General features: G+C 45.8%; 2 protein-coding genes across 9 annotated transcripts; one reads left to right on the forward strand and one right to left on the reverse strand.

The window, feature by feature from the left end:
• Positions 1 to 14,485: 14,485 nt before the first annotated feature.
• On the forward strand, positions 14,486 to 41,620 carry LOC147103366 (putative transmembrane protein 244). Of its 4 annotated transcripts, none has more exons than XM_085962891.1 (7): positions 14,486 to 14,643; positions 27,066 to 27,151; positions 28,802 to 28,875; positions 31,688 to 31,813; positions 36,759 to 36,821; positions 38,742 to 38,875; positions 40,785 to 40,868. In XM_085962891.1, the coding sequence occupies exons 1-6, from the start codon at positions 14,611 to 14,613 to the stop codon at positions 38,855 to 38,857; spliced, it is 498 nt and encodes a 165-aa protein (XP_085819017.1). In that variant the 5' UTR covers positions 14,486 to 14,610; the 3' UTR covers positions 38,858 to 38,875; positions 40,785 to 40,868. The 4 variants fall into 4 exon arrangements, with proteins under 4 accessions (XP_085819017.1, XP_085819018.1, XP_085819019.1 ...); XM_085962892.1 differs by having other exon boundaries at positions 14,487 to 14,643; positions 36,777 to 36,821; XM_085962893.1 differs by lacking the exon at positions 38,742 to 38,875 and having other exon boundaries at positions 14,488 to 14,643; positions 40,785 to 41,620.
• Positions 41,621 to 100,720: 59,100 nt separating this feature from the next.
• Positions 100,721 to 208,640, reverse strand: mecr (mitochondrial trans-2-enoyl-CoA reductase). Of its 5 annotated transcripts, none has more exons than XM_085962896.1 (10): positions 208,418 to 208,638; positions 204,886 to 204,983; positions 197,710 to 197,841; positions 187,101 to 187,244; positions 158,893 to 158,995; positions 139,969 to 140,071; positions 124,224 to 124,297; positions 122,503 to 122,563; positions 104,210 to 104,282; positions 100,721 to 101,119 (listed from the first exon to the last, which is right to left on the reverse strand). In XM_085962896.1, exons 1-10 carry the CDS (start codon positions 208,594 to 208,596, stop codon positions 100,962 to 100,964), a joined length of 1,125 nt encoding a protein of 374 aa, XP_085819022.1. In that variant the 5' UTR covers positions 208,597 to 208,638; the 3' UTR covers positions 100,721 to 100,961. The 5 variants fall into 5 exon arrangements, with proteins under 5 accessions (XP_085819022.1, XP_085819021.1, XP_085819025.1 ...); XM_085962895.1 differs by having other exon boundaries at positions 124,224 to 124,300; XM_085962897.1 differs by lacking the exon at positions 100,721 to 101,119 and adding an exon at positions 103,856 to 104,124 and having other exon boundaries at positions 124,224 to 124,300; positions 208,418 to 208,640.
• Positions 208,641 to 288,358: the final 79,718 nt, after the last annotated feature.

A 288,358-nucleotide genomic window follows, 5' to 3' on the forward strand; every position in this document is an offset into this window, starting at 1 on the left:
CGTTCCCTGACTTTTTTTATCATGAATACCAAACACAATCTGGTCACGAATCATGGATGCTTTGAGCTCAGAGAAATTACATGTCTGTGCTTTCAGTTTCAGATCAGTTATAAAGCTATCAAAAGTCTCATTTTGCTGCTGTGTCCGAGAACAGAACATGTATCTTTCATAGGTCTCATTCTTTTTGGGAGAGCAATGTGCATCAAATTTTTTTAGCACATCTTCTAATTTTTCTCTGTTCTCCTCTGGATTAAATACAAATGTGTTAAATACTTCTATCACCTGTGGGCCTGCAACCGTAAGCAGCAATGCTATCTTCCTTGCGTCTGGCTTCGTACCGAATCCGATGGCTGCAATGTAGAGTTCGAATTGTTGTTTAAGAGTCTGCCAATTGTAGTCGATGTTTCCTGTGAATTTCAAACGCTCTGGTGGCTTCAAATTCTCCATTTCGCTTTTCACAATTTTCAGCAGATCTTCACCATCCTGGTACCATCTTATGTTCATTAATAAATAGACATTCTTATTATGAACACAGCTAGCTTTTGCTAGTTACATTATTGAGCACATGTGGACTAGGTACAGTATCTGTAGAGGCTTCCATCTTGACTGCTGCCTTGTGGGTAGCCTAGTGCCTCATGGGTAATGTAGTCTTAATATATATACAGCTGGGTAGTGTAGTCTTATACATACAGCTATATACAGCTCTACGGCTCCACCTAGTGTCCACTATAGAATGACATGTTATTGATCATTACAGAAGGGACGAGAGAAGATGTTACATTGAACCTAATGTTTTGTAATATGCTTGAGATAATGAAGAACGTGATGGCTGGGTTGCATTGGAAGTTCAATGCAAGGGCTCTATCAGGGTTCTGTGCTGCCCATTTTGTTTGTTATTGACTCAATGAAAATATTGTAAACAAAATGTCTAAGTTTGTAGAGGATACTACTGAGCCAGAAATGTTTTTACAAGGGGATCCACAAGGATTTACAGCAACGGAACAGGCTCGAGGGGATGGATGGATGGCTTACTCCTGTTGCTATGTTCCTACGGACAAATAAATGTAACATGACCTTTTTTACTGGGACACGTAAGGTTGCAGATGCAACAAATATAGATGCACAATGATGGGTAGATCATTCAATAAGATGGAGCAACGAGGAAGTACCTGGTTATGATAATTCACCGAATGTTGAACCATCAAATTTCAGTGATTGCCAGGTTAAATGGAATATAGAGGCAGAATCACATAGTATCTGTCCAAGATGGTGATGAGAGAGAGACAGAGAGAGAGAGGGAAGGAGAGAGAGACAGAGAGAGAGAGGGAAGGAGAGAGAGAGAGAGAGAGGGAAGGAGAGAGAGACAGACAGAGACAGAGAGGGAAGGAGAGAGAGAGAGACTGGGGGGAGAGAGAGAGAGACGGGGAGAGAGAAAGAGTAGAGAGACGGGGGGAGAGAGAGAGAGAGACGGGGAGATAGAGAGAGAGAGAGAGACTGGGGAGATAGAGAGAGAGACTGAGGGGGGAGAGAGAGAGCAACTGAGGGGGAGAGAGAGAGACTGGGGTAGAGAGAGAGAGAGAGAGTAGAGATACTGGGGGAGAGAGAGGAGAGAGAGAGGAGAGAGACTGGGGAGAGAGAGACTGGGGGAGAGAGAGAGAGAGACTGGGGGAGAGAGAGAGAGACTGAGGGGGAGAGAGAGCGACTGAGGGGGAGAGAGAGAGACTGGGGGAGAGAGAGAGAGTTGGGGAGAGAGAGAGAGAGAGTATACCACACACAAAGGGATTAAGACGAAGAACAACCTCATATTCTACACCGACTCCATTCCCTCATGGAAGGAGACTTTACAAAAATACTACGCATACGTCTCCAGCGAAGGTATTGGCAGTGGAGGCAGACTGAAAATATGTAAAGATGGAAATCTAGATAAAGATGACCCCCTGCTAACCATAAGCTACTACAACAAAAAAGGAAAGATCATGATACAGGGGAATGTAGAAAGTCTGGACTCCTTCGAAAAGGAATTCCCCCAGCTGAAAACTAAGGCAGACACAAATAGGACCAATGGACAGGAGGCAAAAGAGAATCGAACAGAGGATGATGAGAGCCAAGCGGAGGAAGAAGAAGAGAGTCCAGCAGAGACACACACCTCCCTGACCATCTCCACCCCCCCCACACCTCTCAACGCAAACAAACTGCTGAAAGAGAGTCTGTCCAAACTAGAACTCGAATTCAACGAATACAGAGAAACACAGACCAAGAACTGGACGGAGGAACTCAAACAGCTGAAAATGGAAAACGAGTCCACCATCCACAATCTGAGAAAGACCGTAGAGGAACAAATAAATAAGATCCAAGAACTCCATACCCAACTAAACAAAATGACGGAGGCCGTAGAAAGGCTCAGCAGGCAACACAAACCTCTTAAGGTCCAAAAAACAACACACACAAGGACACAGAACCCGTCGGATGCCACCCCACACGAGGACACACCGAAAGCCACAAACCCCGCTCCTGCCACACAGCTCACCACAGAAACCCAGCCAACAACCAGCCCTCAGTCGAGTCCTGCCCAGACTACCGCTACCCAGTCCTCACACACAGGGACGCAGAACCCGTCAGATGCCCCCCCACACGAGGACACACCGAAAGCCTCAAACCCCGCTCCTGCCACACAACATATCCCAGAAACCCAGCCAACAACCAGCCATCAGTCGAGTCCTGCCCAGACTACTGCTACCCAGTCTGAAAAACCAGCCCCTCAGGCGGTCCTGCTGACCGACTCCAACGGAAAGTTTCTGGACCCCCAGAGGCTGTTCCCAGGTCATCAAGTCCTGAAAAAATGGTGCAGCAACACAGAACATGCAATGAAGATCCTGAACAAAGAATCCCTTGGAAGCCCCAAATGGCTTGTGATCCACACAGGCACAAACGACCTACGCACCCTACGGGAAGGCACTGCTAGGGCGGTGAGCAGGATGGCGGAAAAGGCCAGCAAGGAATTCCCCGAGGCGCGGATCGTGATCTCCACACTACTGCCCAGAAAGGACACCCCAGCCTATATAATCCACAACACCAACAGGGAGATCGACACGAGATGTTCTGTCTTCCCCAACGTCTACCTGGCCCATCATCCAAACATCAACACAAGGGACCTCTATGACGAAATACATCTACTCAAACAGCGGATGTGGGTCTTTGCAAAAAACCTCATAAACACTGCCAAAAGACGCAGCCCTCCCACCCCCTCTACCATTGGGAGCCGTAACCCAAACAGGACCACCAATGTCCCCCACCCCCCTTTACAAAACCAACAACAGAACCCAAGACCCCCCTCTAGACCACAGACTGTAGACCAAGAACTGAGAAAGATCATGACGATGCTGAACAGCCTGATAGAAAGCCGGAGAAATTATTAATATTGTTATTTATCATTATCATTATTGTTATCTTATCAGTATTATTACTACTATTAGATAGATATATGTGCATGCCTCATGAAATTTATACTAAATCATCATTTAGCATTATAGAAAATAGTGTTTCCACACTCATCCCACAAAATAGGTCCATTTTATTTCGTTTTATTGAACTATATAAATGCGTTCTTTCCACATAAGCTGCTGGAATATCCAGGGCCTCCGCTCCTCAACTTTTGGGATGAAGAGTACAGACCCTGAATTCCTAAAAGCTATAAAAGACATTGATATAATTGTGTTAACAGAAACATGGTGCCAAAAGGACATGCCGACCCACTGTCCCCCAATGTACCATGAAATTATTGTGCCTTCAGTAAAGAACATTAAGACACGCAAGGGCAGAACCTCCGGGGGAATCCTGGTGTGGTATAAAGGAGAACTGAACAAACACATCTCACCGATAAAACAGGGAAAATCACACGTATGGCTAAAATTAGATAAAAATATAGGAATAGTAAAAAACGATGTTTACTTATGTGCGATCTACATACCTCCAATAGAATCGCCATATTTTGAAGAGGAGATATTTGACACTCTCCACATGGAAATCAGCCATTTCCAGGCCCAAGGAAAGGTGCTACTATGTGGGGACCTAAATGCAAGGACAGGATGTGAACCTGACTTCATAGACCCACAGGGCAACAACCATGTGTTTGGCCAGACCCCTCTATATGTCACACCAGCCATCGCAAACCGAAACAACCTCGATTGTGAAATAAATAAAAGCGGTAGGGAGGTAGTGCAACTCTGCCGAGCCTTAGGCCTATACATAGTTAACGGTAGGTTCAGAGGGGACTCCTTAGGGAGACTCACATATTCCTCAACTCTTGGGTCTAGTGTGGTGGATTATACAATCACTGACCTGGACCCCTGCGATATCAACGCATTCACTGTCAGGCAGCAATCCCCCCTCTCAGACCATAACCAAATAAATGTGTACCTTAAACTTTCTGCCCAAACTACAGACACAAAAAAGGAACCCAGTAAGCTACATAAAATAAACCAGACATACAGATGGGCCCCAGACAGTGGAGATAAATTCATCACAGCACTAAATTCACCTGATCTCACAAGTAAAATTTCAAAATTTAAAGAAAATCTATATGAGATCACCAGAGATGGGGTAAACATGGCCATAGAGGATATAAATATGATCTTTCATGAGGCAGCTGTAAAAGCCGACCTCGTGAAACAGAAGAGGAAGAGTCACAAAAGACAAAATAAAAATAAGAAATGGTTTGACCACGAATGCAAAAATGCCAGAAAAGACCTGAGAAAAATATCAAACCAAAAGCATCGCCAACCAAACAATCCGGACCTACGTACTAGATACAATGAAACCCTCAAAAGATATAAACACACCATTAGGAACAAAACACAAAACTATACCCACAAAATACTAGAAGAAATTGAAAACTCCACCAACCCAAAACAATTCTGGGAAATGTGGAATAACCTGAGTACAACACAATTGCAAGCATTACCAATCCAAGATGGCGACATCTGGAGAACACATTTTGAAAACCTCTACAAAGACATCCCAATAAACGAAACAAACCCAAGTCAACATCAGGTCACAGAAAAACTCCACACATTAGAAGCAACAATCAAAGACAACCAAAACCCTCTAGACTCCCCAATCACATGGAAAGAAATGGCCACAAAAACAAAATCTCTCCACCTAAAGAAAGCCTGTGGCCCAGACAACATCAAAAATGAAATGCTCAAGTTCAGCAATATGGAGATGCAGGGTGCGGTACTCAAATTATTCAACATCATATTACGTTCAGGCTGTTTTCCCGATATCTGGTGCCAAGGACTAATCTCCCCCATATATAAAAGCGGAAACAAATCAGACCCAAATAACTACCGCGGCATCTGTGTCAACAGTTGTCTAGGGAAGTTATTCTGCAGTATTCTAAATAGTAGATTACTTGATTTTCTTAACAAACATAATATCCTCAGAAAAAACCAAATAGGCTTTCTTCCAAAACACCGCACCGCCGACCATATCTATACCCTTCACACCCTCATTGAAAAACATATACACCAAACAAAAAAATGGGAAAATATTCGCCTGTTTCATCGACTTCAAGAAAGCCTTTGACTCTATATGGCACGAAGGGCTCTATTATAAACTTCTTCAATGTGGAATAGGGGGCAAAGTCTATGACCTTATTAAATCAATGTATCTGAAAAACAAATGCGGGGTCAAAATTGGAGACAAACGCACCGATTTCTTCACCCAGAGAAGAGGCATCCGGCAGGGCTGCAATTTGAGCCCGACCCTGTTCAACATATACATAAATGAATTAGCAGACATGCTGGAGCAAAGCGAGTCACCAGGTCTCCGTCTCCTAGATGGAGAAGTGAAATCCCTGTTCTATGCGGACGACCTGGTTCTGCTGTCTCCCACAGAACAGGGATTACAGCAACAACTAGACCTACTCGACAAATACTGCCAAAATTGGGCTCTAACAGTAAATCTAAAGAAAACCAACATCATGATTTTTCAAAAAAGGCCCAGATGTCAGGAAAACAAATACCAGTTTACCCTCAGTGATATCACTATAGGACACACTATGAGCTACACCTACCTTGGTCTAACTATTACAGCATCAGGGAGCTTCAGCATAGCAGTGAATGCACTAAAAGAAAAAGCCCGAAGAGCCCTATATGCAATAAAAAGAAAATTCTACAACATCCAAATCCCAATCAAAATCTGGCTCAAAATATTTGACAGCATAATCCTGCCCATTGCACTGTACGGTAGTGAAGTATGGGGCCCGCTAAATCACCAAAGCTACACTAAATGGGAAAAACATACAATAGAAGCCCTACATGCAGAATTCTGCCGAAGCATCCTTCGCACCCAAAGGAAAACGCCAACAAATGCATGCAGAGCCGAACTAGGCAGATACCCACTGATAATAAACATCCAAAAACGAGCACTAAACTTCCTAAATCACCTCAAATCTAGCTCCCCAGACACCCTTCATTTCAAAGCCTTTCAGACCCAAGAGCTAAACCCAGAAAAGAGTCCCCTGAGTCAGCTGCTACGGAAACTAAGTACTCAGCCGGACCCTGACCAGCCCCAGACCAACACAGCCGCCCAAACACCAATCCGAGTGAACCAAATCATTAAAAAATGCAAAGAAACCTACCTGGAACATTGGAACAAAATAACCGAAAGCCAAAGCAGATTAGAATGTTACCGGGCCCTAAAAAGAGAATATAAACTGGCAGACTACCTCACGACCATCAGAGACACAAAACAGAGACAGACCCTCACCAGGTACAGACTAAGCGACCACCAACTGGAAATTGAAAAAGGCAGATACAAGAAATCCTGGCAGCCTAGAGAGAATAGAATATGCGATCAATGTCTGGCTGGCGAGGTTGAAACAGAAATGCATTTCCTCCTAAAATGCGAAAAATTCAACACATCAAGAAACATATTATTCAACAAGCTAAGCCAAACAACCCCAGATTTCAAGGAATTGGATGATCTGTCAAAATTGAGATTAGTCCTAGGAGAAGGAGACAGACCATACCTTGGGGCCAAATATGTAACAACATGTCACAACCTGAGGACTGTTTAAAATTAAGACTGTTTAAAATTAATATTGAACGTACCAAATGAAGTACAAAGACTGTTTAAAATTAATATTGTTTAAAAGTAATATTGTATGTACCCAACAAATGTCAAATCGATTGACACCTACAGAATGTTGGAAAACTGTACCTTTTTGCTATGTAAGCTTTGGCAATATGGTTCTCTGTAAACTTTCATGCCAATAAAGCATTTTAATTGGAATTGGAATTGGAGTAGAGAGACTGGGGGGGGGAGAGAGGAGAGAGAATGGGGAGATAGAGAGAGAGAGAGAGACTGAGGGGGAGAGAGAGAGAGACTGGGGGAGAGAGACGGGGAGAGAGAGACTGGGGGAGAGAGAGAGAGAGAGAGATGGGGGAAGGGAGAGAGAGACTGGGGAGAGATAGACAAGAGAGGAAGAGGCCCGGCCCGAGTCACCCCAGCTGAGTAGGCTGGGCACAGTGAAAGCATTGATTTCTTTATGACAGCACAAAAACTGCTCTGACATCATAGCAGCTCTTCGACATCATAGTCACTCAATGCTAATGAGCGGATAATGAGCGGAATTTTGAACGTTTTTTGGATACCATCAGCACAATTTTTGTCTCACCGAAAAGTAAATACGCTTATGACCGTTCCAGAATCGTAAGCTTTCTTTTGATGTAACACACCAAGAACATAAGAAGTAGGCGCAGGAGTCGGCCATACGGCCTCTCGTGCCTGCTCCGTCATTCAGTAAGATCATGGCTGATTTTTTACATCAACTCTACTTTCCCGCCCGATCCCCATATCCCTTGATTCCCTTAGTGCCCAAAAATCTATCGATCTCAGTCTTGAATATACTCAACGACTCAGCATCTACAGCCCTCCGGGGTAGAGAATTTGAAACCCTTTGTGTGAAGAAATTTCTCCTCAGCTCAGTCATAAATGGCCGACCCCTTATCTTGAGACTCTGGCCCCTAGTCCTAGACTCTCCAGCCAGGGGAAACAACCTCTCAGCATCTACCCTGTCAAGCCCTCTTGACAGGGTAGATGCTGAGAGGTTGTTTCCCCTGGCTGTAACTTTTTAGTGTATAGAGGACAGACAGACAGACAGACAGAAGAGCAATTATATATATATAGATAAGTCATTAAATGAATAATGCGAGCTGAGGTGGGAAAGGAATTTGTGTCTAACAGGACGAGATAATTGGGGGTTATGACTGTTACGTCCGTGAATAATTGAGACACGGACAGCAGGAGTGAACAAAATAGGTCTTTACTGGTGGAAGTCCCATAGTGAAACTAAAAACACAGAGGCTCACTAGCGCCTTTTATACAGGGGTGGTCACTGCCGGTACTGCAGTCTGAGACCAGTTATTCTCTTAAAGGTACATACACAACAATTCCTCCCCTTTTAGATAAACAGTACATAACATTCATTTAACAACTAAATGATAACTAATTACAATCACAATTACTGTTGCTAGATACATTGGTTAAGTTTAAGCAATTATAAGTTCAGTCTTTGAGGAGGCTTCCTGATTCTGTCTGGATAACGCCTCTTTGGGGTATCAGGTTCTTCTGGCAATGTTGAGTCGGGATCAATGTCGTTGTTTGGTTCATCTGCTTCCAATATTACCGGTTCTGCGGTAGCTGCAATTGGAACGTCGATTTCATTACCAGGTGTATCAGATCGTGGTGTGGAGTTGACGTTTTCCGGTGACTCTAGAATCTGGTCAGCATGGCGTCTTACAATGCTCTCCCCAACGTCCACGGTATACATGAGAGGTCCTTGTCGTGTACAAATCGTTCCTGGCTGCCATTTCTCAGTGCGGTAGTCCCGGGCCAAAACTGGTTGACCTATCTTAAAACTCCTGGTCGGCCTTTCATTCATATTCTGAAACTGCCTGTTCTCCACATCTCTTCGGACATTTGGCTTAACCAAATCCAAGCGGCATCGTAGTCTTCGATTGAAGAACATCATGGCTGGAGTTTGGTTGGTAACCGCATGTGTCGCATTCCGGTAGGCAAACAAGAAGTTGTCCACCTTGTGTTGTAGGGGTATATCTTCATTACACATTGCCTTGATAGCCTTCTTGAATGTTTGGACAAACCTCTCGGCCAATCCATTAGTGGCTGGATGATATGGGGCAGATGTGTAATGCTTAACACCATTGTTCTTTAAGAACCTCCGGAACTCTTCAGACACAAACTGTGGTCCATTGTCAGAGCAAATCTGTTCAGGCAGCCCATTCCTGGCGAATATGGTTCGTAAAACTGTGATAGTTTTTTCCGTGGTGGTTGAGGACATTTTTATTACCTCTGGCCACTTTGAATGTGCATCCACCGCAATTAAAAACATCGAGTCCATGAAGGGACCAGCAAAATCAATGTGCACCCTTTGCCATGGAGATGAGGGCCACTCCCATGGATGCAGAGGAGCTTGTGGTGGGGCGTTTTGGACCTTCTGGCATCCTGCACAGCTCTTGGTCATCTCTTCGATTTCTCTATCGATTCCCGGCCACCACACAAACGCTCTGGCTAAGTTCTTCATTTTTACCCCACCCAGATGACCCTCATGAAGCTCATTGAGCACTCTATCCATCAACTTAGGTGGAATTACTACTCTGGATCCACACATCAAGGTTCCTCTGCACACTGACAGCTGTTCTCTTCTCGGCGAGAATGCTGGCAGCAGTGGTTCGCCATGTGCTGGCCATCCCTTCACCGTTAAATCATAGACCCGTGATAGTGTCGGGTCATTCTGTGTTTCCTTTTCTATGTTTGCATTCGTCACAGGGAGACATTCGACTATGGTCGAGTGGAATAACTCCATTGGATCCACTGCAAGGTCTTCTTCTTCCACCGTCGGCAACGGTAGATGTGACAATCCATCAGCATTTCCATGCTGTTTAGTTCCTTTGTACTCGATGTCATATTGGTGTGCCCCTAGGAAAAGGGACCATCTCTGCAGCCGTTGTGCTGTCATTATCGGTACGCCCTTCTGAGGGTTGAAAATGGAGACAAGAGGTTGATGATTGGTTAGTAGAGTAAATTTTTGACCGTGCAGGTAGTGATTGAACTTCTTCACCCCCCACACTAGGCTGAGGGCCTCTCTGTCAATCTGGGCGTAGTTACGCTCGGCAGAAGTTAACGAGCGTGACGCAAAAGCTATCGGCCTCTCTAAACCATCAAGGAATTTATGTGACAGTACCGCCCCAATGCCGTAGGGAGACGCATCACACGCCAGCCTGATTGGCAGTGCTGGGTTGTAGTGAGCCAAAACTTCCCTTGAAGTGATTAAGTCCTTACTCTTCTGAAAAGCACGCTTACAATCATCGCTCCATTTCCATGCTACCTCCGTTCGTAGCAGGGCGTTCAGTGGGTGCAGAATTGTCGACAAATTCGGCAAAAACTTATGATAGTAATTCACCAATCCGAGGAATGACCTCAGTTGCGACACATTTTCAGGCGCTGGGGCCTTAACAACCGCTTCAATTTTGTCAGGGGACTTATGTAACCCCTCTTCATCAATCACGTGGCCACAATACGATATCTGTTTCTTAAAAAATTCGCACTTGGGGCGGTTGGCTTGCAGCCCATGTTCCCGTAGTCTAGTGAGCACCTGTTCTAGGTTGTTAAGGTGTTCACTGTCATCTTCACCTGTTACAAGGATGTCGTCCAAGTAACACTGAGTCCCCGGAATCCCTTGCAGGACTTGTTCCATCGCTCTTTGCCATATCGCCGGAGCCGATGCTACTCCGAATACCAATCGATGATACTGGTAAAGACCTTTGTGAGTGTTTATCGTGAGATACTTCCTAGAGGACTCTTCAACCTCCATCTGCAAATATGCTTGTGCTAGGTCAATTTTTGTAAAACGCTTCCCTCCAGACAGTGAGGCGAAGATGTCTTCTATCCTTGGAAGAGGATATTGTACTGTGTGAAGGACTGGGTTCACCGTCACCTTGAAATCCCCACAGATGCGAATCTTCCTTGGCTCCCCGGACTTATTGCTTAACGTTTTCTTCATGACAGGAATGATGGGTGTCGCCCACTCGCTCCAGTCGACCTTAGACAACACGCCCGCCTCCTCCAGATTCTCCAGCTCTGCCTCGACGGCTGGGCGAATTGCATATGGTACCGGTCTTGCTTTGAAAAACTTGGGAACTGCATTCTTTTCTATTTTTATCGAGGCAGTTACGCCTTTAAGCGTGCCCAGTTCTTGTTGAAATACCTCTTTGGCGTTAGCTAAGATTGTTGACAATCGTCCAGGAGTGACGTCTTCATCTTTTTTACCGTCCACCGTCATTGCATGAATGGAATGCCAATCTAAGTTTATCTTCCTGATCCATTCCCGTCCCAATAACGGTGGTCCACCATTTGGCAGTATGTAGAGATACAATTTCCGTATTTTCTTGCCATTGTATTCGACAGGCACCCTTATTTTTCCTCTGGGGTATACTTTTTGCCCCGTATACGTCGTCAAGACGATGGATGTCTCTCTCAAGGGTATGTGTGAAAATAGCCGCTCGTAGTCTCGTCGATTCATGACGGTTAGCGCTGATCCTGTATCCAATTCCATTTTAACTTGGGACCCTGCTATCGTGAGGGTGACCCAAATGGTTCGGTGATCCTCTTTTGCGATTACATTGTGAAGTTTGAGACAGCTTAGTCTCCTGTTCCCGGATTCACTATCGCTCATCTGGTCTTCGGAACTACTGTCCGTCATCTTTTGTACTTTCTTGTACGGCTCCTTAGTAGCCTTTTTGTTGTCGCTGGTCTTCTTCCCAGACCTGCAAACTCGTGCAATGTGTCCCATCTTCCCGCATTGCCTGCATATTTTGTCTTTGGACCAGCAGTCCTTCTGGTCATGGTTAGTTCTGCCGCAGCGATAACATTTTGCAAATCCCCGTGTCATTTCGTGGGTGCCGTATTCCTGTGGTTTTTGTTGAATTTCTGCAGCTCCCCTGGCTGCTGCTTCATACGATACTGCCACGCTGAAAGCCTTATCTAGTGTCAGCTCTTTCTCTGAGAGTAACTTCTTCTGTGTTCCTTCACTCAGGAGTCCACAGACAAATTTGTACCGTAGGGTATCTGCCAGTCCTGCTCCGAACTGGCAGTGCTTTGATAGCTTGCGTAGTTCCGTAAGATACTCAGCATTGCTCTCATCTTTGTGCTGAGTTCTCCTGTGGAATTTAAATCTTTCTGCTATCAACAGCAGTGCAGGGTTTAAGTGTTCCTGTAGGACAGCAACAATTTCATTAAAACTCTTCGACTTCGGTTTGGCTGGAGTAATCAGGTCCCGCAATAGGCCATACGTTCTAGCGCCCATTAAGTTTAGCAATATCAATGCCTTTTTCCCCTCCGCTATTTCGTTTGCCTCGAAATATACCTCGACTCTTTCCACATACGTGGTCCAGTCCTCCATTGTATTATCAAAAGCAGTGATACAGCCAGTCTTCGGCATCTTGCAAATCTAAAATGGCGCCTCCCGTGCTTTGCCTTCTTCCCCAATTTAACAAAATGGCGCCTCCCGCGCTTTGCCTTCTTCCCCGCTGTTGTTAGCGCTGCTTTCCACGGTTTCTTGCGCGTTAAATATTTTTTTTTTTTTCTTTTATTATTTTCCCGTCGTGGAGCGGACCCTCTGGGACACTTCCCTCCCTCTTCTTAGGTCCGAACGCTGCCCGGCTTCGAAGCAACGGCCGCGCCCTGTGTGCGCCACCCTCTCTCTCTCTCTTCGCTTCCCGACTCGCTGCCCAGCCCCGTTGAAAAGCCACCTGATCGAGCTCTAGCCCGCCGCAGCCCAGGAAGGATCAGTGCACTACCTGCCACCAGCCCGATTAGCTGGGAAACCACAGACCGAGGAACCAAGCCTGGCTCTGGACAGTCTCTCCTGCAAGTTTTTAATCCGACGATTTGGAGGGCGGTTGCCCACGGTCAACGCCCGTTTCTCGAGTTTCTTTGGATTTTATTTTTTTTCTTTCTTCTGGCTTCGACCTTCAATAACGTCGTCTGAGGTGCTGCTGAGTTGCAGGTAAGTTCGTTTCTTATTCGTCACCAGTGTTACGTCCGTGAATAATTGAGACACGGACAGCAGGAGTGAACAAAATAAGTCTTTACTGGTGGAAGTCCATAGTGAAACTAAAAACACAGAGGCTCACTAGCGCCTTTTATACAGGGGTGGTCACTGCCGGTACTGCAGTCTGAGACCAGTTATTCTCTTAAAGGTACATACACAACAATGACCATATTTGATTTGTTTCTTCTTCACAGAAGAATATTTAAGGGTTGTTGATTTATGCATTTGACTGACATCAAGTAATGGGATACCTGTCCTATGAGCTGTGTGTAGCTCTTCTGTGGCTAATGTTTGGCTCTTTGCTTAGCCGCAGCTGCCCAGACAGTTATTCGAGCAAACTGGAAGTGATGCTGTTCCTGCTATTGTCACAAGCATACACCTTCAGCACAGTGTAGTGTGTGAATCTACAGCAGACATTGATTGAGTAAAATGGGCCTGTATTCTATGGAGTTTAGAAGAATGCGAGGTGATCTCATTGAAATGTATAATATTCCTAGAGGGCTTGACAGGGTAGATGCTGAGAGGTTGTTTCCCCTGGCTGGAGAGTCTAGAACTAGGGGGCAGAGTCTCAGGATAAGGGGTCGGCCATTTATGACTGAGCTGAGGAGAAATGTCTTCACACAAAGGGTTTCAAATCTTTGAAATTCTCTACCCCGGAGGGCTGTAGATGCTCAGTCGTTGAATATATTCAAGACTGAGATCGATAGATTTTTGGGCACTAAGGGAATCAAGGGATATGGGGATCGGGTCCGAAGGTCATGGGTTCAAGTTCCCACTCCATAGCCTTGAGCACACAAACTAGGTTGACACTCCATGCAGTGTTGCACTGTCGGAGGTGCTGTCTTTCAGAAGAACCCGTCTGCCCTCTCAGGTGGACATAAAACATCCCATGGCATTATTTCAAAAAAGAGCAGGAGAGTTTTCCTCTGTGACCTGGCTAATATTTATCCCTCACCAACATCACTAAAACAGATTATCTGGTGATTATTATCACATTGTTATTTGTGGGAGCTTGCTGTGCGCAAATTGGCAGCTCCGTTCCTACATTACAACAGTGACTGCACTTCAAAGGTACTTCATTGGCTGCAACATGCTTTGTGACATCCCGAGGTCGTGAATGGCGCTATAGAAATGCAAGTCTTTTTCTATTTGCTCAAGTCGCCTCCCACAACCTTATAACTGGGAGGTCAGAATGCTACTGTCTGAGTCAAACTAACTGAATTAACATCCCGGGATCTGTGATGTTATATCAAAACCTCAATTAAAAACGAAGTTAAAATATGATTTGCAACAAATAAAATTTGCGATAGGGAAAACAGTTTTATAGGAATATTAGGTCCCTGTTATCTATTTGATCAGTGGTCGGCGCTGTCGAGCACATCGGAGAGAGACACACGCATCTGGAAGCAAAATGGGAAAGAACAAATGTGGGAAGGAATGACACGATTCAGACTCTCCTAAATCTATGTGACATTTACATGGCCTTTAAGGGCAGAATCGCTGGGACTAAGGTACGGCACTGGGAGACGGTCGGATTATTTGCTTTTCATTTTCAAGAGATCAGGATGAATGGTGGAGCACAGCCTGTGATGCTGTCTTGGTAGCGGAAGTAAATGTTTCACATTTCCCCTGGTTTGAACAGCAGGAGAGCTGAACAAATTAATATCGCTGCTTCTCCCCAGTGTGTGCAAGAGACTCAGTAACGGGTCAGACATACCTTTAAACAGCCCTGCCATCAAATGAAAATACAAACAAGATTATTTAGCAAGTGTATATAGGGGGGGGGGGGGGGGGAACAACATGGTTTCCAAAATCGGTTGCAACAGATTGCATTATACGTTCGCATGGCAGGAGTTTCAGACCAGTGTTTGCCACTCGGTCAGTTATGAGAATGCTGAGAGGAATTCACATTTCTCGTCAGTTACGCAGCACACACGCGTAGTTATTTAGAAACACAAAAGTAGAAGTTTGCAAAATCTATTTTTTAAATGTCTCGGAGATAGCTGTGGGTTTGTATCATTCTGAGTAAGAATGGGAAATTGCAATGTCTCAATTCTGTTGTGTTATTAATGTCAATATATATGTCATTTTTTTGGTAAAAGCAGGAATAAATTGTCAGAAAACATATTTGAAAGTTCTTTATCTGAATGCACGCAGCATTCGTAACAAAATTGACGAGTTGACGGTGCAAATAACTACACATAGGTATGATCTGGTGGCCATTACGGAAACATGGCTGCAAGATAATCATGACTGGGAACTAAACATACAAGGGTATTTGACAATTAGGAAGGACAGACAGGAAGGAAAGGGAGGTGGGGTTGCTATGTTAATCAAGGATGGAATCACTGCAATAGTCAGAAATGATATTGGGTCAAAGGATCAGGATAGTGAAACAGTTTGGGTGGAGATAAGGAATAATAAGGGGAAAAAGTCACTAGTGGGCGTAGTCTATCGGCCTCCTAACAGCTGCAACTCTGTTGGTCAGAGTATAAATCAGGAAATAGTTGGGGCTTGTAATAAGGGAACAGCTATAATCATGGGGGATTTTAACTTTCATATTGACTGGACTAATCAAATTGGGCATGGCAGCATTGAGGAAGAGTTCATAGAGTGTATTAGGGATGGGTTCCTTGAGCAGTATGTAACTGAACCAACCAGGGGGCAGGCAATCTTAGATCTGGTCGTGTGTAATGAGACAGGATTAATAAAAAATGTCCTAGTAAAGGATCCCCTTGGAATGAGTGACCATAATATGGTTGAATTCCAAATTCAGTTTGAGGGTGAGAGAGTTGGATCTCAAACCAGCGTACCAAGCTTAAATAAAGGAGACTATGAAGGTATGAGAGTAGAATTGACTAAAGTGGACTGGGAAAACAGATTAAAGAGTAAGATGGTACAAGAGCAGTGGTCTACATTCAAGGAGATATTTCACATCTTTCAAGATAAATATATTCCACTGAGGAAAAAGGGGAGTAAAAGAAAAGACAGCCATCCGTGGCTTAGTAAAGTAATAAAGGATAGTATTTGACTGAAAACAAGGGCATATAAATTAGCCAAATCTAGTGGGAGGATAGAAGATTGGGAAGCATTTAAAAGCCAGCAAACAATAACTAAAAGATTAATTAAGAAAGGGAAGATAGATTATGAAAGTAAACTAGCAAAAAATATAAAAACAGATAGCAAGAGTTTCTACAGCTATATAAAAAGAAAAAGGGTGGCTAAAGTGAACATTGGTCCCTTAGAGGATGGGACCGGGAAACTAGTGGTGGGGAACATGGAGATGGCAAAGATGCTAAACAAATATTTTGTATCAGTCTTTACAGTAGAGGACACTAAAAATATCCCAACACTGGACAAACAGGGGGCAATGGGGGGGGGAGGAGCTAAACACGATTAAAATCACTAAGGAGATGGTACTCAGTAAAATAATGGGACTTAAGGCGGATAAATCCCCCGGACCTGATGGCCTACATCCTAGGGTCTTGAGAGAAGTGATGGTAGGGATTGTGGATGCATTGGTGATCATTTTCCAGAACTCCCTGGACTCAGGAAAGGTCCCGGCAGATTGGAAAACTGCTAATGTAACACCCTTATTTAAGAAGGGAAGTAGACAAAAAGCTGGAAACTATAGACCAGTTAGCCTAACATCTGTGGTTGGCAAAATGTTGGAGTCCATTATTAAGGAAACAGTAACAGAGCATTTGGATAAACATAATTTAATAGGACAGAGTCAGCATGGTTTTACAAAGGGGAAGTCATGTTTGACAAATTTGCTTGAATTCTTTGAGGATGTAACATACAGGGTGGATAAAGGGGAACCAGTGGATGTAGTGTATTTAGACTTCCAAAAAGCATTTGACAAGGTTCCACACAAAAGATTACTGATCAAGATAAAAAATCACGGGATTGGGGTAATATACTGGCATGGGTGGAAGATTGGCTATCTAACAGAAAACAAAGAGTTGGGATAAATGGTTCATTCTCGGGCTGGCAATTAGTAACTAGTGGTGTTCCGCAGGGGTCAGTGCTGGGACCCCAACTCTTTACAATCTATATTAACGATTTGGAGGAAGGGACCGAGTGCAACATATCCAAGTTTGCCGACGATACAAAGATGGGAGGGAAAGCAGTGAGTGAGGACATAAAAAACCTGCAAAAGGACATAGACAGGCTAAGTGAGTGGGCAGAGATTTGGCAGATGCAATATAATGTTGGAAAGTGTGAGGTTATGCACTTTGGCAGAAAAAATCAAAGAGCAAGTTATTATCTAAATGGAGAGAAACTGCAAAGTGCTACAGTACAAAGGGATCTGGGGGTCCTGGTGCATGAAACACAAAAAGTTAGTATGCAGGTGCAGCAGGTGATCAGGAAGGCCAATGGAATCTTGGCTTTTATTGCAAGGGGGATGGAGTATAAAAACAGGGAAGTCTTGCTGCAGGTGAGGCCACACCTGGAATACTGCGTGCAGTTTTGGTTTCCATATTAAATAAAAGATATACTTGCTCTCGAGGCGGTTCAGAGAAGGTTCACTCGGTTGATTCCAGAGATGAGGGGGTTGACGTATGAGGAAAGGTTGAGTAGGTTGGGACTCTACTCATTGGAGTTCAGAAGAATGAGAGGCGATCTTATCGAAACATATAAGATTGTGAGGGGGCTTGATCGGGTGGATGCGGTGAGGATGTTTTCACTGATGGGTGAGACTAGAACTAGGGGGCATAATCTTAGAATAAGGGCTGCCCTTTCAAAACTGAGATGAGGAGAAACTTCTTCACTCAGAGGGTAGTAAATCTATGGAATTTGCTACCCCAGAGAGCTGTGGAAGCTGCAACATTAAATAAATTTAAAATGGAGATAGACATTTTCCTAGCAGATAAGGGAATTAGGGGTTACGGGGAGAGGGCAGGGAAGTGGACGTGAGTCTAGATTCAGATCAGCCATGATCCTATTGAATGGCGGAGCAGGCCCGAGGGGCCGTATGGCCTCTCCTGCTCCTATTTCTTATGTTCTTATGAGGGTACTCCCACAGTGCTGTTAGGGAGGGAGTTCCAGGATTTTGACCCAGCAACAATGAAGGATCAGCGATATACTTCTAAGTCAGGATGGTGTGTGACTTGGAGGGGAACTTGGAGGTGATGGTGTTCCCATGCGCCTGCTGCCCTTGTCCTTCTAGGTGGAAGAGGTTGCGGGTTTGGGAGGTGCTGCCAAAGAAGCCTTGGCAAGTTGCTGCAGTGCATCTTGTAGATGGTACACACTGCAGCCACGGTACGCCGGTGGTGGGGGGAGTGAATGTTTAAGGTGGTGGATGGGGTGCCAATCAAGCGGGCTGCTTTGTCCTGGATGGAGTCGAGCTTCTTGAGTGTTGTTGGACCTACACTCATCCAGGCACGTGGAGAGTATTCCATCACACTCCTGATTTGTGCCTTGTAGATGGTAGAAAGACGTTTGGGGAGTCAGGAGGAGAGATGCTCACCGCAGAATACCTAGCCTCTGACCTGCTCTTGTTGCCACAGTATTTATGTGGCTGGTCCAGTTAAGTTTCTGGTCTATGGTGACCCCCAGGATGTTGTTAGTGGGGGATTCGGCGATGGTAATGCCATTTAATGTCAAGGGGCAGTGGTGAGACTCTCGCTTGTTGGAGATAGTCATTGCCTGGCACTTCTGTGGCGCGAATGTTACTTGCCACATATCAGCCGAGCCTGAACGTCATCCAGGTCTTGTTGCATGTGGGCATGGACTGCTTCATTATCTGAGGAGTTGTGAATGGCACTGAACACTGTGCAGTCATCAGTGAACATCCCCACTTCTGACCTTATGTTGGAAGGAAGCAGCTGAAGCATTGATGAAGCAGCTGAAGATGGTCGGGGGTCTAGGACACTGCCCTGAGGTACTCCTGCAGTGATGTCCTGGGGTTGTGATGATCATAATCATAATCAACTTTATTGTCATTGTTAGTGCACAAGTGCAGTACAATGAAATGTAGGCTTGCGGCTCCCGAGAGTGTACATTTAGATTTAGAACCACCACAACCAGCTTCCTCCCTGATTATTGGAATGCATTCGTGGTCAGTTGTGCCAGCCGTGGCTCACTGGGTAGCACTCTCGCCTCTGAGTCGGAAGGTTATAGGTTCAAGCCTCGCTCCAGAAACTTGAGCACATAATCTATTACCGAGGGAGTGCTGCACTATTGGAGGTGCTGTTTTTGGATTAGATGTTTAAGCGAGGCCCCGTTTACCCAGTCAGGTGGTCATAAAAGATGCCATGGCACTATTTCGAAGAGCAGGGGAGTTCACCCTGATGTCCAAAATGAGTTCCTCAACCAACACTTAAAACAGATGATCTTGTCCTTTATTTTGCTGCAGTTTGTGGGACCTTGCTGTGTGCAAATTGGCTGCTGTGCTTCCTATATTACAACAGTGACTTCAAAATTGGATGTGGAATCCCGGGGTAGTGAAAGGTGCGAAATAAATGCAAGTTCTTGCTTTATCCTTGCCAGGAGGTGCAAAGGAATGGTATGATAGAGACTCCATTCCTAATTTTTGTTCCTTTTGTGCAGGGGTGATGCCCTCCACCCTCCCCCCGCCACCTAAAGGAGCACAGCTGAGATGGGAACTCACAAGTGGGTGTCAAACCCACATTCCCTGAGCCCAGAACACTTTGTGTTGATGTTCTAACATTCAGCACCACCTCACTATAGCTAGTTTAAACATTTATCTGCCTCTACCACTCAAATTCAGATAACACACTGTACAGCTGCAAAGGGCAGTTTTGTTACTTTAGGTTACAAAAGAAAATGAAACACCTCAATGAGATAAAGCTACTCCAACATTGGTTACTAATATGTCTATTTATCTATGGAATTGTGGTGTAACATTTTCTGAGAGTGTTTCCTCATAAAATTGACCTAGGAATTCCAAACCGTTTTTCCTGGCATTCAGTGATTCTTTGTTTTCATTTTAACATCACAGAAGGTAATCATAGAAATTACATAAGGAGACCATTCGGCCCCATTGCCAGTGCTAGCTCTTTAATTGGAGCTATCTGTGAGCTCATTTTTCTGCTCTTTCCCCATATGCTTTTATATTTTTATTTTTGGAGTACAAATAATAAAAGGAGGAATATTTGCCCTGCCTTCATCACTGCAATACAACATCCCCCCCTCCCCCCAATATTCTCCCTTACTGTCCTGAAGGTGCTAACTATTGCTGGGGTCACGTTCCACAGGGACTGACAATTCTCTGGTACCTGACACATGCGGGCATTCTTCATGTATGTCAGTAGGCTATTTCACCACAGAGTTTATCACAGATGGGCCCAATCCTCTCCTCGGCCAATTAACACATATGCACATTTTGCAGCAGGAGGTCACTGGACAGAGATCATGAGTGACAGACCCCTGGCTGGTTCCCCTTCATTAGCCAGGAACATTGATGCCAATTATAGCACTCCTGTTGAGACCCCAGGTGAGATCTGTTAACTCATCACAGACCAGGGTTGGAATCTGGGAGCATCTAGTCAGTATAGCTCAATATCACAGTACATGCATATTTACCCACTGAAACATCATAGAATATACAGCACAGAAACAGGCCATTCGGCTCAACCAGTCCATGCCGGCGTTAATGCTCCACTCGAGCCTCCTCCCATCCTTCCTCTAATTATATCAGCATAACTCTCTATTCCCTTCTCCCTCATATGCTTATCTAGCTTCCCCTTAAATGCCTCTATACTATTTGTCTCAACCACTCCCTGTGGTAGCGAGTTCCACATTCTCACCACTCTCTGGGTAAAGAAGTTCCTTCTGAATTCCCTATTTGATTTCTTGGTGACTATCTTATATTGATGGCCTTTAGTTATGCTCTTCCCCACAAGTGGAAACACTCTTTCTGTATCTACTCTATCAAAACCTTTCATAATTTTAAAGACCTCTATTAGGTCACCCCTCAGCCTTCTCTTTTCAAGAGAAAAGAGACCCAGCCTGTTCATCCTTTCCTGATAGGTATAGCCTCATAGTTCTGGTATCATCCTTGTAAATCTTTTTTGCACTTTCTCTGGTGCGTCTATATCCTTAGAGCTATTGCTGTCTTTTTTGATGTAATTGTCAGATGAATGTGGTGGTCTTTATGGCTTTGAAGCAAATTTTGAACATTTTGAATCAGTTAAAAGGAGCTTAATTTTTAATTTTAATTGAATACACACCCAACGAGGTTACTTTTTTTTAAATGTAGAATGAATCCTATTTTATTTCAGTTCTCCTGGTCCACTCAGACCATGATCACTACTGACGGAGATGTTGAGTGCTGCATGCTCCCAGATCTCTGCCAATACCACTCTGAGATGGTTACTCAAAAGGTCATAACAGTGATCTTAGGACGACCTTCCCTGTGATTTCCCCCTTCTCCACAAAGAGGCACCTTGCCACAGTGGCTGTCCAACACGGTAGATTACCATGGCCGGAATTTTGCTGGTGCTCAGCGGATGGGATCAGTGGCAGGTCGGCAGTGAAATTTGATTTGATTGACAGTGGCCCCGGAACCTGCTGTCAAATCACGCACACTTGCCTTTCCCAATGTCGGATCTGCCAGCACTGAGTAGACCCGACCAGCAGCAGTGGGGGACCTAATTTAAACAATTATTGGCTTAAGCCCATAAGAGTGAAATTAAGCTTACCTTTTGACTTTAACAGCTCACCCATGGCTTCCACGTTGCTCCTGGACCCCGTCTGTTAATCTGAGGTGGAAGTTGAGTGGCCATTGAAACATCTAATGGGTGACAGCTTGAAATGTAGTATAAAAGCTCCGACTTCACACCTGTTCACTTTCCAAGTGCAGAGGCTGTTGCTTTCTCCTTTTAGAACACACATTGAGCTTTGGAGCAAACTCTCCAGCCAGTGTCACCTCATTGCAGCAACCTCTCTCACCATTGACAGATTGCTTCTGTCATCTCAACTTCAACGGCTATCTACTCCCTCAGCATGGGTACCATTTACACTCTCCCACCTTGGTCCTCAGAATCCCACCATGATCAGCCCCAACACCAGCAGCACCAATAACAACACCAACCTTCTCCGCAATCATTTGATGCTGCACAGGACAGAGAGCATCAGCACCCGATCACATTGCTGCCTGGGAGGCCAGGGATGGCCTCACCATGGCCAGATTTACTTCACTTGGTGCTGTACATCCTGGCTGCCACATGATGCACCAGGTTGGCACCACCCCACACCAACACCATAAAGCATCCCTACAATGCCCAAGCCATTCCTTTCACACTCATCACCATTGCGGCGGGGGGGGGGGGGTTACCGTTATGTCTCACCATTCACTGCAACTCACTAATCCACTTCCCAAGGTCCACACAGATCTGTCCAAGAACGCAAAGTGTTGAAAATAAAGGTTTCAGTGTTTGACACCACATTAACAGAAACCTTACATGAACATTGGATAAAACACCCAAGTGCCTACCCTTGTGTGTTGTTGGTTGGTATGATTGGACTAGGATGAGGGTGAGTGAGGGGTGGCTAGTGAGATGGGGATGTGATAATATAGATAGAGGGGGATGGGTGGAGGTGCAAGGTAAGTTGGTGTGTGTAAGGATGTGCAGGAGTAGGGTAGGGAAGGCAAAGTGATGGGATGTGATGAGAGGCACAGCAGGATGAAGTTGAGTGTGGCTTTGTACTAACATTTCGTGATCTACTGAGATTGTTGAAATGTTTGCGGCACTGCACCCAGGTCCTCCTGACCACGTCCCTGCTTGTGCCCTCCTCTACAATGTGCAACCAGGCTGTGTTGATCTCCTGGGGATGTCTTTTCCGCCCATGGGAGGGGAAGAGGACCTCCCTGCGTGCTGTGACTTCCTCCATAAGCATAAAAATAAAGAGGAAAGTAGGTGCAAAAGTGACTGCCGAAATCAATAGCATTGAGCATAAACTCCCTTGTAAACCCCACATAGGTGGGATAGATATGGGACATTTTATTGGAGATAACCTTTATTAGGGACGAGTGAAGAACCCATAAAATTTTCAAAGCAAATCAATTAATTCAGTAATGCACCATCATCTGTGTAATTCACGTCTTCTGTGGAGCTTGTTAATAAGATTAAAATAAACTTTGAAAACAGTCAAAGATATGTAAGGTTATTAGAATGAATTATCATTTTTAATTCCACTGCAGAGAAGATATTGCAGCTGGCTTACTTTATGATTCTGAAAGACAAATATTTCATGTGCGAGTGAAATAGAATACAGTTTTGGTGCAATAGAAAATGTCCATTTTTTTAAAAAAGAGACAAGACCAAAATAAAATGATGGTTTTAAAATGTTGAAGTTTGAATTTTTACTCTGTGGAAATAATTTTGGCTGGTCCTTTCAGTACACTGGTTGGTTGCTGAAGTATTGTGCACAAGTAATCGTTAGCTGGTATATTCACATATGTGACATACCATGTTTTTATTTATCCAGTTTTCGTCCCTGCTTTCCTGAAGGCTGTAGCTCATGCTGGGGTATAGCTCCATAGACAGCAGGAGCTGGCTTCTAACTCACCCAAGCGCCTGTTCTTCATGAGTCAGCCCACACAGTGAATATCAGCAGAGAATTCGATTGTGGTTGGCATCAGAGTTGAACCTGATATCCATATTGGGCACTTTCCAGCAGGGGTCACTGGACAGTGATCTTGAGCAGGAGTCATAGAATCATAGAATTATACAGCACAGAAGGAGGCCATTCGGCCCATCAAGTCTGTGCCAGCTTTCGAAGAGCAATCTAATTAATCCCACTCCCCCGCTCTTTCCCCATATCCCTGCAATTTTTCTCCTTCAAGTATTTATCCAATTCCCCTTTGAAGGCTACTATTGAATCTGTATCCACCACCCTATCAGGCAGTGCCTGAATCTGTCTTTGACCCCTCAAGGACATTCTCTCTCGCACTGTAATATTTTCCTTAATCAAAACTGTTAGCCCTCCTCTTTTACCTTCCCTATCTTTCCTGAATACCTTGTACCCAGGAATATTAAGCATCCAATCCTCCCCATTCAGTCTCAGTTATTGCCACATCATCATATTCCCATGTGGCTATTTGCGCCTGCAGCTCACCAACCTTATTAACCACACTTTGTGCATTTACACACATGCACTCCAAAACTAACTTAGACCTATTTGTATTTTCTATGATTCCACTTAATTCTGTATTATTTCTAACTTTAACTATCTCTCCCAGTCCTTTGTGCACCTTGTTTCTACTTTTTAATGTTACATCTTGGTGCCCAACCCCCTGTCGAATTAGTTTAAACACTCCCGCACAACATGAGTTAAACTGCCCGCGAGGATATTGGTCCCAGGTACAACCCGTTCATTTTGAACAGGCACAGAACTGGTCCCAATTTCCCAGGAATCTGAAGCCCTCCCTCCTGCACCATGTCTCCAGCCACACATTAACCTGCCATATCCCATATCCTCCTATTTCTACTCTCACTAGCACGTGGCACTGGGAGTAATTCAGAGATTACTACCTTTGAGATCTTGCTTTTTAACTTCCTCCCTAGATCCTTAAACTCTGACTGCAGGACCTCAATCCTCTTTGCCCTGTGTGGTTGGTTCTGACATTGACCACGACTTCTGGCTGTCCCCCTTCTCCCCGCAGAATGTTCTGCACCCTCTCCGTGATGTCCCTTACCCTGGCACCAGGGAGGCAACATACCATATGGGATACATGTGAGCAGTAACCCTGACTATCAATTACTACTGCATTCCTACACTTTGCTGTACCCTCCTGGCTGATTTTTCACCTTGGTAGCCCAGTCTTGAGTAACTTGTAGTGACTTGAGCACAAAATCTAGGGTGGCACTTCAGTGTAGTGCTGAGGGAGTGCTGCACTGTCGGAGGTGCCGTCTTTCGGATGGGACATTAACCCGTAAAAGATCCCATGGCACTATTCAAAGAAGAGGGGAGTTCTCCTCTGTGTCCTGACCAATATTTATCCCTCAACCAACATCATTAAAAACAGGTAGATTGATTCTTTCTCTCTCTCTCTCTTTCTTTCCCAATATAACAGAGCATCTGATCTCTTTTTGAGGTGGAGAAACTACCAATTAAACTAGCAGAATAAATATATTAAATTATAACTTATTGTTCTCCCATATCAATGTATCATAACATATAAAACATATACATCCACTGTTCTCTGACAATTGCAAATCACAGAACTTAATGACAGAATAAAAGGAAAGGAGCTAAGACTGCAATAAACCAATTTTAGCTAAATAAATAAAAATACATTCCTGGGAAACAGAGGATTGCAGAATAATGCATTTTTATTAAGTATTTCCTATCTTTCCTCTCCCCCACATCTCTATATATTTGTCAGAAGTATATATATTTAAAGAGTAATGTAGGAGTACTACCAAAGATAACTTTTTGCAATCTTGTGTTCTGTTTATAATAGGAAAGTTCAGGTGTGTTATATACACTGCATTTACTCAAATGCATTGAAAATGAAGAGCTAGTACTTGTAATGGTATGGGCAGAATGTAAAACTATAAAATGAAATTTGATTCCGTTACTTTAACAGAACAGACACCCCTAAAAATGAAGAGTTTTTAAAAGCATGTATATATCGCAGGTGTAGACTGTATGGACTATACTGTTCTCTCATTGACATTCAGTATCTCCCACTGTGGCGGTTTTAGTGAACTGACACAGCACATTTGTTCCATTAAAGGGGAACGCTTTAGAAAGAGCAAAGACTTGCACTTCGCTAGACCTATGTCTTAAAGCGCTCCACACAAATTAATTTCTAAAAATAATAGTTATCTAAGCAAATGCAGCAGTGACTGCACATAGGAAGATCTCACAAAAAGCGGCAGAGTGAATGATCAGTTAGCCTGTTTATCTGGTGATGTGCCCAGGATAGAATCCCCTGCTAATCTTTAAAAAATAATTGTGGAATATTTAACATCAGGTGGACGGAGCCTCAGTTTAATATCTTATTCAAAGGTCAATAACTCAATGCAGCAGAGTCTCAAAAGCTGCAGTGAAATATCAGCCTAGGATTATGAGCTCAGGTTTTGGAGAAAGGCTTGAACCGACCACCTTCCAACTCAAAGGTGCGAGTGCTACCTGTTCCCCACCCCCTGCCGATTCTTTGCTAGATTTAAAATTTGGAATCCAACAGAAAACAATTATTTCCAGGCTCCAGTGCTCGTTACTTATCACCTTGTTGGATTTCTTTTGTTGTCATGGAAACATGAGTTTCTTTTTTGTTGGAAGTTGAGACTTTTTATGCTTTAAGACATGTCCTCCCTTTCCTGGGTCTCTCTCCCTCTCTATCACACGAACAAAAATCTGCAGCTGCCCTCACTGTGCACCTCTGTGGGAGGGAGGCGGGGCGGAGAATAGCTCGTGAGGGTAGCAGCAGATACCCCAACAGTCCTCGCAAAGCAGTTGAAACTGCCCAGATCCCTTTCTCATCCAATGTGCAGATGACTGATTTGCTCCCCAAGATCCATCAATGCCACATGGAAATGTTAGAGCGCGATTCATGGAGACCCTCCTGATATTTCTTTCCAGGCAGAAACTCCTAACCTTCTCTTGGTACCTCCCTTGATGGCACTGCTGAAATTGGAAATCCAGCAGATGGGAGAAATCGCAGGTGCAGCTAGTTCATCTCCTCCACGGTTGTGGTGCACTTCCTAGGGACTGTAATGTGCAGTGATATTGGGGATAAACCCACAGGATCGCCGGGTCTACACTCTGCCCAATATTACTTTGCGATGATTTCAATGGAGAGCAAAATCGGGCGGGGTGTAACACCATCGTTGCACTCAATCCCGTCAGTTCCCCGACGGATGGGTTAGGTTAACATTGGCCCCGATGTGTCACACAGCTGAACGTCAGACAATTCAAATAAAACCTAATCCTCCTGTATTTGCATTTTTTTCAGACTGTCCTCTTAAATTTGCTGCAATGTTTGCTGGTATTCTACACCCTCTACTACATGATCGGAAGCATCTGCTTTGGTGCATTCAGGTAAGACGTGCAGGGAATTTCCTCCGGTCACTCATCCTATTGGAAAAGGGTCCGAAAAGAATGTTTTGGAGCGCAACAGAACAAATGGATTTCCATTATAAATCAATCAATGGAAACTCTCCCGCCATGTTTTAACAATGTTGCTGATACAGGGGAACTCTCACCCCACTATGAACCCACTTACATTATGGGACTAATGTTTCAACTTTGCGTTTTGTGCGGGGAGACATACAATGCTCAGAAAACCGAGTACTGGAATTGCAGATATGTGCTCTAGATGGGCATGGCTCCTCTTTGGAAATGCAAAGTCACAAAATCACTCTTTAGATATACACAAAAGTTTAGGAGAAAATATTAATCACACAACCTATTCATACATTAAATTAATTTAACGGTCAGCACGGGAGTTCCTTTATATACCTGACAGAGAAGGAGGGGAGAGCAAGATACAAATGTCAGGGGTACAGATATATGATTTACTGTCAGAATAAAGCAGCCAATGCAATGTTAGCAACTCTCTTGATTTCATTCCTGATTCATTAATTTTGCACAATTATTTGAATGTGCATGATTCACAGGGATAGAAAGGACAGAAGGAGAAAAACGTTCTCCTGCTACCTTCTAAACCGATAGGGTTACCAACTCACCAGGATCGCCCTGGAGGTTCCAGGAATGAAAGATTAATCTCCAAGACGCTGCTGTGAGCAACACAGGAGAAAAATCATAAGGCATTAAAAATTGTGTCTTTTTAGAATTTTCTTTTTACACTTTTGTTTATCAGCGAGAGAAATATTGGAGATAGGAGGACAAAAGGCTGTTTGACTGACAGTCACAAATCACCCAATTGGGTAACGAAGTGCCCATTTGCTTTCTGCCAGGCGAAGGCGGGCACCGTGAGAATAGACGTCTCGGCCGACCAATATGGCGCGGAGCGGTGAGAGGGGGTGCATTTGGAGGCAGGCGATCATGTGATTGCACCTCCAGGGAGATGTCCAACCAGAGTTGGCAACCCTACAACCCGATGAATCTTGTGCATTAAAATAACAGCGGCTATTGAAAAAACTTATCCCATTACCATCTCCTTTTGCCTTGCACCATCTCTTAATCTCTCCTGCCTTCCATCCTATCACAGACTTTCCCTTTTGTTCTTTCCTCCCCTCCCCCCTTTCTCTGCCCCTGCACTTGCTTAAAAACCTGTTCGATCTCCAGCTTTTTCCAGTTCTGACGAAGGGTCATCGACCTGAAACATTAACTCTGTTTCTCGCTCCACAGATGCTGCCTGACCTGCTGAATATTTCCAGCATTTTCTGTTTTTATTTTTATTTATTATTGAAAATATGAGTTTTGGCAACACTGCTAATGGGTGTACTAGCACATAAATGGATTTTAAATTCCAGGAGAGAGGTGGAAACGGCACTTAGGAGATTACATGGCTATTGATAGGTGGTGGGGGTGGGGTTCATCTACTCAGTGCAATAAGACTGTGGGACAGGCTCAATGGACCAACTAGTCTTCACTTGTCCGTCATTTTCGTACGTTTGTATGTAACTTTAAGCAGAACTTGTTCTTTGTAGCAGCAGGCTTTGGGAAGGGCTGTAACTTTTCTGTTTGGTAAGTTCCTGAAACTGTTTCCGTCATTTGTTTTTGCAGACTTGATTCATTTGACGGGTTGATTCCATTCGACTTTAAAACACAAGCATCAAAGTCTAGCTCTAAGTACCTTGGTAAGAAAAAGACTTATTTTGAAGGTTAAGTGGTTTCATAGATTATAGTACTTTAGATACACTGCTGACTTTAATAAGTACAGTAAGCACTGAGGAATGGAAAAGGTTTCTATTTTGGGTGTCCAAAGAGGGCAACTAAGTACTTTCCAGGAGCTAATGCTGCTGCCTTTGTCCATTCAGCCCCGTCCCAATAACATGTCAATTTTAACTTTAGAAAAATACTCCCTGCTGCATCAGGATTAACTTTGCACTCTAACTGTAATTGCTTTTCTGAGTGTCAATTTAGGTCTGTGGCCTCATGCTGATTAGCAATTGGGTCTTTCACTTAGCGCTTAACTGTCTGCAGGTGGAGTGGTGGTGCCATAATTATTAAGAGTAAACTTTTAACATCACAAAACTGTAACATTTTAAACTTGATTCAACAAACCTTTCTTTATTTCTAATAAAAAGTAACTGGAACTAATCAAATAAAATCAGAAAGTGCTGAAAATACACAGTGGATCCGATCATCAGCATCTGTTGAGAAAAGACAGGTTAACACCAGATGTGGACCCTTCGTCAGAACTGGACACGATGCTCCAACTGGCAGCTGGAAAACGCTCAAAACACGAACCGATCTTTTCCATTTACAGATGCTGATGTTGTTGTCTATTTCCAGTATTTTTGGGGTTTTTCTGTTTTTATTTGTAATTTTCTATTTAAATATCTCGCAACGACATGGTTTTACACTGGGATTAACAACTCTTGGGTATAGCTGTTCACTTAGCAAAAAGATGGTTAAACACCTAGGGCTGGATTTTCCAAGCCCCGTGGAGGCAGGTTTGGAGGCGGGAGTGGGGGGAAAATTGCAGAATCGGGGGGGGCACGAACCCTTCCCGCCCCCAACCCGCCTCCATGCCCGTTTCCCAGGAGGCGGGTACCCGACCTGTGCTGGGAGCCGCCTCCCTGAGGCGGGAAGGGGATTAGTGCCAATTAACGGCCTGTTAACAGGTAGTTAACGGGCAGTTTTTGGCCTAATCCCTATTTTTAGCCCTGAAGTGTGGGATTCCCGACAGCTCCAAACCACGCCAAGTTAGTGAGGCGGACCGTCGGGCTGAAGGGCTTGGAGGGTTCGAGATGTCCGGTGTTCAGGTGAGTGATGGGTGCATGAGTGCAGAGGTAAGTGTGTTTGGTGTGTGTAAAGTGTTTAAATAAGTTTTACTTACTAATGCAGGCTTCCTTCCTTCAGGTCTCGGGAGTCCCTCAACTCACTGGCACAGAAAGCAGATGGGCCACGAGCTGTCAAAAGCTGCAGCCTCTGCTTTCTGTTCTGGAGAGATTTCTAACTGAGTCTGTGGAGAAGGACTCAAGTTAGAAGACAGATTGTCAGTGTTTGACAGCGTCACAGAGCTGTCAAACGCTGACATTTCTTCTTTCAAGAAGTCTTGACAGATAGCATGTCAGACGTTGATGTGCTCTGTCAGTGACTTCCCCCTAATTGGCCTGCTGACTCCACAGGGCGGGCTTAACAAGGTCAATCAGGGGAAAGTCCCGCTGGTTGGCCAGAAGATGATGGAGGCGGGACATAGACCCGACAAGCAGCAGTCCCGCGTCCAACTCGTCTCCATTGAGAAAATCCAGTCCTATAAATTTTTTTAAAAAGGAAATAAATAGTGGCGGCGGAGACCCACTCTTTAATGGGTCTTTTGAAGGTGCCACAGGACTTGCCGGATCTGGCACAGCCAGGCATCTGACAGAGAACGGCACAAGTTGGACTGTAAGAAGAGAGTAAGAGCATCTTTCCCCAACATTTAACTGCTATACCTGATCTGCAGGCACCCAATTCGGACACTGTGTATTTGTAGTGGGAAGATGTTCAATTCCACAGCATTAAATTGACATAACAGCAACAACTTGTATTTATATACAGTAGCGTCTTTAACGTAGCAAAATGTCCCAAGTCGCCTCACAGGAGCATTATCAAACAAAATTTGACACCGAGCCACATAAGGAGATATTAGGATAGGTGACCAAAAGTTTAGTCAAAGAGGTAGGTCTTAAGGAGTGTCTTAAAGAAGAAGAAGACGACTTGCATTTATATAGCGCCTTTCACGACCGCCGGACGTCTCAAAGTGCTTTACAGCCAATGAAGTACTTTTGAAGTGTAGTTACCATTGTAATGTGGGAAGAGGAGGAAAGAAGTGGAAAGAGAGATGGAGAGGCGGAGAGGTTTAGGGAAGTAATTCCAAAGCTTCGGGCCTAGGCAGCTGAAGGCATGTCCGCCAATGGTGGAGTGATTAAAATCGGTGATGCGCAAGAGGCCAGAACTGGAGGAGCGCAGAGATCTCAGAGGATTGCAGGGTGGGTGGAGGTTACAGAGATAGGGAGGGGTGAGGCCATGGAAGAATTTGAAAACATGGATGAGAATTTTAAAATTGAGGCGTTGCCAATGTAGGTCAGCGAGCACAGGGGTGTTGGGTGAATGGAACTTGGTGCGAGTTAGGATACGGGCAGCAGAGTTTTGGATGAGCTCAAGTTTACGGAGTGTGGAAGATGGGTGGCCGGCCAGCAGAGTGTTGGAATAGTTAAGTCTAGAGGTAACAAAGACATGGATGAGGTTTTCAGCAGCAGATGAGCTGAGCCTTTATTATCTCGATGAGGACAAAAAAAACCAAAGTATTAAAAAAAAAGTAAGTTCAAATGTATAAATATGTAATGCATTGAGTTTTCCTATTAGGAATATGGAGTTACGGAAGAGTCTGTTTTATTTATTTTGCTATATTTTAACAGAGCTACTGTTTTGAGGTCAATTTGTCTGTTCTGATTCTCCTAGTGAACCTGCTGTCCATGGAACTTACATATTTTACCAGTGGCCTGCTGTTTGCAGCAATAGTTAAGAAGTGGGTGTGGGACTACTCAATCACAGTTACACTCGTCCACGTCATACTGAGCTCAGCAGGTGAGTGCTAAATAGGCCAGACTTTGTGATAAAACCTGCAGCTAATTGGAGTGCGTCAGTCATTTATTTTAGCTTTAAATCCCCTTATTTTTTTTCTGAGTGTATGTTACTCTTTAATTTTTCTCCACATCCTCGGTCAGTATCCCTGGGCCACCTTAAGGGTGACCAACCAACTTGCAGGTCTCCACGCATACCCATCAAGCATGGCTGCCAGGAGGCATACAAGACCGGGTAGACATAGAAATGTGTACGGTTAGTGTAATGGTTAAGTTACTGGACTAGTAATGCCTGGTCTAATGATCCAGTGAACGCGAGTTCAAATCCCACTGTGGCACTTTGAGAATCTGTAGACACTTAAAAAATTTCAGTGAATACGTACTTGAGACTGTTTAATTGTTGTAAAAGCCTAACTGGTTCCCTGATGTCTTTTAGGAGAGGAAATCTGCTGTCCTTACCCGATATGGGGTCTGGCCTAAGTGACTCGAGTTGACTCTTTACTGCCCTCTGAAGACACTCAGTTGTCTCAAATTTTCTCAGAGCTAGGGATGCGCAACAAATGCTGGCCTCGCTAGCGATGCCCACATCCCAGGAATTTAAAAATAAGTAAAAGACCGGTAGAACGGCTGAGATCAGTCACTTGAAGAGATGCAGCAACAACTTGCATTTATATAGCACTTTTAACGTAGTAAAACATCCCAAAGTGCTTCACAGGAGCGTAATCAGACAAAATTTGACACCGAGCCACATTACGAGATATTAGGACAGGTGCCCAAAACCTTGGTCAAAGAGGTAGGTTTTAAAGACAGTTCTAAAGGAGGAGTGTGAAGTACAGAGGCTGAGAGGTTTAGGGAGGTAATTCCAGAGCGTAGCGCCTAGGCAGCTGAAGGCAAGGTCACCAATGGTGGAATGATGAAAATCGGGGATGGGCAAGAGGCCAGAACTGGAGGAGAGGAGAGATCAGAGGGTTGTAGGAGGTTATTGAAATAAGGAGGGGCAAGGCCATGGAGGGATAGAAACATAGAAACATAGAAGATAGGAGCAGGAGTAGGCCATTCGTCCCCTTGAGCCTGCTCCGCCATTTAATGAGATCATGGCTGATCATTAATATATATTGAGAACAGCTGGGGTCCTAGCACCGATCCCTGCGATACACCACTAGTCACTGCCTGCCACTCGGAAAAAGACCCGCTTATTCCAACTCTTTGCTTCCTGTCTGCCAACCAGTTCTCTATCCAAGTCAGTACCTTACCCCCAATCCCATGTGCTTTAACTTTACACGCTAATCTCTTATGCAGCTCCTTATCGAAGGCCTTCTTAAAGTCCAAATACACTACATCCACTGGTTCTCCCTTATCTATTCTACCAGTTACATCCTCAAAAAATTCCAGTAGATTAGTCAAGCACGATTTACCTTTTGTAAATCCATGTTGACTTTGTCCGATCCTGTCACTGTTTTCCAAGTGCTCTGCTATTATACATCTTTTATAATGGACTCTAGCATTTTCCCCACTACCGATGTCAGGCTTACCGGTCTATAATTCCCTGTTTTCTCTCTACCACATTTTTTGAATAGTGGGGTTATATTAGCTACCCTCCAATCCATGGGAACTGTGCCAGAGTCTATAGAATTTTGGAAGATGACCAGCAATGCATCTACTATTTCTAGGACCACTTCCTTAAATATCCTAGGATGTAGATTATCAGGCCCTGGGGATTTATTGGCCTTCAATCCCGTCAATTTCCCTAACACCATTTCCCTACAAATACTGATTTCATTCAGTTCCTCCCTCTCATTAGACCCTATGATCCCCGACATCTCTGGGAGGTTATTTGTGTCCTCCTTTGTGAAGACAGAACCAAAGTAATTTAATTGGTTTAATTGGTCTGCCATTTCTTTGTTCCTCATTATAAATTCCCCTGATTCTGACTGCAAGGGACCTACGCTTGACTTCACCAATCTTTTTCTCTTCACATATCTATAGAAGCTTTTACAGTCAGTTTTTATGTTCCCTGCAAGCTTACTCTCGTACTCTATTTTTCCCCTCTTGATTAATCCCTTTGTCCTCCTTTGCTGAATCCTAAACTGTTCCCAATCCTCAGGTTTGCTGCTTTTTCTGGCTAATTTATATGTTCTCTCCTTGGATCTTATGCTATCCCTAATTTCCCTTGTTAGCCACGGTTGAGTCACCTTCTTTGTTTTATTTTTATGCCAAACAGGGATGAACAAATTCTGTCGTTCATCCATGCGATCTTTAAATGTTTGCCATTGCCTATCCACCGTCAACCCTTTAAGTAACATTCCCCAATCCATCCTAGCCAACTCGCGCCTCATACCATCGTAGTTTCCTTTATTTAAATTCAGGACCCTAGTCTCTGAGTCAAATACTTCACTCTCCATCTTAATGAAGAATTCGATCATATTGCTAATTAATCTTTTCTCGTTACATAATACCCAGTCTAAGATGGCCTGATCTCTAGTTGGTTCCTCGACATATTGGTCCAGGAAACCATCCCGTATACACTCCAGGAATTCCTCCTCCACAGTATTGTTACTAATTTGGTTAGCCCAATCTATATGTAGATTAAAGTCACCCATGATAACTGCTGTGCCCTTATTGCACGCATCTCTAATTTCCCGTTTAATGCCATCCCCAAACTCAGCATTACTGTTTGGGGGTCTCTATACAACTCCCACTAACGTTTTCTCCCCTTGGTATTTCTCAGCTCTACCCATACAGATTCCACATCATTAGAATTAATATCCTTCCTTACTATTGTGTTAATCTCCTCTCTAACCAGCAATGCTACCTCACCTCCTTTTCCTTTTTGGCTGTCTTTCCTGAATATTGAATACCCCTGGATGTTGAATTCCCAGCCTTGGTCACCCTGGAGCCATGTCTCCGTAATCCCAATTATATCATATCTGTTTACATCTATTTGCGCAGCTAATTCATCCACCTTATTACGAATGCTTCTTGCATTAAGACACAAAGCCTTCAGGCTTGTTTTTTTAACATTCTTAGACCTTTTAGAATTATTATTTACTGTGGCCATGTTTGAATTAAACCCTTGATTTCTCTGACTGCCACTTTTGCTTTTCTCCTTCCTATCTTTTGCTTTTATCCTTGTTTCCCTTTTCTCTGTCTCCCTGCACAGGTTCCCAACCCCCTGTCATTTTAGTTTAAACCCTCCCCAACAGCACTAGCAAACACTCCCCCATGGACATCGGTCCCAGTCCTGCCCAGGTGCAAACCGTCCAGTTTGTACTGGTCCCACCTCCTCCAGGTTCCAATGTCCCAGGAATTTGAATCCCTCCCCCTTGCACCATTCCTCTAGCCACTTATTCATCTGAAATATCCTTCTATTTCTACTCTAACTAGCACGTGGCACTGGTAGCAATCCTGAGATTACTACCTTTGAGGTCCTAGTTTTTAATTTAGCTCCTAACTCCCTATATTCAACTTTTAGGACCTCATCCCATTTTTTTACCCATATCGTTGGTACCTATATGCACCACGACAACTGGCTGTTCACCCTCCCCCTCCAGAATGCTCTGCAGCCGCTCCGAGACATCCTTGACCCTTGCACCAGGGAGGCAACATACCATCCTGGAGTCTCGTTTGCGGCCGCAGAAACGCCTATTTATTCCCCTTACAATAGAATCCCCTATCACTGTAGCTCTCCCGCTCTTTTTCCTCCTATCCTGTGCAGCAGAACCACCCATGGTGCCAGGATGTTGGCTGCTGCTGCCTTCCCCCGATAAGCCATCTCCCTCAACAATATCCTAATTGGGATATCTGTTTTAGACGGGAATGGCCACAGGGAACCCCTGCACTACCTACCTGCACCTACTATTCTGCCTGGTGGTAACCCATTCCCTTCCTGCCTGTGCAGCCTTTACCTGTGGTGTGAACAACTCCCTAAACGTGCTATCCACGATGTCCTCAGCATCGCGAATGCTCCAGTATGTATCCATTCGCAGCTCCAGCGCCACAATGCGGTCTGTCAGTAGCTGCAGCTGGATACACTTCCCGCACACATGGTCATCAGGGACACAGGAAGTGTCCCTGATTTCCCACATAGCGCAGGAGGAGCATGCCATGGGGCTGAGCTGTCCTGCCATGACTTACCCTTTAATTAATTGAAATTAATTTAAATCAAATCAATACCACTAATTATACTACAATTAAATGATATACTCACGGGCCCTCCCCGATACACAACAGTGACCTTAGAAACTGTAACCACAAAAATTAAGACCTTCTAAACTTTATAAACTAGTAATCTTAACTGTCAAACTATAGGGTAGTATAAATACTCACCTGGCCGTACTCACCCAATCAGCTGCTTCCTCTTGCCCGCGTCACTTTTTGAGTCGTGATGTGGCTCCGGAATGCCGCCACCGGTCTGTGAGATTGGTAAGCCTTGTACCGCCGCTCTCTCCGCTCCCGACACTGGCCTCAATCAGCTCCCTCCCCTTGTGCCGACGTCACTTTTGACTTCTGACGTCACTCTTTGAAAATTCTGCCGGTGCTGAGTTGGTATTGCCGCTGCCGTCTCGCCGCTCCTTCCAGGTCCGCACCGCCGCAGCCGCTGATTTGAAAACAAGGATGAGAATTTTAAAATTGAGGTTTGATTGTCCGCTACAGTACTCTGTGGTGCTACACATTGCTGTTCCACCACAGACTCTTCATTCAGAATTACCATGGGGCTTAATGGAGATTCCCGATTTTGTTTCTTCCTACTGATTTATACTCACTGCTCACCCTGCTTACAATAAAAGCTCAGCATTGTTGGAACTAGTACTTAAGCTTCAATGGAACTTAGTAATTCTAGACAAGCCTGCATTGGTAATTTCACTGATTTTAAATATTATGTCACGATCTGATGTCTTCTTGAACTTGTCATACACATCGGAAAATCCCATCTTTTCAATAAATTGCAGATTTGATTTCATTTACAGTGATGGCTGAGTTTCCTTTAGTGTGGCAGTGGTGGCTGGCTTTGGGTAAGTTTGAGCACCTTTCTTAAAAATGTTATAAATGTGTGGTGGATTCTTTAGCCAGACTTCCAACATCTGAACAGTTAAATCAGCCTCTTCTGGCCCAATAAGCATTGAATTTCCGTTACAGTGCTAAAGAGATAAAGTGAATATTTACCAAACTGATCTGATGTTTTTTAGTTAGCCCGAATAATTTTTTAAAAAGTACAGAATATGAAAGGAGCAACAACAACTTGCATTTATATAGCACCTTTAACGTAGGAAAACATCCCCAAGGCGCTGCACAGGAGTGTTATCAAACAAAATTTGACACCGAGCCACGTAAGGAGCAGAGCATTTAAGCCTAAAAGAGTCAGGCATTCTGCTTATATTCTGTGGCTTGTGAATGATTCTGGTTTTGCCTGGATATCAAAACCATTGGATTGTTTTCTGTCAGTCTCCACCAAGTAATAACTGAAATGTAAAAGCAATGGCAATCCGAAAGGCGAAGGGGGAAAGGGGCTGGCTCATCAAGCTGCTCGAAGATGGAGTGACAAAGCACCGCTTTCTATGACATATCCCCAAATCTCAGTTAAATCATTAGGGAAGGCCCAGTGTGAATTATTTTTAAAGAGAACCAGCTCGGGCTGTTTCATCAGCCCTGCTACTACCCTGTTACAGATTGGCAGAGGCAGAGGTCAGGGATCACGACAACTATCCATCATTGTCATCCACGAATGGTAGTGGTATATTGTTTAAGGGTTTAAAAAAAGATTGCAGAGCTCAAGATGATTTTGTTAGAAGCTTTTCTGAGTAGCCACGATCCAGTATCTGCCTCCTTTACTGGCATGGGCATGAAACTGTAAATTCTATAAAATAATTCTAATCTACTGCACAACAGCCTTATCTCTCCCTTTAACTAGGAATCCGCTCGCACTGATTATCAATAATATGCCCTTCTGAGCTTTAGCAACAATGATGAACATCATTACAAGGGGCACTTAAAAAAAGCTATCTTTGAATGACAATAGTGATAACAGAAATATTAATGGGAGAAAATTGTAGGCTGCCGAGCACACAAGCAAAAAAACCTTGAGCTATAAGTTTATTTTAATATACATAGCTTGCAGTAGAACAAAACTTGTTCCCCTCAATAAATGGTACACTTAGTCATAGTCATAGATTCATAACGGCACAGAAGGAGGCCATTCAGCCCATAGAGTCTGTGCCGGCTCTCTGTAGAGCAATCCAGTCAGTCCCATGCAAGTCTATTTCCCTCAAGTGTCTATCCAGTCTCCCCTTGAAAACATTGAGTGTCTCCGCTTCCACCACTTCCGTCGGCAGCGAGTTCCAGGTCCTCACAACTCGCTGCGTAAAAAGTTTTTCCTCACATCCCCCCGTATCTCTTGCCCAAAACCTTAAATCTGTGTCCCCAAGTCCTTGTGCCATCAACTAGTCTACTGTAATTATTATTTGCATAACCCAATAATAATAACATGGCTTTTAATTTATATAGATCAGTTCAAAGAATCCTAAGCTAAGCCCTGAACTGGATTGGGCCAATGCAAAATGTAGTACAGTATTGAGAACCATGAGAAAATAGGTTACCTCTTTTGTTTTTAAACTATATTTTCAAAAATTTTCTTACCCCATGTACCCCATCCAGGGTTAAGGTCACCTTATCCAATACTTGAGCATACTTTAAGATTAATGGATACCTGTCAATGAACAAGGCAATAGTCTCATTGCCATTATAGACCAGTGTTGTTCAATATGTTAGCCACTAGCCGCATGTGGCTAATTGGGAATCCAGATGTGGCTAATTCCATTTCTGATTAGAAAAAGGAAATGAGTAATGGGCACCATTGTTGGGCATGTGACCTCAATACTCACAGCGTGTGCATGTGTACTCTAACCTTTTTGTGTGTTTGTTGGTAAAACGGTAAGAAGAAAAGCAGAGTTGTAGTTGTTGGAGGTCAATCAGCTCAGCGCCAGAACATCGCTGCAGGAGTTCCTCAGGGCAGTGTCCTGGGCCCAACCATCTTCAGCTGCTTCATCAATGACCTTCCTTCCATCATAAGGTCAGAAGTGGGGATGTTCGCTGATGATTGTACAGTGTTCAGTTCCATTCGCAACTCCTCAGATAATGAAGCAGCCCTTGCCCAAATGCAGCAAGACCTGAATGACATTCAGGCTTGGCCTGGTAAGTGGCAAGTAACATTTGCACCATACAAGTGCCAGGCAATGACTATCTCCAACAAGAGAGAGTCTAACCACTGCCCCTCGACATTACCATCGCCGAATCCCCTACCAGCAACATCCTGGGGGTCACCATTGACCAGAAACTTAACTGGACCAGCCACATAAATACTGTGGTTACAAGAGCAGGTCAGAAGCTGGGTATTCTGCAGCGAATGTCTTACCTCCTGACTCCCCAAAGCCTTTCCACAATCTACAAGGCACAAGTCAGGAGTGTGATGGAATACTCTCCACTTGCCTGGATGAGTACAGCTCCAACAACACTTAAGAAGCTCGACACCATCCAGAACAAAGCAGCCCGCTTGATTGGCACCCCATCCACCATCTTAAACATTCACTCCCTCCACCACTGGCGTACCGTGGCTGCAGTGTGTACCATCTACAAGATGCACTGCAGCAACTTGCCAAGGCTTCTTCGGCAGCACCTCCCAAACCCATGACCTCTTCCACCTAGAAGGACAAGGTCAGCAGGTGCATGGGAACACCACCACCTCCAAGTTCCCCTCCAACTCACACACCATCCTGACTTGGAATATATCGCCGTTCCTTCATCGTTGCTGGGTCAAAATCCTGGAACTCCCTCCCTAACAGCACTGTGGGAGTACCTTCACCAGAAGGACTGCAGCGGTTCAAGAAGGTGGCTCACCACCACATTCTCAGGGGCAATTAAGGATGGGCAATAAATGCTGGCGTTGCCAGTGACGCCCACATCCCAAGAACACATCCCAGGAACGAATAAAAAAAGTGTGCGAGTGTTTTTGGATTGTTATGAGTGCTTTACTTCCTTGGTGACTGAATGCTGGTTTCGATGATGTTTGCTAAGTACATATACATGAGAAGTACATTTAACAGTATTGTTTGACTGTGTGTAAGGTGTCTTCTACTAAAATTAGTGCATGTGGCTAAATGGGTGTCACCTGTGGCTGTGGCTAATCAGAAATTTCTATCAGGCAACACTGTTAAAAACCATAAGAGAAAAGCAAAAGTAATTCATACTTCTACCCACTCCTCTGCCTCTGCTGTTGTCTCTTGCTAGGGTACAATTCCATGGGTGCAACAATCCTCTGGTACCTTGCCCAAGCAGCCAAGTTTCCCATGCGAGTCTAGACAGTATGTATTCGGAGGCTATTCAATCACAGAGGGCATCACAGCTGAGCTTGCTTCTGTCTTCTCCTCATCCGACATCCACACAGGTCCACTTCCCAGCAGTAACCCCTGGACAGTGATCAAGAACAGGCAACCTGGGTGATTTTTCTCTTAATTTGCCATAGGGTACTGATACCAATTGTAATTCGCCAACTGTTGCCTAGACTCAGCATAGACTGGGAAACAAACCTAGGGCCTTCTGGCTTAGTACGACACCCCAGCACCTTCACCCACTGGACATCAGGGGAGCTACATGTTCATCTTCTGCAACCCTTGTCTGGATTACCCCCTTGTAATCACTGACAAGTATTTGCTGTTCTTTATAATATAAAAGGGCTGTAAATTTTCCTTACAACATTTTCTTTTTCCTGCAGCAGTTCTCTTTTTTTTCCATTTCAATGCAATGTAGAACTTAAAGGATTATTAGTTTTATGAGGTGTGAGCATGAAGAATATTGAATTCGTAATACAGCACATATAGTATTACCAAACTATTCGTGAATTAAAAAGATCGTACTTTTTAAATCTTGGAGCAGTGACAAGATTATGTGCTTTAATGACCGTTTATTTTTCGCTTTTCCTGTAGGTGTTGGCTTGTTTGTGATGATCTGTAATGGCCAGTTGGTTGCACACTTCATTTGCCAGAATGATCACAGTTACTCTTCAAACAACTTCTGAGAGAAAACAGATCAAACACAGCAGCAGAAATCAGAGTTAAGGGCAACTCTCCTGGCTGAGCGACCTGATAACACATTTGCATTAATTTTAGTGGGGAAAGAAATTGCACCCTTCCTCAGAAATAGTCACTGTTAAATGTTTGAAATGCAGATCCTGCATTTTGAGTGATGGTTTACCAGATAAGGTCTATTTTTAGTACAAAAATTAAGAGAATCATAGGCAGCTTAAAAGAGAGGCTAATATAATTTAAAAACTTGATTCTTCTCCCTTTCCCCAAAATCCTCTTGAATTTTGATTGTTGTTGCTTTCCAAAGGCAATTCCATTGAAAAGTGACAAGCATGGAGGTAATTTTGATTTCACCCAATTCTGTGTGCAATGGGTCAGGTTGGAGAATGTGGCTTCTAACCTCCTCTGCACATGATCAGAATTGCTACAGCAGCACTAAATCAGGGACAAATTGGGACCGTGTAAAAATGTGCTCCGATCAAGTCTGCATATGTGTGGTGTAACTGTACAGTATTGTAGTAAAAGACAAAAGATAATGTAACCTCTGTAACCTATCAAATTTAAAGAACCATTTGAATATTGAAGGATTTGTTTTAAGATAATTCATAAGTAAAATTTTCTTTCTGCCAAAATGGAAAGTATGTGGATTGCCAATATTAAATGGGTGTAAAGTGGAATTCAAGATGCCCCCAAAAAATGTTAATTCATAGTATTCATATAAAATACTAAAACTGCAATCTGATTATATTTTCTATTTTGGTGCAGAAATACGCTGAGTCTTCAAAAGGGTTAACTTTTTACCTAAGAAGTTCAACATTTACCTTGGAAAAAATGACCATGCATTTCAGCAATTTAATTTTTTTAAATTATATATGTAATATAATTTAATGCCCCATCGTCTCCTCCGTTTTAAAAAATCCGTTAGTGTTGAATAAGTTGTTGCTCATATGCTGGAGTTCAACTGAATTCATCTTTAATGTATAAAAATCCCACTCAAGTTAAAGATTTTATTGAAATGGTCCTGGTTTAATAGGGTTGATACTGTGACTGCCAGAGATCTGCAAATCTACCCTGTTTACTGAGATTTTCTACCTCATCAACATTGTATGTGGGCTGATAATTTCATCTATATCTAATCTGAAGGGAATTTTTTGTTGACTTACCAATCAAATATCAGAACCACAGGGGGCTGAGTCTGATGTGCTTCAATAATTCCGAGACTTGAAGGTAGCAGAACAAAACAAGGCTTTTATTAACTTAGAACGAAACACGTAAGCGAGAGAGATGTCGTCCTTCTGGAGATTGGGGCTAGACTGAAGCTAGCTTACAAACGGGGCCAGGTATGGGCGGAGCCCTACACACAGCACATTCCAGCACATTCCAGTATACAATACAGCACATTCCAGTACACAATACAATGAGGTCTGGGGGAAGGGAAATGACACTGAAACCGATCTCAGTCACAGGCAGTGATGAATGGAAATATTTCATCACATTCACCCCTTCTATAGATTTAGTCTGTTCGGGGGTTTGATAGTCCTCTGCGACCGACGTGGCTGTTGCGGTGCCGCTGGTGTCGGCTGGGTGTCCCCAGTAGCCTCCTGGGTCTCTGCCGGGGGTGCCGCCAGGGTTGTTGAAGGGGTAGTTGGTGGGGGTGCCGTTGGTCGGTGTTCTTCCGGGGGTGATGAAAGAGTAGTGGGTGGGTAAGAGTTGCTGTGATCGTCGTTGCCGCTATTGCCGTGGTTGTTGTCGATGCCGGCTGGGGCGACGTCTTTTATGGACACGGTGTCCTCCCTTCCGTCGGCGTGCCAGACATATGCGTATTGGGGGTTGGCGTGGAGTAGGTGTACTGGCTCCACGAGAGGGTCCGTCTTGTGGCCCCTCACATGCCTTCGCACGAGTACCGGACCTGGGGTGGAGAGCCATGACGGCATGGATACGCCTGAGGTGGATTTCCGGGGAAAGACAAACATTCGTTCATGAGGCGTGGTATTAGTGGCCGTACACAATAGCGACCGTATCGAATGGAGCACATCCGAGAGGACTTCCTGCCAGCGGGAGATAGGGAGGCCCTTGGTCCTTAGAGCTAGAGTGACTGCTTTCCATACTGTCCCGTTCTCTCGCTCCACTTGGCCGTTACCCCGGGGGTTGTAGCTGGTGGTACGGCTCGTGGTGATCCCCCTGGACAGCATGTACTGGCGTAGCTCTTCACTCATGAAGGACGCCCCCCTATCCGTATGGATGTAGCTCGGCATACCGAACAGGCAGAACAGGCTGTTGAGGCATTTAATGACCGTGGCGCTGGTCATGTCTGGGCAGGGGAAGGCGAATGGGAACCGGGAGTATTCATCCACAATGTTCAGGAAGTAAACATTGCGGTCGACGGAAGGGAGGGGGCCCTTGAAATCTAAGCTGAGCCGCTCAAAGGGCCGTGTAGCTTTGATTAAGTGGGTTCTATCTGGGCGGTAGAACCGAGGCTTGCACTCAGCGCAAGTGCGGCAGTTCCTGGTCAGGGACCGAACTTCCTCAATCGAGTAGGGTAAGTTACGGGACTTTATGAAGTGGAACAGCCGCGTGACCCCTGGGTGGCAGAGGTCGTTGTGGAGGGTCTGTAGCCGATCCCCGGTGGCGCTGGCACACATCCCTCGTGAGAGGGCGTCAGGGGATTCGTTAAGGGCCCCTGGCCGGTAAATGATGTCGTACTCTAAGGTGGAGAGCTCGATCCGCCACCTAAGAATCTTATCATTTTTAATCTTCCCCCTCTGTTTATTATTGAACATAAACGCTACCGACCGCTGGTCGGTAAGTAGGGTGAAGCGTTTGCCGGCTAGGTAGTGGCGCCAGTGGCGCACTGCCTCCACGATGGCTTGGGCCTCCTTTTCCACGGAGGAGTGTCTGATCTCGGGCCCTTGGAGGGTCCTCGAGAAGAAAGCTACGGGCCGCCCCGCCTGGTTGAGGGTGGCCGCCAAGGCGAAGTCAGACGCATCACTTTCCACTTGAAATGGAGTGTTCTCGTCCACTGCCTGTAGCGTGGCCCGCTCAATATCCTGCTTAATGCTTTTGAAGGCGGCGTGGGCCTCAGCAGAGAGCGGGAAAGAGGATGCTTTCAAGAGGGGGCGGGCTTTGTCGGAGTAGTTGGGGACCCATTGGGAATAATAAGAAAATAACCCCAGGCATCTTTTCAGGGCTTTGGGAGTGTTGGGCAGGGGCAGCTCCCGTAGGGGGCGCAATCGGTCGGGGTCTGGTCCGATTTCCCCATTCTCCACCATGCTGCCTAGTATGCAGAGGCGCGTGGTGTTGTAAACGCACTTGTCCTCGTTGTAGGTGAGGTTGAGTTTTTGTGCGGTTTTCAGGAACCTCTCGAGGTTCGAGTCGTGATCCTGCTGGTTGTGACCGCAGATGGTGACGTTGTCGAGGTAGGGGAAGGTTGCCTGCAAGTGGTGGTCATCGACCATGCGGTCCATCTCCCTCTGGAAGACCGAGACCCCATTCGTCACCCCAAAGGGGACTCTGAGGAATTGGTAGAGGCGTCCGTTCGCCTCGAAGGCGGTGTACGGGCGGTCCTCTGGTCTGATAGGGAGCTGGTGGTACGCTGACTTGAGGTCGATGGTGGAGAACACCCGGTATTGGGCGATTTGGTTCACCATTTCTGATATGCGGGGTAGCGGGTAGGCGTCTAGTAGGGTGTACCTGTTGATCGTTTGACTATAGTCGATCACCATCCGTTTCTTCTCGCTACCCCTTACCACTACCACTTGGGCGCGCCACGGGCTGTTGCTGCGTTCAATAATGCGCTCTTTCAGGAGCCTGTCTACCTCGGTCGCGATAAACCGCCTGTCCTCCCAGCTGTACCTCCTGCTTTTGGTCGCTATTGGCCGGCAGTTAGGGGTAAGGTTCGCGAATAGCGAAGGCAGCTTTACCTTCAGGGTAGCCAGACCGCACACTGTGAGGGGCGGCTGGGACCCACCGTACTTGAACGTGATGCTTTGGTGGTTGCACTGGAAATCCAGGCCCAAGATCACGCTCGCACATAGGTTCTTCATGATTAATACTTTAAAATTATCATATACAGTTCCGTTAACGCACAATTGTACCGTGCAGTAACCCAGAATGGTCGATGTCTGGGTTTTGTCAGCCATAGAGATGGTACCCTGAGTAGGGACCACCTTTAGGGAGAGTTGTTGTGCCAGTTCTGGGTGGATAAAGCTCTCCGTGCTTCCACTGTCAATTAAGCATTTAACCCGGCACCCGTTTACCTCGATGTCCACCATTGATCTGGATAGCGGGTGCGGCCTGGTCTGGTCCACTGTGACCGATGCCACTGTAGGGCCCTGATCGATACAAGATGGCGTCCACGCTGTCTGCTCACAAGATGGCGGACCCCACGAGGTCGGGCACGATGGCGTCCAAGATGGCCGCTCCCACGGCGCACACGCGGCGGTGGCGGGTTTTCCGGCGGGGTTCCCTCTGCACACCTTCCCGAAGTGCCCCTTCTTACCGCACTTAAAGCAGGTGGTGCCTTTCGCCGGGCACAGGTTTCTGGTGTGCTTTGGCTGCCCGCAGAAGTAGCAGTTGGGTCCCTGACGCGTCGCGGCTGTCGTAGGGCTTCTGGGGGGAGAGCGGGGCCCAGCCGGTGTCGGGCTGTCGGGCGGGGAAGATGCCTTCCAAGATGGCGGCGCCCTCGGTGCACACGTGGCGGCGTGGACGGCGCGGGCTGAAGAGTAGGCGTCCGAGTTTCTCTGGGCCACATCCAGGGATCGCGCGGTGTCCGCAGCCTGTTTCAGGTCCAACCCCGTTTTTTCCAGCAGTCTTTGCCGGATGTAAGTGGAGCTGAGGCCTGTGATGAAGGCATCGTGAACAAGCTCGTCAGTGTACACCGCGGCTTTTACATCTCGGCACTTGCAGTCTTTGCCAAGCATTTTCAGGGTGCTTAGGAACTCCTCCACCGATTCCCCAGGTCGCTGTGCGCGGGTGGCGAGCAGGTGCCTAGCATACACCTCATTCGTAGGCTGCTGGTAATGCGCCTTTAAGATGTCGCAGGCGGCCAGGTACGTCTCGGCGTCTTGGATGAGGGGGTAAACCCGGTGGCTTACCCAATTCCGCAGAATTCCGAGTCTCATCCTTGCAGCGTCCGTAGCGTCTTTGACGGCTGCGGAATTGTCCAGGAAGAATTCCATACACTCAAACCAGTGTCCGAAGCGTGCTGATGCGTCCGGAGCATGTTGATCCAAATCCAAACGTTTGGGTTTCAGGAGTTGATCCATAGTGTTGAAAAAATAAGTTAATAAAATTGATGTGCCTCAATAATTCCGAGACTCGAAGGTAGCAGAACAAAACAAGGCTTTTATTAACTTAGAACGAAACACGTAAGCGAGAGAGAGATGTCATCCTTCTGGAGATTGGGGCTAGACTGAAGCTAGCTTACAAACGGGGCCAGGTATGGGCGGAGCCCTACACACAGCACATTCCAGTATACAATACAGCACATTCCAGTACACAATACAATGAGGTCTGGGGGAAGGGAAATGACACTGAAACCGATCTCAGTCACAGGCAGTGATGAATGGAAATATTTCATCACAGAGTCATCACTTATTAATTAAACAACCCTGTGCTTTACTGTTAACATCAAATTTATAGAATTCCTGATGCAGACATCCAGCAGCCAAGACTGGAAGAACAGTGGGTTCATTCACTGCTGAATTTGAAAGTAATGTCTTAACTACATCTATATGTATTAATGTTAATTAAAGGGGATTTTGAATTTCCATTGCTCTTTTATTATTTTTTAAAAAACTTAGATCTGGAAGATTACAGCTTAAATCAATCAAAGAAATAAAAACAGAAAATGTTGAAAATGCACAGCAGATCAATCCACATGTGAAAGTTTGCTATTTCAGGTGTGAATACGACTGTTACTTTATTCACGTCTGCTCTCCCCCATGGTATCTTGATAAGTTATACCAGTGAATGCTAGAAACTAATGGCAGAAGATAGAAAAAGAGTAATGGTGTTCTATTAAATTGATTAGTCCTGTTTCACATGATGTTCAGAATATTCTAGGGTATTTCAAGCTGTTAATGTTGATTAAACATTAATTCTATTCAGGTTGAAATTGCAGGTATTTCAGTCTTTCATGCCTCATTTGTGTTTGGATTGTGAGATAATCACTTGTTAATACCCTGTATTTTTATGCAAGCTGTTTGGAAACTGTTGGTTTGAGTCGCAAGCCTTTGTTGTAGATCGGCAGTTCTCGAGTTGTCACTCTGACAGGGTGCACCTTAGAATTCACCAAGTTTTTATGGTCATCATCATGATTTGAGTATATTCCAGCGACCTTTACTGTGACCAACGCAAAAATCCGCTTCCATAGCTAAGCCCACACTTCCTGAGAACCGAAACCTTGTACTCAAAGTAATCGGGGATAGCAGGTCAAAGGTGAACAATGAACTCTTGTGAGCTAAAAAATGCAAATAATATTGATTTCACCATACATTGCTGGTCTCTCCAACTGACAGACAAATGAAATGCCAAGAGACTATATATGTACCCAATTCACGTACGAATCGGGGTCAAGCAAGGCTGTGTCATCGCACCAACGCTCTTCTCAATCTTCCTTGCTGCAATGCTCCATCTCACCCTCAGTAAGCTCCCCACTGGAGTGGAGCTAATCTACAGAACAAACGGGAATCTGTTCAACCTCCGTCGCCTCCAGTCCAGATCCAAGGTCGTCCCATCCTCTGTCGTCGAATTACAGTATGCAGACGATGCTTGCGCCTGCGCTCACTTGGAGGTCAAACTCCAAACCATCGTAAACACCTTCACCGAAGCATATGAGAGCATAGGCCTTACACTAAACATCCGTAAGACAAAGGTCCTCTACCAACTTGCCCCCGCCACACAGTGCTGCCCCCCGATTATCAAAATCCACGACAAGGCCTTGGACAACGTGGACCACTTTCAATACCTCGGGAGCCTACTGTCAACAAGGGCAGACGTTGACGATGAAGTCCAACACCGCCTTCAGTGTGCCAGTGCAGCCTTCGGTCGCCTAAGGAAGAGAGTGTTTGAAGACCAGGACCTCAAACCCGGCACTAAGCTCATGGTCTACAGGGCAGCAGTGATACCTGCCCTGCTGTATGCCTCTGAGACATGGACCATGTACAGCAGGCACCTCAAAACACTGGAGAGGTACCACCAACGCTGCCTCCGCAAGATCCTGCAAATCCATTGGCAGGATAGGCGCACCAACGTCAATGTTCTTGCTCAGGCCAACATCCCCAGCATCGAAGCTCTGACCACGCTCAATCAGCTCCGATGGACGGGTCACATTGTCCGCATGCCCGACACGAGACTCCCAAAACAAACGCTCTACTCGGAGCTCCGACATGGCAAGAGAGCCCCAGGTGGGCAGAGGAAATGCTTCAAGGACACCCTCAAAGCCTCCTTGAAAAAGTATAACATCCCCACCGACACCTGGGAATCCCTGGCCCAAGACCGCACAAAGTGGAGGAGAAGCATCCGGGAAGGCGCTGAACACCTCGAGTCTCTTCGCCGGGAGCAAGCGGAAGCCAAGCGCAGGCAGCGCAAGGAGCGCACGTCAACCCAAGCACCCCGCCCACCCGCCCCTTCAACCACCGTCTGCCCCACCTGTGACAGAGACCGTAGGTCTCGCATTGGACTAATCAGTCACATGCGAGCTCATTTTTAATGTGGAAGCAAGTCATCCTCGGTTCCGATGGACTGCCTAAGAAGAAGAAGAGTATTTCAGCCTATAACTATGAATCACGTTTACCAAGAAGCAAAATTAAACAAAAACTAAAACAAAAGTCAAATAATACCATGTAGATAAATCACAGTGGTTCATTTAACTTATAAAATCTGTTACAAAACTGTAAAATGTTTCAAAGATCCTGGAAAACACTCTTAGTTTGAACCAATGTCCGTGAGACGAAGTCTAAATGTAAAATCGGATATTCAGAGTTTACCAGTCGCGCCAGCTCCTGGCTGGCTAGGGAATTTGAAATCCATTAAAGAACCTAGAACGCTAACTAACCTTGGTTATGTACTTCTTGATCCTTTGAAGCCCAAGCTGTAACAAACGAAAATTGAGAGACACAATTACTCAAAGCTGAACCAATGTAAAGCATGTCTTGCAGTGATAGACCTGTCAATCAAATTAGGTTCCACAGGTACCAGGAAGATTGCTCAGGTGCCAGCTTTAGACCACTCACTCATCTGCAGGACAGAGTAAAGTGGAGTGTCTCGTAAACAGAAGTCGCCTGCTAGGATGGATAATCAGTAAATGGCGCTTGCTCTTTCTCACAGTAGCCAAGCTCACACATGTCTGATGTGTCTGGCCAACCGATCTAGGTATGTGTATGAGCAAAGCATGCAAGATGAGGCGAAGATTTCTCCCTTTGAAGAGACAGCTATGTGCGAGGCACCCACATTTATTACACATACATACAGTCAGGCGACAACAAATCTCTTTCAGCAACAGCAAAAGAAGCTATTCCTGAATTTGCCCATCTTAACTCACTGGAAAATAATTGATAAAATAATAGAATCTTACACCACAGGAGGCGGCAATTCGGCCCATCGTGCTTGTGCCGGCTCTTTGAAAGAGCTATCCAATTAGTCCCACTCCCCTTCTCCCTTTCGCCCTGAATTTTCCCCTTCAAGTTATTATGTCCATGTATAATTGAGACACGGACTGCAGGAGTTGATTATAACAAGTCTTTACTGAATGGAGACAACCTGGAAACTGAAACTACAGAAGCCTGCTAGGGCCTTTTATACAGGGGTGGTCACTGCCGGTACTGCAGTCTGAGACCAGTTATTCCCTTAAAGGTACATACACAACAATTCCTCCCCTTTTAGATAAACAGTACATAACATTCATTTAACAACTAAATAATAACTAATTACAATTACAATTGCTAGATACATTGGTTGAAGTTAAGCAATTATAAGTTCAGTCTTTGAGGAGGCTTCCTGATTCTGTCTGGATAATGCCACTTTGGGATATCAGGTTCTTCTGGCAAAGTTGAGTCGGGATCAATGTCGTCGTTTGGTTCATCTGCTTCCAATATCACCGATTCTGCGGTAGATGCAATTGGTACTTCGGTTTCATTGCCAGGTGTATCAGATCGTGGTGTGGAGTTGACGTTTTCCAGTGACTCTAGAATCTGGTCAGCATGGCGTCTTACAATGCTCTCTCCAACGTCCACGGTATACATTAGAGGTCCTTGCCGTGTACAGATCGTTCCTGGCTGCCATTTCTCTGTGCGGTAGTCCCGGGCCAAAACTGGTTGACCTATCTTAAAACTCCTGGTCGGCCTTTCATTCATATTCTGAAACTGCCTGTTCTCCACATCTCTTCTGACGTTTGGCTTAACCAAATCCAAGTGGCATCGTAGTCTTCGATTGAAGAACATCATGGCTGGAGTTTGGTTGGTAACTGCATGTGTCGCATTCCGGTAGGCAAACAAGAAGTTATCCACCTTGTGTTGTAGGGGTATACCTTCATTACACATTGCCTTGATAGCCTTCTTGAATGTTTGAACAAACCTCTCGGCCAATCCATTAGTGGCTGGATGATATGGGGCAGATGTGTAATGCTTAACACCATTGTTCTTTAAGAACCTCCGGAACTCTTCAGACACAAACTGTGGTCCATTGTCAGAGCAAATCTGTTCAGGCAGCCCATTCCTGGTGAATATGGTTCGTAAGACTGTGATAGTTTTTTCTGTGGTGGTTGAGGACATTTTTATTACCTCTGGCCACTTTGAATGTGCATCCACCGCAATTAAAAACATCGAGTCTATAAAGGGACCAGCAAAATCAATGTGCACCCTTTGCCATGGAGATGAGGGCCACTCCCATGGATGTAGAGGGGCATGTGGTGGGGCGTTTTGGACCTTCTGGCATCCTGTACAGCTCTTGGTCATCTCTTCGATTTCTCTATCGATTCCCGGCCACCACACAAACGCTCTGGCTAAGTTCTTCATTTTTACCCCTCCCAGATGACCCTCATGAAGCTCATTGAGCACTCTATCCTTCAATTTGGGTGGAATTACTACTCTGGATCCACACATCAAGGTTCCTCTGCACACTGACAGCTGTTCTCTTCTCGGCAAGAATGCTGGCAGCAGTAGTTCGCCATGTGCTGGCCATCCCTTCACCGTTAAATCATAGACCCAGGAGAGTGTCGGGTCATTTCGTGTTTCCTTTTCTATGTTTGCATTCGTCACAGGGAGACATTCGACAATAGTCGAGTGGAATAACTCCACTGGATCCACTGCCAGTTCTTCTTCCACTGTCGGCAACGGTAGGCGCGACAATCCATCAGCATTCCCATGCTGTTTAGTTCCTTTGTACTCTATGTCATATTGGTGTGCCCCTAGGAAAAGGGACCACCTCTGTAGCCGTTGTGCTGTCATTATCGGTACACCCTTCTGAGGGTTGAAAATGGAGACGAGAGGTTGATGATCAGTTAGTAGAGTAAATTTCTGACCGTGCAGGTAGTGATTGAACTTCTTCACCCCCCACACCAGGCTGAGGGCCTCTCTGTCAATCTGGGCGTAGTTATGCTCGGCTGAAGTTAACGAGCGTGACGCAAAAGCTATCGGCCTCTCAGAACCATCAAGGAATTTATGTGACAGTACCGCCCCAATGCCGTAGGGAGACGCATCACACGCCAGTCTTATCGGTAGTGATGGGTTGTAGTGAGCCAATACTTCTCTTGAAGTGATTAGGCCCTTACTCTTCTGAAAGGCCCGCTTACATTCATCGCTCCATTTCCATGCTATTCCAGTTTGTAGTAGGGCGTTCAGTGGATGCAGAATTGTGGACAAATTCGGCAAAAACTTATGGTAGTAATTCACCAATCCAAGGAATGACCTCAGTTGCGACACATTTTCAGGCGCTGGAGCCTTAACTACCGCTTCAATTTTGTCAGGGGACTTATGTAACCCCTCTTCATCAATCACGTGGCCACAATACAATATCTGTTTCTTAAAAAACTCGCACTTGGGGGCGATTGGCTCGTAGCCCATGTTCACGTAGTCTAGTGAGCACCTGCTCTAGGTTGCCAAGGTGTTCACTGTCATCTTCACCTGTCACTAGGATGTCGTCCAAGTAACACTGAGTCCCCGGAATCCCTTGCAGGACTTGTTCCATCGCTCTTTGCCATATCGCCGGAGCTGATGCTACTCCGAATACCAGTCGATTATACTGGTAAAGACCTTTGTGAGTGTTTATCGTGAGATACTTCCTAGAGGATTCTTCAACCTCCATCTGCAAATATGCTTGTGCTAGGTCAATTTTTGTAAAACGCTTCCCTCCAGATAGTGAGGCGAAGATATCTTCTATCCTTGGAAGAGGATATTGTACTGTGTGAAGGACTGGGTTCACTGTCACCTTGAAGTCCCCACAGATGCGAACCTTCCTTGGCTCCTCAGACTTATTGTTTAACGTTTTCTTCATGACAGGAACGATGGGTGTCGCCCACTCGCTCCAGTCTACCTTAGATAACACGCCTGCATTCTCCAGATTCTCCAGCTCTGCCTCAACGGCTGGGCGAATTGCATATGGTACCGGTCTTGCTTTGAAAAACTTGGGAATTGCATTCTCCTCTACTTTTATCAAGGCAGTTACGCCTTTAAGAGTTCCCAGTTCTTGTTGAAATACCTCTTTGGCGTCAGCTAAGATTGTTGACAATCGTCCAGGAGTGACGTCGTCATCCTTTTTACCAGCCACCGTCAGTGCCTGAATGGAGTGCCAGTCTAAACTTATCTTTCTGATCCATTCACGTCCCAATAACGGTGGTCCACCATCTTGCAGAATGTAGAGATACAATTTCCGTATTTTCTTGCCGTTGTATTCGACAGGCACCCTTATTTTTCCTCTGGGGTATACTGTTTGCCCCGTATACGTCCTCAAGACAATGGATGTCTCTCTCAAGGGTATGTGTGAGAATGGCCGCTCGTAGTCTCGTCGATTCATGATGGTTAGAGCTGATCCTGTATCCAATTCCATTTTGACTTGGGACCCTGCTATCGTGAGGGTGACCCAAATGGTTCGGTGATCCTCTTTTGTGATTACGTTGTGAAGTTTGAGACAGCTTAGTCTCTTGTTCCCGGATTCACTATCGCTCACCTGGTCTTCGGAACTACTGTCCGTCATCTTTTGTACTTTCCTGTACGGATCCTTAGTAGCCTTTTTATTGTTGTTGGTCTTCTTCTCAGACCTGCAAACTCGTGCAATGTGTCCCATCTTTCCACATTGCCTGCATATTTTGTCCTTGGACCAGCAGTCCTTCTGGTCATGGTTTGTTCTGCCGCAGCGATAACATTTTGCAAATCCCCGTGTCATTTCGTGGGTGCTGTATTCCTGTGGCTTTTGTTGTATTTCCGCAGCTCCCCTTGCTGCTGCTTCGTACGATACTGCCACGCTGAAAGCCTTATCTAGCGTCAGCTCTTTCTCTGAGAGTAACCTCTTCTGGGTTCCTTCACTCAGGAGTCCACAGACAAATTTGTCCCGTAAGGTATCTGCCAGTCCTGCTCCGAACTGGCAGTGCTTTGATAGCTTGCGTAGTTCTGTAAGGTAATCAGCATTGCTCTCATTTTTATGCTGATTTCTCCTGTGGAATTTAAATCTTTCTGCTATCAGCAGCGGTGTAGGATTTAGGTGTTCCTGTAGGATAGCAACAATTTCGTTAAAACTCTTCACCTTCGGTTTGGCTGGAGTAATCAGGTCCCGCAATAGGCCGTACGTTCTTGCGGCCATTAAATTTAGCAATACCGATGCCTTTTTCTCATCGGCTGTTTCATTTGCCTCGCAATATACCTCGACTCTTTCCACATACATGGTCCAGTCTTCTATTGCATTATCGAAGGCAGTGATATCGCCAGCCTTTGGCATCTTGAAAATCTAAGATGGCACCTCCCGCGTTTTTCCTTCGTCCCCGATGGATCAAAATGGCGCCTCCCGCGCTTTTCCTTCTTCCCCGCCGAGTTAAGATGGCGCCTCCCGCGCTTTCCCGCCACTGCCGCTGCTGCCAACGCTGTTGCTGGCGATTATATTTATTTTACTATCCTGTAATGGCGATGCCCTATGGTCTTTGCGCCTCCCCGATCGCTGCTGCCAACGCCGCTCTCCGCGGTATTTTTATTTTTCTATCGCGCTTCAATATTTGCTCCGTTAATTGAAGAACCGTTCCCGTCGTGGAGAGGACCCTCTGGGACACTTCCCTCCCTCTTCTTAGGTCCGAACGCTGCCCGGCTTCGAAGCACCGGCCGCGCCCTGTGTGCTCCACCCTCTCTCTCTCTCTTTGCTTCCCGACTCGCTGCCCAGCCCCGTTGCAGAGCCACCCGATCGAGCTCTAGCCCGCCGCAGCCCAGGAAGGATCAGTGCACTACCTGCCACCAATCCGATTAGCTGGGAAACCACAGACTGGAGAACCAAGCCTGGCTCTCGACAGTCTCTCCTGCAACTTTTCAATTCGATGATTTGGAGGGCGGTTGCCCACGGTCGATGCCCGTTTCTCGAGTTCCTTTGGATTATTTTTTTTTTCTTTCTTCTGGCTTCGACCTTCAATAACGTCGTCTGAGGTGCTGCCGAGTTGCAGGTAAGTTTGTTTCTTACTCGTCGCCAGTACTATGTCCGTGTATAATTGAGACACGGACTGCAGGAGTTGATTATAACAAGTCTTTACTGAATGGAGACAACCTGGAAACTGAAACTACAGAAGCCTGCTAGGGCCTTTTATACAGGGGTGGTCACTGCCGGTACTGCAGTCTGAGACCAGTTATTCCCTTAAAGGTACATACACAACACAAGTATTTATCCAATTCCCTTTTTAGAGTTACTACTGAATCTCATACAAGAAAAAAACCCTGATTTGTCGCAGCTGTTCACCAGCTTCATTTGGGTTCAAGAAACTGTTATCCCAGTAATGGAGCATTGTTTCTTCTATGTAGATGCTTTAAAGAGCTCCAAGTAATGATATTGCTCTCAGTACAATTGGGATATTTTGACAGTTATTCATTTCTCATGGTGAAAGGACTCAGGGTAAACTGATGACCAAGCAGCAGAGAGTCAAATGGATGAGTTAGTGCATCTTACACTGCTAAAATCTTACAGACAAGAAATCCAAAGAATGGATTAAGCACCATTCCACCTGTTCCACAGCTTCTTCATGGGAATCTCTCAATCAATCTTTCAATTGATAGCATCTGTAAGGTTGCCACATGGAGTGATCCTCACACACTTACTAAATATTACTAACGCAAAGTACTGCGAATGCTGGAAATCTGAAATAAAAGCAGAACATGTTGGAAAACACTTAGCAGGCCAGGCAGCATTTTCCACAGATGCTGAGAGTTTTCCAGCATTTTCTGTTTTTATACTAAATATATTTAACTGTGGAACATGATGCCTTTGACAGACCAGTTCTGATTATCTGCGGTTATGCTCCTCCACCGCACAGCACTCCCACTCTGAATTTCGTACTACTTTTACATGCTTCTAAAGTGCATGGATGAATTGGAATGGGCTACCTACTTATAGAGGGTCTTTATTCTTTGAATAATATGCATCCTTCCCACGCCACAATCCCACACATCCATTCTTGCAGTTTCTGCAGGGGCATAGCTTTATGTGGGGTCTGGGATTTTACTGGTGAAGGGTTAGTTTCAGGTTAAAATGAACGGGTGCAATGGACTCCATCCTTGGGGCCTTATATATGAGACAGGAGTAGGATACCACATGTAGTACTACATATCTCAACATTGATATTTTCACATACATGCTCCACACATAATTTTCATGGTACCTGTCAAGCTATGTCATACTCCTATAGTGTGTGAAGAATCCTTCACTCCAAGAATGAAAGACCCATTAGGTAAGTAATCTATCCACTGGACTCTTAGCATGAAGACAAGTTCTATTGATGGGCACCCAATAAGTTGGAAGATCAATTAGGGATTTTTTTTCACAGAATGATTCTCTCGGGTTTGAGTGGAGCACAGGGAGGCAGGAGACTTGTGCCCTTTAAACAAAAGCTCAATTTCAGACACATAACACACTTTGTTCCTGAATCCAAGCTTTCTTTTTACAAAAACCTCCAACAAATAAGGAGACAATCGCTGCAAGCCATTATTGAAAGAAATGTACTTTGTGGGGTTTCACAGTGAAATGAGCAGTAGAATGAACTTGAAATCTCTGCCATTCATTTTAAAATTAGTCAGAATTTATGGATTGCATTGTGTTGCTAATGAAATCTAACTTGAGGCATACTGAAGAACAATTAGTTTGTTCCAAGGTGCATAACTTTATCCTTAAAAGTACCAGCTGGCCTGTTTCACAAAGCATACATGTTCTCAAGAGTATGGTGGTTCAAAGAGCACATCTAATTGCAGGTGATCAGTTCAGCTCACTTGGTAAGTCTTGAATTAGAAGGTTGTGGATTCAAGCCCTACTCCCAAGACTTAAATCTAGGCTGACATTCCTATGCATTACTTAGGGATTGTTTTATTCTCAGAGGTGTCATCCTTTGGACCAGATGCTAACGCGTCAGGTGGACTATAAGGCCTAAAAATTCAGTTGCTTTGCACCTCCTGTAAGCGTCCTAAGAGGGCGCTAACGGGGCGCAAAGCGACTAGTGCCCGAGTGCGGCGCCGGCGCCTCCCGTGAAATTCAGCGGGAGGTTAACAGTGGTGGTAACTGTTAGCGCCCCATGGCCGTGCGCAGCGCTCCGGCCGTGATCTTCAGTAGCGCCCCTGACTTACCGCCCGACGCTATGGCCAAGGGGGCCTACCTGCGGCCAGGGCGGCGCAAATTAATGGCGAGGTATCGGGTGGCCATTTTTGTTGTTAGCCGCCTGCCAGCACCTACCCCCGTTGCCGTCCCCGGCCTCCTGAGCAGCCCCTCGCTGAGTGCCGGCAGCGCTCCATGAGCCCGGCACTTCTCTTGAGTGCCAGTCTCTTTAGCCGGCACTCTGATCCCTGGTGGCCCAGCTGGGCCCTGGGTTGCACTGCACAAGGCCCCTCACCTTTAAGAAGGGGAGGAAGGCCTGCAGTACCGCAGCGCGACGTGCCACAGTGTGTGGCGCTGCGGCACGTAGCAGCGCGATATTCACTCGCAGCTCCCCAAGAGGGAGGTGGGGCACTTCCAGTAGCACCCCGCTTCCCTCTTGGGGCGCTACCAGTGAATTTCGGTCATGGGGGCACTAATTTTTTTGCCTGCGGAGTTAGCGCCCCAAAGAGGGTGCAACTCAATTTTTCCCCCTAAAGATCTCATGGCAACTAATTTTCCAGGTGGAGTAGGTAGCTCACAAGTGTGTTTGGGCCAAAATGATCTAATTGCTGTTTGTGGGATCTTGCTGTGTGCAAAATGGCTATGGTGTTTGCAAACATATTGTGTGTGATGCGATGTAAAGTCTATCGATTTGAAGAGAGACACTCAAAATATTTTCACAAAGGTTACAAAGCTTTCACACGTTGCACCAAGTGTTATTTTTCATTCAAAACCACTGCCTTTCAATTTAGAAAGATAATGAAAGAATGTTACTGTCAAACATCTTACTGTCAAGACAAAAATTACATCATCAAACCAGCTGCCCACATTGTGCGTTGTAAACAACAGCTATCTCCCAAACTAATGTTCGTCACTGGCTGCTAGGCCACTGAATAAATCCTGCACCATGCTAAGGTAGTTACACAAATAGTAACTGTCAACCTTGTGTATGTACAGGCCAAAAAAGCACATTTGTTGATTAGTACAAGTTATGGCCTAGTGCTCAGGCAGACACTGAATGATGGTGCAATTTACTTCTTGGTCATGGGGCATGAGACTTCTTGCACTTGCAACAGAACGTTCCTACCCAAAGTTATATTACTACATATGGTGTAGAAGCCAATATATGACAGACCTTCATCAGTCGAGGGTGACGGGGTGGGTCTGAAAGTAATCTAGAACAGTAGGTGACCTTTCAATTCAGTGATAGTGTTGAGTTCCCCATTAAAAAAAAATCAATGACATACAAGAAATGACAGGAGCACACGGCTGCAGAACTCATTCCAATAGTCAGGGTCTGTTTTTCTTATTTTCACTGGCAGATTGAGAATGGTATCCTCATATTAAAAAAAAGTTAGGAATTATGGCTCGGGTCCATTAACAACAATGACTTTTGAGCAGCCCAGTTGTTCGAACATCGGGCGTAGGGAAGATATGGCTTTCAATGAAAAGCAGCCTTCACAATCCTTCAGGGACCCACTTCTCCCATCTAAGTTAGGAGATGTAGGAGGGAAGGGAATCTAGCTCGGTGAAGCAGTCGGTCTTGTCAATATTATTTAAGTAATTTCTGACAGGCTTTCCAAGGAGTAACATTATCTGTGATCATGGAGGTCTCTTGACTCAGCCATTCTGTCTTCCTAATTAAGGTTCAGCTGGACGTGTGGACATAACCTGCACTGTGGTGCGGTACCTTTGGTGTTGACTGTATGCATGTTCCCATTCCCCATTCCCTGCATGCAGTGGGGTCACAAGTTTAGTTATGCGAATGATTAAGGACGGGTTTGGAAAGGCCTGTGGCAATCTTTCACACCTCCTAGGAGTAGGGTTGCCAACTCTGGTTGGACATATTTCTGGAGGTTTCATCACATGACCTCCTGCCTTCGACCGCCCCACTGCCCCACTTCTGCCATTGCTCATCCAGCATGTCCATCCTCAGTGCACAGCCCTCCCACATCAAGTGGAAAGCGAATACTCTTCATTACCCGATTGGATGATTCTTGATCGTCATTCAATGTTTTTTTTTTACCGATACCCAATATTTTTTATAACAAGTAAACAAAAATGTTCAAAGAAAATGTAAAAATAAATAATTTTTTATTGCCTCTATGATCTTTCTCCTGGGTTACTCGTAGCAATGACCTGGAGATTAGTCTTTAATTCCTGGAGACTCCAGGGCAATCCTGGAGGGTTGACAACCCTACCTAGGAGCCAAATATGACAATGATACCATCCAAAGCTTGACTATGCTCTCAGCAGGGGAAAACTTTGCAGTGAAGGAAGACCAAAAGACATGAGAGCAACTTAAACAGGGGCATATACAGAAAAAGCAATATATATGTAAATAAAATGATTTGGTTTTCCAGCAGAATAATTTAACAGCAGTTTCTAGGCTCCTACACCTACAAAGCAAATTTTGGCATGACCTCTCTGGAATCTATACATTTCAGTCTGTGAAGATTGGATCTGTAAACACAAGGTTATAACAGAAGATATAACCCGTCTGCTGCTGAATAAGCCAGAACTCCACAGTTAGCATAACAAACATATCATCACTTGAAGAATAAACAGAAAGATATAATTTTTTTTAAGTACATTTTAGTCACACATATAAGTCAGAGGGAAATATCAAAAGTAATTCTCATAGGAATAACCTTTTACTTCTATGGCACTAATATGCAGATGTATGTAATATATTGAGTGTTGTGGTACCAATTTTTGTAATATAAATATACATGCAAGTGATATAATACTGAAGGGGAAATCGGAAAATATAGTGGATGTACAAACTGATTTTTTTCAGCATTTTTGGGCACATGCAGGCTGTCTGAGGTTTGAATGCCATCCTGCAAGGACAATTGGTCTCTCACCAACACCAGTCCGAGAGAATTTATAATTACATTGCAAGAAAACATACTTCTAGTTTGCATAAAAAGAAAACTAAGCCTCGTGCAGTATGCAATCATCAAATGTTAACAGGAAGATATCAGTTAAATTTGTACGTTTGCTGAGGTCATTGCTATAGAAATGCAAGTCTTTCTTTGACATGCACCAAAATATACTCAAAATGGCTTAAGAGGCACAGAAAGGTGATGAGACATAAAACCACCTAGTTTTGATCTGAAATGCATTGGGTGTGTGTGAAATCTGGACCGAGCAGTTTAAAAAAAAAAATCTTGCTCTTGAAGCTCACACTAATAAAATCTGGATGTGTGGGAAAATGTTAAATACTAATACCACCACACTCTTTTCACATGGTCAATTTAACATTTACTGTTACGCTGCTCACAGATAGCTGAGTGTACTATGGTGTCATTATTGTTTAAAACAGTCTTCTGCTGTTCACTTGAATAGTAACGAATTCAGTCTTCTGGTTGTGATCATTTTATTCTTTAACTTCAGCATAAAAAGCAATTTACAAGCAGAGTATAGTCACAGATAGACACACGAACCTAAGCATGGGTCCCTTCTTGTTCCGCTTGAACAAAGAAAACAGCTACCAGCGGAAAGGGTTAACTCCTTTGTAGGTTTATAAGGTGGCGGACCAAAACATTGTCAGATGCCATTGCGTCACTTCACGTAAATTTAAGAAAATTTTCCCAAACAACTAAACGGCATCTTTTTCATATTTTTCCCCTCAGTCTTTGTACCTTTTAAAACTTGCACAAAATTTCTTGATGCAATTAAATTCATAAATAAATTTCAGCTTTTCCTTTAGTTCCAATTTTCAAAACGTGAGCCACAAAGACACAAAAATGTAAATTTTTTTATCTATCCATATGAATTAAAAATCAGTTAAAACCAGCAAAAATCATTATCAAACATCACTATTAACTTAAAACATTCTGTGAACCAATTCTATTCCAACTATAGGATGTCTTCCCCTTTTTTTCAATGTGAAAGCCTCATGTCCAGAACTAGAGACCCTCACACTATTTAAAATAACCAGAATTTCACTGTGGTCACAATGAAAGTTGAGTTTTCACCATTTAATAATTCAGACTAATATTTTATTGACTAAACACAATACAGAACAGATAAAAGAAAACAAAATAGCATGTGCTTACAGTAAATTACATTTTTTCCTTTTCTTCAGGTGTCTTTCCAAATGACTAAAAATATTGGCCTAGAAATTCGGTTGGTAGCGCCAGCGATTAGTGCCTAAAGAGCCCGAGAATTGGGGCGTTACCCAATGTTCAGGCGGGCGCAATAAAGATAGCGACACCTCCCATATTGACTATACATTTAACGCCTGCGCTAAGTGTTAGCGCGCGCCCGCGTGCGCAGGCAGATCATGACGTCATTTCAGTGTGCAACGCCTTTTAGGTGCCCCTGACCGGATATTCGGTGGCGCCCGGAACCTTTGCGCCTAGCGCTATTAGTGACAGTTCGATGGAACGTTACCAGGCCCTTCTCGGAGTCGGGGGGCGCTATTTAAAGGGGACAGCTCTAGTATAAAAGCTGCAGCCACTTGGCCTGTTCATTGTGATCGTTGCTGGAGAGAGTTGGTGAGCTACTGTGGAGCAGATTTTTTTGAATTTAGCCTTAGAATACTTGGGACCTTCAAACCTGTCCGGAGCAGTTGGAGCGCTACACCTAACAGCGTTTTGACCGACTGGCATCGGAATGGGAGCTGCTTTGGAGGGCCACGTCCTCATGGCCGGACACTGTGAAGGGGCAGAGAGACGGCGGGAGAGAGGGCCGGGATTGGCCAGAAGGAGGAGGGGCAATGGAGGTCAGCCAATCTGAGGGTATGCTGCGAGGGTATTCAGGCAGCAGGTGTCATACCTTGACATGTCGGAGGAGCAGTGTGTTCGAAGGCTCCGATTCGGTAAGGAGGTTGTATCTGAGCTGTGCCACCTGTTTGCTGAGGATCTGCAGCCGCGTCTACGGTGCAGGACCTCTCTGTCGGTGGCCGTTAAAGTGACTGTTGCCCTCAATTTCTATGCCAGCGGATCCTTTCAGTCAGCCACTGGGGACATTGCAAATATCTCTCAGTTTGCAGTCCATTGTTGCATCCAGCAAGTGACAGCTGCCCTTTATAGAAGGCGTCAATTCATCACCTTCCCTCTGACCCTGGAGAAGCAGGCGGAGCGCGCGCAGTGCTTCTCTGCCATTGCAGACTTCCCCATGGTGCAGGGGGCGATTGATTGCACACACGTGGCTTTGCGGGCGCCATTACTGAATGCTGAGGACTTCCGCAACCGCAAGGGGTTCCACTCCCTCAATGTGCAGCTGGTCTGTGACCACTGCCAAATGATCATGGCAGTCAATGCCCAATTCTCAGGGAGCAGCCACGATGCCTTCATCCTGCGGCAGACCTCAGTTTGTGACCTTTTTGAGGGGCCGGCTCACCCACGAGGCTGGCTTCTTGGGGACAAGGGCTATCCTCTCTGCCCATGGCTCATGACACCACTCCGTTTGGCTGCCACCCCAGCAGAAGAGCTGTACAACAGCAGCCATCAGGCGACCAGGAACATTGTTGAACACACTATTGGTGTGCTCAAACAGCGCTTCCGCTGTCTAGACCATTCGGGGGGAGCCCTGCAGTACTCGTCGGAGCAAGTGGGTCACATCGTCGTCGTCTGCTGCATGCTCCACAACTTGGCGATTTGACGCACCCAGCTAATGCCAGCTGTCCCTCAAGGTCCAGCAGAGCAGGCGGACGAGGAGGAGGAGGACGAGCAGGCAGACGAGGAGGAGGAGGAGGAGCATGCGGACGAGGAGGAGGAGGAGGAGGAGGAAGATGGGAGGGCTCCTGAAAGTGGAAGGGCCATCCGTCAGAGGCTCATCAGGACTCGGTTCGAGGCCCCTCTGGCGGAACGATGGGCGTCATTCGTCCTGCGCACTTCGGATCTTTCAAAGCCTCTGAAGGCCAGCATGACTGTAAATAGTAACGTGTAACATTGCAAATTAAAACTTTTCTTTATTGTCAAACAAGTCCTTCCTTCCAGCATAACAACGTCATGTCAACAGAAACCATAACTAACAAAATAACAGTTAACTCTTCGGCAAAGCCGCAAAACTAAACAAACCATTTCCAACAATCACAACAGGTGAGGGAGTCCTTGAATTTGTCCAAAGAAACGTCTCAGCACCTCCCTCTACTGCTGGCCCCTTGATGGAGAACGACTTCTCTTTCGCGGTCGGCCCCTTCCCTCCCTGCTGCTCCTATGTAATTGAGCCCCAGTGGCGGGGTCAAGGCTGGGGGACGCCTGCTGACTGTGTGGAAGCGCAGAAGCCCCTGAGGGACGGCCTGGACGACCTCTGGTCTTGGAGGGTGCGGACGCAGGCTGCTTGATCTGAGCATGGCTGGAAGCAGTGTGCCCTGCAGGTGGTGGCAGCTGCACTGCAGACGTACCAGCGGTGGCATGAGCAATGGTCACCTGCCGAGAGAGGACACCTGCATCATGGTCGGACGACACACTGGCTCTCTGAGGGGACCGGTTCGGCTCATCCGCCACAATCGACTGCTCCACTGATTCCTGGTCTTGTATGGTACTGGAAGGGCCTGGGGTGATCCTAGCTGATGCAGATGGGTGGCTGCAGTGAGAGTTCGCGTTGCCTCAATCTGGGTGTGGACGAGGCCAGCAAGTGACTGCGTGGCAGCAGTGAGGACCTGTGTGGCAGGTGCCAGTGCTTCGGAGAAGCCCTGGACAGTTCTTTCCATTGCTTCGGACAAGGCCGGAGCAGTCCGTTCCACTGCCTCGGACAAGCCCTGGACAGACCTTTCCAGGGATTGTCCGAAGCTCTGAACAGTCCTCTCCATAGCAGCCTCGAAGCCCTGGACAGTCCTCTCCATTGCTGCCCCGAAGCCCTGGACAGTCCTCTCCATTGCTGCTCCAAAGTCCAACACACTCTTTGCCAGTGTTTCTATCGACTGAGGCATCCTACCCACTGCAGCCATCAGCTCAGTGTGCCTGAGCCGGGCCCGGGTGCTCATTTCAGCCAGGCTACGTACCTCCTCTGCACTCTGTGCAGCAGTCATCACTCCCTGCCTTGCCCTCCGGGGAGCCGGTGGCCGAACTGGCCTACCCCCCTCGCGTTGCTGCAGGCCGCTTGTTCCGGCAACTGGCTCATCATCAGAGCACCCCCCCTCCCCTCCAGGGAACTACTATCCCCAGTCTGCAGATGTGTAGGCTCCCCTGAGGTTGGAACAGATGCTCCGGCTTCCTCCTGATCCTCGCCTCCGGAGGCACTGGCACTGGCAGCTTCAGGGCGCAGATCCCGAGTTGGTGATGCAGCATCTGAAAGCAGGGAGGTGGAAGAGTGGCTTTAGCAAAAGGACAGGTTGGCGGCAAGGCATGCCAGATTGCGGCAAGGCTCTGACATGGCTGCACACTGAGAAAGCATGCTGGCGGGGGGACCAAGTGGAAGGAGACAGCTGAAAAAGGTGAGAGCCTTACCCTCGCTGTCGACAATGGGGTCGGCAGCTGCAGTGGTAACAGGACCACTCAGACGTCCTCCAAGAATCTGGTGCACTCTCTCCTCGAGATCCGTGAGAGTGACCACTTGTGGAGGTCCGCCACCGGTTCGACGCTGGTCCTTGCGGATCGTCGCCAGCTTGGACTGCAGGGGAAAGAAGGGGAAGTTCTGTTACATGATGCCTTGAGAGATCATCTCATGCCCCCCATGGTGCAAGAGCCCTTACATGATGCCTTGAGTCAAATGTCCATGTGTGTGCCAAGAAAGGGCCATGGGTGCTTGCTGCCAGATGGCCACTGGGGCATCATGGCAACAGGGTGCGCGAAGTCAGGTGCAGATGGAGGGAATCAGAAGTTTGCATAAACAACACTCACCCTAACGACCCGAGTGAGGTCGTTGAATTTCTTCCTGCACTGAACAGGGCTCCTGGTCGCCATGCTGCTGGAGTTGACCCTCTGAGAAACATCCCTCCAAGCTCGGCGGTACTCCTTTTGATTCGGCCTCCTGCCATTGTCAGGATACAGAACATCTCGACGGCGCTCCACTGCGGACACCAACTGGTCCAGAGCCTCAGTGCTGAAGCGCTCTGCTCTCTGTCTCGCCTTCTCCATCCTGAGCAAGTTTTTTGCACCAGAGAAGGGCGAGCGCCGATTCTGAGGCCTACAGGGCGTTGAGTGTGGAAGCTGAGGCTGACATAAAAGTGGACTGTAAAAGCTTCTACAAGTATGTAAAAAGAAAAAGATTAGTGAAGACAAATGGAGGTCCCCAACAGTCAGAAATGGGAGAATTTATAATGGGGAACAAGGAAATGGCTGAGCAATTAAACAAATACTTTGGTTCTGTCTTCACAGAAGAGGACACAAATAACTTCCCAGAAATGCTAGGGAACCAATGGTCTAGTGAGAAGGAGGAATTAAAGGAAATTAGTATTAGCAAAAAAATAGTGCTGGAGAAATTAATGGGACTGAAAGCCGATAAATCCTCAGGGCCTGATAATCTGCATCCCAGAGAACTAAGAGGTAGCCATGGAAATAGTGGACGCATTGGTTGCCATCTTTCAAAATTCTATAGATTATGAAACAGTTCCTGCAGATTGGAGGGTGGCAAATGTACCCCACTATTTAAAGAGGGAGAGAGAAAACAGGGAACTACAGACCGGTTAGCCTAACATCAATAGCAGGGAAAATGCTAGAGTCTATTATAAAGGATGTGATAACAGGACACTTAGGGGGAAAATTTTGGTTGCTTTGCACCTCACGCTAGCGCCTGGTCGTGGCAATGTTTGCCCCGCTCGCGAAATTGACTAGAGTTTTTGCGGCGGTGCAAAAGTCTACCGCCCCGATCTCCTGCGCCCGCAGATCATGACATCAGTCGAGCGTGCAACGCCCCGCTGGCGCCCCGAACCGGATATTGAGTGGCGCCCCCTCCTTTCCGCCAGCCAAAGCAACGACAGGGAGACTGGAACGTTTTCCAGTCGGTGAGGGGCTTGGGGGGGTGGCGGGGCGCTTTTCAAATGCGCTCTCTTTCTGCCTTCTTTTGTGGTAGACATTTTTGCACCACTCATTCTGACAGAGAGAGATTTTGAGAGAGAGAGACTTCTGCATAGAGTCAACGCTGTGTGAAGTAGTTTTGGCTACTTAGCATCACTTTGCAGGTTCTTTTGGATTTGACTTTCATTACTTCGATTGTCAAGAGACTGTGGGGGCTGCACTGATTCGGGGCGTCATCCTGCGCCTGCAGAATCGGAGGCAACAGAGACGCAGAGAGAGAGTGGCAATCATGGCCAGATGGAGGAGGGCCAACAGGTCTCTGCACAGGAGACCTTACCCACCCAGCGTATTCCGGGAACAATTCTCCGACATTCATTTGTCTGAGGAGCAGTGTTTGCACAGGCTGCACTTCAGCAAGGAGGTGGTCACTGAGCTGTGCCACCTGCTGCAGCCAGATCTGCAACCTCAACTGAGGACCAGGACGTCTCTGTCGGTGGCAGTGACGGTCACAGTGGCTCAGAATTTTTATGCCACCGGCTCCTTTCAAGCAGCTATTGGGGAGATCGCCTATATCTCCCAGTTCGCGGTCCATTGCTGTATCCGGCAGGTCACAAATGCTCTCTATAAAAGGAGATGCCAGGACATCTCTTTCCCGATGACCCCGGCCAAACAGCATGAACGTGCATTGGGCTTTGCGAGGATAGCGGGCTTCCCCATGGTGCAGGGCGCCATTGACTGCACACATGTGGCATTGCAGTCACCACAAGAGAATGCAGAGGTTTTTTGAAACAGCAAGGGGTTCCACTCCTTAAATGCCCAGTTGGTCTGTGACCACAGACAGCTGATACTCGCTGTCAATGCCCACTATCTTATCAGCAGCCACGATGCTTTCATCCTGCGCCAGACTGGTGTGCCAGACCTTTTCCAGGCACCGCATCAGCCAAGTGGTTGGCTCCTCGGGGACAAGGGTTATCCACTCTGCACCTGGCTGATGACACCGCTCCGTAACCCCAACACCCCTGCTGAGCTGCAGTACAATGAGAGCCAGCTCGTCACCAGGAACATCATTGAGCAGACGATCGGCGTGCTCAAGCAATGATTCCGCTGTCTGGACCACTCAGGAGGAGCCCTGCAGTACTCGCCTGAGCGAGTCTCCCTCTTCATAGTTGTGTGCTGCATTCTTCATAACCTGGCAATCCTCAGGACCCAGCCAATACCACCGGAGGAGGAGGAAGAGGAGGAGGATGACCAGCAGCAGCATCAAGTTGGGAGGGAGGCCCACAATGTTGAAACTGCAAGGGCCGTCCGTCAATGACTGATAACAAGCTGCTTCTAGGCCTTTACTCAGGAAATGGCTTCTGGCATGGAGAACAACATGATGGAAAGCAACCCGCAACCCCAAAGCTGGCCAAGGCAGCAATGATTCCAAAGGCCAAACATGTACATTTTGAATACAAAGACTTTTTTATTTAAAAAACTCTGTGTGTGTCATTTCTTCATGACAAACTAATAGAAACAAACACAAAAAATCATTAATTAACATAACTGGCTCTCACAACCTGGAGATAATGGCCAAAAACACTAAACAAAAGTTTTAACATGGACCTCGGCCTTTAATAAAAACATTTCCACCATTTATTTAGACCTCCTACTTTTTGCCCTTTGAGGGTAACCTCCATCCCCTGCGCACTTCCCCCCTTCCCGCTCCTCCGTAATGGGGCCCCAGTGGCTGCAGCAAGGCTGGTGGAAGACTGCTGAATGTCAGAACCTGAGACTACAGATGCCCTTGAAGGATGGCCTCGACCAGCTCTGGGCCTGGAGGGCCCGGCTGCAGACTGCACCAACTCTGCATGGGCGGCAGCAGTCTGGGCTACAGGCGGTGGCAAGTGCAATGGGGAAGTGACAGTGGTGGCAGCAGGAATGCTGTCATCTTGAGAGAGGACAGCACCTCCCTGCTCGACTGACACAATGGCACTCCCATGGGGCAGCACCTCAGCATCCGGAGCAATCTGCTGGAGCACAGATTGCTGGCCTGCTGCGGCATGGCGAGAGCCCCGGGGAAATGTGTCCGAACCAGCGACGAGGCAGCAGTCAGTGCTTGCGTGGCCTCAATCTGAGACTGCATGAGACCAGTCTGAGATTGGATCACGGCAGCCAGTGACTGAATTGCAGCACTAAGCAGTTGCGTGGCATCTGCCTATGCTACAGCGTAGTGCTCCACACTCCTTGCCAGTGCATCAATGCTTTCGGGCACCCTTCCCACTGCACCCATGAGCTGAGTGTGCATGTCCACCGCCTGGGTGTTCATTTCAGCGATGAGCTGCTCCTCCTCTGCGCCCAGTGCAGCAGGACTTGCTAGCCTACTCTCCCTCCGGGGAGAAGGCCCCCGAGCTTCCCTAGCCACATCGCGTTGCTGCAGCCCTCTGGGTCCCGGAGCTTCACCCTCATCAGACCCTTCCCCCCGATCCCCTCCAGGGAAGACGTGGTCCCAGTGTGGGCATGGGCTTCCTCGGGAGAGGGTGGCGCTGATGCTCCGGCTTCCTCGTCCTCCTCGCCTGCGGCTTCGCTCCCACTGGCAGTTTGAGGGCCCGTCTGCTCAGCTGGTGAATCACCATCTAAAAGCAAGGAGGTACAAGAGTGACTTTAGCGTGAGGTCAGGGGGGCATTAAGGGAGGAAGGAGTGGCGTGATTTAGTAAGTTGGATTGAAAGTGTCAAAGGCTGGTGTTGTGAGGGACAAGTGGAATGAGAGAGGGGAGAAAGCTGAAGACCTTACCATTGCTATCCCGAACGGGGTCGACCTTTCCGGGGCGACGGGGCTGATCACCTGGCTTGCCACAATCCTGCGGACGCGCCTTAAGATCGCTGAGGGGTTGCAGCTGAGACCGCCCTCCACCCGTCCGTTGCTGCTGTCTCCTGTTATGAGATAGCTTGGCCTGCAAGAAAAAGGACAGCATCTGAGTAAATGTACAGCTATGGTCTTGCCTGATGTGCCTCCCATAGTTGAATAGCCCTTACAATATACAGCCATGGACTTGCCTGATGTGCCTCCCACAGTTGAATAGCCCTTACTGTATGCAAGGTGGGGAATGTGCGTGTATGTTTTATGAGAGGGCCATAGGTGTTGGATGAGTGTTGGGCATTGGAGTTTTAAGACCCTCTGGCCATAGAGTGAGGTTGAGATGGAGGGATAGAGAAGTTTTGAAAAAAAGCCACTCACCCGGACGACCTCAGTGAGGTCGTTGAACTTTTTGCGACATTGATTATGGGTCCTGGGCACCAAGATCCTGGAGGAGACGTGCTGAGCCACCTCCCTCCACACTCTTCTGTAGTCGCGTGGCAAAGGCCTCCTGCCAATTTTAGGTAGAGTATAGATCTTCTGCGCACCACCACGCCAACCAGAGCCTCCAAGGCCCCATCGCTGAAGGGCTGAGCTCGTTATCTCATCCTCTCCATAGTCCTTGGCTGGAAAATTTAGGCACAGGTCACTCCAGGCCGAGATTCAAGGCTCCAATGAGCAGGGTGTGGCTGGAGAGTAAGATAGACCCTCCCCTTTAAGAACTGGCTGGCGCTAGTGTATCTGTGTTTCATCGCTAACTGACATCACCTGCGCTGCGCCCGCGCTCTGAGTTAGTGCCTCGCTCCTCGGCCTTTGCGCCTTAAGACAGGTGCGCAGTGCCTGATTTAGCGCTCCAATCACCTCCAGGGGCGATAAAAGCCAAGTTTGCAGTCGGAGGCAATAATTAGCGCCAGACGCTAAACTTTGCGCCCGGCCGATAATTGCGCCCCAAACGGGGCGGTCCCGAATTTCTTCCCCTTAGAAAATATCAACGGGATTAGACAAAGTCAACATGGATTTATGAAAGGGAAATCATGTTTTACAAACATACTGGAGTTTTTTCAGGATGTACAGTAACTGGTAGAATAGATAAGGGAGAACCAGTGGATGTGGTGTATGTATTTGGATTTTCAGAAGGCCTTTGATAAAGTCCCACATAAGAAGTTAGTGTGCAAAATGAAAGCAAATGGGATTGGGGGTAATATACTGGCATGGATTGAAAATTGGTTAACAGACAGGAAACAGAGAGTAGGAATAAATGGGTCTTTTTTGGGGTGGCAGGCGGTGATTAGTGGGGTACCGCAGGGATCAGTGCTTGGGCCCTAGCTGTTCACAATATATATCAATGATTTGGATGAGGGAACCACCTGTAATATTTCCAAGTTTGCTGACGACACAAAACTAGGTGGGATTGTGAGTTGTGAGGAGGATGCAAAGAGGCTTCAAGGCGATTTAGACAAGTTGAGTGAGTGGGCAAATACCTGGCAGATGCAGGAAAACGTGGATAAATGTGAAGTTATCCACTTCGGTAGGAAAACAGAAAGGCAGAGTATTATTTAAATGGTGATAGATTGGGAAATGTTGATGTACAGAGGGACCTGGGTGTCCTTCTACACCAGTCACTGAAAGCAAACATGCAGGTGCTGCAAGCAGTTAGGAAGGCAAATGGTATATTAGCCTTCATTGCAAGAGGATTTGAGTACAGGAGCAAGGATGTCTTACTACAGTTATACAGGGTCTTGGTGAGACCACACCTGGAGTACTGTGTGCAGTTTTGGTCTCCTTACCTAAGAAAGGATACACTTGCCATAGAGGGAGTGCAGCGAAGGTTCACCACACTGATTCCTGGGATGGCAGGACTGTGGTATGAGGAGAGATTGGGTCGGCTAGGCCTGTTTTCACTAGAGTTTAGAAGAATGAGAGGGGATCTCATTGAAACGTATAAAATTCTGACAGGGCTAGACAGACTGGATGCAGGGGGGATGTTTCCCCTGACTGTGGGTTCTAGAACAAGGGGTCGCGGGCTCAGGATACGCGGTAGGACATTTAGGACTGAGATAAGGAGAAATTTCTTCACTCAGAGGGTGGTGAACCTGTGGAATTCTCTACCACAGAAGGCTGTGGAGTGAAGTCACTGAATATATTTAAGAAGGAGATAGATAGATTTCTAGACACAAAAGGCATCAAGGGGTATGGGGAGAGAGCGGGAATATGGTATTGAGATAGAGGATCAGCCATGATCATATTGAATGCCGGAGCAGGCTCGAAGGGCCGAATGGCCTACTCCTGCTCCTATTTTTCTATGAATCTATGCTTCAGTGCCTCGGCAGGGATTCCATCTGCTCCTGAGGCCTTGTTGTTCTTCAGTTGCCGGATGGCCTTTTCAACCTCCTGCCAATGATGGTCATGATTACAGCATCTCTGAGATCCCCTGGCATGCTCTCCTCCTTCCAAATAAGAGAAATGAGTTCATGTATTTGCACCAATAGTGCTTCTCCACCATGTTTTAGCGCCTCGGCGGGGATTCCATCTGCTCCTGAGGCCTTGTTGTTCTTCAGTTGCCGGATGGCCTTTTCAACCTCCTGCCGGCCTGGGGTTGTGCTGAGGTGGTGGCAGGTAACATGTTGCAGGATGGAGTTGAGGATACTTGCGTTGAAGACAGAGTCTCGATTAAGGAGATATTCGAAGTGCTCCTTCCAGCGGGCACTGACTGCCTCTCTGTTCTTGATGAGTACCTCTCTGTGCTTGGCCCGCAGTGGGGTAGGACTTTGGGTGCTTGGGCCACAGGTGGTCTTGACTGCGCTAAAGAATCCACGCACGTCGTGGTTGTCAGCTAGCTGCTGGATCTCCTGCACTTTCTCCACCCACCATCTGTTCTTTAGGTCGCGAGTTTTTTGTTGGACCTCGGCCTTCAGGCGTCTGCAGAGCTGTTTTATTGCTCTCGAGTTGTGTTGCTGTTTCCAGATATGGAATGCCTTGCGCTTGCGGCTTATTAGCTCCTGAATCTCCGGGTCATTCTCGTTGAACCAGTCTTGGTGTTTCCTGGTCGAGTGACCGAGCGTCTCTTCACAGGTGCGGATTATGGAGGCCTTCAAAGCAGACCAGGCGCTGTGGCACTCTGTGGGCAGGATTTTCATTGGGCCGTGGAGGCAGGATTGGATGCGTGCGGGTGGTTAAAATTGCAAAAACTGGTGGGTGGGCCCTGTGATGAAATATATTCCATTCATCACTGCCTGTTTTCTGTGTCTTGTAACTGCCTGCTTTCTGTGTCTTTTCCCTTCCCCCAGTCCTCATGTATTATGTATTGGAATGTGCTGGAATTGGTTGTGTGCAGGGCTCCGCCCATACCTGGCTCCTTTGTAATCTAAGTTCAGTCGGGCATCAGCCTCCTGAAGGAAGACATCTCTCTAGTTTACGTGTTATGTTCTAAGTTAATAAAAGCCTTACTTTTGTTCTGCTAACTTCGAGTCTCGGAATAATTGAGGCACATCAATTTTATTAACTTAATTTTCAACACTATGGATCAACTCCTGAAACCCGAACGTTTGGATTTGGATCAACATGCTCCGGACGCATCAGCACGCTTCGGACACTGGTTTGACTGTATGGAATTCTTCCTGGACAATTCCGCAACCGTCAAAGACGCTACGGACACTGCGAAGATGAGACTCGGAATGCTACGGAATTGGGTAAGCCACCGGGTTTACCCCCTCATCCAAGACGCCGATACGTACCTGGCCGCCTGCAACATCTTAAAGGCGCATCACCAGCAGCCTACGAATGAGGTGTATGCTAGGCATCTACTCGCTACTCACGCACAGCGACCTGGGGAATCGGTGGAGGAGTTCCTAAGCATCCTGAAAAAGCTTGGCAAGGACTGTAAGTGCCGAGATGTAAAAGCCGCAGTGTACACCGACGAGCTTGTTCGCGACGCCTTTATCACAGGCCTCAGCTCCACTCACATCCGGCAAAGACTGCTGGAAAAAACGGAGTTGGACCTGAAACAGGCTGCGGACACCGCGCGGTCCCTGGAGATGGCCCAGAGAAACTCGGACGCCTACTCTTCAGCCCGCGCCGCCCACGCCGCCATGTGTGCGCCGCCATCTTGGAAGGCATCTTCCCCGCCCGGCAGCCCGACACCGGCGGGGCCCAGCTCTCCCCCCAGAAGCCCTACGACAGCCGCGACGCGTCAAGGACCCAACTGCTACTTCTGCGGGCAGCCAAAGCACACCAGAAACCTGTGCCCGGCGAAAGGCACCACCTGCTTTAAGTGCGGTAAGAAGGGGCACTTCGGGAAGGTGTGCAGAGGGAACCTCGCCGGAAAACCAACCGCCGGAAAACCCGCCACCGCCGCGTGTGCGCCGTGGGAGCGGCCATCTTGGACGCCATCTTGCCCGACCTCGTGGGGTCCGCCATCTTATGAGCAGACAGCGTGGACGCCATCTTGTCTCGATCAGGGCCCTACAGTGGCATCGGTCACAGTGGACCAGACCAGGCCGCATCCGCTATCCAAATCAATGGTGGACATCGAGGTAAACGGGTGCCGGGTTAAATGCTTAATTGACAGTGGAAGCACGGAGAGTTTTATCCACCCTGAACTGGCACAACAACTCTCCCTAAAGGTGGTCCCTGCTCAGGGTACCATCTCTATGGCCGATAAAACCCAGACATCGACCATTCTGGGTTACTGCACGGTACAATTGTGCGTTAACGGAACTGTGTATGATAATTTTAAAGTATTAATCATGAAGAATCTATGTGTGAGCGTGATCTTGGGTTTGGATTTCCAGTGCAACCACCAAAGCATCACACTCAAGTACGGTGGGTCCCAGCCGCCCCTCACAGTGTGCGGTCTGGCTACCCTGAAGGTAAAGCTGCCTTCGCTATTCGCGAACCTTACCCCTAACTGCCGGCCAATAGCGACCAAAAGCAGGAGGTACAGCTGGGAGGACAGGCGGTTTATCGCGACCGAGGTAGACAGGCTCCTGAAAGAGCGCATTATTGAACACAGCAACAGCCCGTGGCGTGCCCAAGTGGTAGTGGTAAGGGGTAGCGAGAAGAAACGGATGGTGATCGACTATAGTCAAACGATCAACAGGTACACCCTGCTAGACGCCTACCCGCTACCCCGCATATCAGAAATGGTGAACCAAATCGCCCAATACCGGGTGTTCTCCACCATCGACCTCAAGTCAGCGTACCACCAGCTCCCTATCAGACCAGAGGACCGCCCGTACACCGCCTTCGAGGCGAACGGACGCCTCTACCAATTCCTCAGAGTCCCCTTTGGGGTGACGAACGGGATCTCGGTCTTTCAGAGGGAGATGGATCGCATGGTCGATGACCACCACTTGCAGGCAACCTTCCCCTACCTCGACAACGTCACCATCTGCGGTCACAACCAGCAGGATCACGACTCGAACCTCGAGAGGTTCCTGAAAACCGCACAAAAACTCAACCTCACCTATAACGAGGACAAGTGCGTTTTCAACACCACGCGCCTCTGCATACTGGGCAGCGTGGTGGAGAATGGGGAAATCGGACCAGACCCCGACCGATTGCGCCCCCTACGGGAGCTGCCCCTGCCTAACACTCCCAAAGCCCTGAAAAGATGCCTGGGGTTATTTTCTTACTATTCCCAATGGGTCCCCAACGACTCCGACAAAGCCTGCCCCCTCTTGAAAGCATCCTCTTTTCCGCTCTCTGCTGAGGCCCACGCCGCCTTCAAAAGCATTAAGCAGGATATTGAGCGGGCCACGCTACAGGCAGTGGACGAGAACACTCCATTTCAAGTGGAAAGTGATGCGTCCGACTTCGCCTTGGCGGCCACCCTCAACCAGGCGGGGCGGCCCGTAGCTTTCTTCTCGAGGACCCTCCAAGGCCCCGAGATCAGACACTCCTCCGTGGAAAAGGAGGCCCAAGCCATCGTGGAGGCAGTGCGCCACTGGCGCCACTACCTAGCCGGCAAACGCTTCACCCTACTTACCGACCAGCGGTCGGTAGCGTTTATGTTCAACAATAAACAGAGGGGGAAGATTAAAAATGATAAGATTCTTAGGTGGCGGATCGAGCTCTCCACTTTCGAGTACGACATCATTTACCGGCCAGGGGCCCTTAACGAATCCCCTGACGCCCTCTCACGAGGGATGTGTGCCAGCGCCACCGAGGATCGGCTACAGACCCTCCACAACGACCTCTGCCACCCAGGGGTCACGCGGCTGTTCCACTTCATAAAGTCCCGTAACTTACCCTACTCGATTGAGGAAGTTCGGTCCCTGACCAGGAACTGCCGCACTTGCGCTGAGTGCAAGCCTCGGTTCTACCGCCCAGATAGAGCCCACTTAATCAAAGCTACACGGCCCTTCGAGCGGCTCAGCTTAGATTTCAAGGGCCCCCTCCCGTCCGTCGACCGCAATGTTTACTTCCTGAACATTGTGGACGAATACTCCCGTTTCCCATTCGCCTTCCCCTGCCCAGACATGACCAGCGCCACGGTCATTAAATGCCTCAACAGCCTGTTCTGCCTGTTCGGTATGCCGAGCTATATCCACACGGATAGGGGGGCGTCCTTCATGAGTGAAGAGCTACGCCAGTACATGCTGTCCAAGGGGATCGCCACGAGCCGTACCACCAGCTACAACCCCCGGGGTAACGGCCAGGTGGAGCGAGAGAACGGGACAGTGTGGAAAGCAGTCACCCTAGCTCTAAGGACCAAGGGCCTCCCTATCTCCCGCTGGCAGAAAGTCCTCTCGGATGTGCTCCATTCGATACGGTCGCTATTGTGTACGGCCACTAATGCCACGCCTCATGAACGAATGTTTGTCTTTCCTCGGAAATCCACCTCAGGCGTATCCATGCCGTCATGGCTCTCCACCCCAGGTCCGGTACTCGTGCGAAGGCATGTGAGGGGCCACAAGACGGACCCTCTCGTGGAGCCAGTACACCTACTCCACGCCAACCCCCAATACGCATATGTCCGGCACGCCGACGGAAGGGAGGACACCGTGTCCATAAAAGACGTCGCCCCAGCCGGCATCGACAACAACCACGGCAATAGCAGCGACGACGATCACAGCAACCCTTACCCACCCACTACTCTTTCATCACCCCCGGAAGAACATCGACCAACGGCACCCCCACCAACTACCCCTTCAACAACCCCGGCGGCACCCCCGGCAGAGACCCAGGAGGCCACCGGGGACACCCAGCCGACACCCGCGGCACCACAACAGCCACGTCGGTCGCAGAGGACTATCAAACCCCCGAACAGACTAAATCTATAGAAGGGGTGAATGTGATGAAATATATTCCATTCATCACTGCCTGTTTTCTGTGTCTTGTAACTGCCTGCTTTCTGTGTTTTTTCCCTTCCCCCAGTCCTCATGTATTATGTATTGGAATGTGCTGGAATTGGTTGTGTGCAGGGCTCCGCCCATACCTGGCTCCTTTGTAATCTAAGTTCAGTCGGGCATCAGCCTCCTGAAGGAAGACATCTCTCTAGTTTACGTGTTATGTTCTAAGTTAATAAAAGCCTTACTTTTGTTCTGCTAACTTCGAGTCTCGGAATAATTGAGGCACATCAGGCCCTACCCCGCCTCCACGCAATTTTCAAAAATTTGTGTCTGATGGTCCCGTCTCCGTCCCGCCTCCAAGAGGGGGGATAGGCCGTTAAGGCCCTTAACAAGCACTAAATTGCCACTACAATGCCATTTTGAATGGCCCTTGCGATTTTAATCCTTTTCCCACATGAAACACGCCAGGTGGGAAACACGAAGGTGAAACCTGGCGGGAGCACAATTGGATTGCTGACTATCAGCTGCAGGTCAACCATTAAAGAGGAGATTTGATCAGCCATCATTTGCAGGTGGCAAGACTTTGTAGTCTCAGGTCTGGGGGAACTTTTAGAAGGCATAACCACAGCTGTGGAAGTTTGGAGCCTCACACACATCTCCAGTGTGACCTCCTGGGAAACCCCTCACGCCACCCTCACCGAGCGCTTCCTCAACTGAGGCATCTACCAAAACACGGGAGCCATTTATTTCCTTCCCTTCTGGATATCAGATGAGGTCGAACAACAGCAACAACAACAGCAGCCCCAACAGCAGCAGCAACAACAGCAGCAGCAACAACAGGGGTGCCAGGCTGCTGCTCACTCACCTGAAGATGCACAGGCCAGAAGGGGCCAGCGCATGGAAGCCCGTCAGCGCAGGAAATACCCCTCAAACAGGGTCTACAGACACAGAGTCAGCTATTTCAACATGTCTGAGCAGCAGTGCCAAAGGCAGCTCCGACTTTTGCGAGAGGTAGTGGGTGACATCTGCGCAATGCTGCAACAAGACCTGCAGGCCAGAGGATCAGGTGGACAACCCTTACCAGTGGCGGTCAAAGTCACCACCGCACTCAACTTTTTTGCCTCAGGCTCATTCCAGGGATCAGCAGCAGACATCAGCGGCATCTCCCAGGCAGCGGCACACACTTGCATCACGCAGGTAACCGATGCCCTCTTTGCCCTCGCGCACAATCACATCCATTTCACCAAGGATCGAGCAAGTGTCATGGCGCATGCGGTTGGATTAGCTCATCTGGCAAGTTTTCCAAGGGTGCAGGGCATCGTTGACTGCACAGATGTGGCCCTTAAGGCACCCCCTCGTAATCCAGGTATTTTTGTCAATCGCAAGGGCTTCCACTCCCTTAATGTTCAGCTGGTGTGTGACCACAAGAAGGATATTTTGCATGTTTGTGCTAAGTACCCTGGCAGTTGCCATGACTCCTTCATACTGCGCCAGTCTAGTGTGCCTCTGCTATTCAGTCCGCCAGACCAACTTAACAGATGGCTACTTGGGAGACAAGGGCTATCCCCTGAGGACGTGGCTAATGACGCTGTTGAGACCATCCAATGAAGCTGAGGAGAGCTACAACTCCAGCCACATGTCCACCAGAGCCATAATCGAGCAAACCATCGGTTTGCTGAAGATGCGCTTCAGATGCCTGGATAGATCAGGTTGGAGCCCTGCAGTACTCAGCAGCCAGGGTTTCCAGAATCGTCGTGGTTTGCTGTGCACTTCACAACATGGCACAACGTCGGGGCTTGCAGATTCCTGAGGACCAAGTGGCTACTCACATATCCTCCTCAGATGAGGAGGAGGAGGAGAGCGAAAATGAACATCTTGCAGAAGCCCATCAACCAGCGGCAGCAGTACGCGAGAACGTAGCTGCCCGGGATGCAAGGAACCCACTCACCTTGGCCAGATTTGCTTAGCTTAGCCACTCAAGCACTTTTGCCTCGCATCTTCTTACCTGAGCATTGACAATGGCCACGAACCAGCTGATTCCTAGCAATTTGACCACCATACTGACAATTGCAATAATCCTAAGCCCTCAATATGGAAGTCCCATTCGCGAAATGACACCACCACAACTACAGCAGTAGCCATCAGATTTTTTATGCACATGATTCATATGATGGCTTTTACACATAAAACATCAAATTTCACCCAAGTGACTACCCTTGTGACTATTTGTGCAGTACCTTTCTCTTATGCGTGCTCCTACGTGGTGCTTCCCCTGTGACTTCAGCAGATGTGGAGGCCCCTTGCTCACTTTCTTGCTGCTCCTGTCTCGACACCTTTGGTGGGCGTCCTCTGGGGTGGCGAACCTGTGAGGGCTCGTCAACAGTCTGCTGCTACTGCGGCTGTGCAGGGGTTGAGACGCCGATCTCAGTTGGGTGTGGACTCTGGTGGGGCTCTGACCGAGGGCTCTGCAGTGACATGGAAGTGTGAGCGCTTGGAGAGGAGCCCCCATTTCCTTGATGTCAGCCACCAACTTCCCTCTCATGGGTCAGGACTCCCTCATCGCTTGCAAGTGGCTTGAGAGCACCTTGCTGCACATCAGGGGGGCCATGGGGACCCGGATCTGCACTGGCAGTCCTACTCAGAAGGGCTTCCATGAAGGTCTGGTTTCTCTGTTCAATAGATGACCATCGCTCCTCCAGATATGTCAGTCTATTCTGAACACTCACCATGTTTTCAACACTCTGGCGACTTATCTCCTCCATGGCCGTAGCCATCTTCTCGTCTACTGTAGCCACGGAGGTTGCCATCCTCCTCCGTGGTGATGTGTTCATGCGCCTATGACTCCACAAAGGCTCTGCTCATGTTCGCTATGGACTCCTCCATTTACTCCACACTCACAGCGACCCTGGAGACAAAACCTGCCAGAGACTCCTGCATCTTTTCCTGGAGTGCCATCACCGCTGATACTGTGGATGGACCCAGAGGCAGAGGGTCGACATGCAGCTGAGCCGAGCTGGCAGAGTCCTATGCCCTCCAACTAGGACTCTCCACTACTGTCCCTGTCTCCACAATCTGCTGATGCTCACTTGTGAGCTGTGATACACCAGGTGACAACACTACTCTATGGCCCAAAGGTCCCACCAAGGTGTGAGTGCCTGCGCTGGTGCTGGGTGCGCTGAATTCTGCTGACGCTGTGCCCTCAGAGGTTGCAGCTTCCTCTGAGGAGTCTTTAGGCTCAGGCTCTTCCTCCTGGACAGTGGGGACGGGTGCTTGCTGTTCTTAACCGCCTGCTGCACCTGCAAAAAAGGTGGTAGAGAGAAAACGGGGAATTACAGACCGGTAAGCCTGACATCGGTAGTGGGGAAAATGCTAGAGTCCATTATAAAAGATGTAATAGCAGAGCACTTGGAAAACAGTGACAGAATCGGACAAAGTCAACATGGATTTACAAAAGGTAAATCGTGCTTGACTAATCTACTGGAATTTTTTGAGGATGTAACTGGTAAAATAGGTAAGGGAGAACCAGTGGATGTGGTGTATTTGGACTTTCAGAAGGCTTTCGATAAGGTCCCGCATAAGAGATTAGCGTGTAAAGTTAAGGCACATGGGATTGGGGGCAAGGTATTGACTTGGATAGAGAACTGGTTGGCAGACAGAAAGCAAAGAGTTGGAATAAACGGGTCTTTTTCCGAGTGGCAGGCAGTGACTAGTGGGGTACCGCAGGGATCGGTCCTTGGACCCCAGCTATTCACAATATATATTAATGATCTAGACAAAGGAACTAGATGTAATACCTCCAAATTTGCAGACGACACAAAGCTGAGTGGGCGTGTGTGCTGTGAGGAGGATGCTGAGAAACTCCAGGATGATTTGGACAGGTTGGGTGATTGGGCAGAAGCATGGCAGATGCAATATAACGTAGATAAGTGTGAGGTTATCCACTTTGGTGTCAAAAACAGGAAGGCAGTTTATTATCTGAATGGCAATAGATTGGGAGAAGGGGAAGTCCTTGTGTACCAGTCGCTGAAGGTAAGCATGCAGGTGCAGCAGGCGGTTAAGAAGGCAAATGGTATGTTGGCCTTCGTAGTGAGAGGGTTTGAGTACAGGAACAAGGATGTCTTGCTGCAGTTGTACAGGGCCTTGGTGAGACCACATCTTGAGTATTGTGTGCAGTTTTGGTCGCCTTATCTGAGGAAGGATGTTCTTGCCATGGAAGGAGTTCAGCGAAGATTCACCAAGCTGATACCTGGGATGGCAGGAATAGAAACACAGAAGATAGGAGCAGAAGTAGGCCATTCGGCCCTTCGAGCCTGCTCCGCCATTCAATGAGATCATGGCTGATCATCCAAATTCAGTACCCTGTCCCTGCCTTCTCCCCATATCCCTTGATCCCTTTAGCATTAAGAAATATATCCAACTCCTTCTTGAATATATTTAATGAACTGGCCTCCACCGCCCTCTGTGGCAGAGAATTCCACAGGTTCACCACTCTCTGGGTGAAGAAATTCCTCCTCATTTCAGTCCTAAATGGCTTACCCCTTATCCTTAGACTATGACCCCTGGTTCTGGACTCCCCGGCCATCAGAAACATCCTTCCTGCATCTACTCTGTCCAGGCCTGACAGAATTTTATAGGTTTCAATGAGATCCCCTCTCAATTTTCCAAACTCCATGACGTATGACGAGAGATTGGGACGATTGGGCTTGTACTAGCTGGAGTTTAGAAGAATGAGAGGGGATCTCATTGAAACTTATAAAATTCTGACAGGACTGGACAGACTAGGTGCAGGAAGTATGTTCCCGATGGTCAGGGAGTCCAGAACCAGGAGTCACAGTCTAAGGATAAGGGGTAGGCCATTTAGGACAGAAATGAGGAGGAATTTCTTCACCCAGAGAGTGGTGAACCTGTGGAATTCTCTACCACAGAAGGCAGTAGAGGCCAATACATTAAATATATTCAAGAAGGAGTTGGATATATTTCTTAAGGCTAAAGGGATCAAGGGGTATGGTACTGAATTTGGATGATCAGCCATGATCGCATTGAATGGCGGAGCAGGCTCGAGGGGCCGAATGGTCTACTCCTGCTCCTATCTTCTATGTTTCTATGTTTGCGATGGTCCTGTGGGGGAGTAAAGGAAAGAGTCAGAGATGTGATGCCAAGATTACATGCACATTGCATATTGCAGATGATCATTAGCCCGTATGTTAGAGCTTCCGAAACATTATTATCGACTCATGCAATGTCAATGAGAGAGATGGAAAACTATTCTGTCACCAGCTTGGTGTGATTCACCCGTCTGTCCGTCCCCCACATGCGCGTCGTCCTCCAGTCCTACGATCTCCAGGACCGCCTCCTCCCAGGGGGTGAGGTGGGCTACTGATGGTGGCCCTCCTCCTGTCCTCGCTCATTCTCTTTTATTGTGAGCTCTCTTTTCCTGCAATGAGGGAGACAAGTGGAGGTTGAGTGAGAATGAAGGAGTGTAGAGAATCCATAGCATAGATGCTTAGAAGGAGACAAAGATGGAGTGAGGTGGCAAGACCAAGGGCCCTCCCTGTGTGTTGTCAGTTGTTTGTACAGCATCACAGTGATAGGGAGTGTGAGGGTTGCATAGTCGAATAGTTAGGTGACTGTGACCATAAAGAGAGAGGGAATGGGTAAGGGTGCATGGATGTCAGTGTCAAGTGGGATGTGGAGGAAGAGATTGCTAAAGCTGAGTGCTGGTGAGGAAAGGCAATGGGGATCAGATTGAGAGTGATGGGAAATTCACTCTCACTTTTCCAGTGCGCTGAAGGTCATGAAATCTCTTCCTGCACTGTATCCAAGTTCTGCGGGTAGCTGACAAGGAGTTGACCTCCTCTGCCACTTGCAGCCACGCAGCCTTTGTCTGCTGGGGAGGCTTCTTCCTGCCTGATGAAGGGAAGAGCACCTCCTTGTGAGCTCTTGCTCCCCCCACTAAAACCTGCAAGGCAACATCGTCGAATCGGGGTGCAGACCTTGGTCTTTCTGTGGCCATTCTGCTTCCAGCTCAGTGTATCAGCAAATGCCAAAGGGTTGGCAGTCTGCAGAAGAAGCAAGGCTTGTTGCAGACCTTAAATGCAGCAGCAATGATGACGTCATCGGAGGCCATGGGTTCCCACACGCTGGCACTCAATTGGGCAATTTAGTTAAAATTGCATCAATTTCCCACATCAAATTAGATTCGCGTGGATAACACAAAATGCGGATTACACGACACCAACCCGCACCTGAATGAAAATCCAGCCCTGTGTTTCTGAGTCACTGGGAGTCAGCAGATTGGTTGTGAGGTGCAGGCTAAATAGGGCTTTCTTAGCAACATATCTTTCTAAGGTGTGATCTAACCAGGGCTTTGTATAGCTGTAGCATAATTTCTACCCTCTTGTATTTTAGTTTTCTAGCTATAAAGGCCAGCGTTCCATTAGCCTTTTTGATTATAGCTTTATCATAACTTCTACCTATTATGTCCGTGTGTAATTGAGACACAGACTGCAGGAGTTGGTTACAACAGGTCTTTACTGAGTGGAGACAAACTGGAACTACTATGCAAAAGTTACTACACAGGCTTATATACAGGGGTGGTCACTACTGGTACTGCAGTATACAGGGGCTGCAGAATATAGTTCCTTCTGCAAAGTACATACACTACAATTTCTCCCCTTTTAGCTAAACAGTACATAACATTCGATTAATAATTAAATAACATATTTACAATTACAGTTGCTAGATACATTAGCTGAAGTTAAGCAATTATAAGTTCAGTCTTTGAGGAGGCTTCCTGATTCTGTCTGGATAATGCCTCTTTGGGGTATCAGGTTCTTCTGGCAAAGTTGATTCGGGATCAACGTCGTTGTTTGGTTCGTCTGCTTCCAATATCACCGATTCTGAGGTAGATGCAATTGGTACTTCGGTTTCATCACCAAGTGTATTGGATCGTGCTGTGGAATTGACGTTTTCCAGTGACTCTAGAATCTGGTCAGCATGGCGTCTTACAATGCTCTCTCCAACATCCACGGTATACATTAGGGGTCCTTGCCGTGTGCAGATCGTTCCTGGCTGCCATTTCACTGTGCGGTAGTCCCGGGCCAAAACTGGTTGACCTATCTTAAAACTCCTGGTCGGCCTTTCATTCATATTCTGAAACTGCCTGTTCTCCACATCTCTTCTGATGTTTGGCTTAACGAAATCCAAGCGGCATCGTAGTCTTCGATTGAAGAACATCATGGCTGGAGTTTGGTTGGTAACCGCATGTGTCGCATTCCGGTAGGCAAACAAGAAGTTATCCACCTTGTGTTGTAGGGGTATGTCTTCATTACACATTGCCTTGATAGCCTTCTTGAATGTTTGAACGAACCTCTCAGCCAATCCATTGGTGGCTGGATGATATGGGGCAGATGTGTAATGCTTAACACCATTGTTCTTTAAGAACCTCCGGAACTCTTCAGACACAAACTGTGGTCCATTGTCGGAGCAAATCTGTTCAGGCAGCCCATTTCTGGCGAATATGGTTCGTAAGAGTTTGATAGTTTTTTCTGTGGTGGTTGAGGACATTTTTATTACCTCTGGCCACTTTGAATGTGCATCCACCGCAATTAAAAACATCGAGTCCATAAATGGACCAGCAAAATCAATGTGCACCCTTTTCCATGGAGATGAGGGCCACTCCCATGGATGTAGAGGGGCTTGTGGTGGGGCGTTTTGGACCTTCTGGCATCCTGCACAGCTCTTGGTCATCTCTTCGATTTCTCTATCGATTCCCGGCCACCACACAAACGCTCTGGCTAAGTTCTTCATTTTTACCCCTCCCAGATGACCCTCATGAAGCTCATTGAGCACTCTATCCTTCAATTTGGGTGGAATTACTACTCTGGATCCACACATCAAGGTTCCTCTGCACACTGACAGCTGTTCTCTTCTCGGCGAGAATGCTGGCAACAGTGGTTCGCCATGTGCTGGCCATCCCTTCACCGTTAAATCATAGACCCAGGAGAGAGTCGGGTCATTTCGTGTTTCCTTTTCTATGTTTGCATTCATCACAGGTAGACATTCGATTATGGTCGAGTGGAATATCTCCACTGGATCCACTGCAGGTGCTTCTTCCACCATCGGCAACGGTAGGTGCGACAATCCATCAGCATTCCCATGCTGTTTAGTTCCTTTGTACTCGATGTCATATTGGTGTGCCCCTAGGAAAAGGGACCACCTCTGTAGCCGTTGTGCTGTCATTATCGGGACGCCCTTCTGAGGATTGAAAATGGAGACAAGAGGTTGATGATCAGTTAGTAGAGTAAATTTCTGACCGTGCAGGTAGTGATTGAACTTCTTCACCCCCCACACCAGGCTGAGGGCCTCTCTGTCAATCTGGGCGTAGTTACGCTCGGCCGAAGTCAACGAGTGTGACGCAAAAGCTATCGGCCTCTCTGAACCATCGAGGAATTTATGTGATAGTACCGCTCCAATGCCGTAGGGAGACGCATCACACGCCAGTCTGATCGGTAGTGATGGGTTGTAGTGAGCCAATACTTCTCTTGAAGTGATTAGGTCTTTACTCTTCTGAAAGGCCCGCTTACATTCATCGCTCCATTTCCATGCTACTCCAGTTTGTAGTAGGGCGTTCAGTGGGTGCAGAATTGTGGACAAATTCGGCAAAAACTTATGGTAGTAATTCACCAATCTGAGGAATGACCTCAGTTGCGACACATTTTCAGGCGCTGGAGCCTTAACCACCGCTTCAATTTTGTCAGGGGACTTATGTAACCCCTCTTCATCAATCACGTGGCCACAATACGATATCTGTTTCTTAAAAAACTCGCACTTGGGGGCGATTGGCTCGTAGCCCATGTTCTCTTAGTCTAGTGAGCACCTGCTCTAGGTTGGCAAGGTGTTCACTGTCATCTTCACCTGTCACTAGGATGTCGTCCAAGTAACACTGAGTCCCCGGAATCCCTTGCAGGACTTGTTCCATCGCTCTTTGCCATATCACCGGAGCTGATGCTACTCCGAATACCAGTCGATTATACTGGTAAAGACCTTTGTGAGTGTTTATCGTGAGATACTTCCTAGAGGATTCTTCAACCTCCATCTGCAAATATGCTTGTGCTAGGTAAATTTTTGTAAAACGCTTCCCTCCAGATAGTGAGGCAAAAATATCTTCTATCCTCGGGAGAGGATATTGTACTGTGTGAAGGACTGGGTTCACCGTCACCTTGAAGTCCCCACAGATGCGAACCTTCCTTGGCTCCTCAGACTTATTGTTTAACGTTTTCTTCATGACAGGAACGATGGGTTTCGCCCACTCGCTCCAGTCTACCTTAGATAACACGCCTGCATTCTCCAGATTCTCCAGCTCTGCCTCGACAGCTGGGCGAATTGCATATGGTACTGGTCTTGCTTTGAAAAACTTGGGAATTGCATTCTCTTCTATTTTTATCGAGGCGGTTATGCCTTTAAGAGTTCCCAGTTCTTGTTGAAATACCTCTTTGGCGTTCGCTAAAATTTTTGACAATCGTCCAGGTGTGACGTCGTCATCCTTTTTACCAGCCACAGTCAGTGCCTGAATGGAGTGCCAGTCTAAACTTATCTTTCTGATTCATTCACGTCCCAATAACGGTGGTCCACCATCTTGCAGTATGTACAGATACAATTTCTGTATTTCCTTGCCGTTGTATTCGACAGGCACCCTTATTTTCCCTCTGGGGTATACTTTCTGCCCCGTATACGTCTTCAAGACAATGGATGTCTCTTTCAAGGGTATGTGTGAGAATAGCCACTCGTAGTCTCGTCGATTCATGACGGTCAGGGCTGATCCTGTATCCAATTCCATTTTGACTTGGGACCCTGCTATCGTGAGGGTGACCCACATGGTTCGGTGATCCTCTTTCGCGATTACGTTGTGAAGTTTGAGACAGCTTAGTCTCTTGTTCCCGGATTCACTATCGCTCTTCTGGTCTTCGGAACTACTGTCCGTCATCTTTTGTACTTTCCTGTACTGTTCCTTAGTAGCCTTTTTGTTGTCATTAGTCTTCTTCCCAGACCTGCAAACTCGTGCAATGTGTCCCATCTTTCCGCATTGCCTGCATATTTTGTCCTTCGACCAGCAGTCCTTCTGGTCATGGGTTGTTCTGCCGCAGCGATAACATTTTTCAAATCCCCGTGTCATTTCGTGGGTGCCGTATTCCTGTGGCTTTTGCTGTATTTCCGCAGCTCCCCTTGCTGCTGCTTCGTACGATACTGCCACGCTGAAAGCCTTATCTAGCGTCAGCTCTTTCTCTGAGAGTAACCTCTTCTGGGTTCCTTCACTCAGGAGTCCACAGACAAATTTGTCCCGTAGAGTATCTGTCAGTCCTGCTCCGAACTGGCAGTGCTTTGATAGCTTGCGTAGTTCCGTAAGGTAATCAGCATTGCTCTCATCTTTATGCTGATTTCTCCTGTGGAATTTAAATCTTTCTGCTATCAGCAGCGGTGTAGGATTTAGGTGTTCCTGTAGGATATCAACAATTTCATTAAAACTCTTCGCCATCGGTTTGGCTGGAGTGACCAGGTTCCGCAATAGGCCGTATGTTCTTGCGCCCATTAAGTTTAGTAGTACCGATGCCTTTTTCTCATCGGCTACTTCGTTTGCCTTGCAATATACTTCGACTCTTTCCACATACGTGGTCCAGTCTTCTATTGCATTGTCGAAGGCAGTGATATTGCCAGTCTTCGGCATCTTGGAGATCTAAGATGGCACCTCCCGCGCTTTGCCTTCTTCCCCGATTTAACAAAATGGCGCCTCCCGCGCTTTGCCTTCTTCCCCGCTGGATTAAGATGGCGCCTCCCGCGCTTTCCGTCTTCTCCGCTGCTGCTAGCGCTGTTGCTGGCGTTTTATGCCTTGATGGCGACGCCCTATGGTCTTCACGCACTTCCCCCCCGCGCTGCTGCTAACGCCGCTCTCCGCGGTTCCCGTGGCAAACTGCAGCTCCTCATGGCTTTCTGCGCTTCTAATTTCTTTTATTTTCCCGTCATCAGAGCAACCCCACGGGACACTTTCCTCCCTCTTCTCGGGTCTGTACGCTGCCCGGCTTCGTAGCACCGGCCACACCCTGTGTGCTCCACCCTCTCTCGCTCTCTCCTCTTCCCGACAACGCCGCTCGGTCCCGTTGAAAAGCCACCCGATCGAGCTCTAGCCCGCCGCAACCCAGGAAGGATCAGTGTACTACCTGCCACCAGCCCGATTAGCTGGAACACCATAGACAGGATAACCAAGCCCCGCTCTCGACAGCCTCTCCTGCAAATCTTCAACTCCGATGAATCAGAGGCGGTTGCCCACGGTTGACGCCCGTTTCTTCTGTTTTTTTTCTTTCTTCCTTCTGGCCTCGACCTCTAACAACTTCGCTTCAGGGATGGATCCCCGTGAGGTGGTGCAGAACTGTAGGTAAGTTCGGATCTGCTCGTCGCCAGTATTATATCCGTGTAATTGAGACACGGACTGCAGGAGTTGGTTACAACAGGTCTTTACTGAGTGGAGACAAACTGGAACTACTATGCAAAAGTTACTGCACAGGCTTATATACAGGGGTGGTCACTACTGGTACTGCAGTATACAGGGGCTGCAGAATATAGTTCCTTCTGCAAAGTACATACACTACACTACCCCCTTGTATTTTAGTTTTCTAGATATAAAGGCCAGCATTCCATTAGCCTTTTTGATTATAGTTTTATCATAACTTCTACCCTCTTGTATTTTAGTTCTCTAGATATAAAGACCAGCATTCCATTAGTCGTTTTGATTATAGCTGTAGCATAACTTTTACCCCCTTGTATTTTAGTTTTCTAGATATAAAGGCCAGCATTCCATTAGCCTTTTTGATTATTTCTTTTTTTAATCCTTTTGATTATTTCTGATTTTAATGATCAATCCGCATGGATCAGATCCCCAAGTCTCTTTGGACCGCCACTGTTTCTAGCTTTTCACCATTTAAAAAGTACTACTGTATCCAGTTTTATCCTTTTTAGGTCCAAAGATGACCTCACATTTGCCTAAATTAAAATCCATTTGTCGCAGTTTTACCCATTCATATAATATATCACTATTTCTTTGTAATTTATGCTTCCATCTACACTGTTTACATTGCTGCCTATCTTTATGTCATCGGTAGACTTGCAATAACAGCGCTTTGTAATTGTTCAAACTGATTCAAAACAATACCACAGGGTCTCTAAATAGGTTTTTTTAAAACTCTAGTTCAACATTTTGAAAAGTTCAAATTCATTTTCTACCATGGCAACCGTAGCTTCAAGGCTGACGCTTGGACTGAAATTTATCTTTTGTAAACAAACTTGTTTTTTCTTTTCTCAGCCTTTCCACACCAGCGTTTCTAACTTAAATTGTAGTTCAGAGTTTTTTTTCCCAATTCTGGGTGCACAGTCTTAAATTAAAATGAACATACCCAGTCAAGCGTAGGTCCCTTGCAGTCAGAATCAGGGGAATTTATAATGGGGAACAAAGAAATGGCAGACCAATGAAATACATACTTTGGTTCTGTCTTCACAAAGGAGGACACAAGTAACTTCCCAGAGATGTCGGGGAACATAGGGTCTAATGAAAGGGAGGAACTGAAAGAAATCAGTATTTGTAGGGAAATGGTGTTAGGGAAATTGATGGGATTGAAGGCCGATAAATCACCAGGGCCTGATAATCAACATCGTAGGGTACTTAAGGAAGTGGCCCTAAAAATAGTAGATGCATTGCTGGTCATCTTCCAAAATTCGATAGACTCTGGAACAGTACCCATGGATTGGAGGGTAGCTAATGTTACCTCACTATTCAAAAAAGGTGGTAGAGAGAAAACGGGGAATTACAGACCGGTAAGCCTGACATCGGTCGTGGGGAAAATGCTAGAGTCCATTATAAAAGATGTAATAGCAGAGCATTTGGAAAACAGTGACCGGATCAGACAAAGTCAACATGGATTTACAAAGGGTAAATCATGCTTGACTAAGCTACTGGAATTTTTTGAGGATGTAACTGGTAAAATAGATAAAGGAGAACCAGTGGATGTGGTGTATTTGGACTTTCAAAAGGCGTTCGATAAGGTCCCGCATAAGAGATTAGCATGTAAAGTTAAGGTACATGGGATTGGGGGCAAGGTATTGACTTGGATAGAGAACTGGTTGGCAGACAGAAAGCAAAGAGTTGGAATAAACGAGTCTTTTTCCAAGTGGCAGGCAGTGACTAGTGGGGTACCGCAGGGATCGGTGCTAGGACCCCAGCTATTCACAATATATATTAATGATCTAGACGAGGGAACTAGATGTAATATCTCCAAGTTTGCAGATGACACAAAGCTGGGTGGGCGTGTGTGCTGTGAGGAGGATGCCGAGAAACTCCAGTATGATTTGGACAGGTTGGGTGATTGGGCAGAAGCATGGCAGATGCAATATAACGTGGATAAGTGTGAGGTTATCCACTTTGGTGTCAAAAACAGGAAGGCAGATTATTATCTGAATGGCAATAGATTGGGAGAAGGGGAAGTCCTTGTGTGCCAGTAGCTGAAGGTAAGCATGCAGGTGCAGCAGGCGGTTAAGAAGGCAAATGGTATGTTGGCCTTCGTAGCGAGAGGGTTTGAGTACAGGAACAAGGATGTCTTGCTGCAGTTGTACAGGGCCTTGGTGAGACCACATCTTGAGTATTGTGTACAGTTTTGGTCGCCTTATCTGAGGAAGGATGTTCTTGCCATGGAGGGAGTGCAGCGAAGATTCACCAGGCTGATACCTGGGATGGCAGGAATGACATATGAGGAGAGATTGGGTCGATTGGGCTTATACTCGCTGGAGTTTAGAAGAATGAGAGGGGATCTCATTGAAACTTATAAAATTCTAAAAGGACTAGACAGACTAGATGCGGGAAGGATGTTCCTGATGGTCGGGGAGTCCAGAACCTGGGGTCACAGTCTAAGGATAAGGGGTAAGCCATTTAGGACAGAGATGAGGAGGAATTTCTTCACCCAGAGAGTGGTGAACCTGTGGAATTCTCTACCAGAGAAGGCCGTAGAGGCCAATTCATTAATTATATTCAAGAAGGAGTTAGATATATTTCTTAAGGCTAAAGGGATCAAGGGATATGGAGAGAAGGCAGAAACAGGGTACTGAATTTGGATGATCAGCCATGATCTCATTGAATGGCGGAGCAGGCTCGAGGGGCCAAATGGCCTAGTCCTGCTCCTATCTTCTATGTAACTATATTCACACTTTTATGCAACTTAGAAATATAATTTCTAACGATTCTAACCATCTCTTATCTCTGGTCCTCTCAACATTGTTTCAGTCCGTCACCCTTAATTCTGTTGCCTTTTTGATAGGAGCCCACATTTGGACTGCTCGAAAACGACACTCATTTCTTATCTCTGGTCCTTTCCCCTTTGGATTTGGCCCTTATTGCAGGTGACCAGTCTCCCCTATTTTACCTTCCATTGATCCCTGCAATGGGTTATGAACTCAAAGTGCCAAAACTTGTGTGATATTCCATGGTCACATGCCAAGAAACATTCACACACATTCCCGGAAACATTTCCTTTTCTTCAAAATAAAAACAAAACACGCTGAAGACACTTAGCCTATTTCTTCCTCACAGCAATCCTATTTCTTTAACTTTGGCCGTGGGCTTTTTAACTTCTTTCTTTTTCCTAACCCCTTTTGTTACACATCAAGGCCGCGATTTTGCCAGCACTCAGAGGGCGGGATTGGAGGCAGGTCAGAAGTTAGTCATTTTGATTGACGGCAGGTTCCGCACCCTAAAGGGCACAATGGGCATGATCTTCACCGCGCGTCAACTACAAGAGAAATGCAGGGAACAGCACCAACTGCTGTACATGGCCTTCTTTGACCTCACAAAGGCCTTTGAAACTGTCAACTGAGAGAGATTATGGAGTGCTCTCCTCAAATTCGGCTGCCCTCAAAAGTTTGTCACTATCCTCCGCCGTGATCCTGACCAACGGATCCACCACTACCCAATTCACGTACGGACCGGGGTCAAGCAAGGCTGTGTCATCGCACCAATGCTCTTCTCAATCTTCCTGGCTGCAATGCTCCATCTCACCCTCAGTTAGCTCCTTGCTGGAGTGGAGTTAATCTACAGAACAAACGGGAAACTGTTCAACCTCCGTCGCCTCCAGTCCAGATCCAAGGTCGTCCCATCCTCTGTCATCGAATTACAGTATGCAGATGACGCTTGCGTCTGCGCACACTCTGAGTGTTGAACTCCAAACCATCGTCAACACCTTCACTGAAGCATACGAGAGCATAGGCCTTACACTAAACATCCGTCAGACAAAGGTCCTCTACCAACCTGTCCCCGCCACACAGTACTGCTCCCCAATGATCAAAATCCATGACGAGGCTTTGAACAACGTGGACCACTTTCCATACCTCGGGAGCCTGTCAACAAAGGCAGACATCGATGACGAAGTCGAACACCGCCTTCAGTGTGCCAGTGCAGCCTTCGGAAGAGAGTGTTTGAAGACCAGGACCTCAAACCCAGCACCAAGCTCATGGTCTACAGAGCAGTAGTGATACCCGCCCTCCTGTATGCCTCAGAGACATGGACCATGTACAGCAGGCACCTCAAAGCACTGGAGAGGTACCACCAACACTGCCTCCGCAAGATCCTGCAAATCCATTGGCAGGATAGGCACACCAACGTCGGTGTTCTCGCTCAGGCCAACATCCACAGCATCGAAGCTTTGACCACGCTCGATCAGCTCCGATGGACGGGCCACATTGTCTGCATGCCCGATACGAGACTCCCAAAGCAAGTGCTCTACTCGGAGCTCCAACACCGCAAGAGAGCCCCAGGTGGGCAGAGGAAATGCTTCAAGGACACCCTCAAACCCTCCTTGAAAAAGTGCAACATTCCCACCAACACCTGGGAATCCCTGGCTCAAGACCGCACAAACTGGAGAAGCATCCTGGAAGGCGCTGAACACCTTCAGTCTCTTCGCTGGGAGCAAGCGGAAGCCCAGTGGAAACAGCGGAAGGAGTGCACGTCAACCCAAGCACCCCACCCACCCGCCCCTTCAACCATCGTCTGCCCCACCTGTGACAGAGACTGTAGGTCCCGCATTGAACTCATCAGTCACCTGAGAACTCATTTTTAGTGCGGAAGCAAGTCATCCTCAGTTCCGAGGGACTGCCTAAGAAGACTTCCCAATGAAATTGTGGGAAAAAAACTGTACTCTCAATTTTTAATCTATTTCAAATATTTATGCCAAATCGTAATTGTATATTATTAGTTTAATTGAAGTATTTTCTGTATCTTTCTCAATAAATAAATAGTAGTTTCTTCTAAAGTAGCTTCCTGCAATTTTTATACATCATTACATAACTCTTGTTTCTATTAACATGCCACAAAATGTTTAAGAGGAAATCTATATTTACATTATTCCTGGGACTTGTTCAGACTATAGAACGACAGACAAAATAAAATGGTTTGTGTTTTTCCCCTTTTTTGGTTCTCTTCCTAAGTGTCTTAGATATGTTTTAAAAAGCCAATAAAAAGTAATATGCAACTCCTAAAATCCTCCTCTTCCTCAACAGCATGGTTGCATGTTTGTGTAAAGCTGCTCACTTTAGTCGATCATTCAAAATCAAATATTGAGAAATTTCAATTTTAAAATGTTTTAAGCATTTCAGAGCCTCTTTAAAAGCATTTGGACTTCAAGACCTGGTTGAAACTTGTTTCGATGAGGAGAAAATTGATTTTTATTTCTGATTCTTCCAAAAACATATTCGAAACTTGGGGTGGGGGGAGGGGGAAGTGTTTTTTACTCTCATTTTTTGTGAAAAGTTCATTAAAAATCTTGAAATTCTTTCAAGTCTCGTTGCAGCTTTGACAGAAGTTGCTCCAACTTTCTCTTTCCCTCTTCAATGCTGTCATTAAACATACAACAAAAAAATAATAAAATAAACTCTAATTCCAAACGGAGCTCAAATAAGAAAGTGAATAAAGTGGTTAAACTTCCTAAGAAGGTTGTGAGGTTATCTATCCCCAGCCTTGGCGATGGGTTGGGATCAGTTTTGGAGAAGTTGTTTCCTCTTTTTCTGCTGCCGTTCCCTCCATCTCTCACAGACTCTGAAGTACAAACAGGGGCACAAACCTTTTCCCCTCTCTCATAACACGATTTAAACAACCCTGATAGACTCTTTCAAAAAGGGGACAACACCTGGCAAAATATAACTGCAACTTACTGTGGGACATTCAACATCACTTTCCCGTATTTTTTTCCGGCTTTAAACAATTTTCTGAATTAAAAAAAATTCTCATTTTTGTTTCACCGGGGGTCTAAAACTTGTTTGCTTTAACCTCCTTCCAGCGGCCATTGTACATGTGCTACACCTCCACCTGTGTTGTTCCAAAGTGCAGCCACGGCTCAGTCCCCAGGAACGGACTACACGTGTCTGTGTAAAGGAAAAGCCATATTTCAGAAAGATACACCATCCTATGAACAGAATTCTGACTTTATTAATACATGACATACTGGGTTTAAAGATCTAAAAAGCCTCAACGACACAAGCTGTCAATACAGGTTTTAGAGATAAGATGAAGTGTTAACACAAAAGTTGTAAACACCACACAAGCTTTTGAAATGGGAATTGATTGTTAATACTGAGACAAAGGCCCTATTGAAGAAGCAAAGGCTTGCTTTCACGGAGTCTGCAGTTTGGAACCAACACAATAGCAATGCCCAAGTAAAGTGTTAAAAAATAACGGCCCTGAAATTAGGATCGGGAGCTTGCCGTGCGTGCAAGCCCCCGATGTGCACTCACCCGGCGCGCCGACATCTGAAGACCGGGCCTGCTTGCATTTCCTGTCACTGGCCCAGTTCAGATGTCGGCGCGATGTGCTTACCTGATCCAGCAGCGTAGTTTGTGCGATGTGCCGGCTGGGATCAGGTGAGCACTGTGCAGCCAATCAGGGGAGGGGAAACCTCATTCATGCGTTTGAGAGTAAGAACTGTCAAACTTATGAAAAGTATGGGCTGCCAAAACACTACTTAAACTTTAAATAAAATTTTAAAAAACATCCCACTGGTTATATTAACTATAAATAAGTTTAAAAAAATATTTTAAACAATTAATCAAATTGTTGAAAAAAATAAATTTAAAAAAAATAGGGTCTAAAACTAAACTTACCTTACTGTAAATTCTTTAAAAATAATAAACCTGTGGAAAAAACATTTCTAAATTGTACTAAAAGACCACTTACCTGTAAAACTAAGTACTTACGTCTGGTTTTTCCACGCGTAAAAACCGGAGGCCTTTACACTCGGGCAACTCTGGAAAAAAAAAAGGAATTTCAGCGCGCACGCGCTGCATCACAAGTCGCAAGTGTTCTGCCTCTTAACCCCTTGGGTCAGAGGACAGGAAATGCCGGTTTTCAGCGCATGCGCTGTGCATGCTGAAAACCGGCAATTCCTCCGGGCACACGCGTGAGTACCTCGTCCGTACTCACGCGTTGTGACAGGAATTACTGGGCCATAACTTCGAACAGAAACACAGAACATTAAAAAACCATGTGCCTTTGATAAAAGTAACATCAAATGAAAGACAGGAAACATAAGTTTGTAATACAACCAATTGAAGTAACTAAGAAATGCATGGAACATCCTGGTTGAAGTGGTTTTGATTTACATATTGTAAAAGGTACCTACAGAAGACTTTGAAAATATAATATCAATAGATGGCACCAAGCAATCACATTGTGTTTGTATTGAAAATGGAACAGTTAATAGACACGACGTCAGCTTATAACCAGATAAGGTGATATTAAGAATTGAATGAAAGGCATTCGTAAGAATGGCATCACAGAGATACATCGGTCATAACCATTTTTTATGATAAAATTTGAACACCTAAAGGTAGAGACATAATTATGCACGCAGCAGCTGAATTGACAGTAAGATTAGAAAGAATTCAACAGAGAATGACTAGAGATAATTAGCTTACATCAGTAGAAAAGTTCAAAGAATAAACCACTAAAAAAAGGTATAAAAATAGAGCTTTTCAAATAGAAAGTCAGAAGTCGCTGGAAGGGGCAAGCGATTCTTAACTTCAGAGGCAGGCTCTGTAAGTTTTTAACTCTTTGAGTCTCGGGGATCAAAAAGGTACTCATTTGATTTTGGTGGATATTCTGGATTATAAATAATAAGAAATGTATAAATGTAACGCAGTTAAGATGTGAGAATAAGGATCTCTGAGAATAAGAAATGTAGGGGGAGAAATTCAGTATTGCCCCGTTTGGGGCGTAAGTATCAGCCGGGCGCGAAATTTTGCGCCCGGTGCAAATTATCACCACCTACTGGTAAATTGGCCTGCTTCACCCCAGGAGGTGCTTGGAGTGCTAAAACAGGCGCTGCACGACTGTCTTAAGGCGCTACGCCGGAGAAGCGAGGTGCCACCACCGAGGGCGGGCGCAGCGCAGGTGCGGCCAGTTAGCGATTGCACGCAGACACGCTGGCGCCGGTCAGCTCTTAAAGGGGAGGTTCGATCTTGAATTGCAGCCACACCCTGCGCATCGGAGCCCTGATTCTCGGCTTGGACAGACCTGCTGCCACATTCTTAAGCCTAGGACCATGGAGAGGGCCAGGGAGCGAGCGCAGCGGTTCAGCGAGGGGGCCTTGGAGGTTCTGGTTGGCGCGGTGGAGCGCAGGCGATCTATCCTGTTCCCGGACAGTGGCAGGAGGCCGCTGCCCAACGACTATCGCAAAGCTTGGAGGGAGGTGGCTCACAGAGTGACCTCCAGCAGCATGGTGCCTAGGACCCCTGTGCAATGCAGGAAGAAGTTCAACGACCTCACTCGGATCATCAGGGTGAGTGCCCTTTTCAGAATTCTCTTCATCCCTGCATGTAGACCTCACTTTATGGCCAGAGGGTCCTGCAAGCCCCAATGCCCAGCCCTCATCCAACACCTATGGCCCTTTCAGGAAACTCACACGCACATTCAGCACTTTACACACTGTAAGGACTAATCGACCATGGGAGGCAGTGCAGCCAAGATCAGGGCTTCACACTGTAAGGGCTATTCCACCATGGGAGGCAGTGCAGCCAAGATCAGGGCTTCACACTGTACTCAGAGCCCATCCTTTCTCTTGCAGGGCAGGAGGCAGCAGCAACGAACCGGGGGAGGCCGGCCTTACCTTCAAGCCCTCACCGATCTGGAGCAGCGAGTCCAGCGGATTATGGCAGGCCAGATGATTGGCCCCATCGCCACTGGAGATGCCGACCCCGTTATGGACAGCAATGATAAGGTCATCACCTTTTTGACCTCTCTCCTTCCACTTGTGCCTCACACCAGCATCCTTTGCCACTATCGAACCAATACAGTGCATTGCAGCACTCATGCCTCCCTCGCTGCCACCCTGTCCTCACGCTAAATCCACTCTTGTACCTCTCTGCTTTCAGATGCTGATTTGCCAGGTGAGGAGGCGGGCCCTCAAGCTGCCACTGTGAGTGACTCTGAAGGCGACGACGAGGAGGAAGCCGGACCATCAGTGCCACCCTCAGCCGAGGCAGCCCATGGCCATAATGGGGACATGTCTTCCCTGGAGGGGAGCAGGGGGGAATGGTCTGAGGAGGGTGAAGCTCCGGGGCCCAGCGGGCTGCAGCAATGCGAGGGGGGTAGGGAAGCTCGGCGGCTTCTCCCTGGAGGGAAGAGTCTGGCCTCGAGTCCTGCTACAGTGAGCGCAGAAGAGGTGCAGCTCCTCGCTGAAATGAGCGCCCAGGCAGAGCACAGGCACACTGAGCTCATGGCTGCAGTGGCAAGGATGCCATATTCCATTGAGTCACTGGCAAGGAGTGTGCAGGACTTCGGCGCAGCACAGGCAAGGAGTCTCCAGGACTTCAGCGCAACACAGGCAAGGAGTCTCCAGGACTTTGGCGCAGCACAGGCAAGGATTGTCCAGGAAGTCAGCGCAGCACAGGCAAGGAGTCTCCAGGACTTCGGCGCAGCACAGGCGGATGCCACACAAGTGCTTAGTGCTGCAATGCAGTCAGTGGCTGGTCTCATGCAGACGCAGATTGAGGCCACACGAGCACTGACTGCTGCCACGCTCGCTGGATCGGGCACGAATCGCCGGGGCCCTCGCCGCGCCGCAGCAGTCTGTGCTTCAGCAGATTGCTCCGCATGCTGCAGTGCTGCCCCATGGGAGTGCCAGTGTGTCATCCGAACAGGGAGTTGCTGTCCTCTCTCAGGATGACAGCATTCCTGCTACCAACACTGTCACTTCTCCACTGCAGCTGCCACCACCTGTAGGACAGACTACTGCCGCCCATGCAGAGTTGGAGCAGTCAGCAGCCGGGCCCTCCAGGCCCAGAACTGGTCCAGGCCGTCCCTCAAGGGCATCTGCAGTCTCAGTTTCTGACACTCAGCAGCCTTCCCCCAGCCTTGCTGCAGCCACTGGGGTCCCATTGCGGAGGAGCTGCAGGGTGGGAAGGGGTGAATCTCGCAAGCGAAGCAGATCACCCTCGAAGGGCAAAAAGTAGGTGGTGTGGCAAAATGCTGTTAAATGTTTTATTGAAGGCCGAGATCGTGGTCATTTTTTGGCTACTGTTTTGTTCATTGTCTCCAGGTTGTGAGAGCCAGTTATGTGACTGACTGCTTTTTTGGGGGTTTCTCTCTATTACTTTGTCATGCGGGAAGGGCACACAGTTTGTTAAATAAAGAAGTGTCTTTATTCAGAATGTGCATGTTTGCTCTTTGAACTATTTGTTGCCTTGACCGGCTTAGGGGTTGCAGCACGGTTCCATTCATGTTCTTTGAATGGCAGAAGCCATTCCCTCAGAGGGGGCCTAGAACTGACTTGCTATAAGCAGCTGACGGACAGCCCTTGCACTTTGTGCCTCCCTCCCGTCTTGGTGCTGCTGCTCCTCCTCCTCCGCTGGTGCTCCAATGTCTGGTGGCAGTGGCTGAGTCCTGAGGATTGCCAGGTTATGCAGCATGCAGCACACAACGACGAAATGGGAGACTCGCTCAGGTGAGTACTGAAAGGCTCCTCCGGAATGGTCCAGACAGCAGAACCGTTGCTTGAGCATGCCGATTGTGTGCTCAATGATGTTCCTGGTAGCTTGATAGCTCTTCTTCAGCAGGGGTGCCGGGCGCACAGAGGATAGCCCTTGTCCCCGAGAAGCCAGCCTCCTGGGTGAGCCGGGGCCTCGAAAAGGTCTGCCACAGGATGAAGGCGTCGTGGCTGCTGCCTGGAAAGCGGGCATTGACAGCGACTATCAGCTGTCTGTGGTCACAGACCAACTGGACGTTCAACAAATGGAACCCCTTCCGGTTGCGGTAATCCTCAGCATTCTCTTGTGGTGCCCGCAAAGCCACATCCGTGCAGTCAATGGCGCCCTGGACCATGGGGAAGCCCGCTATTCTTGCAAAGCCCATTGCACGCTCTTGCTGCTTGTCCGGGGTCATGGGGAAGGCGATGTACTGACGTCTCCTTTTAAAGAGGACATTTGTGACTTGACGGATGCAGCAATGCACCGTGAACTGGGAGATATTGACAATGTCCCCAGTAGCGGATTGAAAGGAGTTGAGAGCCACTGTGACCTTCACTGCCACTGACAGAGGCGCCTGCTCCTCAGTTGCGGCTGCAGATCTGGCTGAAGCAGGTGACAGAGCTCAGTGACCACCTCCTTGCTGAATCGCAGCCTCCGAAAACACTGCTCCTCAGACATATTGAGGTATGAGAACTGTTGGCGGAAAACCCTGGGACGGTAAGGTCTCGTGTGCAGACGCCTGTTGGCCCTCCTCCGTCTGGCCATGATTGGCACTCTCTCTCTGTGTCTCTGTACCCTCTCAATGTAATGGAGAAGCCCAATGTTCCCACCCATTGCAGCCCCCATAGTATGTGGCAACTCAAGGTTATGCCAGTGAAAAAGCAAACCAACTACAAAGTTCTGGTCAGAAGCCAAAAGTACCTCAGCGAGCGCTGACTCAATGCAGAAAGCTCTCTCCCTTTGTCTCTCTGCAAATCTCTCTCTCTCTCTCTCTCAGGAGTGGTCCAAAAATGGCTACCACAAAGAAGCCAGGAAGAGCCCCCTTTAAATAGCGCCCCCCCAGCGAGTGGGAACCGTTCCAGTCAACCAGTCGCTGGGAGCGACAGGCGGAAAGGAGGGGGGTGCCACTGAATTTCCGGTTCGGGGTGCCCCAAGGGCGTTGCACTCTGAAATGACGTCATGATCTGCGTGCGCAGCTGAGCGGGCGTTGCGGTTTTACGCCGCCGCTAAATGTCCACTCAATTTCGCGAGAGGTGCAGGTTTCACTGCGCCCGGGCGCTAGCTGGCTCGCACCCCACTTATCGCCCTCTTAAGGCGCTAATGGGTGGCGCAACCAACTGAATTTCTCCCCCGTAAGCTATTTGTATTTTGAACTGTTGCGATTGACGCACCAGCTGTTAACTGCAAGTCGGTTCTTTAATAAATATATATTTTTAGAATTGTCTCAAATAGTATTTCTGTATCAAACTCGCAAACTCAATCTCTGTACACTCTGGTGAGGAGTTGCAGAATTCTGTTTTTTTTTTTCCCGGACTCTCATAATATCCGGAAGGTTACAGTCTAGTTAAACTTATTAAAAGAGCTATCTGGAAGACTGAAACATCTTCAAGTCGTTCCTTTCCTTTAGAGAGAGATAGCCTGGACCTTTAGACCCAATTAAGCGTCTTATAGAATTCGGCTTTCTCCAACTTTAGTTGAAGGTGAACGTCTGGGGTAGCCCGAAAAGGGCTAGGACTAGTAATTATCCCTTCATCTGGACCCTCACCCCTCTCCCTCTTTCGCGGTCTCTCTCTCTGTCTCTCTATCTCACTCTGTCCCACTCTCTCCCCCGTCTCTCTCCCCCCAATCTCTCTCTCTCCCCAGTCTCTTTCTCTCTCTCCCCAGTCTCTTTCTCTCTCTCCCCTTTCTCTCTCTCTGAATTTACATTTCTCATCCATCAACATTTGGTAGTTTACATTCAATGTACTGTCCTTCGACCAGCTTGTACTTCAACAGCCCCTTGCAAAGATTGCAATGGGATGTTCACAATATAGCAATATTATAAACATCCCAAGGCACGACTTCAATCTTGAACATTGGCTGTTGCCAAGTGAAATCTGCATCTCTCTCTCTCTCTCTAATGATGCCCCTGACATGAATCAGTCATTCATGAAAGAAAGACTTATGAAATAATACTGAGCAGCCTGCGGGTGGCACTGTCCAGGGAGAGTATAAATATTCGGGCACGGGCCCAGCTTGCGCAGGACATTCTTTAGTGAAGGACACAACTAGACCTCCATGTTGTAAAACAGTTGATAAAAGCTTTGTTTAACGCTTAGACCAAGTGCCTAGTAGTTTTCTTACATCAGCCCCCACCCCTCATATTGAATGAACGAAGCATGAACACCTTTTGGAAGCTGAATTACCCAAGATCCATATGCCAACAATCATTTAGACCAGAATATCTATCCCAGAGCTGAGTGAACTGATCTCACCTGGGGCTGTGGTGGTGGAACTGGAATTGGCCTCAGCGACCTTGAGCTAGGGAGAGGAATACAAACAGCCAGAGTTCCTGATCACGAACCAGGGACCTTTGTTGGATGCCCTGTTGTATGAGTGAGTGGCCTACAGCATGAGCAGCCAGCTGAGATTCATTATCTCGGTTCACACACTTAAGAGATACCCAAGGGTCTCTGGCACCTTTGGGATCATTACCCTAGCAAAAGTCAGCACCTTCAGAGGGGAGGGGAGAAAACTGAATAAACAGTTACAAACTCAAAACCATTTAATCTTTGCGTTCTGATTCAATATATAGTTATTTTCAAACACAGCAGTCTTCGTTAGTGGTGGTGGTGATCACACATCCTCCTCACATCCTTCCAGTACTAAACCTATTTTGTCCAATTATAGCAGACTCTTATCACTGAGCTGCTGTCTAGACAGAGAAAAGAGAGTAAGAGAAAGTGACACCATTTGCATGATAGCCAGTGCTGTTTTAATATATACATTGCAAAGACCCAGTCCATTTCAAACACCAACCACGCACTTCTATAGATAGCTTTATGAAAATTAAGATATGGTGGATTAGCCTTAATATTTCACAGACAAGATTGAATAGAGAAGCTGAAGAAACAGCTTCCCCTCTCTGCCTTTCTGAAGAGAATATCATGATTTGTAATTCCGTAATAGATTCATTACAGTTTTTTGAAAAAGTCACATGATTAGGATCTGCTTGCTGGATATAAACGGTGTTGTAGCAGCTTTGAGGGCAGTTTGATAGTCCTGGAATTGAACCTCGTTGCAAACTGGCGCCATCAGCTTCCCTTCTTGAATGAAGTCGCACAGCTGGGAGATCATTTTCTGCAGCAAGTCTGACAAAACAGAACCGCAGCTTTAAATCAGACATGAAGATTGCAGTTTTCTATACTAGTGCATTACACCAAGAAATTAGGGGAGAAAAAATGATTTTCCTCTTTACACTTCCTGGGAATGTTCAGATGCTATGGAGAAGAAAATGGACGGAAACCCGCTACAGCAGGCCTCCACTCTCTCCAGTTCCCCTTGGATATCCAGGCTTTTCTTAGTGAGTGGACCTCGGCCTGTGAGTGCAATAGGTACTGGCCTAACAGTATTGACGAAATGAGGTGCTGATAGCTCTCCAGCCTCAGTATCTGACCAATACACCAATGGGACACACTGAAATACTGGTGGTGTGACTTGATCAGGACCCTTGTCAGATCAGATAGCTGGAGGGGGCGGTGCGGTTGCAAGCTAGAGAGGAGCTAATGGCCTAGCATACCAAAACCGGGCAGAGAGGCCTTTACAGACACAGCACACTTCGGGTGCTCTGCATCTGTCTGGGTGGGGAGGGGGAGAAATAGACCTTTGATGGAGCACGATGATGATGTAATCCCTAACACTGGTCAAATATTAAAGCTAAAAGCACAGTGTAGTATGTAAAGAAGCATCGAGTCTGACTGAAACTCCAGACTACTGCAACAGTTTAAAATGGTGTTACACAGATCCATCTTCCAATTCTGATGAATGGTAATCGAAGTGAAACATTAACTCTGTCTCTCTCTCCACAGATGCTGCCCGAACTGCTGAGTGTTTCCAGCATTTTCTGTTTCTATTACATAATTGCTACTGATGACCATAAAATGCATTGGTTTAAATTAAAATGCAAAGCACTCAAAGAACCAGTGTTCCTATTCTTGCACCTAGCAGTATGGAAGTAGGAGCTTACCATGGGCCCTTATTGTATGTTACGTTCTGCTTACCATGGACCCTTTGCTCACTATGAACCTTTATTGCATTTTACTCCTCATCACAAACATTACTAAACAGCTCGAAATAAAATCAGCAGTTTTGCATCATTATTGAAGCGATTTGGACATGTTCATACAGGCTATCATCAGTCTGAAAGTTACGTTCCAATCTGCACCATATATAATGCCGCAAAGGAGTTTTAACTTCACAAATGCATAGACTATCAATTGCTACTTTATGGAAACTATCAGTGAAAAGGTAATTATGATAACATACAATCGTTAAGTCTAAAGTTCTGCAACTCTACTGGAGTTGGACTTAAATCCATTAGCATGATCCACTTCTCTGAAGCTACAAGAAACATCCAGAGCTCCCCTGATGGCTCAGTAGTTCAATGCATTATACACTGTGGCACTAAGGCATTGTCACATTTTGGGATTTCCGGCTATTTGGCCATGGAAGGATCTTGGTATGATTTACATTAAAATGCTACTAAATGTTTCTGTCAAGGCTAAATTCACAGGTCAGTTGGATTAGAGTTCAAATTAAGTATCTATCCAGATTGTGTGAGACAATGGCGGTTTGTAAAACAAAAACCCAGTAAACATTTACACATTAGCAATTGAAATGCCCCATCCATTGGAGCTCACCATGAGTTAGTTTCAAGGAGTGGCAGTAGCTGGTTTAATTAGCAGCCCTATTGGCCAAACCCTGGTCAGGGGTCAAACCTTTGACTTACCGTCCAATTAGGGAACAAAAGAAAAGAGGAACACATGGTCTAGTCATTTAAGAAGATCTGCTTTGGTAGATGTAGGGAGTTGACAATCCCTCTTTTTGATAGAACTGACCAGTCCCAGAGGAAACCTTGGCCTGAGAAGCTAATTTAGATTGCTAACAGGTATAGTGCGCCGTTTTTTTTCCCTATACTACGAGGAGGTTTGCTGAATTAAGTCAAAATGAGGCGAGATTAACTATAAATGTTACTCAATATCTTCGCTTGAAAATGGTAAAATAAACCAGTTTGTTGATTTACATACAGCCTTGTCTCACTAAAGAGCTAATCAGTTCTCCTTTTGGACGATAGGAGAAGTGTGTGTGGAAGGACACATGAGATCACAGCATCCAGCTCATATAACAAAGGGTTTTCATTGTTACAACTCCTTGGCAACTTTATCATATCTCACGCAGAGATATTCTCTGCCCCAATCCAGAGAAAACAGTTGTCAGTGTTCCATCTGAACAACAATGCGTCGGAAAAGAAATCAACGTTTCCTTCAGCAGAAGGCGATTTACCCATGAACCGCACCCAAAATACCTGGGTGTCATCCTGGACAGGGCTCTCACTTATCGGCCTCATCTCACCAACACCGGCCAAAAAGTAAAAACCAAGGTGAGCCTGGTCCGGAAACTCACTGGAAGGTAATGGGGGAGCACAGCCAGAACACTTCGCACTGCAACAGTGGTCCGAGTCTACTCTGCTGCAGAGTACTGCTCTGCCTCATGGTCCTGCAGCCGCCACACAAAGATCGTGGACGTGCAGCTAAATGCCACCATGAGGACAGTGTCAGGAATGCTCAAGTCCACTCCAGTTTAGTGGCTCCCAGTGCTATCCCGCATTGCCCCGTCTGCTATTCGCCACAACGCCACCGTGCTCCGTGAGATGGAAAAAATCATGAGCAAAATCGACCATCCCATTCATGAAGACTTGGAAAAGGCACGCCGAAAGCGCTTAAAATTGCGCTGGCCATTCTGGGAAACAGCAGCCAATATTCATGCAGCTGGAATTGACCCACTATCCAGATAGACAGAATCGTGGGACGCATGCAGCATAAAGAACCAACACCTCATCACTGACCCAACAGCAGAGGTCCCTGGCTTCGACCTCCCGCGAAGACAGTGGACAGCTCTCAACTGAATCCGCACAGGGTATGACAATGCAGCCACCTGCTCCACAAGTGGAAGATGACTGTGGTCATGAGTCCCAGACAATGGAACACATCAACTTGCCAATTAAGATCTGTTGCGGGAAGCACCTCATTTCTCCATTCGGCATCTCAGGAAGCCATCAAATGGATAGCCAAACCGGACATCCCATTATAAGCTTTTCCTGTCATTCGAAACAACAACAGAATTCAAGTCATCAACCTGCACAAAACCCTTGATACAGATTTCAGCTTCAAAGTTCTACTCACCATGTCCATGGTCTCGTTTCCACTGTGTCACCCAGAACCCACAGACTTTAACATCTTTGAAAATAAGTGCACTCTAGAAAAAAGTAAGAAATGTTAAAATCCCAACATCAGTATCCTGATTAGATTAAGTACAATATTTTGAAATGATGGTGTGGAATTAATTATTTGGGACTTGACACAGACACAATAACGCCCCTGATGATCCAGTGGATATATGCAATGCGTGCATTATTCAAAGCCAATAAGACTGGAAGGTCCCATATCTGATTCCCAGTCTGTGCAGAGTTAATTTGTCTCAGCTAGACGGCAATAGTTGACACATCACATTGGCACCAGGGTGCCTGAGCTTGGGTTTGGGGGGGGGCGGCTGGGTCCTTCTCCTGACCACTATCTGGTGACCCCAGCTGGTATTTGTAGGGATATCAGGTGCAGGCAGCATCAGGCTTGGTTAGGATGCTGTCCATACTCAATTGGTCTCCCAAATCACTGTCCAAGTTCACAGATGAAGAATGGCTACAATAGGAGGCTGTTAGCACCTGTGGAATCATAACTCAGGAAGAGCCAGTACTTTCCAGAGAGGAGGAAGGAAAATTAAGCGAAAGATCCCGACAACAAAAGCTGCTGTAATGGATTTTTCCCGTGAAACAGAGCTGGCCAGCAGCTCATTAAAATTTAAAATCTGTGGAAATTTCTGGAAAAATGCTAATACATATTTATACATTATTAAAAATGTTGCATATTTCCCGTCCAGAACTTTGCTTCCTGTCACCATGATTTTTGGTCACACTTTACAACAACATTTACCATTGTAAATTGCTCGGTCAACATTTACCATTGTAAATTGCTCGGTCAACATTTGCCATTGTAAATTTTGCTATGTCAACTGGGATAATGTAGCTGCAGGCTCTGAGCACTGGGAGGCTCTGTGGAGCAAGTTTCTGAAGTCTCCCAACTTTGCCACCATGTTAAAATAAGCTGATATTGCTCAACTGACTGTGGGCAATGCCACAGGCAATTTACTATGAACTATGAAAAGGGTAATTCTTTAAACCATTTGAAAGGGTCAGCACCTGGATAGTTCAATTTCAAACTTATCAAAACTGTTAAACAGAAATCCTCCCCCAAATGCTACTCGGTCTCTATTGATCAAAGCAATGTTCTTGACATTTCAGACTCTGTAAAAGGCAACAGCATATAAAAAGTGTTGAAATGCTTTTTCCCTCACCGGCTGTATGAAACATATTCTGCCTCAATTAAATTCACTTTGCATGGTACATTTCCTGTATTTGTTGCAATCAAACATCGATAACACTCGATAGGTATTTTATACTGCACCGGAGTGTCTTAAAGCAGAACAATTTTCAAAGTGGCACAAATGGGCAATGATGAGTTGTACTAGCTGCACTGCACTACTGTCAAATTGAGGAAGAGCAAAGCTTTGTGTACTTAAACGTACATGACATTTTTAATGTTAGAAAAACTCTTTCCTCTCATAGCTCTTGTCTAATGTTAGCTTACAAGCTGTTCAGTGGAAGGTTCTTTTTAAACTTTAATTTTAACTTTAAAGTTTAGAAACTGACTTTGCACTACAGGTACAGGTCTTCGAGGTGATCTCAAAGTTGTTACCAAATCCCAAACTAACAAGAGTTCAGGCGCAGTTACATTACTTCTGTGTTATTATGGTCAAAACCATAGAAGAAATGCAAGAGTTCCAGATACAACTGAACTAAACATCTCTCTCTTGTTTAAAATGGACAAGTAGATAATTAAAGAGTGTACTGCAGATGTTATTTATTACAAATGCCAGTATGCAGTCCACTCGTAGTAAACAGACCCCCTTTACAGTGCTTTCTTTGGTAGTCATGCAATTGGGCATTCATGTCATCCTGTCAGCCGAAATCACACATAGGGCTTGATTTTGTCAATGGGGAGCATTTGGAGGTGGGACTCCTACTTTTTGGGTTGTAGCCCTGCCTCCATCGACTTGTGGCCAACCCACGCAAATTTCCCTTGCTTGCCCTTGTTAAGCCCGCCCAGCGGGCTCAGCAGGCCAATTAAGGGACACCTGGTTACTGGTGACGTCAGTGATTGACATTTCATCTGTCAAGAGCTTTTGACAGATGAAAAATCAGCATTTGACAGCTCTGTGAAGCTCTCAAACACCGACAATCTGTCTTCTAACTTGAGTCCTTCTACTCAGACTCAGTTAGCGAGCTCTCCAGACCAGAAAGCAGAGGCTGCAGCTTTTGACAGTTCAGCGGCCATTCTGCTTTCTGTGCCGGTGAGCTGAGGGACTCCCGAGACCTGAAGGGAGGAAACCTGCAGGAGAAAGTAAAGGTAAGTAAAACTTATTAAACCACTTTACACTTACCTCACACACTTACCTCTGCACACATGCACCCACCACTCACCTGCACAACGGACATCTCGACCCCTCCAACCCCTGCAGACCGACGGTCTGCCTCGTAACTTGGCGTGGTTCGGAGCCATCGGACAGCCCACACTTCAGGGCTAAAAATAGGGATTAGGCAAAAAACTGCCCGTTAACTATCTGTTAACAGGCAGTTAATTGGCACTAATCCCCTTCCCACCTCGGGGAGGCGGCTCCCAGCACAGGTCGGGTACCCGACTCCTAGGACATTGGCACGGAGGCGGGTTGGGGGGCGGGATGGGTTCCTGCCCCCCGATTCTGCAATTTTCCCACCACTCCCGCCTCCTCGGGGCTTGGAAAATCGAGCCCATAATGTCTGCTCTCAGGCTGCCTAGATATTTTTGAAGTGCAAACCACAGCAACAACAACTTATATTTATATAGTGCAGAAGCGTTATCAAAGAGACAAAATTTGACACTGAGCCATAAAAGGAGATGTTAGGGCAGATGACCAAAAGCTTTTTTAAAAATTTGTTTTTATGGGATGTGGGCTTCGCTGGCAAGGCCAGCATTTATTGACCATCCCTTGGTCGAAGAGGTAGGTTTTAAACAGCGTCTTAATGGAGGAAAGAGAAGTGGAGAGAATCAGGGAGGGAATTCCAGAGCTTAGGACCTAGGCAGCTGAAGGCACGACCGCCAATGGTGGAGCAATTAAAATCAGGGATGTTCAAAAAGTCAGAACAGGTGGAGCGCAGAGGCCTAGGGAGATTATAGGGCTGGAGGAGATTACAGAGATAAGGAGGGGCAAGGCCATGCATGGATTTGAAAACATGGATGAGAATTTTAAAATTGAGGCATTGCTTAACTGGGAGCAAATGTTGGTCATCAAGCACAGGGGAGATGGGTGAGCGGGGACTTGGTGTGAGTTAGGATACGGGCGGCAGAGTTTTGGATGACCTCAAGTTTATGCAGGGTAGAACTAGGGAGGCTGGCCAGAAATGCGTTGGAATAGTCAAGTCTAGAGGTGATAAATGCATGGATGAGGGTTTCGGCAGCAGATAAGCTGAGGCAAAGACGGAGATAGACAATGGCCCAGAAATTAGTGTCCCAACGCGCGAGTAAGCACCGTGTACTCACGTGTGGGACCGATGGAATTGCCGGTTTTCTGCACGCACAGCGCATGCGCGGGAAACCGGCATTTCCGATCCTCTGAACCAAGGGGTTCAGAGGTCAAACACGTGCGCGCAGGAGTCTGCGCGTGCGCGTTGAACTTCCTTTTTTTTTTCCAGGTTTGCCCGTGCGTGAAGGCCTCCACTTTTTACACTTTAAAAAAGCAGACGTAAGGACTTAATTTTAAAAGGTAAGTGGTCTATTAATTAAAATTAGAATTTTTTTTCCACAGGTTTAATGGGCCAGAAATTCGCGGCCAGAAGCGTGAGTACGGTCGGGGTACTCACGCATCTGGCCGTTGGAAATGCCGGCGTTCAGCAGGAACAGCGTATGCGGGGAACGCCGGCATTTCCAGACCCGAGGTCTATTCACAGCGCGTGCGACTGCACAGGCAGCGCTTGCGCAGTGAACTTTGTGGATTTCAATGATGGATTCAGTGAGGGTAAGTCCTTAGAAGTTACACTTGAAAAAAGCAAGTGTAAAGTTGTTCATTGGCTGCGGAGGAAGATATATTTTATTGTGGAGCTTCAGAAATGCAATATTTTTGTTTGGGAAAGGGAGGGAAGTTATTTTAAGAAATTTTAAGTAAGTTTTAAAGTTAAATTTTTTTTTTTTTTTTTTTTTTTAAAAAGCGTTTTCAGAACGGTAGGTAGAAGGAGCAATTGTGGCTGTGTGAATGGAATGTGAGAATGAGTTATGTATGTATGTCCACATATATTCCTTTACGTATATGTATGTATGTTTTATATTCCTTTACTAATGTGTATGAATGTATGTTTTTAATTATGATTTTCCAATAAGTTACTTTCTCTGAAAGTCATAATTAAATAATACATTCATACACATAAGTAAAGGAATATATACTTAACATGCAAAGGAATATATACAGACATACATACTTTCAGAAGCTCCACGATAATAAATATCTTCCTCCGCAGCCTCTGGAGCAACTGTACCCATGCTTTTTTCATGTGTAAGTTGTAATGACTTGACCTCACTGAAAGCATTAATGAAAGCGGCGAATTATACTGCGCACGCGCTGCCTGTGCAGTCGCACGCGTTCTGCCTCTGAACCCCTTCGTTCAGAGGACAGGAAATGCCGGTTTTCCCCACATGCACTGTGCATGCTGAAAACCGGCATTTCATCCAGCCAGATGGGTAAGTACCCCGACCGTACTCGCGCATTTGGAAGGGAATTACTGGGCCAACATTTTACATGTCAATAAAATGAAAAATTTAACAATTGCACGACTTGCCCCCTCGCATCTGCGACTGAGGGTCCAAGGAGGTGCATTGCGCAAGAGGTCATCATCGTACGTATCCTCACACTGTTCCCTTTGGGGAACTGTATGAAGTGGTGGAAGGATTTATGGCCGTGATTAACGCTCATTCCGTGACCGTAACCATCTTTGAACCAGCCATTAGGGTGGTTAGTCCTATGGCGGGAGGGTTTTACGGGCTCCCACAACCCATCTGAGGGGGGGGGGGGCGGCCACCAACACCCACGGACGCAAGTATCCCACTGGATGTCCACCCAGAATTTAAAGTTGGAGCGCCGACTCCACTTGCCGGGACTGTCTGGAGTGGGGTTCAAAACCCTACTCCTTCTGGCCCAGCGGCGGGGATGCTTACTGCTACGCAAAAGGTCCACTCCGCACAAAAGGTGACACCCATACGTTTCCTGCGCCTTTTCCCTCCCCGTGACTGGAGCCCTATGCTGCCATTTCACGTTGCTAATCGGATTGGGCCTTTGTCATAGCAGTAGGATCTCCGCCGCTGGGCCAGATCAGGGTAGGGTTTCGAACCCCGCTCCAGACAGTCCCAGCAAGTGGAGTCGGAGCTCCGGCTCTAAATTCTGGGTTGACATCCAGTGGGATATTTGCGTCCGTGGGTGTGGGTGGCCCCCCCCTCCTTGTATAGCTTGTGGGAGCCCGTAAAACCCTCCCGCCATAGGACTAACCGCCCTAATGGCTGGTTCAAAGATGGTTATGGTCACGGAATGAGCGTTAATCATGGCCATAAATCCTTCCACCACTTCATACAGTTCCCCAAAGGGAACAGTGTGAAGACACGTATGACGACGACATTGCTAAATAAATAAATGGAATTTAAAAAATTCTTTTAGGGCTTTTAAAAGTCTTTAAATTGCTTTAATTCTCTTTAAAACTACTTCAGATTACTCAAAATAATGTAAACATTTTAAAAAGTTTATAAAAGTTACCAAAATCTTCAAAAAATTTCCAAAAACCTATTTAAACTGCTGCTTTGCATGTAAAAATGCTTAGCAGCTTGACAGAAACATTGGGGGCGTGTCCAGTGAAACTGAGACCTCAAGGGGCGTGTCTCACTTGCACTGCACGCTCCTGGCTTCGCGCTGGCTGCACTCCTGGGCGGCGTGACGTCATACGCTGCCCGGGATTCTTCTTTCTGTTTCAGCAAGTGCAGGCGTCCCTGGAGCTGATCGGCAGGAGCGCGGGGTAAGTGCAAAAACGGGGCTGCAAGCCCCGTTCAGCAATTTCTGGCCCATTATTTTTAAAGACTTTACAGTAAGGTAAGTGTATTTTTAGCCCCGATTTTTTACAAAATTATTTTTTCAAAAATTTAAATTATTGTTTAAAATAGTTATTTATAGTTCATTTAAATAGTGTGATTTAAAAATTTTTTTATTTCAAGTTTAAGTACTGTTTTGGGCGCCCGGAGTTTTCATGAGTTTGACAGTTCTTACTGTCAAACTCATGAATTAACTTTTGCATCCTCCGATTGGTTGTCCAGTGCTCACGTGATCCTAGCCGACGCATCGCACTAAGTACGCCGCTGGATCATGCAAGCACAGCGTGCCGGGAGCTGAACCGGGCCACAGACAGGAAATCCACGCAGGCCCAGGCTTCAACTGCCGGCGCGCTACACGAATCTCTGGGCCAATATTACGAAGGTGGAAATGAGTGACAGGACGAATATGAGGTAGGAAGCTCAATTTGTGATCAAATATGACACCAAGGTTGCGGACAGCAACACAAGGACAACAAAGAAGATTAATTGAGGTGAATTTGCCACGTTTTGCATATTCAGTAAACTGAAGCTTCAGAATTGCATCATGTGAACCCAACTTTGCTTTTAAAAAAAAGTTTAAAAAATGATTGCGCTGAACCTCATATTCTATACAAACTACTGCAGGCATTCTGAACTTGAGTTACATACATAATAAAATTAGATCTAGGCAATGAAAAGCTCAATTTCAAGATCACACTACTGCGCAACCCACTTATAACAAACTGCTTGGCACATCAAGGTTTTGTTCATTATAGGTAGTTGTCCAACGTGTATATTGGTGGCTCTTGGAATCTCTTGAGGTAGTGCCGCTGGCTCATTTACTTATGGGCGCTGCTGCTGACATCAGGGCTGCTGTCGGCAGCAGGGATGCAACATAAATGCAGCACAAGAACCACTTTAGTATCTTGGTGATGGGAGGTTACACAGCAGATGAAAGTGTTACATGCTGGCTCACATCAGGATCCAAAGCCTCCATTTGTTCATTAAGGATATCTGAAGATCAAGGGGGAAAAATTCAGTATCGCCCCGTTTGAGGCGCCGTTATCGGCCGTGCACAAAGTTCAGCGCCTGGCGCTAATTATTGCCTCCGACGGCAAACTTGGCTTTTATCGCCCCCCGAGGTGATTGGAGCGCTAAATCAGGCGCTTCACACCTGTCTTAAGGCGCAAACGTCAAGGAGTGAGGCGCTACCTCAGAGCGCTGGCGAAGCAAGGAAGGGCAAATCAAAATGAACCTGCAAAGTGCTGCTCAGTACTCAAAACTCCTTCACACAGCGTTGAATCTCTCCAGAAGTCAGTTTCTCTCTGACTGCGTGGTGCAAAAATGTCACCGACAAAAAAAGGTCGCCTTTAAATAGCGCCCCCCTAGTCCCTTTCTGACAGCATAACGCTCCCCTCAAAATGTCGTTGCTAGCGGCAGGCGGTAAGGCAGGGGCGCCACTCAATATCCGGTCCGGGGCGCTAGCGGGGCGTTGCGCACTCGAATGACGTCACAATCTGCCGGCGCAGGAGACCGTGGCGGAAGTGTTTAGCGCCACCGCAAAATGTCTAGTTAATTTCACGAGCGCCACAAACATCGCCGCACCCGGCCTCTAGTTGCTTTGTGCCCCAATTAGCACCCTCTTAAGGCGCTAACGGGAGGCGCAAACAACTGCATTTTTCTTCCTATGTATCTAAGGGCACTCTCTCCAACAAATTATGATGGGCTCTTAAGTCATGAAGTGAAGCAGTTTTTCATCTCCAAACACAACTACTTCACTGAACCATCCAAACAACATTTTCACGTTCAAAAGATTTTCACCATGAAAATAAACTTGAATAAATATATTAATATTTCTGCCTGGTAATTAAGTATCCAGCAGTGGGTCCAGGCTTGCTTCCAGTACGGCAAGTAGCTGAAGGATATTGGGCACAGCGGGAGTGCACTGCTGGCCATGCACAACCACTAATGTGACTATGATGATGAAACTGAATAGTGACATCACGCAAGGCTGTTTAGTCATCAATTTTCTAGGTTGCAGGCAAAACAGACAACACAGGGGCTTTAAATTAATATCCAAGAATACACAAAGAGACAGCACCAGTATCGGTACTCTTTTGATAGATGATGCTTAGTGGATAAATGCAACGCGTGCTGTGGTATTAAGCCATGCAAGTCCAGTCCCAGGTTCAAGCCCAGTCCCTATTCAACCCTCCTGTAAAGTGTGAATGTGGACGTCAAGTGAGAACAGGATGAGGCTTACCTGTGATTCCCTTCATGGTAAAACAGCTGATATTCACTACAGGTAGACTACCCTTCATCCGGACTTCCGAAAACCGAAACCCTCTAAAAACCGAAGGTTTTTTCGTTCAGCGTAAGTCGTGCGTACGAACGAAAAAACCTTCGGTTTTTAGAGGGTTCCGGTTTCGGAAGTTCGGTTAAAGGGTAAGTCGTGCGCACGACCCCCCGCCGACCCCCCCACGGACCCAGCCGGCCCCGACAACCGCCGACCCCCCCGCGGACCCCGCCGACCCCCTTACGCTGAGCGTCAGCGTAAATCGTGTGCACGACCCCCCGCCGACCCCCCCCCCGCGGACCCCCGCCGACCCACCTTCCGAAATCCGAAATTCTCCTTTATCCGAAACTCGGCTGGTCCCGAGGTTTTCGGATAAAGGATAGTCTACCTGTACCTGGGCTTGAACACAAAGAGCAACAACCATTTGGGTGACATACTGGAGGGTAACTGCTGCCAATGGAACTGTACCCTAGCAAGGGTCAGCACCTTCAGGAAAAGAATGGGGAAAATAGGGAAATATTTTTTAAACAGACTAGTTGATCTCCCGTGACGTTGCATACAGAGTCAAGACCAAATGTAGTCTTCAGGTGAAACGAGATTAGAGGGAAAGGATTTTTGGACCAGGTGTGTTTACGCAATTGAGTCTCCATTTTGAAGTAACGCATTATGCTTTTAAAAATATATTTTGATTCTATATTATTTATACTTAAACAGCAAAACTTAACGGCAATTTAGGAAGCAGAGAAGTAAAGTTGGTTGGAACACAGGAGTTTCATTGCAGTATGGGTTGAGGAGTTGGGAGACACAAAATTGAGGCACAACAGTGCAATTAAACTTAAATGTCGTTAGACTCCTTCCTTTCGTCTAAAAATTGTAGAGAAAATAAGATTCCTAGTTTGTGTTCCAGGCTATAATCTAATGGAGGGTATCAGGTGATGACAGAAACTGAAAGAGCAAAGCTTTAGTGGTTTATAAACATCACCCCAACCCAAATATTTTTATTGCATTTTGTGTTGCATTATCTAACTCTGGCTTCTCATAGTTTTCCCCATCTCCATTCAATTATTGGCAGCACAGCCTTCAGCCATCTCTGGAACTCCCTCCCTAAACTCCTTCATCTGTCTTGCAATCTTTCCCTCCACCTCTTCAAAACCATCAAATGGGCTGCTTTGTCCTGGATGGTGTCGAGCTTCTTGAGTGTTTTTGGAGCTACACTCATCCAGGCAAGTGGAGAGTATTCCATCACACTCCTGACTTGTGCCTTGTAGATGTGGAAAGGCTTTGGGGAGTCAGGAGGTGATTCGCTCGCTACAGAATACCCAGCCTCTGACCTGCTCTTGTCGTGACAGCATTTATGTGGCTGGTCCAGTTAAGTTTCTGGTCAATGGCTTGGAAGAAGGAATAGAGAACTGTTTATTCAAGTTTGCAGATGACATTAAGTTAATTGTGGGGATGGGAACAGAAATTTATAAAGGAACATAGCCAATGTTCCCTCTTTTTTTTGGGTGTGTAGCCCCCTTAAGTGCATGCGCAAAACTTAACATTAAAAAAGCCGATCCCAGGCTGCACAGGACTGGCAGAGAAGGAACGTTGGACATAGCCAATGTTCCCTGTAAGCTGTGCTTTGTTCTGCGTGGCCTTTTCTTTTACTGCGCGGTCCCTTTAAATTTTTGTGGAAAAGCCGGTGAGCGGCCTGCGCAGGACCTTTCCCATTACTGCGTAGCCTTGCAGCTTGGAGGGAACATTGGACATAGCCAGAATAAGTGAGCAAGAAAAACAATGGCAGATTGAGTTCAATGTAGTGGCAGATTGAGTTCAATGTAGGGAATTATAAGGTCACCCACTTTGAATTCGAGAAAGACAAATCAATTCTTTTTTTAATAGCGAGAGACCAGGAGCTGTGGAGGCACAAAGGGATTTAGGTGTCCTTGTACACAGATAACTAAAAACTAGTGCACATGTACAATAAGTAATCAAAAAGGCCAATGGAATGTTGGCCTTTATCTCAAGGGGGTTGGAATACAAAACTGAGGAAATGATACTTTATATTGGCCTTGCAGGAATACAGCGCAGAAACACCAGAACTTAAAGGGTTAAACTGTGAGGACAGGTTGCATAAACTTGGTTTGAATTCTCTTGTGTTTAGAAGGTTGCGGGGCAATCTAATAGAGGTGTTTAAAATTATAAATGTATTTGATAGGGTAGATACAGAGAAACAATTTCCTCTGGTGAGCGAATCTAGAACAAGGGAACATAATCTTACAAGTAGAGCTAGGCCATTTAGGAGTGAAATCAGGAAGTACCTTTTTCACACAAAGGGTACAGTAGTTGAAATCTGGAACGCTCCTCCCAAAAAGGCTGTGGATTCTGCGTCAATTGAAATTTTCAGGACCGAGATCTATAGTTTTTTTGTTAGGTAAGTGTATCAAGGAATATGGAGCAAAGGTGGGTAAATGGAGTTGAAATACAAACCAGCTATGAACTAATAGTGGGAAGGAGATAGAGGAGCAAATTTGCAGGCAAATTACAGAAAGATGCAAGATCTACAGAGTAGATAATTCTCAGAGTAGAATTCAGCTAGACATCAACGGATTTGACATGCGGACTTGATAGCCATGCCGGCATGGCTGAGGTACTAAATGAGTACTTTGCATCTGTCTTCACTAGAGAAGAGGATGCTGTAATGGGGCAGTAAAGGAGGCAGTAGCGATATTGGATAGGATCAAAATAGATAAAGAGGAGGTACTTAAAAGGTTGGCAGTCTTCAAAGTATAAAAGTCACCAGCCCGGATGGGATGCATCCTAGGTTACTGAGAGAAGTAAGGGTGGAAATTGTGGAGGCTCTGGCCACAATCTTCCAATCCTCCTTGGATATGGGGATGGTGCCAGAAGACTGGAGGATTGCAGGTGTTACACCCCTGTTGAAAAAAGGAGGGGGATAAACCCGGCAACTACAGGCCAGTCAGCTGAACATCAGTGGTGGGAAAACTTTTAGAGGCAATAAACCAGGACAATTTTAATTGGCATTTGGAAAAGTATGGGCTAATAAATTTAAGTCAGCACAGATTTATTAAAGGCAAATCGTGTTTGACTAACTTGATCGCGTTCTTTGATGAAGTAACAGAGGGTTGGTGAGGGTAGTGCGGTTGTTGTTGTGTATCTGGACTTTCAAAAGGCGTTTGACAAAGTACCTCATACAGACTTGTTCACAAAATTAAAGCCCATGGGATTAAAGGGATAGTGGCAGCATGGATACAAAACTGGGTAAGGGGCAGAAAGCAGAGCGCAGCGGTGAACGGTTGTTTTTCCAAACCAGAGGCGAGTATACAGTGGTGTTGCCCCATGGGTTGGTATTAGGACCACTGCTCTTTTTGATATATATTAATGACCTGGGCTTGAGTATACAGGGCATAATTTCAAAGTTTGCAGATGATACGAAACTCGGGAATGTAGTAAATGAGGAGGATAGTAACAAACTCCAGGAGGACATAGACAGACAGGTAAAATGGGCAGACACATGGCAAATGAAATTTAAGGCAGAGAGTGTGAAGTGATACATTTCAGTAGGAAGAATGAGGAGAGGCAATATGAACTAAATGGTGCAATTTTAAAGGGGGGGGGGGTGCAGGAACAGAGAGACCTGGGGGTGTATGTACACACATTTTTGAAGGTAGCAGGACAAGTTGAGAAAGCTGTTAAAAAAGCATATGGGATCCTTGGCTTTATTAATAGAGGCATAGGGGGAGAAATTGGGTCGCGCCCTCTTTGGGGCACTAACTTCGCCGAGGCGCTACTTTTAGCACCACAAAAAAGTTAGCAACCCCACACTGGAAATTGAATGGTAGCACCCCAAGCAGGAGGCGGGCGTGCGACTGGAAGCGCTCCCCCTCCCTCTTGGGGCGCCACCATTCAATATCGCGGCACTACGTGCAACAGCGCCGCGGTATTACAGGCATCCCTCCCCTGATTAAAGGGGAGAGACCCAGCGCAGCGCGCACCGGGGCCCTGCTGGAGGAGTGCCGGGCTGACCGATCACGGCCGGCACCCCGCAGGAGAAAGTGAAAGGGGGCAGGTGCTTGTAGGCGGCCCAAAAAAAATGGCTACCCGGCACCTGCCCTTTAATTTGCACCGCCACGGCTGCAAACACAGCACCCTGACCCTGTTGGACATAGCGTCCGGCAGTAGATCAGGGGGCGCGAGCGGGGCGCTGCGCACGCGATGACGTCATCGCTGGAGGCGCAGCTACCGCCGCCGCTGACCTCCTGCTGAATTTCGCGGGAGGTGTTAGCGGCGCCACGCCCAGGCGTTAGGTGCTTTGCGCCCCGTTTGTGCCCCAAGGGGCACGAAAGCGAGGCGCAAAGCCACCCAATTTTTCCCCCATAGAGTAAAAAAGTAAGGAACTTATAATGAACCTTTATAAAACACTGGTTAGGCCTCAGCAGGAGTATTGTGTTCAATTCTGGGCACCACATTTAGGAAGGGTGTCAACGTCTTGGAGAGGATGCAGAAGAGATTGACTGGAATGGTACCAGGGATGAGGGACTTCAGTTATGAGGAGAGACTGGACAAGCTGGGGTGGTTCTCCTTAGAGCAGAGAAGGTTAAGAGGAGATTTGATAGAGGTGTTGATAATCAAGAATGGTTTTGATAGAGTAAATAAGGAGCAACTGTTTCCAGTGGCAGAAGGGTCAGTAACCAGAGGGCGCAGATTTAAGGCGATTGACAAAGTAACCAGTGGCGACATGAGGAAACTTTTTTTTTTTTTTTACACAGCGAGTTGCTGTGATCTGGAATGCACTGCCTGAAAGGGTGGTGAAAGCAGATTGAATAGCAATATTCAAGAGAATTGGATAAATACTTGAAGGGGGAAAAATGACAGGACCATGGAGAAAGAGCATGGGAGTAGGATTAATTGGATAGCTCTAACAAAGAGCCGGCAAGGGAATGATGGGCCAAATGGCCTCCTTTTGAGCTGTATCATTCTATGATAGAATAGTGTAACAGGCTTGAGGCCTGAATGGCTTACACCTCTTCCTATAAGAATTGGCTGCTTGAGGCTGAGCGCTATACAGTCTGGAAGGTCAATTCCTAGTCTGCCCTTAGCTCACCTCAGTGGGTTATGGTAGGTGTGACTTTTGATCAGTTTTATTTAATTCACGGAAAGGATTTTGGGACTGAGTTAAGCTGAAGAATTGTTTTTTAAAACAAAGTAAATTTGCACAGGTTTAAAAAGAAAGGCCTCAGGCTGCAGGCATTGGAAAATGTGTATTAAGCCAGCTTGTTGATGTCATAACTCTCAAACTATTTCAAACTGATACGAGGATATATTGTCTCATCCCAGACCCATTAGCCAAACAGGGATAAACAGGAACATTAAGCATTTGATCAACTCATCTTAGGTGGACAAATAAATATTCGCACCCATTGAGGTGAGGCCGATTCGATTAATGAGGGCCTGGTATGAAGTCTCTGCGGAGGATATACTCCTGGGAGAGAGAATCATCTGTTTGGTTGATAGGTGCAAATCTCCGCACCGGAAGATGTCAGGGGCACTGCTCTTCTTCCTCGGTCCAGAATTAACAGAGAAAAAGGGACAGCGGGGTACGGGGACAGTCCGGTTTTGAACAAAGGACCATGAGACACAGCCCTTGGCTCAGAGCTGCAAGCTAAAAAATGCAGGTCAGTTTTTGAAGTTGTAAGTAGTCTGAAAGCAAGGTAATGCCAAAAAAAGTCAGCCACAAAAGGGACAGGGTGCACAGTTGATTACTTCTTTCCATGTTTTTGAGGATGGAAGTGTGATTGTGCCAAGTAAGCTGAGTTTGCTTTGACTGTTATTCTGTCTGTGAAATAAAGGAGCTTAATGATTTGCATCTGGCCTCATCTTATCAAATGTTTTTCAGTCTACCTTTGGAAATACTAGAGAAGCACACGTGAATGTCCGTGCAAAATACACAATATCCAGTTCAGATCACCAGGAGTCCTAATGTTACACCCCTGGTTTACATTATTGTACAGTTTGATATTAACACGTCTAAACACAAGAAGCTCAAACCACTTATGTGGGAATAACTAGCACTACTGTACCCAAGAGAATATGAGGTAAACGCTAAATTTGTAACAGTAGGCATGCTAAAATTAGCCTCGGAATCCCGGGTTAGGAAAGAGGGGGGAAAAAAGCAACTGTTCAGGGTTCTCATTTATGATGGCTATTTAGCATCTCCTGCTGGAAGTACACATGGTAGACACTGGATGAGGACAGGATTGATACTGCTGTGATACCCACAATTAAATACACAGCCAACACTCACTGTTTAGGTGCACACACAAAGAATTCACTGGAGAGATGCTAGCATCAGCCAAACTGTAATCCACCAGGTGAGGAGCGGGGAAAAATTGGAAAACCTTTCTTGGTACTATTGTCTGTTAGATTATTGTTCCTTCAATCAGTCATGCTTCATGAATTACATTAGGAAAGGCTATTGGCTCTTTCAGCAGCACCATTCACTGTGGAATCCCAATGTAACATTAATGTATCAGGATAAACTCAATCAAGCCCAGACAGAAAAAGGAAGATTGAAACAACAACAGAAAATGTTGGAAATACTCAGCAGGCCAGGCAGCATCCGTGGAGAGAGAAACAGAGTTAACATTTCAGGTCTGGGACCCTTCATCAGAACTGGAAAAAGCTGGAGATGTAACAGATATTAAGCAGGTGCAGAGACGGGGGGGGGGGGGGGGGGTAGGAGGGGAGGAAGGAATTAAAAGAACATCCTGTACTTTTGTAAGAGGCAGGAAAGATAAAATGTTGCAAATGGGAATGGCAAAAATCATGCTGCATGAAAAATGGGGGCAGGGGTAATTATCTGAAATTGTTGAACTCAATGTTGAGTCCGGCAGGCAGTAAAGTGCCTAATCGAAAGATGAGGTGCTGTTCCTCGAGCTTACGTTGAGCTTCATTGGAACAATGTAATAGGCCAAGGACAGAGAGATCAGAGCGGGAGTGAAGCGGTGAATTAAAGTGACAGGCGACCGGAAACTCAGGGTCACCCTTACGGACTGAACGGAGGTGTTTGGACCATGTGAAGGTGAGGGAAGGATGGAAATTGGAAGTAAAGTGAATGAACTCGTCCTGAACTAGATAAGTTCATTCACTTTACTTCCAATTTCCACCCTTCCCTCACCTTCACATGGTCCATCTCCGACTCTTCCCCTCCCTTCCTTGACTTCTCCATCTCCATTTCTGGCGATCGGCTTTCGACAAACGTCCACTACAAGCCCACCGACTCCCACAGCTACCTGGACTACACTTCCTCCCACTCCGCTTCCTGTAAGGACTCTATTCCATTCTCCCAGTTTCTCCGTCGCATCTGTTCTGACGATGCCACCTTCCATACCAGTTGAAGGGGTTAAAATGAACCCCCTCAGAATTCAGACAACCGAGGTAACCACTAATTAAGTGGTGCCAGCGGAATTAAAATCAGAACAAAGGAGTGGGGGGTCATGTGCAGATGAGCAAGAGCTAAAAGGAACCAGGTGGCGATAAGAAGTTTCACAATAACAACTGACTTATGTGAAAAAGCAGAACCAAAACAGTACAGACTGGAAAAGTGCGCGGGTTAGGTTGATTGGCTATGATAAAAAAATTGGCCCTTAGTGTTAGGGGGGATTAAATACGTGGGGTTACGGGGATAGGGCTTGTGTGGGATGGCTGTCGGTGTAGGGACCGGGTGCTAGGGTTTGGATGATCAGCCATGATCTCGTTGAATGGCGGAGCAGGCTCGAAGGGCCGAATGGCCTACTCCTGCTCCTATCTTCTATGTTTCTATGTTTGTATGTTTACTTTCTTATGTGAAAAAGCAGAACTAAAACAGTACATACTGGGAAAGTGCTACTTTTGCAGGTCTTGTACAAGGACAGTGTGCAGAAGATAAGACGCAGCTGCGGGACCAGAATGCGTGTGTTTAATGTAAAAAGAACAGTCTAGAGGCTTTCTGAGTAAGCGCTAAGAAATGTGCTGCTTTAGCGAAATTTATAGACACAGCAGAATATAGGGGTCATGGGAATTTGACCTGTGACCAAAGGCATAGTAAGATGTAACTAACCTTTAACCACACAAGCATGACTAATACTGAAAAGAATAAATAAGCCATATGTGATCAGGTGATTATTGTAATACAATGTGATTGGATGAAAATGGAATAAAAAGCTGTACCAACCAAGAGAGAACGAGAAGGGTATCACTAGACCGCGGGGTCTATGGTCTTCTCCCAGAACGTTCTGTTAATAAACTGTGTACTTTTACTTTAAGTCAGACTCGAGTGAATTTATTTTTCACCAACACCAGTGCTTCCGACACGTCTTCCTTTTTCCTCAACCGAGGATTCCCCTCGACTGTGGTTGACACGGCCCTTGACCGTGTCCGTTCTATTTCCCGCACTTCTGCTCTCACCCCTTCCCCTCCCTCCCAGAACCATGACAGGGTTACCCTTGTCCTCACCTTTCACCCCACCAGCCTCCACATTCAACGGATCATCCTCCGCCATTTTCGCCACCTCCAATGTGATCCCACCACCAAACACATCTTCCCCTCACCTCCCCTTTCAGCATTCCGAAGGGACCACTCCCTCCGCAACACCCTGGTCCACTCCTCAATCACCCCCAACAGCCCTTCTCCTTCACCTGGCACCTTCCTGTGCAAGCGCAGGAGATGCAACACATGCCCTTTTACCTCCTCCCTTCCCACTGTCCAGGGCCCCAAACACCCCTTCCAGGTGAAACAGCGATTTACTTGTTCTTCTTGCAATTTAATATACTGTATTCGCTGCTCACAATGCGGTTTCCTCTACATTGGGGAGACCAAACGCAGATAGGGCGACCACTTTGCGGAACACCTCCGTTCAGTCCGTAAGGGTGACCCTGAGCTTCCGGTCGCCTGTCACTTTAATTCACCGCTTCACTCCCGCTCTGATCTCTCTGTCCTCGGCCGATTACATTGTTCCAATGAAGCTCAACGTAAGCTCGAGGAACAGCACCTCATCTTTCGATTAGGCACTTTACAGCCCTCCGGACTCAACATTGAGTTCAACAATTTCAGATAATTATCCCTGCCCCCATTTCTCATGCAGCATGATTTTTGCCATTCCCATTTGCAACATTTTATCTTTCCTGCCTCTTACAAAAGTACAGGATGTTCTTTCAATTCCTTCCTCCCCTCCTAACCACCCACCCCCTCTCTCTGCACCTGCTTGATATCTGTTACATCTCCAGCTTTTTCCAGTTCTGATGAAGGGTCCCAGACCTGAAACGTTAACTCTGTTTCTCTCTCCACGGATGCTACATGGCCTGCTGAGTATTTCCAGCATTTTCTGTTGTTGTTTCAGATTTCCAGCATCCGCAGTATTTTGCTATTATAGAAAAAGGAAGATACCTTCTTCACAATCAGACATTTTACCTGGGTGAAATGAAATTACATTAAGATAAAAATCCAAAATATAAATATAAATAAGATTCAACAGACTCCCTCCAATTGAGTTCCCAATTAGACCTGCCTTACAGCAGCAAGCTGTCAAGCAGAAGGCGCTAAACGTCAGTGAGAGAGTCCTCCTTACGTTGGTCTTATGCATCTTATCAGTTAGTTCAGAGTACCACTGTTTGAGGTCGGGAAGCAGGTTGCTTGCCTTTTCAGCCAAAGCTGCTGCTTGCTCTGAGGAGACCAGTGGGGATGATTTTCCCTGGCCGTTTTGTGTTGTGCCTCTGTAAATAAATGGCTGGTATTTCAAGCAAAATCATTGAAAAAGAACAGATTTACAGTTTAACTAGAAAGAAATCCTCCTGCATTTGTTTACCATGCCACTGCACAGAGACCAGAGGAAATCATCCACAGATGACAAAAATGGGAATTTACACTTTAAACAGACAGACTTCCTTACCACTGGAACCGTGACAGGTTGTTTTGCCATTCCACCATATGTTACTATAGTCCCTCCTTTCCTGCATTAAAAAGACACAAAAGAGTGCTTGTTGGTAACTAAAGTTATATTAAATTTACATTTAGCCACAACCTTATGTTTACAGTACTATATTGCAATATTATGATTGATCAGTACAGAATTTACAAGGTTTGTTGTCATTTACCAAATCCCAAATGTTTTACCGCCAGTATCTACTTTTTGTTCGTGTTCTCAATTCTACGGAGCATTGTTCCCTATAGTTAAAAGCTTGGATGTTCTTCATACCATCACTCATGATGCTCCTGAAAGGACGCTCACATTCGTGCAAGGGTGAGCAATTCTAAGGGACATGGTACAAAATCTGCTTTAACTGAGTTCATTTCACAAATATCTGGATCAGCACTGTTCGTACTGCCTGCTGCCACATAACCAGATGCATTAACATGAGATGAGGAAAAAAGAACTCCGTTAAGCAAACCCATTTGGGATTAGGTCAAAGGGGGAAGTCTCTGCCGGGAGCCTCAACATACAAAAAGCAAAGAGCCTGAGTCCCTGAGATTGTTTTGACTCATGGCCATAATCCAGCATGACAGAACCTTAGGCCAGATTTAAAATGTTGTTTCCGTGTACTTTATATTAAGACACAGTTTATTATTATGGAATCATTTTCAACAATAACAATCCTGCAATGCTCCTGTGGAGCTGAATTCATCCAGTTAACACTGCAGAGCTAATTCAGTGTAACAAATGCACATGCGCTCATTATAAAGTCATGTTTACAACTTTATTATTGTGGCTTCTGACTTTCAACGGAAGAATCCTTATGTTGACATCAAAATCATACTTCTGCTGTGCACCAGTTGTACCAACTCCGCAGAAGCTGGCCATTGCACTGTCCCTGGCAGGCAGCAAAACTCCCACTCTGCCCTTGAAGATTTCAGAGCCTCTGTAGCACATGTGCCATGTCATTAACAACAACTTGTATTTATATAGCGCCTTTAACATAGTAAAACATCTCAAGGCACTTCACAGGAGTATTATCAGACAAAAAATTTGACACCGAGCCACATAAGGAGAAATTAGGGCAGATGACCAAAAGCTTGGTCAAAGAGGCCAATAATGCTATAGAACTGCTTCCAATGCCACACTTACCATTAAAGGTACCCTGCAAGGTAAACTGGGTATTCGTCTTCAAAACCTTGATGTAGACAGACTGCAGGCTGGCAGCTTGATTGGCTAGCAGACTGACCAGGTACAGCACCTTGGTGCAATTTGTGATTAGCTACAGGACAATGGCTTCAACTACGTTGTGAATCTGCTGCTTGAATGGGCTGCTAGAGGAGAAAGAGTCATTCTGTTTCATATAGAGCAACTCTTGAGCATCAAAAACCACCAGGAAAGGGGAGGGGAGCTGTAAATAGTGACCGTGGTAAGACAACGGCACACAATGAAACACACACAATACAACGTTGAACTCGCATCAGTTTAGGTCAGCGAATAAAAGTTTTAATACAAAAAACTGCCAGGGGCACTGCTAGGGTCCCATTTACAAATTCATGAGTAACTCCCTTTGAGCATTCCTTTCAGGCTCATTCAAGGCGTACAGCCTTCAGATGAACCCATCGATAATCCCTTTCACTATAGCCTGCACATCCTTAATTCAAATTGGCAATTCTGTCTGTTGTGATCTTGTTACTTACTCTAAATGCCGCAGGATCTCTGTAGCACTTTTGCCTCCAACACCATTCAGAGCCAGACGAGGTCTTGGGACTTTCTGCTTGTAAGAACAGCATCAAAAAGCTGATTTTTTATTTTATTTTAAGGAAATCAAGAAATATATTCCATACATGTCAGTTCAACAGTCCAACTTACATTTGCAGAAAAAATGAATAGAAGCACCTTTTGCCTACATACTAGATAGTTTCCTAATTTGACCATAAATGTTTGCAGGTGCACTTAAGTTCCTCCCATATGGTATGAAACAGTGAAAACAGTAAGAGCAGGCACACAGTCAAGTGTTGCATAGAGTGTAATTTGGTTCTGTAGATTATAATATTGAAGATTTTTCAAATCAAAATAATTGATGTGCATGCACTTTTTCTGCTGAACCCATTATCCACAATTTTGTTAAACGTCAAAAATTTCTTACTGGATTTATTAGTGACTATCTTATATTTATGGGCCCTAGTTTTGGACTCCCCCCACAAGTGGAAACATCTTCTCTACCCCATCGAACCCCTTCATAATTGTAAAGACCTCCATCAGGTCACCTCTCAGTCTTCTCTTGTCTAGAGAAAAGAGCCCCAGCCTGTTCAGTCTTGCCTGATAGTTGTACCCTCGCAGTTCTGGTATCATCCTTGTAAATCTTGTATTCTGTAATGATTTCACTTCATGTAATATATAAGCCGCAGCAGATTCTTCTTTTATAAGCTCATAATGCTTTTTAACATTGGCCACGATTTCAAAAGCTTCTATTCCTCTGGTTTCTATTTAATTGTACTGAGTGCATTCAAGGAAAGCCACACAAGTATGACACCATGCTGTACTGCAGTGAGGAAATTATCTGCACAAACAAAGCAGAGGTTTAAGACACTTAAAGGGTTTATGTGTATCAAACACAGATTGAATATGATAACAACAAACAAAGTGTACACTATTCTCAAAGTTTAACCCTTTCAGACAGCTATTTTGACTAAAAGCAATTCCACAAGCTTTTCATTTATTCAGAAAACATTTTGGACACAAAATATTCAATAGAACCATCTTTTCCAACAGTCTGCCCCCAACAGGTTTTTAACATTCAAAAACTTCCCTGTTCGTAGACAGAATCAGAAAAACATCAGCACAGGAGAGCATATAGCTCATGGTCCCTGGGCTAGTGCTGGCACAACAACAGAGCTACCAACTGTAACCTCATTCCCCTGCTCCTTCCCCATACCCTTTTGCCTCCACTTCTGGAATTTTTTGAGGATGTAACTGGTAAAATAGATAAGGGAGAACCAGTGGATGTGGTGTATTTGGACTTTCAAAAGGCTTTCGATAAGGTCCCGCATAAGAGATTAGCGTGTAAAATTAAGGCACATGGGATTGGGGGCAAGGTATTGACTTGGATAGAGAACTGGTTCGCAGACAGAAAGCAAAGAGTTGGAATAAACGGGTCTTTTTCCGAGTGGCAGGCAGTGACTAGTGGGGTACCGCAGGGATCGGTCCTTGGACCCCAGCTATTCACAATATATATTAATAATCTAGACGAGGGAACTAGATGTAATATCTCCAAGTTTGCAGACGACACAAAGCTGGGTGGGCATGTGTGCTGTGAGGAGGATGCCGAGAAACTCCAGTATGATTTGAACAGGTTGGGTGATTGGGCAGAAGCATGGCAGATGCAATATAATGTGGATAAATGCGAGGTTATCCACTTTGGTGGCAAAAACAGGAAGGCAGATTATTATCTGAATGGCAATAGATTGGGAGAAGGGGAAGTGCAACGAGACCTGGGCATCCTTGTGCACCAGTCGCTGAAGATAAGCATGCAGGTGCAGCAGGCGGTTAAGGCGGCAAATGGTATGTAGGCCTTCGTAGCAAGAGGGTTTGAGTACAGGAACAAGGATGCCTTGCTGCAGTTGTACAGGGCCTTGGTGAGACCACATCTTGAGTATTGTGTGCAGTTCTGGTCACCTTATCTGAGGAAGGATGTTCTTGCCATGGAGGGAGTGCAGCGAAGATTCACCAGGCTGATACCTGGGATGGCAGGAATGACGTATGAGGAGAGATTGGGTCGATTGGGCTTATACTCGTTGAAGTTTAGAAGAATGAGAGGGGATCTCATTGAAACTCATAAAATTCTGACAGGACTGGACAGACTAGGTGCAGGAAGGATGTTCCCGATTGCAGGGGAGTCCAGAACCAGGGGTCACAGTCTAAGGATAAGGGGTAAGCCATTTAGGACAGAGATGAGGGGGAATTTCTTCACCCAGAGAGTGGTGAACCTGTGGAATTCTCTACCACAGAAGGCAGTAAAGGCCAATTCATTAAATATATTCAAGGAGGAGTTGGATATATTTCTTAAGGCTAAAGGGATCAAGGGGTATGGGGAGAAAGCAGGGACAGGGTACTGATTTTGGGTGATCAGCCATGATCTCATTGAATGGCGGAGCAGGCTCGAGAGGCCGAATGGCCTACTCCTGCTCCTATCTTCTATGTTTCTGTAGGTGTGCCGAGTGCTCAGTCTGCTTGTAATGTGGTTTCTCAACTGCTAGTCTGTTCTGTCCTTTCCCAGTCATTGGGGAAGGTCCAATGACTAGAAAATAAAGTTGTGAATTGTGATGTAAATGGAACAAACTCTACAACTTTGCCATCATCAGATATTATTTGAAGCTGTCCTGGTATACAAAGGTAATCCAGATTTTCCGACCCCCATGGGTGCGTACGAACCTGCAAGGGCCTCGGAAGTGCCGGTTTCAGGCATGCGAAGCGTATGCGCTGAAAACCGGCACTTGCGATCTGTCAGGAATTCACTTGACAGATCGGCCTTGAATTTCCAATTGGAGGATTCCTGCGGGCGGATGGCTCCGATCGGAAAGAAATCTCTAAGTCTGTCCGTAAGGGTGACCCCGAGCTTCCGGTTGCCTGTCATTTTAATTCACCGCTCCATTCCCACTCGGACCTCACCGTCCTTGGCCTCTTGTATTGTTCCACGGAAGCTCAACGTAAACTCGAGGAACAGCACCTCATCTTCCGATTAGGCACTTTGCAGCCTTCCGGACTCAATATCGAGTTCAACAATTTCAGATCATAACCTCGGCCCCCATTAATTTTTTACCTGTAATTTTTCCACTCCTTTCCCCCCACCCCCCCTTTCCTTTTGTTTCACTCTCCCACCTGGCAGCTATCTCTTGCCCTGCCAGTACACTTCACACCTAATCTTAGCCTATTACCATCTCGTCTGGCTTCGAACACCTTTTATTGTCTCTTCTACTACTTTTGTCTCTTTCACTTCTTTTGTCCGATCGCAGCCCTGCCTTCGATCTATTTTCTTTTCTTTCCAGTTTTGAAGAAGGGTTCGACCCGAAACGTCAACTCAAATTTCTCTCCACGGATGTTGCCTGACCTGCTGAGTTTTTCCAGCATTTTCTGTTGTTATTTAAGAAATCTATGAACCTACCTGCTGGTTCCGTAGATCCAGAAGCTTCTGATCCTGGGCCTCTCCTCCTGGAAATGAGCAGAGGCCCAGGTATCCCAGGGGCACATGTGGTTCGCAAGTGCCCCTGGGATCACGTGGGCCAGGCGAGCCAATCAAAGAAGGGAATCCCCTTTCAAACTTTTGACAGGTCTGTACAGACAGAACTGTCAAAAGTATGAATGGAGATCACATTTAAAAAACCACAGTAAAACATTAAATATATATTTTTTAATTACATAATAAAAATTCCATTTAAATAAATAGTTTAAATAAAAATTTAATTTTTGGGGGAAAAAAATGTTTTTACGGGGCTAAAAGTAAATTTACCTTTTTGAAGAGTATATTTAATTTATAAATGAGTTATAAAATTTCATTTTTCTATTTAACACCTTTAAGCTGGTACCAGGCGTAAGAATTATATGGCCTTACAGCGGGCAGAAGTTGTGCAAAAAGCGCAACACTTCTGTGGTGTATGTAACCGTTCCACCTTTAAGAGAACTATTTTAAGAGTTGCACTACTTTATCTTGGCTGCTGTATACTGTAATACCGGTGGTGACCACACCAGTATATAAGTGCTGTGTAATGATTTATTGGGCAGTTCAGCCCGGACCTTCGATTAGTAAAGACCTGTTAAAATTTACTCTTGTGGTCTGTGTAGTAATTCTCACTATAACACACAGACTTAACAGTGGCGATGAGTACGATCTTACCCTGCGGCAGAGATACATCCAAGGCAGTTGACGGGCGTTGAGAGGAGGCATCCGCCCTCATCATTCTGCTGAGAAAAGACTCGGGTCTGCAGAGCAAAGGAAGAATTCTGACGCGAAGCCTTCCATCAGCAACAGGCAGTGATCATCCCTTCTATCACGGTGGTGGGTAAGCCGATCAGCGACGAGCAGCAAGTCGGCCACGTTGGCTGTGAAGTAGGGGAGGGAAAAACGGAGGATATAAGGACGGAGAACTCGACCACGGCCGGGGAAAAGAGCCGGACAGAAGTCGGGGCCAGAGGCGCTGAGACTGGGGCAGCGTAAGGCACGGGAGCCGCGGTGAATGCAAACGCAGCCGGTGTAAAAGACCGGGCTGCAAGCGGGCTGGGAGACGCAACAGCGTCGAGAGAGAGCTCGACCGCGACAAACGCAGCCGGTGTAAAAGACCGGGCTGCAAGCGGGCTGGGAGACGCAACAGCGTCGAGAGAGAGCTCGACCGCGACCGGTGAGAAAGGCCGGGCAGCTACCGAGGCCGCGAGGCGCAGCGACCGGGTCAGCGTAAGGCGCGGGAGAAAAAAAAAAAAAAACGCGGAGAACTCAGCCGCAGCCGGGGGAAAGGACCAGACTGCAAGAGGGGCTGGGAGGCACGATTTGAAAACCGCTGGGGAGGGCGAACGCAGCAATACGGCAATCGCCATTACAGCCAGCGGGGGAGAAAGGCAAACGCGGGAAGCCGCCATTTTCATAGGCGGGGAAGAAGACAAGCGCGGGAAACCACCATTTAAAAAAAAAGTTAAAGAAAAATTTCTTTTTGTTTCTCAAGAAGATTGCGAGGATGCCTAAGCGTGGTAACATCAACGATTTCGATCCTGATGTTGAAGATTGGGCCACGTATGTAGAACGCATAGAGATATATTGTAAGGCAAATAAAATATCAGATGAAGATAAAGCACTAACCTTACTAAACTCAATGGGTGCGAAGACATACGGGCTATTGAAGCATCTTCTATCACCAGCTAAACCGGCGGATCAGACTTTCGCTAAAATTGTTGCTGTCCTGAAAAATCATTTGAACCCCACACCGCTGATGTTAGCGGAACGATTTAAATTTTATGCGAGAACGCAACTGAAAGAGGAAAGCAATGCGGAGTATTTAATTCAACTGCGTAAGCTAGCGAAATACTGTCAGTTTGGGGAAAGACCGACAGAGGCACTGAGAGACAAATTCGTGTGTGGATTGTCGAAAGAAGGAACACAAAAGCGGCTGCTTGAAGAGAATGATCTTACACTTGATAAGGCTGTCACTATTGCAGCATCGCATGAAGCCGCAGCGAGAGGCACTGCGGAAATGCAGCTGAAGGCAGCGGTACTCAGCGTAGATCAAATGGCTTTGGGTACAACGAAATGTTATCGTTGTGGAAAGACAACACACGATCAGAACCAATGCTGGTTTAAAAACCAGGGATGTAGAAAATGTGGCAAGCTTGGTCACATAGCTAAAGTATGCTGGTCAGGAAAGAAGACCAGCAACAAAAAGTCACCGCAGGAAAAGTGCAGAAAGGTACATAAGGTGGCTGAGAAGAGTTCGGATGAACAGAATTCGGATTCAGACTCCAACAGCAAGGAACTGGGTAGTCTGAGAATTCACAATGTGAGTAAGGAAGCTGACCGACAAACTATCTGGGTCACACTGCAGATAGCAGGAGTCCAAGTGAAGATGGAATTGGACACCGGATCGGCGTTGACGGTCATGAATAAGCAAGATTACAAAAGGTTATTCACACATATTCCCCTACGGGATACGGAGATAGTATTGCAGACATACACGGGGCAAAAAGTATACCCCATCGGAAAGATAAAAGTCAAGGTGATACACAAGGGCAAAGAACACCAAGAAATGGACTTATATGTACTACCTGAGGGAGGTCCACCACTTCTGGGACGGGAGTGGATCAGGAAAATAAATATGGACTGGCACTCCCTAAAAGCAATGACGGTAGATTCTGGAAAAAAAAATGTCAAACCTGAACGATTGTCCAGAATATTGGATGAGGCTAAAGAGGTGTTCCAACAGGGACTGGGAACACTAAGAGGAATTAAGGCAAAAATCAAGATTGCAGAACATGCAAACCCAAAATTTTTCAAAGCCAGACCGGTACCTTATGCGATACGACCTGCTGTGGAAGCTGAGCTGGAAGGGCTAGAACGTTCAGGAGTACTGTCTAAGGTGGACTGGAGTGAGTGGGCCATGCCCATTGTTCCCGTCATGAAGCGTTCATCGAGTAACAAGCCAGGGGAACCGGGGAAGGTCCGCATCTGTGGAGACTTCAAGATCACAGTTAATCCGGTGCTTCACACGGTGCAATATCCGCTTCCGCGGATTGAGGATATCTTTGCTTCATTGTCTGGCGGGAAACACTTCACCAAGATAGACCTGGCGCAAGCGTACTTACAGATGGAAGTTGAGGAAGAGTCGCGCCAGTATCTCACAATCAACACGCACAGAGGCTTGTATCGATATAATAGACTGGTTTTTGGAGTGGCTTCGGCTCCAGCAATTTGGCAGAGGGCCATGGAGCAGGTATTACAGGGAATTCCAAACACTCAATGTTACTTGGACGATATCCTGATTACAGGAGATGATGATGAGGAACACCTTGCAAATTTGAAACTGGTGCTCACCAGATTGAAGGAATATGGACTTCGAGTTAATCGCCAGAAATGTGAGTTCTTTCAGAAACGGATCTCGTACTGTGGTCATGTCATTGACCAGGAGGGGCTGCACAAGTCACCTGACAAGATCGAAGCTGTTGTGAAGGCTCCCGCTCCGGAAAATGTATCCCAGTTGAGGTCGTTCCTAGGGTTGATTAACTATTACCATAAGTTTCTGCCAAATCTATCCACGGTGCTGCACCCACTGAATGCTCTTTTGCAGAAAGAAGTACCATGGAAGTGGAGCGAGGACTGTAAGAAGGCCTTTCGCAAAAGCAAGGCATTGATCACCTCAGAGGAAGTGTTGGCTCATTTCAACCCAACGCTACCTATTCGTTTAGCTTGTGATGCTTCTCCTTATGGTATTGGAGCAGTACTCTCACACAGGTTGCCAAATGGCTTGGAAAGGCCAGTCGCATTTGCATCCAGATCATTGACCTCCGCTGAGCGCAACTATGCTCAGATAGATAGGGAGGCTCTCAGCCTGGTGTGGGGAGTAAAGAAGTTTAATCATTACCTGCAGGGCCAGAAGTTTACACTGCTGGTATCCATATTCAACCCTAAAAAGGGCGTTTCCATTATGACAGCGCAAAGGCTACAGAGGTGGTCCCTTTTCCTAGGGGCACACCAATATGACATAGAATACAAAGGATTGAAACAGCATGGGAATGCTGACGGTTTATCGCGCCTACCGTTGCCAACGGTAGAAGAGGCGCCTACAGTGGATCCAGTGGAGATGTTCCACTCAACCATAGTGGAGTGTCTACCAGTAACAAATTCCACCATCGAAAAGGAAACGAGAAATGACCCGACTCTCTCACGAGTCTACGATTTAACGGTGAAGGGATGGCCAGCACATGGCGAACCACTGTTGCCAGCATTCTCGCAAAGAGAGCAGCTGTCAGTGTGCCGAGGAACTTTGATGTGTGGATCCAGAGTGGTGATTCCACCCAAACTCCAGCATAAAGTGCTAAAGGAGCTCCACGAGGGGCATCTGGGTGGAGTGAAAATGAAGAACCTAGCCAGAGCGTTTGTGTGGTGGCCAGGTATCGATGGAGACATCGAAGAAATGACCAAGAGCTGTCTAGGATGCCAGAAGGTCCAAAACGCCCCACCACATCCATGGGAGTGGCCCTCATCTCCATGGCAAAGGGTACATATCGACTTTGCTGGTCCATTTATGGACTCAATGTTCTTAATCGCGGTGGATGCACACTCCAAGTGGCCGGAGGTAATAAAGATGTCCTCCACCACCACGGAAAAAACCATCACAGTATTAAGGACCATATTTGCCAGGAATGGGCTGCCGGAACAGATCTGTTCTGATAATGGACCGCAATTTGTGTCCGAAGAATTCAGGAAGTTCTTAAAAAACAATGGGGTTAAGCACTACACGTCCGCCCCATACCATCCCGCCACCAATGGATTGGCTGAAAGGTTTGTCCAGACCTTCAAGAAGGCCAGAAAGGCCATGGGTAATGAAGACATAAATCTACAACATAAGGTAGATAACTTCTTGTTGGCGTACAGGAATGCAACACATGTGGTTACAAACCAAACTCCCGCCATGATGTTTTTCTATAGAAGACTAAGATGCCGGCTGGATTTGATCAAGCCAAACATCAGAAGGGACGTAGAGAACCGGCAATTTCAAGGCATGAATGAAAGGCCAACTAGAACCTTCCAGATAGGTCAACAAGTTTTGGCCCGGGACTACCGTACCGAGAAATGGCAGCCTGGAACTATTTGCACACGACTAGGACCGCTGATGTATACCGTGGACATTGGTGAAAGCATAATAAGGCGCCATGTTGACCAGATCATAGAGTCATCCGAAAAGGGACAACCTACTCCACGACTCTATACGCCTAATGATGAAGCAGAGATACCCATAGTATCTACCTCCGATCCGGTGATACTGGAAGCAGATGAACCCGACACTGGCATTCAAGCCGAATCGACCTTGCCAAAAGAACCTACTACACCACCGAAAACTACTACACCACCGAGGCGTTATCCGGACCGAGTCAGGAAGTCTCCAGAGAGACTGAATCTGTGAACTGTTTTTACATGAAGTTGTGTATATATGTTATTAGGTTATGTTAATGGGGAATATATACTGTTAAGCTAAAAAGGGAGGATTGTGGTGTATGTAACCGTTCCACCTTTAAGAGAACTATTTTAAGAGTTGCACTACTTTATCTTGGCTGCTGCATACTGTAATACCGGTGGTGACCACACCGGTCTACAAGTGCTGTGTAATGATTTATTGGGCAGTTCAGCCCGGACCTTCGATTAGTAAAGACCTGTTAAAATTTACTCTTGTGGTCTGTGTAGTAATTCTCACTATAACACACAGACTTAACAACTTCATCCACAGAGGGCCTTTTCCCGGGCAGGTAGATGATCTGTCAAGAAGATTCTTGACAGATCGCAAGTGCCGGTTTTCAGCACATGCGCATGCGTACGGACGCACCCGTTGGGGTCGGAAAATCCAGCCCATTATCCGCCTGCCCGGGAAAATTGCCTCTGCGGATAGAGAGTTGCACTTTTTGGACAACTTCCGCCCGCTGAAAGGCCATAGAATTCTTACGCCTGGTAAAACCCAATAGTGGGCAGTCTAGCAGTGCAGCAACACTCTGTGCAAATGGAATAGACAAAGCAACAGGTTTCACTTGAAGACGTTTTTCATTCAATTCAGACTGTTGCACAAAGGACTGAAAATAACTAGAGCTTGGATTTCATCTTTTTCTTGTGTTTTTCATGCAGAATTTACAATAATGACCCGCTGACACGCTTCAAGACATGCTTTAGCAAAATCTTGCTGGATACTATTCTGTTCCACTTTACAGCACTTTATTTACATTTACTCAATTTCAAGTGCACCCCAGGTAACACCAAGATACTCATATCTGGAGTGGTTGTTGTTTTTGTATCTTCGCAATCTTCTTTTGGAGAATAGTGTTAAGCAGTGGAAGGATTTGCAGGCTGATCAACAGTTTGAAAGGCAACAACTTTCCATGGAACATACCTTCCAGAGAACCATCAATATAGCAGCTAATAGGGTAGTTAGTCCTTCATGGCGGGACAGTTTCATGGGCTCCTCCAACCCATAAGATGAGGGTTGTGGGGGGGGCGGGGTGAGAGACGCACCCACACCCACCAGACACAAGTATCCCGCTGGATATTAACCCAGAATTCAGAGCCAGAGCTCCAGTCTCAAATCAGCTGGACCCTACACCTTCTGATTCAGAGGCAAGAATGCTACCCCTAAACCAAAAGCTCACTCTATATCTGGAGTAATCCTTGGTTATTCAACATTACCACAATCCATCAATTCATGCCACTGATTGTAACTCTGTAACTGATATAAGCCACAGATTCTTCCAGCAACTTAGTACAATTGCACTGAGCTACCGCTGCTGCTGAGATTGGGGCCTATGGCAGCATCAATGTATCATAAAATACTGGCTACCATTTGGCCGTATAGCATTTATGATGCTTATTACCCAACAATGGCATTTCTTGCAATATCTTTCAGAGTTCAGTACTGCACAATTATTTGTAAATGCGCTGCTACTATAAACACAAGTTTTCTTTGCGACAGATACAAAATGTTATGAAACATTTTCAGCAATCATTATTTTTGATTCTTACCTTCAGAACAGAAAGGGAGATGCTACACTCTCCCCAACGCCCCCTCATTGGGATGAATATATTTAAATCTATATACTGGTGGAAACAAAATTCCTATAAGAGGGCATAAATCTTTGAGCCATGCAGATTTTGAAGGTACCAGGTTCCACTCCTGGCCAGTGCTGCACTAGTCAATCCGAGGAAAAATGACCAGAGTTCCCCTGCTGAGAAAAGCTATTTGTGGACAGCACAATTGTTGAGGATTGGGCTTGGGTGTGATACCAGCCCCCACCACTGGCGAACAGTGGTGGGCACTCATCGTCAAGGCTCGCGCATAGAAATAATGGGACGTGGGTTAATTACCAGAAGGCTGCTGGCACCTGTGGAACCTGTCCCAGTATGTGTCAGCCTCTTTAGGAAAAGAGAGGGAAGAAGTGAAATAAAGCTCCACAGCATTTTTGACTTGTGCGCCTAATTTCTTTTCATGCAATTAAGCTAACTTACAGTATTTACCCAGCGTGGCAATGCTTTCTCCGCTGTGCATGCTGCTATGCGAAAATAATTTGCTCCATTTGCACTATGGCCACAGTGGGACAGCTCTCTCCTCAATGAAAGTCTGCACCGAGGTGCAGAACAACCCAGATCATACCAGATTTTCAAGCAATTCCTAATTGAGAGCAGTGACTGATTAAGTTTGGCTAAAATTCTGCTCTTTAAATTTAGTTGATAAGTTAGGGATTGTAGATGAAAGTGGCGTCATGAATTTGAATCAAAAGTAATCACCGCAGCTACAACTTAATAAGGATGTTGACAGCAGATTCAGCATTGTATCCTATCATAGTGCGCCGATACATGTACAGTATTGTCACCATAGAAACATAGAAGATAGGAGCAGGAGTAGGCCATTCGGCCCTTCGAGCCTGCTCCGCCATTCAATGTGATCATGGCTGATCATCCAAATTCAGTACCCTGTCCCTGCCTTTTCCCCATATCCCTTGATCCCTTTAGCCTCAAGAAATATATCCAACTCTTTCTTGAATATATTTAATGAACTGGCCTCCACCGCCCTCTGTGGCAGAGAATTCCACAGGTTCACCACTCTCTGGGTGAAGAAATTCCTCCTCATCTCAGTCCTAAATGGCTTACCCCTTATCCTTAGACTATGACCCCTGGTTCTGGACTCCCCGGCGATCAGAAACACCCTTCCTGCATCTAGTCTGTCCAGACCTGACAGAATTTTATAGGTTTCAATGAGATCCCCTCTCAATCTTCTAAACTCCAGTGAGTATAAGCCCAATCGACACAATCTCTCCTCATACGTCATTCCTGCCATCCCAGGTATCAGCCTGGTGAATCTTCGCTGCACTCCCTCCATGGCAAGAACGTCCTTCCTCAGGTAAGGTGACCAAAACTGCGCACAATACTCAAGGTGCGGTCTCACCAAGGCCCTGTACAACTGTAGCAAGACATCCTTGTTCCTGTACTCGAACCCTCTTGCTACGAAGGCCAACATACCATTTGCCTTCTTAACCGCCTGCTGCACCTGCATGCTTACCTTCAGCGACTGGTGCACAAGGACCCCCAGGTCTCTTTGCACTTCCCCTTCTCCCAATCTATTGCCATTCAAATAATAATCTGCCTTCCTGTTTTTGCCACCAAAGTGGATAACCTCACATTTATCCACATTATAGTGCATTTGCCATGTTTCTGCACAATCACCCAACCTGTCCAAATCGTACTGGAGTTTCCCGACATCCTCCTCGCAGCTTACCCTCCCGCCCAGCTTTGTGTCGTCTGCAAATTTGGAGATATTACATCCAATTCCCTCGTCCAGATCATTAATATATATTGTGAACAGCTGGGGTCCTAGGACCGATCCTTGCGGTACCCCACTAGTCACTGCCTGCCACTCGGAAAACGGCCCGTTTATTCCAACTCTTTGCTTTCTGTCCGCCAACCAGTTCTCTATCCAAGTCAATACCTTGCCCCCAATCCCATGTGCCTTAATTTTGCACGCTAATCTCTTGTGTGGGACCTTATCGAAAGCCTTCTGAAAGTCCAAATACACCACATCCACTGGTTCTCCCTTATCTATTTTACCAGTTACATCCTCAAAAAATTCCAGTAGATTAGTCAAGCATGATTTACCTTTTGTAAATCCATGTTGACTTTGTCCGATCCTGTCACTGCTTTCCAAGTGCTCTGCTATTACATCTTTTATAATAGACTCTAGCATTTCCCCCACTACCGATGTCAGGCTTACCGGTCTATAATTCCCCGCTTTTTCTCTACCACCTTTTTTGAATAGTGGGGTAGCATCAGCTACCCTCCAATCCATGGGTACCGTTCCAGAGTCTATCGAGTTCTGGAAGATGATCAGTAATGCATCTACTATCTCGAGGGCCACTTCCTTAAGTACCCTGGGATGTAGACCATCAGGCCCTGGGGATTTATCGGCCTTCAGTCGGATCAATTTTCCTAACACCATTTTCCTACAAATACTGATTTCTTTCAGTTCCTCGCTTTCATCAGACCCTATGTTCCCCGGCATCTCTGGGAGGCTATTTGTGTCCTCCTTTGTGAAGACAGAACCAAAGTATGTATTTAGTTGGTCTGCCATTTCCTTGTTTCCCATTATAAATTCCCCTGATTCTGACTGTAAGGGACCTACGCTTGACTTCACTAATCTTTTTCTCTTTACCTATCTATAAAAGCTTTTACAGTCAGTTTTTATGTTCCCTGCAAGCTTACTCTCATATTCTATTTTCCCTTTCTTAATTAATCCCTTTGTCCTCCAGAACCTAAGGCAAGCCCCACCTACCCGGCCCTTTCTTCCTGGAAATTTTTTAATCTATTAAAAATAGTACCTTTTGGTTAATTTTAAAACATATTTTTTGTGCCTCACAGTTGATAGAAATTGAATCTTAAAAAAATCTTAGTTTATGTGAGGTTGTTCCCTACCTTAAATCAAACATACAGGGTTAGAAGGGTACTTTTCCGATGGGCTGAAAGTGGGCCTGAAAACAGCAGCACAGTCAATTAGTGTAAATTATGGAATGACTGCCTTGCAAACTTTTTAGACAAAGGATGGTGGAAATCTGGAATTCTCCCCCCGCGAAAGGTTGTGATTGCTGAGCCAATTGAAATTTTCAAGACTGCGATCAATAGAATTTTATTGGGTGAGTGCATCAGGGATATGGAGGAAAGGCGGGAGCAGATCAGCTGTGATCAAACTGAATGGTAGAACAGGCGCGAGGGGTTGAGTGTTTCTATGCAAATTTGCTTGAGCAATAAATTAGTGCAAATATGCCATGTTTTGACTTGAATTTACCAGGGCAACCTTACCAAAGTTTATAATTCTTTCCAGCTTTATTGGCAGCCTGTAAAGAATGATCCTCGTGCACTTGGTTTGCAAGGACCATTCAACAGAAAGCCTGATGTAGTTAAATAAAAAAAATCTCAACATAAATTCGATCATTTAGTCTAGGAACCCTATTTTGAGAATCGTTAGTTATGAAATATACTCAGAGAATAAGCGAAATGTTCAGACTACTTTCCAACCAAACAATCTCATCCACACATTTTTGTAACTGACATATTACCTACACTTCTGCATTAAATTTCACTTTTATTTTTAAAAAAAGGTATAAATGACTTTCACCCTTTTCTTTCAGCTTTAATCTTGATTTGATTCAGAAAACATGCATAAATCATTAAGAGGTAGAGGGGTTTAGGGAGGGAATTCCAGAACTTAGTGCCGAGGCAGCTGAAGGCACGGCCGCCAATGGTGGGCCGATAGAAATCAGAGATGCGTAAGAGGCCATAATTGAAGCAGCACACATATCTCAAAGGGTTTTAAGGCTGGAGGGAGTTACAGAGATAGGGAGGGGCAAGGTCATGGAGGGATTTGAACACGAGGATGAGAATTTTAAATTCATCATACGGGTGATGAGAGAACAGCTGCTGAAAGGTGTTGCCTGGAGGTTGCATGAGAACATACATCAATATCCAAGACCTGGTGCCTATCATGATTGGGTTGCAGAGGGGGAAGCATCTGCTGAGGTTCTGTGCATCCAACTGGTAGAACCAACATTCAATGGGATACTGTGAGTGTCCATGCTATAGTTAGGAAGATGGTGGCAAGGCACTCACACTTTTGTGGCTAGTTTTACTGCTTACCATCCTGCTTGTATCTGTTGTCCACCTAGCTTGGGTTCAAACCCATGCTTTTCAGTTATTTAACAATCAACTGGTGACTAACTTCTGAGGAGGGTATGAGGGGGGGATGAAAGCATGCTTATCTAGATAACTGAAGAGCACCTCACATTCATTGTGTTGGAAATGCCATTGATCCCTGTCCGTCTGTGAAGAGAGATAAATAGAGAGGCACTTTTGGGAAGGCTGCAAAGGCAGTCAGGCTTTTAAAAGAGAGCTGTGAAAACTTTAGGCAAGCTCAAAAATTCAGAAGTGCTGGAGGAACAGTTAGAAGACATTTTGTTTAAGTCGAGTACGATGACCCACTGACGTGATGAAGCATGGTGTGTTCTTTATTTTGTATCATTATGGCAAGATAAGTTGTCTTGATTCAACAATGTGAATCTGATCATGATTGTTGCATCAAGCCTCACCTCACCGTGTGTTTGCTCGGTCCACCTTGGAGAGATTGAAGAAGTACATGAGCGAATAACAAACATCTGGTTCAGGTCACAAAAAGGTACTGCTGTTATCCCCCCACTCCCAATCATGCTATAGTACAAGAAATTATCAAGCAGAGTGAATCAACTCTCACTGAAATAGGACGTTCCGATCACTTATGGAAACTAGTGACACTACTGAACTACTGTTCCATGTCCTTGTTTCAAACTCCCAACACTTCCACTATTTTTTATACCAACCTTTACTGCATTTGTTTACTGACACGCTGGCACCAACCTTGCCCCATCCTCCTCTCATGCAAGCTCAAATTCACTGCAACAACCAACCAACTTAAAAAGGAAAACAATTGTGTACAATGTATGCGCCTGCCTACACCCTGCAATTTAGTGCAGCAAAAGAAGTTTTCAGGTAAACACAATAAACAGCTGAACTGTTAGAAACAATTGCTCGAGTAAAAATACAGCCTTGTTCTTTTGTGTCATTATCCAAACACATAGCTATTGATTGGTTAGTGACATGGTGGTAGAAATTGAAACTTTTCCAAAAGCTACCTTAAATAATTCTTTCATCTCTGGTTTCCTGAGTGCCTCCTCTGTGATCACATAGTCAGCTCCCATTGACTTCAGACTGTCTGTCAACTGCTGCAAATCCGGTCTGGAAAGAAACATCGAGAGATGGAAAAAGGCTAAGAACTGATGTTAAGGCTTTCAATTTTGTTATGCTCTTGGCTAGAGGTTGGCTAAATGTAGTTTTCACTATCATCTAAAAACATTTCAAATGAAAACTTATTGATACTGATCTCTCTGCTACTCAAGGTAACACAGCACTAAACAATATTCTCTTCAGAAAAACAATGAAGACTTATTGTGAGCACTGTACATTTGTCAAGCACAAAGATACTACAAAATGATCAGTGATTTTTAAAATATCATTCAACGACGACATGCAAGCCCTGATCCTGACCAACGGATCCACCACCAGCAAGGCTGTGTCATCGCACCAACACTCTTCTTGATCTTCCTGGCTACAATGCTCCATCTCACCCTCAGTAAGCTCCCTGCTGGAGTGGAGTTAATCTACAGAACAAACGGGAAACTGCTCAACCTTTGTCGCCTCCAGTCCAGATCCAAGGTTGTCCCATCCTCTGTCATCAAATTACAGTATGCAGATGACGCTTGCGTCTGCGCACACTCCGAGGTCGAACTCCAAACCATCGTCAACACCTTCACTGACGCGTACGAGAGCATGGGCCTTACACTAAACATCCGTAAGACAAAGGTCCTCTGCCAACCTGTCCCCGCCACACAGTACTGCTCCCCACTTATCAAAATCCACGACGAGGCCTTGGACAACATGGACCACTTTCCATACCTAGGGAGCCTACTGTCAACAAGGGCAGACGTCGATGACGAAGTCCAACACCGCCTTCAGTGTGCCAGTGCAGCCTTCGGTCGCCTGAGGAAGAGTGTTTGAAGACCAGGACCTCAAACCCAGCACCAAGCTCACGGTCTACAGAGCAGAAGTGATACCCGCCCTCCTGTATGCTTCAGAGACATGGACCACATACAGCACTGGAGAGGTACCACCAATGTTGCCTCCGCAAGATCCTGCAAATCCATTGGCAGGATAGGCGCACCAACATCAGTGTTCTCGCTCAGGCCAACATCCCCAGCATCGAAGCTTTGACCACGTTTGATCAGCTCCGATGGACGGGTCACATCGTCCGCATGCCCAATATGAGACTCCCATTGAAAAATACACTTATCGCAGCTCCTTTGAACAACCAGTACCATGCTGTGCACAGCAGCCCACGCCACAGGGCTCATATTTAAGTGTGCAATCATGGCCCAGAAATGATTACTGAAAAGTTATTCTTCGTGCATTGTAGAAGCAAGTTATTAACCATTTTCCAGAAATGCAGTGCAGCCCATGAAAATATGAGAATAGAGACAAGTGTTGGCATCACAGGAATGGGACTGTAAGCAAAATTTCCCGTGATAAACTTACAACTTTTGCTACACTCATTGACTATTGATATGCCTGTAGTCCTGCCTGGCATGTTTTTCCTCGCCATCTTTTCTGAAGTCATCTGGTACTTTGTTCAATTTGCCATTCTTCATGCGCCAGTCTAGATAACGAGGGATGCCATTTTAATATGTTTCGCCTGTTTTATGAACCTAATAACAGGGCATAGGCCCAGGCCTGATCTGCATGGGCATTCGGGCTACTGCTCAACTGATCAAGGCTGATGGCCGCCTGAAATGAGCACAGGCATTATTTCAATCTTGAAATCAAGCTCCTGCGCTGATTTTCGCCCCAGATTGGGAAAGTCGTTTACACTAGCCAGGGTCACTGCACGTGCGTGTACACGCGCGCGCGCACACACACACATTGCAAGTAACAACTACAAATATCTGATCACAGTGTGAAGAAAATTGCCATTAAGTCAGTTATCACTTTTGACAACTGGAGTCAAACGTGATGAAAATAAACAAAGCACAATTTTGGATTTCCTATTTGCTTCAGAGTACACTGTAGCTAAAGATATGTTCGATGGAATACATCAATTACTGTGTCAGCCGTGGCTCAGTGGGTAGCACTCTTGCCTCTGAGTCAGAAGGTTGTGGGTTCAGGTCCCACTCCAAAGACTTGAGCACAAAAATCTAGGCTGACACTCCAGTGCAGTGCTGAGGGAGTGCTGCACTGTCGGAGGTGCCGTCTTTCGGATGAGACGTTAAACCAAGGCCCCGTCTGCCCTCTCGGGTGGACATAAAAGATCCCATGGCACTATTTCGAAGAAGAGCAGGGGAGTTATCCCTGGTGCTCTGGCCAATATCTATCCCTCAATCAACATCACTAAAACAAATGACATTGTCATTATCACATTGCTGTTTGTGGGAGCTTGCTGTGCACAAATTGGCTGCTACATTACAACAGTGACTCCACTTCAAAAAGTACTTCATTGTCTGTAAAGCACTTTGGGACATCCTGAGGTCGTGAAAGGCACTATATCAGTGCAAGATTTTCTTTTTCTTTTCCAAATTAATTCAAAGTTTTGTAAAATTTTCATATAAAGATAATTGTATGGGTAATACAAATGAACGAATGGAGTAGTAGCCTATTGTACATTAGAACTTAGCCTTGGTGTCCTACTATAATTCATGGTGACCCCTTCAATGGCTCAGTTGGTGAGTAACTGAGCCTTAGAGACCAGGAAGGTTCCAGGTTTGATTCCCAATCTGTGCTGATTTAGTTGGTCTCTGTCAGGGTGAGTGCTCCAAAACCGACCTCGGTGCCCACGTTAGAAAGGGGAAAATTGACCAGATTTCCTCCTATCCAACAAGTGCTGCTGGAAATGTATATGTGTGGTTGCCGGGTGAAGATAGAATTAGAATTCAGCTTTGCTGCCCTCTCAAGATCAAACAGCCTGCCAATACTCACTATCTCGGCACCAGAGGGTAACTGGTGCTCCTTAAACCATAGCCCAAACACCTTCAGGAAAAGGGAAGATGAGCAGAGAAAATTGAAAGATAAAGGATAAAATCATCTAAATTGAGTGAAGCGCGAGCTTGAAATTTCTGGCTCCTCTAATGTTAGTGACAAAGTAGATGTACCACTTTATACTCATGTTTACTTTTTTGCTAAAATTAGTGAAGACAGGAATTGCAGCTTTCATGTTTTTTCAACAGAATTACCCCAAGGGATTTTGAAGAATGATATAATATAACACATGGCAGAGGATATGAAAAATCAGGACTATTGTTCTGGTCACAAGAACTTATGCTAAACCTTAAAAAGCACTAGTTCAGCTCCAGCTGGAGTATTGTGTCCAATTCTGGGCATCACACTTCAGGAAGGACGTGAAGGCTTTGGAGAGGATACAGAAGAGACTGACGAGAATGGTTCCAGGGATGAGGGAATAGAGTTACGTGGATAGACTAGAGAAGCTGGGGTTGTTCTCCTTGGAGCAAAGGAGGCTAAGAGGAGATTTGATAGAGGTGTTTAAAATCATGAAGGGTTTATATAGAGTAAATAAAGAGAAACTGTTTCCAATGGCTGAGGGATCAATAACCAAAGGGCACAGATTTAAGGTGACTGGCAAAAGAACCAGAGGCGACAAGAGGAAACATTTTATGCAAAGAGTGGTTAGGATTTGGAAAGCACTGCCTGATAGGGTGGTGGATCGAAGCCTTCAAAATGGAATTGGATAAATACTTGAAGGAGAAAGAATTGCAGGGATAGGGGAAACGAGCAGGGGAGTGAGACTAACTGGATTGCTCTTCAAAAGCGCCAGCGCAAACTCGATGGGCCAAATGGCCTCCTTCTGTGCTGTACTATTCTATGATTCCAACTGACTACATTAAAGTAAGATTACAACATTATGACTATCCAAGAAAAGTTTTAAAAGGAAAACTAATCTGAAATGTTCTTTTCCATTCAACTGTACATTGGTAACTTTCCTTACCAATAAGACAAGGACAAAAGAGACAGTTATTGCTTTTCAGTGAACACCGTGAGGTGACCCTGTGAATCAGACTAAACTGATGCCACTGAATTCCATTTTCTCCTACCTGAAGGGTCCTGTGTGAAATTAGATTGGACGACCTCAATCTAGTTACCTGTGGCTTGAACTGTAAAATTGCTCATAATTCAGTACAAATTGGCAATCTCACTCAACAAGCTACAAGGTTTGCTAGTGTGGGAAAAAAATAAAAACAGCAGTATTCTTCTCTGGTTCAATTAAGACAAATGTTAGGGTACTGGACAGGAAACTTTATCTTCTATCTAATCTGTGATTGAGAATCCTTGATGATGACACTGGGTATCGCAAATAGAAAAGTTGTCCATTTCCCAGCATTAACATCTTTCATGGATGAGCACAAGTATTTCCTGTTGTGTGATGGCAAGCTGTAGTGGAAAAGAGTAGTGATAACGGACAATAACAACAATTTGTATTTATACAGCGCATTTAACATGTCTCAAGGCACTTCAGAGGTATGAAAATACAAACGGAAATGAGAATATAGACTACATGTTAAAGAATTCCCATAAAAATGTAATTGCAAAAGATATTCACATAGATCACAGAATCACTAAGAGTCTATTCAGGCCACAGTTCCTGTGCTGGCTCTTCAGCTGAAACTGCCTAATCTAATCCTATTTCTCTGGCCTTTCTCTCTATCATTTTAGAAGCTTCCTTTTCTATACTTGCACAATTCCCTTTTAAATTAAGCTTATAGTCTCTACATCAATAGTCACTTGTGGTAAAGCATTCTACCTTCTTATCACCTTCTGTGTGAAAACATTTTCTTCTGACCTCCTCCTTTGTTTTTCGTAATAAGTTGGATGAATTAGCTGCACAAATAGAGGTAAACGGATACGATATGATTGGGATTATGGAAACATGGCTCCAGGGTGACCAAGGCTGGGAACATCCAGGGGTATTCAATATTCAGGAAAGACAGGCAAAAAGGAAAAGGAGGTGGGGTAGCATTGCTGGTTAAAGAGGGGATTAACACAATAGTAAGGAAGGATATTAGCTCTGATGATGTGGAATCTGTATGGGTAGAACTGAGAAATACCAAGGGGTAGAAAACGTTAGTGGGAGTTGTATAGACCCCCAAACAGTAATGCGGAGGTTGGGGATGGAATCAAATGGGAAATTAGAAACGCGTGCAATAAGGGCACAGCAGTTATCATGGGTGACTTTAATCTACATATAGATTGGGCTAACCAAATTAGTAACAATTAGGGTTGCAAAGGGGTGGAAAGTTTCCGGTAAATTTCCGGAAATTTTCCATGGGAAGTTTAGCTTGGGAATTTTGCCCAAAAAAGCACATGCTAGCATAATATTGTTTTTTTTGTATTTCTTTTTTTTTTCCCCCACAGGTCCTCTCTTAAAATTACTAACAGAGATGGAATCTTAATTATTAAGGAATTTCTTAATCAATATATGTTTATCTTCTTACTTGGCTTGTTTTAATAATTACAAGTTTTGTGTGTGACTGTGAACAAATGTGTCCTGATTGGTTGGATGAGTGGATGAGCGATTAGCTCCCTCTATTTGTAATATTTGCATATCGAATTGTGATTGGCCTGCAGGCATCTGTAAGACTGCTATAGTTTTTTTAAGATCCAGGTTAGGGGTCCTGAGGGAAGTCATTTTGTTTTCTGCTGATGTTGTGATGATGCAGTAAGTAAATCAGACTTTATACCAAATAAACCAGTTACTTGTTGAACTCTGTTGTCCTTCAATTTAAAATATACAAAATAATACACTATTGGTGATGTAGCGTCGTGTGTGTACAGGTCATGCTTCCATCACATGGAGCATCAGCAAAAATGTACTCACCCTGTTGCAATCGTGCTGATCGACCGCAGTTCGACAGAGATGAATGCCCTTTATTTCTCTGCATAGAACAATGCCACGTTTACCGTCGGATGTGTGGAAGCATTTTACCCCAGGCATTAAAGATGGAAAGACTGTGTACATGTGCAAACACTGTAGAAAGCCATATGTAAAGAATGCCACAAAGATGCAGCAGCATTTATCCAAATGCAACAACTTCACTCAAAGCTCACAGCAGTCAGCCCAGAGTTCCTCTGCTTCCATTCAAGAAGATGATGGTTCTCATTCAGCATCAGGCTCCTTATCATCAGCAACTCCTGGCCCACTTGGAAGGTTCTTTGATACAATGGATAACCATAGCCAGAAGAATGCAGATGAGTGCCTTGCTCGAGCTGTATATGCAACAGGCTCACCCCTCATGCTCACAGCCAATGTGTACTGGAAGAGATTTTTCAATGTTATTCGCCCTGCATACTGTCCTCCCACCAGACATGCTTTGTCTACTTATTTGCTGGAGGCTGAGTATAACAGAGTCCAAGGAAAGCTCAAAGACACGAAGGACAACAGCCACACAGGCACATACATTGCTGATGAGCTGAAAGCGGTCATCAATGATCTTGGATCACAAAAGGTCTTTGCAGTAGTTACTGACAATGCTGCGAATATGAAGGCTGCTTGGGCTCAAGTGGAGGAGGCCTACCCTCATATTACGTCTATTGGGTGCACAGCTCATGGGCTTAACCTGCTCCTCAAGGACATCATGGGTTTGAGAACCATGGAAGCACTGTACAAGAGAGCCAAGCAAGTTGTTAAGTATGTCAGGGGAAAACAGGTAGTTGCAGCAACCTACAACTCCAAGCAAATGACAAAGAACAAGAACACCACACTGAAGCTGCCCAACAACACTAGATGGGGTGGTGTTGTCATAATGTACAACAGCCTTCTGGAGGGTAAGGAGTCGCTGCAAGAAATGGCAATATCCCAGTCTGGGGATATGGAAACCACCATCAAGAAAATACTGCTGGATGATGTGTTTTGGGAGAGAGTGGTTAGCAGCCTTAAGCTACTCTCACCAGTAGCATCTGCAATTGCTCAGATTGAAGGAGATGACGCTGTCTTGTCAGATGTTCTCAGGCTTTTTACTGATTTAAAAGAACAAATCAGCATTGCCCTACCCACATCCCTGCTGCTCAAAGCAGAGGAGAAGGCAATTGTTCAATTCATACAGACGCGTCAAGAATTTTGTGTCAAGCCGATTCATGCTGCAGCATACATGCTGGACCCAAAGCATGTTGGGAGACCAATACTTTCTGGAGAACAGATCAACAGCGCTCACAGTGTGATTTCTACCCTCTCACACCATCTCAATCTGGATGTGGGCAAAGTTCTGGGAAGTCTGGCAAAGTTCTCTACCAAGCAAGGTCTTTGGAATGGGGACGGGGTATGGGAATCATGCAAGCATATCAGTGCACATACCTGGTGGAAGGGACTTTGTGCATCTGAGGCCCTGTCACCTATTGCATCGGTGATACTCCAAATCCCACCTTCATCAGCAGCCTCTGAACGAAACTGGTCACTTTTTGGGAATACGCATACAAAGGTGCGCAACAGGCTGACTAACAAGAGAGTGGAGAAACTGGTGGCTATCCGGGCGAACCTACAACTTATTGAGCCAGATACAGAAGTGTCCACCACACAGCTAGACACTGACACAGAGGAGGAAATGGACACGTCAGAGCCAGAGTCAGAGAATCAGGAGGAGCAATGAGGAGTAGAAGACTCAGAAGACTCATGAGTAGAAGACTCAAAGGGACAAAATAAGGACAAATTACAGGCTAAATAAGCTGACGCTCTTTTTATTTTATTTTAGATGGGTCTTTTTTGTGGGGGTTCAATAAAGTTCAAAATTATAACCTAAATAAAGTTTTGAAAGCCTGTTTTTATTTGTATGGAACAGTATGTTTATTTTGACGACAAAGATAATATAAGGGTCAGAGACAAAAACCATCAGTGTGCAAAAAAACTCAAAATTCCCATAAATTCCCAAAATTCCCATGGAAAGTTTCCTCTTTTAAAAATTCCCAGAATTCTGCAACCCTAGTAACAATACTGTGGAGGAGGAATTCCTGGAATGGTTTCCTGGACCAATACGTCGAGGAACCAACTAGAGATCAGGCCATCTTAGACCGGGTATTATGTAATGAGAAAGGAGTAATTAGCAATCTTGTTGTGCGAGGCCCCTTGGGGCGGAGCGATCATAATATGATCGAATTCTTCATTAAGATGGAGAGTGAAGTAGTTGACTCATGACTAGGGTCCTGAATTTAAATAAAGGAAACTACGATGGTATGAGGCGCGAGTTGGGTAGGATTGATTGGGGAATGTTACTCAAAGGTTTGACGGTGGATAGGCAATGGCAAACATTCAAAGATCGCATGGATGAACTACAGAATTTGTTCATCCCTGTTTGGCATAAAAATGAAACAAAAAAGGTGACTCAACCGTGGCTAACAAGGGAAATTAGGGATAGCATAAGATCCAAGGAGAGGACATATAAATTGGCCAGAAAAAGCAGTAAACCTGAGGATTAGGAGCAGTTTAGGATTCAGAAAAGGATGACAAAGGGATTAATTAAGAGGGGGAAAATAGAGTATGAGAGTAAGCTTGCAGGGAACATAAAAACTGACTGTAAAAGCTTCTATAGATATGTGAAGAGAAAAAGATTGGTGAAGTCAAAGGTAGGTCCCTTGCAGTCAGAATCAGGGGAATTTATAATGGGGAACAAAGAAATGGCAGACCAATTAAATACATACTTTGGTTCTGTCTTCACAAAGGAGGACACAAATAACCTCCCAGAGATGTCGGGGAGCATAGGGTCTAATGAGAGGGAGGAACTGAATGAAATCAGTATTTGTAGGGAAATGGTGTTAGGGAAATTGATGGGATTGAAGGCCAATAAATCCCCAGGGCCTGATAATCTACATCCTAGGGTACTTAAGGAAGTTGCCCTAGAAATAGTAGATGCATTGCTGGTCATCTTCCAAAATTCTATAGACTCTGGAACAGTTCCCATGGATTGGAGGGTAGCTAATGTTACCCCGCTGTCCGAAAAAAGGTGGTAGAGAGAAAACGGGGAATTATAGACTGGTAAGCCTGACATCGGTAGTGGGGAAAATGCTAGAGTCCATTATAAAAGATGTAATAGCAGAGCACTTAGAAAACAGTGACAGGATTGGACAAAGTCAACATGGATTTACAAAAGGTAAATCGTGCTTGACTAATCTACTGGAATTTTTTGAGGATGTAACTGGTAGAATGGATAAGGGAGAACCAGTGGATGTGGTGTATTTGGACTTTCAGAAGGCTTTCGATAAAGTCCCGCATAAGAGATTAGCATGTAAAGTTAAGGCACATGGGATTGGGGACAAGGTACTGACTTGGATAGAGAACTGGTTGGCAGACAGGAAGCAAAGAGTTGGAATAAACAGGTCTTTTTCCGAGTGGCAGGCAGTGACTAGTGGGGTACCGCAGCTATTCACAATATATATTAATGATCTAGACGAGGGAACTAGATGTAATGGGGGGAAAATTCAGTTGGTAGTGCCTCCCGTTAACGCCTTAAGAGGGCGCCAAGTGGGGCACAAAGCAACTTGCGCCCGGGCGTGGCAATATCTGCGCCTCTCGCGAAATTGACCGGACATTTTGCGGCGAGCGCTAAACAATACCGCCCGATCTCCTGCGCACGCAGATCTTGACTTCATTCGAGAGTGCAACGCCCTTGGGACGCCCTGGACCAGAAATTGAGTGGCGCCCCCCTCCTTTCCGCCTGGCGCAACCAACGACAGGTTGACTGGAACTCTTCCCAGTCGCTGTGGGGCCACTATTTAAAAGGTGCCTCTTCCTGGCTTTTGTGTGGTAGCCATTTTTGCACCACTCGTTCTGAGAGAGAGAGAGAGGTTTTGAGAGAGACAAAGAGAGAAAGAGAGACTTCTGCATTGAGTCAACGCTGTCTGAGGTAGTTTTGGCTTCTGACCATAACTTTGCAGGTACTTTGCTTTTTGTCCTTCATAACTTTGATTGCCTAGATACTATGGGTGCTGCAATGGATGGGAACATTGTCCTTCTCCATCACATTCGGAGGGCACAGAGACGCAGAGAGAGAGTGGCAATCATGGCCAGATGGAGGAGGGGCAACAGGCCTCTGTACAGGAAACCTTACCCTCCCAGGGATTTTCGCCAACAGTTCTCCTACATTAATATGTCTGAGGAGCAGTGTTTGCGAAGGCTGCACTTCAGCAAGGAGGTGGTCACTGAGCTCTGCCAGCTGCTTCAGCCAGATCTGCAGCCTCAACTGAGGAGCAGGACGTCTCTGTCGGTGACAGTGAAGGTCACAGTAGCTCTCAACTTCTATGCCACCGGCTCATTTCAATCAGCTACTGGGGACATCGCCAATATCTCCCAGTTCGCGGTGCATTGCTGCATCCTTCAGGTAACAAATGCCCTCTTTAAAAGGAGACGAGAGTACATCTCTTTTCCCATGACCCAGGACAAGCAGCAACATCGCGCAATGGGCTTTGCGATGATAGCGGGCTTCCCCATGGTGCAGGGCGCCATTGACTGCACGCATGTGGCTTTGCGTGCGCCGCAAGAGAATGCCGAGGATTTCCGCAACGGAAAAGGCTTCCATTCCTTAAACGTCCAGTTGATCTGTGACCACAGACAGCTGATACTTGCTGTCAATGCCCACTTTCCTGGCAGCAGCCACGATGCCTTCATCATGCGCCAGACTTCTGTGGCAGACCTTTTCCAGGCACCACATTACCCAGGTGGTTGGCTTCTCGGGGACAAGGGATATCCTCTGTGCACCTGGCTGATGACACCGCTCCGTACACCCAGCACCCCTGCTGAGCTACGATACAACGAGAGCCATCAAGCTACCAGGAACATCATTGAGCACACAATCGGCGTGCTCAAGCAACGGTTCCGCTGTCTGGACCATTCTGGAGGAGCCCTTCAGTACTCGCCTGAGCGTGTCTCCCACTTCGTGGTTGTGTGCTGCATGCTGCATAACCTTCCAATCCTCAGGACCCAGCCAATGCCACCAGGCATTGGAGCACCAGCAGAGGAGGAGGAGGAGGATGAGGAGGATGATCATCAGCAGCGCCAAGGCGGGAGGGAGGGACACAATGTACAAAGTGGAGGGGCCGTCCGTCAAAGGCTCATAGCAAGTCGCTTCTAGGCCCCCTCTGAGGAAATGGCTTCTGCCATTCAAACAACCTGAATGAAACCATCCCGTAACCTCTAAGCCGGTCACGGTAACAATGACTGCAAAGACCAAACATGTACATTTTGAATACAGACACTTCTTTATTTGACAAAGTCTGTGTGTCTCATTTCCGCATGACAAACTAATAGAAAGAAACACAAAAAAAACAGTCATTAACATAACTGGCTCTCACAACCTGGAGACAATGTCCAAAACAGTTACAAAAATTTGACCACGAACCTCAGCCTTCAATAAAACAATGAAAAACATTTTGTCACACCTCCTACTTTTTGCCCTTCGAGGGTGATCTCCTTCCCTTGCGAAATTCCCCCCTTCCCACCCTGCAGCTCCTCCGTAATGGGACCCCAGTGGCTGGAGCAAGGCTGGGGAAAGGCTGCTGATTGTCACAAACTGAGACTGCAGATGCCCTTGAAGGACGGCCTGGACGAGCTCTGGACCTGGAGGGCCCGGATGCTGACTGCACCAACTCTGCATGTGGTGGCAACTGCAGTGGAGAAGTGCCAGTGGTGGCAGCAGGAATGCTGTCATCTTGAGAGAGGACAGCAACTCCCTGCTCGACTGACACACTGGCACTCCCACGGGGCAGCACTTCAGTATCCGGAGCAATCTGATGGAGCACAGATTGCTGGCCTGCTGCGGCGCGGTGAGAGCCCCGGGGAAATGTGCCCGATCCAGCGAGGGTGGCAGCAGTCAGTGCGCGCGAGGCCTCAATCTGCATCTGCATAAGACCAGCCACTGACTGCATTGCAGCAGTAAGTATTTGCGTGGCAGCCGCCTGTGCTACACCGAAGTGCTCCACACTCCTTGCCAGTGATTCAATGGATTCGGGCATCCTTGCCACTGCAGCCATGAGCTCAGTGTGCCTGTGTTCCGCCTGGGTGCTCATTTCAGCGAGGACCCGCTCCTCCTCTGCGTCCAGTGCAGCAGGACTCGAAGCCATACTCTCCCTCTGGGGAGAAGGCCCCCGAGCTTCCCTACCCCCATCGCGTTGCTGCAGCCCGCTGGGTCCTGGAGCTTCACCCTCATCAGACCATTCCCCCTGCTCCCCTCCAGGGAAGGCGTGTTCCCAGTGTGGGCATGGGCTGCCTCGGTAGAGGGTGATGCGGATACTCTGCTTCCTCTTCCTCCTCGCCTTCAGCTTCACTCCCACTAGCAGCTTGAGGGCTCGTCTCCTCACCTGGTGAATCACCATCTGAAAGCAGGGAGGTACAAGAGTGGCTTTAGCGTGAGGGGCAGCAAGGGAGGCATGAGTGCAGCGATTTAGTGATTTGGATTGAAAGTGTCAAAGGCTGCTGTTGTGAGGAACAAGTGGAAGGAGAGAGGACAAAAAGGTGATGACCTTACCATTGCTGTCCAGAACGGGGTCGGCGTCTCCAGTGGCGACGGGACCAATCACCCGGCTTGCCACAATCCTGTGGACGCGCTCAAGATTGCTGCAGGGTTGCAGCTGAGGCCGCCCTCCACCGGTCCGTTGCTGCTGTCTCCTATTATGAGACAGCTTGGCCTGCAAGGAAAAGGACGGTGTCCGAGTAAATATGCAGCCATGGTCTTGCCTGAAATGCCTCCCATGGTTGAATAGCCCTTACTGTATGCAGCCATGGTCTTGCCTGAAATGCCTCCCATAGTTGAATAGCCCTTACTGTATTGCAAAGTGTGGAATGTGCGTGTGTGTTTGATGAAAGGGCCATAGGTGTTGGATGAGTGTTGGGCATTGTGGCTTTTAAGACCCTCTGGCCATAAAGTGAGGTTGAGATGGAGGGACGGAGAGGTTTTGAAAAAAAGGCACTCACTCTGACGACCTGAGTGAGGTCGTTGAACTTTTTCCTACATTGGATATGGGTCCTAGGCACCATGCTGCTTGAGGAGACTCTCTGAGCCACCTCCCTCCACACTCTTCTGTACTCGCTTGGCAAAGGTCTCCTACCACTCTCTGGGTACAGACTGGATCTTCTGCACTCCACCGTGCCAACCAGAGCCTCCAAGGCCCGCTCGCAGAAGCGCTGTGCTCGCTCCCTGGCCCTTTCCATAGTGTTTGGCTGCTAGATTTAGCCACAGGTCTGCCCAGGCCGAGATTCAAGGCTCCAATGAGCAGGGTGTGGCTGCAGAGCAAGATCGATCCTCCCCTTCAAGAACTGACCGGCGCCAGTGTGTCTGTGTTCAATCGCTAACTGACAGCACCTGCGCTGCGCCCGCCCTGAGGTAGCGCCTCGCTCCTCGGCCTTAGCGCCTTAAGAGAGGTGTGTAGCGCCTGATTTAGCGCTCTAATCACCTCCGGGGCGATAAAAGCCAAGTTTGCTGTCGGAGGCGATAATTAGCGGCAGGTGCTAAACTTTGCGCACCGCCAATAATGGCGCCCCATATGGGCAATACCAAATTTTTCCCCCAATATCTCCAAGTTTGCAGATGACACAAAGCTGGGTGGGCGTGTGTGCTGTGAGGAGGATGCCGAGAAACTCCAGTATGATTGGGACAGGTTGGGTGATTGGGCAGATGCATGGCAGATGCAGTATAATGTGGATAAATGCGAGGTTATCCACTTTGGTGGCAAAAACAGGAAGGCAGATTATTATCTGAACGGCAATAGATTGGGAGAAGGGGAAGTGCAACGAGACCTGGGTGTCCTTGTGCACCAATCGCTGAAGGTAAGCATGCAGGTGCAGCAGGCGGTTAAGAAGGCAAATGGTATGTTGGCCTTCGTAGCGAGAGGGTTTGAGTACAGGAACAAGGATGTCTTGCTGCAGTTGTACAGGGCCTTGGTGAGACCACACCTTGAGTACTGTGGGCAGTTTTGGTCGCCTTATCTGAGGAAGGACGTTCTTGCCATGGAGGGAGTGCAGCGAAGATTTACCAGACTGATACCTGGGATGGCAGGAGTGACGTATGAGGAGAGATTGGGTCGATTGGGCTTGTACTCGTTGGAGTTTCGAAGAATGAGAGGGGATCTCAATGAAACTTATAAAATTCTGACAGGACTGGACAGACTAGATGCAGGAAGGATGTTTCCGATGGCGGGGGAGTCCAGAACCAGGGGTCACAGTCCAAGGATAAGGGGTAAGCCATTTAGGGCAGAGATGAGGAGGAATTTCTTCACCCAGAGAGTGGTGAACCTGTGGAATTCTCTACCACAGAAGGCAGTTGAGGCCAATTCATTAAATATATTCAAAAAGGAGTGAGATATCTTTCTTAAGGCTAAAGGGATCAAGGGATATGGGGAGAAGGCAGGGCCAGGGTACTGAGTTTGGATGATCAGCCATGATCTCATTGAATGGCGGAGCAGGCTCGAGGGGCCAAATGGCCTACTCCTGCTCCTATCTTCTATGTTTCTATTGATAATCCTGAGTTTATGCCGCCTTGTTTTTCACCAATCCTCTCAAAACCTTCCAGAAGTTTGAAACTTTATTAGATCCTCTTTAACCTTCTATGTTCCACTCAAAAAAGACCCAATTTTTTGAGACTTCATAACTATAACTTCTCATTCCTGGTGAATCTTCACTGTCCCCTTTCCATGCCTGTAACATTCTACCTACAATGAGATGCCCTGAACTGCATGCAATACTCCAACTGTGGCTTACATTTTGGGGCTTTTCCTTGAGGTCAATGTCATTGTCTGCTCTTGCAAGCACACCCTCATGTCCCTTATGAACCACAGCATGCCTTAGATTTATCTGCGCAATAACAAGACCGAGAGGATGAACACGGAACGCTTACCACGACGCTCTAGCTTACTGGACTGGTTTCACCTGCTGCCATTGACCTTGGTGAGCAGAAGAATCATACCATCAGACTGTGGTTCAGGCTGCAAACCACTAAACAAATTTATTGAACGTAAAATAGGTAAAAGAACAATGGGTAATCCAAAAAATGTTCTGTGATTACAAACTTCACTTTTTTCCTCAAAATGGTCGCAACCAACTATAAACCTCCAATCTGCAGCTCCATTAATTTATTAACTAACCCAGAGAAGCTACAAATAATCCTGTCACTGCTCCTCTCACAAACCTAACTATAGTTTGCAATAGACATATAGCTGTCAATCAAACCTATTACTTTAAAAAGAATCCTGACTTTAAAAAGAATCCCAGGATGTCAATCACATAGGATGTTTGAATTGAATGAATGGCTAGTCTCATTGATCGGTTCTAAACGCTTTGATCAACCAGAGATTGCGGGAAATTACCAGTTGTCCAACAGTAATAAACTACACACGTACTAATACCTTCAGCATACGAGACCATAATATATAGTCCCTGCAGACTGATGAATCAGCTCGCACTACTTAATGTTAACCACGTGTGTACTATGACCAGTGAAAAAATAATCCAACATGAACAAAAATATTTCATTATCATACCTTTCCATTATGAGGTGCCCAGAACTGAACACAATACTCCAACTAACCAATGTCATACACACATTCAACATACCTTCCTTGATTTTATATACAATGCCCCATATATAAAATTCTGAATCCTATTAACCCTTTTATGGCATTTTAATCTGCATTACCACCTGAAAAAAATGCATCTACACCCATAGATCTCTCGATTCCTCCACTCTGAAGAAACCCGTTGTTCAAGATATACTTTCTTTCACTGTTCTTTTCCCCCCAAATGTACTACTTCATATTTCTATGCATTGAACTGCATCTAAGAACATAAGAACTAGGAGCAGGAGTAGGCCATACGAGCCTGCTCCGCCATTCAATAAGATCATGGCTGGTCTTCAAACTCAACTCCACTTTCCTGCCCGATCCCCATATCAAAAAGAATCCAGTGTCTATCAGGAGAAAATATTTGTAAACCTTAGTTTAAAAAGGACCTTTTTTCACATGGAAGCAGAAAACATTGATGTCCCTTTAGATAAGGGCACACTTGGAAACTTTCCAATCAACAAAGCAAATAGAATGTCAAATTTCATAGCTAAAAAAAATACGTCAGAGGAAGTCATGTTTAAACTGTACAATATTCTGGTCAGATCGCAACTTGAGTACTGTGTCCAGTTCTGATCTCTGAAACACATGGGGATATTCAAGTCCTGCAGGTGATGCAGAGAGGAGCCACAAGAGTAATCCCTGATATCAGAGGACAGATTTGTGAGGAAAGATTGGAGAGACTTGGACGAAGATGACTGATAAGAATCCACATAGAAGAATACCAGATAATTATTAAGATAGAAAAGGTAAATACACATTGGGGGTAATTTTGAACTTGGCCACCTGAGTGGTAATCTGGAGAAGATCAATGGAAAAAGAAAAATCAGACTGGTTACTGGCCAGGCAGTAAAATTGAAAATTACGCCCAAAGTTATTTCAAATTAAATTGTGATGGTAGCAGAAGCGGGCACAACTTCAAAGTAGTAAAAGAAAAATTTAGGACGAATGTCAAAAGGTACACACACACACAGTAGCAGAAGTAAAGCCTCTGTAATGGTGCGGTGATCGGGGAACTATGCATTATTGCTGAATAATGAGCTAGGATTGGCCAAATGTGCTTCATCATTTGTATCTATTTTGCGATCTTATCTGATTTAATACTGTGTGTAGGGAGAGGGGAAAAGACCTCTGAAGTTTGAGTTTAAAAATACAATCACATTTTTTCAAGCTCTTCTCTTCAATGCAATAACTGCACTGAGTTCTGGAGAGGAGGCAAGGAAAATAAAATACACTCAATGTTTGACTATTGAAACATCAGGATCCAGCTTCTGACAGTATACGAACAAACGAATTAGGAGCAGGAGTAGGCTACTCGGCCCTTCGAGCCTGCTCTGCCATTCAATAAGATCATGGCTGATCCGATTACTCCACATTCCCGCCTACCCCCAATAACTTTTCACCCCCTTGCTTACCAAGAATCTATCTACCTCTGCCTTAAAAATATTCAAAGACTCTGCTTCCACCGCCCTCGAAGAGAGTTCCAAAGACTCACGACCCTCTGTGAGAAAAAGTTTCTCCTCATCGCTGTCTTAAATGGGCGACCCCTTATTTTTAAACAGTGAACCCTAGTTCTAGATTCTCCCACAAGAGGAAACATCATCTCCACATCCACCCTGTCCAGACCCCTCAGGATCTTATATGTCACCTCTTATTCTTCTAAACTCCAGCGGATACAAGACTAGCCTGTCCAACCTTTCCTTATAAGACAACCCGCCCATTCCAGGTATTAGTCTAGTAAACCTTCTCTGAACTGCTTCCAATGCATTTACATCCTTCCTTAAATGAGACCAATACTGTACACAGTACTCCAGATGTGGTCTCACCAATGCCCTGTATAACTGAAGCATAATCTCCCTACTTTTGTATTCAATTCCCCTCGCAATAAACGATAACATTCTATTAGCATTCTTAATTACTTGCTGTACCTGCATAGTAACCTTTTGCGATTCATGCACTAGGACACCCAGATCCCTCTGCAATCTCTCACCATTTAGATAATATGCTTCTTTTTTACTCTTCCTGCCAAAATGGACAACTTCACATTTTCCCATATTATACTCCATTTGCCAGATCTTTGTCCATTCACTTAACTTATCTATATCCCTCTGTAGCCTCCTTATGTCCTCTTCACAATTTACTTTCCTACCTATCTTTGTGACATCAGCAAATTTAGCAACCATACCTTCAGTCCCTTCATCCAAGCCATTTATATAAATTGTAAAAAGCTGAGGCCCCAGCACTGATCCCTGTGGTACACCACTCGTTACATCTTGCCAATCAGAAAATGACCCAATTATGCCTACTCTCTGTTTCCTGTTAGCTAGCCAATCTTCTATCCATGCCAATATGTTACCCTCTACACCATGAGCTTTTATTTTCCGCAATATCCTTTGATGTGGCACCTTATCAAATGCCTTCTGGAAATCCAAGTACAGTACATCCACCGGTTCCCCCTTTATCCACAGCACATGTTAGTTCCTCAAAGAACTCCAATAAATTGGTTAAACATGATTTCCCTTGCACAAAACCATGTTGACTCTGCCTGATTACTTTGAACTTTTCTAAATGCCCTGCTATAACGCCTTTAATAATAGCTTCTAACATCTTCCCTATGACAGATGTTAAGCTAACTGGCCTGTAGTTTCCTGCTATCTGTCTCCCTCCCTTTTTGAATTCGTTATTTTCCAATCTAATGGAACCTTCCCCGAATCTAGGGAATTTTGGAAAATTAAAACCAACACATCAACTATCTCACTAGCCACTTCTTTTAAGACCCTCGGATGAAGTTCATCAAGCCCTGGGGACTTGTCAGCCCGCAGCTCCAACAATTTGCTCAGTACCACTTCCCTGGTGATTGTAATTTTCTTGAGTTCCTCCCTCCCTTCCATTTCCTGATTTACAGCTATTTCTGGGATGTTACTTGTATCCTCTATAGTGAAGACCGGTGCAAAATACCTGTTCAATTCAACTGCCATCTCCTTATTTTCCATTATTAATTCCCCAGACTCACTTTTTATTGGACCAATGCTCACTTTGTTAACTCTTTTCTTTTTTAAATATCTATAGAAACTCTATCTGTTTTTATATTTCGAGCTAGCTATCTCTCGTACTCTAATTGTTCTCTCCTTATTAATCTTTTAGTCATTCTTTGCTGTTTTTTATATTCTGTCCAATCTTCTGACCTGCCACCCATCTTTGCACAATTATATGCTTTTTCTTTAAGTTTAATACTATCTTTAACTTTTTTAGTTAACCATGGATGGTGGGTCCTATATAGTATAATACTGTCTTGGCTAGCTTTGTGAGATGATGTTAAATTGATTGCTCTTGCCAATTATAATTCCACTTGATGATCAATTCAGTTCTTCCAAGAGTACTTGTGCAGACAAAGTTTACCCAACACTCACCTATCTCTGATAATATTAATGGTCTTCAGTCCCATAGCTTTGGCTATCTGAATTGCTGCTTGGCCCACACCACTATTCGCAGCATTCTGTATCACAGAGTCACCTGTAAAACAGCAGTGTTACAGATCTCCACATCAGCTTTCATAAGTGCTGCAAACAATACAGACAATGATCTGATTGGCACATAATATGCAATTTTAGATTTCAATTGTTAATGTGCTATACCTGCAATGTATATCTTACATTCCAGAATCTGTTAAAATTTAACATCTTTTCTCCTGTTAATATCAAGTTGAGATACCAATGCCAAGTCTGGTAGTCAAAAATCAGCAAAATCAAATTTGAGAAAATTCAGTTTTGCTTTTTGTGACTGCTGCACTTCTAAAGCCATTAACACAACACAAATAAACATAAGAATTTAGCATTAATTTGTCAGTGAAGATCTCCATATAATTAAAACAAGCACGTGTGTACTCTAAAGCACAGGCATCCAGTGAGAAGGAGGAATTAAAGGAAATTAGTATTAGTAAAACAATAGTGGAGAAATTAATGGGACTGAAAGCTGATAAATCCCCAGGGCCTGATAATCTGCATCCCAGAGTACTAAAAGAGGTAGCCATGGAAATAGTGGATGCATTGGTTGTCATCTTCCAAAATTCTATAGATTATCAACAGGATTAGACAAAGTCAACATGGATTTATGAAAGGGAAATTGTGTTTGACAAACCTACTGGAGGTTTTTTTTAGGATGCAACTGGTAGAATAGATAAGGGAGAACCAGTGGATATGGTGTATTTGGACTTTCAGAAGGCCTTTGATAAAGTCCACATAAGAGGTTAGTGTGCAAAATGAAAGCACATGGGATTGGGGGTAATATACTGACATGGATTGAAAATTGGTTAACAGACAGGAAACAGAGAGTAGGAATAAATGGGTCTTCTTCAGGGTGGCAGGCAGTGACTAGTGGGGTACCGCAGGGATCAGTTCTTGGGCCCCAGCTATTCACAATACATATCAATGATTTGGATGAGGGAACCGAATGGAATATTTCCAAGTTTGCCGACGACACAAAACTAGGTGGGATTGTGAGTTGTGAGGAGGATGCAAAGAGGCTTCAGGGCGATTTAGACAAGTTGGGTGAGTGGGCAAATACATGGCACATGCAGTATAACGTGGGTAAATGTGAAGTTATCCACTTGGGTAGGAAAAACAGAAAGGTAAATGGTATGTTGGCCTGCATTGCAAGAGGATTTGAGTACAGGAGCAAGGATGTCTTACTACAGTTACACAGGGCCTTGGTGAGACCACACCTGAGTACTGTGTGCTGTTTTGGTCTCCTTACCTTGGTGAGACCACACCTGAGTACTGTGTGCTGTTTTGGTCTCCTTACCTAAGAAAGGATATACTTGCCATAGAAGGTGTGCAGCGAAAGTTCACCAGACTGATTCCTGGGATGGCAGGACTGTCGTATGAGGATAGATTGGGTCGACTAGACCTGTATTCACCAGAGTTTAGAAGAATGAGGGGATCTCATTGAAACGTATAAAATTCTGACAGGGCTGGACAGACTGGATGCAGGGAGGATGTTTCCCCTGGCTGGGGGGGGAGGTCTAGAACGAGGGGTCACAGTCTCAGAATACGGGGTAGGACATTTAGGACTGAGATGAGGAGAAATTTCTTCACTCAGAGGGTGGTGAACCTGTGGAATTCTCTACCACAGAAGGCTGTGGAGTGAAGTCACTGAATATATTTAAGAAGGAGATAGATAGATTTCTAGACACAAAAGGCATCAAGGGGTATGGGGAGAGAGCGGGAATATGGTATTGAGATAGCGGATCAGCCATGATCATATTGAATGGCGGAACAGGCTCGAAGGACCGAATGGCCTACTCCTGCTCCTATTTTTCTATGTTTTCTATCTATCCTGACTAATAAGATTGCCGTGAGTCCTCCTTTCAGCTCCTAGGCAAGATATCCATTATTTTAATTTCTTTTTGTGCTTGCCTTAAAGCTGTTACTTTTGGTAATCAGACATTTGTAAATTCAGAGGAATAACCATGGGAAAGGAGGGAGTATTTGCCATATTCTGTAGATATTATAAAATCTTGAAGGGAGGGGCAATAGCAATGGTACAGATAAGATAGATCTCTAAAATTTCAAAATATAGCTCCCCAGGTGGATCAGCAAGTTTATCTACTGTGTAGTTGAGCTGTACAGATCAGGAAGGTCGCAGGTTCAATTATGCTGATCTGTCAGGGATGCTACAATTGGTGACAGCACCCCTAGATTAGGGAGAGCAAAATCAGCCAGGGTTCTCAACTAGGATCATTATTCAGCAACCCCTGCTGGAAGTATGCATTGGTGGCTGTCTAGTGAGGACAAGAATGAGACTCAATTGCAATGCCCTTTATGCTCAAATATCCTGCTGACACTCAATGATTAAACTCACACATGAACAATGACCACCTGTGTGAGGTATTGGATAGCATTAAGTGATTGTGGAATTTTATCCGAGCAAGGAGTCAACAGTTTCAGGAGAAATGAGGGAGAAAAATTGGTGGAGAAAATTGATAATATCTCCAACCACAAAAGCACTGGCGCAGGAACGATGGGCCGAATGGCCTCCTCCTGTGCTGTATGATTCTATGAAGAGAAACTGGATCAAGTCAAAGATAATCTCTCCTCCATATGGATACAGCAGTAAGCCTATTACACGTGAGGTAAATTTTAAAGTGAGGAAAGTTGAGCAATACAGATAAACTACGAAGAAATATATTAAAGTAACTTGAAATGGTTGAAACATTTGCCTTTAAGCCTTGTGGACTTGATTAGATTGGGACCGTTTAGTCATGATGCTCAAGCCATCATGAGGTGTGGGGCAGGCTGGTCTTTTCATGCTCTTCAATTTTGTACATTTGTAGATTCAGTAAAGGCAAGTATCTCACCAATTCTATAAGCAGAATGATTTCACCATCAAATCATTTTGAAAAAGATGTAGCTGGCTGGTAGCTCAGTTTACAAAAAATGATCAGTCTTCTTAAATCATACCATAAACACATATTATAAGGGAAGAAAAGAAAGGCCTACTCTCCTGGACCCATATTATACCCATCGGTTCAGAGTGGTTCTCCTCTAGTGGCTTAAAATGAAAGGAGGCAGATTCGCTGGTTACAGGTCGAACAGGAACTGTAGCAGCTAGAATCTTAAAATATTTTTATACAACAGCTACAAAGAGTTGTTTTTTTTTAAATCCTAAAATGATTTACACATGGGAAGGGATGCAACTTCGTGGAATGAAGGTATAAAGCAAGGCCTGGGAAAGTACACTGTGGGAAAACCTGGATTTTCCAATTAACAGAAAAAGTCTACTTAAGCAGTTCCAGAAAGATAAGGAAGTAAAACAGGTAGAAGACCTAGTTATTGAAGGAGGGTTGACGACTTCAACATGAAGCCTCACCAAAGCTTCACAGCATATCCAGCTAAGTAAAAGTTTGGAGACAGACTAGAATTATCATAGGAAAATTTTTTTTTGTGTACAAGAATGTGCCTGATTTTGCACAGGCACGTAGACCAGTGGCATTCCTTAAAACATGAAAGAGGACCCAAAATACTGATTAAAATAGAAATGGCTCATGGTGGGCAGGGGGGGGCGGGGGGGGGGGAAGAGGGGGTTGGAGAACAAGAGCTGGGAAGAGAGACGGAGTGTAGACTTGGTTACATGCGCAGAAAATGTGCACAAATACAACCCAATGTATAACTGTTCTGCAAGTTTACCCAATCTCAAAATGTACCCCAAGAGGACTTGGATGTTGCAAAACACGAGTTACTGGAAGTGAGCAGGATAGGAAGCTGGTAACATGCAAATGTTTCAGGATTACCCAGCCCTGAGGGAGGCTTCTGGGAGTCAATATTTATCAAACTGTCACATTTTATTCATTGACTCAAGTAAAATCAGAACTGAGGTGGTAGGGAACGTACAAAGCAAAAGTGCGGACTGCAACTAGAAAACTACCAACGAAAAATTATGCCGTCTTATAAAAACAATCAATCAATTCTGAATGATTAAACAAGTGGACCTACCAATGAAGGAATGGAGGAGGCAAACCAATCAAGCTGCCCTACACACACAAAAAAATTAAAGCCCCTTTATCCATCTGAAATTTCTAATGAGCAAAAAATAAAAACATAAAAAAATACATATTTCAACATGATAAAATTTACCCATTAAACTATCTACCTTGCAGCCATCTTCAGCTAGAAGTGCTGAGTGAATGACCTATATCGGCGGTCCCCACCATCACAGAAGCCAGTCTTCAGCCAATTCGATTCATTCCACGTGATATCAAGAAACAGCTGAGCACACTGGAAACAGCAAAGTTTATGGGCCTGACAATATCCCGGCTGTAGTGCTGAAGACTTGTGTTCCAGAACGAGCAGCGCCTCTAGCCAAGCTGTTCCAGTACAGTACAACAATGGCATCTACCAGACAAAGCGGAAAATTGTCCACATAAAGCAAGACAAATTCAATCCGGCCATTAGCGCCCCATCAGTCTAATCTCAATCATCAGCAAAGTGATGAAGGGGTCGTTGACAGTGCTATTAAGTGGCAGTTACTCACCAACAACCTGCTCACAGACAGCGATAGTGATAGGGGATTCATTGGTATGGGGAACAGGTGGGCGTTTCTGTGGACGCAGACGTGACTCCAGGATGGTATGTTGCCTCCCTGGTGCCAGGTTCAAGGATGTCAGAGCGGCTGCAGGACACTCTGAGGGGGGAGAGTTAACAGCCAGAGGTCACTGTCCAAATCGGTACCAACAACATAGGCAGAAAGAGGGAAGGGAACAGGCAGACTATAGGGAGCTAGGAAAGAGATTAAAAAGCCGGACTTCAAAGGTAGTTGTTGTGCATGTAATATGTGTGCTACTTTGAACCTATGGACAGGACTGCACTACTTGTTGGGCGTAGTGATACGCAGTACCACTCCTGGCCATAGGGGTATAAATAGTACTGTGGGTACTGATCTCCCCTCAGTTCCTGCCTGTGGACATGAAGTAAAGACCTATGTATAGTCCCGACCTCCAACCAGTAAAGACCTGTTTGAGTTATACGTTTAAGTCTTTGTGTTAATTGTTCTATACAATACACATACTTAACACTGGCGACGAGTCAGGTTCTTACCCTGCGGCAGTTGAAGAGAGGTTTCAAACATCACCACCCCACTAGAAGCGACAGGCTTTAGGACTCTGAAGCCTCCATCAGCGACTGAGCACTGGAGTGCAGCAGCTATCCTGACAGCTTCCAGCGACTGACAGAAGTCTTTCTGCAGTTTCCTTGTTCAACCGAGGTGGTGGGGTAAGCCGTGCAGCGTTGGCTGCAAAGACAGGGCTGGGGAAGTTGGAGAAGATAAGGGCGATCGCAATCCCTGATAAGAGCCGCGGTGAAACGCGCGAGCGGGTAAGCCAGAGCCCGGGAGGGAGCGAGCAAGAGCCGCTTCGGTCGGGAGCCACTTCGCGATCCAGCGATCGCATCCGCTGATAAGGGCAGCACTCGGGCGATCGCGGCGAAGATAAGGGCCGCACTCGGGGGCTGAAGGGAGACGGCGTCGGGGGACGGGTGAAGACCGCCAAGCGCGGGAAAACCGCCATTTTGTGGGCGGAGGACGACGGCAAGAGCGGGAAGCCGCCATCTTTGATAACAAGTAAACAAAATAAAATCTGAGAAATTGCAAATCTACAATGCCTAAACACGGGAATATTAGCACCTTTGATAGTGACCTCGAAGATTGGGCCATATATGTTGAAAGAGTAAAAAATTATTGTAAGGCCAATAAAATTCGTGACCAAGATAAAGCTCTAACATTATTAAATTTAATGGGTGCGAAGACATACGGGCAATTGAAACACCTGTTATCACCAGATGAACCGGCGGATAAGACGTTCGATGAGATTGTTACTGTCCTGAAAGATCATCTAAACCCCACGCCGCTGATGCTAGCGGAACGATTTAAATTTTACGACAGAAGGCAGCTACAGCATGAAAGCAATGCTGATTATTTGCTGGAATTGCGTAAATTAGCGAAATATTGCCGGTTTGGAACGGGACTGACAGAGGCACTTCGAGACAAATTTGTGTGTGGTTTATTTAAACAGGATACACAAAAGCGACTGCTCGAGGAGAATGAGCTGACGCTTGAGAAGGCGGTCACTATGGCAGCAGCACACGAAGCCGCAGCGAGAGGCACGGCAGTAATGCAGCTACGGTCACCGGAGCTCAGTGCACACAAATTGGGTGTGAGTTCTGGCAAATGTTATCGTTGTGGAAAGACAACGCATGATCAGAACCAGTGTTGGTTTAAAAACCAAGAATGTAGAACTTGTGGTAGGCTTGGACATATAGCTAGAGTATGCAGGTCAGGGAAGAAGACCAGCAACAAGAAGTCACCGCAAGGAAAATACGCAAAGGTACACAAGGTGACCGAACAGGAGTCCGATTCAGACGCTAGCAGTAATGAACTGGCTAGCTTAAGCTGTAATGAACTGGCTAGCTTAAGAGTACTCAACGCTGGTAAGGGTGCAGACCTCCAGACAATTTGGGTCACTCTTCAGATAGAAGGAGTCCAAGTAAAACTGGAATTGGACACTGGATCGGCATTGACGGTCATAAATAAGAAAGATTACGGAAAGTTATTCCAACATATTCCCCTACAGGATACGGGGATTATATTGAAAACATACACGGGGCAAAGAGTGTACCCCATCGGGAAAATAGAGGTTGCAGTGGTCCACAAGGGCGAAGACAGTCAAATAATGGACTTATATGTGATATCTGAAGGAGGTTCTCCACTACTAGGATGGGAGTGGATTAGGAAAATGAATATGGACTGGCATTTCCTACAAACAATAACGAGTGAGAACTCGGTGAAGATAGTCAGCCCAGACTCTGGAACGGATGATGGTAAGCCCAACTCAGGTGCAAAAGACAAAGTTTCAGCACAGAATTCCACTGAGCAACAACAACATAGTTTAACTGTGGATTCTGAGTCTGGCAAGTCTACTGATGTGCCCATTTCTGAGGGACACCGGGCTCGAACTCAACTCCATTTCAAACTACAACAGCAATTAGAACAAATGCTTCGCCGTTGTGAGCAAGAGTTGAATGCAACGAAAGAGTTCTTTGATATAGAGTTGGAGAATCTGGAAAGACAACAGAAGCAGCTGATGGAGAAAATGGAGCAGGAGCACACAAAACGTCTGATGTCAGAGGAGTTAACGGTCAGCCAACTCCTGCATATGCTGAAGGACAGGACTCTGAAATGGGAAAAACTTGAACACGAACTTCAATATTCAAACGAAAGGGGTTCGGAGCTCTCAAAGGTTATTGGAAGAGCTGAGGTGGCAACACAGACTGAGATGACTGCAACAGAGCAGCCCTTGGATGCCAAAAGTACGCTGACTCACGTCAACGTAGAACAACAGACCGCTGAAACAGCTGCTCCGGTAGAGGGATTGAATAGTCCGATCAATCAATCTCCGAAAGAAGTTGAAGTAGTAAAATCTCAAATGAGGTCATTAGTAAACGACTTGCTGAAAGCCCAGAAAAAGCTGGATGAAGAGGTACGCATGAAGAAGTCTCTTCAGGAAAGATATCTGGACTTGGAACAAAAGCTGGCTAACGCCCAGCTGGGTATGGAGGAAATAGAAGACCCTCTCGCTGGCCTAGAGCAGGACGACACCGAATATTACGATGTCCTGTCCTGCCCAACTTGTAACTTCGACTCCCACCATACAGAAATCATGGAGGAGCACCGAAAGTCTACGGAACATCGGGAGAAGGTGGCTCTACTACGGAAAAAGGAGGGAGAGAAGGAGAACTGCGCATGCAGCTGGCAGCTGACAGTGGAGCCCAGAGAGTCTCCAAGAAGCAGAAAAAGAAAAGTCGAAACAGAAGATGACCCATCTGAACCATTATTACCTCTACCAGATCACACACGTGGTCCCTCCGAACGGAGCCAATTCAGTTCGGAAGTTCAAACTGTTAAATCCATGGAAGGACTATTGAATGAGTCACTCCAGCAACGTGAACCGACTCCACCACAGAGATTGAATCTGTGAACTGTTTTCCGCAGAGACTGAATCTGTGATCTGTTTTGACATGAAGTTATCTATGTATCTATGTTATTCTGTTATGTAAACCTGAAGTTATATATGTATATATGTTATTACGTTATGTTAAATGGGGAGATGACTGTAAAGCTAGGAAGGGAGGAATGTTGTGTATGTAATATGTGTGCTACTTTGAACCTATGGACAGGACTGCACTACTTGTTGGGCGTAGTGATACGCAGTACCACTCCTGGCCATAGGGGTATAAATAGTACTGTGGGTACTGATCTCCCCTCAGTTCCCGCCTGTGGACATGAAGTAAAGACCTATGTATAGTCCCTACCTCCAACCAGTAAAGACCTGTTTGAGTTATACGTTTAAGTCTTTGTGTTAATTGTTCAATACAATACACATACTTAACAGTAGTCTCTTTTTCCTTCTTCTTAGGCAGTCCATCGGAACCAAGGATGACTTGCTTCCACATTAAAAATTAGTTCTCAGGTGACTGATGAGTCCAATGCAGGACCGACAGTCTCTGTCACAGGTGGGGCAGACGATGGCTGAAGGGGCGGGTGGGTGGGGTGCTTGGGATGACGTGCGCTCCTTGCGCTTGCTCCCGGCGAAGAGACTCGAGGTGTTCGGCACCTTCCCGGATGCTTTTCCTCCACTTTGTGCGATCTTGGGCCTGGGATTCCCAGGTGTCGGTGGGGATGTTGCACTTTTTCAAGGAGGCTTTGAGAGTGTCCATGAAGCATTTCCTCGGCCCACCTGGGGCTCTCTTGCCATGTCGGAGCTCCGAGTGCTTGTTTTGTGGGTCTCGTATCGGGCATGCAGGCGATGTGACCCGTCCATCAGAACTGATTGAGCGTGGTCAAAGCTTCGATGCTGGGGATGTTGGCCTGAGCTAGAACACGGACGTTGGTGCGCCTATGCTGCCAAGGATTTGCAGGATCTTGCGGAGGCAGCCTTGGTGGTACCTCTCCAGTGCTTTGAAGTGCCTGCTGTACATGGTCCATATCGCTGAAGCATACAGCAGGGCAGGTATCACTGCTGCTCTGTAGACCATGAGCTCAGTGCCGGGTTTGAGGTCTTTGGTCTTACATAGAAGATAGGAGCAGGAGTAGGCCATTCAGCCCCTCAAGCCTGCTCCGCCATTCAATGAGATCATGGCTGATCATCCAAACTCAGTACCTTGTCCCTGCCTTCTCCCCATATCCCTTGATCCCTTTAGCCTTAAGAAATATATCTAACTCCTTCTTGAATATATTTAATGAAGTGTCCTCAACTGCCTTCTGTGGTAGAGAATTCCACAGGTTCACCACTCTCTGGGTGAAGAAATTCCTCCTCATCTCTGTCCTCAATGGCTTACCCCTTATCTTTAGACTGTGACCCCTGGTTCTGGACTCCCCTGCCATCGGGGACATCCTTCCTGCATCTCGTCTGTCTAGTCCTGTTAGAATTTTATAAGTTTCAATGAGATCCCCTCTCATACTTCTAAACTCCAGCGAGTACAAGCCCAATCGACCCAATCTCTCCTCATACGTCATTCCTGCCATCCCAGGTATCAGTCTGGTGAATCTTCGCTGCACTCCCTCCATGGCAAGAACATCCTTCCTCAGATAAGGCGACCAAAACTGCACACAATACTCAAGGTGTGGTCTCACCAAGGCCCTGTACAACTGCAGCAAGACATCCTTGCTCCTGTACTCAAACACTCTCTTCCTCAGGCGACCAAAGGCTGCACTGGCACACTGAAGGCGGTGTTGGGCTTCGTCATCGACGTCTGCCCTTGTTGACAGTAGGCTCCCGAGGTATGGAAAGTGGTCCACGTTGTCCAAGGCCTTGTCGTGGATTTTGATAATCAGGGGCAGTACTGTGTGTCGGGGGCAGGTTGGTAGAGGACCTTTGTCTTACGGATGTTTATTGTAAGGCCTATGCTCTCGCACACGTCGGTGAAGGTGTTGACGATGGTTTGGAGTTCGGTCTTCGAGTGAGCGCAGATGCAAGCGTCGTCTGGATACTGTAATTCTACGACGGAGGATGGAACGACCTATGATCTGGACTGGAGGCGACGGAGGTTGAACAGTTTCCCATTTGTTCTGTAGATTAGCTCCACTCCAGCGGGGAGCTTACTGAGGATGAGATGGAGCACTGCAGCAAAGAAGATCGAGAAAAGCGCTGGTGCGATGACACAGCCTTGCTTGACCCTGGTCCATACGTGAATTGGGTCTGTGGTGGAACTGTTGGTCAGGATCACGGCTTGCATGTTGGCGTAAAGCAGGCGGAGGATGGTGACAAACTTTTGAGGGCAGCCGAATTTGAGGAGGACACTCCATGATCCCTCACGGTTGGCAGTGTTGAAGGCCTTTGTGAGGTCAAAGAAGGCCATGTACAATCTCTGGATTACTCCCGGTGCCACGTGCTAGTGAGTACAGGAATAGGAGGATAGAACAGATGAATGCGTGGCTGGCGAGATGGTGCAGGAGGAAGGGCTTTAGATTCCTGAGGCATTGGGAACATTTCTGGGGAAGGTGGGACCTGTACAAGCCTCCCGCCCTTTACCTTGAATCTATGCCCCCTAGTTATTGACTCCTCTACTAAGGGAAAAAGCTCCTCAGCATCCATCCTATCTATGCCCCTCATAATTTTGTACACCTCAATCATGTCCCCCCTCAGCCTCCTCTGCTCCATGGAAAACAAACCCAATCTGCCCAGTCTCTCTTCATAGCTGAAGCGCTCCAGCCCTGGTAACATCCTGGTGAACCTCCTCTGCACCCTCTCTAACGCGATCACATCCTTCCTGTAGTGTGGCGACCAGAACTGCACACAGTATTCCAGCTGTGGCCTAACCAGTGTTTTATACAGTTCCATCATAACCTCCTTGCTCTTATATTCAATGCCTCGGCTAATGAAGGCAAGTATCCCATATGCCTTTTTTACCACCTTATCCACCTGTTCCGCCGCCTTCAGGGATCTGTGTACTTGCACACCCAGATCCCTCTGACCCTCCGTCTTGCCTAGGGTCTTTCCATTCATTGTGTATTCCCTTGCCTTGTTAGTCCCCCCAAAGTGCATCACCTCGCACTTTTCCGGGTTAAATTCCATTTGCCACTGTTCCGCCCATCTGACCAACCCATCTATATCGTCCTGCAGACTGAGGCTACTCTCCTCGCTATTTACCACCCTACCAATTTTTGTATCATCCGCAAACTTACTGATCATACCTTTTACATTCATATCCAAGTCATTAATGTAGACCACAAACAGCAAGGGACCCAGCACCGATCCCTGTGGTACCCCACTGGCCACAGGCTTCCAGTCACAAAAACAACCTTCGACCATCACCCTCTGCCTTCTGCCACTAAGCCAGTTTTGGATCCAATGTGCCAAGGCACCCTGGATTCCATGGGCTCTTACCTTCTTGACCAGTCTCCTGTGCGGGACTTTATCGAAGGCCTTACTGAAATCCATGTATACCACATCCACTGCGTTACCCTCATCCACACACCTAGTCACCCCCTCAAAAAATTCAATCAAATTAGTCAGACATGATCTTCCCTTGACAAAGCCATGTTGACTATCCCTGATTAATCCTTGCCTCTCCAAGTGGAGACAAATTTTGTCCCTCAGAATTTTTTCCAATAATTTTCCTACCACTGATGTTAGGCTCACTGGCCTGTAGTTCCCCGGTTTTTCCCTACTACCCTTCTTGAATAATGGTACTACATTAGCGGTTCTCCAGTCCTCTGGCACATCCCCTGTGGCCAGAGGTCCTGAATATATGTGTTAGAGCCCCCGCAATCTCTTCCTTTGCCTCACACAGCAGCCTGGGATACATTTCATCCGGGCCTGGGGATTTATCCATTTTTAGGCCAGCTAAAACCGCCAATACCTCCTCCCTCTCGATGTTAATATGTTCGAGCACATCACAGTCCCCCCGCCCTATTTCTATGTCTACATCGTCCTTCTCCATAGTGAAAACAGATGCAAAAAATTCATTTAGAACCCCTCCTACATCTTCCAGCTCCACACACAGATTGCCACTTTTGTCCCTAATGGGCCCTATTTTCTCCCTAGTTATCCTCTTACCCTTAATATACTTATAAAACATCTTCGGATTTTCCTTTATTTTGCTCGCCAGTGTTATTTCATGGCCCCTCCTTGATCTCCTAATTTCTTTTTTTAAGTATCCCCCTGCACTTTTTGTACTCCTCTAGAGCTTCCTCCGTCTTTAGCCTTTTGTATCTACCAAAAGCCCTCCTTTTTTTCCTAATCCATTCTCGTATATCCCCTGACATCCAAGGTTCCCTGTGGTTTTTGGAACCACTCTTGACCTTTACGGGAACATGTTACCATTGTATGATCTCAATCTCCCTTCTGAAAGCCTCCCATTGCTCCGATGCGGATTTTCCTACAAGTAGCTGATCCCAGTCAATTTTGGCCAGATCCTGCCTTATCCTATTAAAATCGGCCCTCCCCCAATTTAGAACCTTTATTTCCGGCCCATCCCTGTCCTTTTCCATGACCACCTTAAATCTTACCATATTATGGTAGACTGATGGGGCGGTAATTGACCGGGTTGGATTTGTCCTGCTTTTTGAGGACAGGACATGCCTGGGCAGTTTTCATTGTCGGATAGATGCCAGTGTTGTAGTTGTACTGGAACAGTTTGGCTAGAGGCGCAGCTAGTTCTGGAGCACAGGTCTTCAATACAACAGCCGGGATGTTGTCGGGGCGGATAGCCTTTGCTGTATCCAGTGTGCCCAGCCGTTTCTTGATATCACGTGGAGTGAATCGAATTGGCTGAAGACTGGCTTCTGTGATGGTGGGGACCTCAGGAGTAGGCCGATATGGATCATCCACTTGGCACTTCTGGCTGAAGAAGGTTACAAACGCTTCAGCCTCGTCTTTTGCACTCACGTGCTGGGCTCCACCATCATTGAGGATGGGGATATTCATGGAGCCTCCTTCTCCAGTTAGTTGTTTAATCGTCCACTACCATTCACGACTGGATGTGGACAGGACTGCAGAGCTTGGATCTGATTTGAGGGAAATATTATGGGAAATTCCTCTCTGGCCCCTGAAGGCAGTCCAGCCAGCTTCAGGAGACCAAAGTGACTCGGTGACACAACCACAATTCACAAATCATTAAAAGTTGTGAGGCAGGACAATAACAAAAGCAAACCAAGCACTAGGGTTTATTTCTAGAGGGATAGAATTGAAAAGTAGAGAAGTTATGCTGAACTTGTATTGAACCTTGGTTAGACCACACTCGGAGTACTGGTCGCCATATTATAAAAAGGAAATAGAGGCACCGGAGAGGGTGCAAAAAGATTGACATGGTTGATACCAGAACTACAAGGTTATACACATCAGGAAAGGATGAACAGGCTGGGTCTCTTTTCTCTTGAAAAGAGAAGGCTGAGGGGTGACCTAACAGAGGTCTTTAAAGTTATGAAAGGTTTTGACAGAGTAGACACAGAGTGCGTTTGTCCTCCTCAAATTCGGTTGCCCTCAAAAGTTTGTCACCATCCTCCGCCTGCTTCACGACGACATGCAAGCCGTGATCCTGACCAACGGTTCCACCACAGACCCAATTCACGTACGAACCGGGGTCAAACAAAGCTGTGTCATCGCACCAACGCTCTTCTCGATCTTCCTTGCTGCAATGCTCCATCTCACCCTCAGTAAGCTCTCCGCTGGAGTGGAGCTAATTTACAGAACAAACGGGAAACTGTTCAACCTCCGTCGCCTCCAGTCCAGATCCAAGGTCGTCCCATCCTCTGTCGTCGAATTACAGTATGCAGACGATGCTTGCATCTGCGCTCACTTGGATGTCGAACTCCAAACCATTTTTAACACCTTCACCGAAGCTTACGAGAGCATGGGCCTTACACTAAACATCCGTAAGACAAAGGTCCTCTACCAACCTGCCCCCGCCACACAGTAGTGCCCCCCGATTATCAAAATCCACGACAAGGCTTTAGACAACGTGGATCACTTTCCATACCTCGGGAGCCTACTGTCAACAAGGGCAGACATCGACGACAAAGTCCAACACCGCCTTCAGTGTGCCAGTGCAGCCTTCGGTCGCCTGAGGAAGAGAGTGTTTGAAGACCAGGACCTCAAACCCGGCACTAAGCTCATGGTCTACAGAGCAGCAGTGATACCCGCCCTGCTGTATGCCTCAGAGACATGGACCATGTACAGCAGGCACCTCAAAGCACTGGCGAGGTACCACCAACACTGCCTCCGCAAGATCCTGCAAATCTATAGGCAGGATAGGCGCACCAAAGTCAGTGTTCTCGCTTAGGCCAACATCCCCAGCATCGAATCTTTGATCACGCTCAATCAGCTCCGATGGACGGGTCACATTTTCCGTATGCCCGATAAGAGACTCCCAAAACAAGCGCTCTACTCGGAACTACGGCATAGCAAGAGAGCCCCATGTGGGCAGAGGAAACACTTCAAGGACACCCTCAAAGCCTCCTTGAAAAAGTGTAACATCCCCATTGACACCTGGGAATCCCTGGCCCAAGACCGCACAAAGTGGAGAAGCATCCGGGAAGGCGCCAAACACCTCGAGTCTCTTTGCCGGGAGCAAGCGGAAGCCAAGCGCAAACAGCGGAAGGCGCGCACGTTAACCCAAGCACCCCACCCACCCGCCCCTTCAACCACCATCTACCCGCTGTGTGACAGAGACTGTAGATCCCACATTGGACTCATCTGTCACCTGCGAACTCATTTTTAATGTGGAAGCAAGTCAGGCAGTCCCTCGGAACCGAGGATAAGAGGAGTTTCCACTTGTGGGGAAGAACAAAACTAGAGGCCATCAAAACTAGATAGCCACCAAGAAATCAAATAGGGAATTCAGAAGAAACGTCTTTACTCAGAGAGTGGTGAGAATGTGGAACTCGCTACCACAGGGAGTGGTTGAGGCAAATAGTATAGATGCATTTAAGGGGAAGTTAATAAGCATGAGTGAGAATGGAATAGAAGGTTATGCGGATAGAGTAATATGAGGAAGGATAGGAGGCTCGACCAGAGCATAAACTTGGAGTTGGGTCGAATGGCCCGTTTCCGTGCTGTATATTCTAGATGCATTGCTGATCATCTTCCAACATTCGATGGAATCTGGAATAGTACCCATGGAATGGAGGGTAGCTAATGTTACCCCACTATTCAAAAAAGGTGGTAGAGAGAAAACGGGGAATTACGGACATCAGCTTGACATCAGTAGTGGGGAAAATGCTAGAGTCCATTATAAAAGATGTAATAGCAGAGCACTTGGAAAACAGTGACAGGATCGGACAAAGTCAACATGGATTTACAAAAGGTAAGTCGTGCTTGACTAATCTACTGGAATTTTTTGAGGATGTAACTGGTAAAATAGATAAGGGAGAACCAGTGGATGTGGTGTATTTGGACTTTCAAAAGGCTTTCGATAAGGTCCCGCATAAGAGATTAGCGTGTAAAATTAAGGCACATGGGATTGGGGGCAAGGTATTGACTTGGATAGAGAACTGGTTGGCAGACAGAAAGCAAAGACTTGGAATAAACGGGTCTTTTTCCGAGTGGCAGGCAGTGACTAGTGGGGTACCGCAGAGATCGGTCCTTGGACCCCAGCTATTCACAATATATATTAATGATCTAGACAAGGGAACTAGATGTAATATCTCCAAGTTTGCAGACGACACAAAGCTGGGTGGGCGTGTGTGCTGTGAGGAGGATGCCGAGAAATTCCAGGATAATTTGGACAGGTTGGGTGATTGGGCAGAAGCATGGCAGATGCAATATAACGTGGATAAATGCAAGGTTATCCACTTTGGTGTCAAAAACAGGAAAGCAGATTATCTGAATGGCAATAGATTGGGAGAAGGGGAAGTGCAACGAGACCTGGGTGTCCTTGTGCACCAGTCGCTGAAGGTAAGCATGCAGGTGCAGCAGGCGGTTAAGAAGGCAAATGGTATGTTGGCCTTTGTAGCGAGGGGGTTTGAGTACAGGAACAAGGATGTCTTGCTGCAGTTGTACAGGGCCTTGGTGAGACCACATTTTGAGTATTGTGTGCAGTTTTGGTCACCTTATGTGAGGAAGGATGTTCTTGCCATGGAGGGAGTTCAGCGAAGATTCACCAGGCTGATACCTGGGATGGCAGGAATGACGTATGAGGAGAGATTGGGTCGATTGGGCTTATACTCGCTGGAGTTTAGAAGAATGAGAGGGAATCTCATTGAAACTTATAAAATTCTAACAGGACTGGACAGACTAGATGCAGGAAGGATGTTCCCGATGGTCAGGGAGTCCAGAACCAGGGGTCACAGTCTAAGGATAAGGAGTAAGCCATTTAGGACAGAAATGAGGAGGAATTTCTTCACCCAGAGAGTGGCGAACCTGTGGAATTCGCGACCACAGAAGGCAGTAGAGGGCAATTCATTAAATATATTCAAGGAGTTGGATATATTTCTTAAGGCTTAAGGAATCAAGGGACATGGGGAGAAAGCAGGGACAGGGTACTGAATTTGGATGATCAGCCGTGATCACATTGAATGGCGGAGCAGGCTCGAAGGGCCGAATGGCCCACTCCTGCTCCTATCTTCTATGTTTCTATGTAACCTATCCAGTTCAAATAACTGATCCACTTGCACTGAGTCTAATCCTTTCATTAATTTAAAGACCCCTATCATATCTCTTCAATGTCTACACTTTTCTAAAGCAAAAAGCTCCAGCTCTCTAGTCTGTCCTGATAACCAAGGACCCTTCAACTCAGTATCTTTTCACCATTATTATGGGTTGGAAATCTGGCTTTACTACATATTGGGCCAGAAATTAGGATCGGGTGCTTGCCGTGCATGCAAGCCCCCGATCTGCACTCACCCTGCGCGCTGACATCTGATGCCCGGGCCTGCTTGCATTTCCTGTCACAGGCCCGGTTCAGATGTCGGCACGATGTGCTTGCCTGATCCAGCGGCATAGTTAGTGCGATGTGCCGGCTGGGATCAGGTGAGCACTGTGCAGCCAATCAGGGGAAGGGAAACTCATTCATGAGTTTGATAGTAAAGACTGTCAAACTCATGAAAAGTACGGGCGCCCAAAAGACTACTTTAACTTTAATTAAAATTTAAAAAAAACATCCCAATAAGTAAATAAACTATAAATAACTTTAAAAAACTATTTAAAACAATTAATAACATTTTTGGAAAATATTTTCTTTCACAAATTCGGGTCTAAAAATAAACTTACCTTACTGTAAAGTCCTTAAAAACAATGAAGCTGTGGAAAAAATGTAATAATTTTAAATATTAGACCACTTACCTTCAAGAATCCACTCCTTACGCCTCCTTTTTTCATTTCCAAAAAGTCCAGGCCCTTGCACACGCGCAAACCTGTCAAAACGAAGGAAGTTCAACGCGTGCGCGCAGAGTCCTGCGCGCACGCGTTGGACCTCTTAACCCCTTAGTTCGATGGAGAGGAAATGCCGGTTTCCCGCGCATGCGCTGTGCATGCTGGAATCCGGCAATTCCTCTGGCCACACGCGTGAGTACACCGTCCTTACTCACGCGTTGGGAACGGAATTACTGGCCCAATGTCTGCTTCAATTCTCAAAGCAAAACGACCGTTGATGGGATGCAGATGTTATTCCTGGGGATGGGTTTGCCTGTGACATAGTTAGTGACAGCCCACTCCATGGTTATTCTTTATAGTTGAACGGGATCACAAAATAAGATTATTTTCGTTTTCATTGTTTATTCTTGCTAAATTTTATAGTAGGTTTCTGGATGCTTATAACCAACTTTTCCAGTTCTGATGTAAGGTCATCAACCTGAAACATTAACTCTATTTCTCTCTCCACAGATGCTGCCTAACCTGCTGAATATTTCCAGCATTTTCTGTTTTTATTTCAGATTCCCAGCATCTGCAGTATTTTACTTTTGTAATAAGCTAGGCTTTGCTGTTCATCTGCAAAGCCAAATCAAATTATGTATTTATTTTTCTCAGTGGAACTCCTCATGAATTGCTTCATGTAAAGTTTATTTTTTTCTCTCTTTTCAGCTGAATGACTACTCTCAATGGAAAAATCTGTGATTTTGAGATAACTGAAATTTTTGAACCATTTAATCACTTTAAAATGTCAGAAGTATATTTACAAAAAAAAGGACAAAGAAGGGTCGTCATTTCATGCTGGTCTCTTCCAGCTGGAAACTGACAACCACCTGCTATAAGCAAACTTCTCTCAGTACCGCAAAGAACCTGTAAGTGAATGTGATGAAGTCTCTTTGCTGTAATATAATGAGTGGTAGAGAAGCTCTGCTGTGTCAGATTGTGTTCAGGCTCCATTTTGTATCGCGGACTCCATTTCGTGGTTAAAAATAGTTTCTGCACTATTTCTGCACAGCTAAGGGTATAATAACCATAACATTGTACTGTAACGTGAAGTTGGGAAGATCAAGAGTTGGCCACCCTGCTGTAACGTGAGGTCCTCCGCATCCTTCACATCATCGTATATGATGTCTGAGACGATAATTTTCTCTAATAGATATATACCGGAAAAACTCTGTCTAGTACTCTCATTCCTGACACACAGACAATAACTCCAAGCCTGACTCTAGCATTTCTCACAATGAGACTTTGTCTCATTAAAGGGACAGGCGAAGTTAAGCACAGCCCCACCTGAGCGACCAAATACTACATTGTTCATTACACGGTAGAACACTCCTTTTATAGTAAAATAGTGCATCATGAGAAAACCACAGAAAATCCACTAGTATTTTTTTCTAAATTATAAACATGACGGGTTTGTGAATGCAACAGTTCTGAGGATGTCACTCCATTCATTTAAAATGAAAATAAATCAATACAATGGATCTACACATGAAAAAAGTCATTGAAAAGAGTCATCACATGACATGAAAATAAAAATTCTGCTCAAAAATAATTTGGTCTCCTTTTGGTGCTGAATTTCAACTCCTGATGGCATGGGGGAAAAGGAAGAAATAGTCAGATTACCAAATTCACATTAGGAACTAGAGCAATTCCGTATTTGCAGTATAAATGGGGTATCAGACAGACAGGACTAATTGTTTCAACCACTGTACTACAGAGCTAATTCTTTATTAAAAGCTTGAAACTTGATTCAAATGGAACAGCGTTTGGAATCATGCTGCTAAAATGTGGTTAAATGGACAGCACTCAAATTCAAGCAGCTAACTGGTTATTGTAATACTGATCAACTACTTGAAAATAAGCTCAATTACTTGAAAATAAACTCTCAGCCGATTCATCCTACAGGAATAAGCTCTTATCTAAAACACAGATTTTGCTATAACATGCAAAATCCACAAACATGCAACAACAACAACTTGCATTTACATAGTTTAAAGTAGTAAAATGTCCCAAGGAGCTTCAAAGGAGCGTTATTAAACAAAATTTGAGACCGAGCCACATAAGGAGATATTCGGGAAGATGACCAAAAGCTTGGTCAAAGGGGCAGGGGTCTTCAAATGTTAAAAATGACATGAAAAGACTAGCTGACACATTGAGCCTGCCCCATCCTGGCATGTTGCAACTGCTTCACAACATCAACCCCATTGCTCCCCACTCTCCATATCCTTGAAAAGGCTTAAAAAAGAAAAATCTTTGGCCAATTTAGGGAAATATTATGGGAACTTCCTCTCTGGCCCCTGAAGGCAGTCCAGCCAGCTTCAGGAGACGAAAGTGACTAGGTGACACAACCCCCAGTGACCCACCTACCTCTGATATATGTAAATGTGTTTGCCACTTGCAAGAACTTGTCCAGCTCCCGTTTGAATGAAGCTGCACTCACTGCACGTGTCAGCAACTTATTCTGGAGGTCAACTATTTCCTGTGAAAAGAAGTACTTCCCAGCTTCTAGCCTACCTCTATACTTATGTCCCCGATCCTCCATATTGCATTTGGATAAGAAAAATAAGGAGGTCACAAGCTACTTAGAAAATAAGAATCTAAATGGGGTAAGGAGCAAAGGGATCTGGGAGTACAAATTCACAAATCATTAAAAGTTGTGAGGTAGGACAATAACAAAAGCAAATCAAGCACTAGGGTTTATTTCTAGAGGGATAGAATTGAAAAGTAATGAAGTTATGCTAAACTTGTATTGAACCTTGGTTAGACCACATTTGGAGTACTGGTCGCCATATTATAAAAAGGAAATAGAGGCACTGGAGAGGGTGCAAAAAAGATTTACATGGTTGATACCAGAACTACAAGGTTATACCCATCAGGAAAGGATGAACAGGCTGGGTCTCTTTTCTCTTGAAAAGGGAAGGCTGAGGGGTGACCTAATAGAGGTCTTTAAAGTTATGAAAGGTTTTGACAGAGTAGACACAGAGAGTGTGTTTCCACTTGTGGGGAAGAACAAAACTCGAGGCCATCAATACAAGATAGCCACCAAGAAATCAAATAGGGAACTCAGAAGAAACGTCTTTACTCAGAGAGTGGTGAGAATGTGGAACTCGCCACCACAGGGAGTGGTTGAGGCAAATAGTATAGATGCATTTAAGGGGAAGCTAGATAAGCATATGAGCGAGAATGGAATAGAAGGTTATGCTGATAGAGTTAGATGAGGAAGGATAGGAGGAGGCTCGACTGGAGCATAAACTTGGACTTGTTGGGCCGAATGGCCTGTTTCCGTGCTGTATATTCTATGTATCCAGTTCAAATAACTGATCCACTTGCACTGAGTCTAATCCTTTCATTAATTTAAAGACCCCAATCATATCTCTTCAATGTCTACACTTTTCTAAAGCAAAAAGCTCCAGCTCTCTAGTCTGTCCTGATAACCAAGGACCCTTCAACTCGGTATCTTTTCACCATTATTATGGATTGGAAATCTGGCTTTACTGCATGTTGTCTGCTTCAATTCTCAAAGCAAAACGACCGTTGATGGGACGCACATGTTATTCCTGGGGATGGGTTTGTCTGTGACATACTGCCCAGCCATGGTAGTTAGTGACAGCCCACTCCATGGTTATTCTTTATAGTTGAACCGGATCACAAGATAAGATTATTCTTATTTCCATTGTTTATTCTTGCTAAATTTTATAATAGGATTCTGGATACTTACATGAAATAAACATGGAGATGTTCACTATGACAATGATACCGTATTTAAACTACAGCAGCGCTTCTGGAGGCAACACTGGAAAGATAAATGGTTGTCACTGGCACTGCTTGTATTATACTCTGGCCGCACATAGAAGTCATGAGTACATTTTTAACATTGTTGCTCTTGGCAGCCCTTCCACTCCCACTGGTCATCATTACGAGGCGTGCGTGGCAGAACTGTAAAATCATCAGTGAAATTTGGCAGTGCTGTTGTTTCAATGTTACTATCAGTCTACAATTTGCTCTGCAGCATAAATGAAGTGAATACTGAACACAAGATGTCGGGTTCAAAAAATGTCTGCTCACATCCTTGTTGAGTAAACATCCACTAAAATGTGTCACTTTGAAATTAAAAAAAAAAATCAAGACATCATAAAAACCTTTTCCTGTTGCTGCCTACAGGCAAAGTTAACCCAGAATGTGAGAGACAGGCAGCACCGATTAATGCATCCCACTCATGCAGCACCCATTATACTGCTGTTACAACAGCAAACATTACACAAGTGGGAAAGCAAGTTAATGTCTATTGATGTTCACTTAGCTCCCTTAGTCAGATGCAGTCATTTCTCTTTTTCAGGACCTCAAAAGACCTGCCGTCCCTCAGTCTTCTCTTCATCCTACAATCTGTTGGGTTTTGAAACCCAAGCTTGGTATCACAAAAGCACTGCTTCTCTATTTACTTCATCTTCCATCCTACTGTTTTCAACCTCTGTGCTGCTCTGCACAATGGGCCTTGATCATTCGTCCATTATTTTAGATTTTAAAAGACTGGGGAATAATGAAGGCCAAAAGACAAAAAAACATATCAATAATAATTCTTTGTAACTATGGGATTGTTTTTTAAAAATTCTGATGGCCTAAGTCCCCATTAAATTTAGCGGGATGCTCATAATAATGGCTGCCCTGTTAATTGGGCTTTGGTCTTCAAAGAAGAACAATCAAGAATCCACATATTTAGATTTAGAGGGTGCATATACCATTTTCAGCTATCGCAAAATAAAATAAAAGCTTGGAAATAAGCTTCTAGATTTAATGGAAGCTCTGATTATCAGTTGTTTGGAGAACAAGTGTGAAATATCACCTGATTAAAGCTGGCACATTGCTGGAAAGAGCAATGAAGATCATCTATTTTGTCTCATGGTGTGATATAGATTTTGCTTTAAACTAATTACATAGCTAACCAGCACAGCACACTGGAGGAACAGTCAGAACAGATTAGAAAGGGTGGGGGAGCAGCGAAGGGGAACAATAAAAAGGCTACTCGGGTCAACAAACCCAATGCTACTAACAGACCAACGTATGCTCTTCTGCACTTACTTAATCCCTTAAAGGTGGCAAATAACGGTACGCAAAACTTCCAAGAAGATAAAACTCAGATTTCGCCCGGAGCGCCCAAAAGTAATCTAGCAAAAAAAAACCTCCAGGAAATCAATTTAATGTTATGATCTCTATTATTCAAGCTTGACTTCTTTAAATTCCACAGATAATATTTCCACATTCCCTAGAAGATTGGAAGCATAGTGTTCCACAGGGGATATATCTGAAAGTTAACAGCAGGCATTAGGTTGATGTATGTTTGCTGCAATCTGCTCACGGTTTCCTGAAATGCTCATCTGCATCTTAAGTCATTGAAAACTCTTGAACAGAACAGATTATACACTAGAGCATCTTAATTCCATGGCACACTTCAGAATGATAATATTTGAGAAGCCATGCCATGAAGATGAAGACACTCGTCTAATTGTTTTGTGGAAATGCTCTTAAATAAAAGGGACCTGGGGAAGAGTTGCAAATTTTGGTTGAGAACTTAAGAAATGTCGAAGTAATCTTCTTGACCCGCCATGTGGCAGGAGAATCTGCAAAACTAAATGTCTCACCCTAACACTAAGGCTCAATGGATCATTGAGCTTTCTTGAGATCAAGGAGGAAATTTCACCACCAAAAGGAGCCCCAGATAACTAATTCTGAGTGATGCTTCAATGAGATGATAGAAGTAGTCTCTTCGACAAGATTACATATCATACAAAAGGTTTAAGTAATCAAATAATTATTTCTTCCAAGCCACAGTAGACCAAGTTGGAGGTTAAGTGGCTTTAGAGGAATATTTAATCATATTGCTCTTCACTTAATTTGTCACTGATAGTGACTCATTGATTGCTTTCGCCTTCAATTTTCACACTTGTCTCGTCTTGCAGTTCTTACAGATGATACTTCTTCCTTCTTAGGCAGTCCCTCAGAACCGAGGATAACTTGCTTCCACACTAAAAATGAGTTCTCAGGTGACTGATGAGTCCAATGCGGGACCTACAGTCTCTGTCACAGGTGGGGCAGACTGTGGTTGAAGGGGCGGGTGGGTGGGGTGCTTGGGTTGACGTGCGCTCCTTCCGCTGTTTGCGCTTGGCTTCTGCTTGCTCCCGACGAAGAGACTCGAAGTGTTCGGCTTCTCCGCCACTGTGTGTGGTCTTGGGCCAGGGATTCCCAGGTATCGGTGGGGATGTTGCACTTTTTCAAGGAGGCTTTGAGGGTGTCCTTGAAGCGTTTCCTCTGCCCACCTGGGGCTCTCTTGCCGTGTTGGAGCTCCGAGTAGAGCGCTTGTTTTGGGAGTCTCGTATCGGGCATGCGGACGATGTGGCCCGTCCATCGGAGCTGATCGAGCGTGGTCAAAGCTTCAATGTTGGGGATGTTGGCCTGAGCGACAACACTGATGTTGGTGCGCCTATCCTGCCAATGGATTTGCAGGATCTTGCAGAGGCAGCGTTGGTAGAGGACCTTTGTCTTACGGATGTTTAGTCTCCAATCGTCTTGGATCCCGTTGCCATTGGACCAAGATGTTGCTCTGTCAAGCCCGTGTGGTAGCTGGTGTGCAACGGCCACTCCACTTTAAAAGAATTCATGCACAGGTATCTTCCACCCTTTAAAATGAAGTTGGGGACCTGGAACCTCAGGACCCTCATGGACAACCCCAACAGCGACAGACTGGAATGCCGTACTGCTATCATAGCCCGGGAGCTCAGATGTTTCGACAAAGACATTGCCGCCCTAAGCAAGACCCGGCGGGTAGGGGAAGGCCTGCTCAAGGAGCAAGGCGGTGGTTACACCTTCTTCTGGAAAGGCAAACCTGAAGAAGAACGCTGCCTCCATGGGGTAGGCTTCGCCATAAAAAAATGAGCTAGTTGAATGTCTCAGAGACTCCCCTTGTGGAATAAACGAACGCCTCATGACTCTGAGGCTCACCCTAGCCCGGAACCGGTGCGCTACGGTCATCAGTGCGTACGTCCCACCACTGGAAGCCACAGACGAGACCAAAGAGGAATTCTACTCCAGCCTCGAACAATCCCTGCCCCGAGTCCCAACGTGCGACAAGCTGATCCTCCTTGGCGACTTCAACGCCAGAGTTGGAAAGGACACAGACCTCTGGGGAGCTGTGATCAGCAGAGAGGGGGTAGGGAAAGCCAACTCCAAAGGTACCCTCCCTTCTGACGAAATGCTTAGAACATGGCCTTGTCATAACCAACACCTTGTTCTGTCAGAGAGACATGGCAGCACCCTCGCTCCAAGCGCTGGCATCTGCTGGACTACGTCATCGTCTGAGCGAGGGACCGCAAGGACGTCCGCATCACCCGCGCCATGACAGGAGCTGACGACTGCTGGACAGACCACCGCCTAATCCACTCTATCATCTCCATTAACGTAGCCCCAAAACAGCAGTGGCAACAGAAGCAATGCCGCAGGAAAATCAACGCTGGAGCACTCAAAGACCCTGCTAAGAAAGCCCTATTCAGCCTGCGCCTCACAACCAACCTGACGACTCCCAGTGATTCAGAGACACAGAGTCCACAGCGCCTGGTCTGGATTCAAGGCCTCCATAATCAGCACGTGAAGAGACGCTCAGTCACTCGACCAGGAAACACCAAGACTGGTTCGACGAGAACGACCAGGAGATCCAGGAGCTAATAAGCTGCAAGCGCAAGGCATTCCTGATCTGGAAACAGCAACAGAACTCGAGAACAAGAAAGCAGCTCTACAGACGCCTGAAGGCTGAGGTCCAACAAAAAACTTGCGACCTAAAGAACAGATGGTGGGTGGAGAAAACACAGGAGATCCAGCAGCTAGCCGACAACCACAACGTGCGTGGATTCTTTCGCGCAGTCAAGACACCTGTGGCCCAAGCACCCAAGGTTCTACCCCACTGCGGGCCAAGAACTGAGAGGTACTCATCAAGGACAGAGAGGCAGTCAATGCCCGCTGGAAGGAGCACTTCGAAGATCTCCTTAATCGGGACTCTATCTTCGACGCAACTGTCCTTAACTCCATCCCGCAACATGCTACCTGCCACCATCTCAACACAACCCCAGCCCGGCATGAGGTTGAAAAGGCCATCCTGCAACTGAAGAACAACAAGGCCTCAGGAGCAGATGGAATCCCTGCCGAGGCGCTAAAACATGGCGGAGAAGCACGATTGGCACGAATACATGAACTAATTTCCCTTATTTGGAAGGAGGAGAGCATGCCAGGGGATCTCAGAGACGCCGTAATCGTGACCATCAAGAAAGGTGACAAGTCCGATTGTGATAATTATAGAGGAGTCTCCCTGCTGTCTGCCACAGGGAAAGTCATCGCAAGAATCCTCCTCAATCGCCATCTTCCAGTGGCTGAAGTGCTCCCCCCAGAGTCGCAATGCCGATTCCGCCCACTAAGGGGCACAATGGACATGATCTTCACCGCGCGTCAACTACAAGAGAAATGCAGGGAACAGCACCAACCACTGTACATGGCCTTCTTTCATCTCACAAAGGCCTTCGACACTCTCAACCGTGAGGGATTATGGAGTGTCCTCCTCAAATTCAGCTGCCCTCAAAAGTTTGTCACCATCCTCCGCCTGCTTCACGACGACATGCAAGCCATGATCCTGACCAACGGATCCACCACAGACCCAATTCACGTACGGACCGGGATCAAGCAAAGCTGTGTCATCGCACCAACACTCTTCTTGATCTTCCTGTCTGCAACGCTCCATCTCACCCTCAGTAAGCTCCCCGCTGGAGTGGAGCTAATCTACAGAACAAACAGATCATAACTCAACTCATTGCTCGCATCCTTCAAATTCTCAGCAACTGTGATTTATTAAATTACTTCAGTCCAATGGGGGGAAAAATTGAGTCACACCCCCTTTGGTGCGCTAACTTCGCCAAGGCGCTATAAAAATTAGCGCCCCCGTGGCAGAAAATGATCAGTAGCGCCCCAAGAGGGAAGCAGAGCGCTACTAGAACCGCCCCGCCTCCCTTTTGGGACGCTGTGAGGGAATATCGCGGCACGTTGCGCCGCGGTACTGCAGGTCTTCTACCCCTTCTTAAAGGGGAGGGGCCTAGCGCAGCTTGACCCGGGGTCCAGCTGGGCCACCAGGGATCGGAGTGCCGGTAAAAGAGCCCGGCGCTCAAGAGAAGTGCCGGGCTCACGGAGCGCAGCAGGCACTCCGCGGGGGAGGGGGGGGGGCTGCAGAGTAGGCCGGGGATGGCAACGGGGGCAGGTGCTGGCAGGCGGCCAGCAACAAAAATGGCAGCCCGGCACCTCGCCTTTAATTAGCGCAGTCCTGGCCGCAGGTAGGCCCCTGACCCTGTTGGACATAACGTCCGGCGGTAAGTCAGGGGGCGCTGCCGAAAATCGCGGGCAGGGCGCTGCGCACGGCAACAACGTCATCGCCAGCGGCGCAGCGCTGCGGGGAGCTAACAGTTATCGCCGCCACTAACCTCCCGCTGAATTTCGCGGGAAGCATTGGAGGCACTGCGCCCTCTTAGGGCACTAACGGGAAGCGCAACGCATCCAAATTTTCCCCCCATGATTTCTTAGTGATAATGACTGGGCCTCATACCACTGAACAAGGAAAATCACTGTGGGAGGGACAGTGAGAAATTGAGAAACAAGAGCAATCAATCTGGGACCAGCAGCAAGAAACAGCAGGGCAAGATAAACCTGAGGGAGCTCATGTAAATCACTGAACAGGAACTTTAAAAAAGCAACTCAATTATCTGAACATGGTGTGCTGGGTTAGACTGACTTTATGAATACACTGGAGGCACGAAGAGCATTTAAAGTATGTTGATACACAACCATTCTCACAAGCTCAATGTATTGTTGTGCATTCATTCGAATACTTTCTGTACGTATGACTTAATTATATGGGCAAAAATAATTGAAGCACACTTTGCTGCTGCAACCAGTCTCTGCAGCAACTAAGTTTTTCAGCAACATCACACCAGCAATCACATTCTTGTTAATGTCTTTTCCGCAAAAGATAATGGATTTTGATGCTTCACAATCATTTTTTTTTTTATATAAAGGAAATGCTTCAGGTTAAGAACCTATGTGAAATACAGACATCTATGGAGAAGGGAGAAATTATATATGTATATATTTCTCCCTTCTTCTCCATAGACATCGATTCCTGCTGGGTTACAATTCCACTGGAACTTTGCCCAAGTAGCCATTCTTTGTGTATGACAGAGAGCATCAGTTGGCTAATCATCCGTGCGCTATATCATAGCCAAGTGCAGTCCTATCCTTGCAAAGTCCACACATGCACAATTTCCAGCAGAGGTCATCAGGCAGTGGTGAAGTAGCTGGCCTCTTAATGGAAATGTCATCTTTCAAACTTTTCTGCGACCAGGCACGAAATACATCAAATCTTTGTTCAGCTTTAATTACCAGCATCCACCTCCCTCCTCACTGCTTTTAGTGATTTATTTGTAATGGGATTCAGGCATGTATTTTCCACAAGGTTAAGGCCGCATGCTATAGTATTCCTTCAAAGTTACTCCTGAATACCAATACTGTACATAAATTTAAAGAATTGGTTACACGACAATTTCAAAAATCAGAATTCATAGGCAGCTAGAAGAAGAATCCCTAAAAGTTGCTTGGTTACCATGATTTACTGATAGTTTAGAACAGAATAGGGATACATACCAGGCTTCAAAGTCTCAAAGTCGCACAACATTCTATAGGCGGTACATGGGTTGACACCCAAGGTAGCTGCACACAGAAGAGGGATGTTCTTTGGAACTTTAACAAAACCATTCATGTTGCCCACTGCTTCCATCCTCCAGGTTCCTGTTAAAATAACACACCTCAAAATAGTGTCTAAAATTGAACTGTGAAAGTTTCTAAATGAATTGCTAGTTTTAATAATTAATGTATCCACAATGAATCTTTCGCTACTGCCCAGAGCAAAAATATCTCTCACAAATGTTCATTCTATCCAAAGAATATTGCTAATGGAGATTCATTCTTCAAGGTATCTTTTAGTGCTCAGGAAAATGTGAGGCGTGAACATTTGAAGTAAGTATTAATGTCAAGCATTTCTGGGTCAAGTATAGACTCGGTATGACCCAGAAGAAAAAAGTTGCATTGACTCTGGCTCAAAATGGTACTTTAATTCAACCTGAGGCAAGCACCCACCAATGCACCACAGTAACACCAGCTACTCAAAGAATGAGTGCCAAATTTAGTGTTAATCTCTGTACATTTTTCTGCTGTGGCTCCAAGCCCATAAGGGACCTGATTGAGACTTCCCAAAGTAATTTTATGTTGGACTCTAAACAGTGAGCACAGAAAGATGATTTTATCCTGTCAATTTGAGTTGGTACTGTACCTTCAAGCCTAGCCCCCTTCTCCACAAGATATATTCCAGTGTCTATATGTTACTCCTACTTTATCTACATGCAACATGTTCTAAAAGTCTGAGCTGTAAAGGGAATTTTGCACTCTAAGTGTTAACCTGGCTACAGACCTCCTGCATAAACATTTACATCACTTATGAATGTTTTTCTAAAACTATTAACATAGGTTAAGGCAATTCAATATTTAAACATCCAATGATGCATTTTCACAGATATCATGATCAAAGAGAAAATAAATCAATGGAACAAAATTATGGGACACTTACCTCTTTAAACAGCCTTTGGACGCTTATACAGTTTTAAAAATACTGTTAGCTATCTGGAACAAAATACAAGTAAATACACAGTACCCTAATTAAAGCTACATTGTTATATTCGTCAATTGCATTTAAGAAGAAGCTAGATAAGTACATGAGTGAGAAAGGAATTAGAAGGATATGTTGATAGGGTGAGATAAACTAAGGTGGAAGGAGGCTGTTGGGCCGAATGGCCTGTTGCTGTGCTTTAACATTCTATATACTGTAATTGAATCTGAATCAAGATGGGAGAAATTAATACTTGTGACACCTGGTGCAGACAGAACCTTTTTATTTATTTTGTTTTGGATTCAAATATCCATATTTACAGGGAACAGTCAGATAATCTTCAGGATCCTCCTATTTCCAACATTCCTGCTGTAAAGTCTGTAGGTATTATGGCGACTACAAGAGTAACTTTAACAGGACTTTACTATTCGAAGGTCAGGGCGAATCTGCCCAATAAATCCTGACACAGCACTTATATACCGGTGTGGTCACCGTCGGTATTACAGTATACAGCAGCCAAGATAAAGTAGTGCCACACCTAAAATAGTTCTTTTAAAGGTGGACGGTTACATACAATAGTTCTCTTAAAGGTAGAACAGTTACATACACTACAATCCTCCCTTTTTAGCTTACAACATACTTATTCCCCATTAACATAACATCATAACATATATACAACTTATGCAAAACAGTTCACAGATTCAGTCTCTCTGGAGGCTTCCTGACTCTGTCCGGATAACGCCTCGGTGGTGTAGTAGTTTTCGGCGGGGTAGTAGGTTCTTCTGGCAAGGTCGATTCGGCTTGAAGGACAGTGTCAGGTTCATCTGATTCCAGTATTACCAGATCGGAGGTAGGTGCTCTGGGTATCTCTGCTTCAACATTCGCCGTGTAAGGTTGTGGAGTAGGTTGGTCCTTTGTGGATGACCCTATGATCTGGTCAACATGGTGCCTTATTATGCTGTCACCAATGTCCACGGTATACATCAGCGGCCCTCGCCTTTTCCCAATAGTTCCAGGCTGCCATTTCTCGGTACGGTAGTCCCGGGCCAAAACTTGTTGACCTATCTGAAAGGATCTAGTTGGCCTTTCATTCATGCCCTGAAATTGCTGGTTCTCTACGTCCCTTCTGACGTTTGGCTTAATCAAATCCAGCCGGCATCTTAGTCTTCTATTGAAAAACATCATGGCGGGAGTTTGGTTTGTGACCGCATGTGTTGCATTCCTGTACGCCAACAAGAAGTTATCTACCTTATGTTGTAGGTTGATGTCTTCATTACCCATGGCCTTTATGGCCTTCTTGAAGGTCTGGACAAACCTTTCAGCTAATCCATTGGTGGCGGGATGGTATGGGGCTGACGTGTAGTGCTTGACCCCATTCCTTTTTAAGAACTTCCTGAATTCTTCGGACACAAATTGCGGTCCATTATCAGAACAGATCTGTTCCGGCAGCCCATTCCTGGCAAATATGGTCCTTAATACTGTGATGGTTTTTTCCGTGGTGGTGGAGGACATCTTTATTACCTCCGGCCACTTGGAGTGTGCATCAACCGCGATTAGAAACATTGAGTCCATAAATGGACCAGCAAAGTCGACGTGTACCCTTTGCCAAGGAGATGAGGGCCACTCCCATGGATGCAGAGGAGCTTGTGGTGGCGCGTTTTGGACCTTCTGGCATCCTAGACAGCTCTTGGTTATTTCTTCGATGTCTCCATCAATACCTGGCCACCACACAAACGCTCTGGCTAGGTTCTTCATTTTCACTCCACCCAGATGCCCCTCGTGAAGCTCCTTTAGCACCTTCTGCTGAAGTTTGGGTGGAATCACCACTCTAGATCCACACATCAAGGTTCCTCGGCACACTGACAGCTGTTCTTTTCTTTGCGAAAATGCAGGCAGCGTTGGTTCGCCATGTGCTGGCCATCCCTCCACTGTTAAATCGTAGACTCGTGAGAGAGTCGGGTCATTTCTTGTTTCATTTTCGATCATCGAATTTGTTACTGGTAGACATTCCACTATGGATGAGTGGAACATCTCTACCGGGTCCACTGTAGCCGCCTCTTCTACTACTGGCAACGGTAGGCGCGATAACCCATCAACATTTCCATGCTGTTTGGACCTTTTGTATTCGATGTCATATTGGTGTGCCCCAAGTAACACGGACCACCTCTGTAGCCTTTGCGCTGTCATAGTGGAAACGGCCTTGTTAGGGTTGAATATGGACACCAACGGCTGGTGGTCTGTCAGTAATGTGAACTTCTTGCCCTGCAGGTAATGATTGAATTTCTTTACTCCCCACACAAGGCTGAGGGCCTCCCTATCTATCTGAGCATAATTTCGCTCAGCGGAGGTCAATGATCGGGACGCAAATGCGACTGGCCTTTCCGAGCCATTTGGTAACTTGTGTGAAAGTACTGCTCCAATTCCATAAGGGGAAGCATCACAAGCTAGACGAAGAGGTAACGTTGGGTTGAAATGAGCCAACACTTCCTCAGAGGTAATCAACGCCTTGCTTCTGCGAAAGGCCTTCTTACAGTCCTCGCTCCACTTCCATGGTACTTCTTTCCGCAACAGAGCATTCAGCGGATGCAGCACCGTGGATAGATTTGGCAGAAACTTGTGGTAATAATTAATCAACCCCAGAAACGATCTCAACTGTGATACATTTTCCGGAGCGGGGGCCTTCACGACAGCTTCTATCTTGTCAGGTGACTTGTGCAGCCCCTCTTGGTCAATGACATGACCGCAGTACGAGATCCGTTTCTGGAAGAACTCGCATTTCTGGCGATTAACTCGAAGGCCATATTCCTTCAACCTGGTGAGCACCAGTTTCAAATTTGTGAGGTGTTCCTCCTCGTCTTCTCCCGTAATCAGGATATCGTCCAAGTAACACTGCGTGCTTGGAATACCCTGTAAGACCTGCTCCATGGCCCTCTGCCAAATTGCTGGAGCCGAAGCTACTCCAAAAACCAGTCTATTATAACGATACAAGCCTCTGTGCGTGTTGATTGTGAGATACTGGCGCGACTCTTCCTCGACTTCCATTTGTAAGTATGCTTGTGCCAGGTCTATCTTGGTGAAGTGTTTCCCGCCATACAATGAAGCAAAGATATCCTCAATCCGCAGGAGCGGGTATTGTACCGTGTGAAGCACCAGATTAACCGTGATCTTGAAGTCTCCGCAGATGCGGACCTTTCCCGGTCCCCCTGGCTTGTTACTTGATGAAGACCTCATGACGGGAACAATGGGCGTGGCCCACTCACTCCAGTCCACCTTAGACAGTACCCCTGAACGTTCAAGCTCTTCCAGTTCTGCCTCCACAGCAGGTCGTATCGCGTAAGGTACCGATCTGGCTTTGAAAAATTTTGGGCTTGCATGTTCTGCAATCTTGATTTTTGCTTTAATTCCTCTGTGTTCCCAGTCCTTGCTGGAATACCTCTTTAGCTTCGTCCAATATTCTGGACAACCGTTCAGGTTTGACCTCTTCCTTTCCGGAATCTACCGCCATTGTGTTTAGTGAATGCCAGTCTATCTTTATTTTCCTGATCCACCCCCGTCCCAGAAGTGGTGGACCTCCCTTGGGCAGCACATACATGTCCATCCCTTGGTGATCTTTGTCCTTGTATCTCACCTTGACTTCTATCTTTCCGATGGGGTATACTCTGTGCCCCGTGTATGTCTGCAATACTATCTCCGTATCCCGTAGGTGAATATGTTTGAATAACTTTTTGTAATCTTGCTTATTCATGACCGTCAACGCCGATCCGGTGTCCACTTCCATCTTCACTTGGACTTTTGCAATCTGCAGTGTGACCCAGATAGTTTGTCGGTCAGCTTCTTTACACACATTGTGAATCCTCAGACTACCCAGTTCCTTGCTGTTGGAGTCTGAGTCCAAATTCTGTTCATCTGGACTCTTCCCAGTCACCTTATGTACCTTTCTGTACTTCTTCTGCGGTGACTTATTATTGCTGGTCTTCTTTCCTGACCGGCATACCTTAGCTATGTGACCAAGCTTGCCACATTTTCTACATTTCTGGTTTTTAAACCAGCATTGGTTCTGGTCGTGTGTTGTCTTCCCACAACGATAACATTTCGTTGTACCCGAAGTCATTTGATCCACACTGAGTACCGCTGTCTTCCGCTGCATTTCCGCCGTGCCTCTCGCTGCGGCTTCGTGCGATGCTGCAATAAGGACAGCCTTATCAAGTGTAAGATCGTTCTCTTCGAGCAGTCGTTTTTGTGTTCCTTCCTTCGACATCCCGCACACGAACTTGTCTCTCAGTGCCTCTGTCAGATTTACCCCAAACTGACAGTATTTTGCTAGCCTACGCAGTTCAACCAGGTACTCCGCGTTGCTTTCCTCTTTTCATTGCGTTCTCACGTAAAATTTTGATCGTTCCGCTACATCAGCGGTGCGGGGTTAAAATGATCCTTCAGGACAGCAACAATATTAGCGAAAGACTGATCCGCCGGTTTAGCTGGTGATAGAAGATGCTTCAATAACCCGTATGTCTTCGCACCCATTGAGTTTAGTAAGGTTAGACTTTGTCATAATTTGCTATCTTATTGACATTACAATATATCTCGATGCGTTCTACATACGTGGCCCAATCTTCCACATCGGAATCGAAACCGTTGATGTTACTACACTTAGGCATCTTCACACTCTTCCTGAGAAACAACAACGAAATATTTCTTTAACTTTTTTTTTCTTTCAAAATGGCGGTTTCCCGCGCTTGTCTTCTTTCCCCGCCCACTTTCAAAATGGCGGTTTCCCGCTTCTGTCTTCTTCCCCGCCTACTGGCGGCTTCCCGCGTTTCTTCCCCTGGCGGGAGGGGTAAGCTTTTCCCTCGGGCGACGACCGCTGGCTTTCGGGGTTCGCAGCCTGCGCGTCGGCTTCAGTGCGCTCCTTGTTCCCTTTTCTCGGCAGGGCAACCGGCGCTGGGTACAACCCGTTGACGGCGAACAGTTTCAGCCGCTGGGCTGGATCTCGCTCAGTCTCCCTCGCTCGGGCTCTGTCTCTCCCGCTCACTCGGGCTCTGTCTCTCCCTCAGCGGCTTCCAATCGCGCCTCCCAGCCCTCTCGCAGTCCGGTGCTTTCCTCCCCGGCTGCGGCTGAGTTCACCGCGGTTTATTTATTTTTATATCTTCCCGCGCCTTACGATCCCGGTCGCAGCGCCTCGTGGCCTCGGTAGCTGCCCGGCCTTTTTCGCTGGTCGCGGTCTAGCTGTCTCACGACGCCGTTGCGTCTCCCAGCCCGCTTGTACCGCGGCTTCCGTGCTCCACGCTGCCCCAGTCTCAGCGCCTCTGGGCCCGACTTCTGTCCGGCTCCTTTCCCCCGACCGTGGTCGAGTTCACCGCCCTTATCCTCCGTTTATTTTTTTATTTGCCCTTTACTCACAGTCACCGTGGCCGACTTGCTTCTCGTGCTGATCGGCTCACTCACCACCGTGGCAGAAGGGACAATCAGTGCCTGTTGCTGATGGAAGGCTTTGTGTCTGAATTCTTCCTTCTTCCTTGCTCTGCAGACTCGAGTTTTCTCTCAGCAGAACGACGAGGGCGGGTGCCTCTTCTCAACGCTCGTTAACTGCTTCGGAAGTATTGTTGCCGCAGGGTAAGATCGAACTCGTCGCCACTGTAAAGTCTGTAGGTATTATGGCGAATTAATACACAGACGACAAGAGTAACTTTAACAGGACTTTACTATTCGAAGGTCAGGGCGAATCTGCCCAATAAATCCTGACACAGCACTTATATACCGGTGTGGTCACCGTCGGTATTACAGTATACAGCAGCCAAGATAAAGTAGTGCCACACCTAAAATAGTTCTCTTAAAGGTGGACGGTTACATACAATAGTTCTCTTAAAGGTAGAACAGTTACATACACTACACCTGCCACCACTAAAGGTTCTGGATCAAGCAAGATAGAATCTAAATGAAGGCACGGCCTGAGGGGAAGGTCAGCTTGCTGGGGGATAACCATCACATATACTTAAGTGTGCACAATGCTTCATTTGAAGCAGTGGAACTATTGTGCTTTGTGCAATACTGCATATTTATTGAAAGACAGGAAGTTATTTATTTCATATTTATATATCTTATAATTAATATTGGGTCGGGTTTTTACCATATTAAGCTTTGTTCAATTCAGGATTGAATGATTAGAGCATGGATTTACCTAAGGGAGTGCTGCACTGGCAGAAATGCTAAACTCTATGAGACGTTAAATCAAATAATAATAATAATTCAACTTTATTGTCATTGCACAAGTACATGAACAACAAAATGTGATCTTGCAAGCTCCCATGACTGGGAGAAGCAAAGCCGCTGCGTCGGTGCGCGCCGCCATTCCATTTCCACCATTCCTCCTGTCCGACAATCTTCAGCCCAACGCCCGGGCCTGCTCACCAGCCGCTCCTCCTTCCGTGACCTTCTCAACAACCGCCCCTCCTCGGGGCTCCTTCCGTGACCTTCTGCACCTGGTCTTCCCTGATGGTCACCCCTCCAGGTACTAACCAGGCCTGGCTCTGCTTAGCTTCCAAGCCTTGCCAGTGACCCTGTCCCTAGTCCCAGTTCACATCTCCTCAGTTCAGGTGGATATTGAAAATCCTACGGCACCATTTTGAAGGTCATGAAGTTCTCCTGGGGTGTTGGTCAACATTCTTCCCTCAACCAACACCAATGAACAGATTAACCCCACATGTCAACCATCCAGGTGGATAGTCTGCACCAAGGAGTCAGTGTCCACATTTGCAGACAAAATTTAGCACCACTCCAGCTCTTTCCCTTGGTGCCGCTTCCAGTTCCACCCACCATCAATGCTCCTGGTTCCTCCCATCAGCAATGCTCCTGGCTCCTACCCACAGGCCGGAAGTTTGCCTACCTGGGCAGGTCTGGTACGGGCAGTGTCCGTGGCGGGTCGCGACCCCCGCTGGTGGCTCCATCCCGATGCTGAAAATGAACTTCCCTTAATGAGGCCTATTAAGCCTGCCCAGCGCGTTACCCGGCCCAGTGAGATGGAGCGTGCCTGGTAACGTCATTCATGACGAGTTTTCAGCCGGGATCTTTAAAAGGGACCATAGCCACATGACATTTGAAGTTTAATCTAACATAGTGCTGTCAGTGCACTACAGCACTGGAGTGCTGCAAACACTGACAATGGCTGCACCCAGGCTCTCCCATGACTCCCTCCATATGCTTATGGAGGGAGTCAAACACGCAGAGGTGTCATCTTCCCTTCTGATGGGCAGAAGTGACCTCCCCAGGAGACCAAGACAGTCTGGGTGCAGATTGCAGAGGAGGTCACAAGCAGGGATGTGGTCGGGAGGACCTGGGTGCAGTGCAGCAAATGTTTCAATGGTCTCATTAGATCAGGAAACGTTAGTACAAAGACACACTCAACTGCATCCTGCTGTGCCTCGCATCACATCCCCATCGCTCTGCCTTCCCTACCCTACTCCTGCACATCCTTACTCACACCAACATACCTTGCACATCCACCCATCCATCTCTCTCTCTCTCTCTACATTATCACATCTCCATCTCACTAGCCACCCCTCACACTCATCCTAGTGCAATCATACCAACTAACAACACACAAGGATAGCCACTTGGGTGTTTTATCCAATGTTTATGTAAAGTTTCTGTTAATGTGCTGTCAAACATAAAAATCTTTATTTTCTACACTTTCCGGTCTTGGACAGATTTGTGTGTACCTTTAGAAGTGGCTTAGTGAGTTGCAATGAATGGTGGGACATAACAATACCCCCCACAATAGTGATGAGTGTGAAATGAATGGCTTGGTCATTGTAGGGATGCTTTATGGTGTTGGTGTGGGGTGGTGCCAACCTGGCACATCATGTGGCAGCCATATGGGTGTACAGCATAAAGTTAACTAAATCTGGCCTCCCGGGCAGCAATGTGCTCGGGTGCTGATGCTCTGTGTCCTGTGCAGCATCAGGCGGAGAAGGTTGGTGTGCCTGGTGCTGCTGGCGCTGGGGCTCATTGTGGTCCGATTCTGAGGACCAAGGTGAGACAGTATAAAGGGCACCCATGTTGATGGAATAGATGGCAGGTGAAGTACAGATGACAGAAGCATTCTGTCAATGGTGAGAGAGTTCTTCCAATGAGGTGACACTGGATGGAGACTTTGCTGGAAACACTTGCAGCCTGCAGAATCTGTGCTGGAAATGGACTGAGCAACAGCTTCTGCCTGAGGAAAGTGATCATCTGTCAGGTGGGAGTTTTTACTGTACAATTGATGCTGTCAAGTAAGCAACTGGAGCAATAGCCAGGGAACTCCCACCTGAGGTTGACATACGTGGTTCCCGAGTTGCGTGAATCCTGTGGCCATGCAGGGAAATTTAAAAAGTAAGTGAAAAAAGGCTCTTAAGTGCTTGTAAACTACCTGATAATTATTTCAATTGGGTTGTCCGCCACTGCCAGTTGGGTCGGCTCCGCGATTACAGACATGCCTGGGGGAAAGGCGTGTGGGAGCGGGTTCCCGACCCGCTGTCAAAAATAACAACTTTCCCACCTGACCCGCCACCGATCGCACCCGCTACCACCCTGGAAAATTCCGGCCACAGTGTTCAATCTCCTGGAACAGCAGCAGCAAGTTTTCAATGTGAATTGCAGAGAGGGGAGGAGTGGTGAGGGAATAAGAATACCAGCATGAACTGGGAACTGGGGGGGGGGGGGGCGGGGGAAAGAGGGGGGAACTACAGGAAGAAGAGTCCCAGCATGATTTTGGGGGGGCAGGGGAGGAGAGAGAAATGCATGCATGAAATGGGAGGAGGGGAGAGAGGGAGGAAGACTTCCAGGGTGAACTGGGGAGTGAGGAGGGGAAAGACGACAAAAAGAATTGTAAAACAATTTATTGGATTTAGCAAAAACAATTACCAGTACAGAATCCACAATAACTCCCAATTTATCCACAAGAATATGAGACGTCAAACCAAATTCTCACTGTTGCCACAATCTTCCAATCTACAAGTGATAGAATACTTGCAGCTTAAGTTGTGGCAAGCTCTTGCTTCATTGCACTAAGACTGATATTCAGGGCTATTTTTAAGTTGTCAGCGTTTTTGAAACTATTGTTCAGCTTCTGCTAGTTTTCCAAGTTGGCATGTATAGATTAACAAATCATGATAGTCACTGTTGTCAGTGGGAGCTGTGTGCAAAATGGCTGCTGCGTTTGCCTATGTAACAGTTCATGCACTTCAAAGTAATTAACTGTATGTGAAATGATTTGAGATGTTTGAGACATATGCTAAGGTGCTATTTAAATGCAAGTCTTCCTTTCTTAAATCTTTCTTTAAAAGAGCTTCAATTCATTCCATAGGGAGGAGGGGGTGTGGGGGGTAGGCTTAGGGAGAGAAACTACTTCAGTGGGGACAGATAGCAGGCTGTCAAACTGTCTCAGTGAGGGTAAAGAGGGTCCAACTCAAGTTACAAATTACACATAGGAGAAAGTGACCAATTTTAAGTTTGTAGCATTAAACGATAATAAACTTCGGCAGCACACCCATTACAATCTATTCCTTGTTTACATCATCTTTGAAACGAAGCTGAAGAAATACAGAAACTTACCCAGCCCTGCATCAGATGGTATCACCCAGTCTCCTGGCTTCACATTAGTCACTTTACTGCCTACATCCAGAACTTGTCCTACCCCCTCATTGCCTCCAACTGCTGGAAGATCAGGGAGAATAGGGTAGGTACCTGCAAAAATACATCCACATAATGGAAAATGTGAGTAAACTGCACTCAACCTTCAGCATGCTTTTGTTAATTGCTCAGCCTGCTGGGCTGTATTATAATATACAAGCAGGGGTAAAGTGTTTCTGCTTTGTGACTGAAAGGTGAGCCTTAAGCCACTTACACAAATGGTTTATCATTTTGCCTTGGATTTTATTTGCTTGTTTTAAAGAGGACTGAACAATGAGTAGGTTAAAACACTGCACTTTCACCTGTGGAACATGGGTTCAAATTCTCTCTCTCTCTCTAATGGGTCTAACAGGTCTCAGGAAAATGAACAGTCTCACAACAAGTCCACAGAACAAAATAGTTCATATTAAATTGGCAGACTCGCTCTGACAGTGTACCTGGATGGCTGGTGTGGAAATGGAAGAGCCAGTTTTGATGCATTTGAGGTTGAGATAAATGTAAATTTCCTGAAAAAGTACCTGCCATTTGAACTTGTTAAAATTAAATTGTGATGTCAGCAGTTGTGGGCCCCTTTAAGACCTCAGCAGTGCAGCTCTGAGTAAAGACACCCAATATGACAGGTCTCCAGCATATTGCCTCAAGACTTGGCATACTTGGAATTTCTTCTTATAGATATGACAAACAGGAGATGATTTTTTGGGGGGGGTGTGAATGAGAAGTATTATACTGTAAATTGAAAGTATTTTCAATGTACTGCTTTTTCATTTGGAAAGCTCCTTAAATACCAAGATACTGAACACTTCAATAGTAACATGAAGTACTGATTTAATTTAGTGCCTTACAAATATATGTGGGCAGTCTGTGACATTTCATTGTGCAACAAAGCACATTTTAAGCGCTAGGTTCACAGAAACATGCCATTAACAACCAAAAAATCTTAACACTTGCAAATGCTTTTGGGACAAATTACAGTACATTATTCTGAGACAGAATCTGTGTTTCTCTGCGTACGTTACTGAATTTCTGCATTTGTTTTGTATAAACAAGCAGCAAATGCATATATAAAGAATACTGTCCAGAGTTAACACTTGGACTTTTGCAATTTGTTTTTGCTGGTTAATTAAAAACTTTATTTAAAAATTATTTGGTCAGTCCAAACTTATTTTCTGCCCTGTTCCTCCTTTCCCAGAAGTGTTGACTTTTGCTGGGTAGTTACACAGGCGCTTGCAGCCTCCTTGCATCTCATGCAAGTGGCCATTCATCACATCTGAGTCTAGAGAGTGAGTGTCGAGAGGCTATTCATTCATGCCAGGAGCCTTGGTTGAGCTTGAAATGTGTATACACACAAATCTCACACACTTTCCAGCTTGGTGTGGGGGGCAGTCACCGGATACAAAGAACGAACAGAATCCTCAATTGCGTTTTACCCCTCCCAAGCCCAAGAGTGCTGAGGCTGATGGTCTGTATGGCACCAACAGCCAATTTTTGATCCAAATTCATTAAGAGGATTATGGGCTTTGATCTAGATTTTTTTTAAGGTGAGGAAATTGCCAGACCCATTTCTCTTTCAGTTTAAGCATTGAAGTCAGAGGCCTATAATCCTCTTCATTAATTTGGAATGACTGCAAGAATTTAAATAATGAGTGAATAGTGTCAGCTGTGGCTCAGTGGGTAGCACTCTCACCGGAGTCAAAAAGTTGTGGGTTTAATTCCCACTCCAGAGGCTCGAGCACAAAAATCTAGGCCGACACTCCAGTGCAGTACTGAGGGAGTGCTGCACTGTCGAAGGTGCCGTCTTTTGAATGAGACGTTAAACCAAGGCCCCGTCTGCTCTCTCAGGTGGACATAAAAGATCCCAAGGCACTATTTCGAAGAAAGGGTGAAAAGACAATCCGAGTAACTACAGGCCGGTCAGTTTAACATCAGTGGTGGGTAAAGTTTTAGAAACAATAATCAAGGAAAAAATTAACGGGCACTTGGGAGAGGTTTAAGCGAATTAAGGAGAGCCAACACGGATTTGTAAAAGGCAGATTGTGTTTGACTAAACTAATTGAATTTTTTGATGAAGTAACAGGGAGGATTGATGAAGGGAATGCAATGGATGTTGTCTGCATGGATTTTAGGAAGGTGTTTGACAAAGTACCACATAGAAGGCTGGTTAACAAAATTGAGGCTCATGGAATAGGTGGGTCAGTGGCAGCTTGGATAAGGAATTGGCTTAAAGACAGAAAACAGCATGTTGTGGTAAATGGCTGTTTTTCAGACTGTAGGATGGTAGACAGCGGTTCCCCAAGGGTCAATGTTGGGGCCACTGCTTTTTTTGATAAATGACCTAGATATTGGAATAGAGAGTAGAATTTCTAAATTTGCTGGTGACACCAAACTTGGGGGTGTGGCAAACAGTGAGGATGATACCAGTCAACTGTAACAGGACATAGAAAGGCTAGCAGAATGGGCAGACAAGTGGCAGGCAGAATTTAATACAGAGAGGTGTGAGGTGATGCATTTTGGCAGAAGGAACAGGGAGCGGCAATATTCAGTTAATGGCACAGTTTTAAGGAGTGTGCAGGAACAGAGGGACCTGGGAGTTAATGTGCATAGGTCCCTGAAGGTGGCAGGACATTTTGAGAGTGGTTAACAAAGCATATGGGATCTTGAGCATTATAAATAGAGGTACTGAGTACAAAAGTAGAGAACTTATGCTGAACCTTTATAAAGCGCTGGTTAGGCCACAACTGGAGTAGTGTGTCCAGTTCTGGTCACCACACTTTAAGAAGGATGTGAAGGCCTTTGAGAGGGTGCAGAGGAGATTTACTAGAATGGTTCCAGGGATGGGGGTTCTCAGCTACAAGGACAGGTTGGAGAAGCTGGATTTGTTTTCATTAGATCAAAGGAGGTTGAGGGGTGATTTGATAGAGATAAAACATAATAAGGGGAAAAAGTCTCTGGTGGGCGTAGTCTACAGGCCCCTGAACAGTAGCAATGCTGTTGGACAGAGTATAAATCAACAAATAATGGAGGCCTGTAAAAAAGGTACAGTAATAATCATGGGTGATTTTTAATCTCCATATTGATTGGACAAATCAAATTGGCCATGGTAGCCTGGAGGAGGAGTTCATAGAGTGCATCTGGGATGTTTTCAAAGAACAGTATGTAATAGAACCAACCAGGGAGCAGGATATCTTGGATCTGGTACTATGTAATGAGACAGAATTAATAAATGATCTCATAGTAAAGGATCCTCTAGGAAAGAGTGATCATAGCATGGTTGAATTTCAAATTCAGTTGGAGGGGGAGAAAGCTGTATCCCAAACCAATGTCCTGATCTTAAACAAAAGCAATTATAATGGCATGAGGGCAGAACTGGCTAAGGTGGACTGGAAAAACAAATTAAAGGGCGAGAAAGTTGAAATGCAGTGGCGGACATTTAAGGAGATATTTCATTACTCTCAACAAAAATATATTCCAATGAGAAAGAAAGATTTTAAGAGAAAGGAGCACCATCCGTGGCTAACTAAGGAAGTAAAGGATGGTATCAAATTGAAAACAAAGGCATACAATGTTGCCAAGATTGCTGGGAGACCAGAGGATTGGGAAATTTTTAAAAACCAGCAAAGGATGACTAAAAAAGTAATGAGAGAGAAGATGAATTATGTGAGTAAGCTGGCAAGAAACATTAAAACAGATAGTAAGAGCTTCTACAGGTATATAAAAAGTAATAGGGTAGCTAAAGTAAACGTTGGTCCCTTAGAGGATGAGACTGGGGAATTAATAATGGGAAACGGGGAAATGGCAGAGACTCTGAACAAATATTTTGCATCTGTCTTCACTGTAGAAGACACTAACAACATCCCAATAATGGATAATCAAGGGGCCACAGGGAGTGGGGAACTAAAGACAGTCACGATCACTAAGGAAATAGTACTCTGTAAAATAATGGGACTAAAAGACGACAAGCCCCCTAGACCAGATGGCCTGCATCCCAGGGTCTTAAAAGAAGTGGCTGCAGAGATAGTGGATGCATTGGTTGCAATATACCAAAATTCCCTGGACTCTGGAGAGGTTCCAGCAGATTGGAAAACCGCTAATATAACACCCCTATTTAAGAAAGGAGGGAGACAGAAAGCAGGAAACTATAGACCAGTTAGCCTAACATCTGTCGTTGGGAAAATGCTGGAGTCCTTCATTAAGGAAGCAGTAACAGGGCATTTGGAAAAACATACTGCAGTCAAACAGAGTCAGCATGGTTTTAGGAAAGGGAAATCATGTTTAACAAATTTGCTGGAGCTCTTGGAGGATGCAACAAGCAGGGTGGACAAGGGTGAGCCAGTGGATGTGGTGTATTTGGATTTCCAGAAGGCATTCGATAAGGTGCCACATAAAAGGTTACTGCATAAGATAAGAGCTCACGGAGTTGGGGGTAATATGTTAGCATGGATAGAGAATTGGCTAACTAGCAAAAAGCAGAGAGTTGGGATAAATGGGTCATTTTCTGGTTTGCAAACGGTAACTAGCGGGGTGCCACAAGGATCGGTGCTGGGGCCCCAACTATTTACAATCTACATTAATGACTTGGATGAAGGGATCGAGTGTAATGTAGCCAAGTTTGCGGATGATACAAAAATGGGTGGGAAAGCAAGTTGTGCAGAGGACTTAAAGAATCTGCAAAGGGATATAGACAAGCTAGGTGAGTGGGCAAACATTTGGCAGATGGAGTATCATGTGGGAAAGTGCGAGGTTATCCACTTTGGCAGGAAAAATAAAAAAGCAAATTATTTAAATGGAGAGAGATTACAAAATGCTACAGTTCAGAGGGACCTGGGGGTCCTTGTGCATGAAACACAAAAAGTTAGCATGCAGGTACAGCAAGTAATCAAAAAGGCAAATGGAATGTTGGCCTTTATTTCAAGGGGGTTGGAGTATAAAAGCAGGGAAGTCCTGCTACAACTGTACAGGGTGTTGGTGAGACCACACCTTGAGTACTGCGCACAGTTTTGGTCTCCTTATTTAATGAAGGATATACTTGCATTGGAGGCAGTTCAGAGACGATTCACTAAGTTAATTCCAGAGATGAGGGGTTTGACTTATGAGGAAAGGTTGAGCAGGCTGGGCCTATACTCATTGGAATTTAGAAGAATGAGAGGTGATCTTATCGAAACATATTAGAAGAATGAGAGGTGATCTTATCGAAACATATAAGATACTGAGGGGGCTCGACAGGGTAGATGCAGAGGGGATGTTTCCCCTCATGGGGAAATCTAGAACTCGGAATAAAGGGTCGCCCTTTCAGAACTGAGATGAGGAGGAACTTCTTCTCTCTGAGGGTCGTAAATTTGTGGAATTCTCTGCCCCAGAGAGCCGTGGAGGCTGGGTCATTAAATACATTTAAAGTGGAGATAGACAAATTTTTGCAAGATAAGGGAGTGAAGGGTTATGGGGAGCAGGCTGGGAAGTGGCTCTGAGCCCTAGATCAGCCATGATCTTATTGAATGGCGGAGCAGGCTCAAGGGGCCAAGTGGCCTATTCCTGCTCCTACTTCTTATATTATGTACAAGATTATGACAGGTTTGGATAGGCTAGACAGGGAAAGGCTGTTCCCACTAGTTGATGGTACAAGGACTAGGGGACACAGATTTAAGGTTTTGGGCAAGAGATACAGGGGGGATGTGGGGAAAAACTTTTTTACGCAGCGAGTGGTGAGGGCCTGGAACTCGCTGCCGACGGAAGTGGTGGAAGCGGAGACCCGCAATGTTTTCAAGGGGCGACTGGATAGGCACTTAAGGGAAATAAACTTGCAGGACTACAGGGGTGGAGCGGGGGAATGGGACTGACTGGATAGCTCTACAGAGAGCCGGCACGGACTCGATGGGCCGAAAGGTCTCCTTCTGTGCTTTTATGACTCAATAACTCTAAGAGCAGGGGAGTTCTCCCTGGTGTCCTGGCCAATATTTATTCCTGAATCAACATCACCAAAATAGATTATCTGGTCATTATCACGTTGCTGTTTGTGGGAGCTTGCTGTACACAAACTGGCTGCCACGTTTCCTACATTACAACAGTGACTACATTTCAAAAAGTACTTCATTGGCTGCAAATGGCTTTGGGACTTCCGGTGGTCATGAAAAGCGCGATATAAATGCAAGTGTTTCTTTCTTTAAATTAATAGGTCATTTAAAAATACGGGTCCAAAAGCATTTTCCTGAATCATGTCAAGTTGGAAGTAAGCAGATGCATTTGGTTCCATTTCTTTGAACTGTGTTGGAATACAGATATTAACATTCATTTACTGTTGTAATTATTCATCATTCAGTTTAAATACTTTAAAATCTATACTGGACAGTACAGTAGTGAAAGGCATTGCACACTCATGTTTTAAAACCATGTTATGGCACATCACTGCAAGCTAAGGAGAAACTGTCATGAAGTCACCTTCATATATCTTTTAAACTTCTATCAAGGCCAATGTTAGGGGAAACCGCAAGTGGTTGTCAAGTTTTATTTGTTCAAAACTCTACTTCTGTTGTTTAAATTTCTATGCAACTTTGTACTTTTGACTAATCTTGAATATAGTGTAGCCCAATTCTGAACTTTTTCCAATTGTTCCACACAACACAACAAGGCTAATGCTTAATGCAATTACAAATTTTGTTTATGAGATTGAAGGATTAAAATACAATCAACTTTGAGTATCGGTACTTATCTACAAATCAATTGGAGTTGCTTGAAGTAACTGTGAGCATCATACCTTGCTTCTATACGAGCTAAAAAGAAAAAACACAAATGCAGGAAATCTGAAATAAAATCAGAAAAAGCTAAAATACACAACATGTCTGTTAGTATCTGAAAAGAAAGATAGGTTAATGTTTTGGAATACTGTGCGATCTTTCTCTTTCAGATGCTGTCAGACCCCGTTACATATTTCCAGCATTTCCTTTTTCAGGTTCAGCACAAATGTTCTTTCTCAATGTTTTAAACTCAATCTAGACTTGAAGATAATTGTAATTTACTGAATGCAAAAAATGTATGTATTTAGTAAATCACAATTATTTCAAGTGTGTTGTTGAAACCACTCAAGCTCAGAAACATGCACCATCTTACCTTGCACCATGTTGATGTCTGACGGATTGATGGGTGCTGCTAACATTTGGGCCCTGATATCAGAATCACCAAGCTGGAGAAGCTTGAGGTTCTCAAGCCTGCAACAAAAGAACAGAGCACTTCATTGATTATAAAAATTTTGATCCATTGACAAGTCCTAATTCCAAACTGAACAAATGATTTAACAAGTCGAGCTTGAACAGGGTGATCCAGGTTTGTGAAATCTAACTTCCCACGAAGTGTGTACAGCTATTAAATGGAACATAGAGATTATAACTAAAAAAAGCCTAAACAGATTTACTTCACTTGATATCACTGAATACATTATATGCCCTTTACATTTGTGAAACATACACATTCAACAGGAAGGCATATCGGAAGCACTAGTATGGAAGATGGCATCATCAGAACAGATGCGAGTGAGACAGAAAAACTGGGAGAATGGAATTGGGTCCTTACAGGAAGCGGGTGGGAGGAAGTGTAATCCGGGTAGCTGTGGGAGTCAGTGGGTTTATAGTGGATTTTTGTCAATAGCCTATCTCCAGAAATGGAGACAGTGAAGTCGAGGAAGGAAAGGGAAGAGTCAGAGATGGACCATGTGAAGGTGAGGGGTCACAGATGTAGGTGGGAAGAGACTAGACAAGGGGAGGAAAAAGAGTCGTGATAGGAAGAAATCAGTTTCATGAGGCAAAAACAGGCTGCAACGATAGGTCTACCAGGGCAGTCCTGTTTGTGGATCTTGAGAAGGAAGTAGAAGCGGGCTGTGCGGGTTTGGGGATCTATGAGGTTGGCGGCTGTGGAGAGAAGATCTCCAGAGGATCTCCAGTCCTGGAAATGATGGCTTGAAATTTAGTATACTGCATTCGCTACTCACGATGCGGTCTCCTTCACATTGGGGAGACCAAACGCGGATTGGGTGACCGCTTTGCAGAACACCTCCATTCAGTCCGTAAGCATGACGCTGAATTTCCCGTCGCCTGTCACTTTAACTCTCCGCTCCACTCCCACGCTGACCTCGGCCTCTAATACTGTTCCAACAAAGCTCAAAATAAGCTCGAGGAACAGCACCTCATCTTTCGATCAGTCACTTTACAGCTTTCTGGACTCAACATGGAGTTCAACAATTTCAGACCATAACCTCTGCCACTATTTTTTCCCCACACGGCAGCTGTTGATGATCCCTCCATTCCCATTTACATCTCTTCTAGACCCATCTTTTGTTTCTTTACCTGTCCCACTACCATCCCCTTTGCCTTGCACCATCATCCCTTTTGTCATTTAATCACTCCTGCCTTCCACCCAATCACCGATCTTCCCTTTTGTTCTTTCCTCCCCTCCCCCTTTCCCTGCCTCTGCACTTGCTTAAAACCGGTTATGTCTCTAACTTTTTCCAGTGCTGACGAAAGGTCATCGCCCTGAAACGTTAACTCTGTTTCTCTCACCACAGATGCTGTCTGACCGGCTGAGCATTTCCAGCATTTTCTGTTTTTATTTCAGATTTCGAGCATTCGCAGTATTTTGCTTTTGTATTAGTGCTCTGGGATGTTGGAGATGCAATATTTAACTTCTCATGTTTGTCCAGTCATTCTCACCACCTGTCAGAAAGTGTCTAGCTCACTACCTATATATATGGTAATACTGTTTCCCCATTGCTGGAAATAATGTTGGTTTATGACTGTTATACAGTACTACAGATTTTGGTTGGACATAATAGGGTTTATTGTTTATGCTACATATTTTGTGTAGCTCCAACACAAAGACTATGTTGCCTTGGGATGTTTTACTATGTTAAAGGTGCCATATAAATGCAAGCTGTTGTTGTAATCTCACATTAATACACAGATCCGATGCTGTAATGCACTTTGGCAGTCGAGCGAGATCACCTCATGGGGTTGTTTGACATTACTCCTGCTTCAGACTGACTGCAAACAGTGCAATGCAAACTTTAAGGGGGCACTTAGATAAAGTGCCACCAATCGGAGACTGACAGCTGCAGAATACAAAGCACAACCACCAAGACCCCCGTTATTTTGCCAAGCTACAAATCAGAAAAATGTTCTGCACATGTTTAATGTTTTCAGTATCCACTTTCTCAAAACTTAAGACTAAGGGAGTGCTGGATTGTTGGCGGTATCATTCTTCAAATGAAACATTAAACCAAGTTTGTCTGTTGCAGTAGTTCAGGTGTATGTCAAAGATCCCCTGCCACTATTTGAAGAGCTGCGAGTTCTCCCAGTGCCCTGACCAACATTCGTTCCTCAACCTACACCACCAGAAATAGATTTAAATGAACATTGATCTCAATGCTGTTTGTGGAATCTTACTTTCCTACATAAGAAGTAGCTGCATGTCAAAAAGTAATTAATTGTATGCAAATCAATTTAGGATGATTCTGACAGACATGATAAGGCACTATATAAACATAATTTCCTTATTTAGTGAAGTCTGTTCAAATTAATTTGTGATTAAAAGAATTAAAAAACACCAATCCAGTCTAATAGACTCATTTATCTGTTTAAAAAAATTGAATTTTGTTATTGTTTTCAAGAGTCTGTGAAAATTATCCAGCTTTATGTGCAGAGGTGTAATTTAAGAATTCTTGGCACAGTCAGAGCTAACTTATTCCATATACATTTCATCCTCTCAATTTAAACCATCCATACCCCTCCAAAGGGCCAGTTATGTTACAGGTACCAGTCTTGTAGGGAGTGACATGGGGCTAGCATATCCAAGTTCCACCTCTATCAGTCTTGGTACATAAATAATAGAACACAGACCAGCTTCCTAAAAAGACAGTTAAAAGTTAACATTCGGACCAAATTGAGGCTTGCTGGCACTACTAAAACAAGCAAGTTTTAAAAGTTACCAGGCAACTCTTTAAACTCAGCTCCGTGCCCAACTCCAGCATCACTACTACGATAGCAAAATGCTGCGGATACTGGAAATCCGAAATAACAGAAAACGCTGGAAAAACTCAGCAGGCCAGGCAACATCCGTGGAGAGAGAAACAGAATCAACTTTTCGGGTCAAAACCCTTCTACAGAACTTTATCAGCTTTACTACATCGTGTGAGGAGGTAGTCCTGGAACTCTTGTCTTTATTATAGGTGCTGTCAGTTCACTACTTTTCCCCATTCCTACCCCCTTCTGTGTGCTGCTATCTCCCTTTTACATTTGTTGCAAGCCGGTTTCCATAAGTCTCCCGAGCTCCAATCCGAAATATGAAGAACCAACTGAGAGAGAAATAAACAAACGCGCGGCAGATTTGTAGTCCCAAGTTTTCGTGGGTGGTCGGGTGATTTATACCCAAGGTGACAGGAAAAAGACCATGCACCTGTCGGTGGTTCGGAGTGAATGCAAAGTGGATGTACATGTGGTTTAACTGGGCTACAAGTATTACTAGCTTGTACCACGCTGCGAACTACGAGGCATGCAACACTAGCCAGCCGGCGGTGTCTGGTGAGGCCAGGACCGGACAGCGTTTGTCTCTGCAGAGTTAGTGTAGGTTGTGTCTCTGAATTACTGTTTCTTACTGGATAACACGGAGCGGCTCGCCATGCTTGTGGTACACCAAAGCTTCACACCGTCCCGGTGCCGCTGCTGAGCTGGCCAAAGCTTGGCCCCGTAACCTACACAGAAACCCCGAAATTTCGACCGCCGGCTGCGGCCTGTTGAAGCCCAGCGCCCTGCCACATACTCTCCTCAAAGCCATGGCCGCGTTCCCCAGGCAACGGCCGGCGCTTTCTGAGGACCACATCGACAATGTCGGACGCGGTGAAATGACGTCACAGACACCTGACGCGATTGACATTAAAATATATATCTTAACATTCTTTTCACTTAGATTTTTCAGTAACTTTTTATCACTGTGCAACCCATCACTATACAACAACAACTTGCATTTATATAGCGCCTTTAACGTCCCCAGGCGCTTCACAGACGCGACTATCAAACAAAATTTGACACCTAGCCACATAAGGAGATATTAGGACACCGAAGAGGTAGGTGTTATGGAGGATCTTAAAGGAGGAAAGAGAGGTTATGAGGCGGAGAGGTTTAGGGAAGGAATTCCAGAGTTTAGGGCCCAGGCGCCAATGGTGGAACGAAGAACATAAGGGTTGCACAAGAGGCCAGAATTGGCGGGGTGCTGAGATCTCGGAGGTTAGGATCGGAGGAGGTTACAAAAATTGGGAGGGGCGAGGCCATGGAGGGATTTGAAAACAAGGTTGAGAATTTTAAAATTGGAGTACAATATTACATCACTGTGCTGCCTCAACCTGTGTGGTTTTAGGTTAATTTTTATTTTCAACTTGCATTTGTATTGCGCCTTTAACGTGGAAAAACATCTCAAGGCACTTCACAAAGGCATAATCAAAAAATGGTGGCTGAGCCCAAGAAGGAGATATTATGAGCAGTGACCATAAGGCGGGTCAGAATGGGTTTCAAGGAGGAAATTCCAGAATGTGGGGCTCAACAATGCTGAAGGCATAGCCGTCAATTGTGGGACAGAGAGAGGGGGAAATGCACCAGAGGCCAAAGTCAGAGGGGCTGAAAGTTTGGGGAAAGCGGGGGCAGGGGAGGGGGTGGTTGTAGGGCTGGAGAAGGTTACAGAAATAAGGAGGGTCGAGGCCATGAAGGGATTTGAACACAAGGATGAGAATTTTAAATTTGAGGTGTTACAAGACCAGGAGCAAATGTAGGTCAGCGAGTACAGGGGTGATGGGTGAGTGGGACTTGGTGTAGCATAGGATGTACAGATAACTGTAGCTGTAGTAAAGACAGCTGCTTTACGGTAGCTGTGGTAAAGACAACTGCTTGACGGCAGTCGTATAAATAGGAAGCCATCTTGGCCATGCGGCAGTACTGCACGAGCTGGCACTGACTCAAGATCTAATAAAGATTACTCAACGATATCTACTCGTAAGCCTCTTAATACTAAGATATAAGATAACATTACATGGTACCAGGATTTGTAGAACGCACGATACGGGCATACCACAACAATGGAAGGGATAAAACCACTGACTAGCCTGCAACTTGAAGGCAATCTGGACAAAAATTGGCGCAAATTCAAACAGCGCTTTCTTCTCTACCTCACAGCGATCAACGCCACGACTAGCTCTGAAACACGTAAGGTAGCTTTGTTGCCAACAGTGGCTGGCTCGCAGGCAATCGAGCTGTATAATACATTTACGTTTGCAGCTGAAGGTGACAAAAATGATCTGGACAAGGTGATAGATTTGTTCGCTAAATACTGCACACCTGAAAAGAATGAAACGTTCAAGAGATTTGTTTTTCGCTCCCGCGTGCAAAAGCAAGGAGAATCCTTTGATGTTTTTCTGACGGACTTGAAAACAAAAGCACAAACATGTAACTTTGGAGACTTGAAGGAATCGATGATATGCGATCAGGTCGTTTTCAGAATACCTGACAAGAAGGTGAGGGAGAGAATGCTTAGGGACAATGACTTAACTTTGGATGCTGCAGTAAAAATATGTCATGCTAGTGAACTCTCAGCCATGCACACGCAAACATTCGATGGGAGAACTACAGCAACGGGCGTGAGAGCACTGGGACTGGACAACCTACCAGTGGATGTAGTACACAGAAGGGACACGAGGGCGCACAGAGTTCAGGACTATGACGCCATACGATTGCAGACGGTGCGGCAATAGACACGTGGCAAGACAATGTCCGGCTTATGGGAAGAACTGCACAAAATGTAAAGGCAAGAATCACTTTGCTAAAATGTGCTTTTGGGAAGAGAAAACCGAAGGTAAAAAGACAGTGCATGCTATTGAGACTGAAGACACGGAATCGGAGACTTTGTATGTTGGAATGGTGCAAAATGACTTAAAACAGGGTAAAGATATGGAAAAGGAAGTACATTCCGTAGGACTAAAGACTGAAGTTTGGATAGCCCCCTTGCTGGTAAATGGCACCATTGTTCCCTTCAAGCTAGATACAGGTGCTAAGGCAAACCTCATAAGCTGGAGTGATGCACGGAATCTCAAAATGAGACCAAAAATACTGAACAAAACAGTGGCTTTGAAGGCGTACAATGGACAAAGTATTGAAACAAAAAGAACGTGTAGGCTGAATGTTAAGGTAAAAAATCGCATTCACCCATTGACGTTTGTTATAGTGCCTGAAGGACATGAGTCACTGTTGGGGGATAAGGCATGTGTGGATTTGGGCTTGGTAAAACGAGTCTATACTATTAATGAACTGAACTGTGTGCAGAGTGCCCCCCAAGACAGTACAAATATAAAGCATGATGCTATAACACACAAGTACGCAGATGTATTTCAGGGTTTCGGAGCACTGCCCTTTACATACTCCATCAAACTGAGAGATGACGCACAACCTGTGATTCACGCACCCAGGAGAGTTCCGGTGGCCCTCCGTGAGAAACTGCGGAAAGAGCTAGACCGCATGGAGGGACTAGGCGTCATAAAGAAGACTGAGGAACCGACTGACTGGGTAAATTCCATGGTTTGCGTCAATTCAAAAAAGACTGATAAATTGCGTGTCTGCATGGATCCCAAGGACCTTAACGCTAATATAAAAAGAGAGCACTATCAAATCCCTAAAAGAGAGGAAATAGTCAGCGAAATGACAGGAGCAAAATTCTTCTCCAAGATGGACGCCTCGCATGGATTCTGGCAGCTGAAACTTGATGAAGAGAGTGCTAAGCTGTGCACCTTTAACACCCCATTTGGTCGATACTCTTACCAGCGCCTGCCCTTCGGCATTAGCTCCGCCCCAGAAATCTTCCACAGAGCAATGGAGCAAATCATTGAGGGCCTGGATGGTGTGCGGGTGTACGTGGATGATCTGGTAGTATGGGGCTCCACTCAGGGAGAGCACGACACCAGACTGGAAAAAACACTTCAGAGGATACGGCAGTATGGACTCAAACTAAATAAAGACAAATGTCAGTTCAGCGTCAATGAAATCACATTCCTCGGGGACAAGATTTCTGCAGAAGGGATTCAGCCAGACAAGTCAAAGGTAAAGGCCATACATGACATGGAAAAACCAAAGGACAAGAAAGGGGTTCAGCGGGCCCTTGGCATGGTTAATTACCTAGGGAAATTCATTCCAAATCTGGCAGTGAAAACCGCTCACTTGAGAAAACTGCTGCACCAAGAGACAGAGTTCCAATGGGGACATGAACATGAGAATGAATGGAAGGGGCTGCTACACATTCTAGCAAGTGAACCCCTACTGAAGTTCTTCTGCCCTGAAAAGAGGACAAAAGTGTCCACAGATGCCTCTAAGGATGGATTAGGGGCTGTCCTTCTACAGAAAGATGAAGGAGAATGGCGACCAGTGGCATATGCGTCACGCTCCATGACGGCTACAGAGTGCCGGTATGCGCAAATAGAGAAGGAGTGCCTGGGCTTGGCATTTGGGTGTGAAAAATTTCATACCTACATCTATGGACTTCACAAGGTTATCCTAGAAACTGACCATAAGCCACTGCGAGGGATCGCAAAAAAGAATCTGTGTGACATGTCATCACGGATACAGCGCCTAATGATGAGACTACAATTTTATGATTTTGAGCTCACATATGTGCCAGGGACACAAATGTTCATAGCAGATTCACTATCCAGGGCTGCGCCTCGTGCCACACAAAACAGTGAAACAGAAGAGGATGTGGCCCTTCATGTGGATATGGTCTATGCAGCATTGCCCGCCTCACAGGAACAACAATCAAAGATAGCCACAGAGACATCAAAGGACCCTGTTCTGAGGAAAGCGATGAGAAATCTTCAAGAGGGTTGGAAGAAAGGGTCATGTAAACAATATCATCATATTCAGTCTGAGCTTTCTGTGGTCAATGGACTACTGCTTAAGTGTGACAGGATTGTAGTGCCCATCTCTATGCGACGAGAAATGCTTCACAGGATACATGAAGGGCACCTGGGTGTGGAAAAGTCAAAAAGGAGAGCATGTGAGGCACTCTACTGGCCAAACATGAACTCTGATATTGACCAGATGATCAGTGAGTGTGCTACATGTCAGGAGTATCACTACAAGCAAACAAAAGAGCCCCTCATTACCACAGAGCTCCCATCACAACCTTGGGAAAAGGTAGGAACTGATATTTTTCACTACAAAGGAAAAGACTATTTGTTAGTTATTGATTATTACTCTAATTATCCTGAGATTGCTCTCCTACCCAGCACCACGTCAAGAGATGTGATAACTCACCTGAAGTCAATCTTTTCCAGGCAGTCTTATGTTCATTAATAAATAGACATTCTTATTATGAACACAGCTAGCTTTTGCTAGACACTTTTATTGAGCACATGTGGACTAGGTACAGTATCTGTAGAGGCATCCATCTTGACTGTTGCCTTGTGGGTAGCCTGGTGCCTCATGGGTAATGTAGTCTTAATATATATACAGCTGGGTAGTGTAGTCTTATATACATACAGCTATATACAGCTCTACACAGCTCTACGGCTCCACCTAGTGTCCACTATAGAATGACATGTTATTGATCATTACAGGCAGGGCATCCCTCTAACTCTGGTCTCTGATAATGGCTCTCCCTATGCCAGTCATGAGTTTCAGTCATTTGCTACAGAGTATGAGTTTAAGCATGTAACCTCCAGCCCGCTCTACCCTCAAGCCAATGGAAAAGCGGAGAATGGGGTACAGATTGTGAAAAGACTATTAAAGAAAGCAGCACACAGCAACACTGACCCATATCTGGTCATGATGTCGTACAGGGCGGCCCCGCTGGAAAGTGGCAAGTCTCCAGCTGAGCTCTTACCGGGTCACAAAATCCGTACTCGACTTCCCAGGCATGTCACACCTGATCACAGAGATGAGGTATGGGCAGACAAGACCCGGAAACTTCAGCGGAAACAAAAAACGCTCCATGGCCGCACAGCCACTGCACTAATGCCTCTACAGGAGAAGGATGTAGTTCGCATTGAAGGGCCTGGGTCATGGAATCAAAGAGCCACTGTTCTACAACAGGTCGCCCTCAGGTCACACAGTGTCATGACAGAAAATGGCAATGTGTATCGCAGAAACAGGAGGCACCTACTGAAAACCACTGAGACCTATCGGCCGCAGGAGGACAGAGAGGATGAGCTGATGATGGAAATCCGACAGAGTGACGAGGAGACGAGGGCAATGCCACAAAGTGATGAAGTACACAGGGGTGACAATGAGACAAGGGATCCGTGTGGTACAGACATGAACTTAATGGACACAACTGGGTTGGCCCAGCAAATATCCGCTCAGCTACGCAGGTCACAGCGCACCAGAAAGCCTGTCGTTAGACTCGACCTGTAGACAAGGGAAAGACTGTAAACAGCTAATGGACTTCTGGGTGTGGGTAGTGTTTATATGTACCGGCAGTTATTGCAAGGTATAGTTACACTGACAGTTTTTACATGTTGTTAATAGTAATTAATAGTAGTTACACTGACTGTTTTTATATGTTGTTAATATGTGTTCTATGTGTTATGTTATATTATGGTGTTTACTGTTTATGTCATTGTTGAGGGGGAAAGATGTACAGATAACTAGCTGTAGTAAAGACAGCTGCTTTACGGTAGCTGTAGTAAAGACAGCTGCTTGACGGCAGTCGTATAAATAGGAAGCCATCTTGGCCATGCGGCAGTACTGCACGAGCTGGCACTGACTCAAGACCTAATAAAGAGTACTCAACGATATCAACTCGTAAGCCTCTTAATACTACTAAGATATAAGATAACATTACAATATGGCAGCAGAATTTTGGATGAGTTGAATTTTATGGGTACAGGGTTTATGGTGGGAGGAGTTCCATAGGCTAGGCAATTGGGAGTTTTGAAGTGCCTCAGGAGGAGATGGCAAGGTTGAGGTGGCGGCCATGAATATGGATAGGAAGGTTTATATGGAGAGAGCGGCTTAGGGAGTTCAGGAAAGTAATGAGTTCAGAGGGCAATGGGAACTGAGATGAATATTGAAATCACTAAGGGTAAGGAATCACTCAGTTGGGGAAATATGGAGAGAGGATATCTTGGGGAGAAACTCAGAGTGGAACTTGGGGAAGCTGTAGACAATTAAGATTTTAAAGGAGAGGCGAGAGGGATGGAACGATGTGAGGTGCTTGAAGGAGGAGAAAGTGCCAGAGCAGTAGGGGTAGTGTGACTTAGTGATAATGGCCACACCGCTAGATCAGCAGATTGGGCAAGGCCATTGGTGGAAAGTATGGCCAGGGAAGGTGTTGTGTATTTTGAATGTTGTATTTGAATTGTCCCACATAGCTTACCGTAGTTGTGACGTGCAATGCACTATGGGAAATAGAGTGCATTCAGTGGAAGAGATTCTTCTGGAAGAAAAGATGGCTGTTAACTGAACTCTGTCTCCTGCGTACTCTTTTAATTGTTATACAAGCAAGGTTATTAAACTCTTGAGATATAACAAAAGTGGCGACGAGGACGTCTGAACTTACGTGGCTCTGCTGTGCGGAAGATAGTCGGGTTTTATGTGTTTTAAACTGTTATCTTTGCCGTGGACAGTTAATTAAAGTGAGGCTGGCTCGAGGATAAAGCAGCTTGCAACGGCGGGAAGACGAGACGGCGTGTAAGGTACTAACGACTTGAGGAAGGGGAGGAAAAGCAGTGAGTAAATCGGGAAGGACATTTATTCAACTGTGAAACGATCTGTGAATTGAAGCACTAAATAACTGATAGTGATTTAAGTTGAGTTCAACATTGGAAGGATCCTTAGTGAATGATAATTAGGAGCCTGAGAGAAGGAAAATGGCTGGAATTATCGGTAACATTTGACCGTTTGATGAGAATGTCGAACAATGGAGCTCATACACAGAACGATTTGAATACTTCACACAAGCAAATGACATTGGAGGGAACAAAGCAGTACCTAAGTGTGATGGGACCAAAGACTTTCAATCTTTTGCGTACTTTAGTGCATCCAGATAAACCAGGGACTAAACAATATAGCGAAATTGTGGAGATACTAAAAGGGCATTTTTCACCCAAACCCCTAGTCATAGCTGAGAGGTTTAGGTTCCACAGGCATAACCAGGAAGAAGGAGAAACAGTGACCATGTTTGTAGCTGCACTAAAAAGACTATCAGAGCACTGTGAGTTTAATGACGTGCTAAATGATACTATAAGAGACAGGCTAGTGTGTGGTATGAGAACTGAAGCCATACAGAAGAGACTATTAACGGAGAGTAATCTGACTCTACAAAAGGCCATTGAAATCAGTATTTCCATGGAATTGGCAGCTAAGGAAGCTCAACAATTGGGTGCAACAGAAAAAGTGCACAAAGTAAGAACAGAGAGCCAAGGGCCATGCTTCCGTTGTGGCAAAACGGGGCATCTTGCGTCTGCATGCTGGCGTGTGGACATGGATTGCCACAGCTGTGGTAAAAAGGGACATATTCAACGTGCATGCAGAAATAAAAAGGACACAGAGAAAACGTCAAAGACAGAAGGAAGAAAAAAAACATTCAGACAAAAGACAAAGCAGCATGTCCGCTCTGTAAAACAGGACAAAACAGAGGCAAGTGACACTTCAGAGGAGGAACTATCACTGAACGTGCTGACTGTAGCTGGGGATTCACATGGCTACTGGGTCTCACCCTTGCTAGAGGGGCAGCCTGTGCGAATGCAGATCGATACCGGGGCAGCAGTATCTCTTATGTCAGAGACAGTCTACAAAAAGACATTAAAGCACCTTCCACTTCAGCCAGCTAACCTAGTGTTAAAGACATATACCGGTGAAAGAGTAACCTTGAGAGGTATCACTGAGGTCACAGTTCAATTGAATGGACAAACTAGGAAGTTACCACTCTACGTAGTTAAAGGAGACTACCCCTCCCTACTGGGACGTTCGTGGATGGAGAGAATAAAATTAGACTGGTTATCAGTCTACATGATGTCACACAATGATCCAGGCTTACCTGCCATCTTAAAGAAACATGCAGAAGTCTTTAATGGAGAACTGGGTAGCATGAAAGATATTACTGTGAAGCTTCGTATTAAGCAGGATAGCAAACCCAAGTTCATGAAGGCACGACCCGTACCTTATACCATCAGACCAAAGGTCAAGGCTGACTTAGAAGCCCTAGTTGAAAGCGGAGTACTAGAACCAGTCAGCGTGAGTGAATGGGCAACACCCATCGTACCAGTGCTCAAGAAAGGGGGTGGAGTTAGGATATGTGGAGATTTTAAAGTAACTGTTAACCCTGTATTGTCAGTGGAGCAATATCCGCTTCCCCATATTGATGATTTGTTTGCGGGACTTGCTGGGGGCCAGAAGTTTAGCACAATCAATCTCTGTCAAGCCTACCTGCAAATGCATGTGGATGAACGGTCACGAGAAATGCTGACTATTGTGACGCACAAGGGCCTATTTAGGTATCGTCGACTTCCTTTCGGAATTACATCAGCTCCAGCGCTTTTCCAACGTGCTATGGACCAGATCCTTAGTGGATTGCCTGGAGTCCAGTGCTACTTAGATGATATCTTAGTTACTGGGTGTGATGACCAAGACCATCTGCGTAACTGGGACGCAATGCTTCAGAGACTGAGGGATTATGGACTCAGAGTTTGCAGGGATAAATGCGATTTTTTTCAGGCATCAGTTGAGTACCTCGGTCATGTGATCGATGCCACAGGCCTTCACAAGGCACCGTCCAAGACCAAGGCAATCGCGGATGCCCCAGCACCTGAAAATATCAGCCAGCTGCGTTCTTTTGTAGGGTTACTGAGCGACTATGGACGGTTCATAACGAACCTAGCCTCGACGCTGAGGCTGCTGCATTGGTTGCTATGTAAAGACAAGAAGTGGGAATGGACTAACAAGTGCCAGGAGGCGTTCATGACAGCAAAGGACACGCTCCTGAAGTCAGAGGCTTTGACGCATTTTAACCCTTCATTACCAATACAGTTAGCTTGTGATGCATCGTCATATGGTGTGGGAGCGGTCGTTTCTCATATCATGCCAAACGGAGAAGAGAAGCCGATAGCATTCGCATCTAGGACTTTGAACAGAGCTGAAACTAACTACGCCCAAATAGAACGAGAAGCACAGAGCATCGTTTTTGGTGTTCGCAAGTTTCACCAATATTTGTACGGGAGACAGTTCACCCTACTAACAGATCACCGCCCTCTCACGACCATCTTCGGGCCACATACAGGGATTCCGTCACTTGCTGCGAGCAGAATGCAAAGGTGGGCGCTGCTGTTGTCTGCACACACCTTTGACATTAGATATCGCAAGTCTGACCTGCACGGCAACGCCGACGGTCTTTCCAGGTTGCCACTGCCTGTCACCAAGCCTATGACGCGTAGCATGGACATCTGCTATTTTAGGCAGGTGGAGAATGTGCCTGTTACTTCGACACAGGTCCAACGAAACACCAGAAACGACCCAGTGTTGTCTGCGGTGCTGGACATTATCGTCAGAGACAAGCTTGACAGCGATGACGCAAACCTGAAACCATATCTCTTAAGGAGAAATGAACTGTCGGTGCAGTCTGGATGTTTGCTGTGGGGGAGGAGAGTGGTTATTCCACCATCGCTACGGAAACCAGTGTTACAGCAACTACACTCCGGACACTGCGGAATGGTTCATATGAAAGAAATAGCGAGGAGCTACTTCTGGTGGCCGGGTGTGGATGGACAGATTGAGGACAAAGCTAAAACCTGTTCCTCATGTCAGAGAGTTCGTAATGTGCCACAGCTTGCACCTCTTCACCCCGGGACTTTCCGGAGGAAGCATGGCACCGCATTCATGTAGACTTTGCAGGTCCATTCGAGGAGAGAATGTTCCTGGTGGCTGTTGACGCGCACAGTAAGTGGCCAGAGGTTGTCATAATGAGGTTCACCACCGCTGGGAAGACCATTGAGAAGTTAGGTGAGGTGTTCAGCCAATTTGGATCTCCGATGCAACTTGTCTCAGACAACGGTCCACAGTGGGTGTCACAAGAAATGGCTACATTCCTGCAGGTGAATGGCGTACAACATATCAGGGCTGCAGCATACCACCCTGCGACCAATGGTCTAGCTGAGAGGTTTGTTCAGACCATGAAACACTCTCTAAAGGCATCGCAAGGTCAGGGAACGCTTCATCAGCATCTGAATAGTTTCCTGTTGAGTTACAGGAACACACCACATGCGACCACAAAAGCATCACCTGCCACTCTACTGCTCAAAAGAGAGCTACGAACCAACTTCGACCTGCTGAAACCGCCAAAGGTGAAAGACGTGGTACAGTATCAGCAGGACAAGCAGATCAAGCGACGTGAACAACGCTCCAAAGACAGAGTCTTCAGTCCAGGTGAACATGTGTTGGCACGGAACTACAGTGGTGGACCTAAGTGGGTTCCTGCTACTGTCATTGCACAGACTGGTCACTGTACAGACACCCGAGGACATTGTCTGGAAGAGACACCGATCAGCTTCTACGAAGTGCAGCAACACCCATTGAACCACCAACAGCAGTTTATCTGCCATTGGTTGACGCTGTGGGTCATCCACCTTCTACATCGAGAGGCTCACCTTCTGAGGAAGCAGCCGCTTCAGCCCCTATCTCATCAGCAAGGGAAACCTGTATACAGGCACCCCAGCCGCCTACACCTGTGGTGACGTCACCTGTGAGAGACAATGAACTGGAGAGCCATGTTGACCGCCGGTATCCTACCAGAGAGCAGCGGGCCCCTATACATTTGAACTTATAGTTCAGAGGCTTACCCTTTATCTGGGGCAGAATAATCCCCATGGGTATAGCCATGGTTGGAGGAAGTCTACCCTCACTTCCAGGTTATTGTGTTTTAAAAATTTTGTGGTTCTATTGGGACATCTAATGTAAGAGGAGAGGAGATGTGTGTATTTTGAATGTTGTAGTTGAATTGTCCCACATAGCTTACCGTAGTTGTGATGTGCAATGCACTATGGGAAATAGAGTGCATTCAGTTGAAGAGATTCTTCCGGAAGAAAAGATGGCTGTTAACTGAACTCTGTCTCCTGCGTACTCTTTTAATTGTTGTACAAGCAAAGTTATTAAACTCTTGAGATATAACAGAAGGAAGCTTCAGTAATCAGCAAGGTGTCACCACCCGTGAGCCAAGTTTCAGTCAAAGCCAGGATGCCAATGTAATCATCCAGAATATGCTTGTGGCTACCAAGGGCCTTGTTCATGAAAGAATAGACATTCTGGAGGGAATTGCAGAGAGGGGCAGAGCCCAAGGGAGCAGCGGTGGGTTGGGTGAGTGAGTGAGATGGGACGGAGGTTAGTGAGGTTAGCCCCCAGCAGGCAAGCTGGGCAGAAAGGTGAGCAGGAAAGGATGATGGGGCAGTTGGGGTTGCTGCTTGTAAGGATGCAGTACCAGGTGCATCAATGGACCCTCCAGAGAATGGCAAGAGAGGCACAGAGGGGGCAAGAGAGGCACAGAGGGTAGCTGTGGGCTTATCCAAGGGGAATTCAAGCATGGGACAGTGGCAGAAGAGTTGGAAGGCAGAGGAGTAGTGATGGCTTAGGGTTGGGATTGGGGGACAAATTACCTGAGAGGGGACAAATGAAAGGTGGCGTGGCTGGGTGACAGGAAGAGGATGAAACAGGAAATAAAGATCCAAGAAAAATAAAGGGAATAGATGTAATGGAGTTAGGTCTGGAGTGGCAGCCAAATGTGCACATGAATGGACATGGAAGGAATTCAGGTGACATAGACATGGCAGAGATGGGAGAGACATGACCTGGTCGTAAACAGAGACAGAGAGGAGATGAACAGTCCAACGTTAAAGTCTGAGGACTTGTGATGGGATGAAGTGGACTCACAGATAGCATGTAGTCACTTTGGAGTGTGCACAAATTAATATCCAGGTTCAAAGACAGTTGTGGAGAGGGAGCAGACCCAGAAGCCATTCAAGGGGCAGGTGTACTAGTGGACGCTGTCCAGTAGAATCAGAAGACCAAGGAGGCATGTAGAGTTGACCGTGAGCCAGCAGAGCTTGTTCCTGGGGTCCAGCTGAGGTGTGTAGTGGTGTTAACATTGCACACCAGTAGATCTGGTAGACCAGTAGAGGAACAAGAACCGCGGGATTGAAACCCAAAGAACGAATAGCAGTGAAGTCCAGGGAGCCAGGAGAGGATGAAGGGTAAATCCATGTCATTAATGCAGATGAGAGAGCTGGTCTGAGGGGCGCACAATATAGAGAGCAGCAGCAGGAACTTGAGGAGCCAGTGGAGCAGAGCAGAGTCAACAGCAACAGAAAGCAAGCAAAGCACTGATCATTCAATAGCATGGGAGCAGAATCCAGAGCAGGATGGAATCTGGCAGGAACATGGTCAGAGCTAGCTGAACGTAGAGTGAAAGGTCCCAGGGGAGGAGCAGGAACTGAGCATGAAGTAGGCCAGGTAGCGGAATAGAGGCAATTCAGCAGAGAATACACTCAGTCGAAGGCAAACAGTAATTCTGATGGAAGATCGCAACACAAAACATTTAGCCTGTCCTTTACAGATGCTGATGGGCGTGCTGTGTATTTTCCGCATTTTCTGTTTATCTTTGACTTATACCCGTGTTTGACGGTTTTTCTTTTTATCATGAAAATAAACACAAATGTATTCATTACAGCAAGCTGATTTGCTGTTTTTTAAATAAAATCTATCATGATAGAGCATGGTCCTGTTGAATATTCACAAAAGAGGAAGCTTTGAGAATCACAATCAGAGCCAATAGCTTCAGATTTGTATTCTCGTATTCTGTTTGTACAAACTATTGCAGCTACATTCCTCAAATTTTAAGTAAGGACCACTGAGAAAAATATTTTGTTCGTACTTTAAAATAATAGAGCTATTTGTTTACGTTCTGTATGTGTGCAAAAAATGCCTCCTACAGTTATTTAAATTGCTTAATTTGAACAAGACACTTCAATTTGTTTTGCAAAAAAAATCTTCAAAAATGAACAGCATATTATTGTGGATATATATATTTCACAATAACATAATTACATTTACCCACTGAATTGTCTTCTGTATATTACAATGCCAAATTAAATATTTTACTTGAAAACCTCAGCTTCTCCCAATAGCCTGGAATTGGACTTGATATTTTGTGCAGAGCTGTGACGGTGTGCTGAATTTGGATTGTTCAGGTTGAGCATATAAAATTTTCCAGATGCAGTCTCACCATTCAGTCAGTTGTATTGATTGAGTTTTTGGTTTAGCCTCTAGCTCTTATTGCTCAGTAGCTTTTCTTCAAATCATTTTGAAAAACAGTGAACAAATTTTAAAACCTTTTAGAAGCAGCACTTATATTCAAGGTTTTTTAAACATTGAGACTGTGTGCGTGAGAGAGAGAGAGAAAATTATAGTGTTCAAATTACACACCTGTTGTAGCTTTTGCTTTGTGTTTTATAAAGTTTAGAAAATTAGAAAATTGGGAGTGATGTCCCACAGAATAGTCAAGCAACAGCCTGACATAGTCATACTCACAGAATCATACCTTTCAGCCAATGTCCCAAACTCCTCCATCACCATCCCTGGGTATGTCCTGTCCCACTGGCAGGGCAGACCCACCAGAGGTGGCGGCACAGTGGTATACAGTTGGGAGGGAGTGGCCCTGGGAGCCCTCAACATTGACTCCAGACACCATGAAGTCTCATGGCTTCAGGTCAAGCATGGGCAAGGAAACCTCCTGCTGATTACCACCTACCGCCCTCCCTCAGCTGATGAATCAGTACTCCTCCATATTGAACACCACTTGGAAGAAGCACTGAGAGTAGCAAGGGCACAGAATGTACTCTGGGTGGGGGACTTCAGTGTCCATCACCAAAACTGGTTTAGTAGCACCACTACTGACCGAGCTGGCCGAGTCCTGAAGGACATAGCTGCCAGTCTGGGCCTGCAACAGGTGGTGAGAAAACCAACACGAGGGAAAAACCTACTTAACCTCGTCCTCACCAATCTACCTGTCGCAGATGCATCTGTCCATGACAGTATTGGTAGCAGTGACCACTGCCCAGTCATTGTGGAGACGAAGTCTCGTCTTCACACTGAGGACACCCTCCATCGTGTTGTGTGGCACTACCACCGTGCTAAATGGGATAGATTCAGAACAGGTCTAGCAGCTCAAAACTGAGCATCCATGAGGCGCTGTGGGCCATCAGCAGCAGCAGAATTGTATTCCATCACAATCTGTAACCTCATGGCCCGGCATATACCTCACTCTACCATTACCATCAAGCCAGGGGGCCAACCCTGGTTCAATAAGGAGTATAGAGGAGCATGCCAGGAGCAGCACCAGGCGTACCTAAAAATGAGGTACCAACCTGGGGAAGCTGCAACACAGGACTACATGCATGCTAAAAAGCGGAAGCAGCATGCTATAGGCAGGGCTAAGCGATTCCACAACCAACGGATCAGATCAAAGCTCTGCAGTCCTGCCACTTCCAGTCGTGAATGGTGGTGGACCATTAAACAACTAACGGGAGGAGGCGGCTCCTTGAATATCCCCATCCTCAGTGATAGTGGAGCCCAGCACGTGAGTGCAAAAGACAAGGCTGAAGTGTTTGCAACCATCTTCAGCCAGAAGTGCTGAGTCAATGATCCATATCGGCCTCCTTCTGAGGTCCCCACCATCACAGAAGCCAGTCTTCAGCCTTTTCGATTCACTCCACGTGATATCAAGAAACGGCTGGATACAGCAAAGGCTATGGGCCCCGACAACATCCCAGCTATCGTGCTGAAGACTTGTGCTCCAGAACTAGCCATGTCCCTAGCCAAGCTGTTCCAGTACAGCTACAACACTGGCATCTATCCGACAATGTGGAAAACTGCCCAGGTATGTCCTGTCCACAAAAAGCAGGACAAATCCAATCCAGCCAATTACCACCCCATCAGTCTGCTCTCAATCATCAGCAAAGCGATGAAAGGTGTCGTCGACAGTGCTATCAAGTGGCACTTACTCACCAATAACCTGTTCACTGATGCCCAATTTGGGTTCCGCCAAGACCACTTGGCTCCTGAACTCATTATAGCCTTCGTCCAAACATGGACAAAGGAGCTGAATTCTAGAGGTGAGGTAAGAGTGACTGCCCTTGACATCAAGGCAGCATTTGACCGAGTGTGGCATCAAGGAGCCCTAGTAAAACTGAAGTCAATGGGAATCAGGGGGGAAACCTCCACTGGCTAGAGTCATAACTAGCACAAAGGAAGATGGTTGTGGTGGTTGCAGGTCAATCATCACAGCCCCAGGACATCACTGCAGGAGTTCCTCAGGGCAGTGTCCTAGGCCCAACCATCTTCAGCTGCTTCATAAATGTCCTGCCCTCCAACATAAGATCAGAAATGGGGATGTTCGCTGATGACTGCACAGTGTTCGGTGCCATTCACAACTCCTCAGATAATGAAGCAGTCCATGCCCACATGCAACAAGACCTGGACGATGTTCAGGCTTGGGCTGATAAGTGGCAGGTAACATTCGCGCCACACAAGTGCCAGGCAATGACTATCTCCAACAAGCAAGAGTTTAATCATCACCCCTCGACTAGGCACAAGTAAGGAGTGTAATGGAATACTCTCCACTTGCCTGGATGAGTGCAGCTCCAACAACACTCAAGAAGCTCGACACCATCCAGGATAAAGCAGCCCGCTTGGTTGGCACCCTCTCCACCACCTTAAACATTCACTCCCTCCACCACCGGCGTACCGTGGCTGCAGTGTGTACCATCTACAAGATGCACTGCAGCAACTCACCAAGGCTTCTTCGGCAGCACCTCCCAAACCCGCGGCTTCTTCTGCCTAGAAGGCCAAGGGAAGCAGGCATATGGGAACACCACCACCTCCAAGTTCCCCTCCAAGTCACACACCATCCTGACTTGGAAGTATATTGCCGTTCCTTCATCGTCACTGGGTCAAAATCCTGGAACTCCCTCCCTAACAGCACTGTGGGAGTACCTTCACCACATGGACTGCAGCGGCTCAAGAAGGCAGCTCACCACCACCTTCTCAAGGGCAACTAGGGATGGGCAATAAATGCTGGCCTTGCCAGCAATGCCCACATCCCATGAACGAATAAAAAAAAAGTGTATTATGCTGAGGGAGGGAGTGAGTGACGAGAGTCAGAGAAAGACTTTTCTCTGATGCCCCCCAACTCTTTGTGATGAGGATTGGTTGGAAAAGCTGCCAATCAATGTTACCACCTTGAATGGAACCCCCCAACCCCACCCCCACCTCACTCCATCTCTTAGTATAGAAGGTCATGGCACCTGTTTTGTCTGTTTAACTAAGCCCCCTACTGGGGAAATGCACAAAATGAAGAACTGCTATGGAGGGTACGCAAAGACTCCCTATTGTCTCAACACTGGTGCAATGTGCAAAAGTAAAAAGTTTAGTTCCTGTTCCATTTCCTTTTGGAATAGCTTATTACATACATTGGCCCAGAAATTCGGGTCGGGGGCTTCCCGCGGGTGCAAGCCCCCGACCTACACTTACCTTGCGCGCCGGCCGTTGAGCTGTGGGCCCCTGTGGAATTCCGATCCGGGGCCTGCTCCAGCTGCCGGCGCGCAGTGCTTGCGTATCCCAGGGGCGCAGTTAGTTCGATGCGTCCCCTGGGATCATGTGGGCCATGGAGAGCCAATCGGAGCAGGGAATGCTTCATTCATAAGTCTGACAGGAAGTGCTGTCAAACTTAGAAATATTACGTGCCCCTTCTTCTTACAAAACATCACTAAATCTTCAAATAATTTTTTTTTTTAAATAAACTATAAATTACATGAAATAACTATTTTAAACAATAATTTAAATTTTTGAAAAAAATAATTTTATTTTCTAACGGGGCTAAAAATAAACTTACCTTGCTTTAAAGTATTTAAAAATAATAAACCTGTGGAAAAAATGTTTTAATTTTAATTAATTCACCACTTACCTTGTAAAAAGCAGGCCTTACGCCTGCTTTTTACATGTCTAACTTCTGCAGACTTACCTTCCCGGGAAAACCTGTAAAAAAAAACGAAGTTCGATGCGCACGCGCAGCCTCCCCGCGCACGCGTTCGACCTCTGAACCCCTTCTTTCAGGGGAACAGAAGTACCAGTTTCCCGCGCATGCGCAGTGCATGCAGGAAACCGGCATTTCCATTTGGCTTACGGGTGAGTGCCCCGTGCGTACTCACCCGTGGAGACCCGAATTTCTGGGCCAATATTAAAACAAAATAATTTCCAGGTAAAAGTCCCAAATGTTACAGTATGTATATTTTCCAGCCAGATCTAATTCCCCTGCACTTGACTTTTATTTTCCTATTTTTCAGAACTTCGGTACAATTAGTCCAAAATTACAAATTTGAGGAAAATACAATTTTGTATTAATTATTTTGGATCGTTACAATAGGAGAGCTTTATCACTTCTATTGCTAAACCCTTTGCTGTCTGGAAAATATTGTTGTTCCCTGTGCTGTCTCAGTCTGCTCATGTACAAAGTACAATCCTGATAGTGTAGAAAGACTTCTACTCATGTTTTAATTAATTTTTTTTACAACCATACGTAGAATATTTATATTTTTATCTGGCGTATTAACAATATTAACAATTTTACCACACCTGTGTGAAATTAGGGCAGTAAACTCCTTGAAGTTAGAAGACACAAAATAACAGGACACAATCATATTTTATTCAGGGGTCAATTGATTGTGTCTCCTGGCCAAACACAAGAAAATCTAACGTTATATTAAACATAGATAACAGATAATTGGCAAGACAGATGGGTCAATGGGTTATCCCCTTCAACACTTTGCAATCTATTTTCTTAATACATCCTACGGTAGAATTAAGTTATCTTGTGCATTGCCAGGACAGGCAAGATCAATTGGTCTCTAAATAAAACATGAAAGTGTTTGGCCTACTGTGGGAAGATAACTTTCAAGATTTGACTCCAGCAACATAAGTTTTCTCAGCTTTACCTCTGCCTTTTGGATTATTATCAAAGACATATCAGATTACTTACCTCTCTTCAGTCTTGCAGCTTTAGCTGTGATGTTACAGGAGTTTGGGGAAGACAAGCTCTCAATGTTACCATCTAGATTCATCCATTCAAGAGTCGCATAGATTTGATAACATTATTTGTTCAAAAGCAAGATACTGCGGATGCTGGAAATCTGAAATAAAAACAGAAACTGCTGGAAATACTCAGCATCTGTGGAGAGAGAAACAGAGTTAACATTTCAGGTCGATGACCCTTCACCAGAACACTATTTGTTGTTTGGTTTTAATCACCCCCAACCTAGTTTTTTTCTTCTCTTCTCTATTTGTTGTTTGGTTTTAATCACCCCCAACCTAGTTTTTTTCTTCTCTTCTGATGACATTGATTCTTGCTGAGAGCCAGTTGCTTTTCTTCATATGTGAACATCAGACAAATACATGGAATTAATTAGAATTTACAACACAGAAAGAGGCCATTCTATGCCGTTGTTTATGTTCTACACGAGCATCCTCCGACTCCATTTGCTTCATCTCACCCTATCAACATATCCTATTCTTTTCTCCCTCACATACTTATCTAGCTTCTACATAAATGCAGATATGCTTTTTTGCCTCAACCACTTCATCTGGTAGTGAGTTCCATATTCTCACCACTCTCTGAGCAATGAAGTTACTGCTGAATTCCTTATTAGTGACTATCTTACATTTATGGTCCCTAGTTTTGAACCCCACCTGCCTCCTACAAGTGGAAACATCTTCTCTATAGCTACCCTATTGAACCCCTTCATAATTTTAAAGATCTCTTTCAGGTCACCTTTTAGTTCCAGAGAAAAGAGCCCCCTCTTCTTCAGTCTTTTCTGATAGCTGTACCCTCTCAGTTCTGGTATCATCCTTGTAAATCTTTTTTGTACTGAGATAGAAATTACTAAATCATAACATGTTAGAGCATTAACTGAGGCTCTTATAGGTAGTGAGCACTTTGAAAGCATGAATAAGTTAAGCAATTGAGAGACCACTGAATAATAAGAAAATAATTCAATGGTTGTTACAGTTTTAGGGCCTGCCTTAGATATTCTAGGGTACAGTAGGGCAGGTCATTCTTGTAAGCAGTCTGAGGGTCTTATGTTCAGGAGTGTGCCCGTACTGCTCAATATATAATTATATAATTGCATAACCCAATGGTGTAATAATTTTGTACATTCCCCCACATGTACTTCTCCAATCTTCAGTAGCTGGACTGAAGCACTTTATTGAAACAAGCCCTGTTGCAAATCATTAAGCTGCTTATTTTGTCAACTAAGTAACGGTTGTAAACAAACCTTATTTCCCCCATTCGGTTTTCACTTCTCTCCTTGAAAAATGAGGGGAAAGAAACACCTGCTCAGACCCTTCTCTGGGCTAACTACAAAAACTGACCACCTGCATCTTAGCTTCCAGCGCCAGGCCCAGCTCCGCACCTCCCAGTCTCCTGTTTAAAACCCAATTGCCTGCCCAAGTGTTTCTTTTCTCCTTTTCTCCGCAAGGGAGAGAGCTGCCTCTTTGACTTCTTCGCCATTCAGTGATTTGCTAGTAGATCTGTCAATAAAGCCACCTGCCTCTCCTCCCCCACCGCCCCCCGCCCCCACACCTTATGAGAGAGTCTAAAGAAATAATCTGCTATCTCAAAATGACTAGGGGTCAGCCTGGGATAATGATTCAGGAGCAGTCAAATGACTCTCATTGTATCAGTTTGAAGCAGACTTTCAGCCTCAAATTTCCACAAACTTGCTCATTTACCTTTAGTATACATCTTCAATGGCTGCCTTATTAACAAATATACCCTTTGTCTCAACGTCTGCAGTCTGTGGCTTCTTAAAACGGTACATAATCACTTTATTTTAATACACAGCACTTAAAACATAATTCAATCTCAAATCCTTTCCATGAAGAAAATATCTGATTAAAAATCCCAAAGCATGACAATGGTTTTCGCTTCCATATGAGAACCATAAATTAAAACATTACCTATTAGGAGGATGCACAGCTCCTTATTACGCTGACTTGGTTCTGAAATGTTGGACTCATCAACTGTGCGAATATTGGCAAAATTGGGTATTTATAACCAAATCTTTGAGTCAGATTTTGAGATTTGAGGGAAATTTTATCAAGGTCCTCCAAATCTATCTTATATATATAAATCGGTACATCTGTCTGTCATTCTGTCATTCTGTCTGTCTGTCTGTCATCGCGTGTGCGTCTGGGGGCTCTGCGCTCGAAAGTTACAGGGCGTACCTACGCGCGCGTTACCTCCAAAGAAAGCTTACGCTTCCGAGACGGTTTTAAGCGTATTTACGTTTCGGCCGGGCTAAAATCGCGCCCGCGGTATCCCAAAAACCTTCAATGTTCCGCTCATTAGCATCTCATTATCCGCTCATTAGTGACAGAGTGACCTCGAGCTCGACCAATCGTACGCCGGGTTGCTGGCGTGTGCCGCCGGGCCAATCGGTGCGTGTGTGGCCGGGCCTTATCGTTCTGAACCGAGGTGAGTAGCCGCCATCTTGCTTCCATTCTTTTTCCTGCTTTCTGCGTCTTTCTTTTCAAATATACATTTCCAGCAAAATAAAATTCAATTTATTAAATTCTTTTAAAATAAATCACTCATTTGTAAATATTTTATCTAACCTGAACATTCTTTTTCCTACCTTTGCCCGTTTTTTTCTTAGGCCCTGAAAGCCTGGGCCTTTCTTGCCCAGCCAGGCCCGAGCAAGGGCTTCTGCTAAGCTCCTCACCGCCCCCCCGCCACGCGTCACGTTACCCGGGGCAACGGCGTCAGCCACGAGGGTCAGGGTGCGTGCGCAGCAGGAGCAGGTGAGACGCGGCGTCTCTGTTCCGCGCTCGGCTTGGGCGGGGGGGGGGGCAGGGCTCGGCCGCCGGCCGTCTCTCAGAGCCGCAATCGGGCTCGGCCGGGGGGGGCGGGGCTCGGCCGCCGGCCATCTCTCAGAGCCGCAATCGGCCTCGGCCGGGGGGGGGGGGGCGGGGGGCGTGGCTCGGCCGCCGGCCATCTCTCAGAGCCGCAATCGGGCTCGGCCGGGGGGGGGGGGCGGGTCTCGGCCGCCGGCCGTCTCTCAGAGCCGCAATCGGGCTCGGCCGGGGGGGGCGGGGCTTGGCCGCCTGCCGTCTCTCAGAGCCGCAATCGGGCTTGGCCGGGGGGGTGCGGGGCTCGGCCGCCGGCCGTCTCTCAGAGCCGCAATCGGGCTCGGCCGGGGGGGGGGCGGGGCTCGGCCGCCTGCCGTCTCTCAGAGCCGCAATCGGGCTCGGCCGGGGGGGGCAGGGCTCGGAGAGCGGGGCTCGCGGCCGGGGGGGCGGGGCTCGGAGAGCGGGGCTCTCAGCCTGGGCCCCCCCCGCCCCCCCTTCCGCCCCCCCTTCCCCTTCCCGCCCCCACTTCCCCCGCCGCCGCCCCCTTCCCCCCGCCCCCCTTCCCCCCGCCTTCCCCTTCCCGCCCCCACTTCTCCCCCCCACCCCTTCCCCCCTCCCTTCCCCCCTGCCCCTTTCCCCCCGCCCCTCCCCCCTCCCTTCCCCCTGTCCCTTCCCCCCGCCCCTTTCCCCCCTCCCTTTCCCCCTCCCTTTCCCCCCTCCCTTCCCTTCCCCCCCCTCCCTTCCCCCCCGCCCCCTCCCTTCCCCCCCGCCCTCCCTTCCCCCCCGCTCACTTCCCCCCACCCGCTCGCTCTCTTCCCCAGTCGCTCTCTCTCTTCCCCCCAGTCGCTCTCTCTCTACCCCCCAGTCGCTCTCTCTCTTCCCCCCAGTCGCGCTCTCTCTCTCTCTCTTCTCCGCCCCCCCCCCCCAGTCGCTCTCTCTCTCTCTCTTCCAACAACAACATGCCCTCGAAAAAACCTTGGCACCGCCGGGCACTTCAGCTAGTCTATCTATATATATAAATCGGTACTTCTGTCATTCTGTCATTCTGTCTGTCATCGCCTGTGCGTCTGTCGGGCTATGCGCTCGAAAGTTACAGGGCGTACCTACGCGCGCGTTACCTCCAAAGAAAGCTTACGCTTCCGAGACGGTTTTAAGCGTATTTACGTTTCGGCTGGGCTAAAATCGCGCCCGCGGTATCCCAAAAACCTTCAACATTCCGCTCATTAGCATCTCATTATCCGCTCATTAGTGACAGAGTGACCTCGAGGTCGACCAATCGTACGGCGGCTTGCTGCCACGTGCGGCCGGGCCCTCCTACGGTCGAGTGACGGGACGATTGACCAATCCTACGCTTTGGTGACCTGACGGTCGACCAATCGGTGCGTGTGTGGGCGGGCCTTATCGTTCTGAACCGAGGTGAGTCGCCGCCATCTTGCTTCCATTCTTTTTCCTGCTTTCTGCGTCTTTCTTTTCAAATATACATTTCCAGCAAAAAAAAATTCAATTTATTAAATTCTTTTAAAATAAATCACTCATTTGTAAATATTTATCTAACCTGAACATTCCTTTTCCTACCTTTGCCCGTTTTTTTCTTAGGCCTGAAAGCCTGGGCCTTTCTTGCCCAGCCAGGCCCGAGCTAGGTAACTGGGCTGCTGCTAAGCTCCTCACCCCCCCCCCGCCGTGTCACGTTACCCAGGGCAACGGCGTCAGCCATGAGGGTCAGGGTGCGCGCTCAGCAGGAGCAGGTGAGACGCGGCGTCTCTGTTCCGCGCTCGGCGGGGCTCGGCCGCCGGCCGTCTCTCAGAGCCGCAATCGGGCTCGGCGGGGGGGGGGGGGCGGGGCTCGGCCGCCGGCCGTCTCTCAGAGCCGCGATCGGCCTCGGCCGGGGGGGGGGGCTCGGAGAGCGGGGCTCTCGGCCAGGGGGGCGGGGCTCGGAGAGCGGGGCTCTCGGCCTGGGCCCCGCCCCGCCCCTTCCGCCCCCGCCCCCCTTCCCCTTCCCGCCCCCTTCCCCCCCACCGCCCCCCCTTCCCCCCCGCCCCCCCTTCCCCTTCCCGCCCCCCTTCTCCCCCCCGCCCCTTCGCCCCCCCTTCCCCCCCTCCCTTCCCCCCGCCCCTTCCCCCCGCCCCTTCCCCCTCCCTTCCCCCTCCCCCCCCGCCCCTCCCTTTCCCCCCCTCCCTTTCCCCCCCTCCCTTTCCCCCCTTCCCTTCCCCCCTCCCTTCCCCCCCGCCCCCGCCCTCCCTTCCCCCCGCCCCCGCCCTCCCTTCCCCCCGCCCCCGCCCTCCCTTCCCCCGCCCCTGCCCTCCCTTCCCCTCCCGCTCTCTTCCCCCCACCCGCTCTCTCTCTTCCCCCAGTCGCTCTCTCTCTTTACCCCAGTCACTCTCTCTCTACCCCCCAGTCGCTCTCTCTCTTCCCCCCAGTCGCACTCCCAGTCGCTCTCTCTCTCTCTCTTCCAACAACAACATGCCCTCGAAAAAGCCTCGGCACCGCCGGGCACTTCAGCTAGTAGTGTATAACCGAGCTATGCAGACCAGCATGGTCCTAGGCTTTATCCCTGATCTGCACTGATCGAAGCTGGGTTGGCATTAAGGGAGCTGCAAATGACCTCAATGCAACGAGGCTAGAGGAAAATAAATCAACCACAGTTCCTAGTTCCAGTGATTTTGGAGAGCATGTATATGTGGATGTCAGACAACCAAGTATGAGGTTGGTTGTAATGCATCACTTGGCCAAGTAGTCAGGTGACGTTCATTCACAGAAGATGGCCAGTCATTGTGGAACTATGCCACAGCAATAGTCTGTAAGGTGTCAGCCGTGTCTCAGAGGGTAGAAATCTTGCCTCTGAGTCAGAAGGTTGTTGCTTCAAGTCCACTCCAGAGACTTGAGCATAAAATCTAGACTCACATTTCAGTGAAGTACTGAGAGCATGCTGCATTGTCGGAGTGCTGTCCTTTGTCTGAGACGTTAAATTCATTACAGCCTTGGTCCAAACATGGACAAAAGAGCTGAATTCCAGAGATGAGGTGAGAGTAACTGCCCTTGACATCAAGGCAGCATTTGACTGAGTGTGGCATCAAGGAGCCCTAGTAAAATTGAAGTCAATGGGAATCAGGGGGAAAACTCTCCACTGGCTGGAGTCATACCTAGCACTAAGGAAGATGGTTGTGATTTTTGGAGGCCAATCCTGTCAGCCCCAGGCATTGCTGCATGAGGTCCTCAGGGCAGTGGTCTAGGCCCAACCATCTTCAGCTGCTTCATCAATGACCTTCCCTCCATCATAAGGTCAGAAGTGAGGATGTTCACTGACGATTGCACAGTGTTCAGTTCCATTCGCAGATAATGAAGCGGTCCATGCCCACATGCAGCAAGACCTGGACGACACTCAGGCTTGGGCTGATAAGTGGCAAGTAACATTCACGCCACACAACATCCCTTGACATTCAACGGCATTACCATCGCCAAATCCCCCACCTTCAACATCCTGGGGGTCACCATTGACCAGAAACTTAACTGGACCAGCTACATAAATACTGTGGCTACAAGAGCAGGTCAGAGGCTGGGTATTCGGCAGTGAGTGTCTCACCTCATGACTCCTCAAAGCCTTTCCACAATCTACAAGGCATAAGTCAGGAGTGTGATGGAATACTCTCCACTTGGCTGGATGAGTGCAGCTCCAACAACACTCAAGAAGCTCAACACCACCCAGGACAAAGCAGCCCACTTGATTGGCACCCCATCTACCACCTTAAACATTCACTCCCTCCACCATCGGCGCACTGTGGCTGCAGTGTGTACCATCTACAAGATGCACTGCAGCAATTCACCAAGGCTTCTTTGACAGCACCTCCCAAACCCACAACCTCTACCACCTAGAAGGACAAGGGCAGCCGGAGCATGGGAACACCATCACCTCCAAGTTCCCCTCCAGGTCACACACCATCCTGACTTGGAAATATATCAGCGTTCCTTCATCATTGCTGGGTAAAAATCCTGGAACTGGCTCCCTAACAGCACTGTGGGAGTACCTTCACCACACGGACTGCAGCGGTTCAAGAAGGTGTCTCACCACCACCTTCTCAAGGTGAAGGTGGTAAAACACGAGTTAGGCCACAGCTAGAATACTGCGTACGGTTCTGGTCACCACATTACAGGAAGGATGTGATTGCTTTAGAGAGGGAACAGAGGAGATTTACGAGGATGTTGCCAGGACTGGAGAATTTTAGCTATGAGGAAAAATGGGATAGGCTGGGGTTGTTTTCTTTGGAACAGAGGAGGCTGAGGGAAGACTTGATTGAGGTGTATAAAAATTATGAGGGGCCTTAGCAGAGAGGTCAATAACCAGGGGGCATAGATTTAAAGTAATTGGTAGAAGGATTAGAGGGGATTTGAGGAGACATTTTTTCACCCAGAGGGTGCTGGGGGTCTGGAACTCACTGTCTGAAAGGGTGGTAGAGACAGAAACCCTATTCCCATTTTAAAAAGTACTTGGACATGCACTTGAAGTGCTGCTACCTACAAGGCTACGGACCAAGAGCTGGAAAGTGGGATAAGGCTAATGGGGCACAAAGCAACTAGCGCCTCCAGCGAAATTCAGCTGGTCAAAATCCTGGAACTCCTGACCTAATAACACTGTGGGAGTGGTTCAAGAAGGTGGCTCGCCACCACCTTCTCAAGGGCAACTAGGGATCGACAGTAAATGATGGCCTTGCCAGCGACGCACATATCCCGAGAATGAATAAATACATTTTAAAAAATCTTCCCAATGCTATTCACCTGGCCATAAGCCTTGCACCATCAGCAAATGTAGTAATATTTCTAAAAGTACCCTCCTGCACATTATTTTTAAATAGCAGAACCACCATAAGGCCCAGATCCTGCAGACTTTGGTCAGGAGGCATCTAAGTGGAAAGAAGAGTTCATCAAAGTACACGACATGATTTAGGTAGATAAGTTAACCCACATTGTTACTTTGAAATACAACAAGCAAGTAGGACTGGAGGACATAAATGAAAATGAGTGGAAAGTAAATTTAGAATAGAGATCAGGAAAATAAATTTGCTCAGTGATAATTCTTTGGAATAAGCTACCAAGCCAAACAATACAGTAGAGCAAAAAAAATGGGGTTATTCAAAGTTCAATTAGATGACATGCTGGGAGAGTTAATGTACTAGCTGCAATAGGCTGACTCATTTAATCTATTTTTAAATTTTTCTTATAATCTTATAACTTCTATATTAACCCCTCTCCCACTGCCCCAGATAAAGCCTTGTCCATCTATCATCACAGACTGTTTCCCATTTCCTTGCCAATTTTCAGTTCAGCTAGCTACATTCCTATTAATAATTGCATGGATCTTCTTAAAAGCTTCAGATGCTTCCAAAACTTCAAGTAAATGATATCCATTAGATAGCCCTCATACACTAATTTAGTTACCTTCTTAAAGAGTTCTTGTAAATTTATTGAGGCTTGACCTATGGCATCAAATACCATGCTGACTGTGCATTATGGCCTCTGCACTCTTGAGATGAACATTGATAGTCTCTCTGTGATATCCGAGTGGTAAGGTCAGAAACTGAGAGAAGCGAGATATTAGGAACAAAACCCAACTGTTTATTTACATGGTGTAGCAGAGAGACATAGCTCTTACAAGCTGGAGGCCAGGCACATTTCTTACTGCACGAGCCAAGATGGAGGATCCCTCTGAGTCATACCCATAATGCAATGCCACATTACCGTGTTAACTGGTGTACCAGGACATTGAATACATGACCCATTACCTTAAATACTGGTGAATGTGAACCCTTAATATTTGGCTCCATCTGGTGGATAACTTAAACATTACATCCCAGATTACTATACTCTCATAAATGTTCTTGAGCACGTGCTCGAGTACTGATGCTAGATGAACTGGTCTATAATTCCTTGATTCATGTCTCATTCCTTTTTAAACTTTGGCATTGCATTAGCTGCCCTTCAGTGCTCAGGTGTAATCCTTGTATTTATGGAGCTCTTAAAAATGATAATGCTAAAATATAGTAAATTACCTAGAGGAACATGTTTTACCAGTTGTTCACTCTTTTTGAGTCACTTTTTTTTCTATAGGCTCCACTCATTCTTTTTGATAGACTCATTAATATTTACCTCATAAAGGCACATTGCCAGCTCTTTGTGCCAATTTTCTCCCTTCCTGCCTGCAAGGCACTGACTCTCATTGGGATTCATTACCGCAGATGCTGATCACTCTCCTGTACCTCACTCAAGTGACCATTCTTCAAGCAGGAGCCTAGATAGTGAGCATCAGCAAGCTATTTGTGCATACAGGGCTGAGTCCAACCCTATTCTCACTCATGTTTCATATGTTATTACTTTCCAGCAGGAATTCACTGGATAACAATCAGAAGCATGTTAAGGGAGATCTCTTGAGGTTTATAAAATATTAAATGTTACAGAGAAAATCAACCCAGAATATGGCTTCAAGGTAAATTAGGACAGTGGGACAAGAGACATAAATTTAAATTAGTGAAAAGTAAACTTAAAATAGATATTCGAAAAATGTTCTTTCCTCAAAGGATGAAAACTATTTAGAATAATCTACAACTAAGGTAGTAAATAAACACATTGGTCAAAAACATTCAAATTGCAGTTGGATGCTAGGCTGTTGCACTAGAAGAACTTTGATAAACCAAATGTCTGTTTTTTTTCAATTTCCTTATGTTCTTGTAACTTATTTTGCACTTAAGTTATTGATTTTTCTCTAACACTGCAAGATAATTAAAGTGAAGCACTGACATTGCACATTTGCAGTTATCTTTTGGGTTGTTGGGCTGCAGCTAGTAATAACAGATATGTGGAATAATAATGGCCTTATAAGGGATTTTTCACCCATTCATAGTCAGTAAGAGGAAAATCTACTAAATAACACTATTAACAATATGTGTAATTATATACTTAGACAGGAAGGAAATGGTGGCTAATGCATCTTAAGCCCTCTCTCGCAACAGTGTCCTCTACTATTAATCTGCACTACATTCATTGCAAAAGTAGAACCAAAATGCTGGGCAATTTTATGCTGTAGACACCTACCAAGTAAGAGTTCAGCTGGCAGTGATGTAACTCATTTCACTTAGAACCCTGAAGGACACACTCCGATGGTTAGAAAAACAGCAAAAAAATGTGTGATCCATTGTAGTAATGAATCCTTGTAAAGCTCTTGAATACAAATAAATAATTTGTTCTTAGTAGCCTTTTAAGTAGTATGCAACGTGTTACTGACATTGTAACTAAGTAATAATAATATAGCACATAGTTAAAATGTTGCTAAATGTTGCACAGTTCTGCTACTTGTATGCTCCGTGTTAAATTGAAGTTAGACTTAGGAAAATTTATAACTTGTAGCTTTGATCTCTCAAATTTTACTTATTTTGAAAAATGTAATTGATGTGCTTTTAACAGGCAATGTTGCGTGGCTTGGGAGGAGAGTTGAAGAGAGGAAGAAAATAAAGCCAAAGAGCAAGAGCCAATGGAGGTTCAGTTCAGAATTGTGGCATAGGAAGAAATTGTACTCTTCTCATTTTAAAATTAATGTCTGCGGCTCGAGGAACTTCGGCTCCGAGTTGAGGAGCTGGAGTCCGAGCTGCTGACATTGCGAGACATCAGAGAGGGAGAAAGTTACCTGGACCTTTTGCTCCAGGCAGCAGCCACACCCCTTAGCTTAAATACTTTAGAATTGACACGTGGTCAGGGACAGGAGGGTGTGACTGCGAGTGAGGCAGATACGGGGATCCAGAGGTAGGAGCCTCAGTCCCTGCACTTGTCCAATAGATTCAAGGTTCTTGCAACCCTTGTGGACAAGTGCGGGGACTGCGGGGAGGACGAGCAAACTGACCACAGCACCGTGGTACAGGAAGCCGTTCAAGTGGGGGGAGTAAAAACAAAGGTGGTTGTAGTAGGCGACAGTATAGTTAGGGGGATACACACCGTTCTCTGCAGCCAGGAGCATGAGTCCCGAAGGCTATGTTGCCTTCCGGTGCCAGGGTAAAGGACATCTCCTCTGAGCTGGAGAAGAACTTGGAATGGGAGGGGGAGGATCCAGTTGTCGTGGGTCACGTAGGTACCAACAACATAGGTAGGACAAAGAAAGAGGTTCTGCTGAGAGTTTGAGCAGCTAGAGACTAAATTAAAAAGCAGAACCACAAAGGTTATAATCTCTGGATTACCTGAGCCACGAGCAAATTGGCATAGGGTCAATAGGATCAGGGAGATGAATGCGTGGTTCAAAGATTGGTGTGGGAGAAGTGGGTTTTGATTTGTGGGGCACCGACACCAGCACTGGGGAAAGAGAGAGCTGTTCCGTTGGGATGGACTACACCTGAACCATGCTGGGACCAGAGTTCTAGTGAATCGAACAACTAGGGAGGTAGATAGGGCTTTAAAGTAAATAAGGGGAGGGGGAGGAGGGTCCCGGTGGAGAGAAATCTAGAATGTTAAAGAGAAAAGACAAGGAAGCAGTGCAGGAAAGTGATTGGGGTAAGGATAACCAGAGTGTGTTAGGAAGGGACAGAGCGTACAAACAAAAGAGTGCAGTAACAAATAGGGTCCAGGTAAGAAAAAAATGATAAGACAAATAGGGCCATAGTACAAATAAATTTAAGATGTTAAAAATGTTAAAAAGACAAATCTAAAGGCACTGTATCTGAATGCGTGAAGCATTCGTAATAAGGTAGCCGAATTAACAGCGCAAATAGATGTAAACGGATACGATATAATTGCAATTACGAAGACATGGCTGCAGGGTGACCAAGACTGGGAGCTGAATATCCAAGGATATTCGATATTTAGGAAGGACAGGCAAAAAGGAAAAGGAGGTGGGGTGGCGTTGTTCGTAAAGGATGAAATCAGAGCAATAGTGAGACAGGATATTGGCTCAGAAAATCAAGATGTAGAATCAGTCTGGGTGGAGCTAAGAAGCACCAAGGGGCAGAAAACATCGGTGGGAGTTGTATGTAGGCCTCCAAACAGTCGTGGTAATGTAGGGGATGGCATCAAACAGGAAATTAGAGATGCATGTAACAAGGGTACTACAGTAATCATGGGTGACTTTAATCTACATATGGACTGGCCAAACCAAATTAGCAATAATACTGTGGAGGATGAATTCCTGGAGTGTGTACGAGATGGTTTTTTAGACCAGTATGTTGAGGAGCCAACGAGGGAACAGGCTACCCTAGATTAGGTATTGTGTAATGAGAAGGGGTTAATTAATAATCTTGTGTGGGGTCCTTTAGGGAAGAGTGACCATAATATGATAGAATTCTTCATTAAGATGGAAAGTGAAGTAGTCCAATCCGAAACTAGAGTCCTAAATCTAAACAAAGGAAACTACGAAGGTATGAGGAGTGAGTTGGCTATAATAGATTGGGGAGCTTCATTAAAAGGCATGACGGTGGATAGGCAATGGCTAACATTTAAGGAATGAATGCATGAATTGCAACAGTTATACATTCCTTTCTGGAGCAAAAACACAAAAGGAAAAGTGGCCCAACCATGGCTAACAAAAGAAATTAAGGATAGTATTAAATCCAAAGAGGAGTCATATAAAGTAGCAAGCCTGAGGATTGGGAGCCGTTTAGAATTCAGCAAAAAAGATTGATTAAAAGGGGAAAAATAGAGTATGAGAGTAAACTTGCAAGGGACATAAAGGTGGAGTGTAAAAGGTTCTACAAGTATGTGAAAAGAAAAAGATTAGTGAAAACAAATGTAGGTCCCTTACAGTCAGAAACGGGAGAATTTATAATGGGGAACAAGGAAATGGCAGAGCAATTAAATAAATAAATAAATACTTAGGACACAAATAACTTCCCAGAAATGCTAGGGAACCAAGGGGGAAAAAATTAGGTCGCGCCCCCTTTGGGTCGCTAACTTCGCTCCAATTAGCGCCAAAAATTAGCATCCCCGCGCCCGAAATTCACTGGTAGCACCCCAAGAGAGAGGTGGGGCGCTACTGGAAGCACTCCCCCTCCCTGTTGGGGTGCTGCGAGTGAATATCATGGTGCTACGTGCCGCGGTACTGCAGGCCTTCCTCCCCTTATTAAAGCTGGGGCACCAGGGATCGGAGTGCCAGCAAAAGAGCCTGGCACTCAAGAGAAGTGTCAGGTTCATGGAGCGCAGCTGGCACCCCGTGGGGGGCGGCACAGAAGGCCGGGGGCAGCAATAGGGCCAGGTGCTGGCAGGCGGCCAGCAACAAAAATGGCTGCCTGACATCACGTCTTTAATTTGCGCCGCCACAGCCGCAGGTAGGCCCCCCGGCCCTGTTGAACATTACGTCCAGCAGTAAGTCAGGGGGCACTACCGAAGATCGCAGCCGGGGCGCTGCGCACGGCGATGACGTCATCACCACAGGGCGCAAACAATTAGCGCCACCGCTAACCGCCCACTGAATTTCGCGGGAGGCGTTGGCAGCACCGCGCCCAGGCGCTAGTTGCTTTGCACCCCATTAGCGCCCTCTTAGGGTGCTAACGGGAAGCGCAAATCAACCAAATTTTCCCCCCAAATGGTCCAGTGAGAAGGAGGAATTCAAGGAAATTAGTATTAGTAAAAAAAATAGTACTGGAGAAATTAACGGGACTGATAGCTGATAAATACGAGGGCCTGATAATCTGCTTCCCAGAGTACTAAAAGAGGTAGCCATGGAAATAGTGGATGCATTGGCTGTCATCTTCCAAAATTCTATAGATTATGGAACAGCTCCTGCAGATTGGAGGGTGGCAAATGTAACCCCACTATTTAAAAAAGGAGGGAGAGAGAAAACGGAACTACAGACCAGTTAGCCTAACATCAGTAGTAGGGAAAATGCTAGAGTCTATTATAAAGGATGTGATAATAGGACACTTAGAAAATATCAGCGGGATTAGACAAAGTCAACATGGATTTATGAAAGGAAAATAGTGTTTGACAAACCTACTGGAGTTTTTTAAGGATGTAACTGGTAGAATAGATAAGGGAGAACCAGCGGATGTGGTGTATTTGGATTTTCAGATGGCCTTTTATAAAGTCCCACATAAGAGGTTAGTGTGCAAAATGAAAGCACATGGGATTGGGGGTAATATACTGGCATGGATTAAAAATTGGTTAACAGACAGGAAACAGAGAGTATGAATAAATGGGTCTTTTTCAGGTTGCAGGCGGTGACTAGTGGAGTACCACAGGGATCAGTGCTTGGGCCTCAGCTATTCACAATATATATCAATGATTTGGATGAGGGACCCAAATGTAATATTTCCAAGTTTGCTGACGACACGAAACTAGGTGAGATTCTGAGTTGTGAGGAGGATGCAAAAAGGCTTCAAGGCAATTTAGACAAGTTGAGTGAGTGGGCAAATAGATGGCAGATGCAGTATAACGTGGATAAATGTGAAGTTATCCACTTCGGTAGGGAAAACTATTTATTATTTAAATAGCGATAGATTGGGAAATATTGATGTACAGAAGGATCTGGGTGTCCTTGTACACCAGTCACTGAAAGCAAACATGCAGGTGCAGCAAGCAGTTAGGAAGGCAAATGGTATGTTGGCCTTCATTGCAAGAGGATTTGAGTACAGGAGCAAGGATGTCTTACTACAGTTATACAGGGCCTTGGTGAGACCACACCTGGAGTACTGTGTGCAGTTTTGGCCTCCTTACCTAAGAAAGGATATACTTGCCATAGAGGGAGTGCGGCGAAGGTTCACTCGACTGATTCCTGGGATGGCAGGACTGTCGTATGAGGAGAGATTGGGTCGACTAGGCCTGTATTCACTAGAGTTTAGAAGAATGAGAGGGGATCTCATTGAAACGTATAAAATTCTGACAGGGCTAGACAGACTGGATGCAGGGAGGATGTTTCCCCTGGCTGTGGGGTCTAGAATGAGGGGTCACAGTCTCAGGATACGGGGTAAGACATTTAGGACTGAGATGAGGAGAAATTTCTTCACTCAGAGGGTGGTGAACCTATGGAATTCTTTACCACAGAAGGCTGTGGAGGCCAAGTCACTCAATATATTTAAGAAGGAGATCGATAGATTTCTAGACACAAAAGGCATCAAGGGGTGTGGGGAGAGCGCGGGAATATGGTATTGAGATAGAGGATCAGCCATGATCATATTGAATGGCGGAGCAGGCTCGAAGGGCCGAATGGCCAACTCCTGCTCCTATTTTTCTATGTTTCTAAAAAATGTGACACCAACCACATAAGGAGAAATTAGCGCAGGTGACCAAAAGCTTGGTCAAACAGGTAGGTTTTAAGGAGCGTCTTAAAGGAGGAAAGAGAGGTAGCAAGGCAGAGAGGTTTAGGCAGGGAATTCCAGAGCTTCGGGCCTAGGCAACAGAAGGTACAGCCACCAATGGTTGAACAATTATAATCAGGGATGCTCAAGAGGGCAGAATTAGAGGAGCGCAGATATCTCAGGGGGTTGTGGGGCTGAAGGAGATTACAGAGATAGGGAGGGGTGAGGCCATGGAGGGATTTGAAAACAAGGATTAGAATTTTGAATTGAGGCACTGCTTAACCGGGAGCCAATGTAGGTTAGCAAGCACGGGCGAACGGGACTTGGTGTGAGTTAGGACACGGGCAGCCGAGTTTTGGATGACCTCAAGTTTACGTAGGGTAGAATGTGGGAGGCCAGCCAGGAGAGCGTTGGAATAGTCAAGTCTAGAGGTAACAAAGGCATGGATGAGGGTTTCAGCAGTGGATGAACTGAAGCAAGGGCGGAGACAGGCGATGTTACTGAGGTGGAAATAGACGGTCTTTGTTATGTTGCGGAAAGGGGGTGGAGAGAAGGAGAAAAATGAACTGTGATTAGGTGGAGGACAGGAGATGATCCAAGGACAGAAATGATAATAGTGTAAGAAAAAAATGATAAATAATGGGAGAATAATAATTGGGGTCTTGGATATATGTTTTATTTCTCTAGTTTCTCCCATTATTTCCTCTTTCTGTTTTATACCATTATCACTTCTGTCATTGAATCATCTCCTGACCTCCACCTAATCACAGATCATTCTTACAAGCTGTTCATTTGTAACATCTTCCAGTTCTGATGAAGGGCCGTAGACCTGAAATGTTAACCGTACCTTCATCTCTCCACAGATGCTGCCTGACCTGCTAAATAATTCCAGCATTTTCTGGTTTTATTTGACATTTCCAGCGTGCACAGTAATTTTCCTTTTGTAGAGACTCAAGTGGATTTCTCAGCAGTTAGGTTTAGAGTCTGCTTGCATGATGATAGGTTTTCTTGTATGTCAGCTACACGGCTTATCATAGAATAGTACAGCACAGAAAGAGACCAGTTGGCCCATTGAGTCTGCGCCAGCTCTTTCAAAGAGCAAGCCAGTTTGTCCCACTGTGGAGAGAGAAACAGTTAACGTTTCAGGTTGATGACCTTTCATCAGAACCATAATCATAATTTTAGGGTGTAGTGGTAATGTTACTGGACCAGTAATCCAGAAGCCTGGACTAATAATAGAGAATACGGGCTGGATTTTGCCATTGGGGTTGGGCTGGGGCGTGTCATGACCCCAACTCCGATGTGAAGTGGGAAAAAAGTGCGATTTTCCCCTAATTAGGCACTTGATTTCCAGTGTGGGAACCCCTGGCCCAATTAGTCTTTCCATCCTGAAAGTCGCCTCCGATGACGTCATCAGTGCTACTGGATTTAAGGCCTGCAAGCAGCCTTGCTTCTTCTGGAGACTGGAAACACTTTGGACATTGTATAAATTGTTGTATCCGTGTGTTAATGAAGACACGGAATGCAGGAATTGGTTTACAGGTGTTTACTGGACAAAGTCTGGAGGTGAACTAACAGATACAAGACACTATACAGGCTTATATAGCCCGAGTGGCCACTACCGGCATTACAGTACACAGGGGCTCTTAAAGGCACATACACCACAATTCCTCCCCTTTTAGATAACCAGTACATAACATTTTAAGCAATTGTTATTAACATGTGTACAAGAACAATAATCTAAACATTTGCTGCAGTTAATCAATTATAAGTCAGTCTCTCTGGAGGCTTCCTGACTCGGTCCGGATAACGCCTCGGTGGTGTAGTAGTTTTCGGTGGTGTAGTAGTTTTCAGTGGTGTAGCAGGTTCTTTTGGCGCCTTATTATGCTTTCTCCAATGTCCACGGTATACATCAGTGGTCCTAGTCGTGTGCAAATAGTTCCAGGCTGCCATTTCTCGGTACGGTAGTCCCGGGCCAAAACTTGTTGACCTATCTGGAAGGTTCTAGTTGGCCTTTCATTCATGCCTTGAAATTGCCGGTTCTCTACGTCCCTTCTGATTTTTAACTTGATCAAATCCAGCCGGCATCTTAGTCTTCTATTGAAAAACATCATGGCGGGAGTTTGGTTTGTAACCATATGTGTTGCATTCCTGTCGGCAAACAAGAAGTTATCTACCTTATGCTGTAGATTAATGCCTTCATTACCCATAGCCTTTATGGCCTTCTTGAAGGTCTGGACAAACCTTTCAGCCAATCCATTGGTGGCGGGATGGTATGGGGCTGATGTATAGTGCTTAACCCCATTGTTTTTTAAGAACTTTCTGAATTCTTCAGACACAAATTGTGGTCCATTATCAGAACAGGTCTGTTCAGGCAGCCCATTCCTGGCAAATATGGTCCTTAATACTGTGATGGTTTCTCCCGTGGTGGTGGAGGACATCTTTATTACCTCCGGCCACTTGGAGTGTGCATCAACCACGATTAAGAACATTGAGTCCATAAATGGACCAGTAAAGTCGATGTGTACCCTTTGCCGTGGAGATGAGGGCCACTCCCATGGATGTAGAGGGGCTTGTGGTGGGGCGTTTTGGACCTTCTGGCATCCTAGACAGCTCTTGGTCATTTCTTCGATGTCTCCATCGATACCTGGCCACCACACAAACGCTCTGGCTAGGTTCTTCATTTTCACTCCACCCAGATGCCCCTCGCGAAGCTCCTTTAGCACTTTATCCTGGAGTTTGGGTGGAATCACCACTCTGGATCCACACATCAAGGTTCCTCGGCACACTGACAGCTGTTCTCTTCTTTGCGAGAATGCTGGCAACAGTGGTTCGCCATGTGCTGGCCATCCCTTCACCGTTAAATCGTAGACTCGAGAGAGAGTCGGGTCATTTCTTGTTTCCTTTTCAATGGTAGAATTTGTTACTGGTAGACATTCCACTATGGTTGAGTGGAACATCTCCACTGGGTCCACTGTAGGTGCCTCTTCTACCGTTGGCAATGGTAGGCGCGATAAACCGTCAGCATTTCCATGCTGTTTTGATCCTTTGTATTCTATGTCATATAATAATAATTATTGCACAAGTACATGAACAACGAAATGTGATCTTGCAAGCTCCCATGACTGGGAGAAGTAAAGCCGCTGCGTCGGTGCGTGCCGCCATTCCATTTCCACCATTCCTCCTATCTTCAGCCCAATGCCCGGGCCTGCTCACCAGCCGCTCCTCCTTCCGTGACCTTCTCACCAATTGTTCCTCCTCCCGTGACGTTCTGCACCTGGTCTTTCCTGATGGTCACCCTTCCAAGTACTAACCAGGCCTGGCTCTGCTTAGCTTCCAAGCTTTGCCAGTGACCCTGTCCCTAGTCCCAGGAACAGGATCAATGTGCCCCTAGGAAAAGGGACCACCTCTGTGGCCTTTGTGCTGTCATAATGGGAACGCCCTTTTTAGGGTTGAATATGGAGACGAGGGGTTGATGGTCAGTCAACAAGGTAAATTTTTGTCCGTGTAGGTAATGGTTCAATTTCTTCACTCCCCATACCAGGCTGAGTGCTTCCCTGTCGATCTGGGCATAGTTACGCTCAGCTGAGTTCAATGAGCGTGACGCAAAAGCTATCGGCCGCTCCGAGCCATCAGGGAATCTATGCGATAATACTGCTCCTACGCCGTAAGGAGATGCATCGCACGCCAGTCTGATTGGCAGAGATGGGTTGTAATGAGCCAAAACTTCCTTGGACGTGATCAAGCCTTTACATTTATGGAAGGCACGTTTACAGTCCTCGCTCCATTCCCAAATTACTCCCGTTTGTAGCAGTTCGTTAAGAGGGTGCAGAACAGTTGACAAGTTCGGTAAAAATTTATGATAGTAATTTATCAATCCCAGGAACGACCTTAATTGTGAGACATTTTCAGGTGCTGGGGCTTTTATGACCGCTTCAATTTTTTCAGGGGACTTATGCAACCCTTCTTCGTTAATTATGTGGCCACAATATGATATTTGTTTCTGGAAAAATTCACACTTGGGGCGGTTTGCTCGTAGGCCTCGTTCTCTCAGCCTAGTGAGCACCTGCTCCAAATTGGCAAGGTGCTCGTTGTCGCTTTCTCCTGTTACAAGGATGTCATCTGGGTAGCATTGAGTCCCAGGAATCCCTTGCAGGACTTGTTCCATAGCTCTTTGCCAGACAGCTGGAGCTGATGCTATTCCGAAAACCAGTCGATTGTACTGGTACAGGCCTTTGTGTGTGTTTATTGTGAGATACTTTTTAGAGGCCTCCTCAACCTCCATCTGTAGATATGCCTGTGCCAAGTCAATTTTTGTGAAACGTTTCCCTCCGGATAGTGAGGCGAAAATATCTTCTATCCTCGGAAGAGGATACTGTACCATGTGAAGGACTGGGTTTACAGTCACCTTGAAGTCCCCACAGATGCGAATTTTTCTCTGTTCTTCAGATTTATCATTATTCAAAGTTTTCTTCATGACCGGGACGATGGGTGTTGCCCATTCGCTCCAATCTATCTTGGATAACACGCCTGTCCTTTCCAAATTCTCCAGCTCTGCCTCGACTGCTGGACGAATTGCGTATGGCACCGGCCTTGCCTTAAAAAACTTGGGAATTGCCGCATCTTCCACCTTTATTGAGGCGGTGACGCCTTTCAAGGTTCCTAGTTCCTGTTGGAACACTTCTTTGGCGTTGGCCAAGATGTCTTTCAATCGTTCAGGTATGACGTCATCATCATTTTTTTTCTTACTGGTCACCGTCAGTGCCTGAATGGAGTGCCAGTCTAAACGTATCTTTCTGATCCATTCACGTCCCAACAGCGGTGGACCACCATTTTGCAGAACGTATAAATACAACTTCTGTATTTCCTTGCCGTTGTATACAACAGGCACCCTTATTTTCCCTCTGAGGTATACTTTCTGCCCCGTATATGTTTTTAAGATAATGGATGTGTCTTTCAAGGGTATATGCGGAAATAGCCGCTCGTAATCCTGTCGACTTATGACGGTCAGAGCTGATCCTGTATCTAGCTCCATTTTAACTGGGGACCCTGCTATCATGAGGGTAACCCAAATGGTCTGGTAATCTTCTTTGGCAATTACATTATGTAATTTGAGACAGCTTAGTCTCTTGTTTCCGGAGTCGCTATCGCTCTTCTGGTCTTCGGAGCTACTGTCCGTCATCATTTGTACCTGTTTGTACTTTTCTTTATTGATTTTTTTTTTGTCAGTGGATTTTTTGTTTCCAGATCGACATACACGTGCAATGTGTCCCATCTTTCCGCATTGCCTGCATGCTTTGTCCTTGAACCAGCAGTCCCTTTGGTCATGGGTGGATCTGCCACACCGATAACATCTCTCGAAACCCTGTGTCATTTCATGGGTGCCGAAATCCTGTGGCTTTTGCTGTATCTCTGCAGCTCCTCTCGCTGCTGCTTCGTATGATACAGCCATAGTGAAAGCCTTGTCCAGTGTTAAATCTTTCTCAGAAAGTAGCCTTTTCTGTGTTCCTTCACTTAGGAGACCGCAGACGAATTTGTCTCGAAGAGAATCTGCCAGCCCTGCTCCAAATTGGCAGTGCTTTGATAGCTTCCTTAATTCGGTGAGGTAATCAGCGTTACTTTAATTCTTGTGCTGATTCCTCCTGAAGAATTTGAACCGTTCCGCTATCAGCAGCAGTGTTGGGTTTAAGTGCTCCTGTAGGGTATCAACAATTTCCTTAAAATTCTTGTCCATCGGTTTGGCTGGAGTGATTAAGTTTCGCAACAGCCCGTATGTTTTTGCACCCATTAGATTTAGGAGTATCGATGCCTTTTTATCATCCTCTATTTCATTTGCTGTGCAATATACCTCCACTCTTTCCACATATGTGGTCCAATCCTCTACATCACTATCGAAAGCAGTAATATTGCCAGTCTTAGGCATCCTGAAAAAAAAATGGCGCCTCCCGCGCTTTCCCGCCGCTGTTGCTGCTGACAACGCTGTTCTCCGCGGTTTTTATTTATACAAATATTTTTTTTATAGTCGGAGACTTGTTCCCGCCGGACTCTCTGGGACTTTCCCCGCCCTCTGCGTGGTCCGAACGCTGCCCTGCTTTGCAGAGCTGGCCGTCTCCCGAGTGCTCTACCCTTCGTCTTTGTTTGCCTGCGCCTTCACTGCTTGGCCCCGCTGTAGAGCCAGCCGATCGAGCCCCAGCCCGCCGCCCAGGAAGGATTATTGCAGTACCTGCCACCAGCCCGGCTAGCTGGTGAAACCACAGTTTTTTTCTGTTTTTTTTCTTCTTCCTTCGTCTGAGGAATCGATCTCCTTGAGGTGCTGCCGAATTGCAGGTAAGTCCGTTTCCAATTCGTCGCCACTGTTGTATCCGTGTGTGAATGAAGACACAGAATGCAGGAGTTGGTTTACAGGTGTTTACTGGACAAAGTCTGGAGGTGAACTAACAGATACAAGACACTATACAGGCTTATATAGCCCGAGTGGCCACTACCGGCATTACAGTACCCAGGGGCTCTTAAAGGCACATACACCACAATTATGACTTCATTTACCGACCATGTCCACCAGCAAGCAAAAGTGTGCACCTCAATTTGATGAGCCCTCCCTCCAAGCTCTGGTGCAGGGAGCAAGATCTAACAAGGAGGCGCTCTTCCCTTCCTCAAGGAGAAAAAAGCCACCACAACAGACTAAAGCTATGTGGCTGCAAATGGCCCAGGAGGTCAATGCTATCTCTATGTGCCGCAGAACCTGGCTGCAGTGCAGGAAGAGGTATCAGGAAAAGTGAGCATGACTTTCTCATCATCCTCAATCTCATCCCCATCGCCTCTCCTCACCAGCACTCTGCTTTGTCAACCTCTTCCTTCACATCCCACTTGACACTTACATCCCTGCACCCTTACCCATTCCCCCCTCTCTCTATGGTCACATTCACTTAACTATTCGACCATGTAGCCCTCACACTCCCTATCACTGTGATGCAATGACAACAACTTACAACACACAGGGAGGGCCCTTTGTCTCCTTCTAAGCATCTATGCTATGGATTCTCTACACTCACTCCTTCATTCTCACTCAAACTCCACTTGTGTCCCTCATTGCAGGAAAAGAGAGCCCACAATAAAAGGGAAAGAGCGAGGACAGGAGGAGGGCCACCCTCAGTGGCCCAGCTCACCACCTCGGAGGAGGCAGCCCTGGAAATTGCCAGGATCAAGGAGGATTCCCAAGTGGGGGACGGACAGGCAGGCGCATCACAGCAAGCTGGTGACAGAATAGTTTGGCATCTCTCTCATTGACATTGCATGAGTGGCTGATAATGATTCTGATGCTCTAACAGATTGACTTAATATCATCTGCACAATTCAACCTGCATGCAACCTTTACCTCACATCTCCAACTCTTTCCTTTACTCCCCCACAGGGCCATCAAGAGCCCCCGTCCCCACTGTCCAGGAGGAAGAGCCTGAGCTTCCAGACTCCTCAGAGGAAGCTGCAACCTCTGAGGGCGCTCCGTCAGCAGAATTAAGCGCACTCTGCACCAGCGCAGACACTCACACCTCGGTGGGACCTTCGAGACATAGAGTAGAGTTGTCACCTGGTGTATCACCGCTCACAAGTGAGCATCCGCAGATGGTGGAGACAGGTACAGCAGTGGAGAGTCCTCGTCGCAGTGGAGAGGACGCTCCCAGCTCGGCTCCACTGCATGTCGACCCTTTGCCTCCGGGTCCATCCAGAAGGAGAGCGGTGTTGGAACTCCAGGAACAGGTGCAGGAGTCTCTGGCAGATTTTGTCTCCAGGGTCGCTGCGTGTGTGGAGCGAATGGAGGAGTCCATTGCTAACATGAGCAGAGCCTTTGTGGAGGCAGTGGTGCATGAACGCATCACCACGGAAAGGATGGCAACCTCCTTGGAAAGGATGGCTACCTCCATGGTAAGCCTGGCTACCGTAGAGAAGAGGGTGGCTACAGTAGAGGAGAGGATGGCTACGTCCATGGAGGAGCTTAGTCGCCAGTGTATGGAAAACATGGTAATTGTTCAGAATAGACTGACATCTCTTGAGGAGCAATGGTCAGCTATTGAGCAAACAAACCAGACCTTCATGCAAGTCCTCTGGAGTAGGACTTCCAGTGCAGAAACGGGTCCCCATGGACCCCCTGCAGTGCAGCAAGGTGCTATCCAGCCATTTGCTAGCTCTGAAGTGGGGCTGACCCATGAGAGGGCTGTTGGTAGCATACAACAAGGAAGTAGGGGCTCCTCTCCAAGTGCTCACATGAACATGCCACTGCAGAGCCCTCAGTCAGAGCCCCACCAGAGTCCCCACCCAACTGAGATCGGCGTCTCAACCCCTGCACAGCCGCAGGAGCAGCAGACTGTTGCAGAGCTCTCACAGGTTCGCAACCCCAGAGGACGCCCGCCAAAGGTGTCGAGACAGGAGCAGCAAGAAAGTAAGCAAGGGGCCTCCACATCTGCTGAAGCCACAGGGGAAGCACCACATAGGAGCACGCGTAAGAGGAAGATAATGCACAAGTAGTCACAAGGGTAGTCACTTGGGTGTAATGCTGTGTTTAATTTTGAAAAGCCATCAGTTGCTTAATGTCATAAAAAATTCTGATGGCACACTGTTGCAGTTGTGGCGTGTGTCATTTCGCTCATGTGACTTCCACATTGAAGGCTTAGGGCGACTTGCAATTGTCAGTATGCTGGTCAGAGTGTTAGGAATCTGCAGGTTCTTGGCCATTGTCGATGATCTGATAAGAAGGTGCGAGGCAAAAGTGTTTGATTGTGCAGGCTAAGCAAATCTGGCCAAGATGAGTGCGTCCCTTGCATCCCGGGCAGCAATGTGGTCGCGCGCTGGCGCCTTCTGGCCTGTGCAGCTTCAGGTGGGTGAGCAGCAGTTTGGCACTCCTGTTGTTGCTACTGCTGTTGGTGGTGCCGTTGTTCATGGTTCTGCTGTTGCCACGGCTGGTCTTCGTCCGAATCTGATGTCCAGGAGAAAAGGAAATAAATGGTTCCCATGCTCCTGGTATATGCCTCAATTGAGGAAGCGCTCAGTCAAGGTGGGGAGAGGTGTTTCCCAGGAGGTCACACTGGAGATGGGTGTCAGGCTCCAAACTTGCACAACAATGGGTATGCCTGCTAAAAGTTCCCCCAGACCTGAGACAACAAAGTTCTGCCACCTGCAAATGATGATTACTGAAAACTCCTTTTTAATGGAGGCGGGATGGAAACGGAGTCAGAAAAGACGCATTTGGGAAAATTGCTCGGAGGCGGGATGGAGGCGGGATCGGGCCCGCCCGCCATTTTTTGCGATTTTACCACCTCACACGCCTCCAATCCCGCCTCCTCGGGCCTGGCAAAATCAAGCCCATAGAGTTCAATTCCCACCATGGCTTATTCAAGTAAAAAAAAAAATCCCCACACAAGGAGGGCAAGTGATATTGGGCCAGAATTTGCTGGCAAAATAACAGCAACTTGTGGCGAGGAAGAGATAGCCCATGAATTGCAAATCTCCACAAGATGCTGGATGATTTGCGCCACTCTGCCATTAGCCTCGTGAAAACGGCTGCTCGCCCTCAACTTCCTCATGAGTTTCAAGAAATTTACTGCAGTTGTACATTAATTGCCAATTAAACTCGCTGCAGAAAGTTGGGGCTGGTACTTAACAGCATAAATATTTTTTAATGAGAAGGTTTATGTTCCTGCAATGCCACTCAACCTCTCCAGCCCAGAAAGGGAACAATTTAAACTGTGGAGTTTCATTTCTACTCGTAGTTTTTTAACTTAAACATTTTCAATTTTCATACTGTTCCTTTCTGTCTTGTTAGATCGGGTAATTAATTTCAGTGGACCACACTGATCTGAGGTCAACACACTAAAATAAAAGTTTGCGAGTCCGGTGGTAAGTTTTAAATAGTCGATTTATTGCATCACTTGATTTACACTGTTTGACTTCCTTCATCCGACTAACATCATATTCAAAATGGCTGGTTTTTATACAGCAGCAGATGTACCCGCCCCCTTTATTACCATTGGCTCAGCAGCATGCATGCAGAGCTATGGTTGGTTCAACTACATCACACTGATTGGGTCTCTGATACATCAATCATTCCTTTGTTCTCTGTTTAAGCTAAATCAGCACTTTCAGTATTAAGCTTATGTCAGCATTTTCATTGTTCTCAGTTTTTAAGCTAAATCAGCACTTTCATTGTTCTCAGTTTTTGAGCTAAATCATATTAAAATCTATGTTATTAAAATATATATATATATATATATTCCCTAACACTCCCCCCTTTGATTCTTTCAAAAATTGAATCATAAAAATAAAGAGTCAGATTAAAAATATAATCAATCATTGCTGTGTTTTGCCACTGTCCGGATCAGTGGCTTTTGCACAAACTTACATCAACCAGGATTTTACGTGGCCACAGTAAAAGCCTGGTTTTAATAAGTTAATTGATTTCATGATCTTAAATTAATTAGTGCATCTTAAAAAGTGGGAGGAGCTCCCCTCAGCTTATGGCTTTGAAAAATACATTCAGGTAAAAATTAAAAAGTAAAAAGGTACAAAACAATCTAGCAACTAAATATAACATGCCCCTTTAAGATGTAAAAACGGTCTGCGGCGACCTGCAAGGCGTCTTGCCCGCGGGGCAGCAGCCGCCTGGTGGCACGCACATTTAATCAACAGAAACACACAATTTGATCCCCATCCTATTGTACAAGGCTTCCCTTATCTTTCTGAGGAGTGTTTTGTCAAGATTCTTCAAGGGCATTTTATGGCTTCATGGCTCCTTGTTATCTAGCAGGTGCTATCCTCCCTGTTTCCTTGCATTTTACCATTCCCTTATCATTTCTATTTTTCTTTTGATGCTTGATATTCGACCTTGCTGGCATTTATGCTATCTTTTTCCGCTTGCCTGTTGTCAGTCCCTGGTCTAAGAATTAAAACCCATCTTTGAATCTAACAGCTATTTCTTACAATTCCCTTTGTTTGAGAAGGAAATATCCTTATTGACTTCTCACAATCAGCTCTTGACTAATCTAGCTAGCTCTTATTGCTCTCTCAACTTGGGCGTTAGTTAGTAGGGAGTCTTAAAAATTTCTCCCTTCCTTACAGTCCATTCCTTTGAGGGGGAGGAGCAACCTCTGACCCCTTACTCAAATTCAATTCACTGTTCCGGTGTTCCAATTCTGCCCCGCCTGGGATATCCTCTGTTTCTTCTATCTTTCCTGATGTTACCCCGCCTGGGGTCTCCTCTACATTACTTCGGATCTTCTCTTTCAGTGTGCTCAATTAATTTGTTAGTGCTTGTCAGTCATGGGCATGAGTACCCAATTGGCTTATGTATCAAAGTCTTACTACACATGTTACATATATCAAATACACTATCATTACAAGTTGGATAGCTACCAGAGCATGTGAAATAATACGAACCTAAGGGTGTGCTGATGTATTAAGCCCAATATCCCACCAATGTGAGTTGTCCCCTATGCTGTCAATTTCAATATCTATTCTCGAGTTGTCTTGCTCCAAAACATAAAAATGCTTTAGGGAGGAGTTCAGTCGCATCATGAGCTCACTGAAACCCACAAACAACAGGGGAATGTCGTATCCGAGTATCCAAATTGTGCCACATAATTGTGTAGCTCATACTTAAAAACGTGTTGGTTGATGGGACAGGTCCCGTTAGACCCGTAAAGCATGGTAATTGCAGTAGTAGTGACACAGGAGGCACCACCAAAATCACCTCATACTGGATTCGTACTGGTTTTTCCCACGCTCTGTTACCTACAAAACACAATTATTACAGTCACAGTTAAATTCAGTCTTACAATCATTTCAAGCGACATTACAGTTTAACATCTAATCAACAAATCATGGATTTAAAAGATCCTCCAGATCTCTTTTACTTGTATCCATCTTGTGGATAATTCTTTACTAAACATGATTTCTCCTTGGCCCTCAATTGTCCCAATCCAGATTCCATGTAACTCTCTACTTCAACTTCAATTTCAATCCCTCTAACAGGTACCAGTGTGTTTAACTCTATTCTGATTGTTTCATTAATTAGATAGTTTCTCGATGGAGTATGTGTCAATGCTTTAAAAGTTGTCTCGCTCTCCTGAGCCACATTAACCATTTCATGTTTTGCTGTTGTCAAGTAACTGAGCATGTCTGAGACCCGTTCTTCAGTGCAAATTCACCATACATTCCTGGATGGTAATTACCTCATACGTAACAAATCACATTTGCACACTCATACCGGTATCTCACTATCATGCCACCCATACCATCCGATACAAGCCTTTCTCGGGCTTTCAGGTATCTTATCGAAAGATTGTAGTCGTCTAATGGCTGAATACTTTTTCAAGGTCTTACTTGCTGCTATTTAAGCTTTGACCTGAGCTCTTGGCCCTCTGCCTGTAATCTGGCCACTTCAGCCTTCTTGATTTCAAGCTGATTTTTAGCAGTAACTAGCTCTACATTAATCTCTTCCATTTCTTTCTCCTGAAGTGCTCTTTCCTGTAGTTGTGCTTTCACTAATGCAGATTTCTCAGCTATTAGGCTCTCTAAAAGCATAATCTGTTGCTTAAAGTTATTCTCAAGATTCAACTTTTCTTTTTCCACGGTCTCTATTGTTGCCTGACTTTTCTCAATGTTTTCCGAAAACTGCTTTAACCTGTCAACTTTTTCAAGTAAAGCATCTTCCTTCTCAACTAGAAGGGAGGCAAGAGAATTTTCATTCTGCTTTGACTTCATTAATTTATTCTCCAAGTCTGAAACCAGTTCTTCCTTGGTCTGGCAATCTACCTGGAGATTTAGTAAGCGGTCGTTCAAATTATTTTCTTCTGGTTTCAGATCATCGAGTTCAGACTGATTTTTTTTTTCAGTTTTGTTTCTGCTCTTTTAAACTGCCTGAGAGCATTTTGCAAGTTCTCATTCGGTGGTGTAATTCTCCTGTTTCAATCTTACACTCTCAATCACTTTCCTTTAATTACATGTGGGACATGTGCATTCTGTCCTTCACTACCCCAATATTCTGTATTCGGTACACCTCTCGTCCTTGGGCTTGGGGTGCCATTACGGTATTACCAATACCAACCCTAGGAGCCCATTCAGTGGTGCCTTGGGCTTGGGGTGCCATTACGGTATTACCAATACCAACCCTAGGAGCCCATTCAGTAGTGCCTTGGGCTTGGGGTGCCATTACGGTATTACCAATACCAACCCTAGGAGCCCATTCAGTAGTGCCTTGGGCTTGGGGTGCCATTACGGTATTACCAATACCAACCCTAGGAGCCCATTCAGTAGTGAGTTTTCTTAGAACACCACGTAGGTAAAGCCGTATCGGTTAAATCTAGCACTACCAGTACAAGTTCATGTTGCACATTATCATGCAATTAGTTTACAAGATAACTTCCATTTATCAAATCATAATTTTCTTTCTATCACTGTGGGGAAATACTAACTTAAAATTAAGAAACTTAAATTTAATAATATCCCATATCTTTAAATTTCATACTAAAGTTGTTGCTTGGTGAACTTAAACAGCTGTCAGTGGAAAGGGTTAACTCCTTTGCAGGATTTTAAGAAGGTGGAGCGAAACCTTATCAGGCGCAATTGCGTCACTTCACGTAAATTTAAAAAAAAATTCCTGATCAAAAAAGACAGTTGTGTTTTCACACTTTAACTAAACACGAACAGAACAGATAAAACAAAACAAAATAGCAATTCTTGCAGAAAACAGTAAATTACGTCATATTTCTTATTGTCCTTTCTTCAAATGTCTTTCCAAAATACTGTAAAAATATAACTGGAGAAAAATTAGTTTTTCACATTTAAACAAATCAAATCAAACTGCTTTAGAAGATTTCACCATTGCAACCGCGACTCCAAGGTTAAATCTTAGACTGAAACTTAATGTAACATTGTACAGTTTGCACTGCAAGTACAAAAATCTATCGCAATCTTTTGTTAAAAAAAACTTTTTGTTGCTCTTCTCAGTTTTTACGCACCAGCTTAACTTAAATTATTTCAAAGGTTTTTTTTTCAATTCTTGGGGCACAATCTTATTCGCACATTCTTAAAACTTCCAAAATCCAAGACAAGACAAAAGATTTAAACGCTTTTAACACAGAGAAGTGGGTGGAGCTAAAACACACATAACAGAATCTTTCTTTTAAAGAACATCTAATCAGACAAAAGAAATACTGTAACTTCTTAAACATTCATAGTCATTTTTCAAGGTTCCTTTCACTCAGCAAATCTTGTGTTTTATTTGTCTCAGCACAGATGTTAATAACTTCCATGTCAGTAAAACTTTAAGTTTCTCTTTTTTTTTCCTCTTTTTCCATCGGCGTCTCAGCATTTCCTGGCTTTCCAAATCCCTGTTTTTTTTCTTCCTTTGCTGAGTTTTCAGATTGGTTAGCCTGCAAATTAGATCTTTTTCCTTCTTTATCTCTGCTGTGTTCAGCCCCGAGTGTTCCAACCAGTTAGTTTTAAATCGCCCGTCGTACTCTAACACTTCCTCCGTCCCTTCCTGTTGACAGGCTATGATCTTTCCCCAATCCGTTTTTGTAGGGCTAATCACTTGTAACCACTGTTGGATCGCATCCCATCCGGCATCTAATTCTTGCTCATCATTTCCCAGGCCAGTCTTTACTTTGCTGTGTAACTTATTTCCCTCTCTCCTGGGTATCATTACAATCAGAATTTGGACTCCGTCCCACGGGTGGAGTTGGTACTTCGCCCTTTCTTCCCCATCTTCTTTCTTCTCATACTCCTTTTCTACTCTTTTCCTTTTCTGTCTCAACGGGGCCAAATGGGGTCCTGTTTTCTCTTCACTTTCACTGTCATTACTAGAGGATTCTGAGTCAGTCTCTTGACCTGCTTCTTGTCTTTGTCTCCCACGACCTTCCTCCTTTATTTCATTTAGATCTGGGTATCCCTTCCAGGTCCCGACATATTTTCCCTTTTCTTCAACTACCGGGACTATCGGTTGTTTATCCAATTGTTTTTTACAGTCCTTAACTTCATCTTTAAGTTTTTTAACTTCCACTTTTGACTTTTCAAGCTCATCTTTAAGTTTTTTAACTTCCACTTCTGACTTTTCAAGCTCATTTGTTTTCTTTTTCAATTGTTCATAAATCGCATCTTTCTGCTCTTTTGCATTGGTCAAGTCGTGATCGTGTTGGGAGTTTGTCGAAATCTCATTTCGCCGTCGGATCTGGCCCATAAGTGCTAAGGACCATCTGATCCGTCTTTTATCTTTCATACGGGTCGTTTTTCCCCAGACCCTTTTTATGTCATCCAAAGACCATTGTCCGGAGGAGGTACTGTACTTTTGTTCGATTTCGAACCAGGTTTTAGGTAAGTCAAACTGTAATTCTATATAGTCTTTCAACTCCCACAGAATTTCGTCTTCTGAAATCTCAGGTGGGGCACGCCCACCCTTAATAGTTGTAGGTTTATCGAGTGGTGCCATAATATCGATTTCTTTACTTGGGGGTCTCGAGTCATAGGCTTTTCAGCCGAGTCAGTAAGTTAGAGCTCTATATTGGACCTCGAGCCATCTTACCACCCGGAGGGTTCGCTACCCGGGAGGTTTGCGGAGTTGCGTGGAGGGGAGATGACTAGACAACCAACCGAGGACTTTTATAACGAGGAGTCCTTACCTCCAATATAGGTCTGGTGTCTCAGATCCAATCTCTTCCTTCAGCAACCCTGCTTGCAGCGCCAAATTGTTAGATCGGGTAATTAATTTCAGTGGACCACACTGATCTGAGGTCAACACACTAAAATAAAAGTTTGCGAGTCCAGTGGTAAGTTTTAAATAGTCGATTTATTGCATCACTTGATTTACACTGTTTGACTTCCTTCATCCGACTAACATCATATTCAAAATGGCTGGTTTTTATACAGCAGCAGATGTACCCGCCCCCTTTATTACCATTGGCTCAGCAGCATGCATGCAGAGCTATGGTTGGTTCAACTACATCACACTGATTGGATCTCTGATACATCAATCATTCCTTTGTTCTCTGTTTAAGCTAGCACTTTCAATATTAAGCTTAGATCAGCACTTTCATTGTTCTCAGTTTTTAAGCTAAATCAGCACTTTCATTGTTCTCAGTTTTTAAGCTAAATCATATTAAAATCTATGTTATTAATGTCTCTTTTTCCTCTCTCTTAATTTAATCTTTCTTTCCTTCCCTTTATTTCTCTTTCTGTAATCTAATTCACCCTCCTTCTCCAGAATTCCTGTTTCTTTCTCAATTCTTAAGTCTCATTGGTTAAGGAGATAGACTGTTAGACCCGTCGTTCACTAAGGTCCCAGACACATAAGAACATAAGAAATAGGAGCAGGAGTAGGCCATTCGGCCCTTCAAGCCTGCTCCGCCATTCAATGAGATCATGGCTGATCTTCTGCCTCAATTCCATTCATCGGCCTTATCGCCATATCCCTTGATGCCCTTACTAGTCAGAAATCTATCGACTTCTGTTTTGAATAAGCCCAATGACTGAGCCTCCACGGCCCTCTGGGGTAGAGAATTCCAAAGATTCACCACCCTCTGTGTGAAGAAATTTCTTCTCATCTCAGTCCTGAATGGCCTACCTTTTATCCTGAGGCTGTGGCCCCTGGTCCTAGACTCCCCAACCAAGGGGAACATTCTCCCAGCATCCACCCTATCAAGCCCTGTAATAATTTTGTATGCTTAAATGAGATCCCCTCTCATTCTTCTGAATTCAAGAGAATACAGGCCTTGTTTACTCAATCTCTTCTCATATGACAGTCCCGCCATCCCAGGAATCAATCTCGTGGACCTTCGTTGCACTCCCTCTACGGCAAGTATATCCTTCCTTAGGTAAGGAGACCAAAATTGTACACAGCACTCCAGGTGTGGTCTCACCAAAGCCCTATATAATTGGAGTAAGACTTCTTTACTCCTGTACTCAAATCCCCTTGTAATGAAGGTCAGCATACCATTTGCCTTCCTAATGGCTTGCTGCACCTGCACATTCACTTTCAGTGACTCATGTACAAGGACACCCAGGTCCCTTTGAGCATCTGCATTCCCCAATCGTTCACCATTTAGGAAAGACTCTGCCTGTTGCCCTCGCCATGCCATTATCAGCTCGCATTTCCAGTGCTAAAATTTTTCGAACTGAAGTGTGAGGAACAAAGTCTAACTAACAGGGCACTCTCCAACAAATTCTGGACCATTATGTCACTCTTAAACTGGCCATTAGGAGGGCACAGGATTAGTTCAGCGTGACTCTTCAGTTTCCTGGAGAGAACTTCTTATCCTCCACTCAACATGGCCCAGTCCGGGTCAAGAACTCTCCATGGTGTGAATTGCAGACACCAACGCAAGGCACATTGCACTCGTGCATCAACACACTGCAGCAATTTTCCTCTTAGGAAAATGAGAATAAATCAAAGATTAACTGGTGGTATAATTAATATCATGCTGTGTATCACTAATACATTTTGAGCTTTGAAGTAAAGTAATTGTGTGCCATTTTACTGGTTGAAATGTGGGCCCTATTATTTCAGTTCCTTCCTAAAAATTATCTTCCAATAGCCTGCTGACTTCTACAATTGTTAGTTCTTTTGGCTTCTGACAGTAATTGGCTGTCATTATATATTCTAACAGATACAATTTAATACTTTCATATTTACAGAATCATTTTATCTTCTCCTCTGGGCTGGTCCGAGAGCATGAGAATATTAATGAAGCTTCCAGTAGTTTGTGGTGACATCACTTACAGGTTTACTGTATTTTCAGTAATAATTTTAAAGATGTGTCAAAATCTTCAACAGGTTTTCATTTACTTGCGCTATATAAAACTTGGTGGGGGGGAAAGCAGTAAGTGATTAACCCACGCTTGTTCATTGCATTGCAGGTAGCATGGTGAATTCATGCTGCCTGCTGCGTTACATGATTGCTGCGTGCAGCCAGAGGTACCCACACTGTTCATTGGCTATACGCATTAGCAAGGGGCTTGATATTGCGAGTGGATAGCGCTATTTAAAGGCAGCCAGTACCTCTTAAAAGGGGGGGTGCATTGTGGCTGCAAGAAGTGGTGGGAGTTATTTGAAAAGTGAATCTGTGCTATGATACTTTGAGGAATGGCTGAACATGCGAGAGAGTGAGCATCAAGGTTTTCAGACACTGCACTGGAAGTCTTGGTGGAAGAGGTGGAAAGAAGGAGAGATGTCCTGTTTCCACAGGGCGGCAGGAGGCCCTCCAGACAGATGTTCAGGAGGCAGTGAGAACAAGTAGCGGCGTAGATCACTGCCAGGAGTGTGGCTCCAAGAACATGGGTGCAACGCAGGAAGAAGTTTAATTATCTCACAAGTTGTCAAGGTGAGTGTGTTCATCTTCAAATGGTTTATCCTACCAACTGTATTACTAGCCTCATCCACTGCTCAATTCACTACACCCCAATAACTCACCTACCAACAATCAGTACTCAATCCTAGAAAGCAAATGCTTTAATTCACCCTCACACACTTAGCACTTTTGCAAGCCTCGTACCCAAAACTCACAGCTCGCACACACTGGCAGCTATTCAACCATGACAGCCACATCACCCAAACATATTGCAGGACGCCCACTGACATACTTCCCTCTTTCTTGCAGGAAAGGAGGCACATAACAGCAGGCAGCAGCAAAGAACTAGAGGAGGAAAAGTGTACTTCCATGTTTTAACCCTCATGGAGGAGACAGTGCTAGCCATCGTGGGAAGGGGCATCCCAGAGGCTGTGGCCACTGGCGGAGCTGAAGCAATCGGTGATGAAGGTATCGGTATACCTAATTCTCCTTCTCTTATCTCACTTCTCCCTCATCAACAACAACATGTATTTATATAGCACCTTTAATGTAGTAAAACATCCCAAGGCGCTTCACAGGAGTGTTAAAAGACAAAAAATTTGACACCGATCCACATAAGCAGAAATTAGGGCAGGTGACCAAAAGCTTGGTAAAAGAGGTAGGTTTTCAGGAGTGTCTTAAAGGAGGAAAGAGAGGTAGTGAGGCAGAGAGGTTTAGGCAGGGAATTCTAGAGCTTAGGACCCAGGCAACAGAAGGCATGGTCACCAAAGGTTGAGCGATTATAATCAGGGATGCTCAAGAAGGCAGAATTAGAGGAGCGCAGATATCTCGGGGGGGTTGTGGGGCTGAAAGAGATTAGAGAGATTACATCCCTCAATCTCTTCTGACTTAGAAGCTGCAGATGGTGTAAGCACGTACTTCTTAATTTCTCCTCTCCCCGCATCACAAACTAACCCTTGTCCCTCTTTCATTTCAGATACCCAAGAACTGGAGCCTTTCCAGTCAGTGGAGGAAGAGGAAGAAGACAGTGAAGATAAAGAGACACCATCACTCGATCTTACAATCAGAGTCACCAGCTCAGATATTGACACTGCACATACTTTAGAGGCTAGGATAGAGGAAAGATCTGCACATGGTGAGACACCAGGCAAAAGTGCGCAGGAGCCAGGCCAAAGGGAAAGGATAGCACAAATGCCAGCTCACTGGAGGGCGAGGTCGCACACTAGTTCTGCTGCAGTGGACTCAGACAAGGACGTCAATGGGCCAGGCTACAGAAGGCGGCTGATGGGTGTACATAACCATATGCTTGGTGCACTGGAAAACCTTCCAGAAAACCTATGCTCAATATTGAGGAGCATGGAGGAGTCCAGCACAGGACTTTGCGCAAAACTTGGAGCCCATCTTTTCCAACATGGAATGGGTGGTTACCTCCATCAGTACACCTGTGGAACCCACCATGATGCAGCGCCTGATGACCGATCCATTGCAGCACAAACAGCTTCCAACAAAGGTCGGAGTGCAGCAGTGGAAGCTCAGACTAATGCCTTGCAAGCTCAGACTGCTGCCATCATGGCTCTGGATACCACTGTTCAAAGCGACTTTCAGGGCATCACAGCAGTCCATCAATCTGTTCTCCAACAGATCAGTAGGATTGCTGAGGTGCTGCCCTAGTATAGTGGCAGTGGCTCCATGGAGCACTAACCTGCTGTCCTCTCTCAGGAAGACAGCATTCTTGCTCCCACCCCTGCCATTCCACCAGTGTCCTTGCTGTTGCTTGTCAGCCAGCCAGCCCAGACTGCTGCAGCCCAGCACAAAATGGTGCAGTCTGAAGCCTGACCTTTTAGGGCCAGAGCTACTCGAGGTCGCCCTCCAAGGCCATCTGCAGTATCCTCAATTGGAAGTCAGCAGCCTTTCATCACCCAGGCTGCAGCCACTGGGAAAGCACCTTGTAGGAGCACGAGGAGAGGAAAAGGCACACGGAAGACAGGCAGCTAGGGACTGCACAAGAGTAATTAGTTTATTTTTGTATGCATTATGTCATGATTGAATTTATAAATTTGGATTGCAATGTGCATTTTTGGTTGTTTTTATTGTTGTGTTGCCAAAAGAGGACAATGTGATGGTCAATGGTAGAGGAAAGGTAAGGAGCGTGGGACTATTGGTGAATGGGGAGGTGTGGTTGAGGTCACTGATATCACTCATTAATTATTTCATCACATAGAGTTCGGGCAGAAAGGGGCTGTCGACGTTGTAGCCTCCCTTCCTCTTCCTGTTCCTCCACCTCCTCCTCCTGCTCTTCCTCGTGCTCCTGCTCCTCAGCTTCTCGCCTGATAGGCGGTGGCAGGGGCTGTCCCCTCATAATGGCCAGATTGTGCAGCATGCAGCACACTACCACAAATCTTGATATTCGGTCAGCTGAGTACTTCAGGGCTCCTTCAGAGCAGTCCAGGCAGTGGAAGCATTGCTTGAAGACACCAATGGTGTGCTTTATAATATTCCTTGTGGCAACATAGCTCTCATTGTGGGTCCTGGACCAGAGTCATGAGCCATGTCATGAGTAGATAACCCATGTCGCCCAGTAGCCAGCCTTTGACTTGCCGCGGTGGTTCAAATTCAGGTGGCACAGAGGACTATCACAGAATGAAGGAACCGTGACTACTGCCAGGATAACGGGCATTGACCTGCATGATGTGCTGCCTGTGGTCGCACACCAGCTGCACATTGAGGGAATGGGATTCCTTTCGGTGCATGAAAATGACTGCGTTCACATGAGGCACACACAAGGCAATGTGCATGCAGTCAACGGCACCCTGCACCATGGGGATGCCTGCAATCCGTGCAAACCCTCGTGCTTGCTCCGCCTGCTTGTCTCTGGCTAGAGAGAATGAGATGAAGCTGTCTCTCTTTGTATAGAGAGCCTCAGTGACCTCCCTTATGCAGCAGTGTACTGCAAACTGCGAGATGTTGCTTATATCTCCAGCAGCAGCCTGGGAGGAGCCAGATGCCTAAAAGTTAAGAGTCACGGTCACCTTGACAGCCACAGGCAATGTGGTCCTTGCCCTACTTTGAGGTTGCAGTTGTGGCTGCAGTAGTTGGTAGATTTCAGTCATGACCTCATTAGTGAAGCAAAATCGTCTCAAGCATTGGTCCTTGCTGAAGTTGAGGTAAGAGAATTGCTCACTAAAGACCTTAGGCAGTTATGGTCTCCTGCTGAAAGCCCTCTTCTAGCAACTTGTGCTGCTTTGCATGGCCTCTCTTTTACTCCCAGTCATGCTCAATTCCAAGAGGAAAGCCTACCAGGCCACCCATGTCTGGAAACAACTTGTTTCAGCACAAGCTTTTAAATGAACAAAAAAGTATTTCAGCACCAGCCAGACCACTTCCTGTTCACTGTTAAGCAAGTATGGGAAAGCTGCAAAAACACATACAATTGTACCAGCAGCCAGAAGAAATAATTCAGCAACTTACCTGTAAGTAGTTCATGATCCCTTTAAGTAGAACGGGTGAGGGGTCCTTCATGCCATTTAATGTTGTGTTCAACTGTGCATGGTTAAGACAGAGTGTAGACTGGAATGTGGTGTTCGAAAATGGCAGCACTGGCATAAAATCAGCATTGCACATTGATTGATGTCATAATCTACCTGGTCTGCATGCAGCTGGCAATGCACGCATGCACGCAAACCCCTTTACCAAGATGGCGTCCGGTTTAATTACCATTGGAAATGTGCGTGCTTCTCAGACGCCATTTTCGATCGTTAGGGTGCCATGCAGTGCCTAAAAAACAGGCGCTACAGAGCCCAATTTCGCCCCCTGTATCTTTAACCAAGTTGTGAACCATTTTAAAGATGACAGGAAAGGAGTTCCCTGCTCTCCCTTGTTGAAGACACTGAGGGCAATTTTCGCCAAATACTTTAGGCTCTAAAGTGGTAAAGTGGTGGCCAAGATAGGGTCTTAAGCTGAAACTCTGGTTTACCCCATGTTTAATGCAAGATGCCATTTTGGTAAAGGAGTTGAAGCCAGCGCAAGGAATGGCCGCACGGAGGCTTGTTAAAATGCCTGCTCGCACTAATTAAAGAGGCTGCACAGCATTTTGGTGGCTAGTGCTTCAACTAACGCCCTCTCCCATCAGTGACCAGCTGTTTGGGAGTAAACACGGCATTGAAGTCAATTTCAAGCACTACTTAAACGGATACTCACCATTTAATGGGATATTCAACATTTCATGGTCATTGCTGCTGGAGCTGTGAAGACAACCACTGAAAAACATCGGGAGACCTTCTGAGATACTTCGTCAACACATCACCAACACTTGAGCAACATTTATTCAGGAAATTCTCTGAGGAGTTCACCTAAAAAGATCAAGGCCTAGAAATTCAGTGGGCTGCGCCACCTGTTAGCACCTTAAGAGGGCGCTAAGTGGGTCGGAAGCCACTGGCCATGCCTCCCGCTAAATTCAGCGGGACGCTAATGGCGGCGCTAGCCGTTAGCACTGCGCCGCTACTGATGACGTCATCGGTGTGCGCAGTGCCCCGCTGACGCCCCAATCGCGATATTTAGATGCGCCCCCTGCTTTAACGCCGGACGCTATGTGCGACCGGTTCAGGGGGGCCTACCTGTGGCGGTAGAGGCGCTAATTAAAGGAGAGGTGCGGGGCGGCCATTTTTGTTGCTGGCCGCCTGCCAGCACCTCTCCGCGCTGCCGTCCCCGGCCTCCTGAGCCCCCCCCCCGCAGCATGCCGACTGCGTTCCAAGAGCCCGGCACTTCTCCTTGGTGCCAGGCTCTTTTGCCGGCACTCGTGATCCTCGGGGGCCCAGCTGGGCCCCAGATCGCACAGAACAAGGCCCCTCCCCTTTAAGAAGGGGAGGAAGGCCTGCAGTGCCGCAGCGCACCCGCTGCGGCACGTTGCGCAGTGATATTCAGTTGCAGCGCCCCAAGAGGGATGCGGGGCACCTTCAGTAGTGCCGCGCTTCCCTCTGGGGCGCGCCAACTGAATTTCCGGCGAGCAGCTGCGACTGCTTCCGGGGCGCTACTTTTAGCGCCCTGGTGAGGCTGGCGCCCCAAATGGGGCTATAGTGAATTTCTAGGCCCAAATGTTGTGCTACTCCACCTTATTGGACACCTTAGAGTCACCAGGAGAAAGGGAGTGCTTGGTCATGGGCATCTTGCTAGGGTTCCCCCTTGATCTGGATGAGGAATGGGAGGAGGAGATGAGCAGCACCAACTGCTGCAGGAGAGAGGAACAGGAGGACGAAGTGGCATCCTTCCCCGCTGTGGGTACAGGACATCCCAACTCCTCTGGACCTCCTCCACCAGGACCTCCAGTGCTACATCCAAGAACCTGTGCGCCCTCTCCCTCAGTCCCTGAGCCATCCTGCAATGTGCCAGCCAGAGCACTCCACACCGTAAGTGGAAGTGGGTGCGAGGCGCCCTCACATACTGCTCCATGAAAATTGCGCTTAATCAGCACTTGAGTGCTAAACCTGCAGGTGACTGTTTACCATAATTTTAACTTGCCTGAAGGTGTTAATCAGCAATAGGACCAAAATTGTGTGCTAAATCCAGACTTTCAAACAGGCTAGTCTTATTAGCACTGCGCCCATTTTGTGCCTGGTTTCACCCTTTGGCAAAAATAACCTCCGCTGTCGCCTCTGATCCACGATTCTATGGATACTGGCACCATAGCCATTTTTCATATGCCACCATAGACGGTGAATGCTAAGTGTCAGCCATGACTCAGTGGTAGCATTCTCGCCTTCTAAGCCAGAACACTGCCCACAACCAGAGACTTGAACACATAATCTAGGCTGGCACTTCAGTACAGTACTGCGGGAGTGCTCCACTGTCGGAGATGCTGTCTTTCAGTTGGACATAAAATATCCCATGGCACTATTCGTAGAAGAGCAGGGGAGTTCTCCCTGGTATCCTGGCCAAGATTTACCTCTCAATAAACATCATTAAAACAGATTATCTCATTGTTGTGCGTGGACCTTGCAATGCGCAAATTGGCTTCCATATTTCCCTGCACTACAACAGTAACTACACTTCAAAAAAAGTACTTAATTGGCTGTAAAGCGTTTTGGGATGTCCTGAGGTCATGAAAGGCGCTATATAAATGCAAGTTCTTTCTTTGACTGTGAAAGCATTGTCAGCTGATGTGCTTACCCAATATTCCTACACATGCACTTCCAGGAAGCATCATTGGACAGTAATCAGGATTTGGAAACCTGTACAACCACCAACAAAACATACTTGCGATGACATTTCAAGTCATCTGACCCCTGCACAAGATGTCCCAGCACTGCCCCAGGTTCACACCAGGATTTGCCCACTGGTGCACTTCTGTGCAGCGCTCCCTCCATAAATGTAATAAAGTTTATGAATCAGAATCCACCTCTGGAGGTGGAAAGCCGTAATGTTACTGGAGTCGCAAATGGAATCACACCTCTGCTGCCTGATTCAGGCGAAACATATGGGGCAGAAATTCCTCCCCAAACGCGTGAGTAAGGACGGGGTACTCACGCGTCTGGCCGGAGGAAATGCCGGTTTTCAGCATGCACAGCGCATGCGCTGAAAACCGGCATTTCCTCTCCTCTAACCCAAGAGTTGAAGAGGCTAGCGCATGCGCTGTAGGGGGCAGTGCGTGCGTCTTGGATTTCCTCTGTTTTGGGGGATTTGCGCATGTCTAAAGGCCTCCGGTCTTTACACTTGTAAAAAGCACACGTAAGTATTTATTTTTACAGGTAAGTGGTGTTTTAGTGTAATTTAGATTTTTTTTCCCACAGGTTTATTATTTTAAAGAATCTACAATAAGCTAAGTTTAGTTTTAGACCCTTTTTATTAAAAATTTATTCTTTTCAACAAAAAAAAATTATTGTTTAAATTATTTTTTTAAACTTATTTATACTTAATTTAATGATTGGGATGTTTTTTTAATTTTTATTTTAAGTTTAAATAGTGTTTTGGGCCCCCGTAGTTTTCATGAGTTTGACAGTTCTTACTCTCAAACTCATGAATGAACCTTCCCCTCCCCTGGTTGGTTGTACAGTGCTCACCTGATCCGAGCCGGCTCATTGCACGAACTACGCCGCTGGATCAGGTAAGCACTGCGCGCTGACATCTGAACTGGGCCTGTGACAGGAAATGCAAGCAGGCCTGGGCTTCAGATGTCAGCGCGCAGGGTGAGTGCAGATCGGGGGCTTGCACGTGCGGCAAGCCCCCGACACCAAGTTCTGGGCCATTAGCTATTAAAAATATGTAAATGCTACATGCTGGCGATTTGCATCAATTTAGTACAGTAGAAAACAAACGAGCAGATATAGATTATTCCAAATATTTATTTTAGACTGAGCTCAATAAAATTTAGAAGAAAAGGTGGAACTAAAAAAGTTAATTCCACCACTTTCTTTTGAATTAGTTAAAAGAATGTGAATAAATTGTGTTTCTTTCAATGCATAATTCCACAATAATGAAATTTCCTGCTCCTCCTTCCCCCCTCCTCTTCCCATCCACTTTGCTCCTCGAGCTCCTTCTCACCACTGCAACCACTGTGCAATCGTACAGTGAACAGGAGACATGTGATTGATCTGCTACAAAACCAAGGCACAATTGAGACCCACAAAATTGCAGTCATGAGGTTGTAGACTTTTGGAAAGGAAGGTCTAGAAACTATAGAAAAGGTTGATCAGGAAAGTTCCAACTGGTTATGTTGCTTGGAATCCTGACAGATATTCTTTTTCTCCCTAGTCCTGAGTCACCAATACAAAATACAGTCCCAGCTGAGATTAGTTAATTCATCACGGACCGTGGGTCAAACAGGGGATCTTCTAGTTTAGGAACATAGGAACTGGAGTAGGCCATTCAGCCCCTCAAGCCTATTCTGCCATTCAATTAGATCATGGCTGATCTGTATCTTAACTCCAACTACCCGTGTTGGTTCCATAATTTTTAATACCCCCACCTAACAAAAATCTATCAATCTCAGTTTTGAAGTTTTCAATTGGCCCTCAGCCTCAACAGCATTTTGGGGGACAGTGTTCCAGATTTCCACTACCCATTGTGTGAAGAAGTATTTCCTGACATCACCTCTGAATGGGCTAGCTCTAATTTAAGGTTGTGCCTACTTATTCTGGATTCCCCCACCACAGGAAATAGTTTCTCTCTATCTACCCTAGCAAATCCTTGAATCATCTTAAGCACCTCAATTAGATCACCCCTTAACCTTCTATACTCAAGGGAATACAAGCCTAGTCTGTGCAACTTTCCTCATAATTTAACCTTTTTAGTCCCATTTCGGTGAATCTGCTCTGAACCTCCTTCAAGGTCAATATATCCTTCCTGAGCTGCGGAGCCCAGAACTGAATGCAGTACTCCAGATGGGGTCTAACCAGAACTTTAGGCGAGTGACTCACCTCCTGACTCCCTAAAGCGTTTCCACTATCCACATGGCATAAGTTAGGAGTGTGATGGAATACTCTTCACTTGCCTGGATGAGTGCAGCTCCAACAACACTCAAGAAGCTCAGCACCATCCAGGATAAAGCAGCCCGCTTGATTGGCACCCCATCCATTACCTTAAACAATCACTCCTTTCACCACTGGTGCACCGTGTCTGCAGTGTGTACCATCTACCATGCAACAACTCGCCAAAGCTTCTTCGACAGCACTTCCCAAACCTGCGACCTCTACCATCTAGAACGACAAGGGCAGCAGGCACATGGGAACACCACCACCTCCAAGTCACACACCATCCTGACTTGAAAATATATCGGTGTTCCTTTACCATCACTGGGCTAAAATCCTGGAACTGCCTACCTAACAGCACTGTGGGAGTCCGAAATAACAACAATAACAGTACTATGGGAGTACCTTCACCACACGGACTGCAGCGGTTCAAGAAGGTGGCTCACCACCAACTTCTCATGGGCAATTAGGGATGGGCAATAAATGCTGGCCTTGCCAGCGACGCCCACATCCTGTGAATGAAAAATAATATATAACTGTAACATAATTTCCACCCCTATGTAATCCAGCCCCCTTGTGATAAAAGCCAACTTTCCATTATTTTTTAATTATTTCTGTACTTGTCCACTGGATTTCAGTGACTTCTGTACTTAGACCCCTAAATCTCTTTGCTCCTCCACAGTTCCTACTTTTTGCCATTTAGAAAATACTCTGACCTATCTTTCTTAGGTCCAAAGTGGACAGTCACATTTCCCCACATTGAAATCCATCTGCCACAGTTTTGCCCACTCACTTAGTCTATCAATGTCACTTTGCAACTTTCTGCTCCCATCTATACTATTACAGTGCCACCTAACTTGGTGTCAGTAAACTTGGATATATGACTCTCTATTCCTTCATATAAGTGATTTATAAACATAGTGAAAAGCTGAAGCACCAATACAGATCCCTGGGGGACACCACTAGTGACATCCTGCCAATTGGAATACATACCTATTATCCATACTCTCTGTCTCCTACCTCCTAACCAATTCCCTACCCATGTCAATAGGTTGCCTCCAATTCCATGTGCTCTCATTTTTATGAGCAGTCTTTTATGTGAAACTTTATCAAATGCTTTCTGGAAGTCCATATAAATAACATCCATCGACACTCCCTTATCGACTGTGTCAGTTACCTCCGCAAAAAATTCAATTCAGTTTGTTAGACATGACATACCCTTTACAAATCTGTGCTGGTTCCCTCTGATCAGTTCATGTTTGTCTACGTACTCAGTCACTCTGTCCCTAGATTCTAGTAACTTCCCCTCAACAGACATTAGACTAATAGGTCTATAATTTCCGAGATTGTCTTGGCACAGCGAAGTGCTGCCTTCGCCAATGCTTTTATTCGCTCGGACATTTGGAGAGATTTCCACTTTACTGTACTAAATAAGTGACATGTTCTTGAGCAGAATACCTCCCTTTTTAAAGGTGGCTGAAGAGGAGTTAAAGCAGCAGGAGTTTTCTTCACCAACAAGCCATTTACTTATACAAAAGCAAAATACTGCGGATGCTAGAAATCTGAAACAAAAACAAAGTTAATATTTCAGGTCAATGACCTTTCATCAGAACTGGAAAAAGTTAGAGATGTTACAGCTTTTAAGCAAGTAGAAAGCCATTTACTTAATTAAATGCTGTTTTCTTAGTGAGGCCAAAAGATCAACATCACTGTAATAGAACTAAGTCCTGAGAAGCCCTGTCATAAAAAGAAAGACTTGCATTTATATAGCGCCTTTCACGACCACCAGACATCTCAAAGCACTTTACAGCCAATGAAGTACTTTTTGAAGTGCAGTCACTGTTGTAATGTAGGAATTGCGGCAGCCAATTTGCGTTCAGCAAGCTCCCACAAACAGCAATGTGAAAATGACCAGATAATCTGTTTTTGTTATATTGATTGAGGGATAAATATTGTACCAGGACACCAGAGATAATTCCCCTGCTCATCAAAATAGTGCCATGGGATCTTTTACATCCACTTGAGAGAGTAGACAGGACCTTGGTTTAATGTCTCATCTGAAAGATAGCACCTCCGACAATGCAGCACTCCCTCACTACTGCACTGGAGTGTCCGACCTAGATTTTTGTGCTCAAGTCTCTGCAGTGGTACTATGAACCCACAACCTTCTGACTCAGAGATAAGGGTGCTACCAACTAAGCCACTGGGCTCAGATCAAGAATGCCTTGCTTGTTCTAGGCTCTAACTGTAATTGCACTGTTTCACCTGGTCCATGGGCTGACATGGATTTTAAATGTTTCACTATTATCCATCATCATCACCTGCTGACAACATCTTATGTATTGATTGGTAATTGGAATATACGCAAGCCTGCTGTAATATCCAGTGGAGTCAGTGTTTGTAATGATCTGAATCTCAGATCTGGAGGGTCCAACATCGAAATGCTCTGAACCTAAATCCAAATCTGAAGTGCTAATTTTGAATATTTGCAATAGACTTCCAGTGACTCAAATACATTATGGCATTGGAGACCAGGAATGACACAATATGGCCCTTTTCCAGACCGCAATTGTCAAGCATCAGCTACAGTCCAGCCTTTCCTTCTGGCTGCTGCTGGACGGCAGATAATCAGGTGTAAACATATCTTTTCCCTCGCCTGCCAGGAATTAGACATCTACTGACACAAGATAGCAGGGATCCCTCATGTTTGTGTGGATTGTGGAGTTTTGCAGTGCAAACTGCAGGGCAACTAGAGAAGGCAATAAATACTGGCTTGCCAATGTCGCCCACATCCCAAGAACAAATAAAGAAACATTGCAAGATTCGCCTAAAGACATAACTATCTGGATAGCATTCAATTAGCAGTCAGCTCATTGTTGTTTGTGGGACCTGCCGCATTTGCCGACATAGCAACTGTGACTGAACTTCAATAGAAAATCATTGGATCTGCTTTGGGACATTCTGAAAGAAATGTTCATAGAATTATAGAATTTTACAACACAGAAGGCTATTCTGCCCATCGTGTGTGTGCTGGCTCTTTGAAAGAGCTGTCGAATTGCTTGCTCTTTCCCCCATAGTTTTGCAATTTTTTTTTCAAGTTTTCAATTCACTTTTGAAATTTACTATTGAATCTGCTTCCATCACCCTTTCAGGCAGTGCATTCCAGATGATAACAACTCGCTGCGTAATTTCCCCCCCCCCTCATCTTCTGTCTAGTTCTTTTGCCAATTATCTTAAATCTGTGCCCTCTGATTACAGACCCTCCTGCCAGTGGAAACAGTTTCTCTTTATTTATTCTATCAAAACCCCTCATAATTTTGAACACATGAATTAAATCTTCCCTTAACCTTCTTTGTTCTAAGAACAATCCCAGCTTCTACAGTTTTTCCACAAAACTGAATTCCCTTATCCCTGGTATCATTGTGGTAAATCTCCTCCGCAGCCCTCTCCAAGGGCTTGATATTAATGGGGGTAATTTTCACATTCACTGCCTGACGATAATCTGACAGAACGGATCGACTAGGATGAACATCGTGCGGGCTCTACAATGGGCAGGTTCTACAACGGACAGTTCTACAACGGGCAGGTTCGAGAACAGGCGGGTTCTACAATGGGCAGATCTACATTGGGCAGGCTCTACATAGAATCTTACAATGATTACAGCACAGAAGGAGGCAATTCAGCCCATCAAGCCTGTGGCAGCTCTCTGCAAGAGCAATTCAGCTGGTCCCACCCCCTGCCCTTTCCCCATAGCCCTGCAAAAGGACATAGACAGGCTAAGTGAGTGGACAGAAATTTGGCAGATGGAATATAATGTTGGAAAGTGTGAGGTTATGCACTTTGGTAGAAAAAGTCAAAGAGCAAGTTATTATCTAAATGGAGAGAAACTGCAAAGTGCTACAGTACAAAGGGATCTGGGGGTCTTGGTGCATGAAACACAGAAGGTTAGTATGCAGGTACAGCAGGTGATCAGGAAGGCCAATGGAATCTTGGCTTTTATTGCAAGGGGGATGGAGTATAAAAGCAGGGAAGTCTTGCTTCAGTTATATAGGGTACTGGTGAGGCCACACCTGGAATACTGCGTACAGTTTTGGTTTCCATATTTAAGAAAATATATACTTGCTCTCAAGGCATTTCAGAGAAGGTTCACTTGGTTGATTCCGGAGATGAGGGGGTTAACTTATGAGGAAAGCTTGAGTAGGTTGGGCCTCTACTCATATGAACATAAGAAGTAGGAGCAGGAGTAGGCCATACGGCCCCTCGGGCCTGCTCCACCATTCAATAGGATCATGGCTGATCCGAACCTAGACTCACGTCCACTTCCCTGCCCGCTCCCCGTAACCCCTAATTCCCTTATCAGCTAGGAAACTGTCTATCTCCGTTTTAAATTTATTTAATGTCGCAGCTTCCACAGCTCTCTGAGGTAGCAAATTCCATAGATTTACCCGATTCCTGGTAGATAAAAAATAAAAAAAGACAGTGCAGAGAGCCAAAAGGCTTAGTGGGGGGGAGGAACCAAAGATAAAGAGGGAATGGTAATCTGAGCTTGGTACCAGAAACAATGTAAGGAATTGAAACAGAAGGGAGAGATAAAGAAGGAAAAAGATCTAATTTGCAGGCGAACCAATTTGAAAACGCAGCAAAGGTAAAAAAAAAGAAACAAACAGGGATTTGGAAGCTAGGGAAAGCTGCTGAGTCCGATTTAAAAAGGAAGAAAAAGATAAACTTAAAGCTTTACCAACATGGAAGTTATTAGCATCTGTACCGAGACAAGTAAAACACAAGATTTGCTGAGTGAAAGGAACCTTAAAAGTATGCTGGAATTTCAGGCTGTATAAAATTGTGTGTTAAAGTGTGAATGATTTCCTGACTAGGAATAATTAAGAGGTTACAATATTCCTTTGTCTGAAAGTCTGTCCTGTAAAAAAAGGAATGTCTGCTGTGTGTTTTAGCTCCACCCACTTCTCTGTGTTAAAGAAAAAGCATTTAACCCTTTTGTCTTGTCTTGGATTTTGGAAGTTTTAAGAATGTGCGAATAAGATTGTGCCCTCAGAATGAAAAAAACCTATTACAATTTAAGTTAAGCTGGAGTGTAAAAACTGAGAAGAGCAACAAAAAGTTTGTTTAACAAAAGATTAAGTTTCAGTCTAAGATTTAACCTTGGAGTTATGAGGTAAATTAACCTATTAAAACCAGACTTTCATTGTGGCCACAGTGAAATTCTGGTTAGTGTAAATTGGTGTAGTCCAAATTGAATAAGATAACTCCACTCCGCAAGAATATCCGATAGTGGCAGGTCCCTCTACAATATTTAATTGACTATGGTACTGGGAGCCCTATAGAATGCGGGACTAGAGTTAAACCCTAGAAAGGTACAGGTAGGGAAGGATGAAGTAATCTACCTAGGATACATAGTAACACAAGGGGAGAGACAAATGCCCGAAGACAGAAAGGTGGGTCAGTAAAGAACAGTACCTTGAGAGCCAGGTGATAACTAATCAGAATCAGTGTGACGTGTGGCTATTGAAGGAAGCAGATTAAAGACTTAGGGCTGCTCGATCAGCAGTTTGTGATTCTGTGTAATACGGAGGATTTAAGGAAATTGTCCAATAATATGAATAAGTTGGGGCTAGGAAGGGATCCTTTTAAAAGCTATAGGAGACATAGAGCAAGTGAGACTCCGGCAGCAGATGCCGACAGACTGTGTCCCACATGGGAGGGGCACTAGGACCAAGAGGACAGCTAGCAGGCCTGCACGCAATCACTGGCTGCGTGCTTTGATTTATCAGTCCAGTACTTACAAGCAGCTATGGTCAGATTTTGATCCAGAAGATGGGGTAAATACAAAGGCTAAAGTCGGGAGGAAATTGATCCTGTGCTTTGAGGTGCACCATACAGATAAAAGGAATATCGGGGTAATGAATAAGCCAAAGGGCAAGGTTCGTGAAATGAAAAGAGGAAGCCCTTAGAGATGGCAGCAGGAAGGGACCGCGCCAGAGAGGGGAGGGGGGTCAGGCAAGTACAAGGGCTATTTAATTATTGCCGGAACTTTACCCCAGAATACGCAGAAATGGCCCAGCCTATGCAGGATTTGATCAAAGGGGGAAACCATCCCAGGGGCTGGTGGACCATGAAACAGCTTTTGTAAAGTGAAACAAGCCCTGAGGTTAGCCAAAGGAAAAAGTGTAAACATATACAGATAGTCGGTATGCCTTTGGGGTGGTGTCTGATTACATGGTAGCCTGGAGTAGGCGAGGATACATGACACCAGGAGGAGGACCCATAAGACATGAGAATATAATCAAGGAATTAGTAGGAGCCTCTCTCCTACCCAAAGAGTGCGCAATAATAAATTAAAGCACACAAGAGGATTACTGACCAACACCAACAGGGCAATGCATGGGCAGACGAGGCAGCTAAACGAGCCGCTGAGAAAGGGAATCTGACCAATGAAGCCCAAGTGTTCATGTTTAGTTAAAGTGTGAAGCCACGACTGTCTTTTGGTCAGTGATTTTTTTTAGGTTACGTGAAGTGACGCAATAATGTTTTGCTCCACCTTCAAAAGCCTGCAAAGGAGTTAACCCTTTCCACTGACAACTGAGTTCACCAAGCAACAACTTCAGTATTACTGAATAGAATTCAAAGATATTGGACATTATTAAATTTAAGTTTCTCAATGTTAAGTTAATATTTCCCCACAGTGATAGAAGGAAAATTATGATTTGATAAATGGAAGTTATCTTATAAACTAATTGCAGCACCATCTCAAATGGCCGGAAGACTGCTTGGGAGGCTGTCCTGTTACCCAAAGATAAATCTAGACAGATAGTTAAAGACATGAGGCCAAAGACCAACAGATTATACGGGATTTAGAACAGGATACACGGGACGACCAGAAGGAGGTCCCAGCAATAGGTAGCAAAGTGATGGCAGAAATAATACCAGCCAAACCAGTGCTAGCACCCAGATGGTCAGGACCTTATGAAGTATTAATGAACAGTGACACATACGCGTGTATAGATGGGTCCGGAACGGGTAAAGGAAGGTGGAAGCACTGGACTCAGTTAAAAATATATAACAAAGACAATGAGTAAGCCAGAGATGGTGCCCTTTTGAGCAGAGTGAGGAGTATGCTAGAAGATATAAAGAATGGGAAGGGGAGTTACTACATATATCAATGATAGGGCTGTGTATGATGATAATGTTATATGCCATAGTTTGCATCTTCAGGTATGTCTGGAGATAGAGCCACAGACCAAGAAATGAACAAGATGTACAGCAGTTTGAACTGATAGACCGGGTAAGAATAGAATAATTCTAATTGGCTGGTGACGACCAGCCCCCTTTTTGTAATTACAGGAACATTGGACGTCCGGAATGAGGTGGAGCATCCTCACCTTGATCCTAGGGATGAACATAAGTATTGCCATTATCGAGGGGATTAGTAATAAGGAGAACACAGGATGAGGTGTATTTTAGTGTGGCACATAGAGTTATTAAGCTTGCCATAAATATGAGTACTTTTGAGATGCAAAACAAATATGGAACTCCCTGTGGGTAAAACAATTAGAGGGTCCACAGGGAAAATTTATCTTACAAAGACGTAAGAAACGAGGAATATTGGAAATGGCCGGAGCAGGGTATGCGGCCGGGTTAGCAACAGTTAATAGCTTGGACATAGAAGGAGTAGAAGAATTACAAGCAAAAATAGAGAAGTTACTAAAACAAGCTATCGGAAATAGCCAGCAATTGGCACTGGCAGGAAAACAACCAATAATGCAATTGTTGGGGGTAGAAGAGATAGTAGCCCCCCATGCAGAAACAATCAATACAATTATTGATTGACTTAATAATGCTTCTCGCCAAACCGATAAGGAACTAGTATGTGCCACGTATGGCTCATGGCTATTGTCGAATGCTCAGCATAACATGAGGGAAATAAATAATAGACAGATCCCTGATTGGATTACTAATGAGGATCTGGAACCTTGGATTGACACAAATAAAAGCCTATGCAAGGGGCGTAAAATGGGACAAGTATACCGGGCAGGCAATTGTCTGACCCCATGGACTAAGATGATTGGCTTTGCACTGGCCATCCCACAACTCCCAGAAGAGGGACAGCCCCTATACGATGTGATTAATATAGGAGAGGTACAAAGGGAAAGTTGGGTTAAATATCATGATGTCCCTACCAAGGCACTTTGGGAAAGGGATGAAGATAATAACCAGAAGAATGGAACCTTAAGGGGGGTGGTAATGGACGGGTGCCACCACAAGGGAAGGACATGGGTGTGCACACACCCCCCACCAAGGGAGACACATCCGAGTGCGGATTTACAAAAATCACCAATTGCACCCTTGAGGTACACCCAAGGGTAGCACCAAGGAACAACGGGACATTTTGTGTCACCACAATCGAACAGAAATATGAATATCAAGATATGGCTTGTACCATTCCCCAACCAAACCTTTGTTTTGGTCTAAAGATACCTACACAGATATGAAAACGTGGTCACTTGATAATATGGGACTTAATAAAAAGGTTGACACTTATGTTATACCAGAGCCCAAGGCAATTCCTAAGTTAGAGGAAGAGGAAGCTTGGAAGAAATTATGGCAGGAAACGAAGGAAATTTTAAAGTATATTATCATAAAATAGAAGAAGGCTTAAAGAAACAACAAAAAGACATTAATACAATTTTAGAGGAGACTCACCCACCTCCTCCTATTTTTATAATTGGGGATCAGGATGGTCCGGGACATTGGGCGCCTCAGTGATACAAGGCATAATGATATTCCTCATGATTGTTATTACGATATATTGTGCATTTTTGCTGCTCCAGTGCCTCTGCACCAGACTGAGTAAAGCCGAAATTGGTGCAGTAAAAGAAGTCAAGCCTGAGGAGAGGCAGGTAGCGAAGTTAAGTATGGAAAACTCCCCCGCCTCTCCAAGGCAAATGGTGTAAGACGTGATGGGAAGCCCTGAAATTACAAGAGATTAATTGGGCATGGTAATTAAGGACCGGGCCGGCCAACCGTAAGACGGAGGTGGCAGAAGGAGGGTGGTGAATGAGGATTGGTGAGTGATGACAGTCTTGAATTGGCACGTCACGCACCCAACGTGGGAATGAGCGGAAAGCCTAAACCAATAGTGCAGGGTCTAAGGGGCCTCGGGGATGGCTACACCGAAAGGAAAGACCATCCTAAAGGAAAGACCACCCTACAGGAAAGCCCACCATAAAGGAAAGACCACCATACCGCGGGTGGGGGGGGGAAAGTCAGCCTCCAAATTGATAGGATATATGCACATGTATAACCTAGACTGGTAGAAGGCCAGGGAGTGCACGCTCTGGCAGACACCAGGAAATGGAAATACATGTTGACCTGTTTTGGAACAATTGTCCAAAAGGTCAAAAGTGGGGGCTGAAGTAAGATATTAAAATTGGGCATAACAGGGCATGACAAACAGCACTTAATTGCAGCCACAGAATATTTAAAAATGAAGTGTACTAATTACTTGTATGTCTAATTGCAGAAATGACTCTCCAGTTTAGAAAGATGAAACTCACAAAAGGAGACACTAGTATGACTCATTTCCAGGGAACTGAACCTTACAGAGGCAGAAAGAGCATGGCTCGTTTCTGGAGAAACGAGACCCAGTAGGGGCCCAAAGGGGGATACTCATTTCCAAGAAATCAACAGACCAGCATGACTCATTTACAGGGAAAACGAAACTTATCCTATAGGTTACTCTGTATGAATAAGAAACTCCCAGATAGTGATTAATGTATAAACTTTTAAATCGATTAGATCTCTGAGGAGGTATGGCTTGCAAAATGTGTATAACTGTGTGGACTTTGAGAGGCTCGTTGGAGTTGGATTCAGACGTGATCTGAAAGGTTCTCCCCAGGTCTGAATAAACCGTTTTGACTTCAATTATTGGGTCTGTCTTTCTTTCAACAAGCCGGTGACGTCGACCTTGTATATCACTTGGTCCGCACTTTGGGGGCTTACATCACTCACCATTTAAAAAATACTCTGCTTTTCCATTTTTCCTACCAAAGTGGATAACTTCACATTTCTCCACATTATATTCCATTTGCCATGTTCTTGCCCACTCACTTAGCCTGTGTATATCCCCTTGAAGCCTCTTTGCATCCTCCTCACAATTATCCAATTCCCTTTTGAAAGCCACGACTGAGTCTGTCTCCACCACCCTTTCAGTCAGTGCATTCCAGATCCTAACCACTCGCTGCTTAAAAAAGATTTTCTTCATGTCGCCTTTGGTTCTTTTGCCAATCACCTTAGATCTGTGTCCTCTGGTTCTCGACCCTTCTACCAATGGGAACAGTTTCTCTCTAGTCTGTCTAGACTCCTCATGATTTTGAACACCTCAATCAAATCTCCTTTCAACCTTCATTGTTCTAAGGAGAACAACCCCAGCTTTTCTAGTCTATCCACGTAACTGAAGTCCCTCATCCCTGGAATGATTCTCATAAATCTTTTCTGCACCCTCTCTAAGGTCTTCACATCCTTCCTAAAGTGCGGTGCCCAGAATTGGACACAATACTCCAGTTGAGGCCAAACCAGTGTTTTACAAAGGTTCATCATAACTTCCTTGCTTTTGTACTCTATGCCTACATTTATGAAGCCAAGGATCCCGTATGCTTTTTTAACCGCTTTCTCAACCTGCCCTGCCACCAACAATGATTTGTGCACATATACCCGCAGGTCTCTCTGTTCAAGCACCCCCCTTTAGGATTGTACCCTTTAGTTTATATTGCCTCTCCTCGTTCTTCCTACCAAAATGTATCACTTTGCACTTTTCTGCGTTAAATTTAATCTGCCACGTGTCCGCCCATTTCACCAGCCTGTTTATGTCTTCTTGAAGTCTATCGCTATCCTCCTCGCTGTTCACTATACTTCCAAGTTTTGTGTCATCTGCAAATTTTGAAATTGTGCCCTGTACACCCAAGTCCAAGTCATTAATAGATATCAAGAAAAGCAGTGGTTCTAGTACCGACCCCTAGGGAACACCACTGTATACCTTCCTCCAGTCCAAAAAACAACCATTCACCACTACTCTCTGTTTCCTGTCACTTAGCCAATTTCATATCCATGCTGCCACTGTCCCTTTTATTCCATAGGCTTCAATTTTGCTGGTAAGCCTATTATGTGGCACTTTATCAAATGCCTTTTGGAAGTCCATGTACACTACGTCAACTGCATTACCCTCATCAACCCTCTCTGTTACCTCATCAAAATATTTAGTCAAGTTAGTTAAACACAATTTGCCTTTAACAAATCCATGCTGGCTTCCCTTAGTTAATCCACACTTGTCCAAGTGACTGTTAATTTTGTCCCGGATTATCATTTCTAAAAGCTTCCCCACCACCAAGGTTAAGCTGAATGGCCCGTAGTGGCTGGGTTTATCCTTACACCCTTTTTTGAACAAGGGTTTAACATTTGTAATCGTTCCACTGTTGGCGGCCATGCCTTCAGCTGCCAAGGCCCTAAGCTAACTCCCCGTTCTTCTTTCAATAGAGCCTTGGGATCTTTAAAATCCACCAGAATGCTGGAATAGGCAGATAAGGATATGATTTAAAAACAGCAGCAAAAACTTGTATTTATATAGCGCCTTTAACATAGTGAAATATCCCAAGGTGATTCCTTCTTCTTCTTCTTAGGCAGTCCCTCGGAACCGAGGATGACTTGCTTCCACATTAAAAATGAGTTTGCAGGTGACTGATGAGTCGAATGCGGGACCTACAGTCTCTGTCACAGGTGGGGCAGACGGTGGTTGAAGGGGTGGGCGGGTGGGGTGCTTGGGTTGACGTGCGCTCCTTGCGCTGCCTGTGCTTGGCTTCCGCTTGCTCCCGGCGAAGAGACTTGAGGTGTTCGGTGCCTTCCCGGATGCTTCTCCTCCACTTTGTGCGGTCTAGGTTAGGGATTCCCAGTTGTTGGTGGGGATGTTACACTTTTTCAAGGAGGCTTTGAGGGTGTCCTTGAAGCGTTTCCTCTGCCCACCTAGGGCTCTCTTGCCGTGTCGGAGTTCCTAGTAGTGCGCTTGTTTTGGGGTTCTCATATCGGGCAAGGTGATTCACAGGAGCGTTATCAGACAATATTTGACACCGAGCCACATAAGGAGATATTAGGACAGGTGACCGAAAGTTTGGTCAAACTGATAGGTTTTAAGGACTGGAGAGTTTTCTCCTTGATTCCAGGAAGCTGCAAGCTAGTATCACAATATGATGCATCATTTGATCACCTATCATTATATCTCTTAGCATGCTGAAGAGACCATAGAGGAGCGCAGAAATCTCGGAGGGTTGTGCGGCTGGAGGACATTACAGATATAGGGAGAGGTGAGGTCATGGAGGGATTTGAAAACAAGGATGAGAATTTTAAAATCAAAGCGTTGCTTAACTGGGAGCTGCTGTAGGTCAGCGAGCGCAGGGTTGATGGGTGAACGGGACTTGGTGCGAGTTAGGACATGGGCAGCAGCGTTTTGGATGACCTCAAAGTTTATGGAGGGTAGAACATGGGAGGCCGGCCAGAAGTGCATTGGAATAGTCAAAAATAACAAAGGCAAGGTTTCAGCAGCAGATTAGCTGAGGCAGGGGTGGAGTCGAGCAATATTCCGGAGATGGAAATAGGTGGGCCTGATGATGGCGTGGATATGTGGTTGGAAGCTCATCTCAGGGTCAGATATGACACCTAGGTTGCGAACAGTCTGGTTCAGCTTCAGAAAGTTACCAGGGAGAGGGATGGAGTTGATGGTTAGGGAACGGAGTTTGTGGCGGTTACCGAAGACAAGGGCTTCGGTCTTCCTAATACCATTACCAAATGCAGAGTGTAAGAAGTCACACAACACCAGGTTATAGTCCAACAGCTTTATTTGAAATCACAAGCTTTCGGAGCGCTGCTCCTTCGTCAGGTGAAGTGGAGAAATGCATAAAGACACAGCTTATATAGTCAGAGAATAATGTCAGATGTTTACAGGTAATCTTTCCAACTGCCATTTATCACACCTCGGCAGAGAGATAATCACAGCAATCAAAGGTGTGAATGGTGTCCAAACAGGTCAGTCAGGAAAACATTACATCAAAGAACAATGAGGTGGGGTCACAAGGGGTCAAATGTTGCAGATGCTGGGGTCTGTATGAAAAACAAAAAGACAGACAAAAAACATTTTTTTTGCTGGAAATCACAGCAGGTCCGGCCGCATGTGTAGAGAGAACAAGCCAACGACGACTCGAGTCTGGATGACCCTACGTCAGGTGGGGTTACATGTAGCGTGACATGAACCCAAGATCCCGGTTGAGGCCGTCCTCATGGGTGCGGAACTTGGCTATCAGTTTCTGCTCGACGATTTTGCGTTGTGTGTCTCGAAGGCCGCCTTGGAGAATGCTTACCCGAAGATTGGAGGCTGAATGTCCTTGACTGCTGAAGTGTTCCCCGACTGGGAGGGAACACTCCTGCCTGGCGATTGTTGCGCGGTGTCCGTTCATCCGTTGTCGCAGTGTCTGCATGGTCTTGCCGATGTACCATGCTCCGGGGCATCCTTTCCTGCAACGTATGAGGAAGACAACGTTGGCCGAGTCACATGAGTATGTACCATGTACCTGGTGGGTGGTGTCCTCACGTGTGATGATGGTATCTGTGTTGATGATCTAGCATGTCTTGCAGAGGCTGCTGTGGCAGGGTTGTGTGGTGTCGTGGTCGCTGTTGTCCTGAAAGCTGGGTAATTTGCTGCGAACGATGGTCTGTTTGAGGTTAGGCGGCTGTTTGAAGGCGAGTAGTGGAGGCGTGGGGATGGCACCCACGGACCAGTTGAACCAGGAACACTCCTCGCCATGATGGGTGTCTCGGCACTCTACACCAGTATCCCCCACGATGACGACATCGCTGCGACAGCCTCAGTACTCAACACCAACAACAGCCAATCTCCAGACGCCATCCTACAACTCATCCGCTTCATCCTTGACCACAATGTCTTCACCTTCGACAACCAGTTCTTTACCCAAACACACGGAACAGCCACGGGGACCAAATTCGCACCCCAATACGCCAATATCTTCATGCACAAGTTCGAGTAAGACTTCTTCGCTGCACAGGATCTCCAACCAACGCTATACACCAGATACATCGACGACATTTTCTTCCTATGGACCCACGGCGAAGAATCACTGAAAAGACTACACGATAACATCAACAAGTTCCATCCCACCATCAAACTCACCATGGACTACTCCTCAGAATCGGTTTCATTCTTGGACACACGAATCTCCATCAAAGACGGCCACCTCAGCACTTCACTCTACCGCAAGCCCATGGACAACCTCACGATGCTCCACTTCTCCAGCTTCCACCCTAACCACATTAAAGAAGCCACCTCCTATGGACAAGCCCTGCGAATACACAGGATCTGCTCAGACGAGGAGGAACGCGATGGACGCCTACAGATGCTGAAAGACGCCCTCGTAAGAATGGGATATGACGCTTGACTCATCGATCGACAGTTCCAACGGGCCACAGTGAAAAATCGCATAGACCTCCTCAGAAGACAAACATGGGACACAACCAACAGAGTACCCTTCGTCGTCCAGTACTTCCCCGGAGCGGAGAAACTACGCCATGTTCTTCGCAGCCTTCAATATGTCATCGATGATGACGAACACCTCGCTAAGGCCATCCCCACGCCTCCACTACTCGCCTTCAAACAGCCGCCTAACCTCAAACAGACCATCGTTCGCAGCAAATTACCCAGCTTTCAGGAGAACAGCGACCACGACACCACACAACCCTGCCACAGCAACCTCTGCAAGACATGCCAGATCATCAACACAGATACCATCATCACACGTGAGGACACCACCCACCAGGTACATGGTACATACTCATGTGACTCGGTCAATGTCGTCTACCTCATACGTTGCAGGAAAGGATGCCCTCCCGGAGCATGGTACATCGGCGAGACCATGCAGACACTGCGACAACGGATGAACGGACACCGCGCAACAATCGCCAGGCAGGAGCGTTCCCTCCCAGCCGGGGAACATTTCAGCAGTCAAGGACATTCAGCCTCCGATCTTCGGGTAAGCATTCTTCAAGGCGGCCTTCGAGACACACGACAACGCAAAATCGTCGAGCAGAAACTGATAGCCAAATTCCACACCCATGAGGACGGCCTCAACTGGGATCTTGGGTTCATGTCACGCTACATGTAACCCCACCTGACGTAGGGTCATCCAGACTCGAGTCGTCGTTGACTTGTTCTCTCTACACAGATGCGGCCGGACCTGCTGTGATTTCCAGCAAAAAAAATGTTTTTTGTCTGTCTTTTTGTTTTTCATACAGACCCCAGCATCTGCAACATTTGACCCCTTGTTACCCCACCTCATTGTTCTTTGATGTAATGTTTTCCTGACTAACCTGTTTGGACACCATTCACACCTTTGATTGCTGTGATTATCTCTCTGCCGAGTGTGATAAATGGCAGTTGGAAAGATTACCTGTAAACATCTGACATTATTCTCTGACTATATAAGCTGTGTCTTTATGCATTTCTCCACTTCACCTGACGAAGGAGCAGCGCTCCGAAAGCTTGTGATTTCAAATAAAGCTGTTGGACTATAACCTGGTGTTGTGTGACTTCTTACATTTGTCCACCCCAGTCCAACACCGGCATCTCCACACCAAATGCAGAGTAATTAACCATTCATCTCATTGCTCTTTGTGAGATCTTGCTCTGTGCTAATATGACTGCTATGCTTGCCTTTCAATTCTTTCTTTTTTTTGCTTCTGACCTTGCCGGCCTGAATGAACTAACAATGACTGCCAGTGGATTGTGGAAATGAGTTAACTTGTAGCCAGAAGTTGCTTGTGACTTTTGATATTATGTAACTCTATTGTATTATATGAAATATTGCAAAACTGCACTAAACTTAGTTTTATTAGAGTCAGTTTTCTGCCTCAGTTTTTGAGGGAATCAGTTGCATTGAAGCTGGTCCCACAGTTTCAATCGTGTTTCTATGTCACGTGTCAGCCATGGCTCAGTGTTCGCACTCTTGCTTCAGAGTCAAAAGGGTGTGGGTTCAAGTCCCATCCTAGCAACTTGACCACATAACCTAGGTTGGTACTTCAGTGCAGTACTGTTGGAGGTGCCGTCTTTCAAGATGAGACGTTAAATCTAAGTCCCATCTGCCCTCTAAATTGGATGTTAAAGATCCCACAACACTAATTGAAGCAGAACAAGGGAGTTCGCCCTGGTCAATACTTATCCCTCAACCAACACCTAAAACAAATGATGTAGTTATTTATTTCATGACTGTTTGAGGGACCTTGATGTACGCAAGTTACATTATAGCACTTCATAATTGGCTGTAAAGCGCTTTGGGATGTCCGGAGGTCGTGAAAGGCGCGAAGTAAGTGCAATTCTTTCTTTCCTTTTATCAACGCGTGTAGTGAGACTGTCGCATAAGTGTGTAGTGACTGCTCCTGTCAGGCATGGACGTTTACACTGACAGAGGCTTCTCTAGGTCACATTGGTGTTTAGAGGAGCCATGAACTGGAAAACAGCAGTTACTGTCCATCACCTCCTAGCAGCTATGTACAGTACCTAGATATTGGACAAGTTGATGCAGGCACTGGCTCAGAGGACGCGAGGTACATTTATGGGTATGGCGGATGACACTGAACCCAAATAATTATCCGATGTAAAGAAAAAAAACCCAAAAAAGTGACACGTGCCTTTGATGTAAAAAACCTCCCAAGGCATTTCACAAATAGACATAAGAATTCGTGAACTAAGTGAAAAGACTATCAGCGTCTTCCCTCTCCTGGCAGGAGTTGAGATTACAAGCAGCGACAGGAAGCCCAGGGGTCTGAGATAATCATCATCATCGATGCAGATTTAGGACGTCGTCCCAAAAGCGCTTTACAGTCAGTGAAGTACTTTTGAAGTGTAGTCATGGTTGTAATGTGATGGGGAGGGGGGGGGGGGGGGGTGGGGGGAGAAACTGAAAACAGATTTAGGGTGAATTGCACCCTGAAAATTACCGTAAAGTGAGCTTTTGCCCCGAAACAAGCCGATTATAGTCACGCATCTGTGGTGTGAGGAGGAAGATACCTGGGCAATACAAACATAAGGTTCCCACATTTGATTCCAGAACGTGCCAGAGCAGCAATGCAGTAGGACAATTGGCCTCAGCCACCCAGCCCCAGTTGCGCCAAATTGCTGTCCAGTCACACCTATTGGAAATGCATGGAACAGGATTGGGTTTCGTTTTAATGTCTCTGCAGTCAATTAGCCTGCCAACATTTACTGTCAAGGCTCACATGGACAATGGATACTTGGGTAAGGTGACTGCTGCCCATAGAGCTTACTGCAGCGAAGTGCCTTCAAGAGAGATGAGGTGGGTCAGAAACATTGGGAAGATTTTTTTGAAAAAAAATTAATAGGAAATAATTTTATTTGAACAGAAGAGAGTGTGATTTAATGAGCACATTTTCTGTACACCTGTATATGATTTCACTACAAATAGCGAAGAGAAGAAATCTTTCTCATGACACACTTCATGGTTGAAAGCTCCGTAGCTTCTTTCTCCTCTCTGCAAAGTACACATGACATTTTGAATCTGTATCAAAAATTTAATGGAAAAATGAACATTTATTAAATATGAAAGCTAAATGTAGTGCTGTCATAAATCTTACGGTTTAGTGCATATCTATCCCTTGTAATTTCCTCATGATTGTTTTGACTCAGAAATTGAATGTCTTTTCGAAGAAAGACAAGTAGACTCGACATCTTGCCATTTTGTCTCCGTGTCATACAGGGAATTCTTCCACCCTTCAGTAATATCTCCATGCTTCAAGAAGATCTCCAGTTTACTCCTCTCATGTCTCTGTTAGTCATTGAGCAGCACAGACCAGGAAGGCTCCGGGTCTATGCTGAGTTAGCTGGCTTCAGTTGGGGTTGGCAGTCGGGGTAGAAACTTTGCCCTAAGTGGACTAATTTTCAGGGTTATGGGGGAAAATCTGGGGACTAAATTGGACAGCTCTTTCAAAGAGCTGGCACAGGCATGATGAGCCAAATGGCCCCCTTCTGTGCTGTAAGATTCTATGATTCTAAAGTTAGAAAGGAGTAAATTGGTCAGCATTCGCATTCCTGATTGCTATTTGGTAACCCCTTACTGAATGGTGCATGTATATGGATATCAGTTAAGGAATAACCTTCTAACACACACTGCAAAAACTTGCACATGAATAATAGTCACTTGAATGAAGTACAGGAGGTACACTTTTTATGTACTCTAAGTCAGATGTGGACTAATACTCACCGGTAAATATACCATATATTTTTCAGGCAAATATGTATCTGATGTGAACTATTTAGTTATAAGGAGTTAGCAATATACAGTGCAAGGCATTCAAAGTGGGATTTGAGGATTACAAACTAATATATAATCTTAGAGGTTATGTGCTATCTCCTCTTTGCCACTGCATTGAAATCCTAGTCTTGACATTTTTGCTGCACAATATTGTATAGTTCTGATTGATGATGTCATGAGGGAAGAACTGCTTTAGTTGCTATTTGCAGTGAAATCAAAAATGTGTTCTGTTTGAAAACATTCACAAATCTGCTACACATAAAGTGATCCTTGCTGAAATGACGCCAGGAACGCTATGCTCTTATGGGACTTTGTATAACAAGAGTGGCTAGATGAGCTTGCCCAATTCATCAAGATCAGTTCACGAATACCGGTTTTCATAAATACAAAGAGCACTATGGTTGGCAGAGAGGAGGATATCCAGAAAGCAGCAGGTCTGAAAGAGCCGCTGCTCCCACTTCAACTTAGTCCTTTTATTTGACTGCAACAATTTTACACGGGTAGGCATGGAAGGTGGCCAAAGTGAGCAGAGCTGTGCCTTTTAATGAAGGCCGCCTGGGTGGTCGCCGTAAAGGAGGGTAGTCATATTTGGGACTCCGATTCTACACAACTGCAGCATAGCACACAATGGCCCAGAAATTCGGGTCGGGGGCTTCCCGCGGGTGCAAGCCCCCGACCTGCACTTACCTAGCGCGCCGTCCGTTGAGCTGTGGGCCCGCGTGGGATTCCGATCCTGGGCCTCCTCCAGCTGCCGGCGCGCAGTGCTTGCGTATCCCAGGGGTGCAGTTAGTTCGATGCGTCCCCTGGGATCACGTGGGCCATGGAGAGCCAATGGTAGCAGGGAATGCTTCATTCATAAGTTTGACAGGAAGAGCTGTCAAACCTATAAATACTATAAGCCCCAAAACATCACTAAAACTTCAAATAAATTTTTTTTAAATCACATTTTTAAAATAACTATAAATTACATGAAATAACTATTTTAAACAATAATTTAAATTTTTGAAAAAATTAATTACATTTTCTAACGGGGCTAAAAATAAACTTACCTTTCTTTAAAGTATTTAAAAATAATAAACCTGTGGAAAAAATGTTTTAATTTTAATTAATTCACCACTTACCTTGTTAAAAGCAGGCCTTGTGCCTGCTTTTTAAAAGTGTAACTCCTGGAGACTTACC

The sequence above is a fragment of the Somniosus microcephalus genome, chromosome 20 (genome assembly GCF_052327205.1).
Source record: "Somniosus microcephalus isolate GS21.2 chromosome 20, FLI_Smic_1.0, whole genome shotgun sequence".
Classification (NCBI taxonomy): Eukaryota; Metazoa; Chordata; class Chondrichthyes; order Squaliformes; family Somniosidae; genus Somniosus; species Somniosus microcephalus.

Bases quoted from the DNA above. Each gene is read 5' to 3' on its own strand.
- mecr (XM_085962895.1), bottom strand. From the start codon at position 208,596: ATGGCTTTGAGGAGAGTATGTGGCAGGGCGCTGGGCTTCAACAGGCCG. The intron at 204,984-208,417 runs GTAAGAAACAGT...CTTTTGTTGCAG, and splicing joins GAGCCGCTCCGTGTTATCCA to GCTTGAGAACCTCAAGCTTC. The intron at 197,842-204,885 runs GTAAGATGGTGC...GTATTTTTGCAG, and splicing joins AGACATCAACATGGTGCAAG to GTACCTACCCTATTCTCCCT.
- LOC147103366 (XM_085962891.1), top strand. From the start codon at position 14,611: ATGGCCTTTAAGGGCAGAATCGCTGGGACTAAG. The intron at 14,644-27,065 runs GTACGGCACTGG...CATTTTTTTCAG, and splicing joins GCAGAATCGCTGGGACTAAG to ACTGTCCTCTTAAATTTGCT. The intron at 36,822-38,741 runs GTAAGTTTGAGC...TAAAACGGTAAG, and splicing joins GCAGTGGTGGCTGGCTTTGG to AAGAAAAGCAGAGTTGTAGT.